Here is a 288,358-nt window from a genome sequence, read left to right as displayed (position 1 = left end):
ATGCTTTTCTGACAGGTAGCTTTCCAGCCACTCTTTCCCATGGGTTCGTTGTGACTCAAGTGCAGGACCTGGCACTTGACTTCATTGAACTTCATACAACTGGCCCATTGATACAGCTGATCCAAATCCCTCTGCAGACTCTTCCTGCCATCAAGCAGATCAACACTCCCACCCAGCTTGGTGTCATCTGAACACTTACTGAGGGTGCACTCAATCCCCTCATCCAGATCATTGATAAAGAGATTAAAGAGAACTGGCCAGAACAATGAGCTCTGGGGAATACCACTCATGACTGGCTGCCAACAGAATGTGACTCCATTCACCACAACTCTTAGTGCCAGTTCTTTACCCAGGGAAGAGTATAGCTATCCAAGCCATGAGATGCCAGTTTCTCCAGGAGAATGTTGTGGGAAACTGTGAAAGGTTTTCCCAAAGTCCAGGTACACAACACCCACATCCTTTCCCTCATCCACTAAGTGAGTCACCTTGTCATAGAAGGAGAACAGGTTGGTCTCAAACAGGACCTGCCATGCTGACTGGGCCTGATCACTTGGTTGTCCTGTATATACCGCATGACGGCACTCAGAATTATTTGCTCCATGACCTTCCCTGGCACCGTGGTCAGACTGACAGGCTGGTAATTTCCTGGATCCTCCTTCTAGCCCTTCTTGTAGATGGGTATCATATTTGCCAACTTCCAGTCAACTGGGACCTCTCAGGTTAGCCAGGACTGCTGATAAATAATTGAAAGTGGCTTGGTGAGCACATCCTTCAGCTCTCTCAGTACCCTTGGATGCATCCCATCTGGCACCATAGACTTGTGTGTGTCTAAGCAGTGTAGCATTTCCCCTTGGATCATGTGGGTTTCATTCTGCTCCCCATCGCTGTCTGCCAACTCAGGGGGCTCTATACCTGAAAAACAACTGGCCTTACTCTTAAAGACGTACTCTAGAAAGCTTTATTACGCCTAATCATTCATTACTTGGGAAGACAGATGTCCCCTCCTTCCTCCTTCTTTTTTCAAAATATATACTGTCCATGATGTCATATAGAGTGGAGTATCCCTTTAACCAGTTTGGGTCACCTGTCCTGGCTGTAGCCCCTCCCACCTTCCTGTGCACCTTGCACGGTGTGAGAAGCTGAAAAGTCCTTGACTACTTAGCAACAACTAAAACATCAATGTATTATCAACATTATTCTCATTCTAAATCCAAAACACAGCACTATGCCAACTACTAGGCAGAAAATTAACTCTATCCTAGCTGAAACCAGGACACCTAGTTTAAAATCCTCACTATGTTAGCAAAGCCAGTCAGCAAACATACTCATAGCTCCCTTTGTCAGATGGATTTCTTGTCTCCCAGCAATTCTCATTCCCTGGTAATAAAAGTCAATGCTTTGCCTGCAATGTCAGCCATGCAGACAGGTCTTGGTCTTCAGAAGGCATCCATTCTTTTGTCCCTCACCCCAGCTGCTAGAAGTGCTTATTCCATACAGTTTCCATTGCTCATGTCATTGAATGATGTCATAGAATGAGCTGCAAAAAGTCTGAGTGTGACAGGATCTTTCCGCGGCTGATGATCATGAATCTTTCCACAATGCAGCACTTCCCTCTCCTATAGTGCTCCACAATGACAGCCTCACCTTCCACATGGTGCTCCACAATGTTGCTCACTTCATGCATGGTGATGCTCCAGGAGACTCATTGGAGGAAGCAGCAGGGTCAGGTCAGCCAGCCAAGAGCCTTCCAGAGAAGCATTTGTATCACATTCTTGCATGGGTGATGTGCAGTGTGTTTGACAGATCACAGTGCTGTTTCTCTGCATCTACTCTTCCTTTGCAGCAAAAGGAAACAGTGCCACTCTAGTGTGATTTTAATTGTTTGTCCACTGCTAGCTTTCCTAAAAGCAGACAAACTTCAGCCTTTCTTCCTTTGTGCACAATAAACATGGACATCTTGCAAATCTCTTTGATTATGTTAGTTGTTTTTTTTTTTCCAAAATGTGTGAAGACAAAGTACAAATATTTTCTAATTAGAAGTTGGTTATAGTTCCTTATGGCACCTTAACAAACTAGAGATCCAAAATTCTGTCATGTCCAGATTTACTGCCTGAAATACTAAGAATAAAATAAAATAAATTCCATTTCATGATTCATGTATTTTGCAAACAGGGTAAAACTACAAAAGTGAGCCAAACAAAAAAACAGTTAGCAGATGCTAGGCTTATGGTGTACAACATACAAATATTTTCCTTCTGAGGGTACTTTTATTATTTACAAAAGAAAGTTTAGAAAATAAGTGGTGGTAAGTTTCTGGGTTGCTAAGAATTCCTAAAGACTGAGCTAAAGATTTTAGTTTAGTCCCCATAGCAACTATTTAGAGAAGGCCTTACGTTTCCTGCAATCATCTTAATTAGAAATTCACTGAAAGTGAAAAGCTTATATTTAAGAAATATAAAATGTATACCTACTAGGAGTGATCTGTAAAAATGATAGTTGTTTTTGTGTTGTTATAAAGATCTGTTTACCAAGCAGATTTTCGTGTCAAAGTCCAGGTTTCTACAAACTTATTGTGTTAAATTCTCTCTAGGATTCACAGAGCACCATCTTCCAACTGTGCTGACAATGAAGCTTCCTTGTGCTATCTGTGTGATTACTAGCAATTATTTGTGACTCTTTCTCACTCTGCAGTAATTACTGGAAGAGTAAAGAGAATGGCATACAAGCACCAATTCTGCATTTAATTTGTGTCTTTTCGCCTTAAAAAAAAAAAATTTACAAAAAATAACGATCAATAGTCTCTGGTCATCAAGGATCATCACAGTAAATAATAATTCAGAGAAATATAGAGCTGCAAAACCCAGAATGTATAGCAGTCTGTTCCAGGACTTGCAATCTGTTGACCTGTATATACACAGAGCCTTTTGGACAATTAACAATCTGTATGTATTTAGGAACATGAGAACACGGCCAAAAGAAATAAATGGAACAGCTCCATGACATTTGTAGTAAAGGTCTTTGGCAGGTATTTGAGAAATGCATTTCAGTGTATGCAGCTGAACACTGATGGCAAAACATTCACATCCCAACAGTTTACATCCTTGCAAATAGTGCAAAAGGGGGAAGATCAGTGATGAAAACCTAGAACAGTGCTGTGTGTTGACTGTGGAGGAAGAGTTATAGGCATGGAAAAGAGTCTACTCTGACACCACTGATGTGAGAATGAATCCAGGAACATGTTAGTATGAGAAGTTTCCACGACTCTGAAAAATCTGCAACATTGCACAGCTGAAGCATTTGTTTGAATAGACACTTGTTTTCTGAGTAAAATTACTTGGCAAAACGCTGTTTGAACAACAAAGGCAACTAAGTTTATTTCAGGGATTTTTAGCCAGGGTTCTTTACATAGTTGAGCATCCACAGCTGTGACAGCAATTAAGTGTGCAAGATTTTATTTGCCTTGGTTAATTGTTGTGAACAATTGTTTCTAAAGCTTGGGAAAGTCAGTAGAAAGCAACTGGGAGTAAGGAAAACGATCACAGACTCCTGGCGATTAAGCTGAAATATAAACAGCACAGTCTAGGTAGAGACATTTGTTGCTAATCTTTCTGGGATTCTTCAGTAAAATACACAACGTTTTTCCCAGGATAATGCTCTGAGATAATGGTTTTAGAAGTGCTTTTCCAAGACTTACTGCATTAGAGCAGAGACACATGGGCTTGTAGCATAACTGGTGAAGGAGACTATTGGCACGCCAGTGATGGCCATGCTGGATGGCTGAAAGAGATGTCCATGAGATCACTGCATAACAGGTTGGGAGAGAAAGAGTGCTAAGAGTCCAGAAACCTACCTTCTTCTAAAGATAACCAGCTTTTTTGACCTGTATGCTAGCATGGTTTTGAAGTAAAATCCTTTCCTTTTTGCTATCCCCAGTGTTTCTTCATGCTTTTCACCTTTTTCTCTGTCCTTCAGTATTGAAATGCTAGTCCTACTGTAAACCCAATAAACCACAATGCACAGAGATGTATTCTGTGCTCCAAGATGACACAAGTTATATTAGAAAAAAAAAAAAAAAATCATCTCCTCAAATCCCTGTTGCTTCATCTAGCAGGAATATCCTGTTTTCCCATACTTGGGTGGTAGTAGGGCGAAACCTTCACAAACACAGCACCCCATGGCTTCTCTCAGACTGCAGGGGTGCCAGCACAGACCTGCCCAACTTCCTTTCCTTGGACTCCTGCTTTGATCTGCAGCCTAAGCTCCAAGTGTCTGTCCTATTCACTGCCACATTTCTAGGTGCCTGGGTAATCTAACCCTTAGTACAGATAGAGAGCACCTAGTTTTGAGTTAGCTTTGCCAATTAATTTCTTTAGTTATTTCCACTGTTTTTAGTCTTTAAAGACTTCATATACCCACCTATATCTAATATTACAATTTTTTATACGATCATAATTTATTTCCTCATAACTTTCTGGTTCTGTATCTCTCTGTTATGTTTTCCTTTTTCTTTGCTGACACTCTTTGTCTCTTTAATGGTGTTTTCTGAGAATGTCTTGTTATTTATGTGGTTCTCTTACCTTCTTTTTTCTTGTAACTGTAACCTAAAGCTGTGTTTGAAAAGCTTTTTTTTTTTTTCCTTTTATTTTTTCCAGTAAACAATGTGAATATGACGAAAGATTTGATGATTGGACACCAGGTGGATAGACATCTGACACCAGATGCCATAGACAGATATCTGATAAATGCTACAATTCTGGAAACAAATTTTGCTGGGATTGGCAAACAGCCATTCTTCACAAATCCCTAACAGTGGCTTTCTTTTTCATGGGATGGACTTTAACCCAGTCCAATAGAATTAGAAGAGCTTTGGGAAACTTGGTTTCAATAACTGACAGAAGATATATTTTATTTGGTTATTATTTAGTTATCAATATTATTGTTCTTGACCTTCTGATGCTGAAATTTGCAGAATTTCAGTTTTCCACGGAATTGAGGAAAGGCTCAGTAGATTAATTTCTTCTCCTTTTGCGCAAATAAAGAACAATGGAAGAAGAATGGCCAGTCAAAAATGTTAGGACTGAAGGGTAAATATTGGAAGCAAATTTATTGTTTTTTGGAATGACTCTTTCTCTTACGACCCTAAGGAAAAATGAGGTCAAAGTAATATTGCTATATTGTGCATTTAAAAAAAAAATCTGTTATAGTTTCACTGTGCTCTTTGTTTCTAAACTCAATGTAGCTGATAGCACACTCTGTAAGATGTATGCCAGCTGAAGACATCACGGATGTTAAATTTAACTTGGGAACACTACCTCTCTTGCGTTTCTGGATAACAATTCATGGTAGAGTCAAGTTCTAAGCTTTTCTTTTCTGTCTCCATCTACTGTGGAGCAGAAGCATCAAACTCCTTTTCACTGGGGGCCACATCAGCCTCATGATTGCCTCAAACCACTCCCGCATTTATACAGTCTCAAAATTACATTTGGGCCTTTGAAGGCAACCGAGAAGCTGATGTGGCCCCTGGTGAAAAGGAGTTTGACAGCCCTGCAGAGGGAGATTGGGCTTTAACCTTCTGACTATCCATTCCTTCATTCTAGTATCTAGTTTAAACATAAACAGGTTATTAAATTTCCTCCAGCTACTCTTATGCTTGAACCAAATCACTTCTGGTTTATAAGAAAAAAATCCTTAAGAAAGACATCCTGTCAATTTGGAAAAGACAAAAAGCTCCTAATATACTATGAACAACCAGTGAGCTTTGCTGTTAAATGTTTGGTGTTTTTACCTGAAGTAGATGAGCTTGGAGCCCTTACATCACCCTTCTTTACCTCTTTCTTTTAGATTAAAGAGCACTGTAGTGTCTGGTTATTTCCCTTAGGGAAAATGATGACTCCAACTTTCATGTGAACTAAGCAAGAACCCCACAGGATCAAAGTGGGAGTTGTGGATTATTTTTGTTCAAGCCTGCCATCCTTTCTGGAGTCACTGCTTTCTCCATTCTGTTTTTGACCTGTTTTTCCGGTTTCTTGATTTAGAACTTTGTACTTGGATTTTTTTTTTTTTTTTTTTTTTTTACTTTGCAAAACCTGTACTTACTGCTTGATAAATATGTACTTGAGTTCATGGGTAAATCGCTGTCTGTGCCTGATGTGTCATCTTTATTTTCCTCTCCACCAGTCTTAATGTGATTGTCAAATCAGCAATAATTTAATATGACGATTTTGTGTAATTGTGGAAATGCTGTATAGCATTTGCTATATGAAATGCTCTAGGGCCTCAGGTTCAGTATCAGTCATTATGATGCTACAGCAGAAATACACTGATTGTCTTGAAATTTTTACATGATTATTTATTGTTTTATTTTTTTGTTAATAACATTGGCTATACTTGGTGGTGTTGTCATCTCAACAAAATAATTCTCCTTAACTGAGGTTTATCTCTTTAATTAAGATGACGGAGACATAAAAAAGGCACTTGGGAGCCTCTGACTGTAAAATTTCAGTGATGCGAAGCCAGCTTAGTTTTTGCATCATTAACCAAGAAAAATGAGGTATTAATTTCCCAGGTCAGCTGCGCTACTCCTGTCTCTTTATTCCAACATTGTTAAGAAATCTTTAGCCAGCTGTGAAGGAGAGAAAAGATTGAAGTGTTCCCACGTGTGAAAGAATTCCAGGCTAGAGGAAAGCCATCTTTCTGCCAGTGATCCTTCACTGCTGTCACAGAAGGTATTTTGAGCAAGACAAAATTTGGAGCACGCTGCATTTCTTCAGCTTTTAGCAAAGGAACAATATCTATACGATATTCCTGACAAACCAATTTTTAGCAACCTTTACACTCAAAAGTGAACCAAGCTGGGGCTGGCTCTTCTCTTACATTGCTTTTCCCCCTTGAGCTGGCTGGAGCTGCTTTTGATTTATACTGACACATACATGAGGACTGAAGGTACAAATGGGATTCTCATAAATTCAAGCATGACTTCCATGAGTCAAAACTACAGAATACAGCTCTATAAAAGGTACAAGGCTGACTGGAGGAGGAGATTAGAAACCAGTTGAACTATTCACCTATTAAACTTGATGGAAAGTGGTTCCAGGAAAAAAAAATTAGCTTGTCAGCATCCAGGGGAAGAACTTGGTCATTACGTGTTTTTTTGAAGAGGCCAAATTCAATATTAGTTGTTAACATTTACAATATACAAATGCTACTAATACAGTTATGTAATGGACTGAGCATTCTTCTAGTTAATTATCTTTGAGTTATTTTAACTATTTTCTCTATGTTTCCTAATAAGTTTCAAACTGCACTTAACAGACTTGGTTTTTCCATCAGAAATTCCTGCTGTCTATTTTGGACAGGAAAAGAACATAGATATTAAACTCCATGAAAAAAAAATAATCTAAGTAAATGTGACCTTAAAGAACTATGGAAAATCACTTCTAAGGAGTTGACTTCAGTAAAATATGTGATGAGATTTTACCTCACGTATGCTAACTCTTCACGGCTTTGAAGCCAGGCATAGCATCTGAATATATTTGCTTCTTGGTATCTGGGCCCTAAATTTCTTCAAATACAGGTTTTGTTGTGTTGTAGAATACAGAACAAAACCTACTACCTTTTAATGTTAGATAATGAAATATCAACTATACATTTTCAGAAATACAAATGTGTCTATAAATGACTGTTTTCCACATGGCTTCAGTTTCACTGGTGTCATTTGTAAAGCCTGCTTCCCTCCCATATGCTTCTGAACATATGATCCATGTTATAGAACAGTCAGAAAATGTTGGGGATTGTGAAAAAATCTGGTACAGACATAGTTCTCCTCTAGATCTGAGCACAGATCTGAGTTTATTGATACATTAAATTTATTGCTAATGAACTTTAATGGTTAAGCAGCTAATTCAGTGTTCAAAGGAGTCAGAGAAAATTATTCTGAAGCAGCACAAAAGCACTGAAAATAGAGGCTCTTTATACAGTTCTTTAAAATGTTACATTGCTCTTCATCAAAAATTGTTAGTGATGTGAGAAAATTAATAGGTTTGGATAAATCTATGATGAAGAAAAAACCAAATCCCCAAAACGAACGTGTATTTAGGGAAATCCATTTTTTAACTATTCAACTTTGCCCTCATCTTCTTTTCAGAGACTTTTCCTCTCAAGACTGCAAATGATTTTACAATTAAATCGTCTTTATTGCAAGATATCTCCAGAGCTGCAATCAAGTTGGTCATTCCTTGGCCCATGCTTGGTGAAGCAGACACTTCAGTGAGCTTGTGCTACTGCATTTCCCCTAAAATACATCCTGCGAGGCCCCCCTAGCCTGATTTTGGCCAAAACAACCATGAGCTGAAGAAGGAATGCTTTGCTACAAAAACAAACTTAGAAGTTCTTCCATGAACTCTGTTAGTAAAATTTATTTTAAAAAATCCTTCTTGTTAAAATCCTCTTAAAAATAAAGAGTAGAATCTACAGCAACTAAGACACAACCTCTTTGCATACAGATACAGAAATTGCAGCTGTATTAGGCCTTGCACATCCAGTGATTTTTACATTCTTTGTTCCATTGCTACTAAAATTCTGTTCCTCCCAAAGCCATCTAGGAAGACAAATGATTGTATCAGAAGGGATTTCTACAGAAAAGGGATGCAGAAATGAAAAATTTCTGTAAATACAATTTGTGAAGAGAGGTTTTGCAGGTGTTCCATATTATACATTTGGATTTCCAAATCTGCACCTAATATTTTTTCTTTCCATAGTGAGTGTGGTAGATTAATCTTTATCCAAATACCTTTAAAAAGAACATTCTGATTCACTAGCCAAAACTGGATAGGAATTCTGAAACAGAGAAAATATTCATGTTTGCTGTAAGAACTGGCATCCCTTCTGTTTGCTCCAGGAATGGTTCCTGCACTAGTAGGCTGAGAAAAGGTTGAAATTCAGTTTTAAAGGAAAATCCATTCATAAAAGGTGATATTTATCTATTGGCACTTATTAAGCAGAAGTGGCTTTCTCCTTCTATACTGTAATTAATTTTTTCATTCATCCTTTGTCCACTAGCGCTGAACAAAAAATATTGATTTTGGCACTCCCCTTACTCTCTTCGAGCTTGCAGAGGAGAGTGTAAGCCAAATTCAGGCACGGTATCTGTATGATATAAGCAGTTCCCTGAAATCCAGTGTAATGACCTGAATATAACATGATGGGCTGTACATGCAGAGTACAGAAGAAAAGGATGATGGCAAGAATAAAAGTTAAGAAAAGGTTTCTCTTCATTTTATAACCAGTCCTTCTGGCTTTTGAGGTAATAAATGATCTTGACCCTTCAGTAGTGTTTAGCTGCATACTTGGCTTGTCTTGCTCAGAATGTGTTCAGGTTGGTCCCCTGGGATCAAGGGCTCAAAACTGTGGGAGTGATGGTGAGTTCAGCTAGAAGGAAGGATGAGGAACGTGCCTCCTGCCAGTAGGGTCCTGTATCATCCTGAACTGGCATGATGGACTGTCCGTTTGTCTCATGATGAAATGAAGTTGGTTTGATGAGAGTCAGGGGTTATCTGAGGGATGCACCTCCATGGTAGATCTGCTGTATATTACTTGATACCAACAGTGATGTTAATGGGATCAAATGTAAAATTTCTAAAGTCATTTACATAGTAATAACACACCAGTGTATTTCAAATAAGATTAAGAATCTGTGTAGCAGATACCTGACTTGCTTTAGGAGCAATACTTCCTAATCCCACTTTCTTGACCCACTACTAAGGAAATAAAATTCTTATTTTAAAAGTGTCACATGCTTCACTGTATTAGCATGCATATACACCCTTCAGAGAGCAATGGGTAAGTTAGATTGACTGAAGATTTTAGATAGCTGTTATTATAAAAATAGGCACAAAAGGGGAACCCAAAAGATTTTGTTTTAAATGGAGCACTAGGAAATGACTGTCTCTCTCCTTCAAATTCCCTTCCAGATCATTAAATTCCTGAGGCTGCATATTAACCCTAACAGCTGTACTCAGACTTCCCTTCTGAGGAAGGGACATGCCTGTGATACGGAGAAATTGCATAAACAAATCACTTTCAACTCCTCAAGAGTGCACAGAACTAAGGCTTCTAAATGAAGACAAACTTAAATTGTTGCTAAATGAAATCTTTCCATTGAGATGTATACTGTGACATGTCATGTTTCTTGACTTCTTTTAGTTCAGATCAGAATTAGAATTTGGGAAAGCTGGTGGAGAATTTATGAATTCTAGGATTATTTTTTGAGATGACCTAATTCACGGTCATTTAAAACCTTGAAAAATACAATTACATATTCAATATTTAACATCATATGGCAAATTTATAGGCAAAAATAATGTCATTTTTCCAAAGAAATTCTTCTAGTCACACTTTTACTGTGTACCTAAAGGGACCCTGCAAGAAAGCTGGAGAGAGACTATTTACAAGGTCATGTGGTGATAGGACAAGGTCTTTACACTGAAACAAGGTACATTTAGATTAGATACAAGGAAGAAATTCTTCACCATGAGGGTGGTGAGGCACTAGAATAAGTCACCCAGAGATGTTGTGGATGGCCCATCCCTGGCAGCGTTCAAGGCCAGGCTGGATGGGGCTTTGAGCAGCTTGGTCTATTGGAAGGTGTCCCTGCACATGGCAGGGGGACTGGAACTAGATGGTCTTTAAGGTCCCTTCCAATCCAAACCATTCAATGATTCTATGGTCAGAAAAACTTTGCTCAGTTCTCATAATACTGTACTTTCATATCAGTTCCTGGTTGTATTATTATTATAGCACAGAGTCCCCAGGGAATACCCTGAGGCATTCTGTGAATCTCCTAAGGAAACTACAAAATAGAACAGGCAAATGAGTGTGGTGTTCTGTTCTGTTTTTGTCTTAATAACACGAGATAAAATAGTCAGGTGAAATAATAAAAACTTACTAGTACAAAAACTGTTCTTAAAAGAAAAACTTCGAAAAATTAAGTTGTCTCTATAGAAGCTTCCTGTTCACTCTGCCACATTCATTCTTCTGGCTTTGACTAAAAATTGATGGTACTTTATTATACGTGACATCAGTCATACTATTACTGTATTATACACTTTATCCAATTTCCCTGTTCCATCAGATTTGGTTTTTTATTGTTTTCTTATCAGTCTTTTTCACTTGTGAAAAATTAATGTGGGCGTGTATCAGCCCATTATATAGGCCATTGTGTAATACTTATTTCTAAATACGTACACAGGGGACAACAATTTATCCCTCTCAGTGTGTTTGTTCATGCAAAGAACTATTTATGTACATATTAAAGAATGCAGTGATGCCTAGGGAAAGTGATACAACCTGTAAATAATTTTGTTTTAGTGAAAGGTGAAAAAAGATGAGTGTCTAATTAAGTTTAGATGATCCTTTAATTTAAGGTTGAGTATAAACTAGTAATAATAGAATCCTTCTAATTTTAGCTTGAAACAATATTGAATTGTAGAAGTATATAAAGATCTTCATTTAGGTTTGTAAGATCCTGAGATTTTAATTTCCCTTCCATGCTTTCATCAATTAGAATATCTTCGGTAAAATCTGAAACACATCCTACTCTGAGTACTCTAAGTTCATATTCTTTCATCCAAGGTACATTCCATGAGTCATTGGCTACTTGGGTTAAATGTACCGTGTCCATTTTAGATCAGACTTTCTCAATACCATATTAACTGTCAAAATAGTTTGGAAAGCCAGTTACCGGTAATGGTGTGTTTGGCAGCTAATAGCAATTGCATAATCATATTTCATTTTCCATTGTCCAGTGATCTAACAGAAAAAGCATTAGATTCCACAGACTGTTATTTTTTTTCTTGGAATTATTTTCAAGTTGTTATTTATTAGAAAGCATTCTAGAGCAAAGGTAACAAATAACCATGTTCTCAGGTAATTGTTAGATTACAGTTAGTAAAAACACATGTTTATGAACGGTTTCCCAACTTGTGTCAGACTCCTAATTTTTTACAAGTCACACATGACCAAGTAGTACTGCAGACTGGGGATAAATAGTTTTGCTGTTGAATAAGAGGACTTCTCTGGCGGTTTTGTGCCTAGCCTATTTTGTCAGACAAGAGGCAGGAGTTGTTCCCAAGTATTGTTTCTGGTGTTGATAAACATAACCGATATAAACATATTAGATGAGAGTATTCAAGGACAGGGAAATCTAACTGACATTGACAGAAAGAATGCAGATGAATTTGCAGAGAGAAAAAGGTGTTAAAGATGGAAAACAAGAAGAAGGCTTCGCTGTAATACTATCTAAAGGTGGAAAAGAAAATAAAATTTTTAGAAGGGAAAGAAAAAGCAGAAGTTATATGAGCTGTTCATATGTTGCTTTTCTCAATAGTATTTCCATGCTTCCTCTGCTTCCCAAGATTTGAGTCTCCCTTCATACATTCATCTACAGATGCTCCATTCCAGAGGTTTGCTTTCATACTTCCAAGTCCCATAATCCTATATTTTACCATAAAATCTAAGGCTTCAGATTTACCTTTCCATTCAACTAGAGAGGTTTTTTCCCCAACCCCACCTTGCTGACAGCAGGTAGCTAATATACATGTAACAGGAATGCACTGCATAGTTGAAACCTTCCTTCTTTTCTGAATGTAGACAGCAAGTCTTTTTAAATTAAACCATACTACCTAACTGAATTTAGCCCTAAACAGTGAAAATCCCCACTTGCATTCTGCTTATATCTCATATATTTAACAAGGGAAAGTGTAGAGTCCTGCATCTGTGCAGGAACAACTCCAGGTTCCAGTATAGGTTGGGAAATTACATATTAGAGAGCAGTGTAGGGGTAAGGGACTTGGGGGTCCTGGTGGACAACAGGATGATCATGAGCCAGCACTGTGCCCTTGTGGCCAGGAAGGCAAATGACATCCTCGGGTGTATTACAAGGGGGGTGGTCAGTAGATCGAGAGAGGCTCTCCTTCCCCTCTACTCCGCCCTGGTGAGACCCCATCTGGAATATTGTGTTCAGTTCTGGGCCCCTCAGTTCAAGAAGGACAGGGAACTGCTGGAGAGGGTCCAGCGTAGGGCAACAAAGATGATTAAGGGAGTGGAGCACCTCCCTTATGAAGAAAGGCTGAGGGAGCTGGGTCTCTTTAGTTTGGAGAAGAGGAGACTGAGGGGTGACCTTATTAATGTTTGTAAATATATAAAGGGTGAGCACCACAAGGATGGAGCCAGGCTCTTCTCGGTGGCAAACAATGATAGGACAAGGGGTAATGGGATCAAGCTGGAACACAAGAGGGTCCACTTAAATTTGAGAAAAAACTTCTCAGTGAGGGTGCCAGAGCACTGGAACAGGCTGCCCAGGGAGGTTGTGGAGTCTCCTTCCCTGGACACATTCAAAACCTGCCTGGACATGTTCCTGTGCAACCTCACCTAGGCCTTCCTGCTCCAACAGGGGGATTGGACTAGATGATCTTTTGAGGTCCCTTTCGATCCCAAACATACTGTGATACTGTGATACTGTGATACTGTGATACTGTGATACTGTGATACATGCAGAACTATTGCATAAAATTCATTTATTTTGCATAAGTTTCCTTAAAGTATAAGGAATAAATGAAACAAAACATAAGGAGACCTTTTCTTGGCTCAGTATTAACATGCTAAAATATTTTTGGATGCACTAAGATAATTCACTTAAAAATTAGATTTGAAGTTATCAGTCTGGCGAAGAAGACAATACTTGATATCCACCGAATTAACCTTCTATTGTCACTCAGGTTGTAACTGACTTAGGTCTAGAGTGGTACACTGATTTAGAGTAAGTGGAGAGAGGGAACACAAAAAAAATGTTGCCCAAAGTGGGCTTCAGTTATTTATTACTAAACACATTTAACGCCCCCCCCAACAAAAAAATGAACAACAAAACCAACTTCCTAAGCCAAACCAAAGCCAAACAAGCATACATGTGAAACAAAGAGGTCATGTTAAAACTCTGCATTGCATTATGAATCAATAAGGGAATTAGTTTCTTAGACTTAAACTGCAATCACTTCAGTCATTCAGTCTTACTAAAGTCAATTCTTCCATCTACTTATTTTGAACAACAGCATTTAAAGTAATTGCTTAGTATTAAAGATTCAGGAAGAATACTTGCCTGTATTTAGCATCTTGAAGTATCATTTATATGTATACTCCTCTGTGTTTTACTGTCACTTTGGTTAGTCTCCCTGCTAATTAGCTTAACTGTCTCAGGGTCCATTTTCTGGCCCTGAGGTCAATTGGCGCAGTTTGACCATAAATATTAAACTCCTTTGCTTTCCAAATCATGTCTGAATTACCTTTCAGTAATGGCCTGTGGCCCATTCTAACTCCTGATCTGTGTTAGGGAATTGTTATTAGATGTCCCAGGTAAAAAAAAAAAAAAGAAAAAGAAGAAGAAAAAAAATCTGACAGATTATTCCAACATTTTAAGAGTATAGTCAATTGATTTCTAGTGTCTGGTTCTCTGCCATAGCAAACAGACATGACTGAAGAGTACTAGAACAGGAATCATTGTCCCACTTACGTTGACCAGACATATGATTCTCAGAAAGAAGAGGAAGAATTTTACTTCTGAATCAAATAGAAACTGTGCTAGACTATGTATTTTAATAGGGGTTTTTTTGGTATTAAAAAATGAAAAAAACTTGAAATGGAAAGAACAGCAGAATTATCTATCCTGGCTGGGTTTAATTTTTGTGATTCAACACTTTTCTTTTGAGTTTTTGTGCAGTATGGGGAAGGGTTTCTTTGTGTTTGTTTGCTTTGTTTATTTTTTGTTTGTTTGTTTGTTTTATTGATGTTTTGCAATGCCTGGGATTCACTTCAAGCTGCACATCTGTTTAATAACAGGATGCTCAGGGTGAAACTTGAAACTAAATTGAACTACAGTCTTTGTATTCTGATATTTTCTTGCAGAATCTCTAGAATACACAGAACTTTACTTTCTTCCAAATCTCCTGTTCACTAAGATAAAGTTTGTTGGAAGAGCGAACAAGCCTGTAAAAAACCTGTTCACCTAACGCTTCTTTTTTGTCCCAGGCTGCGCAGAAGGTGATTTGCTCCAATTTGTCAAATGGGATGTTGAAATCACAGGTGTTTCTTGAATATCTTGTTATGACTCTCTGCATATCCTGTTCCTCATCACTCCTGCCACTTTTCCAGAATCAAACTGGATACTCTTTGTTTAGCAATCATCTCCTCTCCTCTTGCTCCTCAGACCTGTCATCCTTTTCATCCTCCTTCTCCTGGTGGGATCCCCAGTTCCTGACAGCTGCCTGGGCTTACTGCTGCACTTGACCCTACTCCTCCACCAGCTGGTCTCAATTTTTAGGCTGGGTGATACTGGATGAACATGGCCTCTTTGACTGTTCCAAGTGCTAAGTGCTGTCCCAAATCTTAGAATCAGAACCCTAATCCTAACAGCCAACAGGTTATTAGATTTGACAGTGAATTAGCTGGGTTTATATGTGTCAGCATTTTGAATTTACATATTCAGTAAATAATTGTAGCTTTCTTAACTGTTTTCCAATGACAAATTTCCCAAAGGGTGTTTTTAAAAAATTGTTAAAGCCATTTCAGTGTTTCTTAGAAAGGTTACAGGTTACACACATAAATTTAAAACACAAGGCCCCCAGGAGACATATTTTGTGTCTTGTGAAGTACCAGGTCTGTTGAGACAGAAACCCTATCACTGTGATATGTTTAAATGATGTAAGAACCAAGACCTTAATTCCAATGAAACAAATTAATGGCACCTTAATTTTTGAGATCATCACTCAGCTGACAATAACATTCTAAAAATCTGCAATATGGGCAGAAATCAGCAAATATTTAAAAATTTGTATCTAAAAGCATCAAGTAAAGATACACATTTTATAAGTAGCAGAAACAGTTGCTTTGGCCTGTTTTACAAACCTTTCACAATTCCAGCACGGCAGGAATTTCCATTTCAAATTTGGTCACCCACAGAGAGAGAGAGAAGGATTGAAGAGATGGCTCAGGGGGAATCTCATCAATATTTATAAATAACTGATGGGAGACCACAAAGGGACAGAGCCAGGCTTTTTTTCAGTGGTGTGTAGTAACAGGAACAGATGCAATGGGCACAAACTGAAACACAGGATGTTCCCTCTGAACATCTGGAAACACTTGGTTACTCTGAAGGTGACCAAACATTGGGACAGGTTGCCCAGGGAGGTCATAGAGTCTACATGTCTGTAGATATTCAAAAGCTGTCTGGACACAGTCCTGGGCAGTTGGCTTTAGGTGACCCTGGCTGAGCAGGGGATTGGACAAGATGACCTCCAGAGGTCTCCTCCAACCTCAACCATTCATTATATTCTGTGGTCACGGAATGGAAACAAGGACTCTGTGTTTCTGGGAAAAGGAAGACAAGGAATGAGGGAATTTCTGTGGTAGAAAAGACCATTGTAGCATATGGACAGCATATGAATAAAAATGTTAAGCCAAAAGACTATATGGAGGGAAAAAGAGATCATGTGTGTAAAAATACTCAGGCCACTCTGTCATCCAATGCAGATAATATGCAAGGGTGAGCAGCACAGGATCATAGAGTAGCTCAGGGTGGAAAGGACCTCTGAAGGTCATATTGGACCTCTGGTCCAATATCCTGCTCAAAGCAAGTGCAGGCTGCTCTAATTGTATAATAAGGAGAGTATTTTAAGTCTGTTTCATCCATTTTCCTGTGCAATCTACTCTAGGTTCCTGTGCGAGCTACTCTAGTTGTACCTGCTTTAGCAGATGGGTTGGACAAGATGATCTCCAGAGGTCCCTTCCTACTCCAACCATTCTGTGATTCTGTCATACTAACCAGAAAAGTAGAGAAGAAACTCTCTCTGATCTTTTGTTGCCTGAAATTCTACTTAGCCCATCCAGAGACATTGACAGCCAGAACGTTCCTCAATATCTGTGATCCTTTGACAATGGCTTTTTCATTCCTAACTGTTCACTTCCCATGACATTGTCATTTTCTGCTCAGTTTCCCTCTTGCTTGACATTTTTCTTAGTATTTGCAAGGTCTACCTTGGGGACAACTGTTCAAAGTGATGGAGCCCTGGGTAAGAGCACAACCCCCCCACCAGGGGGGTTTTGAACACACCTCCAGAGAAGGAGACTCCACAGCCTCTCTGGGCAGCCTGTTTCAGCATTCTGTCACCCTAAAAGTAAAGAAGTTTCTCCTCATATTCAGATGGAACTTCCTATGTTTCAGTTTGTGCTGATTTCGCCTTATCCTGCTGTTAGGCAGCACTAAGAAGAGTCTAGCCCAATCCTCTTGACTTGCACCCTGAAGTTATCATAAACATTGATAAGATCCTCTGTCAATCTTCTCTCCAGGCTGAACAGATCCAGCTGTCTCAGTCTTTCCTCATAAGAAAGATGCTCCAGAACCTTAATCATCTTTGTAACCCTCTTCTGGACTCTCTCCAGTAGTTCCTTGTCTTTCTTGAACTAGGGAGTCCAAAACTGGACGCGGTACCTCAGATGCAGCCTCACCAGGGCAGAGCGGGAAGATAACCTCCCTCGACCTGCTGGTCACACTTTCCTAACGCACCCCAAGATACTGGGGCACAAGGACACATTGTTGGCTCACGGCTAACTTGTTGTTCACCAGGACTTCCAGGTCCTTCTCTGCAGAGCTTGTTTCCAGCAACTCAACCTCTGACCTGTACTGGTGAATGAGATTATTTCTCCCTACGTGCAGGACCCTACACTTGCTTGCCTTCATTAAACTTCATTAAGTTCCTCTCACTCAACTCTTTAGCCTGTCCAGGTCTCACTGAATGGCAGCACAGCCTTCTGGTGTATCAGTCACTCCTCTCACTTTTGCTCCATCAGCAAACTTGCTGAGGGTATGTTCTCTCTGTTCATCCGGTCATTGATTAACAAGTTGAGCAAGACTGGACTCAGTACTGATGCCTGTGGAACACCGCTAGCTACAGCCCTCCAGCTAGCTAGGTTTTGGGAAAATATGAGCGTAATATATGACAAGATGGGTCAAAAAGGATTGCTCACAGATGTGAAAGATGTCAACACTGGGGATGAAAAGCTGGGAAGACATTAATCCAGTGAAAGTTATTAGTGAAAACAAAAAGTCGGAGGAATTAGGTCCAAGTCATTTTAACAAGAAACAAACTGCTATTCATGATGGTGTCTTGTTCTGTACTTCATCTTTTTATCCCTGAAAGTACAGTAAGGAATAATTCCAGATCCTGGAAATAATTGTCTGGAAATCAAGTTCTAATATTGACCCAAGTGTCCACAATATGGAATACGAAGTTGAAATCTGGTCTTTTTTTTTTTTTTTTAAATAAAATAATAGTTCAACTGAAAAGATGAAAAAAAATATATTTCTGGCTTACGGTGCTGAGTGGTATGTGTTATAGAATTATGTTTACATTTCCTGATTTACCCACTTTCTGTATGTCCTTTAGGTCTATCTTGACCTTATTGCCATTGGCAGAGGGCAAGATTTACAATCAATATATATATAAACTTGTTGGAACAGCAGGCATATGTTGCAAACTTAATGAGGAAATATCTTTTCTGGTTTATGAAAAGACAAAATTAAACATTTCATTGAACTATTTTCCCTTCATGTGCATAAGATACATCTGAAAGTTAGCAAGAAAATGTTATAACCTGTTTATTTTACCCATAATGATGTTATTTGGTTGTTGACAAAAGCAAAACATCATCCTTTGAAAGTACAACAGCATGTGTCTAAAGAAGATCAGATTCATTTCTGTGCTATCTGTTATGGAGCATTTAATCAAACTATTTCAGAAGCTTTATAACATTGCATTATTTTTTTTAGAAAAAAACCAAAACAACACAAACAAACACACGAGAAACAAAACAGTGTTCTGCTTCCACTTAGATGTTTTTGTCACTCCTTTTGGAGTCACTTTAAACATACTGACATTTAGGACTCTTTCTTTCCTTTCTATTTATACTGATCTCCATTGTTCCTAACCACAGCTGCATACTTCGGTGATATTTCTGTAAAATTCTTGTCAAACATCCACTTGAACCTGTTGATGATTTTAGCAGGATAGCATGAGCTATAAATGATGCACAAGCACAAAAAATGAACTAAGATCTTTATTGTTTTCAGTATTCATCTGTTGAGGTCATCAATCTATGTAAAACCTTCAACATAATTTAGCTCTTAATGAAACACCAGATAAGTCTTTGTGGAAGCAGATCCTTCCAGCAAAGTCCATTTTCATTTAACATTTTCCCTTTCCTAACTTTCCAGTAGACCATACAACCTGAGGATTCTACAATAGTTCTACGCTTACCTTGTGTGCATTGTTGCAGGCTACGCTTTCATCTGTTGCAGCATTCTTGCTGCAAGTTGTGGTGCTGCTGTTAACATTCTTCTGATACAAATCTGATCATAGTATGTTAGGTCTCAGAGATTTCAAAGGTATTAGGACACATGTCCCTGAAACCATTAAGCTTTTAAAAAGAAAGCTATTTTGGATTATATTAAAAAAATCTTTGGCTACTAAGCCTTTCGGAGAGTACATGATCATGACTCAGTTTTTCTTTGGAATCATAGACTTAGAAGTGTGATGACCTCTTAATGACATAAAGACTCATTTGCAATCATTGCACTTGAGAGTCTTTAGTGATTGTAAATACCATGAAAGCAATGATTAAATTGTCAGTGCTCATAATGCTCCAGCTGCCTATAACAAGACAAAGTATAACTAATTACAGTAAGATACTTCTCAGTGTACATAACATTCTTGGCATTGTACAGGATCAGAGTACTGAAAGAAGAAATGATCCAGCAGAGCTGCAGTGGGCTGTCAGGGCTCAGACAGCTTTTGGGAGCCATCCAAGCATGGGCAGTGTGTGGTGAGATGACAAATTAGGGAGGAGGCACTGCAATCTTCTGCTGTGTTACAGGGTGCTGGCATGAATTAATGGTTGTAGGGAAGGAGAAATTGATGAATGGTCAAAGAGAGAGAGCAAGCAATTTCCAAAAGGTTATTTAATTGAGAAAAACTTTGCATAATTTAACATCTGAATGTTGATATTTATCCAAACTAAAATAAGGGGTGAAACTTGCTCTAGTCAGCCCATCACAAGCTCAAATCCTTTTCTGTGCTTCATGGTAATAAAGTGTGATGTTGCAAACAAACTGATGACTTCATGTGGGAACTGATGACAAATGATGTAGGTAAGTCTAGATTTAGAAACAAAGACTCTCAACAGAATTTTTCTCAAAATTAATGTTTCAAATTTTGCAGGATGCATCTTTCGACAATATTGAGTAGAAGCTAGACTCTATGCCTAATGTTTTCTTCTTCTTAAAGGTGTTGTCTAAAAATAGATCATCCCTATTTGTCTGCCTTTTCCTGAGTGTGTAACAGACTTTTGCCTGTGTATTTTTCCCTGTAGCTCATTCCATGTAAGGAAACTCTAACATTGAAAACTTTATTTTCATAAGAAGGAAAATAAAAAGGATCATCTTTTCATGCTTGTGTTATTGGACTCTTCTTTTTGCCTCCTAAAATTGCTGAGAGGCAGCTGGAAAGATGCCTGAGCCTCTGCCACCACTGAAAATTTTTAACTTTCTTACTGATAAAAGCATATTTTTTTCCCCCAACGGATTAATGGGGGACTTTCAGTTTCATGTTATCTGCCTCTCTTTCTTTACCTGTCCCTCAGTTTCTTTTTTGCTCTGTGATTTTTTTTTTTATTTTTTTTTTTCAAGAGGGCAGAAGTCTTTCTTCTGGTCTCCAGTTTCATTGCTAATATTCAGTGTCTTCTACTTTTTTCCCAAGGTGTAAGAGATGAAACATTAATATTGATGGATTCAGAAAATGCTGAAAGTCAGCGAACTGATTGCAGTTCTGGAGTGTTCCTTGCTTGGAAGAGAATGTGAGCATGTGGATGCTTTACTCCAGCTCCCACTGCACCCAGGTCCCTTCTTGGTGCCCAAAGGATGCCTGCCTCCTATAAGGAGCTGTGTAAAGTAAGGGTGCCAGCTTGCGCCTTGGGCAGTGAAGTGGCATGTCAAATTAGAACCTTTGAGAGAAAGGTGTGAAAGACCTACCAAATGAGAGGAGCTCTGAAAGTGCAACAATCTGAAAGTCCCTTTCACAAACAAACTTGTGTATTCACTTCCACTTGCTACCCCACAAAACTGGAATGGCGTATACGGTCATATTATCCATTGTACAGCAGTGTGGTCTTGGCTACTTGCCTTTTTCCCACCTCTTTTTCACCTGTAAAAAGGTGAACATCTCCTCCCACTGATCCAATCCTGTTTTCTTGTTTCTGGGACCCATGCAAACAAATCCATCGAACATGGTTCCTGGATATGTTCTTACAAGTGTGTCTGAAGCTTGTGTTTTGTGTGGTTCTGTATCTTTACTATGCCAGAACAACATGTTACACATTATGTATAGTAACAAACATGGATATGTGTACACTTTTTTTTTTTTTTCCCTATGAAATCAGCAAAATATAAATGCCAGGAGAACAGTAAATCTCTATGTTAGTCCTGACCTCCGAGTGCATTTATGTTGCCTACAGAAAACAGCAAGAGCAACATCTAAATCACTAGGAACCGAAGCTGACTACAAATATGTTAAATAGCCATGACACTTTTGTAATGTAGTTTAACCTCTCCAAGGAATGTAAATATGTTCTTTTTTTGAAGATCCCAAAAGAAGTGAGAGAGTTCATTCTTTATTTGAGCATAAAGGAAACACTTTTCTTAGTAAAAGGAACATAAAAGTTACCTGAGAGAGCATAAAAGTAAGAATAAAAAGAGCACCATTGTCTTATTTAAATCTCCCTTAGAAAATATCAGCTATTTAATCAAAATTTACTGCAGTTCCTGTGAAAATAATTAATATTCTACACTAAAGTTCTCTTGAAGCTCAAGATTTCATTTTGTGTTCGTATTATTTCGCAAGAAAAGCCACATCACTGGAGTTTTGTTTTATTTGCTTTGGGTCAGACCTGATGGATGGGCCTGCTCTGTGTTCTAAATTTGCAGTATATGCATCTCTAACCTTTGTGACATGGTTCAGAATACTGGCAGAGATGAGCTAATTGACTAAAGATGACAAAACCAAAATTTTCCATCCCGCAGTTTCAAACATTACATCGATAAACTGATTCTTCTTCCAGAAAAGGATTAGCGAGGAATCAACACAAGTACCAAAAATTCCAGAATCACAGAATCACAGAATGTTAGGGATTAGAAGGGACCTCAAAAGATCATCTAGTTCAATCCCCCTGCTGGAGCAGGAACACCTAGATGAGGTTACACAGGAAGGTATCCAGGCGGGTTTTGAATGTCTCCAGAGTAGGAGACTCCACAACCTCTCTGGGCAGCCGGTTCCAGTGTTCTGTCACACTTATTGTGAAGAAGTTTTTTCTCAAATTTAAGTGGAACCTTTTGTGGAACCCATTGCCCCTTGTCCTATCATTGGTGTCACCGAGAGGAGTCTGGTTTTGTGGTGTTTTTTTTTTTTTTTTTTTTAACCTCCTCACAGTGGTTCTAAAGAAACACAGAGAATCACTGTCTCAATATATAATCTTGCCTTTTGCTTATCTGCTCAAAGTAGCCATTTGCCCCCACCTTCAAATCCAGGCAAGTTTCTGTTTCTCTTAGACTACATAGTTAAGTGAAGTAGTGATATAGTTTGAGACAATGAATGTTTTCCTGGAGCTAAGACTTCAAATTGGTGTTGCTATTTGTCCAGCAAAGCATAGCTTACTACATCACAGCTGGGACAGCTATGAAGCATGAGCTAATCATGGTGAAGTACATAAAAAAGATGTTCTCATGAAATTTCTAAAAATCAAGTTAATGAGGGGAAATGCAGTCACTTAACCAGTCAAACATTCCTGAAACCAAAATTCAAGAACAATAATAGCAATAATCCAGACTGCAACTGTGGAAACTTAAACCTGATTGTTTTAGTTTAATTTGTTTTATTTTCCCAGGCTTTCACTTCCTTTTGTTGTTTGCTTTTGGTTTCCCTCCCACATCAAATATTTTCTTCTCTCATCTCAGAAGAGACTTATTTTGGGTAAGATAAATTTTGTTTTAATAGAAACCATTTTCAGAGAAGTCTGCTACAGTGTCAAACCATAAATCACTATTTTTATGTATATAAGTTTTCAAAGGCTCCATGTAGTGTGTTTGGGAACTTGTTTGGTGTTTGTTTTACTATATAAGGTATTAAAGAACAAATGTCTGCAAATATAAGGCGGAAGAAAAAGAGACGCTGAGGACATAGACTTTTCTTTTCTGCATGTTCTGTACCTTTGTAACTTAAAAATAATAAAAATTGCCAAACTAGTTTCATTGAGAGAACAGACTAAAGGGTGGTGTGTATGAGCTGGAACCTCTAACCACTGAAGTTCCTTAATTATTTTGCCTCACAGTGAGAGCAGGATCTGCAGATTGCCTACATCAGGCATTAATGACCAGTTCTGCAATCCATTGATTCACTATACACAGGTCAGTAAGCTCTCCTGTGTGATTTACAGCAGCAGCATAACTTAGATCAGGTTTTCTTCTATTTCAAAACCGGAGCATAGCAGACAGAACTTTAATTTTTTGTACTACAGCTCCATATTAGGCTGGCAATGTGTATCTAACCCAACATCTCAAACTCTCTCTAAATTAGTTAAAGTCTAGTCTAATTGTACCAACAGTAGTGGAGTTACTCATACGATATGTGACTATGCTGGCTGGTGGACTGATGCCTGAACAAGAAGAGCTGTTGCTCCCCAGAGACCGAACAAACTGTCTTCCCACGGGTGAAAAACAGAGGAGACATGGCTAAAGCAGACTAATACACAGGCAGAAACAAGTCTAACTTTCATGCAGCTTGGCAACGGCGTATGCCACTTCTATTAAAACCAGTTCTGTTACGAAGTTGAGGGAATGATATGATGTAATTCATAATCAGGTTTTGAAAAGCACAAGCAAACAATTTCCAGAGAGCCTGTGGTGAGGGTTTTCAGTGTGTTCCACAGCTGCAGCCTGGTCTGAAGAAAAACTGCACAAAGAATTCTGAGAATTATATATATATATATATATATTTATATATATATATATATATAAAATTTAATACCCTCTCACTGTGACCACATAAATGTTGCTCCTAGGAAGCAAAACATGCAGTTATAAAAATGACAAGTTAATGTGTTTTTCTGTTTAAGTCACAAGCAGAAATTACTTCAATGATCTCATCACAGTCCCAAGTAGATGTTTGTCTCCATCAGAAACAGTTTCAGTTTGACATGTTTTGAAAATTATGTGAAGATGGTAACTGACAACTGAGACTGTAACAGTAGGCATTTAACAAATGAGACATTGTTTTGATTAAAATTTATGATAGAAGAATATTGCATGAAATACAGTTCTTCCAAAGAAAGACAGAAAATCTTTTAAAATAAATTAAAATAATTGGTTTTACTTGTCACATATAAATATGTTTAATTCAAATACAGGTGATTCATAGCCTCTGCTGGATTAAATTAACGAAGATTATTTAGTTTCTATCAATTTATCTTCATTGATTTTGGTAAAGTTGCACTAACAGTGCAGTAGCTGAGTGAGCATATACTTAAATACAAAAACTGAAATCTTTGTCGTAAACATAAATGGAATACATAAACATTAGTACCACTCCTCATTAAAGACCCAGTCCTGTGCAATCTGAGTCTGTGGGACTGTGCCAATATTTTCAGTGAGTCTGAGATTAAAGAGATTCTGAGGCAGGTGGACAGTCAAGTCTCCAGCCGAAATCCCTGTGCATGGCAGTGAGCTGTGTGAGTGGGCTGGTGGGTCAGACCTGTGCTGTTGTTGGGCAAAAGCTTGACTAGGACATGGCTTCCCAGGTTGAGCTTCTGCAGCCCCTTCTTGTCTGCTGTTTCCCAAACTGGTGTTAATCCCTGTGTATCTGGGACACAGGCAACTCAACTTCAATGTGATTCAGTAACCAACAGAGAGCTGCAGGTAGGAATGGAAGATGGTTATGGTGTATTTGCAGGTAAGATACCAAAAGACCTTGTTTGATAGGTTGAGTTTCCTGAGTACTGAATACTTCATTCCTGAATACATTACATTGCTGCAGGTCAGCCTATAAGGAAGCAAGGCATATTTTACTGAGACAGGAATGATTCTCCAAAAGAGCTGTAAAAAGGATTTTTCTTTTCGTAAAATTTCTCTAGAAGTGAGGAGCATCTGGCAGCAACCTCCAGTACTGAATTTAGTGTTTGTGTACATTCAACAAAAAGAAACGGTCAGGTGGTTCCAAATTCTTTGAAATTTCCAATAACAAAATGTCATATTTTTTGGATTCAGATTCAACAAGTTTCTTATGGTTGTTGATACATTTGTTAGTACTGAATGATGCTTTTGTTATGGCTACACATGATGTTCCTTTTCTGTTTGAAATAGCAAACTTACTGCATTTCCTTCCATATCGAGCAGAATTTCAGTGCCAGTGAAATAATCACAATGCAGCCACCATCTAAGTCTGCAATGCTCTCAACCTCTTCTATATCCTGATTAAGTCAATTCCCATAGTATCTAACACCCCAATAGCTTGCAAAGTGCTTTGGGATCAAAGAAATAGCAACATGGGAATGTCACCATCATATTGAGGACACATTTTCAAACAGTTATGACAGAATGTAGATTCAAATAAAAAGTATTTTTTCATCCTGAGCACAGAAGGAATTTAAGCATGATTTAAAAAGGCAGAGGTTTAATTATATTTTCAGAAATCAAGATTGGCCAGCTTAAGTATTGCAGCATGAAACCTACTATCAAGAATAGATTAATTGAGAAGTTCGATTGATCCTGTGTGTTTTTATAGCAGCTCATAGACATCTGAATCATTTCACTCATGTTATAAGTTTACAACTTGGTAATCATTACATGTAAGCCTCAGAGACTGATTATCACACAGAAGTTAGTATCTTCTGCAGAAGGCAAACTGTTGAAGTCAATTGATCGGAGTCTGTAGAAACTGTATTTTCTCTTGAAGACCTGAAGGTGAACTTAGATACTCTTTGCTATTAAATTAATCTGAGCTGCAAAGAAATCTGCTGTTGAGCAGAAAATGAGAACATAGTATTACATTTTGATCTATATGCTATAGCATTACGCTTTAGTCACAAGACACTGAAATAGACTTAAAAAAATATTATGCCACTTCTGAAGTGGAACAGAAACTCTCAAAGAAAACTATATATATCAGAAAACATGAATTGAAGCTAAACAAAACTTTTGCTATACTACATCTATTTAGATAGCAAGACAAACAGCAGTTGCAATAGTTTTCTTCAGGTCCTAAACAGAATATCTGGCCAAAAAATCCATCTGAAAACAGACACAGTATGGGAGACTGAAGGGCTAGGTAGGGGTTCTTTGATCATTTAATAAAGTAGGATGATCCAATAATGACAAAAACCTTGCCCCAAAATCAGACAAAGCAGACCTTTGTCCTGAGCTGCATGTAGTCTTATGCAAGTCCCTCACTCACTGTGTAATCAGCTGACTAATGAAGTGACTCTTTGTATTTTAAAAATTTGTTTTCCTGCTGATAGGAAAAGAAAAAACACCAGATCTGGAATTTTTTCACCAATTGAAATTCCCATTTTCTGAACACTTCTGGTGCTTCCCTGAATGACTTAATCACACTTTAAGTTTACATGGAGATTAGAGAATTGCAGAACTGTGGGCTGGAAGAGACCTCAGGAGTTCATCTTATCCACTTGCTGCCTCTGACAACATCAGTTTTGTCTCTGTTATTCCTGACAGATGTTGGAAATGCTCCTACACATTTCTGATGCAGAGGAGCCCACAGCATACCCAAGTTTTTTGTTACACTGCCCCTTTTCCTGTTGCAGCTTAAGGCCTCTACTTTTTAACCTGTTAGTAACCAACATGCATGTTTTTAAGGCATTTAGGTTATTTCTTTAATATTAATATTCTTGGCATAAAAACCAAAACAAATAAACAAACAAAAAACAATCCGGCCCATCAAAATTTCCCTACTAATGAGATCCTGGTTTGGGTTATGTATTAGACTTCCTCCTTCTGAAATTTACTTCCGGTGTCTCTTGTGTTGGAATAAAGGCATTTCTGATTAGGGTACATTATCACAGTTTCTCTCTCTTTTGATTATGTTGTACAAAACTTTGTCCCACTAACTTCTAAGCTTCTGTCCTGTTTAAACTTACCTGGAGGACTTTGCTCATTCTCCTGTCAATCCTAATTTACAACACTCCTTATTGTATTTGCAAGTGTGCAAAGATACTCTTCCTCGTCTTATTTTGGGGGAGTTCATCCTCATTCAGTAGTTCACAGATTATCATCCCGTGGTTAAGGAAGCAAAGCTCTGCTGCTGACATTATTTGCCTCGCCATATTTAGCCTCAGGCTGTGTTTGTCCCTGTTTGAACCCTGAATTTTCTCCTGGGAGGGCTGATGAGAGTAACCCCCGACACTGCCAGAGCACTGTAGTCACTTGTGGGCTGCTTAGACTCACCCTAGAGTCTGCCTTCGCATGAAGGAGAATGTGTACCAGAAGCCCAGATGTGTCTCTTTAGGCTGTCATTAACATTTTGGACCACAGTAATCGGGGCTGGGAGACAGATGGGTCTCTTCACTGCCGGTAGGGGAAAGTCACCAACTACTTTAATGTTTTGTTTTTCCTCTTGACAAGGAGAGTAGTTAATCTCCCAGTATTTTAGGTTTGTGCATTTTCTTCCTCTGCCATTGACATTGCTACCTGTGCTACCTGAGCTGCAAATTTATTTCTGGAAGAATTCAAAAGGAATAGCAGGCAAAGGAGATGTTAATAGGTGTTGTGGCTGTAGCTTTGCCCAAATTTTTGCTTTCGTGGTTGACATTCAGACTGTGTTCTATCTGGAAATGGTGACTTAAAAGGTCTGCACTATCTCCTTGCAAATGGGCTCTACTACTGGTTTTGTCTTCTGTACTGGGGAAAGCAAGGATCAAGATCTTGGTTCTTAGCTTTATCCACAGACCATGTACTTCTCTGATATTACAGAGCACACCATCGGGAACATGAAAATATCTCTAGGTGTTCGTGTATAATTTAGAACGTTATTAATGAAACATTGCCACTTCAAAGTTTAAATAGCAAAATAAGGATGCATAAAATGAGTGCAAGCTGATGTTAATTTTAACTTTTTTTTTTTTTATTACGTTTTTCATGTCAAATATGTCTTGATGACATTCTTATGCCATACAGACAGTATTGATTTATTGTAAAATAATACTACCCAGGAGATCAAGGCAGCTAAACAGCACTGACAATGAATTGAAGATATTTATGTGAATAAACATGAAAAGTTTACTGCATATTTGCAACATTTGTTGAGTATGAATGTTCACAGTTATTCATAAGAATATTAATTTTTCACACATAATTATAAATTATCTGAAAATTTGCCTCAGAAATAATTTTTATAATTTGCATTTTTTTTTAAAGTAGGCATTCTTACCTATTTAATAAAAAAGCAAGAGTAGTATATAATTGAAGTGTTTAGTAACACTTCACTAGAAATCAATCACATGCAAATGAATTGGGTGCATGAGTCAAGAAACCCAAAAGCTGAAATGAATTTGCAGCAAGCATTGTTTGAAAGTTAAGCACACAAAATATATGACAATATTGATCTCCAGAATGAAAGGCTTTGTTGACACAAAAACCAGAGCTGATGGTTGGGGTTTTTTTTTGTGTGTGTGATGCAGTCATTATCAATAATTAAATTTTCTCTTTTGTCATTTGCATTTTTGCTGTTGAGAAGGGAGTTAAGCTTAGTACTTCTAATCTGTTTTTCAATTTTTCACCTTTTGAATTAGTTTCAGTACTGATACCAGAATGCTTGCAAAATAAACACCCAGTAAAAACAAAAACAAAAAAACAAACAAAACCAAAATCCCCCCCCCAAAAAACAACGAAAAACACCACTTTGTGATAACAGATTTCAAAATTTAATTGAGCAAAACTAGGCAATTTCATCCTCTGTTATGGCCCTGTTTACTTGAGAATAAGTGACATAGCGGAAAAATATAGTTTTATTTATTAAAAGAATATAGTTTTCAGAACAGTACCAAAAGGGTAAAAGGGAGTGCAGAAAACTAATTTTATTTTCATTATATTCAGAGTTCTCTGTTGTCTTGGAGATCCAGTTTCATGACAAAAGTTCATGGAATAATAGGTGGGGGTTCACCCTTTTCAGTTGTTTGCTTGTGTGGAAAGAAAGAGTTGCTATGTCATGCAGTACAGCTTCTTTGGGTCATTTATATAAACCACCTGTTGGGTTATTCCCAAACACTTAAAGGCTGGCGCACAAAATATTAAAGCTCTGAAAACAATCTGATAGGATACAGGAACCCTGTTATTACAGTGGTTATACAGGTAATATTTCTAAATTCATCTCTTTGGAACAAAGCTTTTAAGGCTGTACTTAACTGAACCTGCACTAATAGTCTCATTTAAGGCTTTGAAGCCCATATAAATATTTACAGATAAGTATCTTTTAAAGTGCTTTCCTGTTGCAGAATAGGGTGTGATTCAAGCTCCTGAGACATGTTGCACCCTGGCTGAGCCAGGTCAGCCACACCACAGCCTGGCAGCCCAGGTTCACACAACACAAAGAGTGAAGATGATCCTTGTTCTCTCTGCACTTACCAGAAGGGTGCTCTTGAAAAGCAAAGTCAGGAGGATAGGACGATAGTTTTGGATGGTTTACGCACTTGGCATTATCTGTATTTTTCTGCTTTATATCGTTGTGATCATCTGAGTTGGTTGGGAATGGATTTTATTATAAACTTTAGAGATGAGTCAATTCGCAATGCTAAATATACCGCAATCTTTAACTATAATAATTTATTTCAGAATTACATCAGTTTCTGATCCAGAGGAAACAAAGAAACAAGCAGGTATCTAAATTTTTATGTGACTTGGACACTCCAGGACAAATGGTAATGTAAGTCAGAGTAATCAATATTTGTCTTCATTTCACTTCAGTTTCATCTCTTGTTGAGTGTTGCCAAAATAAAGGCTGGTACAGCCAATCCCAAATGTTAGCTCGAATGAGTCACTCATATTGTTTGCATAGAAGGTCAGATAATTGTTATTCAGTTTATCAGCATCTTGCTTTTTTTCTTTGAAGCAGTGATGAATACAAATAATTTTTGAGGCAATGCAAATGAATAATCGCCAATGTCAGTGTGGTCTGCTTTGTACAGCTCTCAAGGCTCTTGCTTTGCTTTCTGCCCATGACTTAATCCATGTGTTTCAGATGGGCAGCTATTTGCTACGATTTTGACAACAGGGAATAAATACCAGGAGCAATTATTTTTGGCATCATACAGCTGTGATTTAAACAAAGATTGTCATGATTTTCTTACATTCTTGTGGTTTTCATCCTCTGAGTTCAACATGATCTGAGGCTTCCCTGCCAAAAGAAAGGAAGAAAGAAAGGAAGAAAGGAAGGAAGAAAGAAAGGAAGAAAGAAGGAAAGAAGAAAGGAAAGAAAGAAAAAAGAAGGAAGGAAGGAAGGAAGGAAGGAAGGAAGGAAGGAAGGAAGGAAGGAAGGAAGGAAGGAAGGAAGGAAGGAAGGAAGGAAGGAAGGAAGGAAGGAAAGAAGGAAGGAAGAAAAGAAGGAAAAGAAGGAAAGAAGGAAAGAAGGAAAGAAAGAAGGAAGGAAAGAAGGAAGGAAAGAAAGAAGGAAAGAAGGAAAGAAAGAAAGAAAGAAAGAAAGAAAGAAAGAAAGAAAGAAAGAAAGAAAGAAAGAAAGAAAGAAAGAAAGAAAGGAAGGAAGGAAGAAAGGAAGGAAGAAAGGAAGAAAGGAAGAAAGAAAGAAAGAAAGAAAGAAAGGAAGAAAGAAAGGAAGAAAGGAAGAAAGAAAGGAAGAAAGAAAGAAAGGAAGAAAGGAAGAAAGAAAGGAAGAAAGGAAGAAAGAAAGGAAGAAAGGAAGAAAGGAAGAAAGGAAGAAAGAAAGAAAGAAAGGGAGGAAGGAAGGAAGAAAGAAAGAAAGAAAGAAAGAAAGAAGGAAAGAAGGAAAGAAGGAAAGAAGGAAAGAAGGAAAGAAGGAAAGAAGGAAAGAAAGAAGGAAAGAAAGAAGGAAAGAAAGAAGGAAAGAAAGAAGGAAAGAAAGAAGGAAAGAAAGAAAGAAAGAAAGAAAGAAAGAAAGAAAGAAAGAGAAAGAAAGAAAGAAAGAAGAAAGAAAGAAAAGGTCAGGGAGAGGCAGGACAGGGAAGGGAGCTTCATTTTGTAAGCCTAAAAGCTAGACATGAAATATGAGATAAAATACACACTTCTTTTCCACCAGAAGATACAGTAACCACACAGACACATTTTATATTTCTGTAAAAAGGAACTGGGTTACTGAAACCACTGGAGAGCTGGAGAGTAGATTATAGCTCCGTGTGCTAGCAGGAATGCAGGACTGATGTTGTGGTCAGCCCTGTGGTTCTGAGGGGCTGGGCAAAAAGCTACTGAAGTTGCTGATGATTGCGGGCCTCTGTATATTCCACACAGGAATTGTGTCCATCTGAATGTCTAAGTTTCTATGCATTTTACATTTCGAGCTAAATCTGCATCATGGGAGCTTCTGGATCTTCCACGATGGGACGGTGACAGTCTGGGTACTGATGAGGCGTATGGTGGTGGAGTGCTGATGAGGATTTTCAGGAAGATTCGGGGAATTCTTCAGTTGCACACTGGCAACTGAGCAGGAAAATCTGAGGCAAAAGACAGAAAACTCCTCATGTGAGTCATGGGAGAGAAAGGTCTCCCTCAGTGTCACTACTGGTACCTGGAGCAGCAGAGGAACAACAGCACATCCCTAGGGCTGCCTCACACAAAAGGACAGGTCAGACAGTCTGGCAATGAGAAAATCTGTCTCTTCTGCTCTTCCTTTCCCAGATCTCCTTAAAGGTCTTGTAAGATTTGTGCTGAAAAAGTACTACTCCCCAAACTCAGTAATTACTTGAGGTGCATCACAGAAAAGAAACACTCTGAGGCATTTTCCCATGTTGGAGACTAATGGTCTTAAAATTTTTCTTTAATATCCATGAGTGCAATAAAACCTATTAATCCATATTCCATTTTTATGAGTAGAAATTCTACTACTGAAATACCTTGCAGAAAACTTGCCTTACTTTGGTGTGCTGGGCAGTTTGCAAAACACGGCTGTTGACTGTGAATGTGTTCTTATTTGAGTTTTCTGCAGGAGAGCATTGTGATGACTGGATTTTTTTCTTTAAGAGAAACATAGCCTTTGCTCATGTTCCTTGCAATCAGATTTTAAACATGTAAGGCATGAGAAAGGAGGAAAAGACTGGTCTCATAAAACTTGAATCTGCGTAAGACATTATTTTAAATATATTGTACTTACATCTACTATTCTTTTTTTACTGTAAGTATGAAGAAGTCTATACACATATAAGATAAATATAGGAGGAAAAAGACCTGTGTATTACGCCTGTAATGCTCATCTTCCAAGATGCAATCAAAATAAAGGAATGAAATTTGCATTGGAAGTGAAATGCTCATATTTTAAAATTTTACACTGTAATTTCAATAAGTTGGTCTAAGTTGAACGGCTCTCATGTGGAATGCTGATGTGGCCTCTGCTGTCAGACATCTTTCCTAATAAGGTAAATCGCACAGTGTTTGGTCAAACTAAGTTCAGGGAGGGATCTCCAGCTTAAGCTCTTTTTGCCAAAAGACACTAGCAAACCACAGGTTAAAGTTCATGTCCACCGATAACATATTGCCAATCCAACAAGAAATGCAATCAGTGTGTATTTGTTACCTCTGACAAAAACTATATTATTATTTTTAAATGACAGCTTTTCTTTAGAGCAGTCATCTTCCTGTCATCTGAGAAAGCTTATCTGAAACAGATGGGAAATAGCCTCTGTTTTTTCAGAGCTTTGCTTTTTTTTTTTTTTTTTTTTTAATTTTATTTCTTAGGTGTAGAACTAAACAGTCTGCTTTTAATTTGTTAGAAACAAGACGGAATAGCATGACTTCTGCATATGACCTGTCCTTGTAAGTCTGTCTCATTGATTCTCTGGTATTTCTTGAAATTATTACAAAGCACTATGGCAAATAGTTGTATTATATATTCTTTTAAAAATTTTACTGGTTGCTTATGTTTAAATAAGAGTACAAACAGGTGATAAATGTTATTCTCTGTGAGAATATACCCACATACTAGGTGTGGCACTGTGTAGAAATAAATAGTTAAAGCTTGGATCATACATTGCCTATACATGGGTCAATAGAGTTCAAGGTATTTGGGGATAATTGCAGATGAATAAAAGGATGTAAGCTATGCTTTTATTTGTCTCCCTTCAGATTAATGACGAGCTATTTCTCTCTCTTTCTGCCTGTCTAATATCTGATGGTTTATGGTGCCATGCAGGATCATACTACCTATGAATTTTCCATAAAAAATCAATGTCAACGTGAAGCTGATTTCTGAAAATCTCTTGGCCCTCTTCCTCTTGAGAGTGAAATCTTCTTAATTGACTAGTTTTGAATTTCTATGAAGCTTGATTTTGTAGTTGTAAGGATTTATGAGTAAAGACCTTCAGCATAACAGACATAATTTCTGTGGTTTCTGGGGTTTCCCCTTCCCTTCCCTTCCCTTCCCTTCCCTTCCCTTCCCTTCCCTTCCCTTCCCTTCCCTTCCCTTCCCTTCCCTTCCCTTCCCTTCCCTTCCCTTCCCTTCCCTTCCCTTCCCTTCCCTTCCCTTCCCTTCCCTTCCCTTCCCTTCCCTTCCCTTCCCTTCCCTTCCCTTCCCTTCCCTTCCCTTCCCTTCCCTTCCCTTCCCTTCCCTTCCCTTCCCTTCCCTTCCCTTCCCTTCCCTTCCCTTCCCTTCCCTTCCCTTCCTTTCCCTTCCCTTCCCTTCCCTTCCCTTCCTTTCTGCAAGGTTTCCTGCACTGTCCCAGGCTGTGAAGGTGCCTCATCTTCTCCAGGAGCTGATGACATCCGTTCAGCTCAGACTGTGCCACCCCTAGCTCTGACATGGCTTCTGACCAGCATCAGCCTAAAGGAGGGCAATTACTAAGGGTGCTTATATGGAAAAATGTGAAACTAGGCCTTGTGAAATTCCTATGAAATATCTGATTTGTGTCTTAAATATGTACCAGAGGATAATGGAGAGCCAGGGAATGGATTTAGGGCTATTATGCTGTCAGTGTCCTGGATCTTTAGGGCAGAGGCACAAGATATAGACTAGAACATGACCTTTATGCACTCAGATATTGACACTTGAACTAAGGCTATTATTAATATGACATTAATTCACATCACAGTTAGCATTAGTACAGTGCAATTAATGCAAGGTCATTGATTTCCTCTTTTTGATCATCAGCCAGTAGGACCAATCCTATGGCGTGATTCAGCTGCAATTGTGTAGTTATATGGTAGTAGGGAGGATACAGCAGAGAAAAGGACCAAATACTCAGTATTTGTCAGCCACCTGTTAAAAATATCAGCTTTCTCTCTGTTTCTGTGGACTGTATCCCTAATAAAGGCCCTGGTCTTGTGAATGGATCTGTGTGTGGGGTTCATTATTTGAACCTCGGTCTGAGTGGTTAAACAGAGAAAAATCAGCAACTTTACTTTGAAAAAGAATTTCAGTTTCATGTGTCATCTGCACTACTTGCTTTAAGTGTGAAAAAGGTCTTATTGCTTCCTCTCCTAGAACAGATGCCAAGAGTAAAACACTTGGCCAAAGTTACAGATATGCAGCTTCTTTTCCCACAGGCCTGAAATGTGGGGGCAGATGCTGCTCTTTGATAAAAGGAATCTGAGCTTCAGGCCTTTTCAAATGCATATGGATGTCTCTTGACTTTACGAACTATGGTCCAAACAGAGAAATAAAGAAGAAAAGATTAGGTAGCAGAAGGATCTGAGAGTACAGTCTAATATTCACTTCGCATAACTGTGATATATTTACAATTTCCTTTGAAATTATATGATACATTTTCTAACTATGAAAACACAGATTCAGTTCATCTTGTTCACTGTTAATCCTGTATCAAACATACATGCCAAAACTATCACAAATTTAACACTTGGAACATCTTAACACTGCAATCATTAAAACTCTGCAGAAGGTAAAATATTCATTGAGAGGAGGAAGTAAGCCTGAATCTCTCAAAAAATCTATAGGAATTTGGAAAATACATGACAAAATCTTTTCTTTACAACGAGACACTAAAAATATGTCTTTAAGCAACTTTTCCATAAATCCTTTATCTGTATTATTTTTGTCTATTATTGGTCAGAGTACTTATTTGTTTTAACAATTACTAAATCCAAAATTGGATATCTTCTTTACCAAAATATCGATTTGTTTACACAGCTTGTGGTTTCCTGTCATAGCTGGGAACACAGTTCAACCTGGGAGGAGCTTTCCGGCCCGTATAAATTAGACTGGAATTGAACTGCACTGGTAATTGATGGTAGAGAACCACGCAAAATTTTTGTAGTGAATAGATAAACATTATTAAGTATTCATCAACTATTCATGTTGATGACATGCAGTCATCTACAGACCACTGTACAATTAAAGTTTTACTGTGAGTAGGCAATTACAAGGAAACTGTGACAGGCTGTTTTATGGTGGTCTTTTATTTCACGTTTAAAGAAGGGATAAAATTTAATCTCTTTAATTTAATTTAATGAATAATTTCTTTATTTACTTTTTTATTAATGGGTAATTAAGCGGTTTAACTGAGGTGTCCTACGTTTTGCCTGAGTTTGCAAATCACAGAGTTTATAGTCACACAGCTGTGCCTCCTGCCAAAGCGTCAGCTCTGAGTCTTCTTCCGTCCCATGGCAGAGCAGTGGACACAGCCCATGGCTGCGAGATGGATTCACCACTGCTCTACTTATGCCACTGAGCTTCAGAAGATCATGACCCTACCTGTGGGTTGTTTGATCTACCGTGGCCAATCCTCTCCTCGCATGGTGTAGTGAGTAGTGCTTGACGCAGAGGGACAAGAGGGGCTACATACTGCAGTGCCCAGGCACAGGTTATGGGTGCAAGGGAAAAGTCAGGTGAGACAAAAGGCTGTGGAAAGTCCTCCTGGCGATGGTTGCTGCTGCTGGAAGGGGTTGATGAGGGCACAGGGGACAAGCTATAGGCAAGCATAAAGGGGAAGGAGCTCCCAGGAAAAGTCATCCCATTAAGATTGCTTTCCCATCTTCCAAGGAATGATAAGCTGAGTTCACCATATGTCTCAAATTCCAGTTAATCCCTTTTTCTCCTATTTCCCTTCTTGTGACTGAAGATTTGCCGTTCCATCTTGAACAAAGTTCAATTTTGTTTACGTTACTGAGAAGGCTTGAGCTGGCTATGAAAAGTCTTTTTTTTTCTCTCAACAAAAAAACAGTTTCAGTCAAACGGAATTACTTGGCTTTTTTCTTCATCAAAAAATTGAACTTTTTTTAAAGAAAATGATTCTGTTGTCGTCGTGCCTTTATTTTATTTGTTTATTTTTTTTTTTTCCAGAAATAACAGCTCTTCTTTGGCTGTCCTGAAGCTGTTCAATCCTCTCTACAGACCACAATCCATCTGACACTGTGTTACGTAAACTGCAGACCATGGAGGGAAGAGGCACAAAAAGGGAATACTTATTTCTCTGTGATAGTTTTCAGCACATTTGCAGTTGTCAACGTCTTACCTTCCTTTTATTCTTTTTTCCCTGGAAAAACCTTTTTGGCAGGTGGGGCATTTATCAAAGAACAAGAAAGGCAATACCCAGACAACTAGATCAATTACAATTAGTCGGACCAGATTGTATGTAAATTAAGTAGTAACACAGTGAAGTAATAATCTTTCCAAATGACTGATAATAACACTTACAAATTCTTGGAACAGCCCTGCTGACTGAAGAGAGGTAAATCAAACTCAAAACCAGAAGATGACCACCATGGCAAATAGTGTCCAGTCAGTCACATTTCTTTTCTCAGGAAAATGTTTCCATTAATGCAAATGTAGGTATAATTTAATATTGAAAACTTCCATAAGAGTAAAAAGTAAATAAAGGACAAACTGTACCAGGAAAATATGACTCGCTGATTTGACAGCATTACAGAAATAGTCAGATTAAGAAAACATTCCATTTGAGTGGCCATTACTTAGGAGTTATCTGATTCATAGTTTGTTTTTGTTTTGTTTTTCTTTCATAGCATTTGGGTCAAAAGGGATCACTGGAAAATCCAGACCATTCTCCTGCTTGCGAAAAGACTTTACATTTCACCCAAAAGCTGATGTGTAAAGCCCTTTTTTTTTTTCTCCCCCATTGTATTCTCTGTGTTTGGCTGACATGTATCTGGACTATCTTCCTTACAGGGAAAGGCTAAGACAGCTGCGTCTATTTAGCCTGGAGAAGAGAAGACTGAGAGCGGATCTTATGAATGCTTATAAATATCCTCAGGGCGGGTGTCAAGAAGACAGGGCCAGACTCTTCAGGGTTGCACAATGATAGGATAAGGAGCAATGGTCACAAACTGAAAAGCAAGAAGTTGCATCTGAATATGAGGAGAAACTTCTTTATGTGGCATAAGACTGGAACAGAGAGGTTGTGGAATCTTTGGGCACAATTCTGTGCAACCTGCTCTGGGTGAACCTGCTTTAGCAGCGGGGCGGACTAGATGATCTGCAGAGGTCCCTTCCAACCCCAACCATTCTGTGGTTCTGTGATTCTGTATTCAGAATTGCATTCATTCTTGAGCTGAAGAACAAAGGGTAATTCTGTCACCCACCTTGGGAATTCACCTCAATGGTTAGTCATTTTCGCTCAAAAATATCTTCAGTGATTTTTTGACTTTGACTTTCAGTGATGATGCAACATAATTAGATTTTTAATAAGGCACTTACTAAAGCATTTAATACTGGAATAATTTTATTTAGAAATGGTTTAGAGAATCATTAGAGTTCTTTATAAACTCTGAGATATTGATGTTTGTTAGGAAAGGCTTGTTTATGCCTTTTATTTATTTAATTAATTAATTAATTAATTTATTTCTTTTTTCTTTCCAAGCAAATCTTCTAAAATATGGTGCAATGTCTCTTTTTCTTTTTAACACCCTCCTTTGAATCCTAGTCTCAGGATACATTTCAACAGATTTCACAAGCCATTTGCAAAGTGCAAGTCTGTGAGGCAATACCTTTGCTCTGTGCTCTATTTGGACAAGAATTTATGAAAAAGAGTGGGAAGGGAAGAGGTGGAAGATGAGATGCTGTGCCCAAAATCGGTAAGCAGTCTCCTGAGATCTCCTGGCATAGATTGAAATCTTTGTTGTACTTTATTCAGTTGAGAAACTGAGACTCAAGCATCTTGTAGTTCACACTTGCCTACTCTAATGATTGGCTTCTATAAAGCATATGCTTTGTTTCTGTCTTTTGGAGCTGTTTCAATTATCAAATGTGACTAAGAACGAACCAATGTCAAGGCTTGATTGTAGCTCTCCCACACAGCAGAGAAGTACACCAACTGAAGTGCACAACCTGTCAGCACCTTGTTCCTCCTTTTTCTGTAGCAAAAATTAATCCTAGAGTACAGATGTATCATCACACACAATTAAATAATCATTTCACCTTAGTGAGATAAACCCCTGCCAGAATGTGGTGTTGGAGCATCCCAGCTCTAAGTTAAAATACAGTAGTTTAAATGACAGTGGAGTTCAGATAGACTCCTAAATTCCACCTCACACCAAAGATAAGTGAAAAACACAGCCTTGAAATGACCTTGCAGCCAACTTGGAAGAGTTGGTTACATGTTTATGCACCAGGTTTCATCCTACTACAGAAAATCAAATGTTATGAAAGTTGAAAGTCCTTTTAAGACTGTGAATTTGCTTTCATTTAGACTTACCATAGAATTGTTTCTCTATTTAATTATATTTTCTTTGGAATTCTTTTATTCATGCAAAATGACTGGCAAACAACATATGTAAACATAATTTGAAATCTTGTTTTAAAACTTTCCTACTTGATTTCTCACTTTCTAATGAATACATAGTCTTGGAAATAGTTTGGCCGGCATGAAACTGTGAACTACAGTCACCTGATTCAAGTTTAGATTGAATAAGAGTTAATCAGTAATCGATTAATTCTTTGTAGCAGCAGATATTTTTCTCATTCATTGCTTATTGACAGGACTGCCAGACACTAAACTGAACAATGAGTGCTTTCTTCTCTCTCCCTACCCCTCCCCAGGTACAAACTGAACCCAAATGTTGGCTTCAAATACTCCCACATTGTTTTGGGGTGGGGAGAAGTAATTTTGGATTGAAATGTTATTGCCAAAGCCAATTCCGCTAGCAGTCCAATCTTTCTAAAAGAGATATTCTAGCTCATGTTAGAGTTTCCTTGTTTTCGCAGATTGTGACAGTATAAAGCTTTAGTTTTTGCTTTGTTTACTGTATGTGCACCATATGTTCTGCTTCACTAAAGGCATGTTGCTGAGCAAGGTAGAAGGTGACCTTATCCCATCTGTCATAATCTGGCTCGGGTACAAACATCTGGTGAGATGGGACGTTTCACTTTCTTGGGGAGCAGCCCAGCATTGGTATTCAGAGGAAATCCATGGACTCAGCAAGCAGGGAGGTGGCAACATGCGTCAGGGCTGGGAGGCTCCTGGGTCATGGACAGGACTGACGCCAAGAATCAGCCTTTGGAGGTGCTTGGAAGAAATCACCTCACAGCTCAAGTGGGACAATGTGAACACTGACACAACTCAGGAAGACTTTAAAAGCTGCTGGGCTGAGGATATATCTGGAGTGAGGGACCAGTCCTGAATGGTGGGGCACAGAAGGAGAGACTGGTTTTCTAACCTTATTGTTTTCCCAGAAGAGCTGAGCCTTCTCTCTTTCAGAAGTTAAGAGCTAGAGACTACCAGGGCTTTAAAGTAATTTTGATTGTGTTACATTGGTCATTATGAAGAACAAGTGTGCAGGGATAACCTTAATGCTCTGTCAGACACACTGTCTGTATTTTGTGTGACCTACAGTCCTTCAAAATAATTTGCTTTAAAATAATTTCGTCAAATAATCCTCACTGAATATAACCTGAAGTAGGAGGGAGCAACATTAGACAAAGTTTTCCAATATAAAGTGCCTGTTGTACCTTAACACACCTAGCTAGTTCTAATACTTAATAACATTTATTTGTTTGTTTGTTTGTTTGTTTGGCCTTTTTCAAATAACCAGAAAGTAGCAGGTCTGAATAAATAATAAGTCAGAAAAGACCTAAGGTCTATGTTACACGTACGGTTGGATGAGGTGATGGTTACGTTCCTCTTTCAACTACTGAATCTGATATCATGAAGCTTTACAGCTATATGAGGTGTGAACTCATCTGAAACCTCCATTTAAAACAAGTAGAACACAAAAAAAGGAAATGGCCTAGAAGCCTTTTGTTTCTCTTTGCTTGTATCACAATTCCTTTCCCATTTGAATTCAAGGGCCTGAACAACTTGATCTTACATTGAAGTTAGCCCTTTACTGAACTGATAAGGTGATCTGCAGAGGTTCTCTTGAACCTAAATTATTTTCTGATCCTACAATTCAAATTGTCCTCTCATGCAGTGAAATTATTTTTTCTTATCTAAATTTCATAGAATTTTAAAAAAAGCCATATTTTGTCCAAAATAAAAATATATCTTTTCAAGGTTGTGGAGTGCTGAATTGTTTCAGACAATTGTGGTGAATAATTTTTTGTTATTAGAATTTCAGTTAATGTCTATTACCTAAAAAAATCTAAAATGAAATAAATTTTAAAAGTCTTTATGTTGGTAATATATTTATTTTGATGTTTTGGTTTTTTTTTAGTACAAATTCACCACATAAGGATCCATATTCTCTTATTGTTGCTACTCAGAATCCAGCTACTTATCTATGCTGTTGTGTGCCAATTACAGAAAGAGAAGTCCATGAGATTATCTGAGCTATCCTGTTTCAAGCAAACATAAGTTTTATGTTATTCTGTGTCAAATGTTACTTGCAGCATTTGGGAGTTAAGATGCATAATATATATTATATTTCTCATATATCAGAGAAAATTCTTCTCATTCATTTTCTCTACCTAGATGGTCAAATCTCTCAGCTTGTTTGATTGACAAATCTCTAGATGTTTCTACGTACAAATAGAAAATATTTTATATAAAATAATGAAGAAAAAACTTCTATTTTCAGTATGTGGCAGTTTTTCACTCAATATCCAAAAATATACTATAATGTGTGAAGCATAATAATCCATTTAGTATGTGCCATTGAAGTATTATCTTGACTTACGACACATGCCAGACTCTCTTTCACTTCCTTTCTGCATGCAGTCCTTCTTTGCCATAAAAAATTCATAAAACTTGATAAAAATATTGCAGAATTTTTTTGTGTGTGTTTTAACTTCTTTACCTAGATTTTCAAAGTTCTTTTTGTTTGTTTTTGGCTTTTTGTTGTTGTTGGTTTTTGTTTGTTTGTTTGTTTGTTGTTGTTGCTGTTGTTTTTTCTTTTGGTCCAGAAGTTATCTCTAAACTGTCCTTATATATTTCTTCTGCTTCTGTATTCATTTGTTCCACTTCAAATCATTACAAAATTCACACTGGTGTTCCATTCAGCAGCAACAGTAGTAACATCCTTGTTCAGGGTGATTTCCCTAAGGTTTCCCTTACAAAAGTAATTTTGGACTTTCTGTACCATTTAATAAAGGTTCTTTGAGCATCAAATTTATTCTTCTGGAACATGGCCAGGAGAAAATAGTCATTGGTTTCTTTGAAAAAGAGATCCAAGTTACTTTTAACAAGCTGATTTTGAAAGATAGCTGATTACAGCTACTTGTAACCCATTTTTTTGCCACATCCTACTCCAAAGTATGCTTCAAATGAAGTCTGTGTGAAAGATTACAGCAAGGTGAAATGTGTGAGATTAAATGGATAACACTGAAGTGAACATTCAAGGCCAAATTAGGAACAGTTGAAAGGCACCAGTTTCATAAAGTCACTGAAGTTCCAGTAATGAGCTTAAAAAAACTGCTAAGATTAATGAAATTTGCCAGACCTCCAGCTAAACTCCTTCTTTCCAAACTACCTAATAACACCCACACATTACTGGAGAGCAACACCTCAGAATAATTCCACATGTGTCTCTGGGTAGCAGCTTGGATCTCATAAATCTCCTTGTTTCAGCTGTTTCAGCACTCCTGCTGAAGACCTTAGCTGATCCAGACAGACATGCAAATTTTCTAACCTAGGCACATGACATTTTCAGCACTGTAATGACCTCCTATTTGTCATCCTACAAGAAACTATCTCTTCCAGCACATGGCAGGACTGGTCTGGGACATTCCTGTTTCATAGCCCCAAATCAGGATATCAGAAGCAAAACACGAGGGCCATGCTCCTGGCCTACTGCAGCCTACAATCTGCCTTTCCTTGGCACGCAGTGCCCATCATCCCAGCTGTGCCACTGATGGGCTCCCTGCTGGTCTACTTCAGTGAACAGTTTCTGTCTCTTAGTATAAATAATATGTTCTGATATACAGCCGCAATTGTAAATTTATCTTGCAATGCGGTAAACACTTTGTCACAGGAAGTTTTCCTTGGAATCCATAATGAATTAACTCTATTCCTGTGTACTTTGTGATGTCCCTAAAGACATTTTATTATTATGGAAATTCTCTACACATTTTTAATAAGAAGATGTAGGGTTTCCTTTGAATTGTTTTGTAGCATCAATAACATGTATGCCCTTTCCTTCTTAGTGCTAAGCATACAGCCAAGTAATCAAAACTTCTATAAAAAGTCCTGAAGTAACTGCACATACTGGTGTTTGTGCTGCTTTGATCAAAGATCAGATCGGTGGGCTAGTGTTTAAATAATTTGATTATGGTTTCTAGAAAAAAAAGTAATTGAAGTGGAAGCACAATTAAAATTTTTGAACACATATTAATCACTGAAAGTGCTCAGCACCTTGTGGAATAAATAACTCTATCATGGTTACTGTTATAGTGTAAGTTGTTGTTTTAAGGATGATTAGTCAGGTAGATATAAATGAACTTTGGAACGTAACTGATGAATCTGAGACTACAATGTTAAAGAATATCTTCTATAAATTTCATTTTACCTTTCCTGACATACATGGCTCTCATTCCCATTAGCTCATGAGCATATCTTGTCTCTCATTTTACCTTCATTTACTTATTAACCCCAGTAAACAGAACAGGAACTAAGAAAAATGTGACATCTGGAATCACACAGGAACATTGTAAAAACTGGAAAGGAAAGCTTTGAGTCCACAATGGTTAAGCAAACAGAAAAAACACATATCGTCTGTATCCAGCAACCATTCGGTTTCTATCATAAGCATATGGTGACTCAAAGTAGAATGAAAAGGCAGTGCAGAAAGATAACACAAGTTGACTAGGCTAAATGTGAAAGACTGTGTTTGAAAATTGTGTTTAAAGCTCATTAACAAGATCTTGATTTTCAAATTTAAAAGGGAGTTGTAGATAACTTTTATAAAAATTTTTCTTAGTAAATGTCAAATACACATTCTTGACATTTGTATTCCTCAAGACAAAACCACTATGAAAAAAAACCACATTAAAAGTATTAAGTTGGTATATGCGATATGTCATGATGGGAGTAAACTGAGCTATGAAAATCAGTGACAATGAGTGAATAGCAAAGTACAGAGAGAAAAATAACTAAATATACCACAAATAACTAAACTAGTTACCTACATGCACACACACATATTTGATGAAGAACTCTGAGTTAGAGATTACTGCTCAGGAAAAAATCTTGGAGTTGTAATTCATATTTCTATGAATAGTTCAGTAGCGGCCATGGAAGCAGCCCAGATAGTAGGAGTTACAGGGAAAGGCACAGGAGTAAAAAAGAAACAGTTTCATTATGTGACTTCCAGTCCACAGTGCAGCTCGGTCTTGACTCCAGGGTACTGTTCTCTGCATCTCAAAAATGCTGAGGAAGAACTGAAAAGGACTGAGAGAAAGGAGATCAGGGTGACAAAGGGTCTGGCAAGCTGCCATGAAGGGAATGATTCAACAAGGTAGGTCTCTTCAGGCAGGAAAAGAGGCAGCTGAGGCAAAGATATGAGAGAGGTCTGTAAAATCTCAGAGGGGACAAAAAGCATGAACAGAAAACAGTTGTTCCCTGTTTTTCATAATATAGGAACTAAAGGCCATCAACAAATCAGATTATCAGCTGTTAAGGTGCAAAACAGACAACAGCAAGTATCAAAACGATAGAATTTATTTTCTCAAGACATGTGGATGTCAAAAATGTATGTTACTTCAACATGCAAGTAGGCTGGTTCATACATGAGATAAATCTGTCCAAGACAAGTCGAAACAACTCATGTTCACCAAGTCAGAAACACTACTTTGTACCCACTAGGTTGGTCTTAAATAGATAATTCTGGCCAACATCTGAATATCAAGAGGTATCTGTTTAGAGAATTATTACCTATCTTCATTAAAGAAAAAATAATAATGTAAAAAATCCTTATATTTAAAGAAAAAAAGACTCTGCAATCTGCTTCTGGATACTGACTGTGAAGAAACTCAGATTTCAATGCTGCAAATATTAGAGTCATGATATAAATTCATGGTGTACACTCCCCTTGAATTCTGAGTTCAGTTTCGTCAGGTAGTGTGGTTGTAGCAGAAAAGGGAAAATACAGAGCAGGGCTGTGTTAGAAATGAGAAGAGACAAAGAAGCACTTCACAAAACAATAAAAAAGAACCCTTGGGTGAGAATGAAATTTTGGAAGATAGGTAGATAGATCTATTGATCAATCTAAATGGTATAAACTATCAGGAGTCCCAAAATCCCCAAATCTCTACCAAAAATCTGTGGCCCTGTAGCCCAATAAAAATGGTATTGCCATTGTTTGTAATATCTTACAAGTTTTTGTAAATCTCTTAATGACAAAGATATGTTTTATTCTTATTTAATTTAATCTGCAGCTTCATAATAACTGATTTTAAATACATTTCTCATGAATCTTTCATTGTAATACTGTGATCTTTTTTCCTATCCTGTTAAATATGTTTCACCATTTACAAACAGATGATGTTCCAACAAAAGATCAAACTATTTTAAGTACTCAAACTTTCATTATTGTCTTCAATATTTCTTCTGTGTTTATCACCACCTATAATCACCCCTTCTGATTTGATATGCATTTATGAAGACCTTGAAATAGGAATTAGCTTTTGAGACTTGGACAGATTTTGTGGAGGGAAGTCAGTTGTCTTGTAAGCCTTTTTTAATCGTATGGCCATATGCTAGGTAGAATAAAAATGACCTATTTTGTATTGTTTGTTTCAGTTTGTTTCTTATTATTATGAGAATAAAATCTGGCAGTTGAATGAGGAGCTCTCACTTCTTTTTGTATGGTGCAATGAAAGAAATAAAACCCTGGTGAAAGATGTTTTAATACTTTAGAAACCAAGAGCACTGCACTCGTGCCAACATTTCCCAAGTCCAAAAGATGCATACAAGTTTGGATAATGAAACCACTAGAAAATAGTTCAAAATGGATTGAATCAGTCTCAAACTCAGCCAAAACAAACTGACTGCTTTTAATGATTTTTTACCAAATAATGGGCAAAAGGATTCTTGAAAGAGTCCTTCAGACAGAGAAGAGAGGGCAAGTGTTAGTATTAGGGCCCCATGTTCATCCTCTTAGCTTGTGAAAACTTCGCATGTCAGACGTCTGTGCACATCAAAGAAGGGGCTATGACTGGGGGAATCTGTTTGTTTTTCAGTTTAAGTAGAATACTTTCTCAGAATTGTAAATTCAGAGAGCAGCAACACAACTTGGCTAGGAAACTTCACGCTTGCTTGAATTTCTCTGGAAACACTTATGCTATGCTTCTGAAATAAACCCACATACTCAGCCTACTGATAGACTTGGGCTGAGGCTGGAAGCACCCATGGGGTTGATTTGTGGGCTGCACAGTGGAACGACTGCTGCCTCATACATTTCTTTGTGATTCTCCAATAAAACTGTCACTGCCAGTGTCTGATGCTACTGAGAAGCCACAGAATGATGGTATTATGGAAAGCCCTTGAGTACACTGAATTTTTTAAAATTATTTTTTTTGCAATTTGGGACTCTTCAGTGGTAACAGAAATTGAGAGCTCTTCCCTATTCCCTGAAGAGTTATTTGAGGGGGAAAAAAAAAAAAAAGAAAATAGAAAAAAGGAAGAAAAAACCAGTAGTCTCCTATCAATTGACACCACGTTTCCAAGAGATACAGATGTAATATCATTCTTACATGTCAGAAGTTGAGAAATTATATCCTGTGTAAATTGTGTATTAGAGTTCTAAAAGGTTCCCACAGGCATCTACCACTTGATTAAGTTTAAGGAACAATATTTCCCAATTGCTATTTATTCTGGCTGTTCTAAGCTGTTTTGGAGGATGGTTGAAGATTTCCGTCACAGTAGCCAGAATATGTCTAATTTATAAGACCAAACTGTTAGAATTGGTTATCTCAGAGCATTATAATGACACTAATAAAAATGATCTCACACAGAATGATTGATGTGGTGGTCCATTATGCACCACTTGTTCCATAAAAGTGACTTTAAGAATGTACATGTTATGCTCACTTAGGCAAGCTTTAAAGTTTTTTAATGATCTCACCACTTTAGAGAACTTCTTTACATTGTTAAAGATTCAATCTTCTTCATCAGTTTAACCAATTTTAGAAGGAAAAGATTATGAGTATGTATAATGAGCTTAAATAATGAGCTTAGTTCAAATATTCTGAAGACAAATGTCAATGTTACAATACAGGAAAGTAATATAATTGAAATATGTATCTAATTCTTACTCATTCTAGCCAGTCTTCCTGTCACATGAAACATAAATTGCAATACTACTCAAAGATACTGCTCAGAATATGAAGTGATGAGAGAAGGGAAACAAAAATTGTATTTCATTAACAACTTATAACTGCTGGACACGTTCTGCCTGTAGTTTCTGAAAGAAAGGGTCAGACTTGCACACTGTCCCACTTTCTACTTATATAGGAAGATGAGGTCGTTCTCCATTTCTACAAGAAAATTTCCTTAATGCTTTGCCTTTACTATATATTGGACTTCTGGGATGCTGTTGCTGATAGTGGTATTGTCTATTCATGGTATATCTGGATAAGTATCGAAGTGTCGGTAACTCTGAATGCACTTAGTTTAGTTACAAGTTTATTTTGATTATTCTAAAGTGTGTTTCATTAAGATCTCTACCCACACTAAAATTTCAGCAACAGAACATGTGTTCATGTTCTAGGCAAAGTATAGGAAATAATTCCCAAGCAATGACATTTTAGAGCATCATTTAAATAAAGCTGCATATTTTACTTGCTTATCCTAGGAGCATTAAGGGGAAACTTTTCAGAGTTTGTTGGGTGAGCTATAAACAAATAAAGAAAACTGATGCATATATATACTTGGGCCAATGTAAACTGAACATCTTCACCTTTTAACTGATTTGTCTTTTCCTGACATCTGGAAGTTCAAAGTAATTGCATTTATTCACATGGCAGTTAAGGCTCTTGGCTCCTTGGGAATTCCATGAAAATAATGGATGGCTTGAGCAACACAGGATTTGGAACACAACTTCCCACAACATACATTAGTAGTACGACAAAGCATTAAGTATATGCAGTGTGGTCATGGTCAACCTGAAATTAAGAAGCTAAAATTAGATCAAAGGATTAGGTAAAATGGTCCTCAGATGAGACTTTTCTGGAAATGCATGAGTCCTTAGGGGGTAGCCACTTTCTCACTGCCAGAATTTGCTTGCCCTAAGGCTCTGCAGGAGGATTTTCCACACCTGGTACAACTGTTCCATCTTCCACCCTCCGATAACCAAGGTGTTCCTGAAACTGCAGAAGTCTCCAAAGCCGTGCTTGCCCCTGTGCGCTTTTGGGGCTGTATCCCCAGACCATTGTTCATTTCCTGTATGTATTGCATCCCTATGGCTCTTGGTCCCCATACACTGACCGTCCGCTTGTAGGTACCCTCCCTTTCACATCTCTTCTTCAAAGTCCCTATAGAAGACACAGGAATTGTGTCTGAGAGGAGGTTCAAGGTGCAAACATCTTCCAGCCTTTATATGCATGAGAGGGGCACCAGCTTCATTCATATTCCCCTAATTATGACAGAAAACCATCCAGCTGCAGGGCTTACATAGAGACAGTGAAAGTGTACCTTTTGAGAACATGTATCAAAGAAGAAAGGTTACAAGCAAGTAACTTTAAGGTAACTTCAAGTAACTTTCTCTTTTCAAAAGAATTTTTTTTTTCTTTCCCCAGAAAATTGCAACCAGCTGTAATCCAGCTGAGATTCTATTTTATGCAATTGCCTCAGGAACAGAAAGTTTAAAAACTGCTGTTCAGCAGGTACGATACAGACTTTCTGTTTGATGTGTATAGTTAGTAAAAGAGTTTCACTACTCCATGGTAAATGAAGTATATGGAGCAGATTCAAATAGGAAGAGAAAGTATCCTACTGAACTGTTATCTTCCTTCTAACAAAACAAAATTCTAAAACTAGTGTGTCTCTTCTAGGATTATGAGAAAGGACTTTTCAGCATTTTCCAACCCAGAACTGTGGAAATAATTTTTTTAAATTTAGTTTTATTTTTTAATAGTTTGTAGACTCTGGCATAAAGTAGAATGATTCACATCTTTCTACAGTTGATGGTTTTTCTGAAATTAATAATTACACAATTCAATTTAAAATCTATTTGTTTTGCTGCTGTTTGTTGGTAGGAAAATCTAAATTGCAACAGGGTGCTTTTCATGTTTGTGTACATAATGTCCAGAATGTCTTTCATCTTAGAATATTAATATTTCATAGCTGAGCCTCAAGAACAAGCTGAAATTTGATTTTTTTAAGGACATGTTTATGGATCCACTAAACAACATTGGAATAGCCACAACAATTTTAAAATTATTGTCTCTTTTTCTTTTTTTTTTTTTAGTACCTGAAGTTATGAGAAGGGATGCTTTAGCTGATATGATGCAGTTACTTAATTTGCTAAAAAACAATCTGCAGGATAAATTGGTTCATTTTACTTCATAGGTATATGACTACATTACATGCAAGAAAATGCAGTTTACAATCCGTGTAGTATGTGCAGTAGTATAATTATTTTGCCATTAACTCTTCTACGTCATTTATAGGCCATAAAGGAATGCAAAGAAAACCTGATCTTTTTCCTTCATTGTTTTCAGTGAGAAAGAGAAAGAACTTGCTTCAGACAGAGAGATAATAGAAGGCAGATTTTTAGAAAATGAAAATAAAAATCTGTACAAAATAAAAACTATATTATTTCTCACGTAATATAAGGCTTTAAAATAAAAATAGGTTGTCTGCTTTCTTTCCACCAATGCTTTGATGATTGTCTGTGTACATCAGTTATCTTTTTGGTGAATTTGAGGTGAAGAATAGCGCACCTGCACTGACAACCCTTTAAGAAATGCATACGAAGAGCAATTTAAACCACTTCAGATTATTATCAAATGCTGTCTGTGTCTCATGCTTAGAACAGATACTTCTTTTCAAACAAACTTAATACTTCTAGTACTAGCAGAGGTATAGCTAGAAATCTCTTGTCTTTATGTATTCTCAATGCATGAATTCACATACTTCTATAATCCTGCTGAAAAACAGTGCCATAGATGCAAGCGCAGTCAGCATAGGGGATTTTCTCTAGTTTCACTGTCCATTTAAGTGGATCTTAAACAGTATGAGGCTTTTTAGATTTAAAGCTCTCAATACTTGCAACCTGTTATTTAGCCTCCATAGCATGTCTAGTTTGACAAATGTGGTTGCAACAGCTCCAGACAATGACATCAGCCCTGTGTCTTCCTCTGTTCCTGGCTGGACTTCAGCAGGAAGAGCACTAGTAAGCTTCTAATCTATACACGTCTTAGTGAAGATCACTGAAGTCTCATTCCATTAGCTTCTCAGGCCAGAGCAAAGACCTTTTACTCTGCTCTGCTGCATGAACTTGGCCTGGGCTTAGGTAATGTAAATCACGCACAGTTCTTTGAAACATTTTATATTTACATAATAATTGAAAGCTTAGCTTTGTGAAGATTCAGTTGTAGCCTGTTGTACTCTTCATTAGAGACTCTACATTAATACTCAGAGACCCATCAAAATATTTGTTTCATCACACAACAACTGGATTTACACCTTCTTTGTTTATAAATGCTTGAAAACAATTGTCAACAACTTCAGTAGTTCCATCACAATTCTAATGGAATTAACTTGTTTTATTTACTTCAGACCAAGGACACGTTGGCTAAGCACAGTCTCATATGATCTCTCATTATTACCCTGAATTGCAAGCTGCCTTCTTCTGCCTTCTTCATGCAACACAGCCACACTAAGGAATAGGGATTTTTGATCTGGATACTGGATTTGATCCTCCTGATGCCACTACAGTGAGACTGAAAAAAACCTCCACAGCTTTCAACACACAAATTAGAGCCAATTCATGCTTCAAATACCGTTATAAGAGTAATTTGTTGTGAATTTATTTGCTACAACCTGGATGCTCTTCTCCCTTCTAGCTTAGCCTACCCCCATTATATTCCCTTCTAAATCCTGCCATTCGTATGGTGTCCCTCTGGACACACTCGGGAAGAAGAGGAGTCTTTTCTATGCAAATTTACTGGGAAGCCTATCACCCTACACGGCAGCTTCAGAGAGTGCATAACTCTGGCTCTGATGCCTCCCAAAGCTACTGAAGGATGATGGAAATATCTGATACACACAGTGTCTCCACAAACGTCTCCATGAATCAGAATTAAAATGCTCTCCCAATCTCTAGTGTGTTAACTAAAAAATCCTTGACCCTCTGCCTTGCCTGCTGACCCTAGTATAATAATTTCACCTTTCTTACTGCTCTCGGGGAGGTTGTGATTCCCCATCCCTACTATCTTTAACACTCTGGAAAAGTAAACAGACTGAGGCTGTGGGAGCCCCTTAAAGGATGAAATACAGTCTTAGACAAAAGTCAGGAGGGAGCAAGAACAAAGGAGAGAGAGTCCAGACCACAGCCTGGCTTGTATACCTATGTTACAAAAAATGAATGTTAGCAGAAGGAAGGGATGAATTAATCAGAGATGCTGTAGTGTCTCTGCAAGTCAGTACAATCTCAAACCTGCTTTGATTTGTTGAAAGTTTGGTGTTCAAAGCAAGCTCTCATGTTGTGCTAATATACACGAGCTACTCGGAGTTAGCACAGGTTCTCACACTGAGGTACAATGCAAAGCCCACAGCTCACACTCATGTTACACAAATACTGCTGTTGTACTCATTTTCAACCTCAAAAAGGCAAATCTTTCACCAAAAGCTGTAGCAAGAACAGAAAGTACCATTGTTACAAATATTCATGAAAGGGCACAACATGCTCTTGCCCACAGTATCCCCTGCAGTCAGATCTCTGTTGGGATGAGTGCTTTGAAAACTATCACTTTTACATAGTCTAAGAGAAACTGTTCTCTTTGGCTTACGGAGTGGTAGGGAAGGGCTGGATTTTGCAGCCAGCATTGTAAATAGGTCACAACCAACATTAGGTTAAGTCTGTTGTCAGTTCATCTGGCAAACTTTGATTCATCACCACTTATCACTGTGGACTGTTGGAGCTGAAATAAAAAAGGGAGGCAGTGTGGCAAATGGTCTTTTAAGCCTTCATGAAAAAAGAAGATTACAGAGATGAGCTAGTACTTCAGCATACCATTCACCCTCTGCAATCTGTTTCTAGATTATTTTTAGAAGCAAAAGTCATCAGGGAAATTTAAATTTGATGGCCAAATCCTGATCTCAACTGCATGAAACAATAGCTATAGAGGCATCTGCCCATACTATAGGCCTGATGGTTTTACTACCAAATGGCCAGCTGCTGAAATCATTACAGATTGCTGATTTACTAATAGATGAGGAAAAGCCACATTCAGTGGATATTTCTCCAGGGTAAGGATATTTGGGGAATAAGGTTGCAAAGAAATTGAATAACATACCATTTGTATAATGTGTCAGTGGCAGAATTTGGAAATCGTGGTATGTTTATTATATACCAATCCACAGAATTAATTGCAGAACTACCCCTTTCTCTCGAAACCTAGTCCAATGTGAGTGCCAGAAGCTAAAGAAACTTGTTAACTGGTTTACTTCATGACAAAGCTAGTCAGTGTGCTTAGTTAGGGACTAAGCTACGAAAGCTCTCTGCTTTGGGATTTAGAGATTGGATTTAGAGATTGGGATTTAGACTGTTTACAGCCCTTGCTTTTTAATTCAGTTTTTCCAATCCAGTTCAGTTTCTTTAAAGGAACTGAGCCAGTCCGTACATATAAACTTGGTGGTTCTACCCAATCATCACTTTCTGCCAGCTGCGTGTGCTGAATCCCAGCATAGAGAGATAGTCCTGTTGGCCCCAGGATGAATGAAAACAAACCAGCTGCTCCTGGAGTGCCAAGGATTCAGAAAGTCCTTGTGTTATGCCAGCTCTGTGGGGGTAATAGGGAGGCATGTTTCATATTTTATATTCTGGTTTAGATTATTCAGGCATGGAAAGCACGCATAGTCTGGTGGGTGCACACATTCCTAAGTGATGCTACACGTTTCTGATATTTCTGCCATGCACACTATCTGAAAAATGCAGAGATGCTTGACTGTTCAGAATTGAATTGTAATTCTTATGCAAAAGGAACATTTAGCTAAATATAAATCAACTCTCATGCTGGCTAAGAAGAAAAGTGTCCTAAAATGTCCTAGTACATGTTTTGATTAAGAACGAAGGAACATTTTATTACTATATGTATACAGACAATTCAAAACATGTGCTCTGTAAACAGTGCTTTGGTGAAAAGTTTCATCAGTAAAACAAACTTAATCTACACTTTTTGACTTACTGAGGTGACTGATCAAAGGAAACCTGTATGGTTTTCATATTGTGTCTAAGGAATAACTGAATACGAAAACCTTTCTTTTACTGGCAAACAAGAATGAGAGATTGGTTGACTGACAGAATTGCGGTCCTAATATAAAAATTTTGTTCATGGTTAAACAATATTTTGAAGTAGTTATTTTCTGGGCATCCTTGGATCCATTGAGGTTTCATTTAGGCTGGAAGGAATCATGCTTCATGCTGTGATTTACCATTCATGTGATTTTTACCCAAAATATTTCTGACCATAGAAATGAACCTGAGTTATTGGACCAACTTTGATTTTAAAGAGCATACATCTGAATTCCTACCTGAGAAATACAGATTTTTAGAACTCTGACTAGAAACTGGGAAAAATTTTTAAGCTTTTCAGTCTGATTCATGTACCTACAACACAGAAGAACTGAAAGAATAATTCTCTGAGTAACAGGAGAGTGTTAAGAAGTCCTTAAAAGTTCATTTTTCTGTTCTTAAAGTCCTGAAAGCCAAATTTCTAATCATTTTTACAGCTGACAGAGCATAGTATAGTTTATAGCTGGGAGAATTTGGCAAAGCAGAGAAGTCTAAAGGTCTGTTAGTCTCTGTTACATGTGAAATTGGGCATAGCAGGAAAGTGAGTGCTATCATAGAGACACAGTTTACTCATTCACTGCTTTAGCTTCAGTGAAGGCTGCATTAGTCTAGACTGCTTAAGATAAATCAGAAAATTATATGGCACTAATATCACACCCATTTCCACTAAAGTCAAGGAGCAAGAAGTCTGGGTGTGAACTTTCACAGCTAACTCTGTGGCTGTCTCAAATTCTTGCATAAAATCATGGGAAGTTAGTTTTGCCTCTTTACTCACTCTGTTGCTAGTTGTCACACTCTTGCAGAGTTTACTGATAATGCAGTGTAGATGTAGACTGGTGTATCATGATTTAATGTCATCCTAATTATCTATTTACTCTTCTCTCTAAATAAGTCAGAGAAGCTACTTTTTAATATGAAACACAACCTGAGAATGTTATTAGTATTTAATATAAAGAATAGACCATATGGAATATACAAGACACTTGAAAATAAGTCAGTCAGGACCTTCAAATTTTTTATTAGCTATCAGCATCTGATTTTCTACTATATGCTGTAACATGAAAACAGGAGAAAGAGGAGCTTAGCTACCACAATGTCTCCTACACTCAGTACTCACTAGATTTTCTCGCCAGCTAGCAAAAGGCATAGCTTTAAAGTTAGAAGAAATGAATAACAGGAAAAGTGGCAAAGACCTGTCATCACGTAGGGATAGTAGGGTATTCTGTGTCATCAGGCACATCTGCAGGTTGTACTACACCACAAGCTGTATAGTGAAATGGTCAAACACAATTTTCATTCATTACAATTAATGTCCATTACAGGAATATGTTACTTGCTTTGCCAGTTTCTGTGTTCCCATTCCGTGACTCTGAGTCTAAACAGTGAGAAAGGGATTGTATGTATAGAGTACCCATTCAACCCAAATTAACCACTAGGAGGTTCACACCTATACCGAACTTGAGCAGAATATGGATGAGTCATGAGCTACTTTTGGCATTCCCTATGGAAACTGGCTACCACAAAGCATTAAAACCTTCTCCATCAGGCCTTTTTTGGTCTGAACCAAGAAAGGACAGTACTGTTCGGGTCTGAAAGCTAAGAAACCATCTCCCTGATATTACAATTCACAGCTTTATTTGTGTGCCTATTGTGGCTGAGGTTTTCACAGGTAAGGTCTGCCTTCAGACCTCCCAGGTTTCTGAGTCTAATAGCAGAGCATGTCAGAGTGAAGCATCACCCAGAGTAGAGAAAGATACCATCCTGGAGCATTAAGCAAACTGTAAAAACACAAGCCCAGGCAGCAAGATCCATCCAGTAGTGCTGAAGAAACTGTACCAGAAAATTATTTGGATTTTATAGTAATAGTAGATTATGGTGGAAGCTGAATGTGGTGTGAAACGGGATATTTTAAGAATGTAATAGTCACGAAGTTTAAATGGAGGGTTGACAAGAGGTTGCATAATATGCTTGCCAAGAACTGGAGCATCCAAGTTGCTTCTGTTCCTCTATAGTGAAGAGGAACTCAACTTCTATGTTTGGTGCTTTGACCCATAGGTCAAGCAAACTGGAAATTACTTTGGCCATGTTTTTCAAGAATGAGTTTCTTTGAGTTCGATGGTTTGCCTCAGGAAAGAGCCCTGGGCTCTGTCTGAAGGGAATAACATGAAATCACAGGTAATCAAGTAAGCCTCAAAGGAGGAGAGAATTCAGATATATTATAAAAATATATTTAGCTTTTCCTAACATTTGGCTCTGGATGCCTCTTCAATGAACATGTGAGAACACTGAATTGTTCCATGGACTCTTCTAATCCAACCTGCTGTTTTAGAATATAAATTCTTCTCTATGGGTTTTGTTGCAATATGATACTGATGCCTGTGGTTTGCAGGTGGCCAAAGTAGATGATCTGACAGTCCTTTAGCAATTTATAGTCTATGATGTATATATTGTATCCCATTACAGGCTTTTTCTCTCTGTAAGTTGCCCATAAATCAATCAAGATAGTTATTAATTTACTTGCTATGCATGGTTGCTCAAGGGGTTGTATTTATAACCATTCTTTGGACTGCAGGGATTTGGCAGCTACTATTATGAGAGCTCATTTGATTATCAACATTAAGTATTTGATTGGTGAAAATGATTGCTTAAATCGCACAGCAAAGCTCTTATTGCAACTGAATGAAAGAAACGATTTAACATAAATGTTGAATAAAAAGATTGATAGTGATTCTTCTCTTGGAGACAGGGTGAGCCTGTCTGGAATACACATGCCAAGGATTTGGGGGGATCAGTCACAATAAATCTGTGATTATTCTGAGTAGTTGACTACATTTATGGCTGCTCTCAATCAAAAAACAGTAATAAGCTAAGTGTCTTATTCTGGTATTGATGGTGTTGTCAGGAGATATGCTCATGTACAAATTGATATATATAAAGGTTGGGCAGACGGATGTCATTCAAATTTAAATATGTATACTGAGAGTGGGATTGTTTGTCTTAGCTTAGGCATCTGAATTTTCCTTTACGGCTAGTGGAGAAAAAAAAGGCATCTTTAGAAGGCAAGTCCTCCTATGAGAAACTTCTTAAAATAGCTCATATAAATAAGTTTTTGTATTTTCATTTTATCTTAGCCAATGTTAAATCTTTCTAACACAAACACGTGATGGCAAATCAAACAACTGAACACATTGAGAAGTGGTCAGCTTTCCAACATACTACTAGTTCAAGCTTCTCTGTTCAAGCTGAACATTCCAATATGCTTATTGGCATTTCAGAAATCAAGTGAGGAGGAAATGTGTCCAGTGATCAGTGGTACCCAGGAAATGTGGCAATTTCTGATATGTTATCTGGTCATGGGGTCCATACTAGAAGCCCAAGGGCACCTAAGGTGTTTGTCACACTAGGACAAAAAGATATTTCTGTATCTTCCCTTTTATAAAGGCACACAATTTGCAAATATTTGGGGTCTGGTTGAAGACAAGGGAAGTAAATGGATCAGAAGGCCACTGAAGTAACATCCCGCACTTGTACAAATCAAAACTAGAGACCAGCAAATGTTATAGATGACATTTCCATCACTGGCTTTCCCAGTTCTTGCATGTAGAATTTATCCCATAATCCCCCATTGTCTTGGCTCCGAATGTAAATGATAATATTAAAAAGGAGTTTTAAAGCATGCATTTCAGTTCTAGTCTTTTACTTGACCGGTTAGCGTGGTCTAGCTACTGTCTTCAGGGTTACTGTCTTGTCCTCCTTTCTGAAATAGAAACAGGAACCTTAGCAACCAAATAAAACTGAAAGCAATGCTCATAGATTAATAAGGCATTTATCATGCAGTGTCTTCAGAAAACATTGCTGAAATCTTCCTAGTAAAAGGGAGTAAGTGGAGAGATGGGGGAGAGATGTTAATTGCCAGGGAGAAGAGAGATGTGTCTTGTTTGCAGCTTGTGGAACACAGCAGTGGGTGGAAGGAAAGGGCACTCTATCAAAGTTTATGTGTCTTGTTATTCAGTAGACTGTGGATTTTAACCCACACATATTATTTTATCCACATTTTATTTTTGTTCCCCACATGTTATTCCTCCACATTTATGTGCTTGTAGCCCAGAAAGCCAACTGTACCTTCACCTGTATAAAAAGAAGCATGGTCGTAAGGTTGAGGGAGGTAATTCTGCCCCTCCACTCTGCTCTCATGAGGTTCTACCTGGAGTACTGCATTGAGCTCTGCGGTCCTCAGTAGAGAAAAGACATGGGCCTGTTAGAGAGAGTTCAGAACAGGACCACAAAAATGACCAGATGGTTATGAGGACAGGCTGAGCGAGTTGGCGTTGTTCAGTCTGGAGAAGAGAAGGGTCTGGGGAGACTTTATTTCAATACTTTAAGGGGGCTTATAAGTAAGATGGGAACAGACTTTTAATAGGGTCCATAGTGACAGGGGTTAATAATTTTAAACTAAAAGAGGGTAGATTCAGACTAACCACAAGGAAGAATTTTTTTTTTTATGATCATGGTGGTGAAACACTGGCATAGGTTGCCCAGAGAGGTGGTAAATGCCCCATCACTGAAAACGGCCAAGGTAAGGCTGGATGGGGCTTTAAGCAACCTCATCTAGTTGAAGATGACCTAGGACTAGACGACATTTAATGGTCCCTTTCTAACCCAAATCAGTCTGTGACTCTATGACTCTCCTTTAAGGGCCAGAGGTGATACACCATTGCTGATGGATGTGTAACTTTATCTTTTAGCAGTCCTTTCTGTAAGATCATTCTGCTGTATTGTGGCTATTTGATTTCACTTTCATCATTACTGTGAGGCTTTATCAGTTCATGATATGAACAAAGTGCAAGTATAAGATCAAGAGGGAATTTTTGTTTTTTTTTAAGTACTTAAGCGTTAGCTATCCACCTTTTCCATTAAATTGAGTTTTGAAATCAGCTCAGCATATCAACATGTCAAAAGAATGAGAACGTGAGATTCAGCAGTAGATCTATAAATAAAATTGCAAATAACTGAAAAGCTTCAACTGAAAGCTTTCGAGCCTTAGCATTTTGCTAATGTGGTAACCTTGCAGTAAAAAAACAAGCAACAATACTCCGTTATATCTTCCAGAACATTTATTAAGGCCCTACATAGATAGTCCCAGACTTGTCTTGACATTTAAAATGTGTGACAAAATCTTTCCATATTTTATGTGTTTTAAAATGTCTTTACATTTTAAATTATTCATACCGCTGACATTGAAAGTACAGTGTTTTCAAAGGCTTTTCTAAATTACATTATTAGGTATGCACTCAGAGAATGACTTCAGGCAAAACTGATCAATTTTAAGCTTTGTAACTGAATAATAAATCTATTACTAAAATGTAATCCTGTCTGGATGTCTTTTTCATGAAGAAATTAGTGGCGAGCATATCCAGGTTACCAAGTATTAGTGCAAAGGACTGACAGAAAAATAAAAAATGGACGAATTAGGTATTTATCAAGACAGTGCATAGTTTTAACGTAAGTTGTGAGATTTTAAGGACACTATACGGCTTACACATTATAAATGGAAAGCACAAATCAGACGGAAAATATTTATCTTAGGGAGGGTTACATTTCATTCCAATTTTATGGAAGACTTGAGTGACCTGAAATTTCCAGTGGATGGGTTGCTGACAGTGACAGAACAGCTGATGCAAATGTTAATTTTACACCAGAGTTCTGAGAAAATTTGAGAGCTATTATTTTGGAGGATTTGTATATTCATGGTAATATCAGACAGTGCTGAGAACATAGGCCTGTTTGGTCTTCTTGGCTACTTTTTGAAAGCATATATTTAAATTAAGTTTAGAGTTTCTGTTGATTTCAATGGTACAGGATGAGGCAGTTAGGCTGAAGAAAATCAAGACCAACAAAAAATTTGCCAGGTAATAGACTATCACAGCAAGATTTCTTTGTAGAAATCTGTCTAAGAGTACAGTACATACATCTGAAAAATTATTTTAAAATAATCTACTTTCTTATACCAGATAGTGAGCTAGAAGACAGGCAAAATCCAGAACTGAGTGATGCATAAATATCCCACCCCTTTTTTAGTACTGGGAAATGCTGCAGCACAGAGATGGAAGGGAAAAGGAAGTGAGCATCTAATCCTTTCCCAAATTATTTAGTGCTTGTTCCCTACAAGTAGATAAGAAAGATAACACAGATCCTTCACTGCTCACTGTCCAGAAGCCTCAGGCAATGGTAGCCAGTGCAGAAATGCTGTAAGGGCTCAGGGCAACCCCTTTCCATTGCCCCTGTCTGCCAGCTCTTTAGTATCACTCCCTTGCTGGAAGCTGTCACTCCCATGGCACAGTCAGTGGAAGGAATTGTCTGGTTTGCCAGATACAGAGTCCGCTGCTTTATTTCGCAGGGCCTTTAGAAGCAAGTTCATCTTAGGAAACAAATTTTTCCCTGGTGTCGGTGGGAATTGCTTATAACTTGATCTCTAGGCTCATCAGCAAAGGGGCTTGTCTCCAGCAGGGATGTGATTTAAGAATACTGCTTAAGATTCAGAGCACAAGCATAACATAAACCAATGTGGCTATTTTCTGCAGTAACTATTGACTGTGGTCTTATTAACAGCATCATTCTTATAGTATCAGCAGGCATGCAATACGAGACCCAGTGTAAAATGTCATTATGAAATATTGTCTAAATCAGAACCTTCTCTTTGTGTCATTTCTAGCTGGCATTCTTTGCAAATATTATTTCTTCTGGCTTTATGCCATTGAAACAATAAGGACAATAAATCTTTCAGAATATGTGAACCAAAAGGGGCACACAATGTAATAAAAATATACTTCTTCCTCTAATATACAAATGGACATTGAATAGTGCAGTGCTTTCACTAAGATTATTTATTCAGTGATTGTTTCTAGGCACATACGAAAAAGCATATGAATTGTAACCTGTTATTTATGATTTAGGAACCATTACAAGTGTTCACGGTATTGTACTACTGATGTTTCTGATAATAAAGATATATAACATAATAAGTCTTGACCTTTAAAATGATCATTCATGAGAAGACTCATGTCAAGAGTGTTAGTATTTGCATAAAGAGTCATTGAATTTTTTACTTCTGAAGACTAGACAGGAATTAAAAAAGAAGGAAATGAGCCACTAGCAAAGATCCATTGTGTGTAGGAATCACTGGAGTGATGGGGTTCAGAGCTCCTCACTCCAACAGTTTCATGATTTGACAGGTCACTCATTAATTCCTTTTGGAATCAGATTGGCTAACAGGACAAATTATTGCAACTGTTTTGCAGTAAAAACATTCCCGGTCTTGAGAGATTTTAATTTTTGTTTCTCATTTCTGTTTTTATAAGCCAAGTAATTTTTCCATTTTGCTGATCTGTCAAATAGGCATTATAACTTGCAAACTACAGAAACTGACTTTTTCTAGGCCGTGTTCATTTTATTTCCAGAAAACCACAGAATCAAAAAACCCCAGTGATGAGGAAGTGCTGCTAAAAAGGCATAACAACAGGGACTCAAAACATGGTAAATTTAAGGGGAGGTTGTACAGCCTCTGACAGAGAATAGAGAATTAAGTTTTCCCAGATATTCCCTGAGGACTGCAGGAAAGGAATGGTTTAAATCCAACCACTAGTCTACACGAGACCTAGAGACCTGCATTAACAAGTGCTCTTATTGTATTTTCAAAGCTCATGATAACATCTCTGTTAAACAGAGAGATTTTCTTCTCAAACAAAAGACTGGAAGCTTGTAAAACTACTGTCATTGCCATGTGATGAAATGGCTTCTCCAAACTTTATAAATGTAGCAACAAAAATATGGAGTGTAATAGGAAGTACTAAAACCTAATTTTAATGCCCTCTTAAGTTTCACTGTCTTTAAAAGTTCAAATCAGTGGAAAATGTGAATGACTGTAAGTGGTATTAGTATCAGAGTATGCCTAACTTACAATTACCTACTTTGTGCACAGCAACAATTTACAAGCCCTCTATTCACTGGCAATTTGAAAAGAACTTTCAGATGGTTATTTGGTAAATTTTACTTAGACTAGAAATGCCTTGGAGGGCCAGTTACATATTGTGGTATTAATGCAGACATCAAAGATTCAGTTGTTCAAACAAGGAAAACAAAGACTATCTGACTATTCAGATGATTTAGGAAGAGCTCTGTTTATTTCAGCCTACAATTTTACCGTAAATACATGTCCCATCTACAAAACGTTTTATCCATTCTGATAATTCAAACTTCTACATCAGTTATGTCCACAACTTGCAATCTTATTTTTTTTTTTAAAGTACACTACTGTGTAGTTAGAGTGATACTGAAGAAAATCCTGCACTGTCATTTTTTGCTGTAGTTTTCACAAACATAAATTCATAAGTACCACTGGAGCTCAGAATAAGTTCAGATTTTTAAACCTCGGAAAATTATTAGATTTAGATTTTTTTCCAGACCCTTTGATGCACCCAGGACATGGTTGGCCCTCTTGGCTGTCAGGGCACACTGTCGGCTCATGTTCAACTTGCCATCAACCAGAATCCCCAGATCCCTCTCCGCAGAACCACTTTCCAGCATCTCGTCCCCCAGTCTGTATGTACAGCCAGGGTTGCCGTGCCTGAGGTGCAAAATCCAGCACTTGCTCTTGTTGAACTTCATGTGGTTGGTCATCATCCAGTTCTCCAATTTGTTGAGATTCCTCTGCAGGACCTCTCTTACCTCGAATATGTCAACAGCTCCTCCCAGTTTTGTGCCATCAGCGATCTTAGTAAGCAATCCCTCAAGTCCTGAGTCTAAGTAATTTATAAAGACATTAAAGAGCACTGTCCCTAAGATGGATCCCTGCGAAACACCGCTAGTGACTGGTTGTCAGCCCAACATAACTCTATTTACTAGAACCCTTTGATCCTAGCCCATCAGCCAATTGCTCACCCACTATATTGTGTGTTTACCCAGATGTAGGCTAGACATCTTGTCCAGGAGAATAGTGTGAGGGACAGTATCAAAGGCTTCACTGATATCCAAAAAGATCACATCAACAGACTTCACATTGACATACTTTTATAAGCAAGATAGGTCAAATCCCATTGTAGGCTAGAGGCAGGGTGTTGTGAATAGCGTGATCTGTGATATGCAGGCATTTGGACCCTATAAATCTTGCAGGAATGTATTTCTAGGTTCTCAGTAATCAATAAATCTACCCATGTGTTCTTTTCAGAGTGATGAAATAGACCTTGGTTATCTCAGGCTCTGTTTCTGTATATATGCCCAAGAACAGAGAGGATACTTGTGAAAGTTCAACACCATATAGCACTTCACAATTTCCCTTTTTTTTCTTTTTTCTTTTTCTTCTTCTTCTTCTTTTTCTTCTTCTTTTTCTTTTCCATTTTTGTTTTCTTTCTGATTTTCGTTTTCTTTTTTGTTTTCTTTTTTTTTTTTTTTTCTTTCTCTGGAGTTCAACGATTACTTCCTGAGGGAACTGGCCAATAACTCAGCAAAACATTCTTAGGTGTCACACAGGACTTCCTCTGCACATCATGATGCACCCTTGCTACTCGCTTCCCACTAACAGCCACTGCAGAGCCAGGAGACAATTCACATTTTTTCATTTCTCCTTAATGCTGCTTCTAAAGAGATAAGACACCTGATACAAGGTGAGAGATAATGCTGCCTAAAGTACATTAATGCTCTGCTTTTAAACACTTTCAGTGTCATCAACCACTTTTATATCTGAGATGGTGAAAGGCAGAATGCATCACACAGACAAATTCTCAGGTTTCAAAACCTTTATGTGGGTCATTTCAAATATGTTATTGAAATATATCTGTCAACAGTGTTTCATCTACTCTCTGTGTATGGTTTCTTGGAATGACTACAGTTATTTGTGGGAGGCTAAAATAAAGCAACTGTTTTTTCAGGTACAAAAATATGTTTTATCTAACCTAACCAACACTGGGCTTTGCAGTAGCTCTGTTTTTAATTGGTTTTCTTCTTAGTTTATGTAGTCATAACATTTCCATAATTCTTCCCTGAATCTTAGGGATAAAAAAAAAGTAGCAAGAACTATGAAGTATAAGCCTGTATATGAACCTTGGGTCATGACTTGTGCTTTCATTTGGGACCACACTTACAAGAGGAAAAGTTATTATACTAACACAGAGTATTATGAAATTTTCTGCCTGCTTCCTTCTGATCTTCACCCTCTCTTTACTTCCCTGAATTTTCGCACCATTTTCTCTATTCTTTGTAACCCCTCAAAGTCATTACTTTATGACACTATTAGCATCATGTTCAGACTGCTACACAAAATCTTACATTAAAGGTTTCTAATTGCTGCCTTGGTACCATTTTTCAAGTACAAGCTAATCACTGAATAGGTTTTGAATCCTGGAAACCAACAATATTGTTCTACTCAAATGAGAATTTATTCTTCTCCTTCAACATCAGAGTACAGGAGATACTACCCTTGTTTCTGTCTACCTCCATTGACTCTACCTCCATTGATTCATTAGCCCCTTTACCTCCATCCTACAGAGTAAGAGAAATCAGTAGGACCTTCCACTAATTTAAATGATTCTGTTTCTGAAGCAGAATTTACCACCTTTTTTTTTTTTTTTCTGGAAGTCTGATAGGTGGAACTTCTCCTGTAGAAGGGAGGAGATGGAAGTCTGTCTGCTTCTTGTCCTCAGCAATGCTGAGTGACAGTAGTGGTTGGTAGAAATACAGGATGTGACCAAAAAAAAAAAAAAAAAATCACTGGGAAGCTAATTAAACAGGTTATCCACAGAGACTGTGCAGCTTGATTGCACAAATCCCTTAAGTAATCTGGTCTAACTTTGGTGTTGGCTCAGCATCGTGATCTAGGGAAGAATGTCTGTTCCCATAGCAGGGAATTGGACTATATGACCTGTAAATGTCCCACATGACCAAGTTGGACTATCAAATCAGGTAGAGACAGGGAGAGTAGCACAGCAGACAAGATTCATGTAAGATTTCTATAACATTTGATAGCATAGAATCAAAGAGTTATGAACAAATAATGCATGGATATAACCTATTTCATATACCTTGTGGTTTGTATTTGAAACACCCTGGAGCAGCAAATAAACATGCTTGTATAGAAATGTAACACATTTTGGAAAATTACTGAGTTTGACCAATATATATTGTTGATTCCTCTTGTCCAACACATAAAGCCATATCACAAAAGACATTTATTTTCATATTACCAGTTGACTAATGACTGATTGGATCTATTTTGGTGCTACATATGGAATTTTTTTAGTGATATGACAGGCTGCTTATATATAGATCAATTGAGAGTAATTTGTCATGAACATGTCATATTTCTGATCAGTAAGGAATCAAAACAATATTCATAAAGAAAGATAGCTGTGAAATATGGAAAAAGAAGCATGCAAATGAAAAACAAGACAACACGAAAACCCTAGGATAAAGTAAATCCATCTACCATCCAGACTACCAAGTGTCTTTCTGTAATATGGTCCATTTCATCCCACATGTCATTCATTAAAATAATTAAAATCTTCTTTATATTTTGTTTACAAATACTCTTGAAACTTCAGGGTTTCTCTTATACCCATTGGAAAATATTGGTTATTCATTTCTATGAACACTAAACCTAGGGCTACATAAAATTACAGTCTAATAAACAATCAGAAGGACTGTTTATTGGCACACAGATGTCCACATCAAAAAATACGTAGCTTAATTTGGTCCAGCCCAGTTTAATCTATAATGTCTGGCTGCATCAGGAGGTTTTCCACTAGGTAGTTTAGATGTGGATATCATATTTCATCAGGTAAGAAAGCTCAGCCCTTCATATGGAGGAGAGCCAGATTATGCCAGTTGACCTCAGGGCAGATAGTGGCCCCTAATTTATGTTATTTACTTATGTGTATATGCTGTAGGGTTTGAGGCATTAAATAGGGTTTGGGTCCTGGCTCATTATTTGGTTCATCAGCCAAATCCTGAGAAATGCAGCAGCTACTTTTGATGTTGCCCTGTCCTAAGATGTAGAACTGGACCCCAGGCTGGCTTCTGAAAATTGGTCTTAGGAGCTCCCACGTAGCTGGGCAAATTAAACTGCCCTAAAGTTGGGTTCTGTGAGCTTCTTTCTAATGGTCTAGTAAAGCTGATTTTCATGAAGCTTCTTTAGCACTGTCTTCTGATTTCACTGAAGAACTGAGACCCTAGCCTCAGTATGGATGTCATGTCTAATTTCTGTGAATAGAAGTTGGGTTGGTTTCCGACCAGCTTGACTTTTGATGAATTGTAATTAGCCACACATGTGTTACACAGTACAGATTTTCTTCTTTAACTGTAATAATGTAACTCCAGACTAGCTGATAAGTATATTTATGTTCTCAAATGTCACATCGAACAGACACTCCAAAATAATAATTTGAAATGTGCTGTTTCCATGAATACTGCTTCCAGAATAAATGTTTCTTAAGAACAGGGGTTAAACAATGAAAAGAATATAGAGGAATGCAGTTCTTTGTGGTCCAGAAACTTGTACTTCTCCATAATTCTTCCTTCTCTTTGGCTGGTGCAGTGGGAGTTCCCCCTTCATGAATATACCATTTCCCAGAAAAGGAGTGAGAAAGACGGAGAAATGCAGCCAAAATGAACTATTCCCCCCCCTCCTTTTTTTTTTAAACTAAGTATTTCTGGAAAATATTTTGTGGTATTCACTCAGCTCTATTAAATAATTTAAACCATTTTATTGACACTGAAGATTATCCTTATAATCATTATAGTTATAGTGACTTCAAGAGAACTACTCTTAATTGTTGCATCTGAGGATCGAGGTTAGGGAATTAGCATGCTGGCAAGTGTATTATCAGATGCTCTCAGTGATACTGTGTCAGAGGTTCATAACACAATGAAAAGAGCTGTGGGCTAATAATTGGTCTATAGTGTCCCCTTGTTTCTTCTACCCCCACTGCTTTTTGCCTATAGACATGATGTCACATGTACAGTCCTTTGTCCTCAGTATTTATTCATGTTACTGTCACGTTCTCATTTACCTAGTGTAACTATTCTGTTGTATAGCTCTTCTCTTTTAAATTCACTCCTTACTGACACCTGAACGTATTTTCATGTACTTTTCTCTGAACTGTTTGCCTGTATATCCATAGGTGAAGAGAAGGACAATGATTTCATGCTTTCTAAATGCACTCCACTCAGAGAAGGGATTGCAACACTGACACTTAGGTTTTTTTTTTTTCTAGACCAATTGCCAGAAAAAGGTGTCATTGGGAACTGCACAGCACCAGCAAGATTCTTTGATGGGTGAAGATCATGACAATTTACGAGAAATAAGTACATTGCAGCTCTCAGTTCCATTGGTGTATCTATGTCTTGGGATTCAGCAGAATTTCAGTCAGGTGTTGAACTAGCCCTAAATATACACATTTGATGACATTATAAGGAATGACAAAGATAAATATTAAACTAGTTTAACATTACTGTTTCCTTTGTTACATGGAGATAAGTTACTGTCATAGATAATTTCAAATTCTTTCAAGTTATAGCTGACTAACACCACAATAAAGTTTAAGATTACGATTAAAGATCCTTCCAGCTAGTGCAGGATAGGTATATCATATCCACTGAAGAAAAAAAGGAAATTTTTATAGTAGAAGCACAGAGGTGGCATATGCCTGACTTGATATGTATCTAAGTATAGAAAAGAACAAAAAATGACAATATATTAATCTCCCATTTTTTATGATATTATTTTAGCAAGTGTGAAAAGGCATCCCACAGGGAACATGATTAATGCCCAGCAGGGAGGTAAAACCAGATACTTTCTACTACTGTAGACACTGTCAGGGACAGATTTTTTATTGTAAAGTGATTAAGAATCCAGAGCTATTTTAACTAAAGAAAGTGTGAAATATATCTAAGCCAGAGACAAACTCAACATGATTAATAAAGGGTCTACCTATCTCTACCTATGCTTTTTTCAGTATATAGATTATTTGGGCTAAAGACTGAATACGTTAAAAGTGGGTAAGAAAAGACAAAAAAGAAGTCTGGCTGTGGTAAACTTCTTCATTCTTTTGTATGTTGGATAGTTGAGTATTGTGCTTCCTCTGATCTTGCATTCACAGTTTTTTTCATGGGTGCCTAGAAATAATAATGGGGAAATTATATGTTGATATTACCTTTTTTAGTAGGTTTCTTTTTCAATCTTTATGACTAATATTCAGAGATGTCACATGTTAGACTTTCTGTGCTTTAACAGACAAGAACTCAGTACATGTAGTAGCAAAAAACCTTTTGTAGTTGGAAACCAACTCTACACATCTTCTAGTATTTGCATTTTATTTTTTTTTTAAATTGATATTACTTTTGTCCAATGCACCCCTAGAAGCAAAGTCAGGGTAGTAAACCTCTTTATGATGAATGAGCAGTTTTTTTAGATTGTAAGCTTCCTGGAGAAATGTGTGCATTTAAAACCCTATGATAGCACAAGTAACAGACTTGCTATTTCATTTGAAGTGATGTGTTGGTTTAATGTTATATGGTTGATATGTTATGTAACCTGTAATATAAGTGCCAATGCATTATAAAAAAAAAAAAGGCAAAACAAAACCAGTAAGGATAGCACAGGTATAAACATGCAAGTGTTATGAAACCACCTATATTCAATATGTAACACTTCAAAATAACTCACAAAATCATGGTAGGACCAGACACTCTTTACTAGTCATCAGGAGGATAACCACACAATAATTATAATCAGAAGACATTTTGGAAAAAAAACCCTCAAATATTTTTCTTGTTCAATATGCTATCATTGCCAAATTAAGGAAGAGAGTATTCAGCATGAGTGATACAATCAGAGGTATTTCTGTTAAGTCACTTCACCATTTTGCACTGGGGTTTCCTCACCACTTCAATAAAGTACTTTGTGGTCAATGGAGCTGGCAAATGTAATCTTCAAAAAGTTTTAATATCAATTTCTAACAAAAAATTGTAAGATAATGTTACCACTATATTTTTGTGCTAATATTAATCACCACTGATATATGAAATTAAAAGGCAAATTCTGCAGCCCTTAATCCCACTGAGAAGCAGCTAGTCATGTAAGGAGTCCCATACCTTCTCAGTCTTTTTTCTGTTCATGAACTCTTCCTGTAGAGGAATGAAGAAAACAACTTCTGTACTCATTTGTTCCTAAACTTGCCATAGGATCTATAGAATTTAACCCTAAGATAAAGAAATATGTCCTTCTACAGATTCATAAATTTTTAAGACAATAAAACAGATCAAAGAATGCTTCCTAGCGTTTCCATTTTAAGACTATAAATTCTGTTTGAATTAAAACTGTAGGTCTTAGAAAGTCACTCTGTCTTTATTTAAACAGCTCATATAATAAAGAAATCCCTATATCCCTAAATATATCTCGCAAGTCCTAGTTCCAGTGTGGTAAGGACTCGAAACAAGGAGTAGGAAAGTTAAAAATTACTTAAGAAATAAAAATGTGGGTAAGATGTAAAGGTAAAAATATTACAGTAGTGGAGCTACCAAATTCTGTCTTCTGAGACAGGAACAGTTTTGAATTAATCTGTTAATATCAACAGGACTAAAAAAAGAATCTTCATATCGCAAATCTGCAAGGGTCTACACAGTTTAATTACCTCACCCACTTCTGGTCAATCTATGGGTAACCCTTCTGATTTTGCTATCACAAAATTCAGAAACTTTTCAGAACTTGAGATGAAGAGATAAAAATCTTGGGAAATTAATACAGAGTCACTGAGAAAAAAAAATAGGATGAAATGCCAGCTTTTAGCAGGATTCAAGTCCACTGGAACTGCTCTGAGATTTTAAAATGACTTTTTAATCTGCTTTGTTGTTTTTCTTTGTCTTTGCTCTTCTGGGCTTTGGCTAAGTCCTGAAGCACAACAAGCATTTGTGAAACATACCTTATGTTTATGGCATATTTAATAAGGTGTGTTGAAGTGTATTGTAATTATATGATTTGCCAAGTGAACACTTTCAAAGCATATTATGTTCGATTGTTATTTCAAGTCTTGCAATTTAGACCACGTGTGACCTAATAAGAAGAATTTGAGCATTAATATCCACTTACTGTAGCCCATTTCTAGTTATTTTTGAGATGTGTTGAAATGCTAAAGGACATCACCACGCCCTTCAGAGACATTAATAAAAAAAAGAGGCATTGTTTGCAAAGGAAGACATCTACCTTGTCAAAAAGATGGAAATTCCAGCCCTACCAACAGCTCTTCTTTGAATATATGGATATGGAGAAAATTTTCCACTAGAGTCACCAAACACAAAGACAGACCCTTTGTAGAGACAAGTGTATGCCTCACGTCCATAGGAATGATGTTCAAAAGCTCAGGGAAAAGAATCTTCTAAAGCTCCTGTTGAGCAACAGTGTGCTTAGAGTGCCAGAAAACCAAGACCATGGATGAAGACATGCTGTGAAAGAGAGATCTTGCTCTCCAGTAGGACTTTCTATCCTACCACTGTGATGGGCTGCTCTGCCTTAGGCAGATCTCTAGATAATACCTGAAGTGTTTGATTTTTTTTCAGCTGAATTTGGAAGAGAAAACTAATGATTTGGTTTGCTTGAGCACCTTCTCAGGCTGAAGCAATGTCATGCTTCCTGGCAGTCTTATTGGGTGATTCTACACCTACATGAACATTTTGCTCTCTATTTCGTTTCCTTTCACCCTTTGCTTTTATCCCCTTCCTATTAAAAATCTGAAAAGTTAAAGAAAGCTGGAAGTGTCATAGTTTTGCAATAAATCACTGGTGGGTTTTGCAGTTAGAGGGACATGGCAACCTTATATGAGAAGTTGGGAGTCTCAGATGTCTCTCCTAACCTAAGTCTATATGGTTGCACTAGTGTTTTGGAAGTTTGTTTTTCTCAGAGTATCTGAATCCTTGGGGCTTTCCAGGCAAACCAGACAGGCAGGGCAGGAGAGGTGGAGGGGTGGCTTTATATGTTAGAGAGTCTCTTGACTCTGTTAAACTTGAGGTCAGTGGTGACAAGGTTGAGTGCCTGTGGACCAGAATCCGGGGGAAGTCCGACAAAACTGATGTCCTCGTGGGTGTCTGTTATAGACCACCCGACCAGGATGATGAAGGAGATGAATTATTCTACAAGCAGCTGGCAGATGTCTCAAAATTGACAGCCCTTGTTCTTGTGGGGGACTTTAACCTGTCAGATATCTGCTGGGAGCTGAATACTGCACAGAAGAGGCAGTCTAGGAATTTCCTAGAGTGTATAGAGGACAATTTCCTTCATCAGCTGGTAAATGAGCCTACCCGGGGTAAGGCCTTGCTAGACCTACTGTTTACAAACAGAGAAGGGCTGGTGGGAGATGTAGTGGTTGGAGACCGCCTGGGGCATAGCGACCACGAAATAATAGAATTTTCAATAGTTAGAGATACAAGGACAGCCATCAATAAAACCTCTACACTGGACTTCTGGAGGGCAGATTTTTGCCTATTCAGAAGTCTAGTTCAGAGCATACCCTGGGAAACAATGCTTAAAAACAAGGGGGCCCAGGAGGGTTGGACATACTTCAAGCAGGAGGTTTTGAGGGCACAGGATCAGGCTATACCAGTGCGCCGAAAGGCTAGCCGGCAGGGAAGACAACTGGCTTGGCTAAACAGGGAGATTTTGAAGGAAATCAGAAATAAAAAGAGAGTTTACAGACTGTAGAAAAAAGGGTTGGCTACCTATGAAGAATTTAGGAAAATAGCTAGATTATGCAGGAAAAAAAATCAGGGAAACAAAAGTGCAGTTTGAAGTTAATTTGACCAATTCTGTTAGGGATAATAAAAAGTCCTTCTTTAAATACGTTAATAACAAAAGGAGGGGCAAGGAAAACCTCCATTCTCTACTGGACTTTGAGGGAAATATAGTTAACAAAGATGAGGGGAAAGCTGAGGTACTTAATACCTACTTTGCCTCAGTATTTACCAGTCAAACAGATGGCCCTCAGGATAACTGGCCTCTGGAGATGGTTGACAGGGATAGGAAGCCAAATACTCCCCTTGTATTCCAAGAGGAAATAGTTGGTGGCTTACTGAGCCATCTGGATCCTCATAAGTCTATGGGACCAGACGGGATCCATCCTAGGGTGATGAGGGAGCTAGCAGAAGAGCTTGCCAGGCCGCTCTCCCTCATCTTCCAACAGTCTTGGCTCACTGGGGAGGTCCCAAATGATTGGAAACTGGCAAATGTTACCCCAATCCACAAAAAGGGCTGCAAAGCTGACCCTGGCAACTACAGGCCTGTCAACCTGACCTCGGTGCCTGGCAGGGTGATGGAGCAGATCATCCTGAATGCAATCACACAGCACCTCCAGGATGGACCAGGGATCAGACCCAGCCAGCATGGGTTTAGGAGGGGCAGGTCCTGTCTGACCAACCTGATCTCCTTTTATGATCAGGTGACCCACCTAGTGGATGAGGGGAAAGCTGTAGACGTGGTCTATCTAGACTTCAGCAAAGCCTTTGACACTGTCTCCCATAATATATTCCTTCAAAAGCTGATAGCCCATGGCTTGGACAAGTGCACTCTCTACTGGGTTAAGAACTGGCTGGAGGGCTGGGCCCAGAGAGTACTGGTGAATGGGGCTGCATCTAGCTGGCGGCCAGTCACTAGTGGTGTCCCCCAGGGGTCAGTGTTGGGTCCAGTCCTGTTTAACATCTTTATTGATGATTTAGATGAGGGGATTGAGACCATCATCAGCAAATTTGCTGATGACACCAAGTTGGGGGGCAGCGTCGACCTGCTGGAAGGCAGGAGGGCTCTGCAAAGAGATCTGGATAGACTGGAAAAATGGGCTGATTCCAATGGGATGAAGTTCAACAAGGCCAAGTGCCAGGTCCTGCACTTTGGCCACAACAACCCCCTGCAGCGCTACAGGCTGGGCACAGAGTGGCTGGAGAGCAGCCAGGCAGAAAGGGACCTGGGGGTACTGATTGACAGGAAGCTCAACATGAGCCAACAGTGTGCCCAGGTGGCCAAGAAGGCCAATGGTATCCTGGCCTGTATCAAAAATAGTGTGGTCAGCAGGACAAGGGAAGTGATCCTTCCCCTGTACTCTGCATTGGTGAGACCACACCTGGAGTATTGTGTTCAGTTCTGGGTCCCTCAGTTCAGGAAAGATATTGAGGTGCTGGAGCGGGTCCAGAGAAGAGCAACAAGACTGGTGAAGGGACTTGAGCACATGACCTATGGGGAGAGGCTGAGGGAGCTGGGGTTGTTCAGTCTGGAGAAGAGGAGGCTTAGAGGTGACCTCATCGCTCTCTATAACTACCTGAAGGGAAGTTATAGCCAGGTGGGAACTGGCAGTTAGCAATAGGACAAGGGGACATGGGCTTAAACTCTGCCAGGGGAAGTTTAGGCTGGATATTAGGAAGAAGTTCTTTACGGAGAGAGTGATCAGGCATTGGAATGGCCTGCCCAGGGAGGTGGTGGACTCACCGTCCCTGGAGGTTTTTAAACTGAGATTGGACATGGCTCTTGGTGCCATGATCTAGTAAATGGGCTGAAGTTGGACCAAGGGTTGGACTTGATGATCTCTGAGGTCTTTTCCAACCTAGCCAATTCTGTGTGATTCTGTGTGTGTGATTTATTGTGATATTCCCCTAAAGAACATAAAATGGCTTACTCGAGATCGCTACAAGGCTTGAAGAGGGCCCAAATCCTGAATATCCTGTTCCTGGATATGTCACCTAATTCCTAGGATATATGGAAGAAACAGTGTCTATTGCTACCACTAGAAGTAATTATAAAAATGTAATTCATGATGAATTAGGTAAATTCACAGAAGATGATTTGGGTCTCTGAGTACTAGAATGTCCAAAGTGTAACACTGAGTCAGATGGGTTGGCTGTGCCAAGGCATGAGATTTCAGACATACCTCTGTGCTCAATATTTATTCTTGATTAGCTCTAGGAAGTCTGCAGCTCAGAGTGACTTTGTCATGACCATTTTTTACTGGTCTGTGGATGGCAGACAATAAACTGCAATAGGTAGCTTATCCATGTAGGTCAACTGCAGATTACTGTGATGGGATTGTTTCCATGAAAGACCACCATGTACCTACATCAATGTCTGGAAAAGATCAACCCTTCATTATTTCTCTATTCTCTTCCTTCACCTTTTCGTGGAAGGTTTGTGGGATGGAAATGTCCTGCTTTGGAACCTTCCCTAATGTTCTTTGATCTGAGTTTCTGAAGTGAACTTGTGAAGAAAAAAAAGTCCTGAAGTTGTCATAGGTCTTAGTGATACAGATCATAGAATCATGATCTCAAGATTATCTAGTCAAACTGTTAAACTAACACTAGCACTAATCCATGTCCCTAAGAACCTCATCAACACATCTTTTAAGCACCCCCATTACTCTCTTCCAGTACTTGACAACCCTTTCTGTGAAGAATTTTTTCCTAATGTCCAATCTAAATGTACCCTGGCACAGATTGAGGCCATTTCCTCTTGTCCTACCACTTGCTACTTGGGAGAAGAGACCAACACCCTCCATGCTACAACCTCCTTTCAGGTAGTTGTAGAGAGCAATAAGGTCTCCCCTCAGCCTCCTTTTCTCCAGGCTAAACAGCCTCAGTTCCCTCAGCCGCTCTTCATAAGACTTGTTCAATAGATCCTTCACCAGCTTCATTGCCTTTCTCTGCACTCTCTCCAGCACCTCAATGTCTTTCTTGTAGCGAGGGACCCAAAACTGAACACAGGATTCGAGGTGCGGCCTCACCAGTGCCATGTACAGGGGATGATCACTTCTCTAGACCTGCTGGCCGCACTCTTCCTGATACAAGTCAGGATACTGTTGGTCTTTTAGGCCACCTGGGCACACTGCTGGCTCATGTTCAGCCAGCTGTCAATGAAAAGACCCTTTTCTGCCAGGCAGCTTTCCAGCCACTCTTTCCCGAGCCTGTAGCACTGCCTGGGGTTGCTGTGATCCAAGTGCAGGATCCGGTACTTGGCCTTGCTATGCCATTAGTGTTACTTTATCTCTGTCTTGTTATCTAGAAATTTTTTAAAATAATGTGTAGGGTAAGTAAGTCAAAAGATGAAGCAAGAACATTTCTATTTATTTACTCTAAAACAATGCATTCAAGCAGGTTTACTCAATAAGGAGACGTGAATTTCTTTAATCACAGAATCACAGAATCACAGAATTGGCTAGGTTGGAAAAGACCTCAGAGATCATCAAGTCCAACCCTTGGTCCAACTTCAGCCCATATGTGATACTGTATCTTACAAACATTTTATAAAGTTCAGGATCTGCAACAAGAAGCAGCATCTTTCCTCATGATTCCAAGTCTTTTAAATGTGATATATCACTTGGCTCAGAATATTTATCATTGAGCCGGTTTTATGGTTGCATTTCCCGTATTCAAGTCTCTGTTCCTTTGCATTTTCTATCCCTCCTCTTTCCTTATTCCTGCCTCTCTCAAAACAAAATGGATTGACAGAGGAGCAATTATATGCTGCTATAGCAATTTAGGTAAAAATAATTGTTAAGTCAGGCTACAGCAATCATAAAAGATTTACTCTGTTACTACTCAATTACTGTTTAAATGGATTGTATGTTGCTAACTCAACCATCAAAGCTAGTTAATGACTTAAAGTTGATGAGAATTATAATGCAGGAATGCAGCTCGCAACATTCTGTATGTAATGATTTATGACTCTACTTTTTTTTTATTGCTCTATCTCTTGGTTTCCTGTCATCCTTGGCAGGAAATGTGTCAGAATTATGAAAGAACAGATAAAAAGTTCCAAAAGTATTCCAGGTAAAAAAAAAAAATCTAGTTAAATTATTAGAATTCTCACTGAAGTATTCATATTTGGCAGCTTGATATTTCAGTCATCTTTTTCAGGTAAAAATAATTGCATTGCTTGACACAGTATGTAGAACAGTTAATGTAGTAAACAATACAGCATAATAAGCCTTTCCAAAATTCTTAGCAAGACCTTTTATTGGGCTATGGATAGCAATAACTTTACTGTGGAAACAGCTGACTTAGTAGTTGCAAAATACATTCACACTTTTTTTTTGCTTGAAGTGCTAGGTGGCCAGAATGTTTTTTGTATGTTTCTCTTATGCATGCCCAATGTCTGGCCTCACCCTCATAAAACAGGCAAAAACAATACTGAAAAGAGGAATGAAACATGGGGTAATTGAATTCACAGATGGAAAGTGTCAGAAATTCTGCTGTGTATTATGAAGTAGGGAAGCGAAAAGTTAAACGCAATATGGAAACAAAGAGGACTGGGAAAATTCTTCCAGTTTAACGAAGGAATGAAGATTTTCCTTAAAAATATTGCACAAGACTTTTAAGCAGATGACTTGCTTTTGCCCTCTGGAGACTCCTCTGAAATAGTATCTCATGAAATTTTAATTAGCTGCATCATTTTCTAAAAATGCAAAATATTTTTAAATTTCCAAAAATTAAAACAAAACTATCATCACAGCCCTTAAGACAATATACTTCTACTTTAAAAACATTGTGGTAAAATATTGAACTGATACTATGACTATTGCTTGTAATTGTTTAGATCACTGAAGTCTTTTGTAAAAGTATAATGATGGGTATATCTGTACAATTAAATAAACAGTTCCAGGAAACACTCCCAGTTACTGAAACTAGATTGTCTTTATAGCTAAGTTGTTAGACAGGTCCATGGCACATTTTTGGACCATGGAACATTTTTGGTCTATGGAACATTTTTGGTCCATGATAGCTAGCACACTTTCTGACAGCTCCTGGTGAGGCTCAGGGACGAGACAGACCAAGGATCATTCCAAACAGGTTGCTTGTGTCTGGCTTCGTAATTTCTCAGAGGCAGTTTTGGACATGGGCTGTTGAATGCCAGCTGGCATCATTGCCAGAAGAATAATCCCAAGCAACCTTGATTTATTGCTGGTGACATGGTCATTGTGCCTATCTAATACTTTTGACTATGTGAAGAGTCCAAGACCAGCTCTTACAACATGGGTAATAGAAAGTGCCACTTTAACAGATTTGTCTTCTGCTTCCATCCAGGTCCCTCTAAGAAGTGGAATTTTTTGACCCTACTCACACCAATCCGGAATTTCATGCCTTTCTCACTTGTGGACTGAAGTTTGATTAAAACCTGATTAAAATTGCCTATATGTGGCAGGTAGCAAGTACTAGGCAATGCTACAAAAATTCATCTCTTGGAGGAGTTTGTGGTAAGTGCTACTGCAACAGCAACCTCCTTTAAATAAAAAGCTCTGTTAAGAAATGGACAAAACTTTCAGACATTATATAAACTTATAAAACAACAGTCTACACATCTATTGACAGTCAACTTTGTGTGTTCACCCACAAGCTTCATTAAAAAAACCTCATCAGATGACCCTCTCTTTGGAGTCTCAGTGGCAGAAAAGGTGCTGGATGTCTGCTTTCAGCTAGTCCAGGAGTGTTGTCACTGGTTTACCCTACATGGAATACTTCCTCCAGTCTACAGTTCCTTGCTTAAGGAAAATTGCCTTTTTATAGTCCTCATGCTCCTGAGTCCCCTTACTTTACCCTACAAGGAGGTAGGTGATGAACATCCGTTCGCCAGTTACCTAGCAAGACAGAATTGCTTTATTTGGGCAGCCTTTGTGTGTTATGATCACAAGCCTCATGTCTATGGGAGAATGCTCCAAGACATTCTGTCCTTGCCCCCAACTAACCATCGAGAAAATACATTTTGGCATATGGAATGATATTTATCACCCAACATTCCCCTGTATGTCACAACCATAAGGATGTGTACTGTGCTTAGTCCAAATACCTCTGCAAGTAGAACTTTTTTTTAAAAAAAAAGTATACTCAAATAACGACAGTAATGCTTCCCTACAGTATTTCATTAATGCTTCACAACAGCAAAGATTGGATACTTTTATATTACTTTCAGCACTCTGTTGCCCAGAGGAAGTGCTGAAAACTCCTTTATTCAGCAATTTTAAACTAAGACTAATAAAGTGTTAAGAGATTTAGTGTAGAGAACAATTTAACTTGGAGAGGAGGATGAAGTACATGACCTTCTCCATTTCAAATACCTACAATTTTCGACGTAAGTATAATCAACACTGAGTGTTTATCAGGATGTTAAAATATAATTTTAAAAGATTCATTATAGCTCAGGGACACCTAAAAAGAAAGGGAATCAGATATGAGTTTTGAAAAAACATATGAAAAAGAACATTCAGTTTGGAGCAAAAAAGAAAGTCAATATATCTTACAGAAAGCTTTAAGTTCCTTTTGGTGCCCTTAAAGGTATTTATGTCTGCTAAGAACCCAAATCCTTTCCAGTAAGTTTTGAGCATACAGTTGAAGGTGATTTCTCAGATGCTTGGTTGTTTATAATTCATTCCAGCTTAAAATAGCTACTTTTGTGGTTTATGTGCAGATTTTATTTTGAAAAAATGTACCTATTGTATACCTAAAAGGAATCCAGCTTGTGGCAGAAAGAAAAAATTTACACTTCAAGATAACATCTAGGTCTAGAAAACCATGGATTGGAAAGTAAGCAGAAATGGTGAAAGATCTGTAGCTGTCAACAAGAAACACATTAAAACAAACACCTCATAACATAAATTGTTCTAGAAGTACTATGATGTGGTTCATTAATGAATATTAGAATAAATTATTAGGATTCCCAGTAAAGTAAGATACACAGTAAAATATGAAGTCAGTGAAAGGGAAGTTATGTCATTACTTTAACAAAACCTTGGACTAAAGTCTGTCTGGTTAGACTACAGGTTCCCAAACAGCATCTTGAGTGTATCATAGTTAAAACTTCAGGCCCTGACGCAGCTTTCATCTGTAAGCATAGTAATGAAAGCAAATTTCAGTAGGAAAAATAAAAATGCTATCTGTCCACAGGTCCCTGAAATGCCTTGGCTTCTCTAGTGATTAACTCTGAAGGTCAAAGATTATTTTAACTAAAGTTCTTGCTGCTATTTCAATATTCTGTTTGTGTGTGTGAGTGTGCCCAGCTGTTTCCTTGAGGAAACACTTGCACAGCTGAAGTAAATGGGTGAGCCAGCTCCAGGGAACACACTAACAACTGTCTTTCTCTGTATATTTCTGTGTGTACAAGTGTAGCTTCTCACCGTCACAAATCAACATAAATGGTCAGAGAATGAACTATCTTTTGTATAAGGTACACTAAATCTAATCAGGTCCTTTCATGTTTCCAGTCTTCCCACTTAACTTGCAAATTGAAGTTGAATGCAAGCTTAAAATGCATCTGTTTATCTTCTTGCAAGCTGTGATGTATTATTTTTACAAGCAAAATTAATAGAAATAGTAGTATAACTACCTGTTGTATAACTTCTTAACACAACACAAAAGAATGAACTATGTCACTTGGAGGCAAGTGAATATGACATAGAGGCCACACAAGGATTTACTAATAATTTTGGAAATTATGAAAGGTTGCAATATGAGATGAAACTAGAATGTCACCAAATCAAATAGGCAATATAAACTGATAGTGGTCTGGATTATGAACTTTGACAATGTCTGCATGTAATTTCTCACAAGAAACACGTTCATTTAGGCTTAGTTTTTGAAAATGGAATTTAAAGGCTAAAACCTTGACTTGGAAAGACAATAACGCCAGACATAAATTTCTGCTTAACATTGCAAGATTATAGATGGGGACCAATAACACAAGTTATGTCAACTGCTCGTGTTTTGATTAAATCAATGAAGAACAAAAGAACAAATGTGTCTGACTCTCTAGTGAGTGATGCCAGAAGAACTGGGAATTCGTTAACAAAAAAAAAAAAACAAAAACCAAACAAACCACAAACCACACACACACAAAAACCCACAAACAAAAAACCACCACCAACAACAACAAAACCAAACCCAACCAAATGAAAAAAAACCAACCAACCAACCAACCAACCGAAAAAAACCAGCACCAAGAGGTAGGTAAAGCCAAACAAATAAGCACAGCAATATATGTGGTCTGGATTCCTGAACCACTGGCCTCACTTCTTAACAATGACTATACCACCGTTCATGTTTCTGATAAAACTTCTGACTATAGACAAGTCAGGTCTTACAGGCAGCATTTAGTTTAAATTCTACGTTTGTCTTCTGATGCACACTATTATGCACTTTGGAATCCTTTCCCAGATCAGGTCCTTGTTATGAACACATCATGATCCTCTCTGAGTCATTCACTTTAATTTCCTTAGCACAGAAACTGAGGTGTGGAGAAGAAAGAGGGAGCAGGGCCTCTCACAGACCAGCACTTTAGTCTGTCGTAGGATGTGGTTAGGGCACATACCTGAACCCAGGCTTCCTGGGTGCGAAGCATTCTTTGGAATGCAGGCATCCTACTTTGAAACAAAAGGATAGAGAGTCTGATCATATTCTGGACTAGTAATCTTCTGCGCTGTCTGAACCCAGAAAAGAGCCTGCTGTTAAAGACCCATAATCTCTGAAGGATTTAAACCTAGAAACAGCGATTATATTTTCAAGTGGAATTTTCTTTTTTTCTAGAATCCATTGCTAGTTTTAACGAGGAATTTGTAATGAAACCGAGGGCTCCTAATATAGGACATACCCGCAGCTTCAGACTAAAAAGTTATTATTTTAAATCCCCAGAAATAGCCTCTGAAACTATTAATGCATGTTTCTGTTGATCATGAATCTCTATTCACATAACTTAGGAGACTGGCTCGCTTAGTATGCTTGGTTTTACTGCTTGTTTCAACAAATTAATGAAAGGGCTGACTTCATGGCTGTGGTTCTTTTAATTTGGCCACGAGGGATGTGCTGAAGTTGCAATGCAAACTGCTTAGGAAAGACTACCATCTTATTAAAGCCAGTTCTGTAATCCCATGGGTCAGACAGAATAAAATAATCAATGAGGCTGTTCCTTGCTAAGCCTGCCTGCTGCCTTTGAGTTGGGAAGCAAGTCCAGCACTAAATTAAAAGACCCCCTTCTTGCTGCTTTTACTTTTCAGGACTAAAGGACTTTTTATTAGACTGTTCTTGCAATAAGAAGAAGTTGGAAACTGATCCAAAAATATTTAAGTATAGGCTTTATTTCTGAAACCTAAGTGTTGGTCCTGCCTTCCTCTTGAGGATGTTGCCCACTGTTGACAACTGCCATATGCATACAATGGTTATACAAGATCAACGAACTTTATTGTCACCAACATTTTCTTTGTTCTCACTGCTGGGCAGGACCTGTGAGATAGTGCAGCCAGTTAACTGAGAGGCAGGGGTCAGGAACGTTCCTGTCTACAGGTTCAGCAAAAACTGAGATCCTCCACAACATAGAGTATTAGAGAAAATTTAGAAGACCAGAGGATAAAAAACATCAGTTCATCCTCATCTGAATCCAAGGCATGAAGGGTTTAGATAGCAACTGTACTGTACTGATTAGTATTTCTGTAAAACTGTTAACGTATTACAGAAGCTTCTTGATCAACTCAGTAGAAGAGATGATAGTATCATAATCTGCCAGTGTAAATGGATTTCCAAACTTTTCAATTATGAGTGATACCTTCCATCTCTTAGTTTTTGTCTGTTTGTGTTGACAATCCAGCATGGACCAGATTATTCCAACACTCTGAAACCCAAACAGTTGAAACGTCAGAACAGAATCATCCTGTCAGTCAAGATCAAAACACCTCCTCCATGGCATAAACACACAGTACCTGCATTACCCAAGATCTTTTTCCTTCACATAGGTAATTCTTCCCTGTGAGAGCTGCAAAAGTTATCACAGCACATATCAAAGCAGGTTGTTGCAGGTGGCCCAGAGACTATATCTTCACCAAAACATGTCCCAACCTCTACATGGAAACAGCACATTGCATGCCAGATGGGCTGGGAGCCCATGTTAAGCTCTCACATCAGTCTGGCTCCTGCACATCCCCCCGAAAAAACAGTCCAAGTCTAAAACATTTGTCTCTGCCAGGCCTATCTACACATTAAAGCACACTGGTTGTCTGTCAGTTTCATCATACAGTTGTGGAGGCCTTGGGCTACACCAAAATAAAATCGCTGCTGGAGTGAGACTGCGATAGTCTCAGCACCACTACATACTGAGGTCAAAAAGCGTATGAGAAGAGCTTGATGTTTTTTCTTCTTTTTCTTTTGGCTTTTAATCACATGTGTTGGCTTCCCCTGATTCTTTTTTTTGCTTGCTTGCTGTTTCTCACGGTTTGGACAGAAGCAGGAGAAGGCATGACTCCCAGGATCAGAGGACAACCAGCAGACTGGAGGTTATACAAGAATGTGAAAAGAGTGACCTGGGGATGACAGCAAACCTCTCCCACAGGGCAACCCCCTAATATGGTAAAACGTTTTGCTGGATACAGTAGTGCCTTGTCAGGGTGTTTAAACAGCAGACAGCATTTACATCTAGTCTTGGTCTTTACCCTGCATACACAAATTTGACCAGAAAACTTAGCTCAAATGTGGAATCCCCTTGAAGTTTGAAGGGACTTGGGGTTTTGGAAAAGCCTACGTAGAAGATTGGAATCCAGCTTTGAATTCCTGAATGACAAAATTCTGGGAAGTAGTTGGATACAGAAATATTTTTTCAGCTCAAACAAAGTACATAATAATTATGGATGCTCCACTCAGGCACATTTAGGTAGGAACCCATGGGGGACTCATGTTGGGACAGTCCATGCACTCCATGGAAGGGACCCATGCTGGAGCAGTTTGTGAAGTACTGTAACCCATGGACTCATGTTGGAAAAGTTCATGGAGGACTTTTTCTCATGGGAAGGACACCACGCTACAGCAGGGGAAGAGTGTGAGGAGTCCTTCCCCTGAGGAGGAAGGAGCATCAGAGACAACGTGCAATGAACTGCCCACAACCCCCATTCCCTGTCCCCCTGTGCTTCTGGGGGGTAAGAGGTAGAGAAAATCAGGAATAAAGTTAAAACCAGAAAGAAGGGAGGGGTGGGAAGAGGGTGTTTTAATATTTATTTTTTATTTTCTTAATATCCTACACTGATTTGATTTGTAATATATTAAATATATTAAATTAATTACATTAATTAAATTAATTTTTCCCCAAGTCAAGTTTTTTTTTTTGCCTGTGAAGGTAATTACTGAGTGTTCTCTTCCTGTCCTTATCTTGACCTATGAGCCTTTCATCGTCTTTTCTTCCCCCAATCCAACTGAGGAGGGGAATGACAGAGCAACTTTTGTGGGTACCTGGAACCCAGCCAGGGTCAACCCACTGCAGTCCTCCAGGAAGGAATTTTTGGATCACAGCTAAATGAGAAGGTTTTAAAGAGACCAAGAGGCCCTTCTTTTTTATTCACGTGAATGCTCAGCAGTAGAAACATCCTCTCTCAAGCTAAATGACCTTCAAGTAAACTAAGAAAACAATGCAAGTAAAGGAAACAAAATCTTGTAGATATCTGAAATCTACAAAGATACACAGAGAAAAGTCTTTATTTTATTTTTTAAAAGCACACCATTTAGCTGAGAAATTACTATAAGCATCTACGTGTATAAAGCATTTGAATCTAACTGAGCAAAAGTGACTGTGAATTCTATATTTTTGAAAACGTTTTTGCTCAACACTGTAAAATGTGAGAGCATTCTGTAGAAATTCCTTTCCACTTGAAAAAGGCACCACAAGATGGCACCTTCTGAAGAGAATATCTAATATTTAAATGAAAAAAAAATCGACATTTTTTAAAGGACTGTTGTTGAACATATGGTGGATATGAACGAAAAAATGCCATAGGGACTAAGCAATAAGATGAGGAAGCATAATGTAATCTTTGGCATTTTTAAATATGCATTCGTGACTGTAAACATTTATATATAATACATGTTCAGCTTTGTGACTAATTCAGTAACTCTACAAGTGTATGTTACATACTTGTAATGAATGCCAGATCTTAAAGTACATTTTTCACCCTACATAGCAAATTTGGGTGTAAGCTACTAAGTCTCCAAATCTATAAAGAAAATGATATCTGCATAATACAAATATATCCCTGTTTGTTTAATAGGTGTGTACATATATGCAGGCATGTCACAAGAAGAGCCAGAGGCCACAAATGCGTTGCAAAGAGCAAGTTTTATTTTAGTTACCTCTCTACTGGGGGATCTCTGAAGCCACACCTGAGCTCCCAGGCAGAGGTGACACCAGCGGGGACACAGGCACTGGTCAGTTCAGCCCTGCTGGAAGATCACTGAGCCTGCTGAGCTCGCCTGTATCTCAAGGCTTCAGGCAGGCGCAGCCTCCCGCTCTTTCTCACAACAAAGCAGGAATCTCAGACATAGTGATAAGGTGCCTAGAGTTTCTCACAGGCCTATGTTATCTAACAGAGGTTCTACTCATCAAGCACACAAGGTCAGTAAAACAATTAGTATGATGTATGTACTTTTTCTACAGACAGATGCAAGTCACTTGAGCATATTTACATTTAACTAATCTCCTTGCCAAATCTTCCGCTATATCTCCATACATTAGGAGATCAAAATTGTATTTTAGTAAATGTTATGGATTTAAATACAAATTATGAAAATTCTGGATATATATTATAATGTATCTGGCAAGGATGTGTAGATGAGAACCAAGGTTGTTTCTCGCTTCATCAACAACTTCTCTCAGTTGCAGTTGTAGGTATGCAGTTGTAGGTATGCGTGCACAATCACATCTTGTATTTCGCATATGCACAGGGCTAGTATGCACACAATCACACATCTCCTTGAAGGGCATTTCTTTTTTCATCTCATTTTCCTCTGAACAACTATTAATAGTGTTCCTGAATCCAGTTGTTCTAAAGATACCAGGACTTTTAGATGTGTTTGGAAGAAGTACAAGTAAACTAATCACCTTCCCTGGCAAAATATTTTATCAATGGAATTGTATTTGTTAAGTGTGCCTTAAAGCATTGCCACTTAACTTCTCTAATCCTTTTACTAAGGCAACTCTGCCCCGTCCCCATCACAGGACAAAGGGGGTTTGGGTGGTGGGTGCCAGGGGAGGCAATGGCCAACACATCGGGAGGCAATGAGCAGCAGATCAGGAAGCCAGGGTTGCACAGAACTCATTTGCACATTTGTAGAATGATAGTCTCGTTCCTATATACTGAGATGTTATACCCTGCAAGACCATACAGATAAATAAGAAATTGATATTGTGTGTTTTTAAAGACATATTTTTAGATCAAAATGTCAAACACTAGATTTAAGTGATGGTCATTTGCCAAATGGTTGAAAATACAAAGTTGACAGTTCTTCCTTATGATTAAAAGCAGTCTTATTTGCAAGTATGGAATTTATGATTTCTGATAATGTGATAAGATAATGTATTTTCATTTGTGTCAAGCACAACAGGCAGAAAGTCTATTTACCTGAATGATTAATGGAGGTAGAGAAAAACAAGGAAATAGATAAAGGCAGGAGCCACACATTGCAAAATAAAATGTGGAAGAAAGTATCTAGTATTATCTGAGGCTCCTATCAGTCCCAGTGACCCCTTCACAAACTTCTAAATTATGTCAGCCTGTAAAAAGGGGTTGCTTCACTTTCTAGGTAAATCAGTGATATGTGAGTTCACTGAACACAATGCCTTTATAATAGCCATTAATTTTCATGGAAAAAAACACTCTATGTGCTCTGGAATGCAATGTCTCCTCTGAAATCTCATCTTTTTTCCTGGTAATTGCCATCTGTTTCTAATTTCTGACATTCTGTGTCGGTGGCAAAGACTATTCAAGCTTCTGTACACAATATGAGTCCAGATAGTTAATATATTTTTATATAGTAAGGCCATATTTCTAAAAGGAATAAAAAAAAATTAGCTTGTAAAGTAGAATATAATGTACTTCTGCTGATGCCAGTTTAAATAAAAGTAGGAACCGGAGACCATTTACAGATCTTGCTGTGAGCAGCCATACATTCTGCATGCATGTATGTCAAGATTTCAAAAAGCCCTTACAGAATAAGACTTTGTCGTAAGAAAAAAAAAAGAAAACAAAATACGTCTTTCAACGTGTTTTTCCTACATAGGCAATTAGTTTATGTAAATAGCATACTTGCAAGAAAAGGTTGGACACTCATTGAGAAAACTCCAAGATTTGCACTTTGTTTTTGAAACAAATTGGGCGTTCTTGGAATCTCTGTTTTAACATGAATCACATGGCTAAGTGATCACTCTGTAGCAGTTTTAAGGTAGAGGCTTCTTTCTCCCCTGATTTTGATTTAAACTATTGCAAAGCTTGCAAACTTGCAAAGATTTTTCAAAGGGATAGAACAGCTTGAGCAGCAGGTGGCTTCCATCCCAGGGTCCCTTGGTCTGTTTGAAGGTTTACTTGGCTTGTTTGTTTTAACCCCAAACGGTTAAGAAAATCTACATCATATGCACTTCTCACCCACCAGCCATCAACTTAAAAGTAACAACTTCTCTACTGACTGATGTATTGGGTCAAGCTCCGAGGAAAACATAACTCCCCCCACGCCACGCCAAGGAGGTGCTTGAATCACTGCAAATTCCATGAAAGTTTCTAATAGTTAAGAAAACATTTCAATAATATGAACACTGTGGTTTGGGGGGAGTAGGTGAAACGATTTCTCCCTTGAAAACAGATGGCCAATTCTTCCAAAAAGAAAAAAAAAAAAACATTATCCTCTATTCAATGAGCCAAGACCCTGCATCACTCTGCCATGGCAGGTAATTTTGGGGCCTGATTCAAAACTCGCTGAAATATATGGAAATGATCCAATGGTGAGTTTCCCATTGGCTCAGTTGAGCCTGTAGAATCCACATCTACAATCTTCACTTTAAACACACACACACAAAAAAAAAAAAAAGGAAGGGAAAAAAACCCACAACACACAGGACAATGTCATAGCCTCCAGTTTACAAGATTTTACTTGTTCTTACAGGCATATTGCTTTTATGCAGACACAGGGTGCCGCAGCTGCCCCGTTTTGATGTGCTAATGGACCTTGGCTCTGCCCTGAATACAGCTCTGCCTCCCATGAAGAAAAAGGCTCCAGGGCCTTCTGCAGGATCCTTTCCTTTGGCAGCACTCTCCAGTATTCAGGAGCACTGAAATATTGCTTTTTGGATCAGGGCAACGATGAGTAGGATGGATAATATGCCTGGGTAGGAAGATAACAGGTATTTGCCAGCCCACATATTACACTTATTTGTCCCAGCTTGATGATGAGATTATTTTCTTAAAATGATGCCAAAGTATCAGTTTATCTTGGCTTTTCTTTGAATTGGGATATGTATGATATATCTTTAGAGAAATACAACTGTAGATAAAAGAGCTGTTTTGTACTTTTAATTACTGACCATGAATACATCAAGAGATTAAATAACATGGAAAGGAAAGGGATATCTAAGTTAAAGAACAATGTTGGCACAAGAACTATCATGCGTAAACCAACCAGGAACTTGGTCTGGAAACCACAATAATTCAAATAATCAAAGCAATGCTATTTTGTAATTACTTTCCTGGGGCTGTAGTATGGACTAGAAATCTAACCAATTTTAAGATAAATTTATGAACATGACTAGATGAAGTGCTTTCTGAAGTAGCAGGGGACTTGAATCAATGACGTAAGAAGTACTTTCCAGTTCTGGATCATAACACCGTAAATTAAACTAATGCTATTCTACCTTTCTCCTTCAAGTAGCAGCATGGAGCAAGAAATTACTTTCATGTCTCTATAGTCGATTCTGTGTTATCCAATACGTTATGAGATTGAGTTATCCTGGATAATGGTAGTGGAACATGCTGGCCAGGCCAGATGAAGGTTGAATCTGGAAGAAACTTTTAAATTGAGCTTTATGCATCCATATCCCAAGCAAATAAATTCTAAGAGACCAGAGCCGAGTCCTGAAGCACTTGACTGCCAGTGTTGGGCTCCCATGTTGCAGGGAAACTTAAAGTGGACAAAACGCTTTTTATAGGTGTGGAACCATTACCCAATTTAGTGCACTCCCATGCTTGAAAATGCTGGGGAGCTTGGTGCAAAGACCTAGGCAGTTTTGCCAAACTGAGCTTCTTAGCTCTGGCTGGTCATGCTAGGCCCTGTTAACTCAATAAACAGCCCAGCCATGCCTGTGTGTCCCTCCTGCTCTGCATTGTGGGAATTACTTTTGGTCTGAAGCTGAGACAAAACTGACCTAGCTGGGTGCAGCCAGCTGACTGTAATAAGCCCTCTCAAAACACAGGCTGGTGCAAAAATGGAGCTGAGTTCTTTGTAGAATTTTCCAGTATCCAGTGGGTAGTGTTGGGAATAGATTGTCTCACTGCCTGCAGATGATGCAATTACTACAGTTATGATACATTGAAGACACAAGATGCATACATACATTACACATAACACTGCACACAAAATTTTAAAGCTGATAGACATTCAATTCCCAAGAAACACCTTAAATTTGCCTTCTACTGGTCCTTGCTAATGACAAAGTCTTTGTTTCTCTGCTCCATTTTTTTCCTTATTTTTATCCTCTTCCACCCTTAATCATCTTGCCTTATTCAGTACACATGGTGGAAGGGGTGCAAAGATGGGTGATGTAAAACCAACATGGACAAACGGAGAATGTTCTTTTACATTCTCTCTCCTGGTGAAATGAAAATCAAAGGTTTGTTGGTTTGTTTAAGTTCTTTCTAATGCAAAGGCTACCTTCCGAGGAAATTTGAAGTTCTTGTGGAAAGAAGGTAGAGGTTTTTCCCTTGATTTTTGTTTTATTTGTCTTCTTCATTATTTTTCTCTGTTTTTCAGCAACAGCTGAATTATTTAGTCTGGTATTTTCAAAAACTATTCAACCAAAGGAAGATACGTATCACAGAGAATTTCACATGTATGGTTTACATTTGCAATATCATAAATCTCTAACTATCAGAACGTGGAATATGCCAGATGATCTGACAGTCATCCCATATCATTCTTCCCCTACCTACTCTCTTAGTTTACTTCTAGTAGGTCTTGCTCAAAAGAATTTTTTTTCTCTTGCAAAAAGCTTTTACTGTTTTTAAAGGTCTTCTCTATAAAGCAGAAAGAAAACTTAATTTAAAAAATATTTCCCTGGAACTAACTTCTTCTTTCCCATAGCCAGTTCCTCTTCATGGAAGCCTTGGGAGTCCTGGCCCTAGGATCAGAAGATAGATGCTGGAAACCCAGGAATTCCCACCCGTTCCATACAGAAGAATTGCTTGTGAAATGTGAATACTGGAAATTCAGAGTTCCTGAACATGTTCTGACAAAAGAAATAGTTTTACTGGCAGAAATCCTAGCTGGCCTATTTTTACTGGCAATTCAAGGCACTGGTCTGAGCTGTCCAAGACAGCAGGTGACTGGAGATAACTCTCCGGTCAAGACCCACAAAACTGGCTACTCATGAGATTCAAATTGAAGAGTAGATCTGTATTTCTCTCCTTGGGAAAGCAGATTTTTAAAGGTAGTCCACTGGAAATTCTAAGCAAAGACAGTAGCTGGACACATGGCTCCCTAGAGCTGGGCATCCATTTCTGAAAACATGAATGCTAAACCGGGCAAACAGCATGTCAGTCCTAGGTCACAGACCTAATTTCTCTCTGAGTCTCAAGAGATTCAGCCTCAGATCTCCTACTTCCCAGAGGAGTACCCCTAGGCTATACTCATGATTGCAGAGCAGGGGCAGCCTCCAGTGACTGACATGAAAGGAATAAACAGTCAGGTGAACAAGGAATGGTGTCCTGCACAAGGAATGAAAGGAGAATTGTGGAGGTAACTCCCTGTTGCTACTGCCCAGTATGTCTCTCCTGTCACCCCATCATTTGATGCAGTTCTTTCCAGCTGGGACAGGTCAGAGCATCGCAAGTGTGTCTCCAAGGCTGACTAATGTCTGATAAAATCTAACAGCCAGACCTATTCTCACACAGGTCAGTTTTAGCTAAATCGAGTCCCAAAAGCAGATTTCAGTGCTACAATGGGAAAAGAATTGCAAAAGATGTCTTCATTTTTTCATCTGGTTAGGTTGTGAATGCTACATCTGTGAAGTGAAATGACTAGATCAAAGTTCTAATCAAGACAGGGTTCTCTGTTAGCTAAATAACAGGTAGTGAAGCCAAATGTTTCTAAACAAACTTGACAGATTTTTATACATTTCCACAAAGAAGAATTTTAACATATGTGTCTAACTGGCTTCATCTTTAGTAGTTAATGAAAAATGATAGGTGGATGCTTAACAGTTGGTGCCAGAATCAACATTCTTTCTTTTCCTAGAAGCTGAAGATTTAAAGATTTTTCCCATTAGAAGGATTTATTGAAGGATTTATGTACCCTGAAAAAATTGGCTTAATCTTTATTATTTGTCCATCTTTTGGAACTTTTATTTTTAACTAACTTTTCTTTTTTAAATGTAAAAATAGTAAGCACTTCTTCATGAAGTCCATGAGACCCTTTAGTAAGTCTGCTCATTATATCGTCCTACTTAACACGTCTTGCAGACTTTTTATAGTGCTTGTCACTGGAAAAGCTGCATACAGTAGTGATAACACTTTGATCAGTAATGAAAACTAATTGTACAAAATCCACACATTCAGAGCCCTAGAAATTGTTATTTAAATTCGCTTCTTTTCTCTGGCAGCTATTTCTGCTTTCTCTCACCTTAACAACAATGACCTGGAGAGCATGTGTCTTGATCTATTCTGGTGTAAATTATATCAGAATTATGTTTGATCTAGTTATTTATAAAATGATTAAGTCTTCTTATCTCTACTGAAACATTTGAAAGAAATTGTAAATTTCTTACAAATGTGGGTGCACAATGGCACTGCTTTGTCATGCAAAGATTAATTATGGTCAGAACTTTATTCACAACTAGTATCAGTAATAAAAAGAGAAGAGTTGAAGATAGCTTAGGAAAAAAAATTATGAATACTCATCCAACTAGGATGTTGTCAAATCAGCTGGCCCTGCTCTAATTCACCTGAGGACACTTAAAAAATGGCTAAAATAATTTCCAAGCTACTAGGGAATGTCTTTGAGAACACAAAAGGGAATGGCGAAGTCCTGAGAGCCTGGAAAATGGCAAATACAGAACCTATCTTTAGAAATGGGAAAGAGTCAGAGACTTGCAGAGGAATCATCTCAACTTCAGTTCTTGGAAAAGTACTGGAACAGTAATCAACTAAACTATTTGTAAGCACTTGGAAGATAACAGCGAGGTAAGAAAGAGCCAACATGGATTTGTTGAGAATAAACCTCTCCAAAGTAGCTTCGCTTCTACTTATGATGGAGTAGGAGGTCTTGTGGACAGAAGAGAATCAATAGATGCTAGATATCTCTTGACTTTAGTCTGAATTATGACAATTTCTCACATAACATTCTCATAGGCAATTTTAAGAAATATGGTCTTAGTAAACTATAGTAAGTTTAGTGCAAGACTAAAGTATAATGTTAGTATGGTTTGTCTTAGAGGCAGTGTAGGTATTTGGATAGAGAGTGATATTACTATTTTATGGATAACACCAAGTTAGGATGACCCTCAAGCACACCAGCAGGCAGTAGTACATTCCTCACAAACTGGAAACATAGTCCAAACAATACATAGGCCAGTAAACACTCTCAGGCATATAGGACAGTTTGTCTAAATAAAATTATCAACAGGTTAGAAAGTCTTCAGGAAAAACTCAGACGATTAAAATACATCACAAACTTTGCATGAAACAACAGTGACATGTGGCTGGAGAAAGAGGCAAATATCATTTCGAGATGTATAAACAGAAATTTCATCAATAAGGTATGTCTATTCAATATGATAAGACCACAACAGGAGCAAAATTTTATGGTTTTGAGGTCTTTATTCAAGGGATATATATACCATTTGGAAAAAGTACAAAAAAGAAAAACGATCACAGTTCTAGAAAGCATGATATATGGAAAAAAATATGCCAAAGGAATTTGGAGTGTTTAGACTGGAGAGGGGGTGGCTGGAGGGGAGTGATAACACTCTTTAAATATGTAAAAGGTAATAAACAGAACAAACTGTTCTGTCTTTAGCAGGCTGAGATTGTAGGCACTATAGCTCAAACCCAAGTGAGGAAACTCTGCCAGTGAGCAGAGTGAGGACTGAAACAGGCTGTCCGAGGACATTGTGCCACTCTGCCACTGGATATTTTGAAGACCAGCATCAGACAATCATATGCCAAGAATGGTTTGGCTATAGGATTGTGTCAACTAATTTGTGACAAATATGTTAAAATCTCAGAATCTATGAAGTATCACTTCATAACAGGGTGATACTGAATTTTAACTGTGTGCATGGAAATTCGTTATCCTGAAAATTCCTTTCTTTTTGTATACAAGGTAAATTATTACTCCACAACTCAGATACTCCATGGTACCCATACTCGATAGGGAATGAAGTTTATTTTTTCATGGCATATGAAATTTTCCTTCTCTCTCTATTTGAAAAGCTGATATGTTATCCACAATAGAGTAACCATTTAGAGATTTCCTGTAACACTGGTATTAGATTTTATCAACATGTAGTAAGTCAAGTTTATATAAGAAGATCCTTTAAAAGGTTCATGAAGACAGTGTGGTATCTACCACACGTGAGCAACTCTAAATCCAGACTGGGCAGCTTTCTAGAATAGGTTGCAGATATGATGAAGCAATCTGTAGGAGCATAAATTAGCAATTTATCGTACTGTAGAGGTTGCGTTTTACACCCATTTGCCTTTGGGCTCAATCTCAAGAATGAAACATTTTTCTCCTGGCAAAGGGCATACAACAGTTCGCCATCAAGATCATCCCAATTGCAATGCAAACACAAGATCCTCCAGCAGTTAGCTCTATATGTGGTACAGAACCAAGACCACTATCTGGTAATAATTTCATTATCAGAAAACATATTTATTAGCATATGATCCAAGAACCAGGACAGACAACAGTAAATCAAATTCTCTTCATTTTTCCTTTGTGCTTTCAAAGCACCCAGTAAATAAAATGCTATAATGTATTTGGTCCTGGAATAAACACCAGCTGGATTCACTGTGTGCTGGGCTCTTTGATAGTCTTCAGAGATAGATTTACTAAAGGAGAAGGGGTATGACATTTTCCTGTTTTCCTTTGAAAAATAATGTCTTTGTGATGATCCAGAAATCTATGCAATATCTTGAAATTATTTCTCATGGAGCCTTGTAGTAACTTCTGTACATCAACAGCAGTAGATTGTGTTATGTCATCAGTAAATCATTGTTCTGCTACTTATTGTGTTCAGTTTGGTAAATGCGACTCACTGAGTCACCAGTGACAACTCAGGATTTACAACAGTACATTTTCTGTGACATCACAGAAGCGTTATTTTAATCTCATATGTGACTGCAGATAGCTTTCTTTGTGTCACCTCATTACTGTCACATCATTTGCAAATCAGATTTTCTGGAAGCTTTCAAGTCTGACTTCTAGAGAGAGAATATCTGATTATTAGCTTGAAAGTTTTTGTTTCCTTTCTGGAATTTGAAGTCATTCCTCCACGAGCAAAGTCAACAAAGCACTTTCCACTGATCTTTCTTGTGTGTCATCAATAAGTGATTTTAAAAACCTGTTTTAACTAGATTATGCAGAAGAGGTGTTTCTATGCACTTTTCTTTTTGCTTCTGCATGGTGTTACAGAATATTGCTTCTCTTACTCATCTTAGTCTGCCTGGAACGACTCTTTAGACAACACAGTTACTGAAGATATGTGTGACTGGAATATGGAAAAGCATGTAAACTTTTCCAGGAATCTCTCTACTTTGATTACTGCTATTTGAAGTACTGTTATTCATGTTAGTCTCTGTCATTTACTCAGATGAACACATTCTTTGGTTAATTTACACTATGCTATTCACCAAGTATGTAAGTTTCATTCTTGCTACAACAATACTTTCCTTTTTTATTTCCTTGCCATAGTTTGAGAACTCTTTAATATGCTTATCCTGCTGATCCAGAGCCATAGTCCAAGTTGTGCCATCATTTCCATCTACTAGCATGTCTGTGGAACACTTCTAGTTCATCTGACATACCACAAGAAACTTTGTTGTTATCCAATAATAGATCACATTTACTCATTAGTGATGTGAAAATATGTAAACATAAAAATATGAATTACAGTCTTTCCAAGAGAAGAAGGGTCAGATTCTGACACCAGTTGAACAGAAGATAATGAGCTGAATCACATAATGAAGCATAACATTCTCCCTAGCAGGTGGAAAAAATTTATAAAGCTATATGAGTCCCTGGTTGATAAACTCAAGTACAAACTCCTCCCTGTCCCTTAGGAGCATTATGATATCTGGTATGTGGCAGCTATCCCTCAGCAAGGGTTGAAAGAGTCTCACAAGAAATTTGATGCATATTTTAAAAGAGAGTAGTCAGCAAGTGCAGAGGACACAACAGATGTATTTATTGAAGAAAGAGTGAAAGCAATTGATAAAAAAATCTCCTTGAGATGGAATGTACTAAGACTATATGTGGCACTAACACCAGGAAGACTTACTGTTTGGTCAGGATATGTAAGAGTTAAGCTACTTAACCTCGGTATCAAAATCAGAATCTAAATCCAGACCTCTTTTATTCAAAATCTTGTCTGTAGGTTGCAAAAGCTATGTGAATATTGTCTGTTTTCTTGAAGATTCTACTGTGTTCAGTATTAAAACCAGGTCCTCATCTATAGAAGCTCCTTTAAAATGTATGACCACAGTCTCATTAAATTATATCAAGTGAGAATCTGGCCAACAACATTTAGGCACAATAAAGTGGTTATCACATTTTTCACACACACATACCTGACATATTGTTTTTTCTTCTTCTTTTTTTTTTTTTTTTTTAAAGACATAAAGAGAATTAGAACAACTTTTAGCTTTTACAGTTCTTTCTCTTGATTAACTAGCACTATTTGTCATTATGTGACACTGGTGAGCTTGTCAGTGACTGGCACCTTCTTTAATGCACTAGACAACGATACCTATCCTCACCAGCACTGCTGCCATGCAGGTGCGCTGGTAGGACTTCTGGGGACGTTTTCTGTATTGATATGCTGCATCACCTCTGCTGCTTTGCCAGGAGGAGTTACTCTGCTTTGGAAATTCTGGGAAAATGGTGGAGATGTAGTATTTGACTAATTTAATACAGTAAAATGAGGCAGTAGGACCAGCCTTTCCAAAACAGCAGCACTCAGCTTGGCCATTTAGTCTGATCAGAGGGATATTTGATTGAAAGATTTTTTTTTTCTGCAAAAGCAAGGTTGACAAGTAGCATTAAAGCAAGAGTGCAGGTTGCTTCCACCATGAAGGCATAACCAAGAGAATAGAAACCTGTAAAATTTTTGCAGATACTTAGATACTTTTTTTTCTTTTAAATACCCAAACTCTTGACAAACTGCATTACAGCCTAGAAAACACATCATGCCCATGTTTAAGCTGTCCTGAATCCCTTTGGACTGCAGCAACGATGTATATTTACAAGTAGTGTAGCCAGAAGGTTCCTTTCCACCACTGCCTACCATTGGGATGTCACTTTGACAGCAGTTTGTTAGGCTGAGGCTATCAAAATCACATCACTGAAGTTTGTGGTGGTCGTTTCCTCTCTCTAGTCTTTGAAGTTAAGCTACAGATAGAGGGCTGGCTAGATGCACACACATAACACAAGCCAAAAAATAATAAAAATGCAATTTCAATAGTCTGAAGTCATTCTACAGTTATCCAGGGAATGAGAAGATAAACTCCAGTCAGTGATAACTAACTGGCCTTAATTCATTAACCACTTCATAGAATAATGCACACACAATTGCTGTAGTTGCTTTTCTCTGTCTCTTAGACACAGAAATCCAGACAACCACAAAATCAGTGAAATGCTTAAGAATGTGTCCATTTGCATCACTCCTGTCCACCTAAGCCTGAAAGGATGATCTTGTACCTGGCCCATGAGTATCAGAAAAAGAATTTAAGCAAAGGACATGCTTGGCAACGATTTCAAATGGATAGAATTTTAGGAAATAGCACGTCTGGTTAAGTGGGATATTTTCAAGAAGGAATCCACAGATGCCAATTTTGCTGCTGACCTGCTGGGCAGTTTTCAGGAGGTCCTTTCAGTTCGCTGTGATATATTTGCACCATCTGTACACAGGGATTAAAATGTCTTCCAGAGTGTTTTAAGATTGATGAGATCTGTAAAGACGATTTTCACAGTACTTACTCATAAAAGATACATTGCACGCAAAGAAAGATAACTCAAGTCTTCAGTGATGCCACGCTAGTCTATTCTAGGCACAGCTTGTTCCATGGGTTCATAAAAAATAAAATCTACCAGACAACTGAATGTATCGACCCTGTGAAAACACATACTTTTAATTTTTTTCTTATGGTGTCATTGCTTGAGTAAACTTTAGTGAAGTTATAAAAATGTATCTACAGCCTCCTATAAATTTTTCTCAACAAAATCTTCCAGCTAGGGCTAATAGCAGTGTTTATAGTAGACTCCTCACTTCACATTATGACCAGAATGCGTTATTGATATATCATTAAAAGACAGATGCACACAACTTAGGAGGTGAACATGTTTTAATAACATACAGTACATACCATGAGATTTTAAAGCTTACTTTGCAGATACTTGGTGGGTATCAACTTGTAAGCAACAACACTGCACACTTGAGAAATACCTTGATGCTGTTCCTTTAGCAGAAAGAAGCTTTGTTTAAGAGTCACACACACACAAATTGTTAATATCACAGTGATGGTCCAAAGGCAATAAGGGACTTAAACGGGGTACTGAGGTCCAGCCACAGACTTATGCTAAGCACTAAGAGAAACCCTCATCCATTAATGTCAGCCAGTGCGCTCACAGACTACATCATTGGACAGGAAAACAGATGCAGTTTTCCTGTTTATACACAGCTGCATCCAGCCTCACTGGATAACTGTGCTGATCTATCAAGGGTAGCTCTTTCTTATTAATTTAGTGCTAGGTTATATTATTCTAGCCAGTTTGGTTTTTCAGTTCTACCAGTGTACTGGTGCAGAAGTGACACAATGTTCTGAAAATACATCAGCAGAAACTGGGTAACTGAACGGGTTTTCCTGTAGAGTGATGAAAACAAGAAGCATTTAGGACTTCCCTGGGTAAATGAATTATTATAAAGTGGCTATTCATTGTAAGAGAAGACTAAACTCAATGACCTAGCAAGCCCCATCCTGTTCAAGTTTACTGTGAGACAAGAATAAAGGCCAAAAATTTTATGAAATAGGTAAAACGAGTGTATATCTTAAAATAGTTTTCAAAATTCACATAATATGTCTCAAGAATGGCATTTCACATATCCTTATTCCATCATTAATTCCAAACAAAATGAATATTTATGACATTTAAGCCTTGCCAATTAGAGTTCATGCATGAAACCATGGCCTGTGATTTCAATAGTGGTAGGGTTTCACCCCATATTATTGACATGCTGTAACTCAATCCAAGGTATGTCACAGAGGTGTCATAAAAAAAAAAAAAAGGAGTTTTCTGCATTAAAACTGTGTTTCTATTTTCCCAGTTTTCCCATGTTAAGTAAAGTATTTCTGTCGGTATTTGCTGAAGTACACATAAAACTGATTAACAGAAAGAGTGGTTATTTTAAAAATCTAGCTCTAATCGGAAGATATCACTTCATATTATTTGGCTGACATTTCAGCAGCAAATATAGTGAAGTTTCTGTAATGGAGAAAACATGTCAAATGTGTGCTTTGTAGACTTGTCAACAAAAATTATTTTATGAATTGTATCATGATCAGACAATAATATCACATTTGGGCATAATGCTCCCAAGTGTCCAGTTTCTCGGTTTCTCATGTAAGATCTCCAGACCTTCAGGATGCCATGCAAAACTTGAGAACAGTTAAAAATAGAGGAAAAATACTCAAACTGAAGGCATTTTCCAGGAATGCAAGACCTGGAATGTAGGATGTAGGACACCGGCATGAAGCAAGAGAGCTTTTAGCAGGAAGAGGTGATATGGATCTAAATAACGGCATGCAGAGACACCAGCTTGGGTGTCTGAAGTCATAAAACTGTGTTAGATGGCACTGAATAAAACCCACTCTGGCTGAGCAGGCTGAGCACAGCGCTCCATCAGCACAGCCTGGCTGCTTTGATATGCTGAATCACTGCTAGTTTACAAACCATGAAGTCACAGGTGAGGGCTGGATGACACATCAGGAGACCACCTAGTTCAATCCAGGGTCAACTACAGTATCTTGCACAGGGTCGTATCCAACTGGATTTTGATCATCTTCAAGGTTTGAGACTCCACAACCTCTCTAGGCAACCCATTCCAGTGCTCAGACACCTTCGCATTCAAAAACCCCACATTTTTCTACACCTAAGCAGAATTTTCTACTTCAAATAGTTCCCAAAGCCGCTTCTCCTGTCACTGGAAATCCCAGAGAAGACTCTGGCTTCACCTTCTTTACTGCTCCCCACCATCACATTCATAAGACCCACCCCAAGTCTTCTCTTCTCCAGGCTGAACAGCCACAGCTCTATCTGCCTCTTGTCCTATGCCATATCTCTGCATTGTGTTTCCTGGCATAGCTGTGCCTTGAAGGGGATTTTTTTTAATGGCATCTTACAAGTATCTTAATTTTGCAGCCACATATGTCCTGATCGCTGGGATCTGTGTACAAGAATGTTGTAAATCCATTTTCTTAAAATATCAGGAGAACGTTATGTGAAGAGGAAGTAAAAGTTCAGGGCTCCCGTATCTAACACACCAATCTCAGGCCCATTCTGGAAGTTAGTGATTTCCTCAGAAATATATGCCTGAAGCTGAGGATAAGGTTTCATCCTGTGCACATCTGTAGACTCCTTAGTCCCATACGTAAGCAAGACTTTTTTTTTTTTCCTTAACTGATGTCCTGAAAACTCCTTTTCTCTCAGCCTTCTTCTTTCATTCTCTGGACTATGGGCTCTTTCTTCAAGCCACATCTGGCTGTGTCTTCTGGATAGAGTTCAGAAACTGGGAAAAGAACCAGCTATGCTGGTGAGTTAAATCTTTATTGTTCTCTCTCTTGGTTTCAAGTCCGTGTTACAGGGGCCTTGAAATACATTATAAGCATATGTACTGTAAGTGAATGAATGAGGCTGGATGGGCAGTTATCCAACAATGACTGTGCCTAAATGCAATTCTGACCCTAACCACTTCACTACAATGCTGTAACAGAACGGCATCCTGTTGGCACTGCGCCATGACTTAAAAAAAAATACGAATCTGGTTTCAAGTCTTTGGAGATTTACCGTTCCTACCAACTTTTAGTCGCTAGATGTCAGGGCTTTTCCTGGCAGTACCCATCCTAACCAAAATATTGTGCTTCTGTAGTTCAGCATGTTGGCAAATGTTATCAATGAAAAGATCAGTAATTATTTTGTTTATTTGAGTCCGTGAAAAAGGTAAGAATCTTCACACAAAAATTCACTTTCAATCACAGTGCTTAATGAACTGACCAATGAAAATCATTGAAAACATTGACCTCTTTGCAGCAGCATGTCTCAGTAACTGTAGTGGCTCCAGTACTTATCTAAAGAATGTACCATGCACCCTGAGGCAAGCATCCTTGACCTCAGAGTTTACCTATGTTCTGAGGCCTTCACTCTGTAGCACTGAATTCCTGCTAAATTTAGTCTACAGCTGGGTCCTCACTGACTCGTGAGGTGTGTACTCTGGTACAATGAGGCCAGTAAAGCTAGTGAAAAACAGAATGAGGGTCATTCTCTGGCCATAACACCAATATCCCAACCTGTCTCCTGTCCCCAAATTAGACCTCTCTTCCTCTCCCAAACCAGGCAGTTGCTATCCAAAGCCCACATTGGGAATGGAGCCTGGCAGGGGCTGCACCTCTGACTCTGCCCAGCAGTGTCTGGGAAAAGGACAGTAGCACAGACCAGTCAGCCTGTGGGCCTTCATGCTGTAGGGCCAGTCAGGTGCCAGATGCGAGTCTATGCTTTGAGTTTATCCAATTAACTACTAACAGAGGCTGTGACATGCCTGGTGTAGCAGCCTGGCCATACCAGTCTGGTGGATGATGTGATGGATCTGTCATGTTGACCTTGCAAATCTCAGGCTACCCTTCAGAGACAAGTGTGCCCACTAACACACAGCCCTCCCAGGGATTGCAGAAGGGACTGGAATTTCCTTTCAAGCTGTGAATCATGTAGCTGGGCATTATCCTGGTCTCTTCACTGATAGCCTGGGTTTCTGCCTCCGTTCTGGATCAAGCGTGCACACAGCTTGTTCTCTGGCACCCCAGGCACTCTGCCATCCCTCAGTAATCATATTTTCTTCTGGGTCTGTTGTCACTGAGCAGGACTGAACTGTTCTTTGAAAAATATGCAGTTTGAATATTAAGGTCAGAGAGCTCTCTGTCTATATGTCAGTAATCTCTGATTCTACTTTGGAAAGTTGATCCTTTTTTCCTTTGATTGCCACTATAATTTTATTGCTATTTGCACTTGGATTTTTGCTTAAATCACAGTCATAACCTATGTATATGCATTTACCATTAATATATTTTAATTGCTTAAATGATTATTAAACTTCATAGCAGTAGTGTAGGTTGGTTTCCACACCTATCCAGGATTACAGTCCCTTCCCCAAGACACATCACTAACATGCAGACATTTGAGCATGATTTGTACATTTGTTAACAAGAGATCGGAGCAAAACTCCAAATGAATTTCACACAGGCTGCTAAACAAGTGACACATTTCCCACTTGATCACAACTGAAACAAATCTGTTGAGGTGTAGAAGCTTCGAAAAGCTGGTGCCATTCCCAGGAGTTATTAACGGTATAAACACTTCTAGGCTTAATATTCTTGTATATTTTTATACATAAACACACATATATACATATAGCTATCTATATGGGCATAACCTGTATACATCAACATCAGTATGTTTTAGTTGCTCTTGCGTTTAATAATTTGAAAACTGACTCTTTTCCTGACATAATATGACATAAATATAAACAGTCAAAGAAGAGATGAAGATACTATAGATAGAAGTATTGTGGATTTTAAATACACAAACCAGAGACTTTATAATAGGCAGATATGTTTTAAAAAGCCTCTGAAATTTGGGACTGGAAAGGCAACCATCAGGCCTTATGGGACTGTCATCACCATGCATAGGCTTCCCTTGCCTCTCTAGCACATGTGGTCCTAATTGCTGTGTTGGCAAGACCGTGAAGTTGGATTCTTCATGAATTGGCTGTAACATTGGCAGACATTTGCTCATCCACTGCTAACAGTTTTTAATGGAAAATCTGTATCCATTCATGCTAGAAAAATGCTTATGTTAAAACAGAGGAAAATTAGGGAGAGAAAACCAGATATCAGTAGCTTTTCCAGCTGCCAATAGTAGATATTCTGCTACTTCATTAACATTTATTTTATGAAATTTGAGGACAGAAGAGAGAGTGTGCTCAAACATTAAAAAAATATTTTTCAGCATTACACATAATTTTTACCATATTTCTGATTCTACATATGCTACAACTTGAAAGTATGCAGTATGCAGCATGTGATTATAAATTCAAAAGTTGTTTATGCCTGACTCGAACCTACGAGTAACATACACTGGAAGTAACTTTATCTTCGCAGAATGACAGCTGTCACAGAGGATGACTAAGGCACATATTCTTAGAGACATATAAGCACTGCACTCACAGTTGTGTATAACATGCAGCTGTTTGACCAGTGGAATATTCAGTATCCAGAGACCCCAGTTACTTTGTAACCAAGAGTTTTCCTGCACTTCACAGCTCCAAACACTCTCACTGATTACATCTCCTCAGCTTAGACAGATGTTTCTGCAGCCACAAGAAGATGGAAAATAAGAAGTTGGTAGTCTTCCAAGGCTGTCAGTCAATGTGATACAAGAGATCACATTCCAATCTCTGATACGTTCACTTGGAGTAGAAGCTTATGTCTTGTAGCAGTAGTAGAAGTTGAGTCTATAGCTGAACATAACAGTAAGTAAGACCAGTATAGAGTAAGAGTAACTAAGACTGGTGCAGAAAACTCTGTGTTGGTGAGAGGAAATACAAGTAGCATGTGTTAAAAAGGGCAGATTGAGCTGAAAAGAATTTATGGCTGGATGTTCTCAAGGACTGGTCTTCAGGACAACATTATTTCACATTTTCAATATTGAACTTGGCACAAGTAGTAAAAATGGTCTAATGAAACTTGGTGACATAAACATAGTCAAATACTGACGGATATATATATCAAAAATATAAAAAATTGAATTACTTGAAAATTAGAGTAATAAAATGAGATTAAATTTGACACTAGAGAATCGGGATATACACTTATAGACCTGAAGCAGAAGGGTTTTCTCACCTTTCCAGTGGCTCATCCATCAACAAGGATAAAAGGAAGAGAGAACCAGGGCTTATGAATAAGTTGCACACTGATTCAGAATCATCAGCAATTTTCCATATCAGGAAAAGCTGAGGGATCCCAAGGTCCATCCAGCAAAGCATTATCAGAAAAAGATAGAGAAATATTAAAGCATTTATGCGGTGGAAAAAAAGTGACATTGGAAGACATGTGGAGGAGAGCTACTGGAATTTGCAGCAGAGAGAAACTTTATTTACAAAGGGATAGTAAAAGAGATTTTTTTGTTTAACCTAGGAAAAGCAAAGTTTAGAATGGGTATCATTGCTCAGCCTAGATACATTAGGTACACAAATTCCAGTGAAAAAACAAGTTATTTAAGCTGAAGGACAGCATTGGAAAAAAATTTTAAAAGTATAGAATAGTAAATTAATACTTTTTGATTAATGGATAAAAAAATCTGTTTGGCAATCAAAACAGTGAGGATCTGGAAATGTTCCCAGTCATATAGTCTCTTGGGTAAGATAGTTTTAAAATTTAGTTTGAATTTTCAATAAAACAGATCAGAAGGCAGAGTTGTCAGCTATGTCAAGGTGCTCAGTTCAATTATCCGAAGTTTCTAGTCCTTGGGAGCAGAGTTTGATCTTGAATCTTGGTTGTCCACATCGTCTCATCATCGTTTGCCACCAGTACTGAATCACAGTGTAATTGTTCCCACCACCACTAAATGTGCAAATGTCAAGGTGATATCTTATCCATTGATCATCTGTAGTTGCTGTTTTTATATCTTGTTCTGACATGTGCTCTGGCGTCTTTGTAAGATTAGATCATGCAAACTGGAAAAATGTGCATACATAGTGGGCTTACACATTCAACTACTTTAAATAATCTGGACCAAAGCAACTTGTTCAAGATAACATGGGAAGTCTGTTGAAGAATAGGAAATCAGGTCTAAACTTATTGGTCATCTTTCTTTGGGAATTCACTAGGGATTCAGCAGAACTAAGTTGAAATCTCTTTGTAATGACACCCTTACATCTTGGATGAAATATATTGCCCTTGGTCTGAAAATTCTTTTAACAACATTGTGATAAACAAATTCATTTCCCATTTAGTGAACTGCTGTCTTCCAGACAGCTTTTACTCCAGCATCCTAACCACTGGGGTGTGGGCTGTTTTGGAGAACGAGCAAGCCCGTCTCTCATATTTTAAATTAAATATTTCAAAGGATGTCATTTTTATTCTTTTGTAAAATGAAACCAAATGTTCAAACATTACAATTTTCCTTAAAGCAGTATTCTTATTTTCCATTCAGGAACATTTCAGCTGCCATTTGATTCACTAGGCCTTGCTTCCTATAAGTAAATTAAAAGTGAACTTATTCATTAGAGATCATGCACCCACAATACTGACCCCTTGCTACCTGCAACAATACTGTTTTGCCTTGATCACAATCACATAATTATTTCATAATATCTCTATACGCAAGATATGAGGTTATCTGACTATCCAGCAATACATTTCTGTGATTTTGAAATATTTAGCACCGCTAAATTTCTTTTCAATATGACCTCCATTCTTAAGACTCTGACTTCTTAATGATATGCTTTGCTTCTGCCTTTCCCCTCATGCATTTTAGTCTGTAATTTTTGCTATATGCTTTCACCCTCAGCTCTCAGTTTTGAGCAGCTGGCTATGACATGGTACAGCAGTGCTAGACATGAGGTGGTATCATCTCCAGGAGCTCTGGAAGGGATGTTGTGTCAGTGAAATGCTCTATACCACCACTTTCAGTTTGAAAGATGTCTGCCACCTTCTCCTCGCTGCAATCCCTTTCAGTGGGCCTTGGTGGCAACGATGAGTCATAGGTATGTGTCCTCTTCTCTTTGTTTTGGAAGTTTAATTTTTCAAGGAAAGTAGTCAGAAAGCAGTGCTTGCACTTCAAGTCCATGACTGAGCTTGAAAAGTTTGAGACTGTCAGCGCTGTGTCTTGTTACACTTCAAATATCAGCTCAGAGAAAGAAAAGGCTGCCCGGAGAAATACACCTCTCTGACATGTTTCTGCGTCTGGACCAGTAGAAAATACATGTGCACGGTAACATGGCTGAAAAAATCCTATAAGAAAGATGACTTTTCTAGACCCATTATAGATGAAATAGTGATGTATCTACTTACAGTCACAATGCAACATTATTCTTGAAAATAAAAACCAAAAGCAAAGCCCCTTAGCATCTATGGTCAATGTTCATTTAATGAAAAAGATGAAGAGGTCTGCATACCAGTAACCTACATTGTTCAATCTTGGCATCACTGCTATGGAGTCTTCAACGATACACAATGATTATGTATCATATATTTAATGATGCAGATAACCTCATTTTCCCCTCCAACATAGCAATCCCACAGAGACAGAAAGCATCCTCATGGAAGAGTAGAAAGGATTAAAAAATTGCCTTCAGTCATAACAGTTTTGATGGAAATGCCCCAAGCTTGCTTTCTCTTATTTTCATCCTTGTTGAAACCATCATGAACATCAAACTTGGTAAAGGACTTTCCAAAATTTGGCATAGCTGTGGAATGTAAACAGCTATGCTGTAAAAGCTAGACGAAGGCTGTGGTTAAAAGTGAATCTTAGTAGTCAAGATCAGTCAGCATCAACTGGGAGCTAATGCTCATGCCTTCCAAGCTCGGAACTTGGCCTTACAAGCAGCTGAATATCTTTGTCAGTGAAATAGGGTGGTGCTGAGTAAATTATACACTGAATTGTTAGCACTGCCTGGTATTAAGGCTGCAAATGTTTCCTGTTCTAAGATCTGGTTTCTTACAATTTTGCCAAACTAACTGTTTAGGTTGAATTTTTCCATGCATGGTATTTGCCTTCTGAATTAATCTTTTGGACAATTTCAGCCAAAAAAGTTTCTCCTGTGAAGTAAGAGAAAAACACGCTATTTTTTGTTGTTAAAAAAACAGGTTTGTAACCTTTACTTTGGCAGCTCTTGTGCCCTCCTCATATATTGGTGCAGGAACTTGACATCTGGCAAAAAGGTGGTCTGTGTGTCACTGATGTGCTCTTTGCTACCATTCTGAGAAACAACCCGTATTGTAAAAATGTCCAATTTGCATGAACTCACTAGAAGTTTGCAAAAGCTCAACCACAAAATTCACATGAGTTTCTGTTGTTACTGAGCTTACTCAATCTCCCCCCCCCTTTTCTGAAGCTCTCTGTCTATACATCATTCACACAAAATAATCGGCTCTGCTGCTTCTCCTCTCATTTGAATGCCTCATTCACTGACCCCAGAATTGGGCTGTGCTGTCATCTCGCATATACTTGGCAGATCATGGGCTTTTCTTAATACAGTCATTTTCAGGCTGCGAGAGATCCAGACATCAGAAGGAAGAGAAAGAAGCTCATGTCTTGTGAATTATACACTTGTTGACACCCAGCAAGTGTCAAAGGAGAAGATGCCATATGCAAAGGCACACAGGACTTGAGTTGAACGTAGGACACCACAGAAATGCAAGTGGAACAAGTAAGAGAGGTGGATGCAGATGCAGAGCAGAGACTAATAAAAGATGGGAAGTCAACCTGGCTGATCAAAAAACTAGGTCTTGAAACCAAAGAAGGAAATTTAGAGTCAAAACAAAATACATGTGAAGTGGAGGGTAAAAGAGACTGGGAGGCAGAGCTGCATTTCTTGTGACTGAAAATTAGCAGGACAAATCAAAGGATGTTTGGGTTAAAAAGTAGGAGTCTATGAATAATAAAGTCCAGATGAAAATCTCATAAAGTAGTTAGACTTCTGAGGAAAATAGTGTTTCTAAGGAGAAAATAAATCCTCTAGTAGCAAGCCCACTTTTCAGCATGTAATAAGAGGTCCTGCAGTGATCTGTCAAGGCCACTGCCATTTTATGTCGTGTTTCTGTACCACTGGCCCACACTTAGGACAGCGACTAATTATTGCTGTCCATCACTTCATTAGCTCAGGTATTAAAATTGAGGCTAATTTACAGGTGACAGTGAAAAGCAAAACGCCGGTTATCAGGAGGCAAAACACATCATACATGAATCCACACATAAATTAGGAAAAAATGTTAAGGGCTCATAAGGTGAAAATATTTTAAAATTTCTGATCTAAAGTTTGCAGCTTTTCTGACAGTTCATGTGGACATTATACAATGAAATGTATAGCTTTAATTTTACTTTTGACAACCTAAGGAAATGGCATAAAATAATAAAATAATAATGTAAAGTTGAAAAATCAGGTTTTTAACCAACCATCTCTGTTATTATTCAATTTTCCTTCTCTATCAATGCAAGCCTTCCTTATGCGCTAAATGAGACAGGGATTCTGTATGAAGAATATTAAATGATGATTGAATTGACCTAACATATAAGCATAAACTGGGCAAATGTTTTTAGCATTTCATAATTTGGAGTGATTTTGCAACTGAAATGCAAAGTCTAAGGCTCAATTTTAGCAGGAACTTTTAATTTCTCTCTCTCTCTTCTCCAGATAATAGATAAACAGGTTGCTAAGTTAAAAACACAAGAGTCAAAAATGTCCAAAGTTTAAACTGAGTACATGATATTAACTCTTCCTGATGCTATGTAAATACCACAACAGAGTTTTCTTCCATTTAGCAAAACAATAAAGATACATAATTCTGAATTTCAGTTACTTAATGTGCATGCAACCTGAGGGTTTTGTTTCTTTTCTTCTTAGTTTGTCTTGTTTGCATGCCTAATTTATCCACTTCAGCATCTACCATTCATATATTGCTAAGAATGCTGAAATTCATGGCTTAAAGGTGTAACAAAACTTCTATCACGGATTTAGATGGATCTACCTTTTATCGTACAGTAATGTATTAATTTTTGTGTATTTGTAAACTGTATTTCTTCTTCAGTCTTTCAGGCTTAAGGAACTGTCAGAGTAGCGAGGGGCAAAAGGGAATGTCAGTTGTGTGGGACAATGTAATATAAATCTTGTATGAAATTTATGCTAACAAGTATACCAGTAAATACTGTAACAATAATGAACTCATTTGAAAAGTATTATGAAAACCTTATGTGGACCTATGGCAGTGATAAGAATCAGGAGTTTAGCAGTGCTTTTTAGCAAGAATTTTAACTCTCTATTGCAAATACATTATAATTGACTCATTTAAAACTCAAAAAATTCATGGTATCCATGTGATATCTGTGATATGTAACAATGGGATGCAAATATAACTTCCTAGACTGCTCATTACTGAATGCTTATCACAGAATCACAGTGGTTGAGGTTCAAAGGGACCTCTGGAGGTCAGCCAGTTCAAATCCCCTGCTCAGTCAGAGCCACCTACAAACAGTTGCCCAGACTCATGTCCAGATGGCTTTTGAATATCCCTAGGGAAGGACATTCCTCAACCTCTCTGGGCAACCTATGAAAGTGCCAAATCACACTCACAGTAAAAAAGTGTTTCCTGATGTTCAGGGGGCGTTTCCTGTGTTTCTGATTGTGTCCATTGCCTCTGATCCTGTCACCGGGCACAACTGAAATGACCCTGGTTCCCTCTCCTTTACACCCTTCCTTCCTATAATGTAGTTCTTTATTATACTTTAATAAGATTCCATCCATACACATGGAAGTAATTGTTCTTTTCTATTAATTAAACCATAAAGAAAAATAAAAGTATATGTATATTTAGAATGCCCTGTATGCTGTCCCCTTCAAATATTTTGACTATTCAAGAAGATGAATTTCAAATGTTAATAACATTGTCATATGTCTCATAGCTTTTGGAGAGAAAAAAAATAGCTTGTAGATTCAACCTAGTTATATTTTTTCTTCTTAAATTTTACTTTGGTTTTTTAAACAAATATTCAAAGGAGGGAAAATTTGTTTTTTTCTTCTTAAAATTATTTTTTTAAAAAAACCCTTTATGTTCAGAGTTTACTCCAGCATTTTTCACAAAGGTGTTGCAAACTGCAGACTACAAAACTTTTTGGATGGCCAAGCAGCAATGTTTCAAATAGAGCGAAGCTGCATGGAAATATAACTGCATCATAAAAAACTGTGTTGCGCTGGGTGTCCACTTTCTAGAATAACAGCAGTTGCCACACAAGCGCTTTAACATGATTTTCTTAAATTATATACTGAAATGCTATAAATTACACTTGCATATGAGCACTAATATGTAGACCCAGAAAACCATTGCTGACTGCAATGAAAATACTTCAATACTTGATCTACTGCTGAAAGGGACTGTGAACAGGCCCGGTCACAAAGCATTCTGAACACAAAGCAGGCACTGTGTTGCCATCCTTAGATTTATTTTCCATGATACCTTAAAATAACATCAGTAAACCATAACTGGCAGATGAAATTTTCCTATGAAACTCTCTTTTCCTGAGAATTTTGTATAATGCTCTTTAACCACAACTTTGTTTTCCATTTCTTCCAAGAAACATTAAGTCCTCTCCAAACTCTCCAGAACTGAACCTCGTGTTATTTGTTCTGGTCCCTATCACTGTAGCTCACCCTGCAAACATATTAATAGCTCTTCTATGGCAGTTTCCGGGCTATGCTTGGCTTCACCAATAAGCAGCCAAAGAAATTCAATCCCAATGAAAGTTTTGAGATTTTCTCACACAGACACGAAGACTGAGAACCTCGACCTTGGAAATGGCAGGGCTTCTTTGCACAAAAGCTGAAACAAAGACAAGCCTACAGTGTCTTCTAACCTCATTCTCAAGATAACCAGAAGCTGATTTTAAACCTAGAGTAGGTTAAAAAAACTTCATATTTGTGACATACAGATAATAAAAAATGGAGAAACACCATGAAAATTCGACAAATATGTGATATCTGTCCTAATACCACCTCACACACAGATGGGCACTTTGAATACTTTTTCCTCTGTTGATTCATAAGATTTTGTTGCAGTCCTCCTGAATCTAAAAGAAAGACAATAGTGAAGGAGCTCAACATAAATTCAAATTAAGAATAAAGCATAAGCAGGGAATGGAATAACCATTTCTCTTTGCATATGCTGTGCCAGTGCTCCATACAGGCTACTTGAGAGGTGGACATCCTTCCAACCTGGGCAAGAAGAAGAGGCAGTACTGCAGAGCTCACACTTGCACCCCACAGTCCAAGAAGATATATGAGATGATCTACTTAAGCATAACAAGAAGGAGATAGCTCAAGAAAAAAGTGGATCAAATGGTGGGACACCGATTCTTCTGAGATAAGCAACATGTTGAAGCAGATATAGAAGAATGCCTGATCTTTAAGTACAGGCATGAGTTTATGTCTTACTCTTCTCTTTCAAAAGTGTTTAAAGTGCAAATAATTTTTGATGATGACCTTGATAAAACAAATGATATTATATCCCTGTGTGCTAGTCTAGTCTAGCAATAAAGTGATTTCTGTGTGGTCTAACAAAGACAGGGCACATGTTCCTTTGAGAATGATGGATGAATCAAAGGAGGGAAACATCAAACTTTCATCATGCCTTTTGAAGTGATCTGCAGTCAATCTCTTTGAAGTAGGTATGACATAGGAATTATGTAGGAATGATGTAAACTGGCATAGGAATTGTGGGCATTCATATCTGCCAAGGTACCTTGCTGCCTCATTAGGAGACTGATCAGGACCTGTTTGGCAAGAAACAAAAGGGATGTTGAAATGGCTTCTGCCACAAGGAATCTAAGCTTTCATCAATTCATCAGTCTCTGCTTGGTTTCACTGGCCCCCACTGGGATAACTTCAGTAGCCAAGTGCTGCTGAAATGAAAGAGCACTGTGAAAAGTGTTACACAGTTTGATTACCTGTGGAAGCAGATCACTTAATCCAGTCACAAAAATTATTCTGTGTTGCTTTTCTTCTAATATCCATACCCTTCTCCTCTTTCGTATTGCTTCTTTACTTGTAATTCCTGCATGAATAGCTGGACAGTAAGCCAGCTTTAATTATGTTCTGGTTGGCAGACTCAGTGGGAAGCATCTTGTCTGTGTTGACAGGTGCACATAGTCACAATGAGATCTGTCTGGCTCTTAGCGGGGAACAGAGCTGCCTGTGCACTGGAAACCATTCATACACAATAGCACAGGACTAGCTTTGTTGACTCAGGTCTCCTTCCTGAGAAGAAGCATGTATCAGTACAACCACATGTCAACATGTCTGAACAGGTTCTGAACCAAAGCTGTCTTGGACCCACCAGCCCAGACTCTAGAAGAGCTGGTCTATGCTTCTTTGTGTCTGAATATAGATGCTCTTTAACTCCCAGCCCAGAATAACTGGATTTTGAGTGACTGGGGAGTAGTAATGTTTTTTCCAGTAAATTTCCTATTACTCTTTGCTGCTGTGTCAAGAAAACTTACTTCTTGTTCCAGGCATCCATCTCAATAGGCGTGAGTAACCAGATGCAGAATATGTATCACTGAGTTAATAGAAAAAGATGTTTCAGTTGTCAACAGGCAGTCATAACAATAATTAAAGTCCAAACCATTTTAATGAAGGTTTATGCTATGAGTAATCTCACACATGTTCTTCATAGTGCCTTCAATATTTTAGTTCTCTCAGCCACTTGAATTTTCAAATTAGATTTTATTTATATGTGGCATTTGATAGCAAAACCATGTGGAGGCTTTCTGGTTTCATATGTGGCTGAAGGATAAAACAATTCCTACTCTAAGAAACAAAACAGCAGCATGCTAGCTTAGCTAGAGAGAAGGCTACTCTGAAAGCCTGGGTGGTGGCTGGTATTAGCTAGCACAGTATAATAACTCATGTACCCTATATTTCTTACCCAGTTTGATTTCTACAAGATTTGTGTCCAGGAGTGTTAACACATGGTGTTCAATGACATTGACAGATGTGCCAGTAAATCAGGCATAGGATCATACACTGAACTAAAGAATCAATGTTCCATAAGGGAGTGTTATTCCTGCTCTGACCTGCTAAAGGAGAAAAGGATCCTGATAAAAAACATGTGATCCATTATCAAAGACCCCATTCACAAACAAACCTAATTCTGCTTTTCAAAACTTTTAACTGCTTGACTTTACAATAATATTATTTTGAAGTTTGAATATGTGAGTAGCGCACATGTGGGATATGCATATTTACCATGAGTCATCACAAATAAATATCATTTAAACCATGAAAATAATCATGAGGAAATACATGTATCTGTGCTAGTGTTCAGTATATCTACTAAAACATACATGCAGTTTTGCAACATTTAAAAAGTAGATAACGTTGTTACATAAAACAGAAACAGCTTGCATCTGAACTATTACTTCTATACATTTAATTCACTCTAGGGTTTAGTGGGGTTGTCTGTGAAAACAACTCTGTATTAAATCCATATTTTTACATTCTGCAAAGTATTAAAATTATTTCAACAGAACAGTGGAGAAAAATTGCTCCATGGCTCATGAAGAACAAATATTGCCAGCTGAAATGTTTGGCTAAAGTTGAAATACCAATACCAACCACAAGCATGCATTTGATCTCCTTGGGACACTGTTGAAGAGGAAAGACTGAGGAGTTCTCTTGAGACTGGCATTATAACATCTTCGTTTTTTTTTAAATAAATCAATATCAAACCTATGTTGATGTCACAGCCTGATTTATGATTAATCAGTTCAGAATCATTGTCTTTATACTACATCATATTTTGTAGTACCAGTGAAAAACTGCAGGAACAATATCATTAAATACTGTGAGAACATTGCTCAGTTTAAATGGTAGTGCCTGGCACTAAGATCTTTTCACTTTTCAAGTAGAAGCTTTTAAATGAGAAGAGCATCATAACAATGCTACTAGTTAAGCACAGTTGAGAGAAAGAGTTCTACTCTTTCTTTATTCTAACATGCACATTCTGACAGAACTGGATTAGGGACTGATTTCCTATGCTGTCACACTGGCAGATTTAGTGTGTTATTCCCTATCAGGGGAGTTGTGATCAGCAACAAAAAGCAGGCTGGAAGCAGAGTCAAAATTCAATTAAACATTAGACCAAGTGCAGCCAAAAAAGTATGTCTGACTGGCATCTGATATCAGTGACGACAACCCTATACCCTTTCTCACCATTCCCCTTTACAATGTTGTTAAACACAGGCTAGTTCATTTGATGTGATTTTCCCACTGCTATAATTGCATTGTTTATTGTTCAAGGAAATACAGTGTTTATTTTTATAACAATGCTTTAAACACAAATGATAACACTATTTGCTCCAACTTTCTGTCATTCCCAGTAGATGATAGCTAATCTCTCTTTTAACCCTGCAAAAAAAAAAAAAAAGAGTATAATATGTCTTTTCCTTTACCTTTTCAGCAGTAATTCCTTGCAATCCTCCTACAGTGCCTAAAACAGAGAATGGCAAAATTTCCTTAAGAATCAGTGTATTATTCTGTAGAGGCAAAATAATTCTGGCTAGAGTGGTTCTTATGGCAGAGCATAGACAACACTTTTCCATTATGCTTGTGTTCCACCAGGAAATATAGCATGCCAGGGCAGACTTCTGATCTTTCAAATTAAGGAAGTGGCACTAAATATTTTTCAATTATAGGACTCATTTCAGTGGATACTTGTGTATTGTTTTTTTTTTTTTCCTCTAGAACTAGACGTTAGTTAAAACATCTACCTTTTTAAAATATAATGTGTATTTTTAAAGAAACGGACAACAGAGTACCAGTATACAATCAAAACTATCAGGAGATGCATAGATTTCTATGTGACACTGTTACGTTTATGTTTTGGTGAGTTGTTCAATGAAAAAGAGGTTGGATTTCATTTTTCTGAGTATATTGACAGCAAAATACATGGCTCATCTGCATAAGTACTTATGAGGAAAAAAAATGATGGTTTTATGTTCTTAATACCTCTAACAGTAGAAAACATGTTTTTAAAGAGGCAGTAAAATTCAAACTACAATAAATATGGAAAATAATTATTTTCTTTGCTTCCCTAAGTGTGCTGGAAGGGCAAATAAATATATGAATGACACAATAATGGTTTGAATAAAGACCAGTCAGCTGGACTACTAGCAGAGGTGTTGAGGTTGTTACTATCATACATTGATATCCCTGTGCTATGCTCTGTGCATCACTGAATAGCAGAGGAACCATAGTTAGAGCAATTATGCTTTGAATAAACTTGACAGATACTATAGTGAAGGGAAGTTGTGTGATATCGGCAAATGTCTCAGTCTTGAGAAAACCAAAGGAAGAAGTGATGAAAGGGGAGGACTGGATAAGAAGAAAAATTAGTTTATGTGAGTAAATCCTGCAAGATGAAGAAAAGAAGAGGTATTTACCACATCAATTAACCTTCATCTGAGCTTCACAGTTTGACTGGCCCAGCTATATGGACCGGCAGTCTCTTCCCTTCAATGACATTCAAATATAATTGCTTCTGACCCCTCAGACTAGCCACCAGGTGATTGTTTGCATGATGGCAGAGAAGATCTGATCTGAGTCCTGAGCACACGTCAAATCCATGTTATGGATCTTCCAGAAATCTTTATAATCACTTTCTTATCACAATGCAATTCACACATGTTTTTTGCTTTCTTAATGTTTGTTTCACATAGTACTAATAAAACCATTTCTAGAGAAAGATTATATAGCAGATTATCTCTCTAGAGTTGCTACATATACAGGGAGCAAAAATAAGAAATGGAAAAGCAGTAAAAGCAGAATGATGTCCTCAGCCCTGTTCTCATGAAGCAAAACAAAACAAAACAAAACAAAACAAACCACACACAGGGAAAAACCGTATCTACCTATTAAAGCATGGTTTTCTCTAGTTCTTGTATTATTTTATAACCATGCTGTTTGGGAAATGCAGCCATGATAGACTGTTCAGAAATGAACTAACAAAAGCCAGTGTTATTTATGCTAAATTAAAATCTTATGTGTGAGTCACACACAAGGTAGGGACTTACTTTAATCAGTAACAATATGTTGAAAATATTTTAATAGTTCAGACACTTCTTTGCATACCCTTATGTTAAATTACAATACTGGCAACATTTCATCTTTTAGTCTTTGTGGTTTATGAAGTTGTTACTGTCCGATATGCAAACTATGTCCCAAAACCTTGAGAGCTGTGAATTTCCTTAAATTCCCAGTCTTTTAATTAGATGAGACTCCTAATGGCATCAGTAGAACTGTTCACTGGGAAAGGCCTGTAAACCTCAAGGCTTTGTAAAACCTGGGTTTAATTAGTTTATCGCTGAGTACAATCCCCTCTAAGAACAAATGGAGATCTCCGGCATACAGAAAGCAATTAAGATTTTGGAAGTCATGCATGTCTGTCTGCTGGATTTGCTACCACGTAATATACTAGGTCATTAAATGTGGAGAGTTACTGGCTGTGTGCTGTGAACAAGCCAGAGCTTGATCCAGCTGTGCTACACGGAAGGATTTCCCTGAGACACCAGAGACAAAAGGAAAGTAAACAGAAGCTGCTCTGCCCTCGACCCAGGCTGCAGGAGGGGCGTCGCCACTGCGCATGAACAGTCTGGCCTTGCAGCCAATCACCATAGTGGGGGGGGATGAGTGACTGTAAGTGTAACCAATTGTAGCCTGCACTTGCCGCATGGCCTTTTGGTATAGAGTATATAAGGCTTGGAAAAACGTGGTCTCGGGGACATTGATATTCAGTGTTGTTTAAGAGTTCATTAAAGAGTACGGATGGTAAATTCACATTGAATTAGACTCCTTACTCTTGCCTGGCCTGCCCGTTTGATCAAAGAGCTTATGCCGGCGTCTGGATTCGTCGAATTTATTACTACAACAATTAAACATCGTGTTCCAGTGCTTTAGAAGTCTGCCAATTGCTCTTAGGAATTATCATACATTTTAACAAACCGTATCTTAGTTCTTCAACACGGAGTTAAAACAAGCACAAATTTCAATTTTCAAGTATGTCACGCTATGAATGATTAGTTTTAAAAAAACAAAAAATATTGCTTTCTTTGTTAAATATGGTAATATTTCAGAGTTACATTTTGGTTCTATACTTCAACCAGGACCACTTCATGTTTTTCGCCGGAGAATCATACCATTACAAAGAGTAGTTTCCCTGATAGAGTTGTGTGATTTAGTTTTAACATGCTGCTGTGCATGACTTGCATATGTATTTGAAGCTGAAGACTCTGGAAAGCTCATCTTTGCTTTCTTTACTCCCCAAATGGATCATTTTAGGGTTTATATAAAATAGAACTATTCCTACAGGGGATGTGACAAATGTGACAAATATCTGAAATTTGATAATTAAACTTAAGATTAGAGAAGTAAAATTTCAGATCCCTGCTCCAAAATACATGCAAGGTTAACCTTAGCAATACGTACAACATGGACTTCAGCCTGCTTCTCGTATTTGAAGTGCCTGGCCATTGCACTACTTTTTATTTATGGTTTTGAGCAAGAAAAACAGTGGCATACTGGAGTGCCTTGAGCAGACATGCCAAGTTAGGCTGTTGGAGCACATGAAATGAAAGAAGAGGCTGAGGTAGCTGGGGGTGATCAGAGAAGGCCTTAGAGGAGATCTTACTGATGTCTACAACTATCCAATAAGATGATGTGAAAAGGGTGGATCCCAATTCTTAGGAGTGCACAGATAGAATGAGAGGCAAAATGCACAAGATGGAAAATTTGCATTTAATATAAGGGAAAAAAAGATAACAGTGAGGATGTCCAGAATCTGGACCAGGCTTCCCAAAAATACTTTCCTTCCTTGTAGGGATGCAAAACCCAGCTGGACATGACCCTCAGCAGCCTGATCTGGCTGTGCCTGCCTTGGGCAGGATGTTAGACAAGATGACTTCCAAAGGTTCCTTCCAGCCTAGGTGATTTGATGGTTCTATAGAAAAATAATACAATAGATTTGAGAAATAAAAGATTTTGATTAAAAAAAATTTCACTGAATTATTCCCTTCACTGAAGAGAGAAATTCCAGCTAGCTTATGCAGGCAGGACATTATTCCCACTTTTATCTTTGAAACACAAACTTCTAAGGCATGGTGGTAAAATGGAATTGGAAACATACTGCATGGTTTAAAAACTTCATATGTAGGACAGAAAGAGAGCCAGAAACTGCCAACACCCTCTAGCCACTGTTTCTTGCTTCCTTGCTTCAGGTGGGACCCCTGGCTGCACTGAAGAATGAGGAAGATGGAAGAAAAGAAGAAGTAGAAAATAAAGTTCCACAATAGCCACACATAGGCTTCTCTTTCCCTTCCTTTTTGCACTCTTGTTTGTGACAAACAAAATCACTCTGCAAGTGAGATAGAAGAAGTGAACTCAAGAGGATATTTTCTCTTCCAGTGAAATAAAACAGCTCTTTTTCCTTGCAAGTAGACATTAAGTAAAGGAATGTCCTCTAAATGTAAGTTGATAGTTCCTTACAGAAGTCTGAATTTACAAGGCAGGGGAGAATATAGTTTTTCAAATGAGGTGAATATGAGTCTCAAACTGACAAGATCAGCAAAAGATACTGCAATACTCTACATGAGGGACTATTAAATGTTCTGGTTCTGTGGTGACCCACAGTAAAGCTGTGTTCACAAACGCTTGGCTGGAAGGACTGGTCCTCCTGTTAAAATCAACAGAATAAATTTTTTAGCTCTCGAGTCAACAGGCAGTCTTGAGGAAAGACTTTATATAAATATGGTCTCAAATTTATTGAACTATGTTGAGCTGCAAACAGCAAAACTGTATACTCTAAACATCTGCAGAGGGACAAACACAATTCCACACCTAAACCTGGTTTGGAAACTGATACTGTGGACTGAGTTCTCCACTGCATTCAGTCCCACATCGTTGCTGCTATACAGTGCAAGAATGACTTAGAATGATCCTGTTATTATATGATGTGATTTTGTATGCAACTTTGAAATGAAATCAATCAAGTTACATACAATAAAGAATACATTCTTTCCTTGTTAATAATTCATTCAAATTTTGCACTTTTTTACACCTTTTTTTCGAAAATAAAATCATAGAATCACAGAATGCTAGGGATTGGAAGGGACCTCGAAAGATCATCTAGTCCAATCCCCCTGCTGGGGCAGGAACACCTAGATGAGGCTACACAGGAATGTGTCCAGGCGGGCTTTGAATGTCTCCAGAGGAGGAGACTCCACAACCTCCCTGAGCAGCCTCTTTCAGTGTTCTGTTACCCTCACTGAGAAGAAGCTTCTTCTCAAGTTAAAGTGGAATCTCTTTTGTTCCAGCTTAAACCCATTACCCCTTGTCCTACCATTGTTTGTCATCAAGAAGAGCCTGGCTCCATCCTCGTGACACTCACCCTTTGTATATTTGTAAACATTAATAAGGTCACCCTTCAGTCCCTTCTTCTCCAAACTGAAGAGACCCAGTTCTCTCAGTCTTTCCTTATAAGGGAGGTGCTCCACTCCCTTAATCATCTTGGTTGCCCTACGCTGGACTCTCTCCAGCAGTTCCCTGTCCTAATGCAACACTGTCCTTCCTGGAAACACTAGCACATCTGCTTTTTCAGATGAACACGAAAATAAACCATGAAATACATACAGTACCTAATCAAGAATCTGTGAATAATTGCACATTATTTCATCATTTCAGATCTGGTTTATGCCTTAACATACAATGACTATTTTATTATGTTTACACACTTGGAATGTCCTAGAACTGTGTCATTGCATGACATCTAGCACATATTCTTCTTGTCTGTATTTTGGTTTTGCTCAGGTTGTCATGTCTTTCTTCATATCAAAGAGAAAGCACTGATATTGAAAATGAAATGCCTAAGGCAAAGCTTTTATCAAGTGCAGTAGTTTATGGAGACCAATTTGAAAGTGAACATAGATGGAATTATGAAAAAGTAGCATTTTTTATTGGAGCATTTAAAACTATTGAAGCCAACATTCCTTTGCTTTAGTGGAAGTGCATTCATTCTACAATCTTATTTTAGTAACAGATTTTTCATCCAGCAATATTAAAATAGCTCCACACCTCACAAATCCTCTGCAGAACAATTCTCACCCTCCTCCTCTTTCCTGGCATCAGTGGTGGACTGTTTTCTCTACTGCGATTGGGATCTACTTAGAGAAAAAGAAAGGGAGACTTCCTTCGCTCCCTGAATTTTCATTTGGGTTATGCCAAATGCTTGTTCTAGTACTAATTTATACAAGCTGAGATGGGGGAAGAAGGTGTTATAATTTATGCAGCTAGAAAACAACTTCAAAATATGTGCACAGTATATGAAATCAGCACTGTGTTACACGGCACACCTCCTACCTGTTGCCAGGAAGTTGAAACAGGGAGGCATTTATATCCTTATTGTGATCACAGATGTGACCATAGTCTAATATAGAGCTATGCAGGCTAGCTGAGAATCCTGTAGGCTGCTGAGGGAACTAAGGGTGACACTAAGAAAATATGAGGTAGCAGATTTGTTCTTTGTTAGGGAGAGTTACTGAGTGTATCCCAGATCTTTTAGCTTAAACTATTTTTAAAGTATTGCATGTCTTAAAATAATTATTGCAAAATTTACAAATTTTGACTGAATTTACCGATTAGTTGTTAATCAATTTGTTTTATATGTTTATAACCACATAACCGTAGGGGGGGTAAGTGATAGATTGGGCACTTGTGCATGCAGATTTTCTTTTTTCCTTTAACCAGTGGAATTCAAATGTATGCTGGAGACTCCTGAATTTATCCTTTGGCATTGTTCATGGAAAAAAGAGAAAGAAAGGTTGCTTCACCAGCCTGCTTTCTGCCAATGGCTATGTCAAGAAGAGGTCTGACATAAGGGCTTTAGAGGTATCACTTTAAGTTTTTGTACATCCACCTGGGTACATAAACTCTTTGAGAGGCAGGGTCTTCACATCTCAGTCTACTGTGAATATTTGACTCAGTGTCTTCCATCTCTCTGTTGAGTGCCATCAAGCTGTAAGATTTCATGAGATGAAGTGTTAGGATTCTCCAATGGGAGTTGGAGCTGTTCTGCTGTTCTGTTTTGCATAAACTGTTTAAAGAGAAACTTAAGAAGAGTTACTTAAGTGGATAAGTATGGGAGTTGCCTCCTTTGGTGCTTCGGATGTTCATCTGGCAGGTGGGATTCTAGGGACTCATCTCACTTTGGTTTAAACATTCACTGTGTCCACATGTCTCCATGTTACACTTGTGCCTCCTGTCAGGACTCATTCCACATTCAGGAAAAAGAAACAAACATCCTAAAGTTTAAATCACCTGAACTGTTGTTACAATACATCTAAGAGGAAGATACTGGCTATAGAGGCCTCAACCCTGTGGTTATTCTGAAGTGGAAAAGAGCATAATGGTGGTTATCCAGTCCTAGTCAAGAGTCAGAGGCAAGTTCTGTTTAGATATTTAGACCACGCAGGTAAGTAGAATAAGTGGTATTTGTATTTCATTTTCTCACTTTTTTCTCTCAAAGACACCTGTAGTTTTCTATGTTGGATGTTATGAATAAATGTTTGCATCTGCATTTTATGTGTCCTGGCATAAGTCTAACTGGAAAGCAGCAGATCATCCCTCAGCCAGGAACATGGCAAATATATAAACTAGACATCGGGAAACTTGAAAAAATGTCTGTATCTGCCCAGCTCAGCATCCACTGGTTTTAAAGAGTAAGAAAGTGCCTGTGTGATCTGTATGAGTCAGGTGAAGATCTGTCATTGTGGAGGGCAGTGTAGACGGAAGTGTGCTCTGTGATGTTAAAGGTTGTCTGACATACAGTAAAAAAGCTTGCTGGCTTAAGGAGAGGATGCATATTTAGGTCTTGAAGGTGGAAGAAAAATGTCATGGTTATTTTAGAACTCATAAGGTGAATCACATTCTCAAAGTGCTTATTTATTTCTTGCTGTTATTTAAAGGAAGCTGAGGATATCAAGTTGTAGGCATCTGAATTTAATCAGATGAATCTGACTTTTATGTAAAGATGAATGCTATTTAAAGTGTGTGTAAAAGCATCACAGAAAAGGAGATCTCTTCTGCTCTTACAATGGCATATAGCCTGGCTGTTAAGACATTTCCTTGAAATTAGTTCAAAACTGTAGTAGCTCCAAATATGAGTGAAAAGTCTAACCTTGAACTAGTGAGCAAAAGGGAGAGAAAGAGAACAACAGCAGTCTGAGGAATTTTTATTTTGTAAGCCTCCCTTCTTTGTTTTACTTAGAATATATGAAACGTTTCATCTCAGGCCAAATGCAATGTGTTCTACTGAATTAAACTATTTTTACTCCATTTTCATTTCAGCAAGGATGAGAAACAAAAAAATGTTTGTAATCTGGTCCAAACTTTTTTCTATCTTGGCTGTTAAAAAGATAAAGCATCTATGCAAACAGCCATAAAGTCCTGATATTGATCTCATACCACACTAAATCAGGAATGATTCCAATGAAGTTATTTGGATTTTTTGGTATAAAATTGTACTGTATAAATGAAATCGGAATCAGGTCTTGATAACAGCTGCCATGTAGAAGAAACATGTTGAAACCTCATGTGAAAATACATTTCTGGGAAAAAAAATTAAAAAAGACACAAACCAAAACCAACCAAACAGTTAAACAATTTTATTCCAAGCTAAAGCTAAATCAGCTAAGCTAAATCAGCTAAGCTAAGTTGTAGCGAAGAGATTATTCCAGATTAATTTTTTTTTTTTTTTTAAATGACAAACTGGTGTCCTCACACAGAGCCATTATGTAATGGTTATTGTGAAGTAGTTGTTTCAGATAGCTACCAGTCAAGGCAAACCTTACCCAGGGTACATTCCTTCCCTTTTTCAGTGAGCGATCACCTTTTCTTTTCTGTGTTCTCCTTTCTTCTTTAGTGTGATTTTCTCCCTCCCTTGCTTCTTATAGTTTACTTTTACCTCTTCACCTTTCTTATAAGTCTTCATTACCAAAAGGAGTCTACATGATTTTTATTTCACATTTAGAGCAACTTTCACAAGAGAAAGAAAATCTGTTCAGAATAGACAAGTGCAAAAACAAAGAGATTGTTTAGATATCTTAATGATTTGTGATGTGAGCATCAAAAATATGAACAGCAGTGCCACAGTTAGATAAACCAATGCTGTGTTTTGGAGCTTTGTGCTGACATACGATACTTCAGAAAAAAGGATTTAAACAGAAAGTATATTTCGGATGACACAGGTGGGGAGTAAAGAACAATGCATTTTTTCTTTCTGTTTTGGGCATTGCTGTCATCACTGTGTCTTCTGCAAAATGGGGAGAATGTGGAAAATTACTGTCATGGTTTAACCCAATCTAGCAATTCAAGACGATGATAGCCAGTCACTCATTCCCGGCCCACCTCACCTCCCCCCCAAATAGAGAAGAGAATAGAAAGAGGAGAATCTTGTGGATTAAGATAAAAGTAGTTTAATATAATATCAAAATAATACTAATACATCACTACTAATATATATAATGGAATATAAAATATAAAATGAAATATACTCAATGCAATGACGATGAATTTCTCATTGATAAAGTCTTTGAACGCATTTTGGAAGGAGTTGTGACGATATAGAACTGTAAGAGTCTGAAAGTAACCACCGTACATCTCTTTTTCAAGTACTTGTTCTTTTTCCCTTTAAAATCATGCAAACTTTTTCAATGGACTTTCTCTCTCAGGGAGGTCTCCATTCATGATCCACAGCCACCTCCTCTTGTTTGTTGTGATCCCAGCTACTGCTGGTTTAATCTGTGGGCCCTTAGTGCTTGTGTTGGAAGAACTAGCAGTCAGATAGTTTGCCCTCTCCATGCCATTTGCAATCATGTAGACCTCTTTCATATCACCAGTGACTTGTAATCACAGACAAGCAGTCTGTGTAGCAAAACCAATCACCAGCAGGAAGCCTTGTACCTACAAAGATAGTGTTTACTTCTTTACATTTAACTTGGTTTTGGACAGAATTTAGGGAACAAGGGGAAAGTTGTCATTATAATGGGAAGTTGAACCTTCGAGAGAAAGTCAGCCTCTAGAACTGAAAGTTGTCAGAGTTTTTTTTATTATTTCTTGGGTTTCAAGTGTTTCACAGTGTTGTTTCATCCTTTTGTGTTTCATGTGGTCTCATGGCATTCCAGACACCTTGCCTGGTTAATAATAACCATTACAAGGCAGTTCTTTATCTCAGATTCTTCTGTTAATGTCTTTGAAACAAAATATGTGGGTCAGGGAATGTTCCTTGCTGCTCTTCATAATGTGAATTGGGACATTGGTCACCCTCCTTTTTCTGATCATTGCCCTAAACGACAAGCCTAATACACACAAAAGCATTCATTTACATGATTTAAGACAGACTACATAGTCACAAGGTTTAGTGGAAGAACTGAAGAAGAACCAAAGAAAGCGATGCATTTCTTTAACTAGCATATGGATGAATCAGCCTCACCCTGTATGGTTAGGTGGATGGAATGAAAAATCCATCTCAGAATTCCCCACCGTGAAGGGAGTTATATGATGTGCTTATCCTCATACCATTCTATTTATTTACATGCTTGTGAAATAGACTTTGGGACCCAAACAGACTTAAGGAACTACATTTCCTTTCTTTCTCTTATGTTTCGGGGTGGATTAAAATTCAATATTTGAATCATCTATTAATGATGCATTGACTCAGTTGTGATCTGGACTTTCTTCCCACCAGCACATTGCCTGCTGTCTCCCAGTTCAGAAATGTAAATGTCCTTTGGGAAGGACCCCATATGGTTCTTACCTGCCAAGAAAATGAGGAGACATAGTTAATGACTATTCCCTTGCTTCATCAAACATTTAAAAGTTGTTTACGTACTGTGAGGCCCAATGTTCCTTAGTGGCAAGCTAGGCAAGTTTCAAAACCCACTAAAGATCCAGTGAAGTCCCTTTACTTCTTCAACCTGCACTCTACCCACAAATACAGCTTGCTACTCAAAATTCATAATATTACAGAATTAAAATAATTATGGGCTATAATCCTCCAGACATGATTAGTACATTATGGCTGTGGATTGAAAGGACTTCCCTCCTCTCTGCACTGGAGCCGTAGATACTGTGATGGAGTACTCTGAAGTCCACATAGTCTTCTGCTGAAAGTAAGTACACAATACTTGCAGGATAAGTGAAGAGTGATAGAGGGAATAATTCAGAAAAATTAGAAGATAACAGAAGATTATATCTGTTTTAAAGTGAGAGAGAAAATAAAAAAAATCCTGATTAAAATACAACCAACAATGAAGAAAACGGCAGAGGAATATTGTCTTCTTATAGAAAAAGTAGAGCTTATGTAACAAGTAGGAGTAAATAAAAAAATGGCAAAAGAAAACATTGGGGGTCTCTGTCATAATAAAAAGGCCGAACATCAAAACTGCAACATGATAAGGAAAAAACCTGATTCTGCTGTAGTTGAGAAAAACTAGAATTGTGCATGTGTTAACATTTTCTTCTTTAAGTTTGGAAGAACCAGATGTTTTCTTAGACAATTATGGTGTTCATTGTCTGAACACTCAACCTCTATGAAAGTTTTTCAGTTGCTAAAGAGCAGTTACTGGATTAAACAATCGACCTTCTAACTAATTTTGATATTTTCCCTAAAAGGTAAAATATATAATAAACTTTTGAAAAGCTAATACAGCTTTTCTTTGCTCTAGAAATAAAGAAAACCAGAATCTTTTTCAGGTACTTACCTAAGTTTTCTTAATAATGAGACATAAAGAAAATCTCAGGAAACCTCTTGTACACATGATTCAAGTCAAAGTTTTAACCTAAAAAGAAACAGTTAAATATGTTCTTGCAGGTTTTTTTTGGTTTTTTTTTTTTTTATTTTTATTTCACAGAGTCATCAGATGATGTTAATATACATTCTTTCAAGTATGCAAAATCACACTAATTTACACCTGCTGACAAGCTGGTCTAGTGCTCTGGAAATCTCATTCAACTTGTTCATGTGCACAGCACAGATTTTTCCAGAAAAATACATTTTCTTGGCATTTTCTAGTCCTTCAGTTTACCTAAAAATAGAGGTAAAATCACACATTCAGGTTTTATGATAATATCTGCTCTTGTAATTTCCCTTCAGTTGCCAACCTGAGTTTTCATGAACAAATTACAATATAAATATACCTGATTTAACACCTTGTTCTCCTCCAGGTATGAAGATTTATGGATATTGTCACAGCTAGGATTGTTGTTGTTACGTTGTTCTGAAACTGACTTTATAATCTGTCGACATCTGTCAGAGAAGTCCTACATTTTGGAGTTCTCCCAGATCAGCTGAGCCTGAAAATTTTAAGCCACAGAGTTAGCAATGGAAAATAATTAAATATGTATTTTAGCTTTCCACTGCTTATATGAACCTAGTATTTTTAAAGCCCTTTTTGGTTTTTTTTCAGCAAGAAACAGTTTATCTTCATACAGGAAAAGAAAGAGAAAAAAATCCACGATCCAAATGCTTTGACATTGTCATCTATTTATATATAGACAGAGTTACTGAAAGTTCCACTACACTGATTGAGCTGATAGAGGCCAGTGCTTAATAAATATTGTCAATTCCTGTTTCAGGCTGTCAGCAGGCTATTAAGTAAAAGTTATCTCATCCTGGGAGCAACAGTATTTGGTAGGGGTGAGCAGCCTGGGTCAGCTACAGGATCCTCAGTCACTTCATGGAACAGAGAAGTGAATAACAAAAGCTTATTTAAGGGCTACACGTCACTTCAGTGCTCAGCAGTTCCTGTCATCACTGACAACAGTTTCTTGCTCTAATTTGTGCTCTATCCCAAAGAGTCAGCAGGCCCTAAGATATTTGGTTGGAATTGTCTTAAAGCTTGCATTTTGATGCAAGCATAATACAGTAAAATTAGTTTCAGCAGTGCTTTAAAAGTGGAAATCAATTGAATTCTCATATAAATGGATGCAAGGGTTTTTGGTAAAATAAAGCAGCCTATTTTGCATAAAAGAGTGCATTACTGAAACAAAATACTCAGACCTTATTCCTAATGGATATAAACAAGTTCTCTTTGTACTGTACAATTTCTATCATGCTGAATGCATGTTAATGAACAGGGTGTTTTTTTATTGAGCCATGAATTGGAAGAGTATTTTATCTTCACATTAAAATTTTATTTTTCCAAGGTTGATCACAGATTAGTTCCTGTTTGAACTTTCTAGAGAGTTTAACAGATGTTCTGTTTGGATTCCATGTTACTGCATTGTGCTCACTAAAGTTTATAGATGGTCTTTCCATTGAACTAATGAAAACCTAATGAAATCCATGTACATATTTAGCATTTGAAAATACAGTATGCTATAACACTTTCTGTTGCTGTTTGCCATTCATGCTTGAATCAGCAGAGCAAATGCAAGCCTCTAAGAGACATTGTGAGTTTGCAAGCATCCAGAAGAGTGTGTTTCTCTTCTCCCCTACTGTGTTTGTATGTGCCCCCTGCTATCTCGTAGTAGGTAACTGCACTTCCAATGGTGGCTGGATTTTTGTTCTGTTTCAGCTAGTAAAATAGGAAAGCTGAAGGTCAGATAAGAGAAGTGTTCAAAAACATGTGTTGACAAAGTTGGGTAAACTGGAAATATGAGTGGAGAAAATATTTTCAGGAACAGAAATAATTGAGGAAATGGGGAAAAACAAAAGAAGAAGAAAAAATCCCACAACTACTTAATCAGTTTCTGTTAAATACAGATAACCCCGAACACTCTGCTTCCTACAGTCTGCTGTATGAGTACTTGACAGGCACAGAGCGGTATGAAGTCTAACCAGAAGCCAGTTCCAAATGTTTTTTCCCAGAGGCCAATACTGTTTAGTGACTGCAAGGATGGAATACAACCTCTGTAAATTTGTGGGCAACATGACATCTTGGGGAGTAGCCAGTATGAAGGAGAGCAGGACACCTATTCAGACAAATGGGCTGGAGAAATGAGCAGGAAAGAACCTCACATAGTTAAAAAGAAGTCCTGCATCTGCGATAGAGTAACCCCATGCAGGAGTGCAGGCTGGAGTGTGACTGGAAAAAGAGTAACTTTGTAGAAGACGATCTGGGCTACTGGCAATGAACAAGTCAAGCATTAATCAGTAGTCTGCCGTTGCAGCAAAGAAAGCTAGTATCATACTGAGCCATGTTAGTAAGAGTGTAGCTAGCAGACAAGGAATTTTTTTTTGTTTGTGTTTTTTTTTTAATCTTTTTTTTTTTTTTTTTTAATTTCCCTGTGTTCAGTCCTTGTGAGCTACATCTGGCAGTGTCCAGATTTGGGCTTCCTAGTACGTGAAACACATTGACGAACTGGAGAGTCCCGAGCAAGGTCACTGTGAAGATTAGAAGCCACAGGACACTGTGAAGAACAGGAGGTACCTGACACGTACAAAGGAATTGAAAGAGCTGGATTTGTGCTTCTTTAGAGAAGTTTAAGAGAGGAATCTTAAGACTGACCCCATCTATCTCATAGGTAGGTTGTAGAGAAGATGAAGCCAGGCTCTTCTTGAAGATGTACAGTAAAATAATGAGGGAAAATGACCACAAGTTACAAATTCCAGTTAGCTACTGGGAAACAATTTTTCACAATAAAGATAGTCAAGAACTGAAATGGATCACCCAAAGAGGTCATAGAACCTTCATTGTCAAGGGCAATTGGATGTGACTGGGCAATCTAATTCAACTAGCTGGATCTAGCTTCAAAGCTGGCCTTATTTCAGGAGTTGCGTGTGGGTCCTATATAAATGATTCTGTGGTTCTATTTGAATCTTTTTAATGCCTTTTAGTGACACTCTCCTATTTACATGAGAATATTATTAATACTGATGAAGTAATGATTAAAGTCAGTATTAATAATTTTGCTCTCCTCTATCTCCAAAGATACTCTGAATGTTCTGTGAGGAAGAAAGCAGAGTTTTCAAAGCAGACTAATGACTTTGCATTTGACAAGGAAGATTTTTTTCAATTTGGAAGTCTTCGGAAAATTCATTACACATTCTGAAACTTGCGAATAGCCACCAACTAGTCCAGTAATGAACATGGTGGCTACAGCAATCACACTGAACAGAACCCATCATTTCATTTCTAATTTACTCACATATCAATTGCGTTGTCTTTTTATCAAGGGCAATAGAAAGAAAGATATCTGTATGTAATCCTTGGATTATGACCCAGTAACACAGACATGTAACTATGTTTTTCTTCTATTACTGAAGATGGACTCTGGACAGAAAAAAAAAAAAACAAACCTGTAACCCTTTCTTAGCATAAAAACTGGAGATTTTTTGTTCTAGGAAGATATAGTAGGAAATTTTGTGACAGATGGTTTTCCCACAGGAAAATGGGGATTCATGATCACCTGGCTCCCTAGCTTCTTGGCGGCCCATGTGACTGAGTCTGATAGTCAGGCTCCTTCCAGTTCCCTGGTTCTATGACACACCCAAGCAAATGCCAGTGTCCAGGCTTCAGGGCACTTCACCAGCTCTCAGGCTCCAGTGCTCCTCAGCTGGCTGTTGTAGAGGGAGGGACCCTGGAAAGCACAGTGCATTTCAGAAATATGGACATGTTCCTGTGGTCAAAACAGAGAGTTTGACTTTTCATCCCCCAAAAAAGCCTTTTCAAAACATCAATCCTTTTTTTTCAGAAATGCAGTTAAACTTCCCAGCTAAGTGGGTGTCTGTCTGTGCTGAAGATACATCCAGTCTTGACTCAGCTTTTTATTCTAGTCACAGGACATGCAGTGTAGGCTAGGAAAGCTCATCTGAGGCAGAGTTGTCTTCAAATTTTCCAAAGCAATGGAGAGAAAGTGTTCCAAAGACAGTACAGGTGTCAGAAAATGGCTTTCTCCTGTTTTTTTAAAGAAACTGATGACTCCATAGTACATTCCTGCCACGACTCATGGAAAGACAGACAACCTGAGAAAGATCGTGAAAGTAAATGAATATTGCAGTTGTGCTGCATTCCCTGGAGAAAACACGTGGTGTTGGTGTCCTTCACTCATGGGAGTGTGTTTAAGGGAAGTGAGTGCATTTGACTCATATATCAATGTCTGAACCCATTCTTTAAAATATTTGTTACTTTTCTTTATATGAAGAGTATTTTTTGGAAATTATGAGGCAGTATAATATATAGTGCAGATGATACTGAATATGATTAACACTTAAATCATTTCAGTCTGACAACAAGGATTACCATGATGAAGAGATGAAGATGTGCAATGCATAAATCAAGTCCAAGAATCAGCCTTTTTAGATCTCAACCAGGTCTAAAGAGAAACATATATATGTGTTAGTCATACATCTTTGAATTACAGACATATGTTTGCACACCTCTGAGAAAACAGATGACATTCTTATATCCAGTTGGAGTAAAGGCATATATTATTGTTGATGAGTAGGACTCTACCACATTTTGTCCACAGCATTTCTCTTCTTCCTTTTCGTTATTTTTTCCTGTTCAGTATGTAAATGACTAGGTCAAAGACAAGAAAAAGACCCAGACAGGTACTAGACAAATGAAGACCCTGAAAAGCTAATTCTGTAAAAAGATGAAACAAACAAACAAACAAAAAGTAAGATAAAGATATGGCTGATGGACAGAATGTGAGCAGAGAAATTCAAACACCCTATTTCAGTTCATTAACTAATTTCCTTTTGTTTTTGTAGTTTACATTGGAAGACAGGGTTGTGAATCACCTCCAGAGTGCTTTGTTAGCTGGAAGATAGTGAAGGTTTAGGAGATGAAGAAAGATGGGAAAAGGGCACAAGGTCTGGCATGCTGAGTGTGAGACCTAAGGGGTAGCAGTGCCTGAATGTCCCTGCTTAAGATGACTACCAAGTTCCCTATTCCAATCTCTTTCCTGAAAGTTATCTGACTGGGAAGAGCAGAGGGACTGTATGAGACTCACTCCAGTAGAAACTGTTCCCAGTGTCTGCACTGGGGCCAGGGAAGGTGTCTATTCAAGGACTTCCCTAAAAGCTCCTTTGGAGGTCTATTTGCACCACCAAAATAGTAGAAAGAGGATTTCAGTGTACATTAATGTATTACTTCAACAGACTTTATCTTATCTCTAGCCTTTCCTTGATTGATACACACTACATATGGGACATTTCTTGAAGGACAGCATGTTGCACCACGAGTTTCAGGTGGGCAAACAGTGACAATAAGACTTCTGAAATTTCCAGCCATATGTAGTACATTGATATATCATAATGGGAAATAAAACAGAGTAACAAGGCAATTTGTCTTGGACAAGCAAGGAATTGCTGCTTCTTCATGTCCATATTGTCAGACTTTCAATTACAGGACAGAGTGATTCCTGTAGTTTGCTTGGTCCTTCAGTCTTCAGTTCCCACCTTAGTTTTGATCAACCTCTCCTTTTACTCTGTTATTACTCCCGATTACAACATCATTAGCATCCAACTGCCAATATTTAATTGTCCTTAGTACAGAAGAACCCAAATAAAGCTAATTACTGTTTATTTATAAATGTATTTTCTGGGAAATCTTGCATCCTCTTACTTGCCACGGTATTGTACGTGACCTAATCTAACATTGTCTGAGATTTCTTTACCATATCTATTTACAGTAGTCAGATGTGAATGAATTACACCTGTTTGTATAGGCCTGAAGGGAGTAAGAAAGAGTGAGGAAGAAGGTAGCATATTACCTTCTAATTTAAGCTGAAAGCAGTCTATGTACACAAAATTGCTTCGTCTATGTTCAGGTCCAAAGAGTCAGTTATTTGTTTCAAAATTCACCTAGAGAAAATAATCTAAACTGTACTTAGATGACATTGAGCTCATAACTGGTGATTGCAACCCAGGAAAGAGACCTCAGAGTTATCACTGACAATTATCTATTCAGTGTTGAAGGTGTTCAGCTTTGACAGCTCCACTGCTGCATATTGCCTTCTTTATCCAGATGTGCTGAGTAATCCACAGCAGCCTCAGACTCCTAGCTCTGTGAACTGTCCAATTAGCAAGGAGTTACTTTAACCACATATCTCTCTTTTGTGTTTTTTTCTGAGAGGTGATGCCTCATGGGAAGAAGCACTCTGGTTTGCTCTTTCTTCATACCTCATGCTGACATTATTCCTGGAGAAGTTCATTGCAACGGGCCCCTGGCCTGAACAAGGATGACGTCTTTCCTTTAGTCTCCTGACTGACATTAATGCCAGCCCTGCCTTTCTCTTTACCACACAGCCTATAAGCCTGAAGGACCAGAAAAAGAAAATCCTCCATTACTGTATTTCTTTTCCTCTCAAGAAAGGAACAAACACTCTAAGGTTAATGTGGCATGCTCACATATGTTGTCTGCCCAGCAAAAGCATGTCAGAGAACCCCAGAAATCATGGTTACACAGAAAATGTGGCCACTTTGATGCTGTCCCTCCACTTTAACTGTAAAGTCCTTTCTATATGTCTAATCTGTTCATAACAATTATATGAACTTGAAAAAGATGAAAATCAGCATTATGTACTGTTTCAAATGTCATCATTTAATTAGTTCCTATTGCCAACTATTTAAAAGCATTTGGACTACCTTCTCTTTTTGCTTCTTTTCTTCCTTCAGAAAATCAACTGATATTTTCCACATAAAGCAGCAGCAGAGTGGAAGCACTGCCTGTGGTTAATCTCCTGTTCTCAGTCGACATGTACGTTGGCCCCTAGCTCACTTGGAGTCAGCTTGCTGGTCGAGCTAATGGGATTTCCAGACCTGCTGCCTTTCCTTATGATTGCTCTTCCTCACACACCCTCAGAGCTCCCAGAAAGCATGCCAGAGAAGGAGTCACCCTTCAGAAAAGCTTATCATAAAAAGGGTTTGAGAAGAAAGATTATTCTGTACTTCCCCAGTCTTTAAAGGAAGGAAGTGACCTGTCCCCTACAGGACTGTCCTTTCTCTAGCTCAAGCACAAGTCAGTGGTCTCAGTTATAGCACTGAAGTTGTCATTTGATAGTGGCTTGGGCAGTGCAATCAAATGAACCCTAGAACACATTTTCCTGTGACAGACTGGACTTTGAAACTATGCATGTTGAGAAATCAGGCTGATCACATGCCAGTGCACCATTATATGGAGATGCAGCCAAAAATTCAAAATTATGAGTTTATGAGGATTTGTGAGAGCATGAGAAATAGACAGCAGCAAAGGAGGTATTGATTTTCAATATTGCTTGCAAAACTTTTCATAAAGAGGTTTGAAAAGAGTTCTGCGTTCTCCAATTACTCTATTGTAACTTTTAACATATTAAATAACCTACTCCTGGAATTTAAAGATGGATGCCATTGGTCATTAAATTATAATCAAAATAAACTGCAAAAATTGAAGTTCCTATACTTATAACAAATTCAAGGGATGCTTTAAATTTCTATCAGTGGCACAAATATGTGTCTTAGTTTGTATTCTTTTAGATCTCTCAAAGATTTGATGTGGTTTTAACACACTGTTGCCTTCACTCACCACACAGTCTTACAAAAGGTGATGGCATGGTGATGGCTGATGCTTTATTCCTTCAGTAACCATGGGCTCTTAAAGCACAACTGAATCTCACCTGGTTGTATTGACACAGCATCACAAAGGAAACAAAGCCCTGCAACCACTTTAGTCAAGATTAAGTCATGATCTTCCAGAAACACAAACTACATATTTCCAGAAATAGTAGGCTGAGACTCAAAGTCAGAAAATTACGTTATCAGTGGAAGAGTGGCAAAAGACCTAAATACTTTATGAACATGTTACTTTTGTAGACATGTAGCAATAGACATGTAAAAATACAGACATGTAGCAAAAAAGCATAGAGGTATTTTGAACCTGTAAAAGACCTTGAAAACTGGTTGAAAGTCTACTTGCATAATTTTTCATGTTAACAGCACCAAAAAATATAGCTGACACTTCTATTGCAGTCTGTGTTGTTTTTTCTTACATGCATGAAATAATATCAAAATATCAAAAAGACCCACATTTTTTTTCTAATGGGTTGTGCTCAACTGCAGTTTCCCGATAACTTTAGGGTTTCTTCTTTTTAATTTTCCAGTAACAAATAAAGAAATGTGCTCCTATTTGTACTCACTGTGATTTGTTTAGATCAGGGTTGTCAACCTCTTTTTCACTGGAGGCCACATCAGCCTTGCGATTGCCTTCAAAGGGCTGAATGTAACTTTAGGATTTTATAAATGTAAGACTTATAAAATTACATTTGTCCCTTTGAAAGCAACTGTGAGGCTGATGTGGCCCCCTGGTGAAAACGAGGTTGACATCCCTAGTTTAGTGTGTTAGAACTAAAATACTGAGATCTTTAAAGTTTGTGAAAAAAGTGACAGCAAAATACCCTTTAGTAACATTAAATAAAAGGAAGCACTAACGTGAGTAAACATGTATATTTAAAATGTACTTGCTTTTTTAAAGCTGTTTTGCCTTTTAAGGATTATTTTACTTTTTAAAGGTAATAGACATCTGACAAAAGCTCTTCAGCTCTATAACATTGAAGAGCTCATCTGAAGAATGAAGCAAATAAGCTGGCATTTTTGCCCATGAACAAATTCACACAAGGGATTTTCCACTGCATAAACTGTGGCTATAGCACATTTTTGGGGGAAACGAGGAAGAAGTATTTGACAAAGTTCTTCTAGAAGGTCTTAAAAATCTTAAGTGTCTTATAATCATTCAGTGAAGCTCGCTTTCAATGACTGCTCCACTGTATCATGTGTATGCTTACTTGTGAGTTTTCAAATATGTAAACAAAATGGTATCATTTTTTTTATCTTCTTTGCACTTTTTTCATGTCTGCATCTTTTCTGCAGTCTGAGTCTCTAAAACTAAGAATTATTTTCTGACTGAAGTTATGCCAGCTCTGAGGATAAAAAAAATGTTGTTCTCTCATATATGAAACTCTTATGTATTTGCACTTTTTTCGAGTAATTTCACATTTTTTGATGTGTTGAAAGCAAACATATGTATTCCTATATACACATATGTAGGTGGATGTCAAATTACATTAATTAGCCTCGTTAGACAGTAAAGGTAATTGTCCTTGCTTGTGTGTGATGCTGATGACACTACTGCTACATAATACAGAAAAGTGTGTACTTCATAGAGTATAGATAGTTTAATTAGTCTGGACATTTTTATCTGCAGACTCATTGGGCAGATAAGTGGATCAGAAAATAAGTTAAATTTCTTTCAACAGACATTTTTCAGAGTGAACATGCTGGGATTGATCTGGCCGTGTTTGGCACTGCCTCAGAGGAGGAGACTGAATCTCCTTTCATTTCTTCAATTCTCTCTTGCAGTGATTTGGCCACAAAGGAGCTGTAATTCAGATTTGTCAATTCTCACTCTTTTCATATTTACAAGACGATTCCTTTTATAATGTATCTGGGGCCACATGACCTCCATGTTACATTAAGGGAGTTGAATTTTAGGCAGAAAAACAGATTTTCGAAGAAGATCGGGGCACAAGCCTCTACAAGGCAATGTAACACGGTGATGAGATGCAGCATGATGCTGAAATGATTATTGGAATTTTTCCTAAAAATCTATCAATATGCATGAAATGTTATAAACCTGATGGTAGCATTAAATCAGACAGGCTTGATTTAGTTTTGTAAGTGTACTTGATTTCAACTGAGGATCTCTCTGTGCCTTCAGAAAGTATGTCAAGATACATTCCAGCATATTACATATATGTGCATTTGCCACGTGACCTACTTTGATTTTGTCCTTTTACATATATAACAAAAATAAATCTAACTTCTATATTTACAATGTCTTCATGCAGAGCATGACATTCTGTTCAATCTTTTTAGCACAGGGGAGCTGGACTACCTGAGACATGTATAACCTGAGAATCAAGGGAGGGGTTGACATGTCCTCAAGTGTAATTACAGGTCTAAGGGCAAGATGTAGGTATCTAGCTCTCTATAGAATCAGTTGAAAATAGTAAGCACTTCCACCTCATTTTAGAGGTCTTCAGGTAAATGCCTCCCGTAATTACCACTAAGAGCATCAACACCCCTTTTTGAAAAGAACACAGATGTATAGTCCCTCGCAAGAGCCCATAGTGGAAGGATTTTGGAAGCTAAAAGAAGCTAACAGAACTGTATCGGTGTCCAAAAGATGGTTTCTTAAAAGCTCCCAGAAATATTAACCATTCCATTAAAAGAGCTGATTTGGAAATACCATATTTGTATCAGTGAACTGAATTTCCCACGTCCTGCTGTGAATGCCATTCCTCTGAGAAAGGAACCCTCAAGCTTGTATCATTGGAATCCAACATTCAAGAAATGTGATGGGGTGAAGCAGAGGCGTCAGCAGATGGGAGGTTGCTTAACCCAACCGCTAGATGAAAAGCAAATGTATTAAGAACTCTGACGTCAAATGACAGGCATCTTTCCAAGAGAAATTCTGTCAGAACTTCATAGAAATCAAAAGACAGATTGTAAAGATTTTCATTGGCAATTGTACTTGTTCATGAAGTAAGATAGATTAATAGGGAGCAGAAAGGTAAGCCAAAAGGCATCTTTATTTTGCAGACCTTGCCTTGCAGCTATGGAATTTCCTGAACTGACAATAGTTAAGAAAATCCAGGGATGGTCTATTCACATTCATGATTAGTTGTAAAAAAAAAAAAAAAAAAATGCAGTCACAAGAAGTGCTTCCTAACTAAGGTATTTAGATAAAATTCAAGACAAAGGAAAGTATGAGGAAAAGGTACATCATAGCCAGCTTTGCACTTCTCTAACACTGGTCACAGCGAGGACCTTAACACCAAGGAAATTTAGAGCAGATCTAAACTTCTTATGCCTCTGGATGGCTTTCTCTGAGTATTATCATGGCATACAGTTCATCCAGGAATGCAAATTGTGATCTTGGGTTCAAAAACTCCCTGGAGGCTTTTCCAGATTGTAACTGCTATGACAATTGGAAGGCAGACAAGTGTTTCAGCAACAACAGTCCAAGGGACAGTCTGTCCTCAAATCACTGCTGCAAGTGCAACTTGATTCGGCCAGACCAGGATTGCTTCTTGAAGAGAGAACTGACAGAACTCACAGACAGTACATAAACACTACAGCCAATACATCAGTAACTATGTTGAAGAAGGCAAGATTTATTGCTATTTGAATGTCTATTAAAGTCTGGCAGTTTAAAAGTACCTAAAAAATATTGTTACATACTTTTTCTAGCATTGTAGGATAAATATTCTCAAATCTGCATTTTTTTTCTATTCAATATTATTTCACTAAACAAAATCTAGTAAAGAATTAGTAGACAGACACTACCAAAGAGTGATTTACCTTTTCCTCAGAGAGATATACTCCCAATGTACCTATCTTTCTCCTTTGACTACAGAAATCTATGGAGAAAACCTGAATTTAGGTAGTGAACTTCAGGTCTGAGATGTGATTTTGGACAATTTAGGCTAGAAACTGCTGATGGAAAATGGTCATAAGATTGTCCTCATGCTTATGTGTCTTACTTCTACCTGTATTTTCACTGTTGGATTACATTTGAGTTGACAGTGTCATCTTTGTAGCTGCCTGGTTCTGTGGAAGACTTAAATCTTTTTCTTCATCTAGTCTAAACAAACAAACACATTTGCATAAAGTTTTTACCTTCACCTACTTTTCCCAGTTTTTCTCTTTTTTTTTTTTTTTTCATTCTAAATTTGGAAAAATGCTTAATGCTTGTAATTAAAAATTGTTAGTTTTTGGGAGATCCTTGCTCTGCGGAAAACCTCAAACTCAGCAACAAAATCCTGATTATGGAGCCACAACACAACAAATACTCATTGTACAAAGAATGCATACTTATTTAAAAAATGACAGAAGTATAGAAACATTAAGAAAAATTTGATATAACCACTCAAGGTATATTTTTGGAGCTGGAAATGATATTTATTATTATATTTCTTCTTATTTTTTATTCTTATTATGACTAATAAATGTGTTACAATTAAAAACTTCTCAATGAAGTTTCATCAGTCGAGAATCTGTTATGCCGTATTTAATTTAATATAGTGTTAAATAATAAGATTGTTGAATGGACTCAGTAAATACCTCTGTGATGTTTTAAAACAAAACAGTTAAACCAAAAAAAAGATCCGCAAAAATTTCAGAATACGCATCTTCCTCACTGTAAGGGAATATGGCATAGATGTAACCAAATATTAATTGCGAATTTTCATCAGGAAAATAACTGTATTTTAGGTACTTGACAGAAAGATGGAATGAGAAAAAAATGGGGATGCCTTGGTTATTTCATTTATCCAGACATCAAAACAAGGTGTTTTCTACAAAACAGTCTTGGTGTCCATGACCTGTTTATGTGAGTTCATCTGGAGTCCTTGGGGTCAGCAGGAAAATTTCCTAGGTCCCACCTACCTCTTCAACAACACAAGAAAGTGCAATGGCATTGATTTAGCTGGGCCAACAATACAAGACTTGACTCACAGAAAATGGTGTAATTTTTGGCTTCTTGAGGAAAGATGAAGTTCACAATAGCAGATAAAGACAGGAGGTTTGCTTACCAGCTACTCTCACAGGTAAAACAGATTTTACTTGGGGAAAAATAGTTTAATTTATTTCCAATTAAAATAGACTTGGACAACGAGAAACAAAACAAAACAAAAACCACCCCAGCATCTTAAACCACACCACATCTCCTTTTGTCCAGAGAGGCTTCCCTGTCTACAGCATCAGAGGTTTTCAAGACTCAGTCACATAAAACCCTAAGAAATCTAATCTAGAAGCTTAAGCATTAAGGAGATTGGATTAGAGAGCTCCCAAGGTCCTTTCCTGACAGACTTATGCTATGACCCTTTCATCCCAGTAATTTAGGAAATTAAAATGAGAAGCATAAAAGAAATGTGCATATCTCATATTTATGCTAATATGACTCACACCATGAATACATGGCAGTGATAAGTCCTGTTGTCATTGACATCAGTGGGAATCCTGCTTTTAGGTTAATTACCTTAAGTCTCTTACTCAGCATGAACATGAGAAAACACAAAATTTTGTCTCCTGAAAAGCACAGAAATGGCATCATATGTGGCAGAACTAATTAAGTACTGATAAAATATGGTCAGTCCAAAACATCTTTATGGTCTTATAGAAACCTTTTACATTTTTCCAGATGTAACATGATTTCCCAATTTAAGGAATATACTTGAAATTTTATCTCAACTGACATTTCATCTTTTCTAAGTAGCATCTTGTCTTTTTTTGAGCTATGCCTCTGAAGAATCAGATGTGTCGTCTACTACCTTTAGAAGCAACACTGAAATCCTGTAATAGAAATGGTGGCTAAATACCAAGTATTCTGTCTTTATATTCCTGCTACATTTTTCCTGTGAATGAAATATCTTTTTCCTTTTTCCTTTGTAGAGTCACAGAATGGGTTGGGTTGGAAGTGACCTGAAAGGTTATCTAGTTCCAGCCTCCCTGCCATGGACAGGGACACTTTCCACTAGACCAGGTTGCTGAAAGCCCCATGCAGCCTAGTTCTGAACAGTTTCTGAGATGTAACATCCACAACTTCTCTAGACAGATTGTTTCGGTGCCTCATGGTGAAGAATTTATTCTGTGAATAGTTTTAAATTTAGAGAGCTCTTTAAGACATCTTCAGCTGTAGTACTTCTAGGCTGTTCTTAGAGATGTTGCAATCTCTGGGAAGTTATTTTTTTCCTAATTCTGAAGGTGGAAATCTAAGACTAGCATTGCAACACGGATAGAACCAATACAGATAGCATACCAATACCCAAAGCCTTCATTTGCCTTATATGGTTCATCACAACTTGAACTGCATAGAAACCTTAAAAAAACATGTTTTGTTTACATGGATTTCGTCAGTATAGTCCATAAGCTCTTCATTCTCTGTACAGAGAGATCTCGATGTTGGTGGCATTGCCAGATGTGACTTTACAATTCTTCAAACCTATTCAGAGTGTGATCCATTTTGAGAGAAAAAATGGGGTTTTTATCCCTATCACATCATTCACTGGCCATTGCCAGAGCCATCCTTCACCATCATAGGAATAGGAGTGCCAGAATAAAGAGAACCCCACACTTTTTCCTTCATGCTTGTGTATAACTATCTAGTCATCTTCAAGTGGCTCTTGGACTGTCTTAGGAAGTTTGTGCTCTCAACACCTGTAAGCAGTCAAATACAGCATCACTGTATAAAAGGATTACTTTTCAATAATGTATGTGTCATATTATTTATGATGTAGAAATTGGATGTAAATATACCCTAAGATTTATGTATAGTTGTTAAAGCAAGAATATTGCTGAGGTGTTTTTACGACTGTAATATTCATTGTTCACGTATCATAAAAGATAACTACAATAAAAAGGTACAATGAGGAATTTATTTCTCAAGGTGCAGATGTTCATTGTGGTTTGCATTTCCACCCTCAGAAATTCTTGAGGCTATCAAATATTCCATTCCTAACATTTGTGAAGATAATTTGTTCAGAAAAAGTCCGCATTATTTTTTTAGCTTGTCTAGTGCTCTGGCTCAAAGAATACACTTTCCTACTGGAGGGATTTCCAGGTTTAAAAATCCAAGGGATGCATGTGGTTCTGACAGAACTATTATGTTTGCAAAAACAGATTTTTTTTTGAATTATCTGGTAAAAGATTCTCAAATTGTTTCATAAAAAGACAATTATTATTTTATCAAGACTCTTATGGACATCATGCACAAGCTCCGTTTATGATATAGTGTGTCATCTTTAAAAAAAAGTGTCATTCTAAGTTACATATGCTCTGCATTTGGCAGGCCTGGTTGAAAGTTGCTTTAACTGGTCTCACTTCAGGGCAATACAAGAAGTATGAAATTGCACATCTGGACAGTGTCAGAACACCTGGAAGGTACTTCCAGACAGATGAAGTAAATCTGAAGTTTTTGATAGTCAGTGTCCCAATGAGATCTGAAATACAACTTATTTCATCCATTTCACAGAAAATGTAAAACTTACCTTAGTTTAGCCATGGTGATGATGATGAACCCCTTCCATGCTCCAGTTCTTCTTTCTGGAAATATTTTCATTCCTACTGGAAACTTTTTTCTTTAACTCTTTTCTTTTCACTTGGCATTCTTCTTCGTGTCTGATTGTTCCACTTTCCTGAAGGATTGAAGTAGCCACAGTCATTCTCCTACAAAAACTCTCCTTACATTTTTCCACTCAAGAACTTTTGCAGCCATCTTAAACCTACTGAGGGACACTGATTTAAAAATAGTCTTTGACTAAGAAACCACAACAAAGATCAAAAAAGATAATTTTCTACAAAATGATGCTATAAAAAGACTGAAAAATAAAGCAGCAATACCTTGACCAGACTGAAGGTCAGCTTTTCCTTGGCTGCTTGATCTTTCTATCACTGAATATAAACAGCAGTGTTGGATGCCTAATTATTTTCCACAAAGAAATATGAATTTTAAAGTGTATTTGAAAGAAACAGTGTATACTGGCTCAAACTAAATACCATACTGCCAGCATCCTCTGTGAGGCAAGTCATGTCCCGAAAAGCTCCCAAGTGCCAATTCAACAAAGGTCATCATGATGCACATTTTTGATATGCCCAGTGATCTTCTTGCTCATCATCAATTAAGACTGTAGTGTTTGTCAACATAAAAAGCCAAAAGATTAGTCTTAACACAAGCAAACTTAAGACAGACGTTGACATGAAAGATATTTCTGCTTTTTTGCTTTCTCCAAAGAATATGTATGTGCAAAACCTATCAAAGTCAAAGATATGTCAACCAAATGTTTGTTTTGGGCTTAAATCTCATTTCTTATATTTATTACACTATTCTTTACAATTTCTTTTGAATATTCCCTGCTAGTAAAGTATTTAATACAGCCCTCCATAATTCTGTAACTAATCCTTCTATTTTTTCTTTTTCCTGGCAGTTTTCCTTTTTACGTTTGTTTCACCTTCATTGCTCTACACACGGCCAAAGCATTCAAAACAGTCTCCTGAAGTCTGCTAAGAATTCAGTGAGATGAGAATATCTGAGTAACTATATCTGCTCTTTCAAATTATCAGTGTTTAATTCCTTTGGAAACTGGCATGGGAAGATCATAAGCAATAGTCTAGCATCAGCCAGAATAAATGAAAAATAAATAAGTAGCCTTATAGAGTCTAGAAATTGTTTTGTATGGAGTCCTTCAATCCATACCTCAGTTGCAACCAGAATTATTTATACCTTTGTCAGTTCTGATAGCAGTTTGTTTAAATTACTCTTTAGGAGCGTCACAACTGCAGATATCCCCCAGGTTCTCAGACTCTCTGAAGTGTATTACTGCTCTTTATGGTAAGAAATTATCCTGATATTTAAACTGATTTTCCCTACTGTAGTTTGCCTTAACTGCTGTGGACCTGGGCATACATTTTTGCTTCTCTTTCTCAACTTATGTATTCAAAAATTGTTATTAAATGCTTCTTCTCCTTCATCTCTAACCCTTTATTTGTCAAGCTTTCTAGATTTTTTTCCTTTAGTTTTTCTATACTACCCGTTGTTGGTCTACACCAATGTACACTGCAAGACCTACTAAAATCTAGGTATAGCTGAGGCATTACTATTCCTAACAAAGAATAACTTTCTTTCATGCTTCTTGCAAGCTATACTACAAAATATCCTACAACACTGTTATGTGACATAGCTCAGTCATATTCAGACAAGCACCAACTCCAACTGGTAAATCTGGTGAAGAGCAGCTACTTAAATGATTGTTTGCCTGTTGTATTAGGATTAGTTTTGGTTAAATTATTACCTTCCACTTGTCATACAGAATTGCATCTGTAATAAATTTAATTATCTTCTTTTAGAGTCCTCATTTTGACTAAAGTGAGTTTGATTCTGAGTTATTACAGAAGTGACTTTTATGACTGGCTGAAAAGGCTTAAGGACTGAAATATTTATTACCTAGTCTTGCAGTTTGAGGGGTTAGTTATATTTTAGTTTATCTAAAAGCAAAAGAATAATAACTTGTTGTGATTTGTATCTTTCTGATTATAGTTAAGAAATGCCAGTCTACTTTTTCAAAGATGGATGGTACCCTTTTGACCCTTCCTATTGATCACGTAATAATAAAATACTACTGTGAGCTCTCTGAACGGTTATACTTATACTCTGTCTATAATCTAAATCTAGGATAGACTTTTGTTAAGTAGAGTCTTTCACCTTGGACTTACACCAGGACCTCTGACTTCCACGAACTGTTTTTTTGGTTTCTAACTGGAATTTGAAGTCAAACCATTGGATGAATTAGGATAGATGTGGACAATTGTTAAAATTAACAGGAATAAAAAGTTTGCTGTCTTTTTTCCCCAAAATACTCTTCTTCAGATACGAGAAAGTAGGAAAGTAGGAGGGAAGTTTCTTTGTATAATTTCAATAAACAAATATTTTGATACTTCAATAATTCATTCACAGTTTCTCTGAGACTTCCAAGTTGTTCTGTCTTGGAAAATACCCAAATATAACGCAGTCTTGTAAAAGAGAAGCCTGTTTTCAGACGAACTTCTTCTAGGGACTCCAATTTAAATTAATTTCCTCCTCTTGGTTTCTTTGGATGAAGTATTTACACCAGTCTCAGCGTTACCTCCTCTGTAGAGGGGAAGGTTCATATTTGGGAGGATAAGGAACTCCATCAATTCCTGCAGCTGCCAGATGAGACCAGCAGACTTTCTGGTCAGCAGTCCACCTGCTGGAGGTCTGATGAAACCTCATGTTCTCAGCTTTGAGCCACTGTTGTCATCTTGTTCACCCTTATCCTTAATTATATCATTGAGATGCAAAGCTTACAGTGTGTGCTGGTTTTGACTGAGATAGAGTTAATTTTCTTCATAGTAGCTAGTATGGGGCTATGTTTTGGATTTGGGTTGAAAATAATGTTGATAACACAGAGATGTTTTAGTTACTGCTGAGCACTACTTACACGGAGTCAAGGCCTTTTCTGCTTCTCACACCATCCCATCAGTGAGAGCAGGCTGGGGGTGCACAAGAAGTCAGGAGGAGACACAACTGGGACAGCTGATCCCAACTGACCAAAGGGACATTCCATACCATAGGATGTAATGCTCAGTATATAAAGCTGGGTGACATTCAGAGCTGAAGCACAAGAGCTTGTTTCCTGTTCCAAAAATTGGTTATGATAGACAAATTTCCAAAACTTAAACTATGAGTGCACTATGGTGTATTGAATTCAATAAACATGAAAAACTTCAAGGTCAGGCCCAACTTTGGATGACAGCACCATATTTCTTGCTCGTGAAGGTTTTTTATAGCATCATTATGACGAAGAACTGCAGTTCATGTCTCCCACACATCTGAGTGTGTCCAATACATTTGAGCTATTTAGTTCAAGCAGCTTTCCCCGCAAAGTGTGAATAGAGGACTGAAAGGTGGCTGAATCCCAACAAGACCAAGACCATGTAGAAGAAAAGCTAGGATGTTAAAGAAATATGTTAGCTCTGTGCGCAAACTCTTAGGCCTTCAATTGTGGAGCTGCTCTCATTCCATTGCACCTGGGAAAAGAAATTTGAGGGTAATATTAAGGGCAGAAAGTTTATTTAAACTAAATTCTGAAGCTATGCCATGTGCTATTTCAGAAAGATGGCTTCACAAGTAGTCATCTTCCATGACAAAATGAGTACAGCGTGAATGATCTCTTGCTGAATCTCAAGAAACTGAGAGCTGACCAAACATTGCATGAGAAAATCATCATTTTCCCCTACTTTTTTAAAAGCAGGTTCTGATGGTAACACACACATATACAAAATATAGTGTGCTCTGTGTTCGTGACTTGTAACAAAAATATTTAATTGTGCTGTATTTTAACTCAGCATACTTAACTATACATTAGACCCATGGATTACTACATTATGCACTTGTGCCATGTTTTGGCTGCTGAAGGGAAAATAAACTTTCCAATTAACTGCTGTGGGAACAGTGTTGTTTATTTCTAATCCTTTCAATGGTTAAATGTTGCATTCATTTTGCATATAATATTGTCTATTTTTACCAGTCTAGGAAGATTGCTGTGGAACTTTTTGTCAAAATAGACTTTTGTCTGCTACCTAGAATAGTAGTAGTACAGTTACATTTTATAATTATAGCCTTACACCTTCCTCTATATTCAAAACCAGAAGGAACCTTTGTTGATGAACAATAATGACATGTTTCTGGGTTTATTTTTTTATTATTTTGTTACAGAAACATGGAAAAATGTCTTGAAAAACTATTTACTTCCAAATAATCATCCTGTTCTAGAATAATGCGCAGTGTTGTACATAATGTCATGTTTTTTAAAGAGTAATATTGTGTGATTTATTGCTATCATACTCACATTCTCACATGCTTCATTTTTGTCAGCTAAAAAATGAAGCATTATTCAACAATCTGATATCCTAAGACCCGTGACTTAGGATACGGATCCCTATTCGATTCTTTCTCCATTAATCTTCTCAAGTAAAGGGCTAGTCATTGATGAGATGATAATGTCCCACCACAAACTACTGAAAAGCAGCAAAAAGCACTAGCTCCTAGAAACAGGATGGAGTTCAAAATCTTAAAGGTCCTTCATCACAACTCATCTTGATTAAGCCTGTATTTCTTTGTTCTGGTTTTATTATTTTTTTATTTGCTTGCAAAATAAAAATGCTCATGTAGACCTCCAAGACAACCTAGAATCTAACCTAATATACTTGATATTCCCTTTGCTTTTAAATACTTGCTTAAGAAAAATAAGAGAAACTTGTTTCCAGATTCTAACAAGGACCAGCAAAGGGAACTGCAAAACCATATGGCCATGAGGTGACTCCAACAAAACTTAGTCTGTGTGCCGGGTGTTTATGTGAAATGCATCAGGAACTGGACATGGAGGCAGTAGCAGCTGCAGCAGCCCTGTCTGGGCTCTGTTCTAGCTAGCCTGAACTGCACACAAAAGATCAGTTCCAGTTTTCCTTGCAGAATTCGATGTCTCATGTTCTCCGGAATGAAAGAAATCAATAGCGGGATCTCATCTGCAGTTGGTAAGAGCATTCCTTTCATCAAATAATGAGTAAGAGCAGAGGAGATTCTCTTTCCAAAAGGAACATATTTGCCTTTTCCAGAAAATACCTCTTGAGAGTCATAATGTTTTGGGTTTTTTTTTTTGGTTTTTTTTTTTTTTTGGTTTTTTTTTTTGTTTTGGTACAAAAGATCAATCTGTGAAACAAATGAGTTCTGCTTATTTGACTGAAAATTAACTGAAACCCTAAAAAACAAAAACCAGAAACTAAATTTCCATTTTTGGGGGAAAAATGTAGGGAAGTGACTTCTCATTTCCCCCTCTCGTGCTCTGGTGTGTGGCAAACTATCAAGCACTACGTGCTGAAGAACTGAAAACATGTGTATAGGTTGGGAAAGAAGCTAGGAGTGTCCTGAAGAAGTTTTCAACACATGCTCATGATGTTGACTCCATCATACACACAAGCTTGTAAAAGTGGAGCTATATAAAAGGAAAAACTACAATTACAGCTGATGCTGACTGAGCCTAGTGGAGAGCCAAGATGATGTTTCAGATGGATTGTTTATCTCTGCCTGATAGGGTTGCAAGCCTCCGACATTTCAACTGATATTTTCCACCATGGCAGGGCTGAGTTAGTGGGCACTCCACATGTGTGCTTTTTTTCAGTATGACGCTCCGGTCTCACATCTATTTCAGTATAGCATTTTGTTCATGTGCATGTAAAACATTCTACAAGGGGCTGGTTGAATGGGAATTGTTCATAAGCACACATGAAAGGGAAAAATAAAACAAAGGATAAAATTCTGATTTTCGGTCTAAGCACATGTTGAAGTTGGACCAGCTACTGGGAGTCTTAACTAACTAGAGTGAGACAGAATTCCTCTAAATAGTGTATGTACTTCCTTTATATTTCAGGGCCTGTGAAGAGAAGATATTAGTGCAGGTCTTTCCACTTGCTACAAGACCTTTTGAGAATTCTTCTTTCTGTATGGCAAATTTACTATGCTTGTATGTATTAAAAGGTTGGAAATTTCCATTTCTTGCCAGGCAAAACTTTTGGAGAAGGTACTGGAAATTAGTTTGGAACATATTTTGTGGCCTGGAAATAACTACACATTTTAATTGCCAGGTATATATATATATATATATGTGTGTATTTAAAAAAGGAAAACAGGAAGAAAAGACCTACCTCTCATAACTATACATGATTCATTAATAAAAGAACAGTTGTTTCAGGGGGTTATTTACAACTTCTTTCTTTAGGGATGTAACAGATGCTTAGGTTAAGAGATGGAGCTCCCTCTATGGTGAACATACAGAAATATACCTGTGCAAAGAGAACTGCTAGAAACACTCATAACCTAAATTTGGTGCTCTGATTTGTCCTCTGCAGGCACTGGTCTTTCTCCATTGAGAACAGAGATAGCTGATTTTAAGTATCTAACAACCGTTTCTTCCCCACCTATGCTGGACTATAACAAAGAGTAGGAACAGGACATGAGTTATGTCATGGCCATGATGTATCTTAAAGTAATGCCTTCATGAGGCATAAATAGACCACCTTGTATTTTTTCCCTTCTGTTTCTTGTCCTCCAAGACAGTGCCCTCTGCTATAAGCAGAGGTTCCATAGAGAAAACAGGGAAGAATCAAATATTCTCCATATTTTCTTTCTTCTCCACAAATTTGAGGATAAGAAAAACAAATCATGTATTATGATGTTTCCAGACATTTTCTGATTCATATTAATACCACTACTGTTGCATTTTAACAGTATTTCCTATAGAAATTACAGAAATAAAAAGTCTAAAAATCCAACTGCACATTAAGTAGTCTGATGAACCATAATTTTGATGGCAAAAGCAAATAAATAATTTCCAATTGTGGGGGAAAAAAGTATCATTAAGAAGTTGCAGCAAGATCTGTTGCCATAGATGGTGGACAGGGGCTATACTACACCAGCCCTGGGCTACTTGAGTCAAGGTCATATTTCAGCTTTGCATTTAGAAATATAGTTATAATGTTCATTACAGAGCACTGAAGTGATCTTGCAAGTCATCTGTGAAATTAGGCACAGGTCTAAAAAACAGATTTTCGAATCTGCTAAAAGCATTATATGAGCTAAGAGTTGTATCACATTTGTAGGAAAGGACAGAGACATCACTTTTGTGTGCCTCATTTTTATTAAGAGAACACAAAGTATCTCGACTCACTCTAGATTGATTATGGAAAGTGTGCTTTAAATCACTAAGGTGAAAACAGAGGTTACATTTTCTAAAGAATGTGTCTTTAATTTCAAGAAATTAAGCAAGCTGCATTTCAGCTTGATCCCATAGATCTTTCTGTCCCTGTTCACTCTTCCTGATCCAGATTCTGACCTGTTTAAGCCTTGATTTATATCTAATTTTACAAACATCCCAATGAATTCTGTAAAGGACTTCCTAGACTAAGGTAGCATTTGAAAGCAATAAAGTAATCAAACCAATATAGGTGGCAAAATGTGACCCTGCAGTTCATAAAGGTATTCAGTCATGGAAAAAACTGTTTCCCCTAGTAAAATGTGAGCGTATAAAAGCAATTGCTACAAATTATCTTTTTACCATATTGTCTTATGTCAGATGATTTAATTATTATACTCAGGACAACTAAAACTATAAGCACCAAATATGAATTCTAGTGATTGAGTACAGCCTACTGACCTTGGACAATTTATTATATTAATATAGCATTTCTATTACATTTGACTATCCCTGTTGAGGAAAGGAAAGAAAAAAACAGCTGAAACATTGCAAGGTGATCTTTGTTTGGAACCAAAATGGGTTGCATAGTAGAGAAAAAATGTGTACAGACATCAGAGATCAGTGAAACCTATCTTGTCAGCAGGGACTGAGCTAAAGAGTAGGACAAAGGTGCAATTCTAACCATCATCTGAAATTAATTATAATTTGAGTTCTGAGTCTGTATGATATTCCTTACTTACACATTCCCCCACCAAGCCATCTATTGTTTTTGAATGATTTATTTGCTTTATTTTGACTTTTTCCATCATGATGATGTTCATTCAAACTAAATACGTGTTACACAAGAATTAGCAACATATCCTCTAACAAAACTGTGAAGAAACACAGTGATAGATTTTAGTCTAAACTTGCAAATGCCATTAAAATAAGAGACTGGAACACAGGACATATAGTTTTGTTGCTATGTATAGAAGGTGATTTATAAATTTTGTCATGTTCTTCTTCATGCAGCAATGTTTCATGCAGAATTATACCCCATCTGGCTAAACTGACCACAGAGAAGATCAAAGTCACAGAGAGATCAGGGCTGGAATGTCATCCTGGCTCAGAATAGTGAAGAATAGGTTTTCTAAGGTATTATGCAAAGGTCTTGATGCCCTGTTCCCTCTTCTCCAGTTGTCATCTCCCTTTTTACTGGATTTTTTTTTTTCCTCTATTTCTTTCCTACTCTTCTTTTTACAAGTTTTCTTATGGGAAAAACAAATCAAAGGGCTTTTAATTTGAATCTAGCTTTAAAAGCTCCAAAGCCCAAGTGAATCTGAGATCAGATAAAGTTAATAAAAGCCAGCTCTAGCAGGAATCATTTATGATAGTTCTCATTCAAGTTCCTCCATGGTTTCCTGCTTAGGAATACAGCTGTCGTCTTTCATCTTCTCTTTTTATCCAGACTGTTCTTTCACTTATCTTTAGTTGATGCAAATCACTATACCTCCACTGAAAGCAATTCAATTGTCATAATTTAGAGCAGCTGAGATATTTTTCTGTCCTCTGCTCCATACTTCTTTAGCAATAACAAGTCTTTACGTTACCACTTTATATTTTTGGTACTTAGACATTTGGTCCATACTGATTTTGCCAAATCAATTTTATTTTTCAATCAAGATTACTTTTAACTTTCCTACAGTTCAAAGATACACTCCTTTTCCTCTTCTGCTTTTCTTTCTACTGAACATTTTCTTTTGGAACATCCTGTAACTCTATAATCCAGCCTCTTCCTTGGGGAGGAACCGGGCCTCTGTAATAGTAATTATGTCATAACTTTCATTTGTCATGCTTGTGTCCACCCTTGAGCTTCATTCTCTGTTTGCATTTAGTTAGAAGCACTTAATTTATTTTCCAGTTTCCTCAAAAATAATCATGATCAAGTTTCTATTATTTTGCTTGTTTTAACTCTGAATTCTTTTATGTATTCTCTATAGTTGCAGTATTATAAATATCTACTCAAAACTGTTGTCTCCACCTGTGCCCAGATTAAGATAGAAGTGCTTTCCTTTCTCTCTAACAGAAATAATTAGTTCTGACTTAATTTGTTAAATTTTCATTATCATTCTTCTTTCTCTCAATCCCACATGTGTAAGCAGGCATACTAGGTTCATTGTCTGCTGCTTCGCTCATTGATAATACTGCTAGTCTCAAAAGGCTTTTATGGGCAAAATGGATCACACCATATATAAGAAGTTATGAATTTATTACTAGCCCAACTCATTCTTTCATTTCCGATAATGAAAATTCTTCGGTAATACAAAAAGCCTTTTAATAACGAAGTTTAGCTTATTGAACAAAACCACCCCAGCATCTACCCCTTTCTTATAGTATCCTATTCAACCTTACAGTATCTTTCTGGGTCCTAATGTTGACAGTTTCTGTCTTTAAAAAAAAAAAAAAAGTCAACATCCCAAAATCTTTAGTAGCAGGAAAGTGATGCTTGTTGTGAAGGTTTGTCTCTTCTCAAGAAGTGCATGATGTCAGTAGTGCTGCTGTTTTCCTTCATTTTCTTGGGGTTCACTTATGTTTATTTTCTAACTTTTTTGAAGACAATCTAGTCACATTTTCTTTCTTTTTATTGGTTCCAAATTATACAGTTCTTCTGCTCTCCTTGTTGTCTCCAACATCTCTATCTCTTTCATTTTTCTGACTCACGAAGTTGCACACCTGAAGTGGCTATTGATTGACAAGTCTGTTTTGTATGTACAGCTTGGAAGATCTGGTATCTTCTTGAACCTGTGCTCTTCTGCACTGCATTTTATTCTAGTCATATACATTTTATTCTGTACAGAATAACTATATGTCATTAGCATAAACTGAAACTAAACTGCAACACCCTTAGACGTTGGTTACCTGACTATTGCTGCCACAACTGAAACAACCTAACATCAGCTCAGGCCAAGAAAAGTCTAGGCAAATCCTGAGATCTGTATTGTCAGGCTAGTAAAAAGGACAGAGTAAGGACACTGAATTTTGACTTACTGGGAAAAATAATTGTTTGTAAAGAATCAACAATTTTATTCAACAATTATCTGACATTGCAAGCCAAAATAAATACTTCTACAGCTGAGAGCACAACATAATGAAAGCCAGCTATAGACAAAAAATAAATAATACTTCTTTGCATCATCATTGTACAGAAACATCTGCTTAGACCATGTTCTCACTGAGGAACAAAACTACATGCACAAAAGCGCCCTCATGACAGAGTCAAATAGAGGATGGAAAAAAAAATCCAGTACTTTCCCCTTATAAACCCAAAATTTAGCCATTCTGAGATGCCAGGAAAATGGTTCATGAAACCAGAACGCCTTGAAAAGGGTACTAAGGACTTGAATATCTCTCGTCTGTTTGGTATACTGGCAGCAAAACATCTTTTCCACCAGAGCTCCTGCCACAGATCACCACGCTTCTTAAGAAATACAGTCCATTTGAAGCCACATGAAAGCAGGTTTAAATTCCAGTGGAGAACTTTAAGCAGTACAGAACAAACGAAAAACCAATAAATTATTATTATCTTATGTGAAAGGGCAGAAAGTATAGGTCAAGAGCACCTCTTTCTTCTCTGCTGTAATGACCACAAATCAATTTTCTGGCATTACTTGATGAAGAAGTGTAATTCCACTCTTCAAAAATGGCTGCCCTGGTCCACAACCAATTACCACACTCACTCCAAGTGAGATTTACATTCTTTACTGGTGACTCTTTCTACACTTCTGTAAGGTATCAGATCCACCCATGCAACAGATCCATGTCTTCCTTTGATGACACAAAGTTACCCAGACTGCAAGCAACCTTAAAATAAAAACACTGTTTTAAAGGAAAGCACCTCAGAAATCTTCACACCTTCAGAAATCTATTAAGTGACCCAGTCTAAGTCTAGCTGTTGAAGCAGTGAACCTCCCTAAATCATTCTCACTTTTTTTTTTTTTTTCTCATTCTCTCCAGGTCTGATTTCAATGCCACTTCGGCTGCACTGTTGTTCTTGATCTGAAATCTATACACGATCTATAGAAAAACAATGGCTGTTGGAACATTGGGATTAGAATTTTTGTTTATACTACTATATATAAGAAGGTTTGATTTTGGCTACTTTATTAAGGATGACATTTCTATACATTGGCTGAAATGGCTTTCAGTGTTTGGGATTGACAGTTTCCTAACAGGGACCCACAGTAGACAGGGTGGAAAAACGCTTTTTTGGTGTCTTATTTAATTGTGAGGTATTTAAAATCCCTTTGAGTTAAATTACTTCAATTTTAGCATACCAGTGTGTTTGCTGGTGTCTACCTTTCTCTAGCATCTCATCTACCAAGAAGGAGGTAGTATCATTTTCCTCTGGTTCTCTCGCTGACAGCATTTTGAAGTAAGAAAGGAATAAGTGCCCCATGAGAAAATTGTTCTCATTCCTGTAGAAGAATACGTACATTGCCCGAAAATACCCTGATCATTGCAATCACTTTAATTAAAGAAAGATGTTCTGTAAAAATACCTTTGAACAATACTTCATCCTTTATTTGCTAAAAAAAACAAAATTGTTTCTGAGTCCCAGACCCAAAGAATTAAGCTCATATTATTTCTGTTTATAAATCATTAGTCATAACAATTCTCAGCCAGTAAACCTCCTGATGTAACAAGGCAAAAACATGCACACATCAGTCTGCTCCAGCTACCACTACTCTCTATTGGTACAACAGCTGCTGACTACTGAATACTTAATTTTATTGCAAAATTTGAAGTGCTTTATATGAAAAACTAATAAAGAATCATATTTATGCTATTTTTCTGACTATGCTGAAATTCATTGTTAGAATTATTTTCTTTCTTGAGTAGCTTTCTAACTTATCTTCCCTCTCTTCACACATTACACAATGAAACAGTGCTTTGCTAATACTCTTTAAAATTACAGAAATATTAATGGCACAGTTATAAAATTTCAAACTGATATTATTTTCCAGCTAAATACAAGATTTTTCAGTTTGTGATAATTCGGTAGTGTCACAAATTTATAATAATATAGTAACATTTCCAGAATGTTTATGATCTCCTCTTAATTTCTAGGCAGCTGATAGCTCAACATCGCATGACAGTTTGCTTTACTCCTTACAGAATTGCTTCCCTTGCTTTCAGTTTTGTTTGCTCTTAGCTTTATTATTCTCTTCAGAGTAGCACCAAGAAAGGTTTGGTCCTGGTCAGCTGAATGAGCTGTTAAAATCACAGCTAGTTCCCATATCACCTGTTAAAATCCCACTTCCAATATGCTCTGCATCCTTCTGCTGCTGTGTCCTATCCTATATGGCATGCCAGGTATTCTCGGCCAAGAAGGCAGAGCTTCTTAAGAAGCTCACCCCAACCTTGAGTGATGGGAAGAGGAGATTAATCCCTGACAGCTTCTCACTGCAACCCCTACCACCTCTTTTCAATGCCACCATTTCTTCCCACCTTTCAAAATAGCTGGTGCCCAGGAAATACTGTGTGTTTGACATTCACATTCAACTCTTTCTGTTTCTGATTTGTATAGAGAATATAAGCACACATATAACTTGCAGGTGACTTTTTGGACTGTGAACCATTTGCATTACTGTGATCATCCCATATAATCAAACTCAAGTAGTATTAACTAATTTTCATTCTAGAAATCTCCAAAACCCTCTTAAATCTGAGTTAAGGAGGACTGGAAATACACAACTGTTTGGTCATGTGGATATGGGTAGGTAACATGTCTCCTACTCACATGCTGTGCCCAAGGCTACTGCCAACAGGCAAGAGGAAGAGTCTGGGCTTTAGAAGGCCTCTATTCAAATTCCTGTGGCCAAGATATTTCTGGATATTAATTTTTAATGTAAGTATAATATTACTCATCTTTCCTACCTCCCTAAATTGCAATCTTTAGATAATCAATATATGTAAAGATCCCTTGAATTACTCATGTAGAATTCACTATATTCTATTATATTCTTTTAGTACTTTGTATTCGAGTTTTGTTGCTACAATAATTTCTTCATATTTGATTCCAAGTATGGTAACTGAAAATGGCATATTTCTCCTCTAAGTCACTTCTGTCACTCATGAGGTCTCTTGGATCTGTGTATTTAAATAGTTCAAATAGGGAAAAAAATTGTTTTGACATTTTGGTTCTTTGAATGTTCTTTGGTATTAACTAGTAGCAGAAAGCTTCCTGTGTTAGGCAATGAAGGAAAGCATTTTTTTTCCATAAGTGGAATGTCATGTATTATCAAACTGAGTTCTCCCTGTTTCTGATAGTTTTCCCATGTCTTATTTAAAGGGTCTAACTGAATCAGAGCTTGAATATTTTGATCCAAATTTATTTTGAGCCTTTTATTAGATTTGGGTGAACTGTAAACTTGAATAATTGTTATTATTTGTGTTCTGCTCCAGTGGTATGTGGAGTAGAATATGAAATATTTGATTGTTGAGATGACATTTACAAGTCATCACAATTTAGTTAATAGAGAAACTATCTTGTGATATTTTGTTCATGAAAACACATAATAAATATCTCAGAAGCTGAAGTCTGACATTTATTATAATTAATTGTTTATATTCTGTAGTTTCACATTGCAAGTCTTCTCCATAGATATATAAAATCCACACTCAAGTTACATTTTACACAAATACAGCTTAAGACATAACATTTAAACTCCGTACAATTTATGTAGGGTTTACTTGCCCACCATGTAAACAGTGTTATACAACATACTCAGGATTTACATCACAGAGCTTGATGTTTTATAAATCTGACATTTTTTCAAAATGCTATGGACTCTGTGTGTTTTCCAGTAAATCCTTAGAAATCCTCAACTCAAAACAGAAAAGCTTTACTTTTTTCCATACAGTTAAGAGATACTCTGTAATAAAGTTTCTAACCACATTCATCTCTTTTTGCCCAGTATAGTATTGCTCCAATTCCAGAAAATACTTGGATGGATTGTCTCCTAGTTTGGAAACAGTGTGGACACGCATTTTGGAGACTACTCCCTCAACCATTTGTATTTACATTTTGCACATAGTTTTAGTAGAGCTTTGGATAAAAATGGAGAAAACTTTCACAATAACACAAACAGTTACACATCTGTGACAAATTTGTAGGGATCCTTGCAAAACTGCTATATCTATAGTTTTTCTTCAACCTTAATAAAGTTGAAATAAATTGGAAATATGAGAGAAATTAAAAGACAACAAATAAGACAGCTCTATTTACAGAGACAATATAAACATACATTGTAATTTTGTGTCCTGCTTAAAGGAATGACATGTCTCAGCTGTGTTTGTAGATTGTGAGTTATCTTCAAAGGTCAATCTTCAAAGGTCACCTGTCTTTCAGTTTATTTGAAACCTTTTTCACTAAGGTCCCTTTTCCGTTTGTTTAAGATGCAAGTATTCAGCTCTTCAGGAAAAATATGAGTTAGTATCAGAGAGAATATTCATGAGGGCTAGTCTCTTCCCCAGCTTCTTCAAGCAAAAGGAGAGAGAGGAAGAGACAGACAGACAGATTCTCCTTTAGAGAATGACTCAAGAGAGAAGCTTAATTTAGACTGGTCTCTGTGTTTAAAATTAGCCATTGTGAACAAGCCTTGTTTATCCACCCCTACTAGTTCTGAGATGATAACACTGATGATCTTTAAAAGGCCATTTAAATGATCTTTAAAGGTCTTTTCCAACTGAACTCATTCAATGATCCTACTAAAAATAAAAACAACCACTGTAAAAAAGGGAACAAAATACATGCCCAAAAGAGGCATATTCAACTGTGTACTTGATATAAGTATGGAGGTAGTAAAGAAACATGCACATGTGATAATTTGTCATAAAACAAGAATTCAGCTTTTACTGTGATTCCTCTTTTAAAGAAATCACACCTGATCATCCTTTACGGTTTTCATCAGCACTGAAGCATTCAGTCAGATTGATCTACTGTGTTAACTAAAGATATATAAGTTTTCTGTAGTCCTCATGGAGCTAAAAACCTACCTTACTGTTTGTTCAGCTGACAGCAGTACATCTGCTTATTGCTATGTGACATGGATTGTTTTTTATAGAGTAGTGACACTAATTAATTCAATATGTTTAGAAAGGAATTTAATTCCCTCATTAGCATAAAAATCTAGGTAATACTTTTTCTGTAGTTGAGGTTTTACAAAGAGTTAAATTTATGAAATTCAACAAATAAACCTGCAAAAAGAAAGAACTGTTCACTGGATTAGTCAACTGCTTGTTGTTCAATAAACATGAAGAGACTTTTTATTTTAGTATCCTCAGCAAGTGAGAGGATTACATCTTCATTTTCCTTTCCTTTAATTTCCCATGTAGGTAATAAACTGCTAATTTGCTCATTAGGAATCATAACTGCTATGTTGAAAAATACTAATTGGTGATTGTAGAATAAAAAGAAGTCTTCAATCCTTTATTTCTTGCTGACTTTCACCCACTTTCTTTGACAGTTACGCAACTCAAGCTTGTAGATTTACTTTATCATCTTGTTTCTGTATGACAATAATATATTTAGAAGAAGCGCAACTGGACAGATAATTCTCATTAGATACTTAAGTTGAATGCCTTCCATTCCTTTCCTTTGAGTTTTGCGGATAAGCATTTGACCCTTTCCAATGCCTTTAGGACATATCCTATTTCAGGCTTGATACATTGCCCATTGCTCTACTGAAATAAGTACATACACATGAGGGACCACTTTTGCTCAGGAACTGCACTATTAAGACCCCTCTGGACACCTGAACAGCCTGGCTACATTGCAGAACACGTACAGTGCAATGATGGTTCTCACCTGACACCTTCTCTGAACATCACCAGCTATTTTTTCAGAAACCAAAACATGTAGATTGTGCTCCAAGAGCAGCCCACAGCTGGGCATAGTGTTGAGCTCAGCACAGGGCTGTCTATGTGTGAACCTGGTGAGTGGGGCTTCCTGGCACCATGTCCAAAAGGAGCAAAATACCCATTCTGCCATCTTCTGTCATTTATTGTACGGACCCTGGTGCAGTACCTCTGGTCAGCATAAGACATTGACTGTTTAACTGGGAGGGAATGTGGAGACCCAAAAGAAGAACATATTTTAAGAATAACAGATTGACCAGCCCATACTTTTGTCAAAGATGGGCAGTGTGTAGAGAGGAGGAAAGTTGGGTTATTCGTTTATCATCCAGAGGAGGATTTGACTGGGGCTATCACAGCTGTGTAAGGGGCAGAAATGGTCAGTTTTGCTACCTAAGAGTTACTACAGTAAACGAATAGGATTCATTAGGTTGTGTGGCTTTCTCTCCCTTTACGATAACCTCCTGTAGGCTTAAACTTGGTTTTTTAACCTGTTTCCTGTGAGTAAGGAAGATATGTTCTTCCTTAAGCATCAGGACAATGGAACTTCTCTAGAGAGCTGGGTTCTGATATAAGATGCAGATTTTGTGGATTTTATAGCTACAATCTGATTTTCGTCCCATATTGACAATGTTTCATCCCTACTTACAGAAGCAAACTCCAGGAAACACATAGCAAGTGATAATATTCCATTTCCATTTTATAATTCAATGGCACTTTCTCATCTTGAGCTTGCATTCATCTTTGCTTGCCAACATTTCTGCATATAGATGAGAGTTAGGAACTGGTGATGAAGGTCACTGGGTAGTTGTAAGGCAAAGTGTGTCTGAACAGCTCTCATGAAGGCCAAGCTTTATATGAATCCAGATTTGATACTGAATTTCAGTGTTGGTCACCTCTTCTATTCCGCAGCAGGCAGAACATAGAAAATTATCAGGCTAGAAATCCAAGTACTTCTAGCACACGTCACTCCCTGAAATAAGTGAAGAAAATCTTTCCTGTGTAGTGGATTGCTCCATAACCCTCTGTTTCAAGTTTTCTGTGTTTTATTCTGATACACTCAGTACCACCCACTGCCCAGGGGCTGGGACGCTAGGGTGCAATGGATATTTATTGTAACCTGATACTGTTTTTCCAGAGAAAAAACAGTCCCTTCAGAACTTCTGTATTGTCATAGCTCAGCAGCTTGATGCACTGAGGTGAGGTTACAACTTTGCTAAAGTGACCATCACAAAGAGGTGTTTCATGAGAGAAGTCGGCTTTAAAGAGGTGTTTGTTGGAAGCCATGGCAGGCTCTATGATCAGCTAACAGAAGGGAACATAAAATTGGAGGTAGGGACAGAGTCTTGCAACAGGGTAGTGTTGTCACAGTCAGCAGGGTTTTATGGAGTTCTTGCAACACACAAAAGGGACAAAGGGTATGGCCAGGGACAGACAAAGGACGAACGACAATCAGCTTTAAAAGAGAAAAAACAAACACATGGGGGGCAATTCGTAAGAAATCAATTGGCCAAATCCAACATAGACAGATATGTCATCAGGGAAGGAAATATTAAAAATAATGTCTACGTGTTTTCCTTTTCTTAAGGAAGATTTCATAAAACAAAATAGCTATTTTACACAATGCTTCATAGAGACGCTGTGCTCAGGTCAGCCCTTTTTTCTTGCATGCAGTCATTTGATAATCGTCTGCTACAAAGGCTTCACAGCATATGGTATTCCCAAAAATGATGCTTCAGATCCAAGAAAGAAAGCCGCTTGCTGTTCTTGAAATGTCATTCCAGACAAAGCAACTCCAACTCAGTAGTTCACAAGGTTTCAAAGGCTGCTTATTTGCAAACAGTCACTGGGAGTTGGTATTTCATTGCCTGTGATCGTTGTGCAAGTGGAACTGATATTATCCCAGTTTGCAAAAACACTGCACTGAGATGATCTTGAGGATAACATAACTTTCCTTACTAGGAATGTCAGTGGATCCCAGAGCATGTGTTGGAACTAGTCATTTTAATGCTTTAATTTTTGTTTAGACACCTCTGGAATTCTTAAGTAGTCAAATACTTTTTTGGATGGAGAGATACTAGGTGCCCATTCTAATTTTGTATTTTGAATGTGAGATGTCTGACTTTATTTCCATGTTTAGGAGATTGCACAGATCCTCTAGACTTTCTGTTGTATTTACAGAAAGGACTGTAGCACCTGTTTGCAGCAAAGCCCAGTGACTAAATGCTGAGCTAAGTTTTACACCTCCTGAAAGGCATTGCTTTCCTGTGTGCACCCTCCTCTTTGCAGCACTTATTTTTTCAGAAAGGGGCACCTTCCAACTTACTTTCTTCAGAAATCCAGTTTTTGAAATGTTAGAGACTGTTTTAAAGCTTGACCAGATTGTGCCATGTTTATCTTATGTTTAAGTAACCCTGTTTTTAAAACCACATCCCAGTCAGATCATTACCCTCCAGTGACTTGTATTCCCTTTGAAACAGCTATTTTTAGACTAAGTCACTACTGAGTCAGAAGGACAAACTGCTGTTTTGTGTAATATATGTGATTTTTCAAACAATGTTTCACATTAGAAAATTCTGCCTACTCTGCAAAAATAGAGGAAAGGAAGTGTGTGATTTTCAGAAACCACCTAGGGCATCTGGATGCCAAGTTTCCATTAATTTTAATGGAAATTTGGCACCCTGACCCTTGAGGCATGTTTGAACATTTTCTCTTTACAATACACACTGCCGACAACTTACAAATGTTTTGCACTAGAGCCCTTTAAAGTTGTTTTTCATAAGACACAATAGTGTCATTATTTTACCATGTGTCACTGGTAACCAACTTAAGTCTCCATCAACCCCTGCAGCTCTCACTGAATGCCTTTAGGAAGAGATTGCAACAGATGGGATGATCAGTTGTTGAGTGAAGTGATCTTCACAGTCTTACCAATTTGCTGGCTATGGTTGCAACTTAAGCCTAAAGGATGCTGGGTTAGGCTCATATTACAATTAAGTCAATGAAAGATTCTCTTTGATTTCGGTGAACTTCCAATCAAGCCTATTAAAAATAAAATAAAATGTTCCTTTTTTGCAGACGCAAGGACATACAAGTTGTTTGGCTGGCTTGTTTCTTTTGTCACATATTACTTATGTTCACTCTTGACAAAGTTTTGTAATGTTGCAGATATGCAAACCTTGCTTCAAAATGTTTCTGCTGTTGGAAATGCATGTTTCCATGGAAATATTACATTATATGGAGCCATGCTGTTTATTTCAAGAGGATCTGTAAGGCACGTTGCCTTATTAACAAGTATTTGTAGGAGATATCAGCATGCAGATCTTCCACTCAGTGTCCTCCTTTGTTCACAGCATGTATGCCTCCAACTATACAAGCTAGAAGTTTTTGAGTATTCTTACCAAACAAAGAGAATTAGCCCTGCAAAAAATGTACATCTGAGAGAAAAACTTGTTTTCCTACAGGCCCTGGTTCACCCATTTCACTTGCAATTCAGAAAGGAAATAAATTGTTGATTTCTTCAGTGTTTGTTTTCTTTGTTCTGCTTGCACTCCCTCCCCTGGCATTAAAACTATTTAAATTCTTCAATATGCCTTCTAACTTTCTCTGTCCACCAGCTTTGTGCCAAAATAAATGCACTATTATCCACCAAGTACAGGTAATGAGCATCTCAGAAAGAATTCAATGGCTTTGAAACTGAGCTTAAAGAAAAGCCAGCTGACTGCAGGAAAATAAATAAATAAACAAGTAAAAAGCCTTCCCTTCATTCAGTTTTTCCTTGGGAAGGCTTTCATTGCACCTCATTCATTTTCACACTGGCTGAATGAGTCCATGCTTCTGGGTCCCACTGAGTTCACGTGGATTCTTTACTTTGCCAAGACATTACATATAAAGCCTGTCTGTCAGCAAACTTATGAGAAGGACATAAGCAGTAGGGGTCAGGACACATTATTTAGTAGAAAGCAAAGCAGTAAATGAAAACAAATTTCTGGCGAGCTAGCATTGTAACGGAATGAAGTAGATGGGTTAAAAGATGTGGAGACAGAAATAAGCAGTGATGAGAAAATACAAATTAACATCCTCATAAATGACTTGTGTGATCAAAAAGACAGGAACATTGCTTTCAATATGACCTTTCTCTCCTCTCCCCATATTAAAAGGCCATTGTTCTGTTCCTCTCCAGAGCATAATTACCCCAGGGAAGTCTAAACTCAGCAAATGAGAATGCTCCCTGGCTGCCAGGCGTGGGTGAGTGCTTCGGCACTGCCCTGGCTGCATGTCAGGCTGCGGTGTGGGCGTCCAGCATCCCTGCTGGACATGCCAGCTGCTGCTAGAAAGAAACACAGGCTTGTAGCAAAGGGGCTGTAATACACTGCTATACGTCTGCCAGGCAGGATAACAAGGGACTGTGGGGCACACTGCAGAGCAGACCTCCCTGCAGTATCGACAGAGGCAGAGTATTCCTCTCTCCATTCATTAACAACAGTTTGCCCTGAAAAAGTGGATAAGATTAAAAGTAACAGAAGAATCTTTATAATGGGGTAGTATATTCTACTGAAAGGACTCTTATGAAACACACAACCCCGAGATGCAACACAATTTAATAGAGGTGAGAAGAGTATGCTGAATACTTAGTTGGTTGTGGTAGTATAATTCATCCTTTCTATTGTTTGTTGACTGCTTTTTAAGTCCTCTGGTGAGAAGGTTTAATAAAAGGACATCAAATTGTGAAAAATTAAAAAGCAGAGAGATCACAATCAAGGAACAGTCACTGAGAGGGGCAGACCCCAGCTGGTCAAAATTGTCACAGCTTTACTGAAGTTCATGGAGGTATGACACCGTTATGTGAGGACTTGTTCAAACTATTAATTAAATCAGTGAAAAAACCCATCTAGTTCTTATTGGTAATACAGTGAACTTATAGGAAAGTGCAAATCTTACACAATCGTATGTGCTGGTAAAATGAATAAAAGTTAGAAATTTAAAATGTCTGATTTATTAAGACAATAATGATAACTACCCTTCTCCAAGGGAAGTAGGAGTTGTGAGACAAAAGATGCTGAATTGCAATGTGACTATCTTGAGTAGAAAGGTAAGCCTACCTCTCTGTAGCATAAGCAGACTGAAAATTCATGTGAAATTAAAGTGAAGATGTTGTACATGTCAGAATGGCAAAAGACTGATGCAAAGAAATACACAGAAGTTATAAATATGCACAGGAAAAAGGGTGGACAGCTATGACTTGTAGGTACTTTCAATTAAACTTGTTTCTCATCCTACATGAACACATGCAGAACAACAATATACAGTTAAGTAAAAGAGAATCTCATCGAACATCTCATTCCAACTCAATATGCTTTTGCTTACTTTTACAACTGCCCAAATATTTAATACCATACTCAGGCAAATATTGAGTTTATTCTCCTAATTCTGAAATTCTGTTTTTCAATTATAAGGTACCATCAGCTGTGTCTCTTCTTCATAATTGTATTCTGCTCATTTCTTGTGGTTTTGTCTTTCTGGAAGTTAAAAACAGGTGGTGCTTCTGATTATTTTCCTTGTTCAAGACATTTCTCAGAAGACATGTCTCTTCAGTGTAATCCCTGGCTTGCACTCTATCTTCCACCCCAAAAGCTAACACAGAAGGCCCAACATGCCTTCCACTTCTGGCCAGGGACTAAAAGAAAAACAGGCGTCTCTGAAACAAACGCCTTCTTGATTTATTCAAAGGACTTCCATGATCAGATAAAACTATTAAAATAAAACATGCTACATATGTCAGTATAACCTAAACCTTTTATTCTCTTGCAAATGAAGACAGACTCCGTTCAGCACAGCTGTTGTTTACTGGACAGCAAGGTATTTAACAGACTCACTGCACTTTCTGCCTCTGCTAACATCTTCCTCTCAAAGGTTAGTTTACATCAGCTAAAAATATGATTTATTTTTTTTTAATCTCAACATTCTGAACTGTATCAAAAAGTTACTGATCTGCCACTTGGAAGCTAACACTTCATGACATCAGGCTTTAGCCCCTGGAGTATTTGCTGGACTGTGCCTTGTGCATCAGAGTGCTGCTTTCCTCCTTATTTCTCTAGACCTCATTATTAAAAAGGATGTGAATATTCTCATTGCCTGGCAATTAACATAAGTAGACATATTTTAGCATGTCCAGCTTTACAAGCAATTAATGTATTCACAAAAAAGTTGCAGTTTATTCCTGCAGTCTCCTCACTTTTACTTCTGCAGGCCTCAGCTTTTTAAAGATTTAGACAAATACTTAATGTTAACAATTAGAAGCTAACATTACTGTCATGCACTTACTAGGAAATCTACACCATTTGAAATAATGTTGAAAATATTAAAACAGTTCTGAGGTTTTTGCATATATGTGATGTGCAGTTGGAAACAAATGTACTCAACTTCTGTTGGCTTCAGGGGAACCACAGGCTGGTGTCTTAAGATGCTACTGTACCGTGTATTGCATAGAATTCATTTTCTTAATACTTGTGCCAATTTCTAGTGTTTGAATCAGCTAGTAATTAGCGGTGGTAGTTAAGGGGACTCAAGGAATCACTTTCACGTAGCATATTTGAAAAGTAATCTCTGAGACGAATATATATCACAGCTGACAAACGCTCCTCTGCACAGACAAGAAAGTATTGATCTGCTCAATCACAAATTCCATTTGATGAACTATGCTCAATTAACTATTAGAAATTTCAAAAAGTTGGATGTAATTTATGGAGAAATTGCTTCTCTTTCCAAATAAGTTTCCCATATTCACCAGTGGCTTGAATCCATTGAAAATCACTCCAAAAGCCAAATGGCTGACGTCACTTCTCTGCCAAAAACTCATAAAGAATTTTTGGCTTGATATTGAGTCATATACACTAAGGAAAACTTTGACCTAGAAAATTATTGCAGTGCAGTGAACTAAAAATAAAAAGGTTCCTCAAACTCTCTTCGTGTTGCTGCAGCCTTACCTGATGAATGCTGTGAAGATCTTAAACAACAATAGAGAGAAAAAAAAAAGTAGGAAACTTGAAATATCAGACTATTTTCTTCAGCAAAAAGTATTGATTTAGAATCTCAGTCTGAGATACAATTTTCTATAAATGTATAGAGCACAGCAATAGATGAAAATATATATATGTGCTAAAGATTAATTTGCACTCTTAGTAGCATTTTCATTAGAAACAGTTCTACCTAAACTTTCTAGCTAAACACATTTACATTTACATAGCAAAGAGTTGGAAGAATTTCAGGAAGCTCAACGTGTCAGAAGACGAGGTAGAGATGGTTCAGGCATCTTTTCTTCTGAAATAATAAACTCACTGCCTCAGTTCTGTGCTACACTGCTTTGAGTTTGGAGGCACCATCACCTTTCAATATGTATAAAATGAGTTGAAAATAATTTGTAGTTCCCACAGAATTTCTGTTTTCTATATGAGAAGGCATGAGAGCTATAGGATGAGAATCACAGAATCACAGAAAGTTAGGGATTGGAAGTGACCTCAAAAGATCATCTAGTCCAATTCCCCTGCTGGAGCAGGAACAGTAGAGAAGTGGTGAAGTAGAGAAGTAGTGTGCAGAGTTAACTAGGTTCTCATAAGGACTCCAAGAATATTTTTGAAAAGTCTGTGCAGATGTGCTCTAAGAAAAGAAGTATAACCTTGAAGATTCTCTCACAGACATACAGTTTCATATAGCACCATTGGGAGGAATGAATAACAGCAACTTAAACTTCCACTAGACTCATTTAGAATCTCTCATGCACTCGGTCAACAGGCAAAAGTCAAATTGTGCTTAACACGGTAATGTACTGAAAAGAATCCAAGTCTAAACTAGCAGCATGTTGTAAGCAAAAAGGGTGGTCAGGACAACATCAAATTACGTTAACAAAGATTCTCTCCAAATTTATCCACTTTCTTAATTTAGCTCAGTGTTTCATGACAGTATCAAAGTTTTCCTTGCCTCAAGACAATAAGAATATTTAAGAAAATACCCCATGACTTTTACTGATTTTTATTTTTAAATTATGGAATTCAATACATGTAAAAATCTATTAATTGCTAATTTTCTTTCCAGTCTTGAACATCCTTACGAGAGTAGCTGCAAGCTATTCCATAAAAATCAATGTGGTTTGTGAAAGCCATTATGCACTGTTATTGGTTTTCCCTTTTTTGTACTGCTAAAATTTTGAATTGTCATTAAAGAGACACATTTTATAAGATGACCGATACGTTCTTTGGGAAAACAAACAAACAAACAAACAAAACATAGAAGAAACTAAGAATATTATCTTTAAAACAGTAAAACTATCTACCAATTTCAGCAAATCCAGTACTAGATGTCAAGTGATCGATAACTTCTGTCCTAGTAGAGATACAAAGAATTTTTGTTCAGTTTAAAACCAATTGAACAGCTGTTATTGTCAGACTTTTATCCTGATTTTAGTATGCACTCAGTCCTAATCCAGCACAACATTTTAGAGCAAGACATAAACAAATGTATTTCCTCCTTACAACTGAGGATACCTTTTCATGTGATTCTTTTTTTGGAAGTCTGATACTTTTTAAAATTACAACGTTAACTGAAATAATGAAAAAGACTTTATGGTATCTGTCAGCTAGTTATTGTTTCATTCCCATCTTAAAACATCATATAATATTTTTCTATTTTTCTTTCTCTCTCCCTATTGCTTAAGCCCTAGATAAAGAAAAAATGTACTGATGCAATAGATACTATATTTTTTTGATACAGATTAAAACATGCAGACAAATGTAGTGCAGGAAAAGAAACAGAAAGCTAATTATTACATAGTCATGATGTTAACAAAGAACCTTCACCTGTAGATGTAGAATCAATTTTCAAGACAGAAAACTTTTTGGCACATATTTACCTAATGTTGCAGTAAGCAGATTCAAGAGGCATCCCTCATGTTCTTGGAATTTGGCTTCCTGGAAATTTCCTCCTTCAGCATTAAGACATAATGTTTTCTGTCCATCTTCACAGGAATGAAAAAATTAATTAAAAAAAAAAAAAAAAGTACTAATTTATGTCACCAGGAAACAGAAATAACTTCCCTGTACTAGACTTACATATTTACAGTCCATAACATAGTGCATAGCATTATGAATTCTTAGGACCTTTTCAAAACATGAGATACACTGGTGTCAATGAATGTGTGCAAGTGGTAAAATAAGAATTATGGCTTAATACTTCTCCCCCACTGATATGCAAGAATTCTTCTACAGTAATGGTAACAGTCCTTTAACCTAGATAGAATCTCTTGCCATGCAACAGTTTCTTCATGTCTGGATTGCCCAACAGATAAGGGGAACTGATTTAGAAAAGGAAGACATTCATAACGTATAGTTATATTAGTCAAAACAAGGCAGCTTCCTGATACTCGTGCTCTTCTTCAATCAGGTGGAGTTGACTACAAAAATGGTAACTGATTTATATCAGATTCTGGCTACTCCAGGGGTTGTGGAGACCTCATGAATCTGAAAAGTCTCAGAGAACACTCTGGGAATGTTTCTACATTGGCCCAGAGGGTAAACAAATGAGGAAACTTAATGATGTAAGCCTGTGAGGACCTCCTTTCTCTTGGCCTTGTCTGTACTTTCTCCCTAGGGAAGGGCGTTGATCTGACCCTGATTTAGGGCATAAGGGTTTGGCTCTCTAACAAATGACTGAAAATAACCTACAGTCTTGAAGATTGAACTGAATTGAAAAGCTGCCAGATAGTCAAACATGCCCTTCCAAAACACTGTCTTTATTTGCCATATTCTTTCTCTCCCCAAAAAGGTTTCTTTCTAATATGTTCATCTCTGTACTCACAGCCTTTGGAAACATCATACTGCTAGGCCATGTTTTAGTAAATTGTCATGGAAAAAGGCAAATGTAAGCTCAAATCTGATTCAAAAGCACCAGTAATAAAAAATACACTTACATCTGTACACCAGTAGGAATTCACGTGTGAAATATTGCCCATGGCATCAGAGATAAAGCTTTGTTGAGGGAGTGAATGGACACTGACTATCTTAAATAAGCAGGATTTCTGTACAATCTATTTAATCATAAGTACTTCTAGATAGAGTTTAAAGTAAATATTTTTAAAACACTACACTTAAATCTGAGTCTAGATAGTAGTCTGTTGAGTACTCATTTTGAAGGGTCCTGAATTTCAGATAATGATGTTTTAAGGTCTCTGTAGTGGTTCTGGTATATTCTGATAGAACATAATTTTGATATTTTCAAAGCAAAATTTTCAACCCAACAATAAATGATTGTTTCACAAAATATCCTGGAAAAATATTATCTTTCTAAACAAACATGATTTAATTTTTTTTTTTTTTTATGAATACAGTATCAAATAATCTCAAGAAAATACCATTGTCACACAAAAGGGCTTTCTGTGACCTACTCACAGAAATTTTCTGTAAGTGTATTTTTTATTAAGTTTTATAAAAGGAACTGGTTCTGCCAAGGGGGAAAAAAACCCTATGTTTTTCTTGATGCTGATCAGCATACCACTTTTTGGTTTTCCTCATTGGAAAATACTTCTAATGCTGTCCAAGGTTGAAACGAAATTGCCATTTGATGGGTGTTTGGTAGGCTGTGTGAAAGGAATCTGCAATCGCAGTTCAGTTCCCAGTCAACAAATATCCAACACAGCTGTCATTAATTGGCATTCTCATTGGCAGCCTCCGCAGAGGGCAAAGGCTAATGTACATGGAAGCTGACCTATTTTCTGACTTTATTAGTAGTTCTACAGAACAGGCTTCTCAGTGTGAGGTGGTGAACACTCGTTCTTACTGTCGCTGCTGAGGCTGTAGGCTTTCTTTGGATAAATAAACTTGGTTTCCAGAGCTCCCAGTCTGGCATCTTTCATACGTGCTAAAACTCAATCAAAAAAGAAATATTCGTACAAATAGTAACTCGATGATACACTGTTTGAAACAAAGCATATTAGCATTCACGTTGAGAAGGCCATATCTGTTAAGTTTCTTTCCAGAAAGCTATTTGTTAATTAACTGTTCCTCTTTCTTTTTCCAATAATATTGTCAATAACACGCACATCTTCTGCCAAATACTAATTCTCCTTCTGTTACTCAGCTGTCTGTAATTTCTAACACTCTTAATCATCCTGATTTTCCAGACAACATTTACTGAACTTGATAAACACCTGGCAATGTCTTTGCAGGCTAATCCATAATGAAGTACTGCTTCCTATTTATGATAGCCCATAAGCCCATTCATTTTCTACATTCACTTCTCTGTAATGGCAAAGTTTTCAGTATCACTGATGAGCCTGTTTGTGGAAAAAGTAACCTATACTCACTTCTGCTCCTGCATCAAACAATTTGCTAGCTGTGCGCCAACCAACAGCAAAATATTTATCATGGGGAGGATAAAAGAGAGAGGAGACACTAGTTTTTGGGTTGTAAATACAGTTGTAATCATGGTATTACAGAATATTCATTGTCTAGTTTGTATACTGACCTAGCTTAATGTGGAAAAAAGGGGAGTATGGAAGCTGAGAGAAATTAAGTACAAAACATAGCGATGTCATTTCTTCCATGCATACTTGTACTTTGAACTGTGTCACTATTGTTTTCTTATAACAAAAATCCTAAACTGAATACAAACCACTACTCATTCACCCAACAGATGTTGATCTCATGGTCTAGAAGTAAGAATTCATTTTTGGAATGAAAAGGACTATATTTCTATCTGTTTGATGAACCCAAAGGACTCACATTTGTTGATTAAAAGGCATATACATCGGTGTAAATAATAGACAGGCATTGTGCAAAAATGTTTCATGTTCCTTTTTGATCCAATTTTCTCGTTTTAAAGATACCTTTTGAACTTAAAAGATTTTTATTTTTTTCATTTCCTTTTACAAAAGGTTCATTTGCAGCTTTGTAATATTAATTTTATAAGAATCTTCTTGGCTTAAATCTTCTGAATTGGAAATAATCATTTTCCTTTCATTCTCCAAGCAGACAAGTATAAAACTCTCCAAGTGTTTTATTAAAAGCTTTTTATTTTTTTCTGTTTATAACATAGTTGTATGGCTTTTAACATTCATGTATGCTTTGGGCCATTAGGACTGTTTTTCATTGCTCTAAATGTTCTTGTTTATTTACTGTTCCAATAGTTTGACATTTGATGTGTTGAGTTTTCTCTATGGAAAAACATTAAGGGGAAATTACTCACAGTGCATTGCTCTAGCATATTTTTCCCTCATGAAGCAGATTTTCATACACAGCCAATCTCTTGATAAGGTGAAGCCCATTAAGTGCAGCACACGGTTAGATCTTTTTAACCACTGTCATACCACATGGCAACATTCAAGAGCAGGTTGTCTAATCACTGGTCACCCACTCCAATCCCTCATAAATTTGTCTTTTAAGACTGGTTCTACATGAGTGCCACATTAGCACATGTTTTCAACTTAAAATGAATCACCAGTCAGGACAACATATCAAACCAACCAAAATAAGCTTGATAACCTTTTCCAGTTGGAATGGATGAATTAAATATATGCCAAACCACAGCACGTGTGCTTTTTCGTCTTTGGTAAACACAGAAGTTTTATAACTATTTCATCAGGTTGCATGAAAATTATGAAAACAAACAAAAAAAAGCAAGCTATCCTTCATTGCATGAATAGATATGAAAGAACTGATCTTCATCTAGGCATGAATACTCTCAAAGCAGAAGATTTTATGTGTGTCAGTTATAAGAATTTACAAGTCACAAACTGTATGTCTGATCATCTTTCCTGTAACATACTTGTTAAAAAAGGTTTATAAAAGTATAATTCAAAGTAACTGAGAACTTTCATTTATGGCCCCTATCTTTCTGTCTCTCTTTTTCCTTCAAAGCTAAAAGGTTACATAGTTGCTATAGTTATAGATGGATGCCACAGAGGAGACAGTGAGACAATTAGACAGGAAAAGAAATGACACCAGCATTTTTAAAGGGCAAATTCAGTGTACCCCATCTAGGTCTGTCATTTGTCCTTCATACTTTGAACTGCTTGAGGTTTTTTTTTTTCTTACGGTTTCTCAAACTTTTCAGTTGCTTTATTTTCAAAGGTTGCAGTTTCAACAGCAAACTTTCCTCACATCCAGACTTCTGCTCCAAATACGGTTTTCAAGGAGTAAACCAGGATCTAACCTCTTGTCTCCTAATTTGTGTTTTCCAGGAATGGTTAATACAAAATATTTTCCCATTGCAGAGGTACAGCCCAGGACTCCCTGGGTTTCTATTGCTGGTATATCAGCTGAAGTATTGTTCTTCTTCCTATTGCGTTCATTACCTATCATTTCCTTTTGATGATCAGAGTTCTCCACTATTTTAGATGCGTAATTGCTGGTTATCTTCTTGACAATTTAACCTATATTTGAAACTACCAGATGTCCTACCTACACAATGAGTTGCACAGCTTAACCTACAGTATCATTTAAAATAATTTCACTCATGTCCATGCACCTGCAAGCCAGACTCAGATCCTGTCTGCTAATCTTTACAGTTCTTGCATGTGCTGAACCACTGCCTGGTTATGTTGACCCCAATGGCTGAAGAAGGTAATTAGATATCTATATAGATCTTTCCATTAACTTATAAACATAAGTCAGAATGAATTCAAAGATCTCATTAGTTTAAGACCAGCTTATTTCCACTGAATTTACCTCAGCTTCTAAAATTCATTTCAGTCTCCTTATCCAGGGGCTTGTAACATATTTGTAAAAACATTTTTAAAAAATAATGCACATTGCCATAGCTTTACAGACCAACAATGCCAATGTAATAAATATTCCTTAAAACATTTCAGAAAAACAAAAACAAGGGAAAAAGGAAAAAAAAAATTGCTATTTTGCCACAACGCATTTATTGCACTCTAACACTAGTGATTTCGATATTATAATAACAAATCAATTTTGTTTCTAAGGTGTTGAAATATGTTCTTCCAGACTGAAAGAAGAGTATGTGATTATACAAATACACATCTGCCCACTTTCAACATTTTTCTTGTTCTTATTTGAAAGTGAAGCTACCCCAGTTATTTAAAGTATTTACTTTTTAAGACTCTCCTGATGTAACATTGGTAAGGTTCAGAGTGTAGAGGAAAATATCCCAGTCTCACACTAATATTACCAGAGTTGGTGACATGACTGATGGTAGGGCTCTGTTACCTTGAGATCTAGATGTTCTTCCTAAATAACCAGCAATGCAGTTATGATACCTACAGAACTTAGTGGATCAGCTTAGTTATGCTAAATTTTATGAAATGGAAATCATAAGGTTTTTCAACTCCTTGAGAAATCAGACAGTAATTCAATGTCTTGCTACAAATAAGTTGCGTCATCTAGAATCAAAACATCCAAGACCAATGGTGATCCAGACAATTCAAAACACCAGTCCTTCTTCTAGTAGCAGGTAGAACATGGCATCATGACCTGAATGCACTTTGGTGAGAATTAATAAAGCAGTACTTATTTCAGATTTAGCAGCAAAATATAACACAGAAACATTCACATGACTTATTGGAAACTGTATGAAGTAGGTATTACAGTGAAATGAAGGAGATACCCAGGCAGTTGGAAATTAGACACATAAATTTCCTGCAATCTATAATAATAACTTGCAGGAAGGCCCCTGTGCTTCTGTCAGACCTTATACATTCGGTAGGGTCAGGTCTGGTTAACAACAGAATCAGAAATCTCAAGGGAGTATCATGCATATAGCATGATGCAAGACTGACAAGTCTGACAATGACCAATAACTCTTTTTCACTTCAGTCTGTAATGACAAAAGGTTTTTCAGTCTGTATTGTGCCATCGTGTTGAATCGGTAACATCTGAAGGAGATTTTAATTCAAATAAGTAAATTCTGCTTTCTTGACTCAGTTTCAACTGGATGTAATATTTGTCTTCACATCCTCTGAAGAATTTCTGTCAAGTGCTGGAGATCGTTGTGAAGAGGTTGCAGTGCTTCACCCCAGACATGGCCTGAACGTCTTTGGGCACTCTGTATTTGGCAAATTACCTAAATTTTTACAAAAGTGGACCCAATACCAGATAAAACTGCATATTGTTTCACTGATACAATTTTAAACTGAATCTGGCTCTGAACCTTTGCTATTAAATTAGTTACCAACCACAATGTTACTTTGGACACTTAAATCTCATTGCATTGTTCAGCTTCATTTTTTTCTCCACTGCTGCCTTAATAAAATCTGTTTGATATTGATACTACCTATACTGTACTATCATCTAGCTTTGATCACCTGATTCTGTAAAAAATATGTCTGTTCTATGAACTACAGGATCTCCTCTTCTGAAGATAAATGCCAACCATAAGGTTTTTGGTGGGCAGACCATAAACTCAAAACATGAAATCATGCTTCACATCTCCATATCAAAAAAAGTTAACCACATGCTACAGAACTGAAACAGGTGAATTTCTAAAAGGAAACTTTTGTTTCTTTAAGAAAGAAGCAGAGTACATCAGAAAGGAAAGAGTAAGTACATGAAGAGTTAGAAATGGTATATGATTTCTTTTTGTCCTTCACAGAATTGTTACTACATGCTAGGGTTGACGTTACCAATACTATCATTCAGTACATTCTTAGGATAAGGGGAGGTATCTGCCTATATAGTAAAGACAAAGAAGAGAAGTGTATGAGTGTGTGACACAGACAGCGTGTGCACGCGTGTGTGGGTGTCTACATGTGCTCCCGTACACACGTGCTGAATATACAACTGGTTGGCTGGGTATATATAATTTTCAAAGAATCTGATAAAAAGGGAACATGCATATAGCAGATGGGTTTAGTACATGAGAAGTCATTTCTGAGCAGTGAAGAATCTTCATGTTACAAAATTTATCATATTTCTTAGTGGTAGGAAGGGAAGACAATGAGATGGGTGATAAAGACCAACCCAGTCATGTTGGGTTGGTGATGCAGGATATACTGGATTGCCGGCAAACAGGCAGAGGTAAACACTGAACAGTCACATATCAAAGGTGGAAGCCATGCTTATAGGATAGTTGATTCTACCCACAGTTGCAAATTATTTCTTTGAGTAATGCAGATGATGCTGGGGCATAAAGAATTGACATGATTCTTGCCTTTATAAACAGAATGTTTATAGATGTTTCAGCTCTCAATAGCGTGCCAGCAAAGAAGCTACATTGTATCCATGTCTGGCACAGGTATGACTACAGCTGGAATATGAACAGTTTGATGTCCACGTTTCTGTGGTTTAACTGAAGTAGACAGCAAAGACACACACATCCACTCACTCCCTCCCCAATGGTGTGGGGGAGAACTTGAAGAGACCAATATACTTAGCTTAAGAGACAGTTAGTGTTCTAGTTACAGCCATTAAAACATTGAAATGGAACAACATTTTTCAATAGAGGATTCTTTGTCAGAGAAACCTGCAGCACTAGAATGGGTTTTGGATGGTAAAGTTAGACAAATTCAGCTTAGGGAAAAGTTAGAGTCTTGTTTGAGGGATTTTTTTATTTGAAAGTAATTTCTTGGAGTAATGTTCTGCTAACTATTATAAGTACCCATATGAAAAAGATAAGGTATATCACTGAAAGCCACACTTTAGTTCAAAATAGAGAAGGCCTATGACTTAAGTGATATAGGAGGTTGAATTAAATTATGAAAGTGGTCCCTTCTATCATGCTGGAAATGACATCTTAGATTCAATTTTCTACAACTAAAGTTTCAAAAGTGTCTAATATCAACATTGAAGAAAAAATGGAAATTTATGCTTTACTTACCTGCAACTTCACAATCCAGAGCCAAAGAACACATGGCTGTAACTCTCCTATGCTTTGTTCATGAGCCAGAGACAGACATGAACACCTGTACAGCACATATTTTCAGAAGTCTTTTTTATCTGTTAGTGTGTGATCATCTAAAAAGACCTTCTTGTAGACATTTTTGCCTGTCAGGAGATCAATAATATTTCTTGGTATTTTTAAAAGAATTCAAAGTATCAACCACAAGCTACAATGCAAAACTAAATTAGGAAAGAAAGCAGACAGGAAATATGTTCTAAATGCAATGAAAAACCCATATGCCACTTTTCTGATCTGTTCAGACTGTACTGTAAAACCAAAAATGATGTGAATCTTCCAAATCCAGCTATAATGTTTTTCTTTATTATATTTTGTATTGGAGTTTTATCTCTAAATCAAGGATGAAGATTTTTATAACAATAGTGACAGTAGTAACAACTGCATAATCAAATAATAGTTTTTGCCCTAATTTTTAAGGCAACAGAAGCTATGTTCTGTGTCAAGACATAATTATAACCCCAGACTTGCCTTCAAATAAAAGAATACTCAGTGGTAGCTTCTTTTTTATGATTCACCTTAAAGATGTAGGATGAGGTTGAGCTCCAGATATTCTACATGTAGGTATCTACATGTGTACCAGAGATGTTCCAGGGCCCTAGAAATTCTCAGGACATTGAGGTTATTGGCTGATATTTGGCTGTCCACATCTGTTAGAGATTCTCATCTGACAGTCCAACGTGAATGTTTCAGACATTTTTCACATGGCATCTGAAATGACTCCAATGGCCTGAGTGTGAGTAACTGAAATTACAAGATTACATTATAGTTGCTGAAGACCTAGAATGCTACTCAACCACCTAAGCTTATACAGGTAGCACCATTTAATGCTCCATAAAGTACCTCAGCCATCCACACAGTGCAGATATGATATTGGGTATATGTGGAACAACAAAATTGGTAACAGCTACCTCAGTTTGGACTGAACCAAGTACCAAGTCAGTACAGTAAATGTAAATGAGAGAACAATTCAATTAATAAACAATTAGGAGCAGAATTCAATTCAATGTCAAGACATAAATTTAAGTGTCTAGATTTAGGTATATACTGCCACGTCAAATGTCAGAGTTTCCATTATTGTCACCAGAATCTAGTCAAGGCAGTCAGTGGAGCTTAGGAAGAAATTCAGCTCAGGCTAAAGTAGACACTCAGTCACAAGTCAGCTCATAGCTCTCAGCTACTTCACAACATCATCTGTGTCATTATCTATCACTGGTCTTCATTTTCTTTAATGGAATCTTAGGCACTCATGGTGTCAGTGGTACACATACATGTAGACTTAGGTGTCTTATTCTTGAAATTAATCCTGCCCTAGGGTTACAATTCAGTTGCTTAAGTGTAGATATTTTTGATGACCCTGAATATCTCACATGGATTCTAGGTGCCAGGCTGAATGGACTCATCTAGGCTATAGGTCATGTGACATATCTCACAAAATTGGACAACTTAAACAACACAAGGCTTCTGGTTTTAGGTAGCTGAACCAGATTCAGATATTCCTTTTAAGGTGACCTGAAATCCCCATGAGTATGAAATTTATATCTTCTTAGAAGTGTCTGAACCTCAAAAGGGTGAAAGAAATTCCATAATAATATGTTTCCTGCAGAATTTACAAGTTCATTCACAACACGGTGAATCACGAAGTTTATTTGATTTCAATAAAATTCTGACTGGAATTAGATCAAAATCAGATAAAATTCCTCTTGATTTTCTGCCAGCAGGCTCCACTTCCATGGTCCATCATGCACTTCCACACGGTGAGCAGTCTTCTTTTTTCACTGAGAGTGTTGATATCATTTGCTTTCATTAAAAAAAAACAAAAAAACAAAAAAACAAAAAAACCAAAAAACAAACCTGCAACCAAGATTCAAAATATGGAAATCCTTCAGGAAAGACAATTACCTCTCTCCATGAAGTTCTGCTCAGCACCTTGTGGGAATGTGACCCAATAACAGACAGAGTGTGTTTGAGTTCTGCTATTTCCTGTCCTTCTTGGGTTTCCATCTTAAAAGAAATGAATGATAGACAAATCAGTCTGTAGAAATAGGCTGGAAATCGGAATTCTCAGGGGATTTCTAATATCTTTGGCTTTCCTTCAGTCTGGAAATACCACAAAAGCAACCTTCCGGTAGCGTTCATACTTCAGCACATCTGGTTTTATGACCCATTGGAACCGGGAAGTTTAGACCACATAAAAATGAAAAATCACCTCAAGAAAGTTAACCAGAGCATCAGAGGTCCAATTCAAGTTTTAAGGCGGATTCAATTCCACTGTTATTTTAGCCTATGTGCTCACCCACCCTTAACTATTTGGACTGTTGCTTGAAGCGTCTCTTAAATAAATGTGTAGTGGTATAGTAGTGAAGGCTTTAAAATAATTTTCAAATTATGTTTTTTGCTAAAGTTTGGTGGGTCATTGTCACTTTCTATTTGTACGTGGCAGAACTGAAACAGAAATAATGGATGGCACTCCCAAATCACTGATAGGTTCAGTAACACCGAAGGTATTAAAGCTCAGAGGTTTGATTTCTATTGCCTGTCTAATCCTTAATTATATACTTTCTGCTATCAGACATTATTCAGCTTCTGTCATCTTGTCCTTCTCCTTCATTTTCTACTCACACTTTTCAGTAGGAAAATGGTTACTGAAGATTGTAATGGAAACAAAGCTGTGGAAAGGAACAAAAATCCATTAGGGTAATCTTACACTCTTGCAAGGTTCCTGGAATAAGAAAATATTTAATTTACAAATAGCTCTAAAAATTTATTAGAGCTTTCCATTGGAACAGAGATATAGGAAATTTAACCACATTTATGGCTGATTTTGTCTTCTAAGTGAGATCATTGCTTAGAAAATTCTTGATTTCCAGATTTTCAGTTATTTGCAGGAATCTATATACAGTATAAAGCATAGTCATTTGTAGTAATGGAGGTAGGAAAAGGCCTCAGAGAAGAAAACCTGAAAGGAGAAAAGTTTCTCTGGTAAATTTTCAGGATTTGTAACAGTACCTATGTTTTCTCATTAAAGAATTTTGTTGCATTTTTCAGTCATGTGTTCACCTTCAGAGAAAGATTTTTCAGAACAGAGGACCCTAAAACCTTCAACAATTTCTATTTTAGGTCTACTATTATGAAGTTCTAAGGCAGGATCAACAACCTTTTAAGATATTTGAGTGTCTGAATTAGTTCTTCTCCCACACCCAAGAAGCTGACAGCAATACACTAAACCAACTTTTCTTCTGTTTTACCTTGGATAAAAGAGAATCCACAAAAATGTTGATAGTTTCTTTAGAAAAAAAAAAAAAGTATTCGAAGTATTCTAAAATGCCAGCACCAATTTCTGTCTAGTTTGCTCTAGCAGAAGGTTCCTTAAATATAAACTTCTGTGTTAGTTTTAGTTACTTATTTTCAGAATAACTCACTGCATGACTGTCACTGTTATTTTTATATGGAAATGCATTCGGACACCAAAGATTGTGTTTTACCTGTACAAAACATAAAAATTGTCTGGCTGGCACCCAGGCACGAATCTCTGTCAAGCAGTAAGATTCACCTATGATAGAATCATGCAACAAGAAATTATCTGGTGCTGGGACACAATATGCCCCCTTGGCATGTACGATGACTTCTAATATCTCATCCTAACTATCTCCATTTGACACAGATTTTACAAGATACTGAAATATCAACTTGATGTACGTGAACCAAAATATGGTGGCAATCCACAGCTGTTGTGCTGTGAGGTTGCAGCTGTACTTTTGCAGGCAGGCTCTAACGTACTTCAGGCATTGCAAGCATTGTCTGTAACTTGAAGAGATGTGACAGATACTCCAACTTCTGCAGAAAAATTTTTGCTAATATTTATCCAATACATATGCCTTTTGTTCTGTTTGTGATATCAGAAAACCCAAAGGCCACAGACATTTTTGAGGTCAGTGGAGGCTGGCAGAGGACAAGGAAAGAGCTGGCAGAGGAGGAGAAGGATGTGTGCTATAGTGGAGCTTGGAGTGTTTTCCATGCCCTCCTCCTGGAGCTCAGTGACAAACTGCTCCTCATTTGGAGGCAGCTGGTGGTAGTGTGCGGAGTTTTAGTTCAGGAAGCAGCTCATAAATGCCAGCTGAGGGGTCATATTGTCAAATTGCTTAAGTATCTGAGAAGCCACAGCTGCATAAATTCATTAACAGTTCATTGTCAGGACAGGAAGATTTGAGGTTTGTTTTGAACGTTTTGAAAATGGTAAACTTTCTGTTAATAGAAAGACTTTCAAACACAAATGCTTGAATTTCGTACAGCACTACATGTCTAAGCTGTTATTTGTATCTTACTCTCTTTTTCCAGCTTCATCCCTTCCTTTTCTTTCTTATTCTCTCCCATAACTAGAAAGGTAATGGATGGAAAAAATTAAAGCAACAATGTTCATGGAATGATTCTTTTTCCATTCAAGACACAAGGGAACCATAATCACACATGCCCAATCACTAAAGTTTCAGCAAGTGTTTGAAGAGATTAACATAGATGATCGCTTAATGTTGTTTTCTTGAAATATTATGGATAAAAATTCACAGAATTTCTACTGTTTCAGGTGGAGAATGATTGCCAGCTCCCCATGGAAGAGGAGTGTTCCAGCAGTAGAATGAAGCAATATTTAATTTCTTACTTAAAAAAAAAGAAAAATACAATGTATTTACACAGACACCTTCCTCAGCTCTGCTTGTCTTTCCTCCTAAAAGTCTTGAAAATGTTGGTTGCAATGCAGTGTGCCAAGGTTCTTCACCAGAGCTGACCATTTTCTGCTTTGGAGATAGTTTTAGTGCCAAAATTGCCATATTTACAACAGTCACTGTTTTTCTGTTGATTAATAGTACTATTTTCCTGTTCCTATTTTGAAACACATGGAATTAGAGATAAACCTGCACACTCTAAACAAGGTCAAAAGAACTATTTTGAAAGAACTCCTTTCTTTCTTCATGAATGTTGTGGATTTCAACACTGAGAAAGGGATGATCTGTGTGGGAGACACCCAGTTCAAAGTTCTCTCCTCTTTCCTCCTGTCCAATGTGTTTGAAGTACAGAAAGACATGTTGCATATAGCTTCACTGGGCTGTATCACTACCTCATGTTACCCACTGGTGGAAGATAATACATCTTTACACAGAGAACAAGCTCCATTAGGTTTGGGTTTATATCAGTTCTTCTGAAAGAGAACATACTTAGGTATTCGTATTTGGGAATTGAAGATAGTGCAGGTGAAGCTGTACCTACCAACAACTCCAATCCTATAGGATTCTGATTACTGGAATGCAGGGTGGAGTGTTAAGTATTTGGTTTTCTTCCAAAAACACACATCAGAGTTTGTGCCTAAATTCTTACAGATAACCGTTTCCAAGATTTACTGGACATGCAGGAGCTAAAACACCTTCATTTTAAACAGCAGAGCTGCTGGACAGGTGTTCTTTCTGGGATAGTTTCTATTTTGGTATTTGTTTCTGAAACTCTTCAAACAGATGTGCTAACTTTCCAGGCATGCTACAAATTGTTTCTGTTCTCACAGAATTTTCTGAAGGAAAGAATAAAAAAGACTGAAGAATCAGTTTTCATGTGACTAGATGCAACAGGAAGAAAAATTGTATCTGTAGTCCCCACTTCTGTCCTAGCCTTCCTTGGAAAGACAAGTGCAGGGTAGGCCTAAGGGAGTGGAAAAGACGGTGATTTGAAAAGACACTACTGAACTGGTATAAGAAAGTCATGCAATTTGCATGTTGCTACAAGTCAAGTAGCAAGGCAAGTCTCTGTTTTTCAGTCTCTTCTCACAAGAATGGAGCAGTCAAAAAGCAGTTTCCCTCTCACACATGATATTTTAGTGTAAATTTGATGCTTGAGTTTTCATACTGCTTTTGGAAGATGAGGATTAAGTGAACAGTATCCAAGGTTCTGTCTGGTCAAGGTAAAAGCAAAGCTACCAGAGAGGGTACTGGAGAAAAACATATGACTCTTTTGTCCTACTAACAAATTAGTAGTCCAGGTTGAATATACAAATGTCTGTATTTCAACTATGTTCTTAGTCCCCTGTCTTATTCTTCCCATTTGATTAGAAAATCGAGTGATATTGGCATTAAACATGTTTTTTTTTCCTGTACAGCTAAACAGGCCCATGTTTTCTAAAGCCCTGTGTGGGTTATTCTTGAAGACCATTCTCAGTGAATTGTTACCAGGCTTGTCCAACCTTCACATGAGCGACTTGAGCTACAGGCTTTGAATTATAAAGCTGTATGAGCATTTCTGCGCAAAATGAATGCCAGAATATACTTCCCTGGCTCCATGTGTTAATTAGTCTACCCGGGATGGATGTTACGGAATTAGGTTACCACCGATACTCAACAAGCTTTGATTTCCCACAGCAATATAACACAACATGTCCATATTGCTTGTAACCTGACTATTAGTGACACCATTTTTCTTTTCCTGAGTTACTCTGACAGTTTGTTCCAGCTACAGATGTCAAAGTAAATTTCAACAGAGTTCAATATTTAGCCTGCTGATTCATTTTCTCTGATCACTACACTGCAATATATTTCCCCTGGGGCCACAGTACAAAGTCCATTTCTTTGTCCAAGTTGACTAGATGGGATAATGAAGCTTTGAGATATGTATCTTCCTTTCTTAGAGAAAAGATCAAAAATAGAAACATGTATGTCTGATGATTAAGATATTATGTCTGAAATATAAACAATAGACATCTTTTAAATGTGAAATTATAGTGCACTATTTTCATGACAAAAATAATAGATGTCTATTCGCTGTCAACATAATTTCACTGTATTGTATCAGAATGGAACGCTAAAATCTTGACACATCTTCACAAGGAAAGTAATCTTTTTCAAACAACTTGGGCAAAGGTTTTACCTGCTATTTAGTTTATTTAATCTGTTAGTAGAATTACTTTGCTTTCAGAAGAAAATGTTGCCTCAAATGAGGAAACCAGAATACATAATTTATCAAAAGTTCAACCAAAATATTGATACTTTTTAAATGGAGTGGGGATTTTTGAGAAATTTGGTGACACTTTTCTCAGGAACACTTGTTTTGGCACTTCAGGATCTTTCAGACACCAAGACTTCTTGAAAATGCCTCAGATGACTGAATAATCTGTGAAGGCATAAAAAATAGTCTTTTTACATCCCTGAGATAAAACTTTTCCATACTGTCAGTAAAGACTAATTTGAGTTTTCTCCTACTTATACCTTTTATAAACAGTGACTATAATTAGATATTCAGTCTTCTTTCTCACACAACATGAAAAGAGAGAGCTGTTTTCTATTACTGGCTTCCATATGACATACGTGGCAAAGTATTAATGTTTTTTATTTCCTGTCATGATAGTCCACCATTTTCCAGCTGCCTTAGTTCTACTTTACATCACAGACAACATGGTTACATTTTCATTATTTGATTGACATCTTTGATTTTCTTCTGTTCTGAAATTACATAAATTATAAACAAATTATATTACAAGCCCAGCTCTTTGTGTCTCTCATTTTCTTTAAAGAAATGCTTTCAAGCTTCTATATCACTTAGCTGAATAATTTACAAGGATTTTGATTAAATCTCTAAAGTTAAATATACTACCAGTGCTTTTTCTGACCCCACGATCCTTTTCTAATGATAACAAGTAACTGCATTTTCATGTAATATTTTCTATTAATCACCAAAAAAGTTCAAATAAAAAACAAACAAAAAAATTCATTAGATAATCTTAGACAGGATAATACAGTTCCTGCACAAAAATATGCAAAAGTTGAAAAAGGAAGTGAAAAAAGCTGTCTTTTGTACAGTTTTGTTTTCTTTTCTTTTCTACAGACTTAATAAAAGCAGGCAGACTACTAATTTTAAATGTAAAATAGTTCAAACCTGCTTGCAATTCTGTAGAGGAGCTGCAATTTTCTCAGGACAATGAACAGTTACAAAAAATGTGTTCAAATTTATGGAAGTAAAAAAGGCTTTTAATGGAGAAAAGCTACCAAGTCTTTATTTAAAATTATGGATAAAGTGGTGTTTGGCTGACTTTCAGATCCCAGATTATAGCCAACTGAACTTAAATGATGCATGCTGGATAAAACTCAATAGCTCAACAAAATTTTAAATGCTTCAGTTTATTCCTTGCTGAAGTATAAGCACATCCTTTTCTCTTTGATGTGCTTTCAGAGTCAGTGTCTTGGAGATCCCCTTTTAGTTGAGCTGTATTTTGACAAAAATCATCTCAAACTATTAACAGCTGAGTAAAAAATTAAACAGATCTCAAATTTTCTCAAGCGTAGTAGCTTTAAACATTTGTAACAGATGTTGGATTAAATGTTGCTGTTAAATTAATTGTGGAAGGCAAATCAAGCAATATCCATCTTTACTCTTTATGTTCCACATTACTCCTTTTCTCTTCCATGTCTTACAAAAGGTATCTTTAAATATATTTTTCTACGACAACGCAGGAAATGAGATGACAATTTTGGTTAAATTAGACTTTGGAGACTTCACACTCTCTTTTTATATTCATAGGTTCATAAATCTTGACACAGCATGATGCTGTATTCAACATTAAACCAATTAGATCACAGAGAAACTTCTATTTTGAAACAGCAAGTGAAATTTAGTTCTCACACTTCAGAAACTTCTTTTGTCTATGTTAAAATTGACTTCCACTAATAAAGTCCAGATTTCTGTGTTTGATTATATGATAAAAGATTCATCTCCATTCAGGCACAAGACACAGATGTACAATGGTGGGCAGGGGATAACCAAAAACCTCATCAGAGACATGAGCCCTCAACCCAGTCCTTCCCAGTCACGTCCCAAGAGACTTATGGTCTAGGGTTAAATCCCTCTGATGAGTCAAGGCAAGAGGTTCTCCGGGTCACCTCACTGCCTGCTGCCCCATATACCCACATATGGGACTCATTATGGGTGCAGAAGAGAATCTTGGGATTGCATAAGACATATTATGGGATGTTTGTGGGAAGAACCAAGGATGGGGTAAAGGAGAGTGGCTTGTGGAGGAATAAGCATGGGAACAAAATAAAAGGCTGAAAGGGGATGTCCACATGTAAAAAGGGGCTGTTCAGGGCACTTGTCTGGCCGTGTGCTTGTGCAGATGTGTGCCTGATCAGTGCAGTCTGTCCTGTCTTTGTATTAAACTCGATTTCTATTTTCCTAGGCTAGAGGAACTCCCTGTTCTGAATGTGTGCATAAGATTTGGAAGACAGCTACTGAAGCATTCGTAAGCCGTGTTGGATATTGGAGAGACCAGAGGACCTGACAGTCAGCTACTGGAGGGACCAAGAGGTCCAAGCCAATGACCGAGGAGATTGTGTGTCCGGGTGGGCTGGTTGAGAGACACACCCATTTGCTTATGTCTGTGCATGAGACAACCAGGGATGGGAGGATCCGAGGGCCAGGCCCCAGGTAAACTGAGACCGAGGCCAATTATGGAAGCAATCCACGGTGTGTTGGTGTGTGTGGTGCATGCTGGTGCGCAAGGCCGTCTGTAGTGGTAACTGGAGCAGGGCTGTGGTCTGCAGCTATGGAGTGACCCATAGTGCATGCATGCGGATGCCGGTGTTCATGTGGGCATGCGAGGCAGCTAGAAGGCCAGGAGGTTCAGGGCCGGGAACTGGGCAGGTCAGTGTGTAAGCCAGTTTCTGGACACATCCATATTGTATGTATATACAAGTACGCATATAAGTATGGTTGCTACTAGCTAGAAGAGACCATGAAGGGGACAGGATTGGGCCACATGTGCCATCTATGTTTGTGCCAGTGTTTCTGTATATTAATTTGTATATTAATTTGTGTACCCAGATATGTGTGTATACATGTGCTGTATTTGTGTGTGTGTGTACCTATTGGGAATACATGTCCAGCCACATCGCAGAATGGACCTGGAGACACAGAGCTGTGGAAGCCCCTCTTGCTGGGCTGCCCTATTTGGCAGCTCCCATTGCATTCTGAAATATCACAAATGCCATAAGCATGTCATTTGGTGAACCTTAAAAATATCTTTAATATATATTTTACTGATTGTGCTAGTTTTGGCTAGAGTACGTTAATTTTCTTCATAGTAGCTAGTATGGGGCTATATTTTGTATTTGTGCTGGAAATAGTGTTGATAATTCAGGAATGTCTTAGTTACTGCTGAGCAGTGCTTACACTGAGTCAAGGCCTTTTCTGCTTCTCACAACACCCAGCCAGCAAGTAGGCTGGGGGTGCACTAAAAGTTGGTAGGGGAAACAGTGAGGACAGGTGACTCAAGCTGACCAAAAAGGATATTCCACACCACATGATGTCATGCTCACCATATAAACATGGAGGAGGAAGGAGGAAGTGGGGGATGTTCAGAGTTACGGCTTTTGTCTTCACATTAACCATTACGCATGAGGGAGCCCTGCTTTCCTGGAGATGACTGAACACCTGTCTGCCAATGGGAAGAAGTGAATGAATTACTTGTTTTGCTTTGTTTGTGTGTGTGGCTTTTGCTTTTCCTATTAAACTGCTTTTGTCTCAACCCACTAATTTTCTTACTTTTACTGTACTGTTTCTCTCCTCCATCTCATCAGGAGGGAGTGAGTGAGCAGCTGTGTGGTGCTTAGTTGCTGACTGGGGTTAAACCACAACATTGATAAAGACAATATTCTGGTTTTGTATCAAGTGAAGACAATTTTTTAGTTGTGTGTTTCAGTTTTAGCTTTTTTAGTTTCAAACCTTTTTGTTTAGCTGGACGTAATTCACAAATGAAAAAGTTAGAGATTTGTTGATCGTTTGAAATCTCTAAATTAACATTAGGTGTTTTCTTGAAATGTATGCTACAATTCAGCTACAAATTGTTAGAAAGAACAGACTGTGAAATTATATAATTTACATAATGCACTGGATTTGGTTCCATATATCCATTCCTCACTTCTAGCTGTGATAGTTGTGAAACGTTTACTGTATAATTGTACTTCTGCAATTGAAAACCTACACACAGGTTTTGTGAAACCATACACTTTTGCACATTAATCATTATTTGTTCTCAATGTGTTTGTTTATATATTTTACATTAGAGATACTATGAACTTTCACTGGGCAGCCTTATAAAATATATTACCAAAAGTTACATTAAAATTCATTCCCGCCTTACGGTTCACAGGATGAATAAATCACTTTTATACATACTGACATGTTGTATAATAACTTTGTTAAATTTTTCAATGTGTTCTCCTATTTAAAATGGTCTGAGCTCGTATGCTCTGCATTTCCAGGCACCCTGAAATGGCAGCTTTGTAAACAAAGCTATTAAGAGGAGAAAGGGACATGCCTTGTTTTTCCTGTAATTGAGAAAGGTTCTGTATGACTGTAGATAATGTCAGAAGTTGTGGCTGACATTAGAAAGAGCTAACTACATGTTACTGCAAATCCATGACATTTTCAAGACCTGTTAAATAAAGGGATAATTTTTAATGCTTAAGATTTTTGTGGTAATCATTACATTATCTGGCATTTACGTAGCAAATTGAAAACCATATGATAATACCAATATCACTCTGAATGAAATTTTCTGCTGTTGTCAAACTATTCTGTCGGATTTTCTGAACTGGAGTTCGGTACAAGCTACCCAGCTTTCTGCTTCCAATTGCAGCCTCTTTGGATTTTACTCATCATTCATTTCTGTCCAGGTCTATACTGCAATCTTTATATTTGTCACTGATATTTGCAGATTCAGTCCATGGTCAACGTATCCTGACCTTTTCTGAAAAGTAATAAAGGAATAAATATAATTAATCTCATAGTAGTCACACAACACCATAAGAAATTTTCCCAACTCTGATGAATTTAGTATAGCCACAAAATAAATCTAATTATCTAAACATGAAAAGTAGCAGGAAAAAAGCCAAAAAGTTAGAGTTATTTCAGTTGGCATAAATGAAAACAGAAGAAGAATCACTGGGAGCATTAAAGGATATTTTTTGTTTGTTTCCCATTTAGTTTTTCTGTTTAATCTTCATCACCAAGCATGAAAAACACATCAGGAAACATTTGGAAGAAAACAAAGACATCTGTTGAAATCCAGAAGGGATTTTTTAATTTCTACATCCCCTTTATTAATTATGGAAATATTAAAACCATCTTCCTATGCAACTCCTGATTATTTGGGAGGAAAACATTTTTTGAGACTCATGAAACAGCCCTTTCAATTAGTCAGATTGTAGGTACTATGATTATTCTAGATGTAGTTGCTAAAATTCTAATTTAGCAATACGTTATCTCCAATATTTTCTGCAGGGCAATTTGCTAAGGTGTTATCTATAATGAATGCAATGCATTTCGTCAGACCTCAAAGAAATAAATCAAAATATTATCAAGTTACCAGTGAAAAACAAACAGAAGTATTATGCCTCTTTTCCTTCGAGTTGAAAGTTTTTGAAGTGGGACACATTACCTTATAGAGATTTCATAAAGCCTTGCAAGTTAAATGCAAAGATTTTTTATCAGATGAGACCAGCATCATTCACAGTAGCATAGTATTGAATGTAGTGTATGCAACTAGGCATTTTTGCAGTAGTGTACCAGAGAAGTTAGCCTCTCTGTTTTGTTTGGTTCACCTGCCTATCTACCACACTTGTGCAATTTCTATTATAGGATCTTATATGCACTTCATTCAAATCCGTATCATTTCTTTCAAAAGAAATATGGCAGATAACATCTGAACTGTTAAAATACTGCTTTTCAAAAAGCCCAAGACAACACAAAAAGACTTCTTTTATTATCTCAGGATTATTTTCCTGCATACATATATGATATATATCCACTTGTAGTGTTTCAGAATAAAATTTAGGCTTGCTTATCTAAATACATCCTTCTTTGCATACATTCACGCATATTTTGTGGTCTTCTTCAGGGACAATTTCTTATTAGACAAGTTCTTCAGGAGCTGTTACTGGAAAAGTAGTGAATTACAGAGTCACAGAACTGTTGGCTGGAATGGACTTCCGGATGTCATCTTGTCTAACCTCCAGGACTGCATAAGGCGGGGTCAACAGTATCTTTGATTAGCTGAGTATTGTGAGCCTCCAAGGATGGGGGTTTCAACAGCTCTCTGAGTGATCTGTTCCAGCAAGGCACTACACTACATGGTCTCCAGCTCCCCACAGGATTGCCCTGCCTAGCCATGGGCCCACTGACCTGGGCCCAACTGCGGGCTCATCACCTGGCCCAGCCTGAGCCCAGCCCCAGCCCCAGTCCCAGAGAGATTTCTGATACCCAGGACTGGAGCTGTTGACAAGCTGTTGATATTGGTTATATTTCCTGAACTCACACTATGCTCACAGAACCATATTTTCTATATTTATGACTTGAATTTGCTAGTAATGTAAAGCAGTTTTCTATCACCCCAGCTTCTTGTCTGTAATGACTTTAACTGAGGAAAAGAAGTGCTTGGAGTCAGGAAACACAGGAAAAAATACAATTGTGTTTGGAATAAATTTAGAATTATCTGAGCTCTATTCCTGATGTACATTTACTTTTCTAAGTGTCCTTGAGTAGACAGAAAATAACTGTAATAGGTATGTACAAGTAAAGCAATGAAAAGAAACATGTAAGAAGCTGTGCAACAGATATTCAATGATAAAATAATCATAACATTTGCTACTTTGCTCCATAACATAAGCAAAAGGATCATCCTGTTATACTGAAAACACATCAAATTACAAATCATAACTATGCTTTTTTCTTTTACATATCACTGATTCTATCTATAGAATTGGTAGCTGCTGGAAGTCTCTAGCTGAAGAGTTATTGGGAATCAATAAGTGTCAGACTTCGATAAGGATAATGAAAGCAAAGATGTTTGTAGTACATAGATTAAAATTATTAAGGATGTAAAGTCTTCTTTTCAGGTCCATAAACCAACCACCAGCTGGAAAAACCCCCAACAACTATATCTTGGATAAACCACTTACAAGAAGAATTTCAAAAAAGGTAGAATGCAGTGTAGAAGAAAAATTTTATACTATCCCTTGGAAGGTAGAAAAAGTGGTCTAATACATTTTTCCATCTTGCACGTATATTTGTGCAAGAATATTTACATTTAGAATTATCTTCAATACATTATTTCTACATCTGCTTATAACCCAGATTCTCAACTTTCATTTCAAAACATCTTTTAATTTTCAAGTGGAACACACAGGTTTTACATTAATCTAACAGGATGGGCCAAAATGTTCCCCCTGAAGACAAAATATGAGGTGATTGTAAATGCTTTCTTTATGATATCCTGTTTTATTGTGTACATGGACTCTGGCAGATACCTTCCTCTTTCATTTTATAGTTTAACCTGTCCAGCTGGAAATGTTGCCTATTCTCCCATCAAGAAAGCAGGATTTGCTATAAGAAAAATGTTATTTAAAAAGGATTTTTACCATTGTACCTACATACTTACTACACCTTAAGAGTAACTGTGGCTTTCAAAGATAAAATGTGAGAATGAATTAGCAAGAAGGGCTAAAGAGTCATTATTGATAATCTAAAGATGAGAGTCAGACACTAACTGAGAGAAGAGGGTGATGAGGAAAAAAGAAATCTGTAACGCTGACTGTGCCTCCAAAGCTTGTGAAATTTAATATATGTAAGACTTTTGCTGCAGACAGTTTAAGTGAGGATAGTGCTGTGAGAAAGCTGCAGTGTTCCTACTTGCATGTCTCTGCATAACCATATAATAATAATGTTTTGTTTTGTGCACAGGAGGGTCATCCAAGTGCTCTTCCAACTTTTCACTATTCCCTCCCCACTCAGCAATTCCTTGCTAAAAGACTTGCTATGTGCACTTCTCTCCACTAGAGATGCAGAGCACAGGGTTTTTTTTAAATGGTCAGGCAGGTAGTCTGGCCAGATTTCTTGAAGTCAGGTCTAGATGTCTACAGTTTAGAGGGCTACATTAAAACTAATTTCATATACTCCACATAATGGAGAAAAATAAGGCACCTATTAAGTGATTCATCTCGCTGTAAAATGACTTCTAAGATAGTTTGAATTACTTATGACATGGAATTCACTCTATTTTTCTGTTAGTTGTAAAGACACTCAGATCTAGGAATAAAGTGGAAGATATTTAAACTGCAGTAAGATAAATCTTATCCTCAGTATCCTAAAAAACATCAAATATGGACTTTGTAAAATAGATCTATTTTCCTTTACTGTGACTTGTCCTTTTTTTCTGCTGCTCATGAGGGATTTGACCAAGATGAATTATTGCAAGGGTTTTTATCTCTAGACTGCTGTTATGCTTATTTTTGTGGTTTCTGTGCAATAGTAAATGTTCTTTTATTTGTCATTACATTTTTTCAATGTGTGAAAGATTCCATCCACAGTCTGGACACTGTGTCATTGACGTAAGTCCTGCTAAAGTTATGGCATGGAGAACTTGCTTCCTCTGTTTCATTTCATACTTTTACATCTTAATGTCAGATTTTACTTTTATGAACATTTCTGAATTTATTAAAGCTAAGTGGCCACATTTATCTCCTTTTCTTTATTCTATTTTACAGTTTAAAAAAATACACCAAACTGCTCCCCAGCACGTGTTTCTCAGTTGTACTGTACTTTTCTGCTCCACGCTTATTCTCCATTCTCCCAAGCACATTACCTTTCCAATAAATGCTAATCTGAGGTGTCCAAGACTTAGCTACATATCTCCCTTTTAAAGTTATGTATGGCTGTTCTTTCACTGTTGCATTCAACATCCTGATCAACCTAATTTTTGATCACACCTCTTCATTTTATCACCTGGCAACTTTCATCTGCTCCTCAGATGTCACATACACACTAGCAAATAGTTTTTCCAAAGTTAAATTGCCTGTAGTTGGTAATTTTTCTTGTAGCTATTTTGAGCTTAATCATACAGAGAACCATTGCCTCAGCTTGCCAACCCCATCAATGAATGTAGTGTTCTGTTATGAACTGTACAGAGGCAACCTATTCCTCAGAAGTTTCACCTACGAGTATCTTTGAGTTATTTTTTCCACATCCTGACATCAAAAGTCTTAAGTAACCTGTCTAGAATTTGTTTTCTATGAACATCCTCAAATATTCTTCCTTTGGGACTCGACTTTACGTCTGCTTCATGCAGCACAAGGAGGAATTTGGTTAACTTTATTCACCAGTCTCATTCTCTGAAGAATTTCAAGTATTTCATACCATAGGCTGATTGCTTCTGGTGTCAGTCTGAATATAAGACATGCCACCATTGCCTGTCGTACTAGACTGATTGCAGGAATGGAGACCCACAGAGGAAAAAGTAAAGTAAACAGAATCTGATTAAGAGTCTTTTAAAGCATGTGCTAATCTCGGAAGTTCAGCTAAGCAAGAAACTATCTTAGATTTAACTCCCTCACCTATTTTAAAGACATAGATCATTACCTCACCATTCATGACATTATACAAATAGTATGCAGATGACAGGTTGGATAAATTTATTAGATAATTATAACCTAAATATTTTTTCTTGCGTCTTATTCATTTCCCAGTCCCGGTGAAAATTTCATGGCTTTTCATCTGCTTATATGATGCAGTCAGGGAAAGGAAATATTTAAAATTTAATTTTCAGAATAAATACAAACATAATCATTTGATTTTCTTGCTAAAAGTAGTATGAACAACATGACTAATCACACTAAAATACTTATTTTATTTTAAATTTCTTAACTTTCTAGTATTTTATTTTCAAATTCTTCATTCTAGATATGACTCTCACATAGACTGGAGATACTGTGGAGATTAATGATATATACCACTTCCAACTATTCCCTCTCAACATACACATACCATGCATATTGTTTAATTTACAGGAAATCTAAAGCGGCATAAGCTGTACTGACTTTCAGGTTCTAGAAAGATATTTGGGATATTGGAGTTTTCTATAGTTAGAGATTTTATGTGATTGACAGGTCATGAGTATCTGATTTCATGATCTTTCAAGAATACTCTATTGAAAATATGAAAATAAAGTGTCTGTACACTACAATGGATTAATAATTTTTTTGCTTCTTGATATCTTGTCTATCTGAATTTTATTTGCACAGGCTGCCATTTAAATGAAACCCTGAAAATCGTATCTCTGTGAGAAAAAAAAGAATTTTACGTTTAGTTAACAAGACTGTAACTCAGACTCCAGTGTCATGTAATTTTTGTCAGTTCAGTATTAACTGAATGTTTGACTATAGATAAACATTTCCACCTGATCAGTTACTAATATAGCATCCTGTTATCACCGTTCAGAGTTCTCTTGAACAACACCTTTGTACATGCTTCAAGTGGATTCTACTGTCTGAATACAATTCTTTACCATGAACTTTGGTGAGCTATTGAAAATTAAAGATGAAGTTCCCCGAGAGTAATATAGTTGTCCCTGCTCTGAAACATTTTCTTTTTGGATTACTGAAACTGTGTGTTTTCTCTTGCAAAACCTCTACTTGAAAAGGAAAAAATTAAAAAGGAATATGATAATTGTACAGATTATAACACATGAAGGTGACATTTTCAGACACTAGCAAGCTACAAGAAGGGATGCTCTTTTTGCCCAGTTTAGATAAACTTCAAGATTTGCACTGGGAAAAATACATAGGGAATTCTGGGACCTCCAGTAGGTCCAAAAAGGTATGGGTGCCCTCGCAGTATTAGAAATCACACTTACCAGCTCACTTCAGAGAATATTGGATACTACTCATATCCATTTGTCCTTGGTCAAGCAATCTCGACTGTTCTAGTCTCCAGTTTCCATCTGGTAAATTATCCCTCAAGAATATTTTTTCCTTTTAGAATTATATGACTTGGTGCTGAATTCAGTCTCCCCTTTATTTTACCTTTCCGTCGGTGCCTCCCTTTGCTGTCTGGCCTTACTGTCCTCCACCCGCACCTTTTCGTACTTTGTCTTTTGCTCCTGATTAGTCTCATCGTCTCATCACTTTCATGTGGTTTTGCTAGGCAGATAAATAGGGTGTTTTGTCTTCTTACAGTCTGATAGAATATCTCATCATTCTGCCATGGAGCTCAGGTGGAAAAGGGTACACAAATGAGATTTTGGGGAAATTACCAAACAAAATACTTCTGTCAAAGACTTATGGTCTTTGTCCTCTAAATCAGTATGCGTGTGGTCTGGTTCTGCTTAAGCAGCTGTGACTCCCGTTATAATGGAAGTTGAAGCAATGCTCAGCCTCATTAAACGAGTTAGTTACTTCAATGATCATATCAAATCAGGATGTTACTTGCAGAATGACCTGCAAGTAATGCTGAATTGAAAACAGTAAGACTGAACACTGCAGAAATTTGAAACTCGAGTGCTTTTAACTCAGTGGAAACATGGTTTGTCTAGCCCGGGAACAGGGAGAGCACAAACTGCCATTAAATTATCCTTTAAGAACACTTTTCAAGATGATTCACAGTATTTGGGGTTTAAAATCAATAAAACCTAAGAAATCATTATGTGATCTTTCTTTTTTCAGTCAGACTAGAGAAAATTGCCTTGAAACTTAAAACTGAATTACACTTCTTCCCACCATATTTTTTTTCAAATTTTGAAAGTCTATGTTAGATTTATTTTAATTGAAAACTGAAGTCAACTTCACTTTTACTCAGTTTTTCCATCTGATGAATCAAGACTAGTTCAGTTTACAAACTGAACAAGCTTTGTGGTTTGATTAATTCATGTTTCCTTGTAATCATTATAAAAACCCACCACACTTTTCATGAGATTTAGTCAGTGAGAAATATATACCAGGATGAACTGTATGGATATTTTTTGTCAGGTTACATTGACAAGTTGACCTGCACTTTACCTGTGGTACCAGGGGCTCACATTCACATCCATTAAAACCATAATTTGCCAGTTATTTGCCAAAACGTTTGTGAGTGGTTTAATTGGCTGCATTTGTCTGTCTAGTTTAAATACAGTCATAAGTCAAAGACACTTTTTACTGCCTTAAAGAAAAACTGTACATGACTTAATGCAAGCAGAATACTTTTAGTGATACTCAGAAAAGAAATCATCTGCACTACTGAACAAGAGCCAGCATCATGTAGGTTACATGGCATTTCAACAGAGAATTACCAACTGCTCTCGCTTATGCACTAGCATTGCCAGCTTCTCACAGAGACTATCCTAAAACAAATGCCTGGATTCTTCTTCTTCCAGATGTTCCCTGGTACACACAACCCTATCCAAGCACACGTGTAAAGTGACACATGTTGAATCTCATCCACAAAGGGCCCTCCTCACTTGTACTGGAACACCTCACTGAACATGGATTTTCATTCCTAATGCTCATTCTGGTCTCCAGGGAATCCTGCCGTTATATTTCAGGCCTGGTTTATATCACTAGAGTTGTAATCAAAATTATTACTTCAGTCTGGGAGTTTAAAGCATTTGTTAAACATAGCTAATGGTGCATGACTGCATGAAAGCTGGATTCTTCATATTATATTTCAGGTGGAGAATCTGAAAACCTACTTCAGTAACAATCCCAAGGCCAACAGGAACATCATAAAATCTTTCTGCTTACTGCTAACAGCAGTGATTTTAAAGAGTGATCTTTCTCTGACCGAATTCATGAATAAAAGAATTTTTAGCTTCAGTGATCCAAAGTAATCCAGTTCCTAAATAAAAAAGGTAGTTCTCTATGGACTTAAATAGGAATAACAGAACGAGAGAGCAAGAGAGGGAGTGAGAGCCAGAGAAATTACCTGGTTTTTTTTGTTTGTTTTTGGCTTTTGTTGGTTGGTTGGTTGGTTGGTTGGTTGGTTGGTTTTTTGTGGCCATGACATGAAAATTAAGAGGAGAAAGTCTAGTTCCTGGCTTAGATTGATATTTCTTTAAACCTTGGGAAACTCGGAGTCTCAGGCCTTGTTGTGAATTCACATCTCCTAGTGCAATTCTGTGGGGATAAATTCCCCTGAGGCTGGACAGGAACATCTGGGAACCAATAAGGAAAAACTCCACCCTTCTAAAGATGATCACATGTGAAACCAATTACTTCTAAACAATCAATCCCTGGTGAAAAATCACAAAGACAAACAATGGGGCAAAGATATTTCTTACTCAAGTCCATTGTAAAAGTGGCAAGTGCCCTTCAGTGTATAAATAACCACTTGAATGTTTATAGTCAGTCAAGGAGCTTACAGTAGAGAACAGTAGTACCAAGTGGCATAAATGGTGGCTCTGAGAACTTGCCTAAATCCTCATTTCATACAAAGGAATTAAACTGATGTTAATCAAATCATGCCTAAAATGCAGTCATCTTGTTTAAACTGAGTTCTCAGTATTCCTGTTCAGACTGCAGGCTGAACTCTCCAGCGGACACACTTGTCTCCCCCTTCACAACAGGCAGAGCTTCAGTAACCAGCTAAGAGTGCATGCCCTGGCTTTTAAATGGCTTTTGTTTAATGAGATGAACCTCGAGCCTGATCACCATTTTGCAAGCCTCCAAAACCACAAAAGCTTTCTGAGCTATTTATTTATAGTCTAATTTGGACCCTTCACTACCACTATCTTCTTGTTCAGCACCTGAATACTAAAATGTAAAGCTTCACTGTTTATGCCAATCAGTCAAGGAGCTGACTTAAAGATCACTGCAGCTGATGTTAATCAAACATTTTATGATTTATGTGTTGGCCATTTCATCAGTATAGTGTATAAAACACATGTATGGTACAAAACAGAAACTCATCTTAAAGGTTTGTTGGAAATCTGAAACTCTGCTCAGGTTCATGAACATTTTCAAGCAAATCTGGACCAGTACATAGCTCAGGTTTAAGAGATGTGCAGACAGTACTGTAAATGGAAACAAAATACAGCACAACAACGTGGGAGATTATATAGTTTGCACAACTCCTTTTTAGTAAGAATTTTATTTAACTTAAAATCTGGACAGTCTTATTATTATTATCACTATCGACATCTGACAACAAAGAGAAGCAGCATACTCCAAAATAAAACTCTTCCCATCCCTATCTCCTCTAAGAGAAAATTCAAAGAACAAAAAAATAAAATATGAAGCAAGAAAGACTTTGGCTTTATTTTTCACACATAGACAGTATGTTGTTTGGAGCTGTTACTCCTTCTTCTGGCATTGAGCTATACCCTTTGTACTCACCCTAAAATGATGAACAGCTATATATATATGTTTATGGTTCTTTAGTACTATAACATTGTACATTACTACCAGAAAGTCAGAAAACAGGGAGTCCCAAATCATCTTCCTGCCTCAGCCAATCCTCTCACTTTTCATTAGTACATCAGCAGGAGGGGAAGTGGAGGGGATGTGAAGCTTGCACCATTCCCTATTTAGGTATTTAGCAGCTAAGGGGACAGTGTAAGTTCCACAGTTGCTAAGCCCAGAGAGATACCAGTTGCATTCATCAAGTTTTTAACAAATAGAAAAAGGACTTTACATTTGACATCCCTGTTGAGCTCTAACCTTGTAGAGGTATCAGACAAAAGGAGATCTGCTACAGGAAGATGAAGGACTTCTGGGTCAAAGTCAACATTTTAAACTTGATAGGTAACTCCACTCCAGTATAGCCCACTCCTGCTATATTCAGTGTTCGTGGGGCCTCACCTGGAATACTGTATGCAGGTCTGGGCCCCAAAATTTAAGAAGGATGTGAAGGTCCTTTAATGCATCTAGAGGAGGGCGATAAAGCTGGTGAAAGGGCTGAAAGGAATGTCCTATGAGAAGTGGCTGAGGACTTTGGGTTTGTCTAGTTTGGAGAAAAGGAGGCTGAGTGGTAACCTCATTGCTCTCTACAGCTTTCTGAGGAGAAGAAGTGGAGAGGGAGGTGCTGAGCTCTTCTCACTGGAATCCAGTGGTAGGACACGTGGGAATGGTTCAAAGCTGCACCAGAGGAGGTTTACACTGGACATTAGGAAGCATTTCTTTACTGAAAGAGTGGTCAAACTCTGGACCAGGCTTCCTAGAGAGGTGGTCAATGCCCCAAGGCTATCAGTGTTTAAAAGGCATTTGGACAATACCCTTAACAACATGTATTAAATTTTGATCAGCCCTGAAGTAGTCAGGCAGTTGGACTAGATGATCGTTTTACATCTCTTCTAACTGAAATATTCTATTCTATTCTATTCTATTCTATTCTATTCTATTCTATTCTATTCTATTCTATTCTATTCTATTCTATTCTATTCTATTCTATTCTATTCTATTAATGGGGGAATGTTTTCCTGTGGTATATAGGATATCAGCTGCATAAGGTCTGGAGATGAAAAGCAGCATCAGGGATTCAAATTAGAAGCTCGGAGGGTATCTCCATGGAAAATAGGTATTACATTCTGCTAGTGATACAGCAACTCACATGCTGCATCAAGTTGTTGAGTTGTATTCAAGTGTATGCCCTGGACAAAACATTTAAATGCAGCAAGCTTGAAGGCAAAATGGAAACAGGTGCTGTCTCTTCTGCTTCACTCTCATACACCACATATTAAAGAATGTACTACAGAAAAGCTTGAACAAATTATCACTTTCAGACTGATAATAATTGGACAACCTATAATATACAAGGAAGCTGTCAGCTGATCTTATGTGCTCCTTGGATTTCTAAGTGTTTACACAAAGAGATATAGATTCTCTTGGTCACTCCCTTTTTCCTAAATATTTGTAAGCTAGTCAGGAACCTCAGAACAACTCAAAGTGAAAAGTGACACTGACATTTCAGGAGAAGTGTTTAAGACACAGGCTATAGCAAGGTCTGTTGGACTCAGAATGTGATCTCTGTCATACAATTTAAGTCACAGAGATAAAATTCCATTATTTCTGTAATATTTTAAAAAACAGTTAAGTGCAGCTCACTGTTGTGAGTGGAAATTATATTCACAGTATGTGAGAAATGGTATTTTTCACCTGCCTGTATAAAAGCTTTGTATTTGTTTATTCTTCCAATTTGATTCCATTTGTGTAAAAATAATCCAATATGTTCTGTTGTTTGTATGTACAAAAATAATTTATGAAGACTGGTAAACTGAGAAGAACTCAATGATTCCAAATTAAAATCCTTGTTCCAAATGCTGTGCAGTTTGGCAAAAAGTCAGATGATGTCCATTTCTCCATCTGATCTTTGATGACTAGCTCTTGCAGATCCCAAAGCTAACTATGACACAAACATTTGTTGTTATCTTTAAAGATAAACTCATAAACTCATAACACATTACCACCTAATTAATTAATATATTTTATATAAATGGTAAGAAATAATTGCTCTTTCCGTTAAAAGTATCTCAAAGACAATTAATAAAATTCTCTTCCTACCCATACAGCTACATTTATTTGAAACTGTAATAGCAGACGTAGCAGACATTTATTTGAAACTGTAATAGCAGACATAAAGATAAGCTTTTCTTATATCTGTCATAAGAACATTGAAAATAGGAAAGCAATTACTATAACTAGATAAAGAACACAAAGCAAACAAAAAGTAAAATAAAAAAAAAATAGTGGATTTTTTATCTTTCTACTGTATTTTTAGTTTCATTTTACCCAGGGACACAGCCAACAACAAGTTGTCTCTTCTGGCACACTAGGGTGTTTTGTACAGCTATCCATTTGGTCTCTGAGGAAAAAGAGGATCAGTTAATTTTCCATACTTGGATTAAGCTGTTTGTGATAACCTAGTTAGTCATGGGAGTTGCCCAGCATTTTTTCAGTGAGACTGAGAAACTATATCTAGTTCCAGATTTCTAGCTGAAGAAACAGAAGAATCACTTGATGTTTTTACTGTGGCTCGCAGGTCAAGACTGTAACATGGAGTTGAGTCAAAATCATGTCCAGGATGCATGGAATGAAAAATATTGGAGTATTGGGAATGTACCACATGAATGACTCTACGCTCTAATCTAATTCTAACTTACTTCGCCTCCAGCCATTCAATGGTAAATGATGGGTACGAATTTTTATTAATAGATATAGTTACACATGGAACTTACATAGAAAAATTTCCAGATGTTGACTATGTAATCTTCATAAAAGACTATGTTTACAGAAAAATGACAGTGAAGTCCAAAATTTCACATATTCTTCTTGACATTATCCATGTTTAAAAAAAAAAATGGCTTACAGTCTACTTCTTTTACACTGTTTAATATAGTCCTAATTTTGACATGCAACATATTTTAGAATTACCCATTGATATAATACATTTAATGGGATAATGAGATTTATCATTTTCAAAGATTATGTTTTATTCTTTCCTGAACTTCTTCAAATAAAAACTGTTCTGTGCAATTTTAACTGCATGCATAATTAGCCATTTGCCTTATTCTATATGAAGTTTACTCATGGAAAGTTTTCTGCAAGCAAAATCTGAATTGGTGGAAACTAAGCACATAGAGAGACTTTTTTATCTACATAAATGAAGGAATTAGTCATTATGTTAGTTTCAGTTTCTTCTTTATGGTATTTAAATAACACAGTGTTAAAGAGATTGTTTTGTTACTAAGTCACATCCCATGTCATTGGACCACCTAATCCCTTGCATAGGCTGATGAAGGTATCGGCTAAGACCACTATTCTACCTATGCTTTCTCAATCCTTATTCCTACTGCAGCAGGCACAGAAATATAGTGAATGTATGACAAGAGAAATTAATTACGGAGCATTTATTTCAGTTAGCCTCAAAAAACAAGGTGTAGTTCAGAATTCCTGGGGTTTAGATGCTTCCACTTCTGTAAATTACAGTCCCCTGCACACATTCACATTAAACTGTGATTTTTCTCTAAATTTTTTTCTCTTATGATGGCATTTTTGGCTCTGCATCACTGGGTCTCAGTTGCCTTCCAGCACAAACATACTCACTTCGCAAGTAAAAATATTTTTTTTCCAGTTACTAGGATGGCAAACAGTATAGGGACTGAATATTGAGGCTATTGAAGACATAGTGTGGCTAGCGTGATGAAAAGATTCACTTTATTCCCTTTTTCCAAAGCTTCTTAACTCCTGCTTAAATATCCCTGTGTGGCCACTGATCATCAGGTCTTACAATTCTGAAAAGGCTGTGGTGATAAAACCTGAGTAAAGACTTTCGTTAATGAAGAACATATGACAGGATGGAATATCAGTACAAAAGAAATACAAATAGCCATATAAAGACTAGGAAGTGTTGCCTCTGACAAAAGTCTGCACTGCCCTTTTTAGACATTCAGCAGTCAGTCTTTCAGTCTTTCAGCTTTATTGAATTAGCATGATTACATGTAATCCTTTAGGAATGCAGGAGTCTGTCTTCCTTAGCTTTCATTCTTCTACAAAGAGAGAATCTCATGGAAATACTGGTGGTTCTTACATTCAGTTATTTGTTTTCCATTAAAGACAGCATCTGTTAATGCTTCACCTTTTGACATAATGAGACAAAGTCCAGTCTAAGAGGTAATTTCTCGTCTTGTATCACCAGAATACTTTTGAAAGTTTATGGTTCAAATCTCAGTCTGTGTCTTTTGGCACCACAACTGACCCCTCTGGGCTCTCCTGTGTTCAGTAGTTTGGGAGTTTGGCTCTGTGATTTCAATAAAAATATGAGTTCCAGTCTTCCTAATTGTCATGGTTTAACCGTACCTGGAAAGTAAGAACCATGCAGCCACTCACTCATTCCCTGCCCCCTGATGTGAGACTGGGGAGACAATCAAAAGGGTAAAAGTGAGGAAACTGGTGGGTTGAGATAAAGGCAGTTTAATAGGAAAAGCAAAAGCTGGGCACACAAGCAAAGCAAAACAAGGAATTCATTCACTGCTTCCCATGGGCAGGCAGGTGTTGAACCATCTCCAGGAAAGCAGGGCCCTATCACATGGTAATGATTACTTGGAAAGAAAAATGGCATCACTCCAAACATTCCTCTGTTCCTTTTTCTTCCGTCAGCTTTATATACTGAGTATGATGTCCTATGGTATGGAATATCCCTTTGGTCAGTTTGGGTCATCTGTTGTGGCAGTGTCTCCTGCCAACCTTTTGTGCACTTCCCTCTTTCTCACTGGTAGACCAGTATGAGCAGCTGAAAATTCCTTTACTGCTTAGCAACAGATAAAAATGGCAGTGTGTTATCAACTTTATTCTTATACTAAAGATAAAACACGGAAGTATATCAGCTACTAGCAAGAAAATTAACTCTATCCCAAACAAAATTGGGACACTAATTAAGGAGGCCTTGCCAGTTAGGAATAAAAGGTTGTAGATGAGAAGAAGAGCTTGAGGTAACAGACTTCATCCTATTCACAGTCCACTGTTGAAGAATTGAGCCTAGTTTTTTGAGGCATTCATCAATGGATCAATAACAAATGACAAGGGTATAGGCACTTAAGATGAAATAAAGAATTATCTTTGTCACACATACTGCTTTACCACATTGCTTGCTTGTCTAAATGCAATTGTATCTCCTCAGAATCACATTAAACTTCTAACACAATATATTTATGTAGTTCCTTTTTTAATTCTGTAGAAGTGATTAATCTAAAAAGTTCTTTAAGTGGGGCAAGGCAGGAGCAAGCTACATAGGCACTATCAGAAAGTGTGATACACGTCTTTTTGCTGTTACAAGTAGCCCCAAACCTGATGTTATCCACATGTTAACAAAAGTCAGAAATTCTTCACATTTCACTATTAAATCATCAATTACGTATTTGTGGTTGCTAAAAAAAAGGTGAAGTTCAGATGCACCACCTGGTTTTCAATGAAATGCAGGTGTTAAGCATAGTTTTCACTAGGAAGTTTGACAAAAGCAAAGAAAATTCTAGGAATTTCCCAGTATCCCATAGCCAGCAGAACCTGCACTTCATGGAAGTTCTTGGAGACGTATGAGGAATGTATTTTTCTCCAGGTCCTTTTGTCTTCCACATCATTGTGATCTATTTCTTAACTTTGGTTTAACAACAATATAGTGCATTGGAATCATAGAATCATAGAATCGTTTTGGTTGAAAAGATCTTTAAGATCACCTAGTCCAACCATTAAACTAGCACGGACAAGTCCACTTCTAGACCATGTCCCTAAGACCACATCTACGTATGAACATGTGATACAACTTCATAGAGATACTACAGAAATTGAGTAAAACAGTGTCTTTAATTAGGTAGTTATTTTAGCTTCAGACATTGGGCCCAGACATATTTTGAATATGTAAATTGCAAATAAATTAAACACTGAATTACTGTGTTAATCCTTTCATTTTAATTTTCAAATTGTAACCCATTAATTTCCAAGAACACAGCAAATACAAAGAAGAAATAGCCAAATAGCTTCTATAAGCATTTTTGCTTATGAGGATGCAAAAATAAATGCATATTTAGCTAAGAGGTCCAGAAATCAGAACCTCTCATCCTCATTTCTAGCTATGATGTGTCCTTTTGAATCTAACAAATGACCTGTGTCTCAGTTTTCCTGCCTGCTACCTGTGATCATAAATAATTTTGTCACATAATTTATGAGAGTCATAACAGTGGTAACAAGTGGTCTCCATGACACTCAAAAGTGAGAACAAGGAGGCTGCAGTGGTTGCTGAGGAGACAGCAGGAGCAGACCTTGGTGAAGAGAAACTGATGCAATTTTATACTGGAACGACATTGTTCACCTGAAAATGTAATCCTAGCTAAGCTCTCTGTTTGTACGTTCTCATACAGCTTAAAAACTGCCTACATAGAAATTCTCTGGTGATCTGCACTGACAAGACCCATGCATATGAGTTCATAGAGTATATATATACTCCTGCCTAGTCTCCCAGTGTCCAGTCACTGAACCATAGCACAGAGCCTCCACAGCCCAGCCCCAGGTTCCCCCTCAAGTGAAGCTGGGTAACAATGGGACGTGCAGCAGAGAGAGGAGATGAAAGGCACACCTCACTCCTACAGCCCACAGAGAGCTACTGCAACCAAAAATAACAACTCATAATTTTCTTATCACTCCAGGAGTTCGGAAGCTGCTGTTTTATCTGGCACAGAAGTAAATGCAAAAGCTGAAACAGAAAAAAAAGAAAAGAAAAGAAAAGAAAAGAAAAGAAAAGAAAAGAAAAGAAAAGAAAAGAAAAGAAAAGAAAAGAAAAGAAAAGAAAAGAAAAGAAAAGAAAAGAAAAGAAAAGAAAAGAAAAGAAAAGAAAAGAAAAGAAAAGAAAAGAAAAGAAAAGAAAAGAAAAACGTAAACACAGCTGATGAAAGGTTCTGCTCCATTTACTTGAAATTTTCATTTACTCGAGCAACCTAAGACTCTCCACTGAGTGGGGCAATTCCTGGCTTAACCATGTTACACAAGAGAAGAACTGGGCCTCATGACACTAGATGGAAAAGTTTTTTGGATGTATGTTTCAAAAAGGTACATACTTGAAACAAGCAGCTCCAGATGCTCTTATTGATACCAAGGAAAATTAAACTTTGTGATCATTTGCTTAATTTGGTTCACTCAAGAAAAACATAAAATAGAGTATTAATCCTCCATTCATAATCTTAGCCATCATTATTTGTCATATGCATCCACAAAAACAAGTAAAAAGACCAGAAAAAGAAGCAAAGCAATAGCAAAGACAGAAAATAGGTAAATCCAAAATGTGGTCATAGCAGAACTCTATGGTATCTAAGTTTGTTGGGGAGATTTTTGGTTGGTTGGTTGTTTTTTGGGTTTTGTTTTGGGGGTTTTTGTTGTTTGTGGTTTTGTTGTTTGGTGTGGGGGGTTTTTTTGTTTTGTTTTTATTTGTTTTTATTTGTTTTTTTTGTAATTTGGGCAGATCTTTTCAGTTTGCAACAGTTTGGTTCATGATTTGTTTGCAGAAAACTATCAGCCTTGTAATGTTCTCTTAAGCAACAGGGAAAGTTACAGTTAATAAGGAAATTATTATAAGACACTATAGACCTCTTGCTTTAGTGCAGCTATGAAAGGAAGGGCAGGGCAGGGCAGGGCAGGGTAGGGCAGGACAGGGCAGGGCATGGCAAAGGAGGGAAGGGAAGGGAAGGGAAGGGAAGGGAAGGGAAGGGAAGGGAAGGGAAGGGAAGGGAAGGGAAGGGAAGGGAAGGGAAGGGAAGGGAAGGGAAGGGAAGGGAAGGGAAGGGAAGGGAAGGGAAGGGAAGGGAAGGGAAGGGAAGGGAAGGGAAGGGAAGGGAAGGGAAAAGAGAATGAGTCAAGCCCTTTAGCTTATGTGCAGTTCTAACATATCACTGAAAATCTGTGTATTTTAGAGTTGGAAAACTCAATTCTCCTTTCATTTTTATCTGTATGTGCTGAGCTATCACTTCAAACAGAATTCAGGGCAAAAATCCCTCGCAACCAGAACTCTAAATTTCAAGACTTGATTTTGGTGATCTGCCTTGAAATATTTTCATTCATTCATTGCATTAAGACTAAAGAATTTTACAAAATTACATACTGAACATTAAAGAAGAAAAATGTATCCAAGAAACAAATATCTTGAGTTTCATAGCTATACATCTAGTTTTGTGTAAAAAAAATATGTATTTGAGCTACTAAATAGCTCTTCTGGAAGGATTTCATGTGATATAAAATGAGTAAAATACATATTATCTCATGAGCTAATAATGAGTGAACAGTTCTTGTTAGTTCTTTCTCATACTTATAGGCTGTTAATTTTTTTAACTACGTGGTTTATGTACATGCAAACCAGCAGCAATCAATGTACAAGTCAGTGGAGTAATAAATTCCAATAAACTTCCAATATATCAAGGCTTAATGCCAGCAAAGAGATTCTTTGCTAGTGGGTGTCTGAAAACCAGACTGGAAGGCAAAATACCTTCCAGAAGTCTTCCAGACTGAAAGACAAAATACCAGCATGAAAGTCAAGTTGATACTGGTATGTAACATATTTCCCCATCATCCCCACTCCCACTCCTCCCTCTAGTGTGCTAACATCTCTCCAGAAAGGAATACATCTTTAAAATCCAGCATAAAACTGCATGTAGACAAATACCTGCATTTGACATGAACACACTAGATCACATACCATTGGTACTGTATTAGTCAAGCTTAGAGTTTCAGTATTTAAATATCCCATTCAGACAATCAAGATAAGCATAAACAAGCAGGATAACTCAGGAACATTGTTAAAATAGATTTCACACCAAGTGTTTGAAAGCAGTGTGGGGAAAAAAACAAACTAAATACCTATTAAGAGTTCTGGACAATATTCCCATCTGAATTAAACAAAACCAGTGGAGTTTTTAATTTCAGAAACCTGCCAGAATGTCTCAGTCCATTCCTGAGGCAACACACGCTCCCACATTATTGTTCCCCCTTCTTTCTCTCTCCCCTACCCTAGTGAGATACTGGGGCTTTCTATCACACAGAGCAATCAAAGATGTGTAAGTATCATCTCAGTCCTCTATCTAAAGGAAAGACTGGTGTGAAAGGAAGATTTTGTGTTGTACTGATGGGGGGAAGTGAGGTGGTTTTTGCTGGACTATGGATTAACCAACAGTGTTGGTGCCAGTAGTAGCTGACAGAAGTTATCCTACCAGTGAATGAGGGAGTCAGAGGAGGAGATTCACCCATTTGACTTTATCCTTGTGGGTTACACCTGTGGGACTGGTGACATTTGTACTGGCATATATGGAAAGATACAAAGGCACAGAGCATTAGAAAAATGGATTTGTCAGAGGCTTTTTGCCTGCACTAGAAACCAGGAAAGGTTGCTGGCGCAGCAGCAACTACCAATAGGTAAACTAGAGTGTATATAGCTGTCTTGGAATAACAGCAGCATTTGTCTCCCTTCCCACTCTACTGTTTCAACTCTATTACTTACCCTTCTCCCTCATCCTAAAAACAGGAGCATCTTGGCTGAAACATGCTCATAGAATGTAAGTTTGGATTCCAGTGTTGAGAAACTCTGGGTTGCTCTGCTGGCAAGACAGCTTTCTGTGGGACTGCCTAGAGCCTACAAGCCAAGCAATGCTATCTCTTTTATAGCACTTGCCAAACTCAAAATGAAAGCTAAAGGAATTTTTTTCAAGGTGATTTACTGCAATAATATAAATACCACCACACTGAATCTGGTTGGGTTATGACATTTTAAATTGTAGAAAAGTTCTAAACCCTATAAAGCTATTGTAATAATGGAAACAATGAAGACTGCCATAATCAGCCAATTATCCTTGGAACTGATACTTATTCTTGAACAGTCCCAGTGTTCAGCCATAGTGACCCTGCTTAGTTAGGCCATTCCAGGCAGGGCTCCTGTAAAGTATGTGACTTCTTGATGTCTGATTTGAATCTATTTTTATTTTCTGAGTAGGCTGAGCTAGTGTCTGTTCAGATTAAAATAGCAACCAGAGTAGGTTTTACCTACATTCAGACTTACATTTTTGACAGCTTAATCCCCTGTAGTTCTGAAGAGTTTTTCACTGGTTTACTTTGGAGCACTGAGAACAGGTAATCTATGTGGAATCAGGAAACAATCATCTGAAATGGTAACAGGAAGTATACTTATAAGACAGACTCCTCTGTACTGCAAAAAAATGAATTAAAACCTAATTTTTTTTTTTCATCTTTAAATATAGATCCAAGAGCATAAATTTCCATTGTCTGTTCCTGTAACATTATGTCTCATAGATTATGTAATGATTCTATTTTAGTTTTACATAAAACCACACAATGATATTTTTTTCACTTTATTTTACATACAGCAGGAAATGATTTTAAAGCATTCTTCAAAAAAGTGTTACAGTTGCAAATTTGAACAACAAAATTTTAAAAATGCCAAAATTAATTTTACTCAGTCATCATTAACTTATTCCTGTCGTATATGTATGCAGTATCTTCTGTCTAGTCTCCATTAAGGAGAGCTAGCCCCAAGTCTCCTGAGACAGTTGCAGCAGTACATTTATGAGATGAAGCCAGAAGGGTCAAGAAGCCACTGTGAAGATGGATGCAGTGGAAGGAATCCACTACCTGGTCTTCCAGAAGCCAACACAGGGTGGGCCAGCCTTGCCATCAGAAGGGTAGCTGTGGTTGAGGAAAAAGGTTTGCTGATTCACAGTGTCCCTCTATGGGTCTCAATAGACTTGTACACCTTTGTGTTGCCTATTATAGGTTAAGACCTGCTTCCCTGAAGAAGAGTTGGATAGAAACAGCGTGGACCCTTTTAAAAGGTGAGCACGTCTTATGTTGTCACTGGTTTACTTTTGGATTTACATGGGCTATGAATACAAACCGATTACAAACCGCTCCTTTGTCTGCTACTGGAACACAAACTCTCCCAGACACAGTCCCGAAGTGAGAGTGGAATTAGGAGCTATGGTCCTTTACACAGCACATACTTTTCTCGAATCTATCTGCTTGTTTGAAGAAAAACTATGTTGACATACTGAAGAATTTTAAGTACAAATTCATAAATAAGTATAATTGCTAAAAACAGAGCGATGAGATGTACTAAATTCCAGGATGTTCCAGAATGTTTAAATCTTTCTAGTGTTCAGAGATGAGAGTTTCTCATCCTGTCCCACATATCGATTCAGTGCTCCAGAATTAAACTAATGGTTGCTTTCAGTGGGTACATTGTATCTTCCCCATTTCACCATTATTCCTAGGCTGTAGCTTTTACAATCTTTGCCTGACACCTGCTTCTAACTTAATCATTTAATATCCAGTATTTTTTCCCATGTAACCATATGCATTTTGTTTATTTTTGCAAACTTTTCTCCAAGCAGTTTAAATTGCTTTCAGACTTTCAGTCTATACTTTCAGAGCTGGGATGTTGGTTTTTTATCAACTGAACTAAGAAACACTAAACACTTTTTTTCTTCTTCTGTCCATCTCTCTGCTCCAGGCTAGAAATTGAAGCATAGAGTAGGTCCTTCTACAAAGCCCTACCCGAAGATTTAGAGGCTGATGGGCCATCCAGCTCAGCTCCTTGAACTAGTGTTTAACAAGTTAAGTATTCCTTTCTGGATTATTCATGATTAAAACCACCAGTGAAATAGAGTTTATGAACCATTTGTTCGGTCTTTGCAAAGAACCCTAGCATACAAGCTGACTTGTGAGCTATGTTTATTAGGAGCTACTCTGCATACCCCAGCTGGCAACTGTCCTTCCATCTAAGTGCCGCTTTTCTCCAAGGAGGATGGGATGCTGTCGCTGCTGAGGTACGGTCCTAAAAGCAGGATTTGCTCTCAAAAGAACCTTCACTTGACTAATTCAATTGCACTCTCTGATAGAGTCTAATGTGGGAAATAAACTGTTAGGAGTTCTGTGTACATTTTTCCTGCTGAGTTTGGGGAGACTTTGGAGTTTGAAAGGCTGCTGCACACTTTACCACCATTGCTAACATGCCAGAATTACAGAATCTCTTAAAAAAAAAAAATTAAAAAATAATAATAATAATGTTCCCAGATCCATTTCTTCCATGTCATGAATGACCCTAACTAATATTTTCTTTTTTTTAGAGTAGTTCTTTCCATTCTTTCCTCACCTGTATCTAACAGAGACCACAATGCAGATTTTTCCTAAGGAGCTTCCAGTCTAGCCATTTTTCTATAAAATCTGGCTGTAATTTATTTATTCCTCTCCTAAGGCCTCATTTCCTCCCTTTTCCCACTACTACATTGTGCAAAGGATGATGTAACATGTCTATTCTTAACCTCAGCTATGTCTGTGACACAATTATTTTTTCATACTAGAGGACTTAGCTACGTATCTCAGTTTTTTCCAGACATAAGTCTATTTCTTTTCCTTCTTCTGCCCCTCAGTATTTTCTCAGAAACTAGGAATGTGACCTAAATGCCGTTTACTTTTTTTCTTGTCCTTAGTGAATTGTTGCCACATTAAACTATTTGGTATTATAGATACTACAGTAAGCCTCAAATCTCGCTGAAAAACAATCTCCACAGTGCTTTGTTACGTACAGATAAAGTTCCTTCTCCAACAGGCTTTAACTGCTGAAAAGAATAGAGAAAAGGGCAGGGAAAGAGACAGAATGTGCAGAAGACTGAACATAGCGATAGTGCACAAACGGCTGCATTAGCTCCTTTTTCTTTGTTAACTCCAGATATTTCTTCATTAGAAAGGGAATTAGTTAACAAGAAAAGGGAAAACAAGACAAAGCAAAGGCAAGGCAAGGGAGATTTTTAGCTGAAAAGCATGTGTTGGGGATTTCTGTCCAGGGAATCTGAGGGAATTGTACAGATATTAAATCTCAGAATAGGTACAACAGTCCCTTTCAAGACTAAAAATAGCATCTGAGTTGTAGTTTGCAGTTTCAGACATATGCCTATGCTACTTCCATTCTGATGTAATGGTAATAATATTTTCTCAAAGGAGAGATGATCCACAAGGGGCACAAATATCAACTGAATTTTGCATTAAAAACTTTGCATGCTGCTTTCTAGCAGCAGGACTAATTTTGTCCAGTACTTGGTGGTAACAGAAGTTGTTTAGGAGATGATAATGGCTGCAAAGGGGTTGTGAAATAGGCATAATAGCACCATTTGCTAGGAAATCAAGCATACTGGTCTCACACACTAAAGTTTCTGTACGTATGCTCTGTGCACTGATCTAAGCCTTCACGAAAATTAACAAACCAAAATCAAATGATTTCACAAAAGTGCATAGCAAATTACTATTGAAGTGTCCATGACTCAGTACAAATCAGCATTAGTCCTACTTTTTTTGCTTCTCCAAGGTCCTCTCTAAATGTCTGAACACCCCTGGCATGTGGACCTCTCTGAGCACCTAACTGAAAAGCACAGCTCCCCTCCCTGAGACAAGCAGAACCCTCATTTCTTGGATATAGACATACTGGAGAGAAGTGCAGAAGGCCACGCCTTTACTTCAAAGCATTTGATCGGTCCCACGAAAATCAACAGTGCTTAAAGTTAATCTTAGTTTCAAGTGCTTTGCTGAACCAAGTGTTAAGCAAAGGATTTGTCGGTTCAAATATTTAAGCTGATCTCCACTACCACGATGTCTCAGAAATAAAAAAATGACTTCTCAGCAAAGACAATGTTAGACCACACAAAGTCAAATTTAAAGTGCAGACAAGAGAGTTCAAAAAAGCAAACTACAGAAGAATGTGACCTGGTATACATGTAGTTAAGACAACTTCTGAACTCATACATTAAGATGAATATAATATAATTTTTTCTAAAGCATTTAATTGGAAATTCACTGCTGGGTTATAAAATTAGCATGACTCTTAGAGTGAAATAGTATTTTTGCTAGTTTATATCTTCATGTTTGCTGAAAGAGAACTATATAATCAACAAAATAAAGTCCTCTGCAACTTCAAATACATAAATAAATAAAATTAAACAAATAAACAGATAAAACAAATGACAGATAAATGAGAAAACTGAAGCCATTCCAGCTCTAAATCATACTAATATTTTTACCAAATGCAAGTGTTTATAGAGCAGACTGTTTTTAAAGGGACATATTTGCCAATTTTGTAAATGAAGGAAATCATGTTGGAATGAAATATTGTGCATTTAATCTTTCCAAGAGAAAAATCTTCTAATGTACAGTTGGCCTTTCTCCAGCCATGAAGTATCTATGCTGTCCTCAGGCCAGAAAAGTAATTTTTCCAACAATAAGGACAATATACAAGTAAATATGTTCTTTTATGTGCTTTCAACTTCAGTGTTTCATCATTAGCTAAGAAGAAAATTCAGCATGACTATGATTAATATAGAATTGTGCAACTCAGCCAGTGTAGCAAGACGAGAGTCTGCTGTTGGGAATACTTGGAGAAAAGGTGAGACAAAAGTTGAATCATCAACAACACTCCTATACGGTTTATTCTGTATACAAATACACATACTCCAACATAACATAGCTATGTGCTTGCCACAAGCCAGCCAATCAAAATAAAAACAGAGCATGGGACTAACAAAGGAAGACAGGGGTACATTTTTTAATTTGTGTATGCATCCGAAAACAAAGTTCCTCAAGATTAAACTACCTGTTCTGTTGGGATTTCCATGCCTGGACATGGCTTTCTGGAGGATTTTCTCCACAACTTCTTACAGGGGCTGAGGTGAAGCTGACTGGTCTGTAGTTCCTGACTTTTCCTTCTTTGAGGATGATTCACCCCTTTTGGAAGATGGGTAAAATGTTTACTTTGCCATTGTTCAGCGGGAATGGAGATCAGCCCTGCAAAGGCCTCAACCCATTCACCATGTTGCACTCCACCTGATCCTAAAGACTTATATACATTTAGTTTATTCAAGTTGTGCTGACGTTATCCTCCTTTGTCACAGGTAGTGTCTCTCTCCCCCCAGATCCCCAGATTTGCTTCCAGGCACAGAGACCTGGGATGCCAATGATCAGCTATAGTGTCTATCATTCATTCGTGTAGCTGTTATACCTTTCCGGTTCTCAGTGGCAGAGCAACATTTATCAGTGTATGTAAACAATGTGTATTCCTTTCTGAAGGTCGTTCATCTTAGATTCCCTCTTCCTTTCATCCACTATGTTGTCTCTCTCTTCTAATGTGTGTTTAGACAATGAGAATTTTCCTGATTATACTGTCAAAAGAGTTAGTCTGTGTTAGACGTGATATAGGAATAACACCTTCAATGTCAGTAACTGAAAAGCTATTCAAAATGTAATAAATATCCAGTATTGGGGATTTCTCATGTTTCATTGCTAGACACTCACTTATTTCAAATATTATATTCTGTCACATTTAAATTAATATCACAGGTGTTAAAGCATGTTTTCATGCTCTAAATAGTAGTTTGTCTATTCATTATGAATGAGTTATTTTTTAGTTCTTTTGAGAATAAAAATGTGTAGTTTGATAAGGTAAACAAAGGGAAAAAACAAAACAAAACAACTTGTTTAGTTACCCGATAGAGAAATTAAATAAAATGTTTTATTTTTGAAAGTCATAATAATTTTCTGCCACTTATTAAGAAGCTGAAAACTACCTGTAACTAAGGAGAAAAATTATTCACAAAGAGGTTCTAGATGTCATAGAAAACAAACTGAGCGTAACTCTCTTTTCAAACCTCTTTTGCATCATCTATGGATTGCCACAGAGTGCATATGTGGATATTCTATTGCAAACACCTGCACAATCTGTCTCAAAATAAAACTAGACAAAAGACGCCCCGTGCAGCAATAACACTAGTCTACTTTTTACAGTGCTCCATACATTTCCTCTTTGTAGCCAGCTTACTGTTTGCAAGATGAAATCAAACCATCAATGCACTTTCATTTGCAATTGTGATTATGTCAGACTGTCCATTCTGAAAAAGTGAAGATGACATACTAAGATCATCATGTGTGAGTCTCAATATATTATTATACCACATGACATATTTCTGATAAGTGATTTTCTTTGATTGTTTCTCCCCAAATCATGCAAGGTGGGAGAGGAAAAAAAAAAAAAAAAAACACCTTGCATTTTTGTTAAGGATATAATCAATGGTTAGATGCTTGAAAGCAGACTTAGTTCATGATCTTCATGTGTACACACTTAGGGTGAACTCATGGCTGTAAAGAGCCAAATTATTACCGTAAGTTTCTTCACATTTTTTCATGCAATGACAAGCACTTTTCATGCCTAAAATAAGTTTCATGAGTCAAGGGTGATAAACATCAGGTTTTTATGCTTACATGTCCATTGAACCTGCCAAGTTGCAGACATCCATTATATAGGAAAATGTTCTAGAATGAACAAATAGATTTATGCAATTTTTACCTTTACAGTAATTTTGTTGGTTTAGAGTGCCTTTACTTACTTGGATAGGAAAAGTGAGTTTCTACAATCTTCTCAGTTTAGAAGCTCTCTACAGTAAGCTTTTTGGATCATCTATTCAACATCTATGAGAGCCATCATGCGAATTTGAAAATGACCTGAGCTACCTCCTGGATAAGAAACTGGGTAGGAAACTGATGGTATAGCCTTCTGACATTCTCAGAAATCTCAGAAATCCCTCCTGTTTCTTAAGTAATAAAAAAAAAAAAAAAAAGTAGTATCTGCTACAAATGAAAACTTGTTTTCTGGTTTTATGTGAGCGGAAAGAGAAATGCATGAGCTGGGTAGTGTCGTATAATTTACCATAAATAGATCATTGTGCAAATCAGATTGTTCTTTTCTCTGCAGCAAAGATGGGCCTGAGAGGTTTTACAGCTACCTAAATAGAGCAGAATAATAGCATTGTCATTATAGGATGTACACTAAATGTACATGAAACTTGTGCCCTCATAATAATCTACGCACAGAAGGAAGATATCCTTTTTTAACATCTGTATGACAACGTTGGAAGTCTAAACTGTTGCCATGATGAGTGGCATGGAGATGTCCATGTGTGAGAAGGACTACAGAGCAAGAAGTGCTGCAAAATGACAAGATCAATCTTACTGCAGAAGTATTACAGGTAATCCTGTAATCTGCCTTTAGAAAAATAGAATGACTGGAAGAGGAATGAGAGAGATGAAATAACAGTTCACATCAAAGATGCTGCAGCCACTGAGGTCTCCAAATACCGCACTATGAAAGTTTATGAACAGAAGTTTCAGTTAATGAAACTAAAGAAGGTACCTTTCTCTTACAGTCTTATTCTTTCATGCATGGTGCAAGCTGCTCCTTAAATCACAGCTGAGATGCAATAGGAAGAAAACCAGTGTTGCCAAGAGTGACTTCAACTCAAGGAGTCTTTGCTGGACATGTTGAGTAGCCAAGAGCAAACAGCATGAGGTAAGTCAGTATCTGGGTGTTATTCCTACTGGCAGAGGTGCAGCAATGCTTTACATAAAAAAAGATGCCAGTGATCTTAATCTAGTTAGATTTCAGTTACAAGAACAGAACACAGCACTAACCTATTATCTGCATACCTGAATCCTGAAGTGGTCATCTTTTACAAAATTTGAAGCAACTTATGATAACTGATAAAGAACATGTGTTTAATGTGGAGTGTTTTAATAAAAACCAGGAATTGTTCATGAGTGTCCTGTGGGGTATCCCATAAACCACAATTCTAAGGACACAATTCTGGTCCAACAGAGTTAAAAGGAGATGTTGAAGGCCTGCTGGAACAGAAGGAAAGCTAATAAGCTAATATTGGGAGTACTGGATTACAGGTACATGCCCATCTAGATGGTTCTGGAAAAAAAGAAATACATTTTAAAAAATTATAATGCAGAAATAGACATTTATGCACTGTACATGGAAAGAAACATGAAGTTGTATGCATCCCAGATGCTGTTACTGCTGTAATAACAAGTTTACCATGTGTAGCAAAGAACAATGTAAGGGAGCATCTGTTGAAATTAAACATTTACAAATCAACAGGCCCAGATAACTGACACCAAAGAGCCCTAAGAAAACAAGCTGGGAGCTTTCAGAACAGCTCATGTGATATTTAAGAAGTCCTGGGAAACTGAAGAAATTCCAAGTGATTGGATAACTGCAAATGTAGTTCCAGTATTTAAACAGGATTAGATGAATAATCCTGTGAATTACAAATCAGTTAGCCTAATTTACAGGAAGGCTAAAATATAGAAATCTAAATGGATTCCTAGATACATGCAAATACACATAAAACCAGGAATTTAAATAAATCAACTTTGTTCACCCCACTGAGGCACTTCTGTGGGTACGTGCCCCACATGCACCCCAAAGAGGGGTTCCCCCACACCACCCCTGTCCTGCGGGTCACTGTTGTGTGCAGGTTGTTCCTGTGCCCCACAGAGCTCTGCTGGGCCTGACCTAGGCTGGGCCAGGGATGCTGTGAGGCAAAGCTTGTCTGTGTCCACCAGGGTCATCACTACTCCTTTTGCTCCAAGACCTCTCCCGATGTCCCATTACAGCCTTTAATGCTTCTGTGACATTGCTTCTCAAGTTGATGTCTTCTTTGTTTCCAAAGTCTCTGTAATTCACTGTAGAGTCTTTAATTGGCTTATTTTCGTCTTGCTCTTCAACATAATCAGTTTGGGGCAGCTCCCCTTCAGTTTTCGGCATGCCATCACATATGCTGTTACCTTCTACTACCAGGCATTGTTATCATGTCATTTTTTCCTGTTTTTTTTTTTTTAATTATTATTTTTTCAGAGATTTCAAAAGTGTCATAAAAACGGTGTAGAATGATAAAAGATCTTTTGCCAAGTATTTTGAGGCAGATATGGATTATAACACTGAAAGAGTTGTCCAAGGGTCATAGTAGATGGACATTTAGTTGGAATGTTTAAGAAAAAATAAGTGCAATGTTTTAAAAAACACGGCCTGTTTTCTAACTCACCATCAGAAGGTGGTGAAGGCAGAGCTGAAATGGCTGGCTGGGACAACCCTTTCTAGCACTACAATGTAACATTCCTGTCTTTACAGCCCAATAATACTTATTAATAAATTCTTAGGTTCAGCCAGTTAGTAGTAATTGCATAAGGTGACTTATAAATGAGGAGAATTTGAATTCAATAGTTTTCTTTTTCTGCAGCACCAGACATCAATCACAAAGTGCTAACCTTAGAGCTGAACACTGCAGCACCTTGAGAAAGATGCATCACTGCACAGATGTGCATCCAGCAGCCTCCCAGTTCCCTGACTGCTGCAAAAATTTATACCGGTCACTAGTTCTCTGTTTCTGGAAGAAGATATTTTCCCTTAGCAAGATTTTCCCTCTTTCTGTAACCTGACATACCATTCAGTGATCATCTGGAGTCTCCTATCGACTCACTGACACCATTTATATATTAATCTCAAGTATTTTGCCACTGTCAGTGGAATATTGGTCTCTTCTTGTTTTTTGTTTGTTTGTTTTATTGTGGTTTTGTTTTGATTTTTTTTTTTTTTTTTAATAATGTCTACCAAAGCTTCACCAAAGAAATGGTGCATTTGGGTGAAATTGCTTGGTCTGTTATATAAAGATTAAATTTAGGGAACTTTGGAGTTCCTCTTGTTACTATATTTTCAGAAAATTTCTATAGAAATGTTAATAAATTTTAAAATCAGAAGATAATTAAAAAGCTTGATGAGAAAAAAGGGAATGATTCTGATATCACAAAATAAAAAAAAAAAAAAAAAATAGGAAGCCTGGAATTCAAATGAGAAAAAGAAACTGGTTTCACTTAAATGAGTACAGATGGTCAGAGTGAGCACTGCTTTGTAAGAAAAACTTTGCCAGAAAAAATAGTGATAAAATACTGTTTACATTATGATAGTGGGGGTTTTTTTATTAATTCTTTGAGAGTATATCCTCATTTGAGATATAACCAACATTAAAAATGAGAGGCTTTGGATCAGTCTCAAAATCATTGGACAAAAATGGCAATATTAATTTTTTACTTTCTAATATTATTCTGTATTCGAGTAACAAGGGTTGAACAGGGAAATGCCAAGAAGAATCCAGAGACCTCATCAGCCATATGATTATAGTGATTTGTGACATGGAGAGGAATTGTGGTAAACAGCAGGCAAGGAAGAACAGGATGTGCTAACTAAACAGCAGGACAAACAATATATTTGAAACTAGAAAAAGAGCAAAAGAAGAAAGCAGAAAGAAGAATTCAGTTTTTATGAGTCAATAAACAATGCTGGAGTGGATTTGTACAAAATTCTGAATTTTAGTCTTACATTTTTAGCTGAGTTTAGATATTTTGTACTTTAAAATATTTCTTTTCTATTTTCCTCTATGGAAAAAAAACAGCAACGCTGTATTAGTTAACACTATCAATGCTATTATATGCTTACTCTATGGGAGCCTAATGACTTGAGAACATTAAATCTTAGCAAATAGAGCTTCGGAGAAATAGTTGGAATATTTCACGTCAGAAGTATCATATATTGAATTCTTCCTGTTAAATCCTAAAAGTATAGATAAGCAACTGAGGGAGCATTTCTTCCTATTCACTTACATTTCACTGTAAATCACTGAGGTTTTTCCTTGTTCTAAATTCATGTTTAAAAGCCACCTTAATATCTTTTTCTCAATCAGTCATCAGTATGTCATCATGTTCCTTATTAATTACCTTATAAATTCACCCTTAATTTATACTATTTGATATTACATCTCTTTTTCTCATTTTTCATGTATTCATTCTTCATATTCCCCTTGTCTCTTTTCAGAAGGATGGCTTTTCACCCAAGTAAATTTTTGCAGTTCTGGTTTGGGATATTTGGCAGAATAAAATGGAAAATATTTCAGTTTTCAAAGCTTTTCCCTGTTTTAAGTTTAAGAACTCGCTTGTGCTATACCCTGTGTTATTATCAATGAGAAGCCCATACAGACTTCTCCTCCCTGAAAAAAAGTTACTATTTAGTGCTATTGACAGCTTTTTAGATCCTTTCCGTTCATTGTGTACAACGGGAAACCTAAGGCTGCCCCTACCCTGGTGTGGAGTCCCAACACTGACTGGAGTCTATTAGCTGACATTTACACTGGTGAAGCTAAGGGATGTTGGTGGTAGGCTGCCCGCATCCATCCTGCTCTTATGACTTTATAACTATTCCAAATGGCTTTCCCCCTCTGTAATGCACTTTGCTTCAATTTAGTTGGCTACACAACTACAATTCAAATTCAACCAATTTCAGCAGTAACTCTGAGCTCCTGTTCTACATGATCTGAACAGACTTTCTATGTGTGGCTTATGTGGAAGGCATGATGAGGCCTGGACCTTGTGTCACCACTCAGGTCACTTGTATCCAATGGAACCAGGCAGTCAAGCTATTTTTAACCAATATACTGAAAAAAAGCAGGGTTGTCCAAGCAACAACATTTCACCTTCCCACCCAGGTATTGGTGGCAATTTTGTGTCAGAGAGAGAAGTATTCCAGGCAGGATTACATCATCCTGTAGAAATGAGATAACCAGGAATGGGTCCAAAACATCTGGCTATCCTCAACAGTATCCCCAAGGTCGTAAAAGAGTTCAGTAACTGTAGCAGGGCAATAGGCAGGATGTGCATTGTCCAACACACAACACATACGACTACTTGAATCACAAGGATACTCAGTTATGCTCCAAGTCTCTGTTAATCATCACAAAAGTATCTTACATCATGAGGGGTTAGACTGGCTGAGTACCTTGCACCTGTTTCTGGAAACAAGGTGGCTTCAATACCACAAATAAAACTTTATTTCATTATGAACAACTTCATCTACATGTACACTTCACTTTTAAGTGCTTAGTTAAAATATTCCTGGCAAATACCTACTTAATCAATCCTTAAAAGCCTCTAGCAATGTAGACAAGTATTACACAACCTTTTTAGGCAATTTGTCTTGGTATTTCACTATCCTTAGAAAGTTTTTCCTAACGTCTAGCCTAAGTCTCTTTTGCTGTAGTTTAAGCCAATTATTTATTATACTATCCACTACTGATATATTCCCTTCCATTGTGCAGTAGTTTTTTAAATATTTGAAGTCTGTTACCATGTCTTACATCAGTTTTCCTTTCTCTAGACCAAACAACTACAATGTTTACATCTTTCCTCATTTATTTTCTAGCCTCCAATGCTCGCTGTTCTTTACTTTCCAACTGATTTATACCTGTCTTAAAGTATAGTCCCCTAACTGGAGACAGCACTCCAGCTAAAGTGCTGCTATGCTAAGCTGAGCGAAAGAATTCCTTCATATATCTTATGAAAGACATGACCCTCTATATAGTCTGGTATTTGGCTTGCCTTCCTTGATACACGCTGTGCTGTTGTTGAGTCATGTCCAGCTATGATCCACTACAACCTTGGGAGCCTTCTCTGTAGAACCACTAGTCAGTCAGTTGTTTCACATCCTGCTTCTATGTAGCTGACAATTCCTGGCTAAATATAGAGCTTTTTGCTTATCCTTACTGAATCACATACTATTTTTTTCATATCTTCTCTCCAATTTGTCAAGGTCCTGGCTAAATTCTAACCTTGTCCTCTACTGTGCTGTTCCAGCTTGGTGTTGTCTGCAAATGTAATAAAGATGTTATTTCTTCCATCATTTATGTCATTAATGAAACCTTGATTAGTGCCAGAAATGTTGTATAGTCCTGGACACAGGACAAAACTTCTTTAAGTGGATTGACAATCAGCTTGTTTTACCTTCTGTCTAGGATAAATCACTTGGATATATAAGGTAAATATTCCCTGTATTGAGTGTGCTATTAGAAGTAAACAGTACAAAGCCTGCTAAGTAGAATTTTATTTTACACTTGCTTAGCACTTGTACTATATCTCAGCACTGAGGCCTCTGAACTAAAACTTTTTACCTTTTTTAGAACCATTATCAATATTTGCATACCACATCAGCCAGATAGCTACTCCATTCTTGAGATCTGAATGTCTGTATGGCTGGCTTGGACATATAGACTAGACACACAAATTTGTCTGCCTATATTTCAAGGAAATATTTTTTTGCTTCTTTTTCTGCTGAGGCATGCCTCAACATGCCTAAACCTTCACATAAACAGTTACGCACTTTTACGTATTAGCTTTTCTCCAGTTATGCTACTTTTGTTCTACAAGTTCACAGGTTTCTTCAAATGGTTGCTTGACAGATCAAACTACCTTTCTAAAATCATCAAGGCAGATTAAGTTGTTTTGCATTTGGTCTGCTCTTCTTATCTAGATCAAAATGTCATTTTTTCAGACATTACAATTCTCTCTATCATCAAAAAAACATATTTTCTGTTTTCTAATCAAAGAATCCAGGGCCAAATGAAATTCCAGTAGGGCTTTGGGAATCAGTGACTAATAATTTTCTAAGAACAGCTCTCAGAAAACCAAAGTAAAAATATTTGGTGGTGACCATCTCACCAGATATACATTCTCCTTTGCCTATTGCAAAGAGTTCCATTCTTCATATTTTTTTAGTAACTTGAAGTATGTACGCATGTATGTATAAATACAGAGACAAAAAGTCCTGTCTTTCATTTAAATAATGCCCCAAAATTTTATTGACATTGTGATTCTTGTATGTTTTCCTCTGACTTCTAGATAAGTGTATGCTTTCATTCCTGGAATTAGTTGAAATTTCATTACATTGGTATTATTTTTCATTTACGTACTGCACAGCATCATCAAACCATCCAAGTCATCCTGGTTCCTCACCATTTCTTCTCCCAGACTGTCAATTAATCGGAATCTGACCTAAATATTAGGAACCTTTTCTCCTGGTACTGTTATAAATTTGTTATTTTTTGTTTGCTATTCCCAACCCATATAGCTGATAGTAGCAGAGACAATTGCACTACTGTGAGCTGCTGGCACTCATGTGAGCATTTATGTAGCTCTGAAAAAAACACGCAGCTGCAAAAAGTACATTTCAAACCACAAGAGCATTATCCCAAAGCGTAATCAACAGCTCAGACTACATCAAGAGCCTGCTTCATGATGAAACAGGATGTCAACGTTTTCAACTGCAGGTTTATGGCCCGGAAAACCAATTGCCCAAGATTTTAATCCCATTGAAAGAAGGGCTTTACCATGATCTGATAAGCAAATAAGATAGTTGACTTGCTGTTCAGAATCTGGCTGTGGACCAAACCATGATAAGAAGGTGGAAGAGACATGATACTCAGCAGTACATGAAAGTGTACCAGAGCTTTTTAAAACAGATGGGTTTGGTGCTGAAAGATTCAGAAAAGAGAGGAAGTTTTAAAGCAAATAATGACTCCTTCCACTTTTCACAGCTTAACATGACAAGGAATCTGTAAAGAGATGAACCACACAGGAGTGCAAAGAACTCTGGAGCTGGCTACAGATTTATTTGATTGGCCTCAAGCAGCATGAACTGTAGAGAGGAAATGTCAGAAAAATGAGAATTGTTTCAGAAGAAAGGCTAAAAGTGAGATGGCTGCCAAGTCATTTCCGCAAGAGAGGGTAAAAGTGGAATTGCTGGAGGGGGTTCATGCAGGTGTGATAATCCCACAGGTGATAGCTAGCATTCAAAAAGGAAAAATCTTTTCTTGATTCAATTTCACAACCTTAGATAGAGGATTTTGAGACTCAAACAACAGGCCTCAAAACTGAAGCGGGGGAGGGGGGAAGCATTGAAAAACATTAATAGGAAAACATTCTGAAATTATACCTGTGTGAAACTTCCTGTAAATTCACTGGTTCCTACCACAAAGTCCAAGACAGCCATTACAGGCATTACATGATGGATATCAGGAAAGAGGGACTGCTTAAGGTAAACCATTTGGGGAACTCTGAGATCTATTCAGACTAGCTCCTGCACCTACCATAAAGTGGAGTACACAGCTGGAATTTAAAGTCAAGAGAGTATTAACTGCCAATCATGGCTGCCAGACCCTACATTTCAGACTGAAAAATTCTCCAGCAGCTGAAATACAGGAACCAGGATTTTTTAGTTTTAATCCCCTGCAGGAAAGGACATTTAAAGGCCTTATATTGCCTTCATTTCCAGAAAAAAATGGCCAGTTCATCAAACTATTCTGTAGCATAGTCTATGAAGTAGTTGGAGCTAGACAAGACTCTCCATGTCCTTTGCAAAAACTGTCTCTCTGCAGAAAGAAATACAGAGTGTATGCAAGAAGCAGAGATACAAAATGGAAACAGAAGAGTACCCAAGGATAAGACCACTCTCTGGGAATTCCTGAGTTTTTATGACATGAATTTTGCACCAAAGTCAGTAAAATAAAAGTCACAAAGGACACAGATTAAGAGGGAAACCAGAAGAGCATCACAATGTGAAGTCATACAGTGCTCAGGGTACATATTAAGCTCCTATGTCTTAATATACAGCAGGAGCATTATTTAATGCAAATATTGGCACAGCCAATTATGTGAAATGCATGTTGTGTTTCTGTTCCTTGTTTATAATACTATGAATGATTTAAATTAATGCTGGCAACATGAGGACAATTTATTCAGGTTTCTGTGGAGTTTCATGTTGCCTGTCAAGTCATTTTCTTTTGTTTTAATTTACCTTGAAATACATTCCTTAAATCCTGTCTACAAAACAATAAGACACATTGATTTTTTTCTAAGATTATTACAACCCAAATGTCAATAATGAAACCCTTAAACAAGGTATTTTTCCTCATGAATTCCTGTATGATGGATTTTGCTTGACTTTTGTCAGTATTTTTTCTGGCCTGAAACAAACTATCAGTGCCTATATTCGTCTTTCTAAGTCTTGTTAATTTCAGTAAGAGATCGATAAGGAAAGGATTCAGCAAGGTTGAATTTGTATAGTTCACATGTTAGGTTTAGTATTCAAAAATATTTGACCTATTCCACATCAAATTCACTACACAGGTGCTAGTAAAACCAAACAAACAAACAAACACACTCAGAAAATCAGCATGGTATATTTCATTAATATCTTTCCACCCACTACATTTATCTGAGTTCAAGGTTACCCAAGTTCTCTATGAAATTTCACTATCAAAGTTCAATTTTCTTTCATATATGTAATGGAACCCATAAACAATGGGTCTTAGGTTTTTCCACATCACTAATAAGAAAATTAACAGAAAACAATCCCTGAACTAGCTGCTGAGGAACTCCACTATGTTTTCTATCCTGCCTAATTTTTCCCCAGGCAATACATCTCCTTGGGAGTTCTCCTGAAGAAACTACTTCTCCAGCCCTGGTCCAGTGCCCATATTCTTCTTTGTGGAACTCTATTATGTATGTTAATGAAGTCCAGATAGGTTAGATTAGTAGCTGGGGTGAGGTGTCTGTCTTGAATGTTTGTTATCTTGTCAAAGCAGGTTTTGGATCAGTTTCACAAAAATCTATGTGGCTTTTGAACCCATTTTCCTGTGGTCCTCATTCTTTCTTTCAAAATATGTTCTAGAACCTAAAATACAGTTTCTCCTTCTTAAATATAGACATTTTTATTAATTAATTTCCCAATAGTGTGTTAAACAACCTGCTAGGCACAGATACAGATATTTCTTTTCTCTGACAAGATCTTGAGAAACTAGTAATAGCAATCATACTTCTCATGGGCAAATTCTTACTGTAAAGACAAAAATTGTAGGGATTTATTGTACCACAGTGAAAGATAGTTTTATTTAAGTCCAGTAGAAAGTAATAGGAACCATTATACTTGAGGAACCTTATACTTGAGGATGATTTCATTAGGTTTGAAACAATAAATCTGAGATCATGTGAGAAAAACTCTCAACCAAATCTCATAAGACATGTAATTAAATCACAGGAATTGGCAACAATCTTGATCCATCTCATAAACTCTAGATAAATATGAACAGATGTAGACAATGTAATTAAATTGATTGGAAAGTTTATTTCCCAAGAAATCATTCTGAGAATCAGAATTAGACACAGACCTCTTGAAATCTAATTGATTTTTGAACAAACTCAAAAATACTTTAAAGCTTTTTTCCCTGGGAGGTTTTTCTAATTATGCTTTCCTGTTCTGAAATACTTTTCACTCCTGTATGACTAAATGAAATATTCACTTCATCAATGATAAAGGGTAATATGTTTTCTGAAGAATAAACAGAGAAGCTGACTAAAAACTGAGTCCTATCTAATACACCAGTGGAGATTTCCCTAAAAATAAGGGAAATAAAGTTGTGCTTTAATCACTTTCAGTTGCAACAATTTAAAATGCAACTCAGAGCAATAAGTGGTTAAAAGTCCAAAACTTTTTAAGAAAGAGAAGTTTAAAGGTATAATAAAGAATTAAAACAAAAGTGAACCAGAGCAAACCAGGAACAGACTGTTGAGGTCACTGGAGACATTTTCTGAAGTGTATTGTGCTATTGAGATTATCTTCACTGGGATCTGTAGGCCATCCATTTTTAGGAATAGACAATAATCCGAAGACAAACTATTGTAGTATAACATAATTTCAAAAGTTGGGGACATTCTTTTACTTCACTCTCCCAACAGTTCAGTCATCTTAAATAAAATTTTATTAAATAAAAAATGCTGATAGCATTATTCATATGCTCACCTCTTTCATACAGTTTTGATGCCTTTTTTTCCTAACATGAACTTGATAAAAAATGAAGAGCTACACAATTAGAAACAACCATCATCTTGAATTTCATGAAAATATGAATTAGAAAATACATAGCTGACTATCAGCTTCCCATATCAGCTAAAAGGCTCACTTTGGGCCAATAAAGAAAATAAAAGGAGGGTGAAAAAAATTATAGAGATTTTATTTCCTTCAGTGTTTCTTTGACAGAACAGACCAACTTGAATTCTGTCCTCAGTTAGGCTGAAATTTGTTAGACAAATAAGCAACATAAAAAGAAACTGCCTGTCCGCTGGGACACCTCTGAAGCCTAAACCAAAGATTCATGGTAACTACATGAAATCACTCCAAGAATTAGCCAAGGTTCAGAGCATCATTCAGGGCTGTTCAACTAAAAAAATTTGAGAAAGACTATCTCTTCAGGAAAGCTGGAAGAAGACCTAGAGTGCATTTAAGTGCTCCAAGTATAATACTTTTGCTTAAATTCAAAGTACGTATCAATTGAAAGTCCATCTTTTGGATGATCTTTTAATCATCTTTTAATCAATCTAGTGCACTTATGTACTTGAGATACCCTGCACACCTACAGTTTCTAGCCTTACCTAGTTGAGTTATCCTATTTTATCATCTTCTGCAATTATTTTAACTGCCTCTACCACATAAATCTGCAACACAGAAAGTCGTTACCACAACTGTGTCTCTTGTGCATCCTTATATGTGAGGTGTGTTTACAGCATATTTCTGTGAGATCAGCTGAAAAATCCTTAACAAGTTTCCACCTTTCAGGTGGCACGGAGAGCTGATCTTCTTTTAAGACTTACTTTTTATCTATGTGATCTATTTTGCCTGAACTACTAATCAACAGCTTGCACTGGAAAAACACTCAACTTTCCACACCTCTTGTTGATGCTGGAATCATGGGCAATCAAAACCACAGTGGCAGTGGGTGCTTGACTTAATACTGTAATGACTCGGGAACTTTGCTGGAAGGGCAGAGAGGTGTGGTTCCAGGCATTGTTCTCTTCAGTATTTGTGGTTTTTATCCGGTGATGATCTGAAGTAAAATGCACAAACAGTTCTGGGCACATGGCCCAGGAACCATTTTCCAAAGGCAAAGTGAGTTCTCTAACTGCTATGTTGGAAAACCAGTCTGTTCTCCTTCTGCATTCCTGTCTGTACCATAGTCCAGCATCACCCAGCATGAGGATTGTTTGCTATGCAAAATGGTAGGTAACTGGTACATTTCCTGGCCTGCAATCCAGGTCTCCCACTTCCTGCAGAAGTACTGTAATTGTCAGACCTGTGTCTAAAATCTCTTAATTAGATACTGGGATCTTGTCACCTAAATCTTTTAAGTGGTTTCACGCTCTGAAGTGTAGTTTTGCTAAGAAGTCAAGGTTCATACAAAAGGTGAGTTTCAGGTACACCTTGATTGGGACTTGGGGGGTTGGCTGTCCTGACATACTAAAACACAACCAAAATTAAGAGAGAAATTTCCAGATGTGTAGGAATTAGGCTGCTCATTCATGACAGTCATCAGAAAAAAAATTAGCACACCTAGGGACACTTGTTTCAGGAATTTCTGTATATCAGTGTAACCACCAGACTTCATGTCTTAACACACGTTACTTTCACAAGCTTTTAATCAAAAAAGTTTGTTTGGAGATATAACAATAAAACCATACTTCACAAAGACGCATAACCACTGGAGAAATTAAAATTAATGAAATTGATGTTTATTCACTTGGAATCAATGTCATTTTAGTTTATGTGGCAACCAGGTACAATGGTAATACCTTTGAATACAAAAGGAGTTACAGAGCTAGGTTTTACCATGCTGCAAATGCAAACTCGTGTGTCACAATGAATAAAGGAACTTCACAGGTTCATCTCTCTTATGAACTCTGTCATTTGTTACTGTACATATGTTATGACAAAAACTGATTAAATAGATATGTAAGTTGATATTGTCAGCCAGACTTCTTTTAACCAGACTTCTAATCCATCTATCCATCTCTCCTGCACTCCATATTTTCCACTCACACATAGCAAGTCTCTGACCCTAGGAGAATCCATTTGTGCCTGTGGTTTTGTGGTTGCCACACCTAAGGCAAAGAAACATAAAAAAATCCTGAATCCCTACCAACAATTTTCTTTTGAGAATGCCTGGAAATGGTAATTAAGAGTAGGTCAGAAATGAACCTTTCATTGTAACAAGTCTGAATTTCACTGTTTCAAATAAAAAAACATGCTGGAGACCACAATCACATCCTTCCAGTAACACTAAAAGAAGGAACAATTAAGTGCTCCTTGTTGAGCAAAAAAAAAAGGATGTAATGAAAGCCACGGCCCAAACTAAACTGAAGGAAAACACAGGGGCCAGGAATTGATTAGTGAAGCTATTTGTATTCATTTGTCAGAAGAAGCTGATAAGTAGCCAGTGGTCAGGAAGAAACAGAGGAGACTTCAAAAAAATCAGTGAGAGTACAAACTTGAAAGAAAATAAGACGAAGTGGGAAAAGGAGTTTGTTGGGTAGAGCACTAGATAGAAAATTAGGCTGAGAAAGCAAAGCAAAGGAATTTCCCTGAGTGTCTTATAATTACTGTGTTCTGGAAAAATAGAGTTTTGTATATGAGATTTTGTAAAATATTGTATGAAAGAAGTAAATAATTCTAAAATAAATTTATCTTAATAAAATCAATAAACAAAGCCCCAGATACTGGCTAGTTTTGTGGGCCAAGTAAATGACAGTGTAATGTGGGTTTACATTGTATGTGCTCTCCGTATTCCACAACCCAACGTGATTGTCCAATCTCAAAGTAAATTTTGACAAGTGTCCTTCTGTCACTTTTCCACTACTGAAGAAAGACATGTAGCCACAGTACTCTTCTTATCTCCCCTGCTTCAGCTCCCAAGAAAAAGGCATGAAACAGAGATTTGAACTGTGTAGTTGCATCAGCCTGAAGTGAAAGATGAAAAAATGCCACTTGGACAAAGGAGATAGTTACAGAAAGGGTTTCTCTGCATATCTGTTGTTAAGAGAGGAAGGAGTGAACTGGAACTTTTCCACGTGATGCTTTCACTTCAAGAGACTGAGATGAAGAACAGTTCATTTTTCTGCTCTCGAATAATATGAACAGTTAAAGCCCTCCTCCTGCTCCCATGATATTCAGGAAGCTCCCATAGAATTCAGTTGTTGAAGATCAAGTTGTCAGTGCCTGACAAGACCCAGAATTTGGAAAATCGCCATTTATCAAGATACAAATGCCACTGATCATGATTAATTGCATCTAGGGGACCAGTCCAGTATCTGAAATTTGTCCTTATTGTACCTAACATTTTATCCTGCCTGTGAAAAATCTTTAACCCCTCCTAGGCAAGCGTTGTCTACACATAGGTGAAGGCACATTGCAGCCATCTCTATATATATGGTTGGTGCTTTTCCCATAACAAAACATTGAAGAATCCCAGCCAAATCAAGTTTCAGAATTCACTAACAATAATTGCTTTCGCCTTCACTGAGCATCCAGTTTACAGTAATGTCATGCAGACCATATTTCACTAAATTTTGCTTGAAATGTGATTCTTACATGAGGCTGTTGAAAAGTTTGTTAAAGGCCACCCTATTGCTCCCACCTTCTTCCCTAGAGGCTATACAAATGAACCAATCAAAGGATCATTTACTTGGGTGTGACTTGCTAACAATAGAACTATGCTAGCTGTTTCTTGCAATATTGTTGTATTGTAAAGTCAGCTCAGTGTTCACAAATCAACTGTACCAACAACCTTCTGAGAAACAAATATTAGGAAATCAACCAGATTCTTCTTGTCCTATTTCTAAAGTTCTCTATTTGCCCTCCTCGGTCCTCAGGATCTACGCCATCATTCCCTAATTCTTAAGAGGTTGTCTTAGATAGTTCTTTGAATGTTGTTGGGTCTTTAGTTTATCTCATAATACCTATAAAATTTCTTGTCTAAAATGCACACTGACTAAATTGAAACACAGTAAATTATATTGTAAATGTTGCAGAGGAGGATTTGGAAGAGAGGATGCGAATAACTGTGACAAGAACAGAACCATCTGGGAGCAATTACCTGCACCAGTCATCACCACCATTAGCAGACTTATTACTTGCTTCAATTATTTGTGATTTCTATAAAGAAACAAAATAATAGTTTATTGCAGAAATATAGTGTAATGTCTTTGAATATGCTACTCCTGTAAAAAGAAAAAAATAATTAAACCTAATTTTGGTTTAAGTTTCTTCTAAAATACAACTCATGTTGGTTCTATCTAAAGAGTTGTATCCCATCTCATAGTTTCTCTTTCTTCATTCTTATTGTCACGATTTTTAAATTGAGGATATTAGGTTGTGGGCCTGTATGAGTAGGAATACCTTGTTGCAATACAAGGATGGAAGATGGGAAGGTCTAGAGGGGGGAAATAATTATTTCAGCTGGTATTTAGGTCGTTAGTAATATGGCCCTGATATGAGGACCACATTTACTGCTTCACCAGCAATTAAAAATCAGCAATTCAATTAAAAATCAACAATTCAATCACCAGCAATTAAAAATCAAAAATCAAAGACAAGTCCATACCACAGAAGTGTGATTGCTTGCATCTCATCTGAGATGACAGAGAGTTCATTTTATTAAGCTGCTTTGCTCTTTCCATTCAACAATAAATTAAATTTGATTTTAACAATTATTGTTTCCTGAAGATCATTTGTCTTGGTGTGCTGTGAGAATTATTCTTTAAAGGTAAGTTAATTAAATTCCCTGCTGAGCAAGCATTCAGGTAAAATTTTCTTCCAAGTTGTTCTTACTTGTGGTCAGGAGGAAACCCCTCAGGGTTAAATTTGAAGATTTATGTGTTGATTAAACTTTCAACCAAAGTAGTGGACTTATGATGAATCCTCTGTCTTTCTCTATACAAAAGCAACCTTTCTCCATTCAAACTAAAGTACACGTGACCAAGTCTTAGTTGATCCAAATCCTTTTTGTATCATAAACTTCCTCTAAGTTTTGGCCACGTGTTCAGAGTTCTTGTTGGTGAATTGAGTTTGCTGATGAAGTCAATTTATTCCTTTATTTCATTAGATAAAGGTCATTAGTTGCTCCACATCACTTCTATATCATTTATTTATTTATTTATTTATTTCTGCTTATCTAAACAATGGTATCAGCCAAAAATGGAAAACACCGTTCCTGGTGTACCACAGTTTTTCTTCAGACACTTTCAAATGTAACTGACTGATTACATCTAAGACAAAGGTGAGAATTTATTCTTCATGTCTTGAACGTAGGAATACAATTGAATTTATTCTTTTTTGTTATTGTGTACCATTTTATTTCTTTTGAGCAAAAGGCAAAGACATGTATATAGTTGAAGAGCTGAATATCTCTTGCTGGAGTTCACCTCCTCAATGACAGACTACTCAAGCAGCATTCAACCATGACACATCTGCAACTAATACCAATTTAGACCACCAAAAGCATCACTTCTAGCAACCAACTCCACCCCAGAAGGATGCAAGCCTCCCCTCTGGTCCTCTGTGTTGTAGATGTTGGCTCCATCTCCCCATTGGTGGTAAGAAGCTTGAGGTGGTTACAACATACAAAGTTATAACATGGCATCTAGTCCATCTAACCTAAGAACGTAATTTATGTCTTATTCTATGCGGTAAATATATTTATTTCCTACTTAGGCAATAGAGGTAGATAGACAGAGCTCTTGAAGGAGAATACAACTACTACCATGTATTCTGCATAAGCACCTAAGTTACAGAGACTGCAATTATAACATAAGACTATTTTCTCACTTCAGGACACTGGGAAACAGACTGAGGCAGCAACAATATCTTTTTAAAAATTTCAGAAATTCAAAACCTTTATGTGAAAAACAAAAGTTGTTGGCTTTCTCTCACTTGGTGGAATATGTCCTCCAGCAGTGACCTCAAATTCTTAAAGATGTCTTAAAGGACAGAATGCATCAAAGATGAGCTTCTGCTATAGGCATTTCAGGAATGTTTTCCCAGAAAAACTTATTTTCACAAAGTGTGAAGCAGAAGAGCATTTTCCAATATTCATTTCATTCTGATTCTGGCCACATGAATATCAAATGAAAGATTTGAATATCACAGAGAAGTAAAATGTCTCTATGTGCAAAAATAATGCAGAATTTTACTTCCATTGTATTGTTGTATGTGACCTTTAATATCCTGTGTTGCATGTTGTTTGTTTTTTTTTTTTTACCATTTGTTTAATAATTTAGCTATGTCACTGAGCGACATGATAGCACATGAGAAAATTTGTGCAGCCTAATTTTATAACTCTGTAGCAAGGCCTTTATATTTTGATCAACTCTATTTCCATCAAGTGAAATAGTAGGCACCCAAGAAAAAATGTCCTCATCTGGTTAATGTGTATTATTTCCACCAGCAAGTACTCAAAAATCAGACCTTAATTGAAGAAACAGTCACAGAATTTTTTAAACCTTAAAAAAATTCCATGATGTGTGAAATTTGAATGTACTAGAATTTAAATACATGGTTCTGAACCTAGACATTCAGATTTAGCAAACTACTTGTTTCTCTCTGCTGGCCAAAACTCCAATGCCTCTTTAGTGCCAACAGTTTTTAAAATATATTCTTCTACATTTTAAAGTGGGAATCCATAAGGCTTCTTCTGCTTATCCCTGAGAGGTCCCATACCAATAAATATTTCATTTTTTCTAAAATTTTACTTTAAATTAAAAATATGTACAAATCCTCATTTGATGGTGAAAAGTACGCTTACATGCCAAAATAGCCTTCCTATTAAAATTTTTAAGATGTTTGCTACTGACCATATTGTCACAGATTTTTGCAATATAATAGATTTCTGATAGAAAAACATCAATGATCAGAAAGTATTGTGTTTGCCCCACATGTACCAACTCTTTGTCAAAGGTTGGTATTTATTTAAAACTGATAGCACATAATTTAGAAAACAGGTTCTTTCAGAAATACTTTTCCATTTTAGAGAGCCTATTTGGCAGTGTCCCTCAAATTTTTATCTGACAAGACCCGTATGTGCCATCATTATCATTGAACCAATGGGTAGTTTAGGCAAAGGGAATTTCTGTGTGGTTTATGCAGGCTAGCACAAGCAGCCCTTGGGCACAGCACAGGGCTGAGTCATGGTTTAACAGCAATAATCCAGGGGTATTGCTGTCCTGTCCTCTGCCTGGACAGATGGCAACCACATTGTAATTTTAGAGTAGTAGAAATTTACATATACAGACATATTTTCATACATTCTGTGTGGATGTGTTATACTGCTTCCACTAATTCTCAGTGATCAGAGAGTCTCTTTACTGCAGCCAAGGAGCAAATTCTGTACCTCACTTGATGTTTTCAGCATTAAGTTTTGAAGATGTTTGCTGAACTCCTGCATTCTAGTAGAGGCTTAAGGATAATACACTACCATGAGGAATAAATAAGTCACAAAACAGGACAGAGAAAAAAAAAAAAAAAGGAGAAAAAAAAATCCTAAGCTTATACAGAGCTGGCTTACACTCAAAAAAATTCTGTATTCTCAATGGTTGAGATTTCCTTCCAGAAGGTCTTGCAATCATATCCTTGATTTCTTATACTCTTGAAATGATGATGGAAAGAAGTAAGTTATTAAATTTGGGAGCATTTCTGCTAAAACATGTCTAGGCGGAGGTTTAAAGCTCTAGAGCTGACAGAGAAAATATGTAAGAGAGAGCAGAACTAACTTTACACCGATTATCTTCTGCCACATTACCAGTTTTGTTGAATCAACAATAAATGAACTATATTGTGTAGGAATTTTTTATACTTTTTATTAAAGATGTGTTCATTTATTTATTTGTGAAAATTACTATATATATCTTCCCTTTGCACTTGGAAAAATAGATCTTAGGTGTTCTAAGTTCACTTTTGACAAAATATTTGGTGGTAATGGCCCGTCAGGAAAGTTTGGTGCTATCATGTGTTCTGTCCTCAAACGGTGTTTCATTTTTTCTATTTGCAATTATCCCCACTCCTTAGTTAACTTCATTTCTAAGGATGGACTGCTGACAATTTTTTTCACTGCAAGGCTTCAATTTTGTGCTGGCTGTAATTTGTACAGCAATTTGGCATCTTTTTCAGATCAGCATGGTTAGAGAAGCAGCACTAAGCACAGGGTTCACATCCAGAAAAGTTAAAAAAAAAAAAAAGAAAAAAAAAAAAGGAAAAAGAAAAAATATAAAGATAAAACCAATGTAGGGAAAAATTAAGCAACAAAACCACCAAGCTCAAGTCACAGAACAAACTGAAGAGGGTATCTTGTCTGGTAGTAGATCTTCTTTATCTACTGGAACCACAGCAATCGCCGTGACTATATCAATGACTGTATCAGACTCTATCTGCTATGGGTGCTCCCTGTCAGGATTAAATTAATCCATCTCCTTCACTCCAGCTGAGCTGCAGAGAGCCCTCGAGGGCATGTGGGATCCTACATGTCTAGGTATGAAAAGCCAGGCAGGCTGTATGAGGTATGCACTAGATGCCTGCAAGGCAATCATGACTCAGAAGACAGAGATTAATTGATATGAGACATCCCAAGATGTCTTACTCTGGTGCAAACATTGCCAAAAGTTGTAACAACCCTTCCGTATCTGGATGTTTTCTACACATCACCTGGGCTTCTTTTAATGCATGTTGACATGACCCTCAGCTTGACAATTCTGAGATCTTCAATTTGAAGACAGACAAGTGTGGAGGCATCAAAAGAGGGAACTCTATTCACTAGTCCCTCCCTGATTCCCAGTGGAGTGCAAGAAATGAGAGCTGAAATGCAGTGCTAAGATAGGGAAATCTCAATCTAAAAAGTAGCTAAGTTGGTCCCTTGAGAGACAGACTCAGGAAACTCCTAGCAGAAGAATAATTCAATTTCTTTCTTATTATTGACATATGTGAAAATCTTCAAAAGTGAGGATAACTACTGTCTGAATATAGTGGCTTCCACGGATTAGGAAAATACACTGCTCATTATTATGCACAAAACCATGGCATTTTTTATTTGCTGGTGAAAAGACAAGAATGAGTCAATACTGATGTAGTTGACATCAATATCTGAGTGCAATAGGTGAATTGCTACTGGAAGCCTTATAAATAGTGTTTACCAGTCTGAGATTTCTTACAAGATTCAGGATATTGTGCCAGGAAAATGAAATACCATTTATCCCTAAATATCCCTGTCCATTTTCAGTGTAAATGGCAGAGTTCCTGGGCCTTCAAGGCACATCTTAATAAGTATATGTGACACCTGGCTTGATGTCAACTGGCTTATCCTCAGAGGACTTAGTATAAAAATAACATTCTATCTGGACATGGTCCTGAGCAATTGACTCCAGGTAGCCCTGCTTGAGCAGTTGAGTTGGACAAGATGACTTCCCATCTCAACCATTACTGTGAACAACCCAAAAGTGATAGTAGGACCTGCAGAGTTATTACTAAAACCAAGCATGATTTATTTGCAATCATACAATGACGAAAGACTTGATTTGCTAAAGTCACATGTGTAAGGGTGTAGACATGAGAAAATACTCAATATCCATCATCTGAGTTTTTGTATTGTATTTGTGTTGGGCAGCTTCACACTTTCCTTGGCACCTTGATTGCACAGCCAACACTGTTATCACTGCCTTGGGAAAAATGAGGGAGCTCTGAAGGAGGGGTCACAGAATGTAGGACCTATGGAGACCTCAGCAAATCATCTAGTTCCTTTCTCTTCTCTAGAAGATGATCAGTAACACGGTGTAATTCTTAAATAGAGTTCACTTATTCTCTTTTTAAACCTTGAAGCTATTACAACCTCCTATGCGCTATTCAATAGTATCTCCCTGTTGGTTCCTTTTCTCTCCCTAATATCAACTGAAAACTTTCTCTTTAGAGTTTACCTCACTATCTATCTCTTGTCCTAACCCATCTGGCATGAGGAATAGTCTATTCCCTACATTCTATTGGTGATCTTTGCCTCTAAACATCCCACGTTCCGTCAACTATTCTTCGTAGGCCATGGTTTTTCAGATATTTTCTAATTTTCACTGTTTTTCTCTTGAGCTGATTCACCTCTTTCTTGAAGTGCATGGACCAGAAGTGAACATGGTGTTTCAGTAGAGACTCTTGTGGTACCAATATAGCAGAAAGACTATTTCACATTTCATATATGCAATATCACTGCTTATAGCTTCCTGCGTGGTATTTGCTTTTTTTTCCAGATCTACATGATATTGCAGATTCATAGTCAATGCATCTTCAAACTGTGTGGAGGTTACTCTCTAAATTCAGTATTTTCCACTTGCTCTAAACAAAACAGGAAACTCTTTTTTGCTAATTTTCCAAATTACTGGGGAGTTTTGGTATGTTGACTTTCTTTGACTGGATTAGACAGGAACCCGAGCTGCTAGATAAAATTAAGATGAGATGAACCTAATTAAATTCTTTGCAGTTATCCGTAGTGAACAGCAGGTTTTTCAGAAAGTATCTCTAATACCATCAGTCAATATTGAGTTCTCACCCTGTCCTAAAGAGTTCTTTAGCCTCTATCATTTTGGCGCAACTTCTGGTTTCAATAAACCTTTGTCTTATTCAAGCACAAAACTCTTCAGTAAATAAAGAAATGCAAATAGTTTTGGGCACAGGAAAAGCTTAGTCCCTATATTCTTCCGTTTTGATACTGGAACAATGACAGCTATTTTATGTGTGTTTCTTCAAACCAATTTTGCACCACCTTCTGATGATTTCCTACTGACCACACATTCTTCATTGTTTAAGTAAATATTATGGAATGGCACGAAAAATGATAATAAAAGGCAGGTAATATCACAGAATCACAGAATGTTAGGGATAGGAAGGGACCTCGAAGGTCATCTAGTCCAATCCCCCCGCTGGAGCAGGAACCTAGATGAGGTTACACAGGAAGGCGTCCAGGTGAGTTTTGAATGTCTTCAGAGAAGTAGACTCTACAAACGTCTCTAGGCAGCCTGCTCCAGCGTTCCGCCACCCTCACCGTGAAGCAGTTTCTTCTCATATTTAAGTGGAACTTCCTGTGTTCCAGTTTGCACCCATTGCCCCTTGTCTTATCATTGATTGTCACTGAGAAGAGCCTGGCTTCATCCTCGTGACACTCACCCTTTACATACTTATAACCATTAATGAGGTCACTTCTCAGTCTCCTCCAAGCTAAAGAGACCCAGCTCCTTCAGCCTTTCCTCATAAGGGAGATGCTCCACTCCCTTAGTCATCTTTGTGTCTTTCACACTTACCACTTATCTCCTATCCATGAAGGTCGTTATCCCTTCCCAGAATTAAATTAGGGGGATGTAAAATAATTTGTTCTTCACAAATCCATTTTGGATCTAGTGCTGATTTAAAGCTTAAATAACTGAGAAGCCAGACCTTGTGTTTCCAGTTCAAAATGGTCACATCTCACAGTGAATTCGATATCCTCTACTGCACCTATACAATGAAGCCTGGAGAAGTCCCATCTTAGTGTCTCCCAAAGCACTTTCTGCACATCGTGCCCTCACCTACCTTTTTCTGCCCCTCCATGCCCACCTCCATGCAAAGGCACATAATCCGTTTTTTGTGCCTCACCAGCTTTCATAGCTCTGATAAGAGAGGCTGCCAAGACAAATCTTGACAGGCCCCACCGGTACCTGGTAGGGTGCCAACCAATGAAGTTTGTCAACTCAATTGAATTTCTTTCCTTGACAGGATAACTGGCTTACAGGGTAGATAGGAAGCAGTAGATTGGTATGGTATGGTATGGTATGGTATGGTATGGTATGGTATGGTATGGTATGGTATGGTATGGTATATGATATGATATGTGATATGATATGGTATGATATGATGATATGATATGATATGTGATATGATATGATTATATGTCTGGCTATAATAAGCTTGTGATAGTGTCTCACGTGACACCTTCATAAACAGAAAATGGAAATACAGTCAAGAGTGGTTGTTCGCAAACAAGAGTCACAACCCCATTTAGGGTCATGACTGTCATTAGACTACAAGTTCAACCAAAATGCAGTTGTTTAAGCAAGTATTTGGGTTGCACAAAATTATCGGTCTGTAAGTAATTTCTTCACAAACAGAATAAGTTTGCTCATCACAAATCAAAACAAGTCACTATAGATTAGGTGAATAACAGCTGAAAGAGCCAAATTGAAATAGCAGTTATCAGCGGATCACTATCAAGGCAAAAGCACTTAGCAAGTGTGGTTCAACAAAAGGTTCCACCTAACTTGGTCAAATCTTATACCAAAATATAATTTATTATACGAATAAAATTAAAATTTAGTGTGTTAATATTTATTATATGTTCTCTATTTTATATTGTTATAAATAATATTTAATGTTTACATGAGCACCTTGAACAACAAGACAAATAATTCAATTATGAACAAGACAGTTGGAAACAAAATATATAAGGATCATTAACAAGTGCCATACATAAGACAGATGAAGTACTGGCACTTCTCCAGGCTTTGAAACTTTGTATTCAAAATTTTCATTCATTATTTATTGCATACATTGTATACATTGTAGCAATCTAAAAAGTTGCGAACATTGCACTGGTTTGAAGCAGCAGCCCCTTAATCAAGTTTATTTAGACCTTAAAATCTAAATAAAATCACAGTAAGATAAGGAAAAGCGATAGAAAAAAAAATAAATAGAGGGGGGACTGAAGGAAAGGGCACAGAATGAAATTAATTGCCTCAGCATTTTCTTTCACTGTTTTCTACTGAGAGGAGGAAACAACATGTTGACAAATAGCCACCATGTAGAATATCACTGAATTGTAGTGTGTGTATTTATTGGTTATCAAAATATTTCACTGAATTACCTTACTGTCTTTGACTTTCTAAATGCAGAAAGTAAGTACACAAGCAAGATGACCAAAAGAGATTAGCCTTAATTATTAAAAAATCATCTTTACCTTCCTAGGGATTATCAAACTTTTCTGTTGTATTCATAATTCAACTAAAGCATTGTTCACCTGATGGTTATTTACAAATATTATTTCCTCAGCTCCATTCTTTCAGAAGTCTTTGGATATTTGCCACAATTGGTCTTTCATAGGAGCATGATCTGGCACTGCTTTCTCATCTTCATATCAATTCTCTTCAAGCACAGATTCTTTCCCAAGTCCCATTCATGCCATCACTCTGCTCATGAGCCACCAGCAAACAATGAGGCAATTCAGAAACTGAGCAGGATTCAGACACTTGACGGTGTTAAACATTTTGAGTTATCTAACAAGTAAGTCACAACAATTCATTGATGAATATACATATTGGGATTTTTTTAGTGATAAATGATGGCCTACATTACTGGTATTCTTTCAGTTTTGATTTCAGTAATATCATAAGGCAAACAGGACACTGAGTAGCAGTAGAAATAAAGCCTCAGTTTTGAGAGCTCTGTAGAATAAATACTACATTTGTCTGTTCTATGATGCTGTCTTAATGTTTCCAGAAAACCTTTGGCTCAAAAATAAACCTTTAAAAATCAAAGTGAGAGACCAGTCAGGAAAGGACTGTGTTTATCGAGTAGCTACCAGAGAAATCAATGTACTGCAAAAGATAAAGATCAGATAATCTACTAGGTCTTTATACACTCTGCTTTCAATCATACATTTCTCCACTATATTATTTCACAGTCAGTTGGTATTACAGGACAAAGCCATAGATTATCCCAAATGTTTTGCAGAAATACTGATATTTTCTGGAAATAAAACACTCTCCACATTTCAAATCAAATTTGAGTAAATTTGTTAATGATAAGGAACAAGTATGAGTACATTTTGTATTAGTTCAGACATCGTGCTTTGGAAAGTATATCCAGGGATGTAAATTTTAAAGCTCCCATATTTTTTGAATATAGCTCTATAAACTGTTTGTCATGGTTTGCATGCCAGGAAAAGGTCAAAAGTTACAAGTCTAAGCACACAAACTAAGAAGAGAGCCTGCAGAGTTCATTAAAAGTCAATCCTATCCTTGTACATAGGATGAAATATTTTATTGAATGAGAAAATGCATTTCTCGCAACCATAACAATTATATTTAACCTGAGTGTAAGTCCCAATCACTTCTGCATATGAGTTTATACTATATAAAAATGAGGAATGAAATAAAGCTGTTTCTGTTTTCTCTTCATACATTACCCCCAACTACACAGGCCTGTCCCTCATGCTCTAGCAGAGCTGATGCTATCAGCTCCCAGGCAGAGGGAAGCGATCCTTGGCAGACAGTACCTAGATCAAATTCTTCCCTTGATTTCGTGTTCTGGGGCTGTCAGATCAAAAGTCTGAGCAGGTTTCTTAAACAAAAATAAGGTACCTTAGGATCCTCTTTAGCTTGTGTTCTAATGTCAAAGAGGTTACCAACTCTGTCTGGAAACAATGCAGTCAGATCACAGCATTCGTTCTACTTGATTTGTTTGGCTGTGGTACAAGTGACAAGAGGGTGTGAAAAAGTCAATTTAAGCAGGAGTGTGAGCCCTGATATACACTGAATGTGAGCTCTGCCAAATAATATAAAAAGCACATAATTAAAGAGAGCTTCTGGGGGAAGGAGAAAAAAAAAAAAAAAAACCACACAAACAAAATAATTAAAAAAAAAAAAAAAACCACAAAAAACAAAAAACACCACCACCACCAAACCTTAATTGCTGATCATTCAACACATGTACAGAGATAATATTTGGCATATCCCAATGGCATGCCTAGAGATTGATATAAATCTGACTGGTTTAGGCAAAGCTATATGACTTTGGAAGGACTGCAGAGGAAGATTAAGGGCTGTACATTTATGCTGCTACTGGTTCTTCTTGTCCATACAAAATCTTAGACTGCTCTGAAAGCTCTGAAACACTTTGCTAAGTATTGCCAAACTCAGCTGTTATTTACTGGACACTCTGCATCCAGATATGTTTTACTAAAAATCACAGAGCTGGTGAAGTCCCTGCCCATTGCAGTGATAGATTGAACTAGATGACCTTTAAAAGTCCCTTCCAACCCAAACCGTTTGATGATACGGTGATTTCTGTTCCTGCAGATTTACACCAGTATTTGCACAAGTAAGAGGAGACCGCTAGAATGGAAAATTTGAGTCCAGAGAGTGAAAGCTTCCAGAGCAACCAGGCATGTTTTAAGAAACCATATTGAACACTTATTACACTGTTCTTCCTGCCTTCCCGACATCACAGTATTATTTGTCTCAATACTTTTGAGACACAAAGAGTTTCAGTGTACTGTTCTATATACGTGGATATGCACATATCTTTCCTTCTACTGAGTGAATTCCTCAGATTCTGGCATTCTGTTAGATTAAGCCATTGAGATTTTCTCTTTCTTATTATTTTTCTATTTCTTTTTTTCACTGCTTTTCTCTTTCTCTTACTCTTTCTCTGTTTTGTTTTGGGTTTGTATTTCTTTTTTTCTTTTTCATTTTTCCCTTTTTCTTAAGCTCTCAGCTGATTTTCAATATATAAAACTAACAAATATTTCTATCTTTCCGTATCTGAAACCTGTATGTTACACAGAAACAAGGCATATCATAGACAGGAATCTGGTGCATATATTTCAATATGAAATGGTGTCTAACTAACATAAGTCTAGTTCTCTTGTCAAAGAGTGAGAAGTACTAAGTTTCAAGCTCTTTGGGGCATTTCAAGATCTAAGAGGACATTTAATCACCATTAGTAAAGTAAGTGGAGAAGAATTAAAAATGAATCATGAGTGAAAACATCTGTGGTCACATACCCTCTGTTAACATTGCAGGTCAGCACAGTCACAGCCATGCAGTTGGACCATGCTCCTATGAACAGTATCAGAGCCCTGGATGGATCGTGGGGCAGTTTGGCACACCCAACACTGTCTAAAGAGGACTTTTCAGAGCTGATGTCAGAAATCACTCATTAGCTGATATTTGTTTGGCTGGGGTTGCTTCATTGAGAAGAATGAAGGAGGAAGTGGGCACCTGCCTAAACAAGAAATAGCTCAGGATGTATTAAAAAAAAAAAGGAGAACATATTCAAAGTAACAGTTTGGTGCTAGCAGTAAAATAAAAGACTCTTTTCCAAATATACTTCCAGCACAGCAAGCACAAGTTGGCAAAATGATTCATGTTCATAAAAGTTGGATGTAATTTTCTGCTTTTCAGTCTAAAAGTATCCCCCTCCAAAAGCAGTGTGAGGGAATCCACAAATCCCATCAGCTGGTGCTGCCAGTCCCAGCCCCATCAGTCACCATGTGCATGAAACTAGCCTACTTGGAAATTGGGTACAAAGTGTTCTCTCAGAAAAAGATGTGCGTAGCCAAAGGCAAAGAGAAGAATATTACATAATTACATGGAAAGAAGTCAAGGGAAAACGAGAAGTTAAATAAATAAGTAAATGTATAGCTCTAGAGCAGAACAGTGTACTTGAGACTGAAAACAATGAAACACATTTGATCCATGTTGCAGAAAGAGGACATGAAGGTTTTCAGACACGTATATTCACCAAATATTTCCTACACACAGCGTGGATATTTACATACTTTTTCCTGTTAGGTATTTCACAGTTTTTTGGACCACCAAGCAACAGAAGCAAAGATAGTAGTGAATGACTCACACCAGACATTTCTAACCTATTAGTCAGATATCTGTTACGGGAATAAGTATTGATTCTGTGCCTGCCTAAATGAAAGATGTGTCTGATGGCTCATGAGGGAAGGTATGTGATATTCAAGCATCGTGGTTTTCTCCAGTAAATGTACGTGTCTTTCCAAGCAGAAGTTCCCAGACTGTGCTGTATGTACTGTTAGTGGTGTTGGAATGGTCTCAGACCAGTTCTGTACACAATGATCCCCAAATCAATTAAATTCAGGAATCCTGCTTTAGATAGAATCGCTACAGCTTGCTGGTGGCAGCCAGGGCAGCAAGTCTAGCTGTGTCTGTACTGAGCTTGTCTGTCCATAGGAACATGTTCATACCAGAATTTAACAACTGATCGTCAGTAATCCCCTGTGTGGAGGCAGGTGTGAGAGTCACAGAGAAATTGGTTATCTAGGTCACCGATGCATGGTATTTGCCTGTGTGGAGATACTCCCATGATAATTAAGGGAAGAGGTGAGATGAGATGAGGATAGTTTGAGTTTAGGAAAGCGAAGTGCGAAAGACAGCAGTGAATAAAATAGGCATGCTAAGGGAGGGGATGATTCCAAAAGAGTGAAAGAGACTGGAACACCCCACCATGGTATATGCACATGACCTGGCAGAGAGCCATGAACTGTCACTGCATAGGAAGTACTCAAGTGAATAAATGGAGAACTCCCATTTTGGGGCTCTGACCCCATTTAACTTTTTTATATTTACTTCAAAGGGACCTGTCACATGCTTGGAATTAAGCAAAGACTGAATTGTTTTCCTGCATCAGTGATAAATGTTTAAGACGTGTTTATAGGTTTACTGTACTGTATTATTTAATTATTATCTCACTTACTGACTAGCAGAGTCATGTATATTCAGTCCTATGAATTATTAATGTCCTTTTGTGACTCTTGTATTTGTTCTTGCCACAGCCGAACTTGTTGAATTCAGACTTAGATTAAATCCTTGTTATAAGGATGTAATGTCTGCTTAACCATTTGCACTTGAATTCCTTATTGAAGTAACTTAGTCTTCTTTTAGGACTTACAGAGAATTGCTACTGGTATATAGGGAACCATTGCCACTGGAGGACAAAAAGGTTGGGAGTTATTTTTTTTTCTTTTGCAACGTTTTAAGTATTACATATGTATTTTTTAGTTTTTATGTATATATAGCTTGTTTTGGTAACCGAAAAAGATTTGTGCATATATGCACAATGGAAGAAGATCTTAATAAAGAGCAAATAGGGACTATTTATCTTAATCACATTTTTTTCCTATCTTTCTTCAGCATTTATTATGTCCTTGATTTGATGTTCTTTATAAAATCAGTTCAAATTAATAACATTTACAATGTCAGTCTAACGAAACTGGAAACTAAAACTAGAAGAATGGGAATCTAGTCATGCTGGTTCCAAGTTTGAGTTGGATAAGTTTATATCCCTTCTTTGGAAGAAAGTTCCTTTATTTGCAGCTGTATTAAGACCAAAATGTATGCATGCTGAGGTGGAAAATCAACAGCAATACCTGAGCACAAGTTTACACCATTACAGTCTTTGTCTGGTTCCTTCGATATTTAGGAAAGAAACTGCAGATACAGGCTGTAACTCTGGAGGGTAAAGTTGAGGCCATATTAATCCCCAAACCAAAATTCTTTTCTATGAGTAATTTGATGTTTTCACTTGTTTCTTTCAGCATTTGTCTCTCCTGGGTACTTTTGATGTGCCATTATTTGTTGCTGTATCCGCTTGCAGGATCCTTTGTACGTATATGAAGGAAATCGTGTTCTGCTGTGTCGGTCAACTTTCATTTCAAACAACATAAATACACACCACCAATCTCCAAAGCCACACCACTGTTTAGTACAAACAAGCCTTCCCTGATGATTTGAAAGCCTCTCTAAGCACACTGTGCACAGCGAGCAAGACCAGGCTCTGCATCCCCCAGTCAATTCACACAGGTGAATTATCTCATGGACAACAGTTATTCATGTTGCTAAACAAAGTGAGGAAGCAGCACGCAACCAACTCAGGGGATGAATTCTTGCACTCCTCTTGCCTTGGAAGAAAAAGAAGACCAGAGAAAACTCCCGGGGAGGAACAAAGGACTAGAAGAGGTTACATGAATCATTGAGTCCATCCCTTTTCCACAACCAGGTAACACAGTGCTGGATCAAAGAACTCTACTCTTTCCCACACTGTAAAACCCTCAGAGTATTTCCCAAGATGTTATAATAATTTCCAGACCTTTACCACAAAAAGAGCTGTAGACAATATTCTTGGCATCTCCTCACATCAGAGATTTTGTACTTTCAATAAAAATTCAAAGATCCTTCCTAATCAGAGCTGGGGAAAAATTCTTTCCTGAACTCGTCGTGCTGATCAGTCTAATTCTGGTTACAGGAGCAAGAGACAGTAGACAGGCATGAGAGAGTAGTCTTCAGCCATAGTTGTCCTATATCAGTGTGAGGGAATGAGAAGTGAGAGAAAAGAAATCTATCCCTCTACCCACCAGGTGCTGGTGGGAGGTGAAAAGCAGATTTGCTTTTTGCCTTTTTTGCTCCTCATTTTAGGGGGAAAAAACTCACCTGCCCTATTAAGGCCATTTCCTACAATTCCCAGAAGTATTTCTCCCTTCTTGGTACAGGACATATACCGTTTTTTGATCTCATGCAGTTTTGGGTAAGTTCAGATCCTCCCAACATCTTGTGTGTTGCCCTACATTTATTGCTGTGTGACAGTGTCGATAAGAAAATCAATGTACCAGGCCCTTCAGCTGTGGAGTCCTCAGCACCAGGTTCAGGCAACCAACCTCAGAACTGCTCTGAGGGCCCAGATAAATGGTTAAAAGCTGTCCCAGACTCACTAAGTGGCACTGTGTATGGCTGCTTACAGTATGCCCTTACAAACCTAAAGCAGAGTTTAGCCTGAGCCCAGCAGCTTCAATCTCAGCTATGTGGTTTTGATTTCCAGCACAAGTCCCTCTGCCTGGAACATCACCCAGCTGTTCCATCCATTCAGCAACTTTTGGGTTTCCTCAGTCACTCTAAATTAGTGCTCTTTCAAATAATTACCAGTATTATTTTTTCTCAAGAAGCTCCAAGGTTATATTTTTCCAGTTCCTGGATTTTGCCCAAAACATTCCAGAGGTTTCAAGAAATATTTGGAAAGTCAGTAAGTATCCTGTCTGGCTGGTGTGCACTGCGTATGTGAGTGGAAGGGTACAAACTTCAAGGGAGCCTCCCAGAAATGCTGCATATTACAGGAATTTTGATGTGACCCTAACTTTCTGTCTTATTTGCACCATTTCTGTTCTGCAGGCTCAGTCTGGATGCCAGTGAAATCAGCAGGAGAGGAGGGGTTTCCACTGAGACCACTGAGAGTCGAATAGGGGCCTCTGTCAGGTTTCCAAACACTGAAAATGAATGTGCTGGCATTAGCTAAACCCCCCTTTTCTGATCAAGGTTTCTGTCCTTTATTATGAGTGGTGTTTGCTCATTTATGATCAGAGTGAAAACGGATGGGCTGTTGGGAAAATTGATGAGACCGCCATTTTCAGTCTGGAGAGCAGCACTTTTGCCAAGCACATTTTTCTAGCTGAAACGGGAGTTAAAAATCTCACTCCTTCTTTCTCTGTCTCTCTGTTTCTATACAGTACTTCCTCATAACCTGCTGTCTCTGGCTTTTTAAAGTTTCTCTTATATTGCAGCTTCAGTAGCATCCCGAGTTCAACTTTAAGTCTTTTTTTTCTAGTCTTTGGAACACATTTTTGTGTCTCCCTAAGTAAAAGTACTACTTGAAACATTTCTTCTTTGTCCTCTCACATCATTATTTACCCTAATAAAGCGGATTATACATTTTCCAATTGTGCCATTCAAGATTCAACCAGAATCTAATCTATAAAACATATGCAAAAAGTGCAAGTTGAAACAATAACAGCAATTCCAGGGCCTTGTGCATTTGAAGCAGTGTCGCAGAGAAAGCCTTCATGACTAGGCAGCACAGGTCACCAAAGCCCTGTGAGGAAGGGTAAATATGCTTATCCAACCCTAAGTTGCTAGTTATTGCCCCACATCTGAAGTTTACTGCCTACAGAAATGGCAGACACAGTAAGTGACTGTATGAGTGTTCTCAGACCTGTCTCATGCGGATGCCATGGCCTACAGGAGCAGGAGGTAAGCCAGATATCCCTCCAGATATCAAGAGTTTATCTGGAGATATCCCTGCAGATAAACCATGGATAAGAGATGCAAGTTGGAGAGCAAGAAGTGAGAATCAGCTGTGTGAAACCAGGAATAGAGTTCTCAAGTCACAGGGTGACTGTGGGTAAAACCCCTAAAAAAGTAAAATAAGAGAAAAACATTCTGAACTCCTCACTTTTTAATTTTTCTTTTTATCTTTCTTTTTCTTTGTATTTAATTTGTTTTTTTTTATATATCTAAGTGACCCCAAGTGTACCTCGAACCTGCACAAAATCCAACAGTGTCATGAGAAAATCCAGTAATTTAGGTGTATCTATACACTAACTTTAGAGTTATGAGTGCTGATGGTACTATGATGTCACAGCTTTACAGATTATTAAAACTGGCATTTCTCTTTCCTGGGCAACAAATTATAAAAAATAAAACCAAACCAAACAAACAAACAAACCAAAACCAACCCCCCAAAATAGTGTATCTAGTTGGGTTTCCAAATGAAGAGTGGTTTGTTGTAGATACTTTCATCAAGTAGACCTCAAACCTGCACATGATTATGTTTTGTAAGCTCAGCTGAGCTGTATTCACTCTAGGACCCGAAGGAGCAATCCTTGGGACAGTTTAATCTCCAAATGTAGGTTAAAGTGCCTTTAACTTGCATAAACTTGTAGTAAGTATGACTTTTACCTATCCCATAGGGTAGGATTTGCCACAGTGGTGCAGAAGCCAAAACTTGATCCGCATGTCTTTTAATACACCCACGTAACAATTTATTCCTGATTACAAATCTATGCATTCCAAAGCTGATGGGCACATCTCACCTCTGTATTTTGCCTACACCAGCAGCAAATAATTTTGATGGTAATTTGTTTGTCAACCTTCACAACTGCCAGATAACTCCTGGAATCTCTGAACATTATTTTTGAGAACTCTGGGTCTGAAAAAAACAGTCAAAATAGTTTGCGTCAGCATTCTTTTAGATCTTTAACTTATGTATTCTTGCAGTGTTGTATGGTCTGGTTCATAAGCTTGCATGATAACTTTGTTTCTTAAGAGAAAAAGGTATTTTGAAAAAATAAAAAAAAAAAGTAAGAAAAATTTAAAAATTGCTATAATATTCACTAAGCCTTTAAAGAAATTTTTTCACAGATGCTGACAGCTGTGTGAGAATAGTTTTTCCTCAAAGACAGAAAATCTAAACAAATGTTATGAAAATAGAAGCTGTGAAACATCAGTGGTGGTTTTCCATAAGATAACTAATTGCATGCCTGTGTGTTCATGTTTTGTTCTCTGTTCTTTTCCACCATTAATGACTCATATTTAAACAGCATAAAGAATATGTATTCACCTCTCTTCTAAGTTCTTGTTTGGTTCTCTAATGAAGTAATTAATGTGAACGTGTGATATTATCAGGAAAGTTGGCAAATACAAATCAAATGGGTTTTCGATGGTGAGCCTGCAGGGATCCTCCATGAGCTCAACATGTCCATGGAGGTTTTATAAGCAATTAAATTCTGTCCCTCAAAATCCTATCTTTAAAGCTTTCAGTTCACCTGGAGAGTTTTACAGTTGGCTGCAATTAATGAGAGTGTAGAAGCTTGTAAGGAAAAGGAACATGAACTGAATACGTTCAAATATGCTTAACCTCCTGTCTGCAAGAGAGTTACTTTTCACCCTGTACTGATGCTACTTTAAACAAACGCTGCATTTGAAACTTACAGGCAGGATTATGAAGCAGCACAGAGGTGCTCTGTCACTTCCCATGTTCCCACAAAAGAGCTGAACTTTAAGAAATATGAGAAATGATACAAAATATTCTTAAACAGAACTGGATCTCCATGGGTTGGAACTCCTATAAAATTTTTTTGAACGCTACAATATTTAGGCAGTGGTAGGTAGTATAAGTAGTGTAAGATATCAGCCATACTTCTGTCTGTGTGCTGCAGGCTAACAGATGATATCCATCACTGTCTTCTCCCAGTTTAGGCTGGCAGCAGTACAGACCTCCCCCAGCTTTCTCTGCTCCTTCTTGTATGATTCTTCAGCAGCAGATTATTGCCTTCCATGCTCTCCTCCTTAGAAAGGTCCAGTCTTCCTGGCAGTAAGAAAAAAAATCAGTTGCAGCCTCCCCCTGCCATTGCCTGGGGCATGTTCTGTAAAGTATGACAGGGAGTGTCTGTTGCCCATTAACATTATGGTTGAATCCAGTCATGATGGCCTTTGAACTGGAAGAGATGAGACAGTGGGAAGCTGCCTTTCCCCATTTGCCGTTGTTTGCCTGGCCATGAGGTCAAAGAGAAAGGCCACAGTGTGTGGGGAAGGAGTGGTTTGCATCCTTATTTGCCCCTGTGCAGGCACAGAATCCAAACCACAGGCTGAACTGTTGCTCTTTAAATACAGACTGTCCTCAAAACTGTCAAGAAACTACAGGTCTAGCTGTTCCCTCCTTTACAGCAGCATAATACTGCTGAGTTCAACAGAACAAGTGAGAAAAATCAGATTCAGGTTTTTTTGTACTATTATTTGTCCATGGCTATAAACCAAGTGGCTGCAGGTTACATCTGTCAGCATGCAAACATGACTTCAGCTGCTGTTCGTCATGGCAATGTGGCTTGTTTAAAGAGTTATGTGTATCACAATTACCATTGAACATTCAACACCACAAAGATGTCGGTGGCAATACAGAGGACTTGACAGCAGCAATTATGTCCTTTGCCTCTAAAGAGACAACAGGCTGTGGTTTCTCTTTTGGTGGAGCAGGAGAAGGTGCTGCAGAGGGGATTTCTGGATCCATGCTTTGTGCATCCTGTCCTGACCACAAGCAAAGCAAACACGTGTTTTTCACAGGGCCTCCAGCCTGCTACTCCCTTCATTCCTGCAGAGCGCAGCACCCTGAGAGCACTGACAGCAATCACTGCTTAACCAGTAGGAGAACACATCACTGCTGAGCCAGCTGCCTGGAAATGTTAATGCTGTTCTGTGGTTTCTTCAGGACTCTGGGCCAACATTTACCTCATCAGATGTATCTTTCCTTTTCTGCGCTTATTCCAGCCTGAGCTCTGTTCTCAGTGCAATCTATTTTCCATGAGTGACAAGCCTGGGGGTCCCCAAAGGTAGTTAAGGAAAAGCAGGATGCAAAATGACATACATAGAGTATATTGGAAGAAAGGGGAGAGGGAAATGAAAAATACACCCATTGCTGATGCGAGGAATCCTCCTCCCACGGAAAGACAGCAGGTACAGGAGCTGGGAGCACAGCAGGACCAAGGAGGAGTTCTGAGGGGTTGAAGAGACAAAGATTGTGATTCCAGATGAAACCAATGAGACTGAAGCTGAATAAACTTACAGAATCTACAGAAGCAAAAATAGAGTCCTGTAGCCACCTTTTTGCCACAGAGACATTATTATCATCCTTGTTTTACAAGTGGAGAAACACAATGTTTAAGTGATTTGCCTTTGGCAGGTTTAGAGTTCAGGTTCTTCCAGCCCTCAGGCTTAGACAAGAGATTTCTGTTATACATATTACCTTCAGGTGACTTGGACAACATTGATTAAAATGGACTTTAACTGTTCAAGACTCAAAATTCAGATACCAGATGAAGGGGAAGGTCTCCTTGGATGAAACTTTGGCTCTGGCCACCACCTTGCTTTCTTTGTTTTTTTTTTTTTTTGTTTTGTTTTTTTGTTTTTTTTTTTGTTTTTTTTTTTTTTAAAAAAAAAAAAAAAAGCTAAAAATGTGTGAAAGGAAGCAAGAGAAAGACAGTCCTGGCTATTTCTGGATATGTACGTAGTTTTTGGCCTAGTGTTATTAGACCAATCCTGTGAATCAGTTGGAGGGTCAATAAATCCAGAGCTCACTAGGATTACATGTACATTACCTCCACTCTGTGGTTTCTGACAGGTGCACCAACTAGTTAAAATGGCCATCAGCACGTACTTTGCCTACAGAAATGAAAAAAAGAAAAAAATGGGACTAGCTCTCAATCTGTCACCCTGACTCTTCTGGTTGGTCAGATGGTCTGCAACACTCACCCCTCCATGGTGCACGTCCCACTGCCTGTTCCCTTGTGATCATACATGTGTTGGTAATAAACTTCCCATTCATAATCCAACACAACCATTTCATGTGGCTAATCAGCTAATTAATCTTTTCAGTTCCTAATTTTTTCAGAGTCTGTGGTCAGTGCTGCATAAGCTCCTATCTCCTTTTTCCCAATGTTGAAAACAGCAGGGAATATTTTGGTATAAATAGACGGGTAGCATCAGAAATGTGACAAAGAAGAAAAGAGAGATACTGAATAAAGTCTGAAGCAAACGTCACCTCACTGACTTTAGAGTATATGCTCATGCCTTTGTGCTACTGTAATAATGCCTTGAAAATGAACTTTAATTTCATAATCATATATTGCAATAGTTCTTTCCTGACAAGCAACCACGACTGTGGTTGGTAAGCATCTACACGAAAATGAAAAAGCTAAATAGTCCTTACAGTCTTTAAGTCTCAAAGGGTTTTCTTTTCCTACTGCATCTTCAAAAGAGAAGCATCTTCAAAACACATCTTAAATATTTCAACTGTATATTAGTAAGGGCATTTTTCAGTAAGGGCTGAGGGTTCAGAATATGGGGATATCGATTACATCCTCTTTTAGCTTTCCACAGGAGGTTTCCAAGGAGGTGGCTAACTAGACCTGAATAGACAACCACATTTATGCTGAACAGCTAGAAAGCAAAGGAAACCCATTATGTGGTTTTTCAAAAGTTCTATAAATTGTGGAAAAGATGTGTAATGTTTCTGCTGAAAAAATGTAATCATAATTATCTGTGTGTTCTTTATTGCTCTCCAAGAATTTTCAACAATGAATGTCTTTCTTGGGACCTTCCTAAATAAATAACTGGCAGCATCAATCTCATGAAATACATTTATAAATGAGATTACTATTACACAGCTGCCTTGATCACTGCATGTATTACATATAAATAATTAATTTTCCACCTTTGACAGGTGAGGTTATAAAAATGATTAAAATAAATAATGTCGGTTTGAGGGGGTTTTTGTTGTTGTTTTAGTCCTTTTTTTCGAGACAATCACACTAAACCATTCCACAGACACCTTTGGGATTACAGAACATGTGGCCCCATATGTATTCATTTTTCAGAATTACTTCCAGACACAGAGAGGAACAGATGTGGAGTGACCATTGCCTTGGGAGTTTAACCTGCAGCATAGGCAGGTTAAGAGTGAGAAAAAAATGGGACTCTTATTATCCTTCACTTTCTACTGATCATGCATCAGTTCCCTTTACAAGTTTTTTTTACTTACACATGCTAATTCATGTCAGAATGCATTCTCCTTGGTAATTACACTGGTCTTCAAATTCCCTTCAAGATCAGAAAAACGTTTGCTTTACTTTTGCCTTTCAGTTCACTGCCTGCTCTGGATAAAGCTGGACATGGAAGTATTAAAATACCAGGGGAAAGCCTGCTGTCACAATGAATTTGATCCGAAGTCCTTTGAAGTCATTCATAGGCAGTGGTTCCCAGTTATTACTGTTGGGCTTTAGATCCGCCCATGACTTTCTACTCTGATGAGAAGCATAAGTATTAAAAAGTTCAAAAGATTCATCTGATGGGATTACCAGTTTGATTTCCTGAATAATGTTCTCTGAAGATTCAGATAAACATGTCACCACTTGAAAGCTCTCCCTGTCACTATGGGCCAGAATTGAATCTCCTCTGCAGTCACAGTCCCCAAAGTTTCACAAGGACTGGGTAATTTCAGCCTTATGTCTGAGCTGCTCTTTGGTATCTCCCAGCTGAGAAAAGATAAACTTTCTTGATTCCAACACCAGAATCATCTTCTGATTTTGAAAACGTAGTCCTATTGTTGGAATGATTTGAATTCTGGTGCAATGTTACTGGAACAGTGCTGCAAACAGGGTTCTTGGACAGTGTCTCATTTGTTATTGCCATCTTCTCTTTTTAAACTGGTGTGTTTCTTCCCAGCAGTCATTTTATATTTAAAATGCATCATCCTAATGGAGGTCCTAAATTTTGTATCCACAGTTGAGAACAGAAGTGATGCTGCCAAATACACTATGCTTGTGGAGGGAGACACTTAACTGAGGCAGCAGAATCCCTGCTGTTTGAAAATGAAGGGCTGAAGCAAATGGTAGCCTTCTTTCTGACATGTCTTAGACTCAACAGCACACACAGTGCTCAGATGAGGAGCTGTGTTCTCGAAGTCCTCTTGCAGATTACTAATGTCATGTTCCCTCTCTTAGGAATCAGCATTTCGCCCCCCCACCCCCCCACACACACACAAAAGAAAAAAAAAAGTAATAATAGAAATCAAACACATGAAGAAATTCAGAGAAAGCTAGTGAGATGAAGAACAATTATTGAGGCTCTAATCAAAGTTTATATCTGATTAGAAGACAACTGTACATATTTCATCCAAATAGCGACAGAAGACAGTGACAGCTGAAGAGATCTGTACCTACAGATTTTTCACTAGCTTGACTTCAGATCTCAGAAGAAAATAAGATAATATATATAAATGTATACATATATATATACATATATATATAAATACACCTCTCTGGGGAAGCCTTTACCAAAAAGGAATGTAAAGAAGAACAAAAAACACATTACAAGAATAATTAGTGAAGACAATGTATTTCAGGTTACATAGACCCTTCTCGCCTCCTGAAAGGGTAGGGGCAAGCCTCATGTTGTATCAGCTCCTGAAGGCTGCAATACCTACAGCTGGAGTAGACCAAGAGGACAGCAAAAACAGCTGCATGAGGAGGCAGTGTGTGAGGGGGTGGCAAGAAATCAAAGCGCCAGCCAGCAGCTCCAGCAGTGAGGCAGGGCATTTCATTTCTGACAATGCCTTGCTGGTAATTGCAACAAGCTGATCCTACTGCTGCCTGGGATGCAGCTGAGATATCACTGGCCTGCCTTGCACACCATTGAAAAGGGAAAGCTCTATTGCACAGTTTACAATGATTTGCACCCAAGAGAATGCATCCCAGATGGTGATAATTGCCCATAACCTTGAGGATATACAAAAGCTTCAAAAAGTTCAATTTAGAAGGAAGTTGCTTAATGAATGAAGAGCTGAAGGCTGGAAGAGAACTTGATTTTTTTTCTTTTTTTACCCCTTAGAAGTTTGATATCGCAGAGTGCTATTACACTGCAATAGCTTATATGGTCCAACCTACCTGGAGATGATGTAACTATCTTTAGCTCACAGCCAAAAACACACACATGTCCACTTAGAAATTAATTAGGCAATGATAAAACACCACCCAAAACAACAAATTTTGCTAAAAACATCCAATGGAATGACTCCTTTGGATTTGTCATGCTGCTCCTTCACAAATTAGTGTATTTTTGTCTCTCGACTCCTGAAAGCAAGGTCCTTCCTTCCTGTGCTTCTGTATTTTGTAGAACATCCAACTGAGGCTACATAAATAAAAACAGGAAAATAACATTTCAGTTCAGGTTGGAAGCTGCTATGAGAGAACTGGTGGATTTAATTATTTCTACATTATTTCTGTAGCCCCTCAGCCTCTGAAGAAGCATCCTTTAGCAATAGCTTGGCACAAGGTATAAACTAGTTATAAGTTGTTTTTCCCATTATCATGACTATTTGCTTTGCTTTCCTGAATAGGGTGTTGCATTCTGGGGCCAGAATGGTTTTTTCCAGCTATTTTTATTCTGGGTGGAAAAAAGTCCTCTCTTTGTTTGCTTGCCTTTGTCACTGCTATTTTATATAGTTGTCCTGAATGCTTTTGCCACTGATTTGGGACAACAGTCTGTGGGGTGTCAGGAATGGATAATCCTTACTGGCCTGTGCATTCTTAATCTTACATCTGCAAGCCAAGTACAGAACACAAGAAGAGAAAGCTGGAAATGCTGTTGGTCTCCAGCACAGGAATATCTGCCTTTGCCACAGGCAGCTTGCAAAACCATATTTGTTTATATGTTTCTACTTGTCTTGTTCTTTTTCTTTCCCCTTTTGTTCCATGTTCTGTTAAAAAAGGAAGCTACAACAGCCATCCAGCCCACGCATGCTTCCCGGTCAAGCCTCTCGGCTTTCATGTCTCCTACTCCTGACACCAAAGACAGGATTTCAGTAGCTGCCTAACAGGATCATGGATGCCTTAGAGAGTCTTACCCACGCAACATACTGAAGCACCACATCAAGAGGCATCTTTCTGTGGGCCCTGTGTCATAATTACCAGCCCCAGGTAGATATGGCTCAGATATTGCAGAGCACCTAAAATGGCTCTATATTTAAGAATATAAATTTCTTTCAAAAAATAAACTTTTCTTATGTGACATTAAAGGGAAGGAAAGGTAAAAAAGAAGAGGATGAAGAGTATGCAAAAATGCTGAAAAGCAAAGTAAATTGAGCTGGCTCTGTCTTCCTTGGAAATACAGCCTATCCTGAACAGGAGTTTTAAACCAAAGCTACTTCAAAGAGCTTTCATAAAATACTGATTTAAGGTCCTAGAGAATTCTCTCCAAAGTAGAAATAGGTGCCCTCCCTTCACAAGCACAATTTGGATCTCTGAAAAGCAGAAGATATTTAATGACATTAATTTTTCAAAGAGGTATCACTACATACTTTTTTTCAGTCAAGGAAGGTAAGACAGCCAAGAGGCTGGAGTTTGCAGCACCTCAAGGTGGTGGCATCCTGCCATATTCTCCTAGCAGGCAATATCTATGACAGAAGTGCTCAAGCAGAAATGATACGTAAATCAGAAACACCTGTCATCATTGTGCTGGGTGTGTGTGTATGGATAATTATGTGAAACTTTGCAAAAAACAAGCGTGCTTTCCTGCCCAGAGAACGTTATGAAAAGTTTATCTGGGTCGTGCGAGATGGTTGGACCAGTTACGCTGGTTTTATCAATCACTGGACTCAGAGGTGCCCAGAGGGGTGTTGTTCAGCCCTCCCTGGAAGGCACTAGCACACCTGGATCTTCCTACCTCCTCCTAACTGCCTTCTCACACCCACTTATCCCTGTTCACCCTTGTGCACCAGTCATAGAAAATGGCTACACTGCAGTGAGGCTCACCTTAGAACTTTTCCTTTCATTTCAAGAGTAGTAAATCTGTCACTTAAATTGTATACACAGATTTTTCAGCAATAACTCAGAACCTTATCTTCTGTCTTCATCAGCAAGCAGTAAAGTTCTGCCAAGACCCTGACAGCAGTTCTGCAAAGGGCATTCCTGCTCTGATTTTGTGCCAGCATGGCATGAAGCCAACCCAGCAGACACGAACTGCTCTGCAAGAAACAGCTTGGGGTCTACAGCTCTTTGGTCTGTGTTATATTATAGGACCTCGGTACATGTGTCAAGGAACTGTTCTTATGTTTTGAAGGCACCTGCCTCTAGATGAGGCAGTCTTTGAGTTCAATATGGCAAGAGGACATTTTCTTATGGATCTCCTCATGGCTATGAGCACAGAGTACACCTCTGTGACACAGAAGTCCTTGTTTCCCCTGCCCTCATCACCAATCAGGTGCAATGACACAGCACTCTTTTCACTGGTAGGCAATATAGGAACAGTGTCTGGTGACAGCTGCTGAGATAATTAGGATAAACTTTACTTTCATAATCCTGAAAGTAGCTGGTACCTGGAAGGGAAAAATCCCTATGTGCAGAACATCAAAGTAAACGTGCTAGTGATGGCACTTAAAACGCAGTGTGTCAGGAAACAAACAAAGGTAACGGAGAGGAAAGAGAAGAGCACATTTTTGTACTGCAGAAAAGCTGCTAAGCTGTGGGACCTGTCAAGTCAGACCTAGTTGCTTGTAGTTAAGGAGCACTATGATACACGAGAAAGTGTATGAACTGAAGAGGAAGGGTATTGTATAGCACAGAAGAAGCTGATCTTCCCTGCAAGAATAACTTTTAGTGATGAGTAAAAGTCAGAGAAGATTATGTTTTACCTAGATCTGTTACTGAAGTACAGCCAGAGTTCCCTCGCTGTCCTGCAAACCTGACCTATAAGTGTTGTATACCTTACTTATTATGCATCTCTGCAGAAGAAACCAGCAAAACCAGGCTCCCATCAGACTGCAGTTCAGAGTATGGGTGTGTACCTGAGCTACAACAGTATGGCAGGACTGTAGGAGTTTCATCATTCATCAGAAGAGCCTAGAAAAGTTGTGTACCCCACAGGTGTCCTTTGGAGAGCTTAACCCATGGCAAAGTCTAGTCAATCAGATTCAGAGATCAGTTTTGTGCCAGACTGTCAATTAACACCTGGAGTTCTGTAGCTATAGCTCTCCTTCCTACCTGCTCTCTGGCCACATTTCACACAGTGAGCAAAAGACTCATGACAGGCAGGTCTGGCAAAGCTGGAACTGAAGAGTAGTTTAAAGTCCATGCTTACCAGACCGTATAGACCTCTCTAATCTAGTTCAGACTTCCCAAGCCCAGTGCTACTCTACTCCTAGTGGGGTACAATTTGGGTTGTGACTCAGGCTCTGAATAATCTGGAAACCAATAGGACTTTTCATATTTGGAAAGTTAGGAGTTCAGATGAGAAAGCAGTGGCCAGGGACTACTTAACACTTGGAGTGGACTGTTGGGAAATGACAGAATTGCTGTCAAGGGTTGGTTTCTGGTAAATTTTGAAATTTTAATAGTTTAACGTGCTGTGCTAAAATTTCATTAATAAGGATGTTTACTGCAATCTTCCCACAGCTTTTTAGAGTGGACAAAAATATGCAGTAGCAGCGGTTCATTTGCTGCGTTAATTGACTCTTAAAGTTGGTTAGAATAAAATGCCCACTTTTTGGAAATTTTTCGTGTCCCTGCAGTAAAGAAGAGGTTGTGCTTGGCCATAATGAATATAATAGTAGATTTTTTTTTGTTAGTTTTAAAAATATTTTGATAGCCTTAAAATTCTTCCTGGCTTTCTAGCTCCTAGATTAAATAAATCTGGCCTGCCATGCCTCATGCCAGCCAGTAAAGTACCCCTGAGTCCTGGCCTAGTGCAAATGTCAATAAAAGTGACTATTCATTCTCTATAAAAGCTCATCTACACATTTAATCCACAGGCTTGTTTTCAGCTTCATGAATGAAGATAGCTCTACAGGTGTACATGCACTTTTATACACACTTTATACATGAAACTAATCCATCTGTTTGTTTCCAGAATGTCTTTTTAACTAGATAGCAAACAAATTTGAGATGCTGATGCTTTCACTTTCATTCTTCTTGCTGCAGAATGTTCTCCCAAGTGGTTAGGAATTGAATCATACTTTAGAAATTTCCTTTAAGTTATTTAATCTCACATAGTAGCTGCTTAATTTTGATCAGAGTTCCAAATAGAAGTATCTCATCCTGAAACACCTTAGAGTTGCATCTCAGTCTTCATCTTGAGATAATGGGTCATTTACTGATCCAGCTGTTCATACATAGATGGGTTCTGCAGGCTTTCTGTAAAATCAGTTTTCATTTAAATTGACATATTGAGGTCTCAATCAGACCCATTTCTCTCAACAAGCTCATATAAATTACAAATAACTTTAGGAACTACTAAGTTCAGGGCTCGGGTATTTAAAAGTTGCTCAATATAAGTTATACCCAGGCGAGATTTTGTCCAAATAAACTGGACAACAAAGAAACATGTGGAATAATAATTACTGGAGTTGTGATAATTGTTTATCTGAGAGGAACTATACACAAATAAATATTAAAGTTTCATGCCTAGTCAATCATCTGGGTCCTGGAGAGGGGACAAACAAAACCCATTAATGGGAAAACTATTCAGCACCTAATGGCAATATGAAACAAACAAAAGAACATGTATTTCCACACATAATACAGCTGAATTGTGAAACTCACTTCAAAAGGATGTTTTGAGGGCCACAGTTATAAGTGGGTTTCAGGAACAGACAGGACATATTAATAGTTCAGTTGTCAGATGTTAAACATGATAGGCAGCTTGCCATCGATCTCCTGCTCTGGCAGACTCAGTCTCTGAATCCCAGGGGGAAGAAAGAGCCAACGCTGAGAAGGCATTTTGCTCTTAAGTGTTTTCTTTCATCATCCAGCAGTGGCTACTACTGGAGGTGGGAAGTAGAAAGAGGTTTAGTCTGAGCCTCTTCATCTGCTGTTTTGTGGATGGTAGGAGGAACAGGAAAAGTAGGATAGGACCCTCCTGTAAAGAGCCAGAGCTTTTGCCCCTTGTCCAGCATCATGCTGGGGACATTTCATGTCCTGTCTTGTGTCTCTCTGTACCAGCGAGAGAACAGGGATAATACTTCCTCACCTCACGCAGGTAAGATGGCAGTACGTTTTGTTGGTATCTGTGATGTGCTCAGATACAGGGAAAATGAGGACTATATAGCCACACGCAATGCCTAGTGGTGGCAAAAACACAACCTTTTTTTGATTATCTGAGTACCTACCCAACCCCAAGAAACTCATGGAAAAGGGGGAAGAACCTATACACTGAACTAGAAAATCCCCCAAAAAAGAAGGCTTAAAAAGAACAGAGTAGTTTTTTCCCTTTCTATCACTATCTCCTTGCTACTGAATAAAAATGGGAAGCGAAAAAACAGTTCCATGTCTTGAGTTCCCAAACAGAAAAGATTATAAATATCCAAACATGATTAAGTAACTGCCTCAGATTTTAGGTGAGTTTTATCTGTCATAGAATTGATAGCAGTGGGAATTTCACTCTTGTAGAGACCCAGTTCCTGCCAGTTACTATGAGGAAAAATTCCATCTATATTGTGTACAGAAGTCAGGATAAAAAGCAGATTTTATTTCTCTTATACTACAGTAAGTGAAAATACTGAAAATTTGTAAAAGTTAGATAAGGAATCAAAATCTCAAAAGAAGTCTTGTATTTTGAAATCTAAAGAACATGGGTGAAATTTGAAGTTCTGCTCACAAAGGAATCCAATCAGAACAGGTTCCTTTAGAAGGTGTTCAGGTACTTCCATTCTTTCAAGATCAAGGGCTTTTTCTAAGACATGCCTATGAAGGACTGTTTTAACATTTTTTATTTATAAGCATGAGGTAATAATAATAGAAGAGATGAGAGACCAACCTCAAAATAGATTTTGCACTGAGTCTAGTGTTCATTTTCCATGTAGTTTCAAGTTCCAGAATTGGGTAAAGGAAGAAACAGAATGTTCATCTGCCAGACTGATGCTTCAGCCACTTGGCTTTTTGTTAGTAACTGTGGACTGTGATTTTCTTTGATAAAAAATCCCATTCTGGAGCCAAGCAGATTCCACATCAAAACTCTTTCCAAGACCTGCAAGAAATAACTGTTGCAATGGGGGAAACTGTGGGGAAACTGTCTATCTACAAATAATGCCCTGGCAGAAATAGCTTGATACATGCTATATAATTTTAAAATGTTGAGCATGATGAAATGGAGTTGATATATTCTGATTCAGAATTTGGTAAATCTGGATTTACAGTATTTACAATCATAGAATAATTTATATTGGAAGGAACTTCTGGATGTCAGCTAGTTCAGCTTCCCTGCACAAAACAAGGTCAACCTCAAAGCTAGATCAGGTTGCTCAGGTCTAGTAGAGTTTTGAAAATGCCCCAAGGATGTAGTTTTTATAATATCTCTGGGGAAGCTGTTCTACTGTAAACCCACTCTTACGTCAGTAATTTTTGCTGAATCCAACTGTGATAAGTGCTGCTTGTCCTTTCATTATGCACCTCCAGGAAAAGCTTGGCTCCCTCTTAACCCACCCATTGAGTAGTTAGAGACAACGAGTTCCCTTTTTAGCCTGCACTTCTCTAAGTTAAAGAAGCCAGAACCCTCAGCCTCTCTTCATTCTTTGTACGCTCCAGCCCCCTAACCATCTTGGTAGTCCTCCATCGGATGTAGTCACTTGCGGAGCTGAAAACTGCATGCAGTATTGCACATACAGACTCACAAGGGCTGAGTAAAATGGACTAATCACTTTTCCGGACAAATTAGCTAGCACTTGCTATGGCAGTCCAAGACGTGTTGAGCCTTTGTTACTGCAAGAGCACCCTGCAAACTCTTGTTCAACTTCTTGTCCACCAGGACCACTCAGTCCTCATCAAATTTCCTCCCTAGTAGTGAATCCCCAGTCTGGGGTCATTCCCTCCCAGGTGCAGGATTTTGCATTTCTCTCTGTTAAACTTCTTGAGATACTTGTCAGCCTTCATAGGTTCCTTCATAGGTTTGCTTCAAAGGTCCCTCAATGGCAGTTCAGCTCTTCAGTGAGTTGACAACTTCAGAAGAATACATTGATATTACCGTATTAAATCCACTTTAATAATTACCACTCATTCCTAAAAGTAATTAATATAAAGCACTGGGGCTTAGCAATATTCTGTGAAGATGTGTGTATCTCCAGGATTAAATTAAAGCTACCTTCAGTTAAATCTACCTTTTCTAGAAAATTCAATTTCTTATTGTTTCCTCGTTGTTCAAATTGATTAATAAAAATCAATAACTTTCTTCTGCTCTAGTCTACTAGCTCAGGAACAACAATAGGGTCAAGTGAAGTCTTTCCACTCATTCAGTTTCCATTGTCAGGTATTTGCCAAGCGTTCAGCCACAGTTTCTTGGCTTGTGTTTATAGTACCCAAGACTCCCAGGTGGTCTCTCAGTCCAATTACCCATCAGGCTGGTATTAGTTTCTGTGACAAGCTGGAAGTATCTTCAGTCTGGCACAGCCACAGGCAAAATCCACTAATACGAAACATTCTGTTTCAACAACATGTTAAGCAATACGTGTTTCCCAACTTCCTTTTTGGACTGCCAAGTAATTTCTGGAATAGGAAATTTATTAGAACTTGGGTTTAAATTGGTCAAGAACCTCAAAGTTTTATCTCCATCAGACACTGCATTTGTGATTTTCATTGGAATATTCTATTTATAGTCTCAAAAAAATCCTATTAAACAACAGAATGAGAATAAAAATATCTCTCAGTTTCCACTGTGATGTTACTTTCATCCTCAGTAATATTCTGAAGCTTCCTTTTCTTTCTGTACTGCTTACATCAGCTTTTTCCAAATTTCTTTCAAGATAGTGTATAGCGGCAGGAGAGAGATAAGTTGCAGAAAATTCAGTCAAGTTAGTTTAGGGAGGAGAGAATATGTGTCAGAAGGATGAAGGAGAAAGAGTGAGGGAGAAAGAGTGAAGGTGTAAGTCTTTCCTCACGTGTGTATGATTCATGACAGACACAAGAGCTGCTGTTGCTGCTGCTGGCACAATCACTGATAACATCTACCTTTTGCACAATGGCACAACCCAAATAAGAAAATCTGGGAAGATCTGACCTGGAGAAGAGAGACATCAAAAAGCTTGTTTAAATCATAGATTTATCATAATATCTGACGTAAAGGCTGATCAGAGAAAAAGACCAGGAGTTAAATAAAGGACACAACACAAGCGTTATACAAGTTCCACTATCTGGAACAGAGTCACTCACTTCTCAAGCAACCTTAGAAAATTGAATAATAAATTCTAAACCAGGTCTATTTTATAGTAAGCAATTTCCAAGAAATAATATCATCTCACAAAGAACTAGTGATGAACTTCTTGCATTGTGCAGATTATTCCAAGTCTGTAAAAAAAATCAGAAGCACTTGAACTCCCAGTTTTAATCCATTTTACTAGTAGAATTTTAGGAACCTATTGGGATCTGTGACCAGGAGAATCCACCCTGAAATTATGCTGAAGGACTCAGAGATGCTAGTAATTAGATTTGCTAGGATGACATCTTTAGAGGTTGCTGTTGGCTCGTCACAAAGAACCACTGCAGGTAACATCTGTAACACCTCTGCACGCTGGTGTTACAAATCCTGTGGGCAAGGAACTAGGGCAGGTGGCTATTTTCTATTCTTCACTTTTCTTAAGAAAAATTGAAAGGGACCGTAACTTCTATGTTACTACTTCGAGTAGAGGAGACTTAGAGTAGAGGAAATTGAACTTCCTTTTATTTCCTTGCTTTGGCTCCTCTGTGACACAAAAATTAATAAATTATTAATTTATTTGAATTTTAACTGAGATTAAAGAAAGGTTCTTTTTCTATATTTAAGACTGAACTGTGATACCAAAATACTTTTTGGTTGTTTGGTCTGCCTGTTGTTTGGTTTCTGTTTAGTTTGGCTTGGTTTTGTTTGTTTGTTTGTTTTTGTTTGTGTGTGTGTTGCATTTGAGGGTGGGTGGGGTTTTTTAATAATTATTCTTGGTACCACCCAGTACTTCCTTGTAATGTGTTTGCAAAGCTTCATATTTGTTCACAGTGCAATTTTTTTCCAATAAAATAGTGTGATCTATCATAATCAATAAGGTAAAGTCTCCTCAATATGTATTCTGTATGTGTTCTGGTGTAATCTGTACCAGTAGCTTGGTCTTTAGTCTTAGATTGTACCAGAAGTACTAGTGTGCAGTAGCTTAGCCAATAAATTGAGCAGTGACTTTAGGTGTTCAAACTAATACAGCAATAGAAAGGAATGTTGCTCAAGTGAAAAAACATGCAGTAGCTTGTTGTTCGCAAAAATGACAGGCTTTTTTCATTAGTAAGTTTAGCAGCATTGTAATCTAGGGAAGAAAACAATGTTATTCTTGCCACATTTACTGTCACTCATTTTTTTAATGGATCTCCAACATGACAAGCAGGTTAACCAGTTGACTAGGAAAAGAATGAAAGCCTCTTCTAATTGGTTCACTTGATTTGTCTCTTTTCTCTGTGCTGACAGAGATTCACAGAAGAGTCTTTCTTCTATGGGTTTTTTCCCATGTTGGAATCAAAATCTGAGCTGTTCTCTTGTGAGGTATATGAGAAAAGAAAGTCAAACACTAGTGCAAAAGATTTCCAAAGGTCTTTTGTCAGCTGTTTACACGATAGTGGAAGATGAAAGTCTAAAGCAGGGACAGTTAGAAGAAAGCTAAGAGACGGGGTCCTTTAGAATACAGTAGGAAACTTAGGAAACATTTCTTTACCAAGACAGTGGTCAAACACTGGAACAGGTTTCCTAGAGAAATGATCGATGCCCCAAGCCTGTCACTGTTTAAGGGGCATTTGGACAATGCCCTTAATAACAAGCTTTAACTTCATCAACCCTGAATCTGGCAGGCAGTTGGACTAGATGATCATTGTAGGTCCCTTCCAACGGAAATAATCTTATTCTCTTCTATATCCAGAAGTATGAAGTTCTGCTGAAGAAATAGTTACTTCTTTTTCTTACCTCCTTCAAAAAATTCTTCGAATTAATGGAAGACACTTCTAAAAATCTCTAGTGACAACACTTTCTCTACCAAAACCACAACTATTCATTGATACATTCCCAACTTTCAATAAATAAATAAATAAATAAATAAATAAATAAATAAATAAATAAATAAATAAATAAATAAATGAGACGAGAACTTTCACAACTGCACTAGTACTGATTACCCCATAAAGGGAAGGAGAGTTTTACCCCTTGGGCATCACTAATGAGGAAGCCGTGCAGATCTGAACATTGCAATGAGAACCTCAGTCTATTTGTCACAGTTCCTTAGTTTGGGCAAGAGGGGAGACTCTGGGCTCTGCACTATGTGTCTTTATTAGATGTTCTGCAAAAGCGAGATCATCAGACATTTCTGGATTGGCTTCTGTATACCTTGGTTGTGACAGACAGCCAATTACATCTATCCAGGTAGTTATGCTATAAAAGGACCATGATGGTCCAGTTCCTAGTTTGAGCTCTCTCCAAGCAGTTGCCTTTCTTAACCTCTATGTAGTTGACATTTTTTTCCAAGATTCATGTAAGAGCCTATATTTTACATCATCTTAATCCCTGAAACAGGACTATTTTCTGAACTAGATTTCCTTGAAAAACATGTCATGATTTTCCCAGGGCGAGGGTCTAACATGATACAGACAAAAGTTAATACACTGCTCAGGCCTTGATGTCCCAGTTACATGCATATTTAATTTCTCATGCAGAAATACTCCTATTGATTCAGGACTCTTCACAAGCAGAATATGCTGTGCATATGTATCTGTAAAACTGGGATTCGTACACTATCACCCATACCCAAACATTTGGTATTATTATTGGGGAATTATTGAACTAAAGACCTGGAGATCTGAGTATAAAAAGAGAAAGAAATAATTATAATTTATAGTGTGAGAGCCATTTCTAGGCTTAAGAAGAGTCACAAAGTAATGCTTTCCTGACTATTAGAAAACTGTTACTTGACACACAGGCTTTATGCTTTGCCAGGTCACCTCTTCAACAACATTGGCTAACGCAAAACATTTTGAAATTTCTCATTCCCTAAATTACTCTAGTCTAAACATATCAGTGATAAACTTTATATCGACATTTCAAATGGTATAGTCCTCCAACTTTTTAGTTAGACTTTCTTTTTGCAAAGGAATTCTTATTTGGTTTTATTGCAATACGACATTACTTTTGTTTTAAAACTGAATGCTATTTAAGCATTTAAAAATTAACCTGTTGTTTGGAACAAGAGGACTAGAAGTTTAGAAACTCTCAATCCTTTTGTCTGACTCCAGTAAACAACATATACCGTAACACTTCAAAAAATTCCAACCATTTGACCAACCTGAAACAGCTGTCAGTTTCCTGTCAAAAACTTCTTTGAAATATATGCATTTAGTAAAACTTGCATAATAAGAATAACTAAAATTTTGCTATTGTGTCAGAGCTCTGAGCAGGCAGCCATGCCTTCTTTTTTGTCCCTACAGGAGTAACACGATTCATAACTTCAGTTGCCCACTTTTCACTGCAAAATGCAAGTTGTTTAATGTTGTTGACTACACCAGGTTCTCCCTCACCATGCATTCTGCATTATTATCCAGCACATACAAACAACACAGCTCATGTCATGCCTCCTGCTCATTCAAAATAAGGAATACCAGGCATGAAGTCTTCTTTCCTACTTGTACTGAGCACCAGAACCAGAGTAAAAAGTCCTTTTCTTCCTAGGTGTGCATTTCTTGCAAATGAGCTCCCAGTGCCAGGAGAATACATTACTCATATATAAACATAACACATAAAGGAGTAAGTGCTTGATCAATAACATTCGAGGTAAACAAACATTAATCTACTGAATATAGATTAACTTAAGTACAATAACAACATAACTAAACTGATATAAACTAAAATATAGGCTTGATTCTCTAATGATACTTCCATTTGTACTAGCAACAAAAAAGTATGAGGAATAAATTAATGGATTTAGTTGCATTGTTTGAAACTTCTGGATTCTTTCATAGCCAATTGTCGCACTTGACTAAATTGCTAATAAGGTTCATTGGAAAATTTGGTTTAATGCCACTTCTTCAGCATCCACCAGAAGAGAGGTCAAATCACCAAGAATCTCAGTCCTCATAGTAGTTGCCACTACACTAATAGTCCTTACTATAAACTTCTTGATATTTCCAAGAAAATACATTCTTCTGACCATCTTTCATTTTAGACCACTAACCTATACAAACACGGTGACAAAGCACTTCTCTACCCTACCAGTGTAAAAGTTTTTCCTGATGTCCAGCTTCTCAAACTACACTTTCTGCTGTTGTCTCGTATTGTATCATCTGCCACTACTGCAAAGAGTTAAGCTCCATAATCTTTGCAACTGCCATCCAACAATTTGTAAGCTGCTGCCAGACTATTTCTTAGCTTCCTCTATGCCATGCTGAATGAGTCCAGCTTCCCCAACCTCTCTGCAGAGATTTTTGTTGAAATTCCTGCTGGCCAGTTTTTGAAAGTCATTCTGGATAGAAACAGTGTCCTTTGCTGTATCAGCAGCTCTTTCCTAACTTAATCATAACTGCAAATTTGCTGGACAGTGCTTTCTGGTTTGTTATATAGGTCACTGATAAAAATACTGAAAAAGATCAGCTCCATTATCAGCCCTGGAGTAATTTGTCATTTTCCACGAGCTGGACATGGAGCCACTGAGTGCTAGATTTTGGGTCTTACAGTCCAGACAATTTTAAACTCACCCAATGGTCTGATCATCCAACCCATACATTCTCAACTTCCAGATGAGAGCTCTAGGGTTAGAAACCTTACTAAAGGCACATCTACCTCCCTCCACTCGTCTTCATGATGAACCATTTCACTGCAGAAGGCAAACAGGAAGACTCTTTCTGATTGCCTCCTTGTCCTGTTTGAGTTTAGAAACAGGTTCCAAGAGAGGATCATGCACAATTATCTTTGCAGGGACTGAGGTAAGGCAGCAACTGACAACATTCCAGATCCTCTTTTTTGCCGTTCTTGAATATGACTGTAATGTTTGTTTTTTCTATTCATCATGATTTTTCACAGACAATACACAGAGGCCTTGCAATCACAGCAGCTAGCAAGGTAACTACAGCAGCCAGCTTTTTCAGCACCTCTAAGTCAGTCTCAGGAAGATGAGTGTGTCCAGACGAAGTAGCTTCTAACTTGTTCACCCAGTACTGGCTCCTTTCCAAACTCCTCTGGTACTTGCAGGCATCAGGGAGAACATTCTGCTTGTGATGAGCAAGGTAAAAAAGGCCCTGAGTAGTTCAACCTTTTTCACACAATCCACACTGTGTTACCTCTCATACATCACCAGCCCCACATCTTCCATTTACAACTCATCCTTAATGCTCAATTTGATGAAATTGTTTTTAGCTTCACCTGGGTTTTAATTTTCCTAATTTTGCCCCTAAGTGCCTCAGCTATACTTTTATATTCTTCCTTTCTTGCCTGTGTTTGTTTTTACTTCAAACACATTTACTGTTTGTATTTTAGTTCATCAAGATGTTCCCTTTCAGCCAAGCTGGCCTTGTGCTGAAACTTCATTTCTTCACACAAAGAGAAGGTTTGTCCCTGTTCCCTCAGTGAGTTCACTTTGAAGGATTCATTCAACCCCGCTGGGCACCCTGCCCCTATATGGCTGCTTCCCAGAGGATTTTGCTTAGCACTTCTTTAACTAACCAAGTCTGTTCTCTGAAAGTCTTGAGCCCTAGCTCTGCAGTTTTACCTCTAACCTTCCTCCACATCCTGACCTCGATTACCTTGCATTTCCTGCAGCCTAAGATGCCAACAGTGATGGTATTTTTCATCAGTCCTCCTCTGTCTGCAAATCCCACAGAGCAGCACCCTTGACCAACCTTTCTTATGCTGGCATTGGAAATGTGTCACCCTCACAGTGTAACCTTGATTTGGTTGCATGAAGCCACGTTGCCCTTACAGCAGTTTTCTGGACAGTTGAGGCCACCCATAACAATACATGCCCGCAGGTGGGGCATTTTCAGTAGTTTTTCTGGAGAAGGCCTATTCTTCTGTTTCCTATCAGTCAGGAAGTCTGTAGTAGACTCCCAAGATGTCCTCAGTGTTGCTTCTCCCTCTGAAGTTGATGCAGAAGCTCCCAATAGGTGTGTCTTAAGTTTTGCTCTGTAGCCCTCTGCAATGTCAAGGAGATCTTCAATATAAAAGGTGACTCACTCCTTATCTTCCCTGCACAGCACCCCTCAATGACCTGTTTGTTGCATGGATTCCCTTCCCAGTATATTCTCTGTTCATGTGAACAGCCCCTAATGGAGACTGGTACTTCCCCATTTTTCATCTCCACAGCTTTTGATTTCCTGGTATCATCAGGAGGACTCACTACAGGCATCAATGCATCAAGGGCAGTGAATAGTGATAAACATTGTCTACTTCTCTGTTCATTGTCAGTGTGGTCCACTGGATTGACTCAGCTATCCTGATGAGACATAAATAAATTGCTTGGCTATTTTCCTGAGTCTCTCAGCACCATATGTCATTGGTTGCAGTCTCCTAGCATATTAGCAGTATTCACTCTAGTGATGCATCAGGCAATATGGACTAAGGAGAACACTAAAAATGTCTTTCTGCAAATCAGTCCCTGAAAGAGACAGAAGGGGAAAAACCAACTTGCAATGAAGACACATAAAAGCAGTACTCAGTGAATATCTTATGTACAATTATTATCAGGAACAAATAGGATTTTTAAAGTACTGAAACATCTGATGTTTGCATATAGTTGCACACTTATCTAAACTTCAGAGGCACATTAAGGCATTCAGCGTGGAATCTTCAACGCAGATTTGTATGTTTCGCCCGTGAATCCCATAACATGACTTCAGGACTTCTGTTGTTGTGCTACAGTTTTAAGGTTCATGAAAGCAACAGCGGAAGTGCCATGCCAAGATCTTAAGGCTTTATTGTATTAAGTTCCACTAGTTTAGGTTAGAGTAAGATTCACTTCATTTGTGTCTTTGTTTTGAGCTGCTGAGGCTCTTCCCACTGCCAGATTCTTTACATTTGCATTTGATTTTATTCACAATAATACTAAACATTTGTATGAGTATCCATGTAGTGAGTATCTCATAGGCAATAACTAGTTTTATTTGCAACAACTAACATAATGTTGCTTTCAGTTTGGTTTGAAATATTTACCTTTTCCTCTTGTGATTATATTATCCATCACAATTGCTGAGAAAACAAGCTCTACAGTAAAAATTGTAATCCATATTAAAATCTACTGGTTTCCTAGAAGTAATATGAAACATTTGGACTTCATTTTCTACCAGACACATTAAGTTTTTATTACTTCATTTTTGAAAGACTGTCCTGTGCTCTATCATTCATGCTTGTTCCTGTTCTGGCACATTATCCATTTACCAATAAATGTAATATAACATGGAGTTGGAATCCTTGTATTTTGTGATATTTTTAAATTATTTTCTGAGTTCACCTTGAAATTCACATTAATGTCTCAGTCAAATATAAACAATTATCTGGAAGTTAACCCAAAGATAAATGCTCAAATGTAAGTGGAGTACACTATTTAACTTTTCTTTGGTGCTCAAAAAGAATATAGTAACAGCAGAGTTGTATCGAAACATCCATTTTTTATTTCATTCCATGTTGCAAAACAATACTATGACTTCATTCAACAAAAACATACTATTTTCGTCAGCTATTCTTTTTAGTAACAAAAATTAGGTGCCATTCAATCCCATACAAATTATTTTTAGATTTACATAAAGTAACTATTTTACTCACAAAATCATTCACAAAAAAAAAACCCTTGAAACATAGTTTCAGTCATATGAATCAACACCTTTTACTTTCTCATAAAATATAAGGCATTCTGCTTTTTAAGGAGTGTCTGAAGGCAATTGCTATTAGAAGCATTGCCATGTACCACCATTATGAACCTCATTCCACAGCTGTAACACTCATTATGCTTTAATACTCTTGACCACATGTGGTTTACAGTTTGCCTCCAGCTTCTAGACTTAAAGCTGTTGTGAGAACAAATAGTGTCAGAAAGCTTTCTTCTTGAAGTCCAAAAACAGTCTTTGTGTGAGCTGGTCCTAAGAAGAATCCTGCTTCTGCGTCTGCCACCAGAACTTGCAACTCTGGGCAAGTCACATTCCTCACTTGAGTTTTCTGGATAATAATTCTCTTTTGTCTGCCTACTTTATGGCAGAGACCATATCTTCCATGGCATAAGAACTGCACTGCACCCAGTGTATAAAACAGAGCTTGCTGAGCCCCAATCAGGCAGGAATTTGACAAAATAAATACAACTTTTCTTTCTTTCAGACCCATGTCGAATACAAGGTCCAAATTGTAAAACTTGAAAAAAAAACTTTATCAATGGGTAAATTTAAGCCATATCAAATCAGACATTTTCCAGCTTCTGACCCTGAACCTTTTCTTAAAACTTGAACTCTGCAAGCTGACTTATTTTTAGCTTCAAAATGCTAGGCTAATTTATTTTCATTTTGCTTTAGTTTTGTATGCCTTTGTGCTTCCGGTTCTTGGCAACATCTACAAGTAAGAAAGCCAAAGTCCTCTATTCAAATTGTATGCTTCGCCAAATGAAAAGGGGAAGACACTCAAAATCTTTCGTCATGAGTCTTCTGTTCTCATGAACTTTATAGACCAATTTTGGAAATGCAAAAGTTCATAATTTAAGAGACATCAGATAAGGAACCAAACTTCTGCGATTCACCCATTTGTGGCTATTTCCTCTTCCTTCTGGCAACAAAGCAAGAATGCTGAAGGGAGGAAAAAACAACAAAGAAGGGAGAAAACTTCAGAAAGTTAAGAAAAAAATAATTAGAATATCCTTGAACAGACACAAAAACACATCCTGGAGGAAAAAAGAAAATACGGCAAGAAGATGGAGGGAACTGCCTTCAGAAGGTGAATTATGGAGAGGTAAAAGGGGATGAATGACATAGATGTGTATCTAAATGGATAGACAACTGTGCTTTGCCTTAGAAGCCAAAAAAGCTACCTTAGACTGAACACCTCTGTTCAGATAGCTGAAGATGAGGCAAATGTTACCTAAAATATCTATTGGTTTATCATCTTCTTTTTACCATTTTTTTATATGTCAGTGATTATTCTGTTCAGCAATATTGGTAGTATTTAAGAATCCTAATTCTCATACACAGGCATATAGTGTTTATTATAGGCTTCTATAATTGTGATACAAGCCCATCAAAACTCTTCGTTGTGATAAAAGCCACTATTACAACTTGTAGATAAACACTGTGTGTTAGAGTACTGTACTACAACATCTGAGAACTTAGTGTAATTACATTCTAATCCCGTGTGGGAAAAAGGAAAAAAAGTATCCAGATTAATCCACACCTATACTCACATATCTGTATATCTATCCACCCATGCACTGCAGTGTTCTGCGAACTCGCACCATGCCCTCTGCACTTCTTTATTTAAAGTCTCCTAATATAAAGAGTCTTATAAATTTCCATTGTCTTAGAACTTGGAATTACAGACACTTTAATCATATGGTGTTCATGTCATCTCATCAAATGATCCTAATCTTCTGAATTTTCACAGCATTGCACGACTTTCAGCCACATGACTTTTCAACACATTTGGTGGATGTCAGAAGGCTAAAACCTCACATGTCACTTTGAAAATATATTCCTTTAAAGTGTTATTGTTAATCATGTTTATGGGTGCCTGCTGGGATTCCTTGCAGTGCTTTCTTGGGCTCACAGCTGGTTTTGATTTCTGTGGATGATGTAAAACTCAGCTCTTCTCACCCACCAAACACTAATCTTACTTGCTTTGCTGAAGTCACTAGTCTGCAAAATCTGTATTTTGTCACCCAAAAAGAAGTTTTCTATGATTAACCTGATATTATTTTAGTTAGTGTTTGGCAGAAATTAATTTCATTTTCAGTCTTCAGTTCCAAAACCAGTAGAACACTAGTGATTAATGAGAGAGACATCTTAATAGCAATATATGGCAACAATATCAATAATACATATGCTAAATCTGCATCTGTCTATGATACATATAGATGTCTATATAGAGAAATACTTGCAAATGCTGTATATGAAAATAAGTAGGCAGAGGGATCAAATATATATATTGCTAAAATCTGATGGAAATTAAGTCTAATCTCTTAGATTTGACTCAAGGCAACCACTTAAAATCTGTCTCCCAGTTTCTTGGCATTGATTGTGATCTTTAATATTTACATCAAGTAGTGCAAGAACAGCTCAGAAAATCACAAGCCAGAGTCCCCACAATTATTGGGCAAAAAGCAAATGGTATTGCTGGCCTCATACACCACCCTGTCTAGAAGCAGCCACTTCCAACCTGAGACCTTCTCTCCCCATCTTTCTTAAAACATTGACCTCTCTTTCAAAAAACAAGACAAGCTCCAGCCTAATACTGCACGACAGCCACAAAGTAGCTCTTAACATTAGCTAGCAAGTTCCTCTCTCAGTCTTATAATAGTTGCTCTTTGACAAAGAGCAACAGCAAGCATTTTTCCAAGAAACTCATGGGGTTCTCTGATACCAGCTCATCTTTCTTTCCTTTAGGCAGTACTTATAGAGGAAACTCAGCCTCTCAGAACTGCTGGGAGGAGCCCCAGAGTGCTGCCCTCACATGTAGAGCTCCACGTGTTCAGCTCTTTTCTCCTGTTCCTCAGCAATAACTTTCAAAAGAGGGAAGAGGAGAACATTACAGCCATTGCTTAATATCTGAAATACTTCCTCTCCATTGTAAACAGCCTTCTGTCTGCTGTAAAAGAGAATATTGTACTGTTTGCTGGCATTCACAGAAATGGTCCTATATTAGAGTTACCTTATCCATGTTGCAGAAATACAGGATGCTTGAATGAGATCCAGTGTCCTGGATCCAGTAATCCTAGCAGGGGGTTTGTCTTGTTGCACCATTGTAATATAATTTGCATTAAGAAAAATCTTATCACCAGCAGCCCCTTTTTTCAACCTGCCATGAACTTGTTCACTTTAAGGAAGGAATTTTAATTTCTGAGTTCCTGGAGACAGAATCCCCCCCTCTCAGACACCAGGAATTTAACTAATAATAGCACACAGGGTGCTGGGGTGGTCAACGGGAGCAACACGCCTGCCCTACTCCGACCCTCCAGCCAACCTCTCATGAGCCTGGAGAGGCATTTCTGGGGAAAAGTTTCTACTAAACATATACTTTTTCAGTGAAATGCAGCTAGGAAAAGTTATTCCTTCCCTTAATTACTTCAGCTTTATGCTTAATGCTTAGTGGGATGTATCCAGGCCTTTCTAACTCTTAAAGGCTCACAAGCCAGCCACTACTTTGAGGTGCATTCGTCTGCTTTTGCAGGGAGGGTGCCAAAAATAGCAAAGGTTTAGATCTCTACGGCCAAGATTTCTGAAAACACAGACTGAAAAGCAGTAATTTTTTACATCAGAACGAGTCAACTCCAACAGATGAGACAGATTAAAGCAAAAGGTCAGAAAACAAAACTGTCCTTTGACATGCATGTCCTTTTCACCCGTCTTCTCTCAGACCAACAGCTTTTCCTGGCACCCTGGGTTGCAACAAACACTGAGCAGTTTGCATGAGGTCCAATGGGAAGGTCTTCTTCCCATCACCTCCATTTATTCCCTAAGCCTCTCAGAGATCTTCCAGTGTCTAAACACTGCAGTTTCCTGCCTGCTGGTTCCTTCACACTCGCACACTGACCATCCCATCTTCTACTCCCGATGTACACACTTAAATAGCCCAAGAGAAATCTCCTCATTTATTTTTTTTTAAACATGATAGAAGTTTTGAAGTTTGATATTTCCTTCTTTACCCTCTTTGCATCCTGTTTGTTGACAGCCGTTTGAAACAAGGTCAGCCTTTGGTTACTGTCCGAGGAAACTGATAATTTGTGTTCGACTAGATTATTCCATGTAGGTCTCTATTTGTTACCAATATCCTATTTTTGGTTTTGTTTAAAGATGGAGGCTTGATTGGGATTTTTCCTAGGCTTTTTCAATCCATACATAGCCAGACTCTCCAATGCCATTTCCATGTTCAAAACTTCCAATCAAAAAGGCTAAATCTTCTGGTTTTCCATAACTGAAAGCTTAGATAAGTTTCGTAAAGTGGTAAACTTTGATATCAGAGACAGTTAAAAAATTTAAGTCACCTACCTGCATAAAGACAATAAAGTCAGTACAACCACATTAATTCTCTTCCCTTTTTCCTTTGCTTCCTCCCAGAGTAACTCTTATCTTCAGAGATTACAACTCTGTTGACAAAGAAGCAGCTTTCCTCCCTCTCCAAAATTCACGTTTAACTGTGGAGTGTTTTATATTTACTTTGTGACGTACATTCACAGATACCCCTATGACTTTTCGAAACTCAATTGAAAAGCTCGCAGTCCTCTTTTACCACTAATCATACACTTCTATGATTTGACACATACATGTAATAGTTCTTTTTATTCCATCCTCTCGTGACATACACACATCCTGACACACATCAAAGTTTTTATCTTATTTCCAATAACCAACTGTCATTTTCCTTAAAATTATCTGTCTCAATTTACTATAAATTTTTCATATGCTGTCTCTGGTCATAAATCTAAAGTCAGTGTGTGGTCACAAAAATGACCTGTTCCTGTTTGGAGATTGAAGCACATTATTTTATTTTAAATTTCAGGACCAATTCAAAATGCTGCAAATAAATATGCATACAGAATTGGCCAGCATCTCAGTCCTATCCTCACAGTCCTTCTCCAAATTCAACGGCATACTGCATATATTACTGGTCAGTACTATCTTTCTTCATTCTAGTCCACGGTTCTTAATCTCTGGAACTCACTTCCATACTTAATTTTGCTTTTATGATTACAAAATGCAAATAGAAATTTGTCTGTCTTATTTCCCTTCAGCTGACCCCTGTAATGGAGATGTAAATATTCCTTATATAAATGTAATCCATATTAATTTTATATTGTTCCATAATTTTAATGATATAATGGTATAGTATAGTATAGTATAGTATAGTATAGTATAGTATAGTATAGTATAGTATAGTATAGTATAGTATAGTATAGTATATAATGTTAAGATCCTATACTAAAATAGATTATTTTGCATCCTTTTGTTCTAGGTTAAAAAATAAATTTATCAAACAATCAATTAATTAATTAATAGAACAGATCTCACTGTCTTTTAGACTCCCCTCCTGATGAACACGAAGCCTTTTTATGTCCCCTGGCTATAGAGGGAGCTCCAACAATAATCTAGACCCATTTAGAGCTCGATTCAATAGCTCACATGTGTGAAGTGCCTTTTGAATGTCCACATGATATCTACGGGGGATAGGTAGATGTGTCACAAGGTCTATGGAGGACTGATAACCTCACTGAGCAGCATCTAGAGGGCAGGAAAGATTGCCTAAGATATCTCAAAAATACTAAAAACCTCCTAATTGCCTAAATCATAGAACCATAGAATCATTTCATTTGAAAAAGACTCTCAAGATCATCAAGTCCAACCGCTAACCTAACACTGGCACTCAACCATATCCCTAAGCACCACATCTACATGTCTTTTAAACTCCTCCTGGGATGGCGACTCAACCACTTCCCAGGGCAAACTGTTCCAATGCTTAATGTAGATGTTGTCATCATAAGCTGAATTCCACTTCTTGGTTTCTGCTCAGTTGCACAAGTTTTAGTGCCTACTGCTGTTTCTGGCATTGTTTGACCTCTGGTTGCCACATGCGAAGAATGCCTTACCTAGCATATTTGCCAGGTTTATCTTGCAAAGAAAGAGATTCCCAATGCTATTTGCATCAATCTAGGATATTTAAGACTTCTGCACAGGTCTGACAAGTATAGCACAGTTCCTATGGGATGCCTCATTACCAAAACTCTACCATCTTCACAGTAATTTCTCCTACATTGGATTTTTCTAAAATATTTACAACTTAAAAATATTTCCCAGTGGATGCGCCGACAGAACAAAGTAGGTTAAATCAAAAGCTAGAAGGCTTTCTTCTACTTGTCTACTAGGGGTCACTGAATTCATTCTCAAAAAGAAAGAACCAGAATCCTTTCACAGTTGGATTGATGACCTCTTTTCCTCATTTGTGATGATTCAGCTGATTACTTATTCATCTGCGTAATACTGCTCTATTCTTAGAGTTCCCTGTTCCCCCTAAAAGTGACTCAAGAGTGTTATTAAAACAAAGCAATGATTTAGTAACACAAGTAAGACATGTCATTACTTCAAGACTACCACAGAGATTGAAGTTCCTCCTCTCAGAAATTATCAACAGTTTTTTCCTCTGATTAGTTAATCCTGGCCAAGAATCAAAAGAAAATATGCACAACAGTACTCACACTTGGCAGTGACATAACTATTTATCAGATATGTCACTGTGTATTTATTGCTAATTGCCATAATTATTCATAAGCTCTAATGAGAGGTTTAGCAAGTAACAGTTTCACACACACTTTCTCTCTCTCCCTTGGAGTCTGCCTATCTGCTTTTTGTATCATACTGTTCTCCCTGTCCAATTCTTTTTTTTTGACACAAGCATGAACCTTTCTTTGGACTGATTTGCAGACCCAGGTCCTTCATTTCTTATACAAGGAACTTTGCCTCCACCATTGCACTTCCCATAGCTATGCTAGGCCCTCTGCTTCTGCAAATTTTTCCCTATGAGTAACTACAATTACAGAAAAGCAGTTTAAATTCCCTTAGAGCATCATACAGGCATGTGATAATACATTATTACTTGCTTGATCATCACAAGTCACTCGTAGTTGAGAATGAACAGGACACCATAGTCTAAATAATATTAGCAGTTATGCAACAAGGGTGAGTTGGTATATGAGTCGCTGTAGTTGAACTGATATTCTGTGCCTTCACTCATACTGGTGCTCTTTTGCTGCTTGTTAGCTCCTAACAGGTTAAAAGAGTTGGCTGGAAGGTTACACACAATCAAATGTATCTTCAGTGCCCCTGAGGTGTCTTTCTCAGAAGACATCCTTCCTCTTTCAGTGTCTCTCCTCTGAGTACAGGAGCTGTTTGAGCAATGGCTCTATGCGCTAACATGTTCTCAAGAGATGTTCTATAGTTCACTCCAAAGGCTGCACTGGAGCACAAATCACTAAAGCAAATCCATATCTAAATTTGACTGATTATACAGTCTATTTTTGATCCTTTTATTTCCTAGGAGAGATGATCTTTCCTGCTATTAAAAATTGTATGACTAATGTGTCAGTGAAAATTAGGCACTCTTCAATTCATGCTGTGATAGTCTCATTCATCTTCAGTATCTCCGGGGCCATTAAACATTTACACAGGAGCTCATATTTCCCTTTGGAGAGATTTAATCTTTGAAAGGTCTCTCTGACCTACTGATCAGTTCTTACCACAGTTCTAAACCAATTACTAAGTTTTCTTCATCTAGTAACAATCTTATCTTTTTCAGTTAAACTTGCACAGTCTGGGGAAAATGCATAACCTTTGTTAAAAAAATTCCCCCAGATCTACAGAAAATTGCTTTGGCAGTTTACATGGTTAAGTACCAAGATACGCATTGTTGCACAAAAGATGTTGAAATAGGTTTACATACAGAGACCTTTATTAGTGAGACCTATAGCTCAAGGGCTCTGCCTGTCAACAGGTGTTGGGTTTAATGGTGAAAGTCATTTTTGGGGAAAACAAAAAAGGAGAGAGAGAAAACGAAAAAGGAAAACTCTCCCTAGGGGTCAGCAGGAAATAGCAGTGATGGGGTCCCATAAGAGTAACAGATCTAGTGATAGCTTGCTATCCCTAGTACCAGCTGAATTTAAAAAGGACAATATTCTTCAGCTTCTGCTCTGGATTAAATGGTGATGACCCCAAGAATCAATCTTCCACTGCTGTTCTGTTTCTTTGTAAACAGAATAATCTGCCAACTGCTACATTTGCACTCCTTGACAAGTGAAGAAGACATCACTCTTCAAATATGTTGTTGCTTATTACTGGGCTTTGGATGACTATCACTAGCCAGTTAACATGTGAGATTTTTCTCCAGTTATTCTGTTTGCATCAAACCAGTACAAAATAGTCATAGTGTCAGGATGCTGAGCTTATGGAGACAACAATAATGCAATTTCTACTCCTGAAATCTCATTTAGGGAGAGTTTTGGATACTTTTCCAAGGTCAGTAGGTCTGTGTCAATTCATGTCATCGATATCCAGAGGAAATAAAAAGGCATTTCTAAACATATTGTTTTCCAAAAATGCCTTTGACGTAGTAGGTGGTCTAACATGTCTAGACTGTTACAAACCTGGGAATTTTTATTCTAGGCTTTAAATATATTCTGCTACCCAGATCCCACATAACATATGGCCACTAAATAGCCAGAAGGATTTCAATACAGGACATTCATTTGGTCACAGGTATTTCTAGATCAGTAAGTGTCTTTCATAGCTGAGACTACACGTATTTTTTTTTATGTTGAATCCTTACTAGAGAAGGTACCATGCAAAATGTGTCCCACTTCACTGAGTCTTTGAGAAGTTATGACTAATTAAGCACATTGTACCTCTCCTACATTTACCTCTAACACTGTTCTGGTGTATGCTACGCAATCTTTTTTTTCCATTTTGGAAGTTTCAGTTCTACCTGTGTAAAAGCATGTGCCACGGACCTCATCTGCATAAAGGGTTTCTATCAGGGCTCACATAATAATAAAGAAAAATCCTCTCTTGAAATCCGAGGACACTCAGAACACACAGCGTATCTGAATACAAGCCTAACAGTGTGTTAATTTCAATTAGTTGATTGAAATGTCAATGACAACTTAAGGGGTTGGAAACAGGAAAGAAAAGTTTGGTGTTAAAAAATATCACAAGGTGACTACAATTAAAATCAAAAACCCACAATTTATCTTCTTTCTAGGATATTTCAGTTCTCTTGTGATCTATGCAAATAACAAAGAAGTATCTAAGGATGTCTTTTAACTTTTCATTTCCTAGAAAAAGTACACTAACTTACATGTCCATAAGCCAAAAATTCAGAGCAGGATTTACGCTAACCAAAGCCTTGATGTAGCTGAATCTTTGCAGAATTTTTGTTCATCTGTGGGAACTAGTACTGCAGTGGATAATAACAATTTTGGCAGTGTAAACGGCCATGAGGGAAATGATAAAAATTATCCCAAAAACTAAACATTTAAAAAATATTTCAGTGCCATTCTGTTTTATCTTTTTTAATTTTTTTCCTCCCAATTATGTATTCAGCTCTTTCAGTGTCTGCCAATCACCCTACCAGTCTTTCTTGTTTTACACTCAGACAAGGAGAGCCCAAAAAGTCTCATGCTATGACTCTCTCTATAAAAAAAAAGACTTTTTTTAAAATCAGATGAACCTCTGTTGTTCAGGTACAGATGTACATGCAGCAGGTTGTGACAGGGAAGATCAAGTGTATTTTATTTTCTTGATTATCACTGAACAAGCTGCTAGGGTCAAGAGCTTGATTCATCTTTCCACACAGAAGCATCTGATGCCTTTTGAGGTACTCAGGAGTACTCCACCCAGCCTGCAGCAACAGATCTTGAAGGTCATGATTTCTCCTCGAAATTGTATCATCTCTTCTGGTCAACTGAGGATGTCTCAAATGCACAAACCTAACTATCTAGAATCATTTTAGACAGACAAAGGTAATTGAAACACTGCTAACAGGATGTCTACATGAGGATGGAAGAAGTAGTTTCCTGGGATCAGAGCAATGATGGGAAGATTAGTTAGGTACATCTGAGACATTATGAAAAAGTCAGGAGAAAAATAAATAGGATATTCAAGAAAGAAACAAGCTAAACTGCAACACTGAGCAACAGAGAAAAAGCAAAGCCTGAAAGTACTTCTACTCCAGGGTCAGATACCTAAAAATTAGGACAGGAGAAACACTGGGCAGACGTCAGGTGGCTTCACTGATAGAGCAGCACATCAGAGACTTCCTGGAAGGACAAAAGTCAATGCCATACGCTCTTTGTAGGTCATCAGCTTCAGAGGAGCAGAATACATAGGTGAGGGAGTAGTGCTGTACATGAACTGCAGCGGCTCAAGTATCATAAGAAAAAAGAAGCACTCTGAAATCCGTATGGGTAGAAATCCCTTATTCTATAAGCAAAATTGTAACACTAGAACTGTTCTACCGAGCCCATTGTGGAATGATGATGATATTGATGATAATGATCAGGAAAAGTTCAATGAAATGCTTTGCATTTTGGAGGTTTAGTAACAATGAGAGATTTCAGCTGCCCAGTGAAGGACTGCTCCTTCAACCAATCTGTTGCAGAATCCACAATAAATTATACTGCTCCAGATCTGGCCTTGAGTGGTCAACAGGACCTCATTCAACAATTATTCATGAGAAAGCTGCTCTGCAATAATGATCACAGTACAACCAGTTTCAGAGCTGTAATAGTAGGCAGTAAGACAAATCGACGCATCACAAAAAGAAGCTCTGGAGGGGAACCTGAATGCCATAGACTAATGAGACAGATTACCAGCCTTGTTGAGATGGTGGAGCCTATAATGAAGAATAAGACCACAAAACATATAGAAAAATTGAATCCATTGCAAAAGAGTCAGTGTGACTTCTGCAAAGGGAAAATCCTACCTCACTAACCTGCTTCCCATTAGCATATAATATCTTGAATTTTAAAAAGCCTTTAGAAGATTCCACTCTAAAGATATTGCTTCTAGGAAGCAGCAGGAACAGTGCTGCTCCATGAGGGAGCAAGCCAGGGAGCAAGTGTGACCCCAGCACAGGCAGTGCCCTCACCCTTGGGCACTTCGTTATGGTGCCTGAGCAGTACCAGGGTGGTCAGCTTAACAGCCATCATCAACTGACTAGTGATCACCAGGTATGGTGAAGTCTGGTGTTGAGTGAGGTCCAGGGTTGATCTAGAAAGAAAAAGACACAGAGAAGGAGGCTACCTACAGCATAGGTCCAAAGAGGGCTAGGTATAAGGCTACATCACCAGTGCAATCAAAAAATTCAACCAGTATTCAGGGCATCAAGACAAAAAACCAAGAACACAAGTATAGCATGGTTCAGGGCCACCTTAGCCCACAGGCAGATATGTGAATGTGGCCCCCAGGTGAAGCTGGTCAGGACAATTAAGGCTTATTAGTGCCCACAGGCCCTAATAATTACAGAAATTAAGTCACCACATTGCAGGAAAGGGCTTTTTGGTTAGAGGACAGTTTTACTGGTGGAGTCTGTTGGTGGTTGCTGCTGGGACTGGTTTTGACTGGCATCTCTATCAGTGACCTAGTAAGAGGAATCTCTACTGAAATCTCCTAGTCCAACAATGAGAGGCCATTCAGGTGAGTGAATGACCAAAAGTGGTACATATCATATTTACAGATGCAGCTGTCAGGTCTGACTTCAGTAGTTCAATGGGTAACTCAAGCGCTTAGAGTCATCTGAGGTCTCTGAAATCATTGACTCAGTGTGCAGTGGCAGCCTAAAGAGAGACACTCTCTGTGTCACCAGAAATGGTATGGAGAACAACATGGTGGGCATCACTTTGCCACTACTGAAAACTTTGTTGCACTTATATTTGGTATACTGTATGTAGCCCTGGTCTCCACATCTGAAGGGCATATGGGAGATAAAGAAGTTGTAGGGAAAGGCACTTAAAATAATCAAGAAGATGAAACAGTTGCCATACAGTAAGAAACTAAAAACACTCAGACATTTATATTTGAAATATTCATGAGGTTTACAAAACCGTAATAGTCATGGTTAAAAAGAACACAAAACTGGGTTTTTTTCCCCATAATCTACAATACTGTAACTGAATTAGTAGGAAATTAGTATGAGTCAGCTAAAATTAAGATCATTTTTTACACATAGGTTAGTGGACTTCTGGAACTTGTTGCCACAGGAATTTGTGGAGGCAGACAGTCTCAGCAGGCTTAAAGGGGGATTAAATAAATTCAAGGGCAGCAGAACAGTGATCAGATACTTTTAGACTACAAATTGTTCTCAAAGTAAGAACTGGTTCTTTCTTTCTCTTCTTCATGGTATTCTGATGGTTTATCCTTGAGGAGCTGCTGTTGGTCAGGATTTTATTACTGTAAGTCTTACAGTTATCTCCACTGTATATACATTTGTTCAAACTACTGTTATCGTTAATGTCAGTATAAGCTGGGAGCAACAACCACAACCAGATTTACAAAGTAATAGAGGGTGAAGGGTTTGGAAGCCAGCTAGACAATCTGGAACAGCATAGAGAAGACTGTTGAGGAGATGGACTTTATCTAGGCCTCCACCTCCAACAATCGCTGAATTGCTAGGTCTACATTGTACGCATCTTGCTCCATTGGGAGGCTTATTTCAGAACAGAGTCTTCAAATTACCGTGTTTCAGTATGGTATTTGTCTCAGGAAATCCCCTGAGCTGAAATAATTGGAGGCCAGAAAAGTACTTGGGGGAAATATCTCACATGGTTGCCCTCTAGGCTTCCCTTTCGTTCTGTTGTAAAAATATATTGGGCTAGGCAGACCCTTGATATGAGTCAGTGCAGCTGTTCCTACCTTGACCAGTGATCCTGCCATAATCTGTGCACTTACTGCAGAAACAGAACATCCCGCTATTAACTTCATAATGAAATCTGCTGATCTGTTGAAGGCAGCCAATGGCTGATGATACATCTTTACACCAATCAACTCAACCTGTTGGGGGTGTTAAGATGTTAAAATTTTGAAGCAACCTGTGGAAGAGGATGTTCATGTACAAATTTGATGGTTTGTCTATCAGTAAGTAAAATTTGTTCACTTCTTGGAAGTGCTATGTGGTAGTTTTAAAAATGCAATAGTTATTCTGTTTATTGCTGTTATTAAAAGTCGTGTTCCCATGTTCACTGACTTGCTCATATACTATTATTTTTACCGTATTTTTAATTGGCCCATTTCTCAGCTGAATATCATTGTGCTTATATAACATGCTGAATATAGCATTTTGGGGCTGATTAAAACACATTAAAATAACATTCTACTTTAAATTACACAGTTAAATAACTTGCAGACCTCTCTACAATTACAAGCTCACTTCTGTCCTACATCAAGCCCTGCTATTTCAGACACCAGGTCTTGCTAAAGCTTAGGGAAGGAAAAGTGTTGACTCAACACACAGATGGAAAGCCAGAGCCTGGAAATACTACGTGACTTGTTCTAAGTTACTCAGGCAGCAGCAGAGGAGCTAAATTAGTGTTAGTTCTCTTGGGTCCTGAACCACAACCACAACATTGCCTTCATTCTTCTCACCACTTCTATTTAATCCACAGCTTCTTATATTAATCTTCTACAACTACATTCCTAGGGAAACCCAAGGGAATCTATCTTGTTTTGGCCTCCCTTCCATGAGTAGGTGTGCTGGCAGATAGGCAGGCTGGTTGCAGATGCTGTAGATCTGACAGGGTGAGACTGTGCGGTAGCCAGAGAGCAAGGCTGCCAAGCCACTCCCTACAGACAAGGGTCAGAGCCTGCCTGTATCTAGCAAATGTCCAAATGAGGATGTTAACAGAGAAACCTCTGTAACAAGAGGCATGTGTTTTGGCTCCTCCTCTTCCTTACACCACCACGATGACTATTAATGGTAAACCAAACTTGGAATGAGACAGAAACTCTGGACACATGTAAAAATGCAGTCTTGTCCACAAGAGTGTTTTCCAGACTTCCTCTGGGGTCAATGCCATGTCTGCTTGCTCTGAATAATATTGCTCCTAACAACACAGGCATTGTTTGAATGATGCAGATGTAGACTGAATAATTATTCTTAACAATGCAAGCACTTAAACTTGTCATCAATGCACTGCTGGAGAGTTTAACAGAGTTAACAGAAATGGAGGACTCTGCTGTCTTGGACTATTTGTTCAGAAGTGAAATGAGGTACTCAAAAGCTGATTTTCATTCAGTAATCCTGGAATCCTTCTGTACCGGAGAGAAGGGGTTGAAAGCAGTAACCTGAAGAGCAACAAATAGGTCATTGGAAGAAAATGTCTCCCTTCTTTGCTTAGAGATTTTTGGGAGAACAGCTTCAAATGTGTAACACAGGCCTTTGGATGCAATTGCAGGGCATCAGGCCTTTGTGAAGGAATTCCACAAACTCCAGAGGGACCCCTGGGACCCTGAGCCCACAGGGCAGCCCTGTGGATTCACATGCAGAAAAGGGGTTAACCCGACATCTTTGCAGAATGTAAGATGAACTATCTCTGACAAAGGCACTTGAATTTTTTTCCCACTCACATGGTGCTCTCAAGTCTGTTATCCTTCCATGTTACTGCACATAGTGTGGAATATATCAGATATAACTTAGTGTATGTCATATGTTTTTCTCTATGCACAATTCCTAGATCATATGTGTGATAGCAAGGTCAGATAATGGGCCATTAGGTGCAAAAAGAATACTCATATTGAATGTAATAGATCCAACTCAACTTAGAGTATGCCAAGACACCTGGAAAATCTGAGCCAGGACAGAGACCCATTTGCCCCTTTTTCCGTCATGACTATCTACCTATTCTGCTTATGGGTCTTCATCTTTGTGACTCTCAGAACAAGGTCCTATCTTTTCAAAAGGCACACTGCTTTTTCTTAAAGATTTAAATTCTGTCAGATTACTCAGCCTTAGTTATAGCATTTTAATAGTTAATTACCTTCACTATCAATAGTGCCACCTGGGTTTACTTGGCTTTAATTTCTAGCTGCTGGACCTTTTGTTTTCTTTTTTAAGCAAATGAAACTGATCTATCTGTGGAGAAGTCTATGGAAATATTTCAATAAATGGTGGAACATGAACATATGTTACTGGGTAATGTTCTTTGGCCTGTAGGAGGTGATCTGAACAATAACATTGTGAATTGCTGTTAGATTTCAAACTACATAATCATGCTAAACAGCAGTGCCAGGTTATGATAACATGGCTGTTTATGTAGTTTTGTGTTGTTCTTGAGGTGAACTTTATTTCAGAGACTCAAGACAAGATTGCTTTCTAAAAGTAAAATATAAAGTACCATGCAAAAGGAGAACCATAACTCAGCACAGTCAAACTTTATCCATCACTGACTTTTGAAAACCACATCCTGTGATAATTTTGTGTTTGAACAATAACTGCATTTTACAATAATTCCTTAGTTCAGCAGCTCAAAGATAATGTTAATTATCTGTTGTTAGTCATAAAATAAAAGGTCATTTCAGTGCACGTGTATATGCACATCTAGGTTTGCAAAAAAATTACACCGTGTATCTGTGTGTATGTATATTTCTGTGTGGGGAGAGAGAGAGAACATGACAGCTTTTTTAAAACACAGGACTGGAAGTTTAATGTAAAAAATGTCTATCAAATTCTACAAACTATCCAAACATCTCAAGGGACCTGTTTGATACTGTTTCCATCAATCAGAAAAGCACCTCATCTGCTGGATTTACAAATCACTTTTATCTCATGTTTCCCAAAGAATTTATCCCTATCTACCACAGTGTACTTAAAGTCAAGTTAAATCCATGTTAAATCCAAATGTTAGATTTATCTCTATTTCCCACATACATGATAACTTCCCTTTTCCGTCCTGCACAGGGCCCAGGATAGGTTACATATCTTGGCCCCTGGCACTGAAGAACTGTCTTAGGCTCACAGAATGGGCACGGTTGTCACTTGATCTTTATTGATTATTTGCTCTGCAGTGATGTTTCCATGTGTCAATCATGATCCAGGATCCTTGTGTACTGTGCAACTACAAAATCAAAAATTGAGTGAATTTGTGCAGAAGAGTCAACATTTAGATCTACATGGATGGACAGTACTTCGTCTGATAGGCAACTCTCTCCACGTATCACCAACTAGTGTTGAGTCTCTCAGTTATTATAGAAACAGTATATGCTAAAATACATGAAGTTATTGAATTTATTAATATATATGAGAAGGTTCCTTTCACATGAGAAGAACAACTTGGGAAAATGCATGAAGGTACTTCTCATAAACATGTGAAAGGAGGATGATGATGACTTGTGCTGTATTGTTTAGAGCTGATATCCTGGCAATAAATGGATAATACAACTGCTCAGTGCATTTGGACAAGAAAAGGAAAATAAGACTTGCAGGAGCATTCCAAATCCAGATCCAGGATATTTGGCATGCCATTTTTATATCAGGTGCTAAAATACTGTAGTATGCTAATATGAAGCCAAGCTGAAATCACAAAGGAAGAATATTAATCCTTTTCTTTATCCCACCAGCTGTCCTGAATAATGCCTCTGTATAACGACAAGGAAACTGGTGAGGGGTCTGGAGCATGTCTTATGAGGAGCAGCTGAGGGAAATGGGGCTGTTTAACCTGGAGAAAAAAGGAAGCTGAGGGAAGACCTTCTCACTCTCTACAACTACCTGGAAGGAGGTTGTAGCATGGAGGGTGTTGTTCTCTTCTCCCAAGTAGCAAGTGATAGGAAGAGAAGCAGCCTGAAGTTGTGCCAGGGAAGATTTAGATTGGAAATTAGGAAAAATTTCGTCATGGAAAAGGTTGCCAGGCATTGGAACAAGCTGCCCAGGAAAGTGGTTGAGTCACCATCCCTGGACATGTTTAAAAGAGGTGTGGATGAGTTCTTACGGACATGGTGTAGTGACAGTGTTAGGTTAATGGTTGGACTCCATCTTGAGGGTATCTTCCAACCAAAATGATTCTATGATTCTGTGGTTTAGTACCAGAGCTAGGTTATGGCTGGAGTCAGTGATCGTGGGAGTACCTTCCAACCAAAATCATTCTATGATTCTATATGGTTTAAATTTTTGTTAAGAAAAAGGCTTACTTAATGGATCCCTCTTCCAGCCCACCTGACTTCCCTGGTACTCATTCCCCCAAGACCTGACAGACTATTGCTGATGGGTAGTCTAGAGATAAGAGATAGCAGGAACTGAAGAGAAGTGACTGCTGAGCCTTTCTGCTCCAAAGGACACCAGCACATTGCTTAGTTAAACCTGGGGCAACAATTCGTAACTGAAGAGTTGGAGGATTTCTGCAGCAGACTGGACTGCCAAAAAATACAGTGGAAAATACAGAAAAGTGAGTGGAGGAGGAACCTCTGAGGTCCTACAAACCAGTACAACAAACTTCAAAGTAGCCCTATGGAAGTCCCAGTTGGCAGCTGTCAGCAGAATTAACCAATATTAAAAAAAGAAAAAAAAAAAAAATCGTGTAGCAGCTTTTAGAATACACAAAACTAAGCTTCAGAGTCCTTGCCTAGTCACTCTGACTTGAGGCTTATACTAAAAATGAGAAGGAATAAAACCAGAACCCTTCACTATGCTTTGTCTTGACTCTTACAAAAGTAGCCATAAGGTTGTGTTTGATATGACCCAGATTTGCCACAAATAGCAGCCCAGTTTATTCCTGCATTTTTAGGTAGCAAAAAGGAGGTGCAGGAAACTATCAAATAATAAGAACGTACTCTGCATGCGTTAGTACCCTACTATATAGAAAAAAAAGAAAAAATTGTGCCAAAACCAGAGACATGCTAAACTTAAAATTGTTGCTTTTGGTACACGTGTCCTAAGACTCTTTACGGCTGTGTGGTCCTGACTACACTTCCAGTTGCTGGCAGAAGAAAAGGGCAATGGAAATCCTTAAATTGCCTACATGACAGATTAAACAGTCTGCTCTCACAAAAGCATTAAGAAACTTGCTTGCAGACCTTGAGATCACAAGGCTGAGCAGGACAGGAGGACTTTGCTTGCATCATATCACCATTAAATATGTACAGTGGTATTGACGAAAGCCAGACATCCGAAGATTGCCTACATTTCCTTCAGGCAATCCAGTCCAGATGCTCTCAAGTGACTTCTAGCAGTGCCCAGCTTGGAAAGAGGGATTAGCTGGATGATCCCTGCAAGGGCCCCAACTCATTCCAACATTAAAAATGTCACAAGGACAATATATAGTAATTTTTTCTATTTCAAACATGTTTTAAACTACATGGTTTCAGAAATTAAGAAATATAGCCAGGAAGGAAGACCCCAGCAGTGATTATGTGATTTTTTTAATATTTTTTTGTTTTTTTCAGAATACAAAGATGTTGTACAGCAGGAAGGAATTACTGAAAATGCTGCTGAGCATATAAAGCTCTGCTTCTGCTGACTCCTTGCCTCTTTCTTGTTGATATATCTCCAAAGAGCTTCCAAAAATAAATTCAATTAGGTTTAAAAAAATATACACTTTGGATTATACTTCTGTAACTGAAAGGTTGTGGAAGTGATAAGTCTGGAATTGGATCAAAATCTAATTAACAGGACAGATTTTTGCAAGGAACTTATAGTCCAGCCTGACTTAGTTGTAGATTTAGGAGCCAAATACACTTCATTTCAAAGTGTCATTGTGATTTTAGGAAGTTCCAACAGCAAAAAGATGGACAATTGCATGCCTGAGCACAGTAAGAGAAAAACCTCCCCTATGTTTGGGGGTGGCTGAAGCTAATGCTTCAGACCTCCTTGACTTCCTTCTGTTCTGGTTTTCCTACAGATAATACCTCAGGAACATGAATGTAGGATAATACTGCACAGAATAAGGAAAAAAAAAAAAATTTTCCCCAAAAGGACAACTGTTTTCTGTTCCTACCCATGAAGAAGCAGAAGGGCAGGTCATACTGCAGGAGGAAGTCCAGCGTAGGGCAACCAAGATGATTAAGGGAATGGAGCACCTCCCTTATGAGGAAAGACTGAGGGAGCTGGGGCTCTTTAGATTGGAGGAGACTAAGGGGTGACCTTATCAAGGTTTATAAATATACAAAGGGTGAGTGTCACGAGGACGGTGAATGACCTGTTGGAGAGCACTGTGGGAGAAAGAGACCTGGGTGTCCTGGTGGACAGCAGGGTGACCATGAGCCAGCACTGTGCCCTTGTGGCCAAGACGACCAATGACATCCTGGGATGTATTAGAAGAGGGGTGGTTAGTAGGTCAAGAGAGGTTCTCCTTCCCCTCTACTCTGCCCTGGTGAGACCACATCTGGAATATTGTGTTCAGTTCTGGGCCCTTCAGTTCAAGAAGGATGGGGAACTGCTGGAGAGAGTCCAGCACAGAGCAACCAAGATGATTAAGGGAGTGGAACATCTGCCGTATGAGGAAAGGCTGAGGGAGCTGGATCTCTTTAGCTTGGAGAAAAGGAGGCTGAGGAGTGACCTCGTTAATGTTTATAAATATATAAAGGGAGAGTGTCATGAGGGTGGAGCCAGGCTCTTCTCATTGATGACCAATGATAAGGCAAGTGGCAATGGGTGCAAACTGGAACATAGGAGGTTCCACTTAAATATGAAAAGAAACTTCTTCATGGTGAGGGTGATAGAGCACTGGAACAGGATGCCCAGGGAGGCTGCGTAGTCTCCCTCTCTGGAGACATTCAAAACCTGTCTGGACACCTTCCTGTGTAACCTTATCTAAGTGTTCCTGCTCCAGCAGGGGGATTGGACTAGATGATCTTTTGAGGTCCCTTCCAATCCCTAGCATTCTATGATTCTAGGAGGTGCTCATACCTGTGGAGAACCCAAAGAGAGGGAGATAACTACTGGCAGGAATAAATCAGTGTATGCCTTTTCTCTGTCCCGTAGCCAGTGTTCCATGTATCAGCTGCACTGTTCTCTCCTTGTCTTTCCCCACACTCAGCCCTGACTATACCAAACACTTCTCTCACAACAGCTGAAAAGGAGTGCAGGGTTCAGATAAATTAGAAACTTTCACCTGTCCCTGGAGCTGTGGTGAAATTCAGATTGGATCCTCACAGAAAAGGGAAGTGGGGGACAGGGCAGAGGCAGGAGCAGTATCTCCAAGAATATCTGTGGTGGTAAATAGAATCAAGTCAGGATGTGTACCAAGAAATATACCAGAAAAGTAAAAGGACTTCAGCCTTATTATGAAGAAGATTTTTTCTATAGATCAAATGGCAGTACACACAGAGCACAGGACCTGGAAAGCTACAGGGAGGATGCATGCAAGCATCCCAGGAATCTCAGGAATGTCAACATGTGCCAGGTCTAGCTGCACCATCTGTTCAATCAAGGTCACAAATTAAAGGCTTCATCCTGAGCGCCCATGTCACAGGCTGCTCTGTCTCTACAGGTTTGAGGAGGCAATACCACTCAGAAGCCAGGATAGTGCTCAAGCCATATTACACCTATGCTGCTCTTCCACAGTCTACTGCATGCTGAAAAGAGGGCGTTCCTGCCTGGTCACCATGTCACGAGGCCTCAGTACTTATTCAGGAGGGAACAAAAGCATAAAGAGGACATATTAAACTCTAATTTTTTCATCGATTGTATAACTGAAAGAGATGGGGAGAAGCAACACCACCAACAACATTCTGACCTATGTAGCAAAAACATCTCATGATAGCTGTACTCAAGAAGATAGAAAATTTTAATCTGATGCTTCTGTACACAAGCAATCACCCTCCAGCAATAAAGCAGATTTTCTGAGTCAGAAGGTAAGAGGACCCTGCCAAGGGATTGTAGCATGTATCTGAGGGAAGACCATGTTGGGCTGCAGAGTGAGGAATGCCAACTAGCTGGCCTCCTCGTAGTTGCTTTGGCCCATCTTTACTCCAAGGAAAATCTCTAAAGTTGTGCATACTGTTCCAGTTCATTAGTGTCCAATGAAGCTCTTCTAACTCTTTTTATGACACATGGGAAGAAAATCTTGACTCCAGGAGGTGGCCTTGACTGGAAGTCAAGGTCCAAGGCTGAGAACACAAGACTGGATTTGACTCCACACCGTAGAAAACTATGCCTCTCACGCAAGAAGACTCAAAGTGCTCCCATTTTTCCCAACTCTAATTTGTACAAATTCTGTCTACCTGGATTGCGCAATTCTGCTTCCTGGACTGGAGTATACATGCACAACCTGATCATGGGTGACAGACCTTTCTTATTAGGGGATGACAGAAGTTGCTCTACTTCCATTCTCACAGGACTTATAGTGTCCTAAACTGACTCTGAAAAGGGCAAAAGCTCCCATTTCCTGCTCTTTCTGTACACTAAAAAGAATTCCTAGAGTTCAGCCCAGTGCAACTGGGCTTGTTTTGAACTATGGCTTTAAGGTTCATTTCAGATTCATGTGGTTAGGGTTCATACGTGGGAAAAAAGCTATTTCTCAACCCCACATTCATTCTATGTTCACATATATTCCAAATCATCCATAAAAGGTCTGCAACATGATCATTGCACTGGTCAAATATGAAAGGCAGTCTTGCAAAATTTTGCTCACCCACATTGCCTGTGTGAGTCACCTTTTATTTTAATCAGTAAGTAAAGCATTTTTTGTCTGTTGCTGTCACCACTGACAGAAGGGATTAATAGATTTTCTGTGACTGCAAGGCATATTGTCCTTCAGTGCTACCTTTCTCATGGCATTTTTGTAAGTCTGAAGTCAAGGTGTTTCATTCTGATCCTTTTTTACTGGGTTTTCTCAAATCTGTGTGCTTGCTAGACATGAAAAGGACTCAGTGGAAACACAAAAACTCTTAATATATCTGCAATTTCACTTTTCAGGGTTTAATCAAATAACAAGAGTAGCTGGCTACACTTCTGGAGAATTCTCCATAAATTCCCTGAACAATTAATAATTGTCAAACAGACATTGCCCGCTGTGGTGTCCAACTGTTGCTACAGAATGTCGAACACTCTTCACAGCAGCAACAGACACACTGGTAACAACCTGAGCTTAAAACTCTTCTGTCATATATGGAAAGGTGCAGTAGAGTTGAAAGCTGGTTCGGTATTCCTGAAGCTGAGATTGATAAACCAGATCATATTAAAGGACCCCTTTTGCATAAAGTAATTGTTAATCATTTTCAGAGCACTTATAGGCAAGAACAACAGGTTTCTATCTTCTCACTCTTGTTCATTATACACACTAGACCCCTTGGCAATATGTGAAGCATTACCAGAACTTGTTTTTATTTTCTCAGTTAATGTTAGTAAGAGGCTACAGATGCTGAATGCAGTTTATATCTAATTAACTGTGCCTGGAGTTGCAAATGAATCCTCCTCAGGATCATTTTTAGAGAACTTATTTCAAATATAGCAAACAGCTTTCCTCTAGAGCACTATTTCTCAAGAAAAGATCAACAAATTCTTAATTCTTCTGGTAATTTTTTATGCAACAGTGTCTGTAGGCCTTTTCCATCTGTGCAGGTGAAGATGCCCTGCAAATATTTTACCAAAATTTGTTTGCTCCAGTGAACAGACTTCTTCAGGTTGTTTTTCTGTGTGTTTTGTTTGGGGTTTTTTTGTTTGTTTTGTTATGTTTTGTTTTGTTTAGTATGGGCAATTCAAGTTCAAAGCACTCATTATCTCTTAAATATCATACATAAAATCAACATGAGATGTAGCTCTTGAGACCCATGCTAGTTCTTCAGTCCAGTATGACATCATGTTGCACTTGAATAGATTATTCAGTAGCTAGTGCAGCGTACATAGAAATCTATCCTGTGTGTTCCTGCAACTTCTTCAGTATATGCATGCTTTCCAGTCTCCAGCGTATTTATAATACAATAATATATATATTCATTCAACCTAGTCCCCACAATGGCATACACTGTACTGTGCAGTCCTTTCCTAGGACAGTCTCTGGCTACTGACTTTGCCAGGATGAGAATGCTCCCATAAAATTCCCCTCCCCACACTCACAAATTTTCACCTCAAAACTCAGTACATTTGTGGTTATATCAGAGGTCTGGTTCAGAAAGTCACTGTATTCTTAATTTCCAGTCCAGCTATATTTATGACCATTTTCAGAATGACTTTTCCCCTTTGCTGAGAATTATCAGTTCCTGCCCAATATATTTCTAGCCAGAAAAGCTTTTGTTACTTTTTTTAATAGCTGAGAAGTTGAATCACAGGAAAACTCAGCACTCTGGAAGACCTGCGACAGGTTGGATAATGGCATCTTTCTTTTTTTCAGTGTGACTTGGATTTGAAAAAAGCTGAAGCTTTGAACTCTGGCCCATTCCCTGCATTTCCTGGTAACTACAACAGACACAGACCATTTGTGAGCAGCTCAGACCTTTGGACACCACTTATATACACAAGGCTTGATCCAAAATCCAGTACACTCAATGGAAAGGCTTCTGGTTGACTTCCATTCTCTCTGGATCAGGAATACCTCATGGGTCTAGAACATACATGCTCTCTTTCGCTGCTTTTTCTCCACGTAGTAGTGCATGCATATTGCCTCTGCAAATCTTTTCCAATCAGTGGTCCAAAATAAAGACCAAAGTGCTTTAGCACAGTTTCCTTTTTCATAGAAACCTTCCAAAAAAGCATAGACAGCAACTGTGAGTCACCACATCCAACACGACAAACCAGTAAGTAGCAAATGTTCAGTAAATATAATGCAAGATCTATAACATGCAGCAAAACAAATGGAAAAGCTTTGAATCAAGATTCTGACTATGAAGGTATAACTTTGTAGAAATGCTGATCCACTTAAGAAGCTTTGCAGCAATCAGAATTACCAGGGAAATTAACATGAGAACTACATGAGACTTTATGTCAGAAGCCACAGACACAATATTT

This window comes from Patagioenas fasciata, chromosome 3 (assembly GCF_037038585.1).
Source record: "Patagioenas fasciata isolate bPatFas1 chromosome 3, bPatFas1.hap1, whole genome shotgun sequence".
Taxonomy (NCBI): domain Eukaryota; kingdom Metazoa; phylum Chordata; class Aves; order Columbiformes; family Columbidae; genus Patagioenas; species Patagioenas fasciata.
The sequence above is the reverse complement of the archived record's forward strand: the minus strand, read 5'-3'. Positions refer to the sequence as shown.